This window comes from Catharus ustulatus, chromosome 8 (assembly GCF_009819885.2).
Source record: "Catharus ustulatus isolate bCatUst1 chromosome 8, bCatUst1.pri.v2, whole genome shotgun sequence".
Lineage (NCBI taxonomy): Eukaryota > Metazoa > Chordata > Aves > Passeriformes > Turdidae > Catharus > Catharus ustulatus.
Window position 1 is genome coordinate 16197696 of NC_046228.1, and position 260131 is coordinate 16457826.

The window sequence follows — 260131 nt, forward strand, 5'->3', positions numbered from 1 at the left end:
CGCTCCAGCGGGAATTCCCCGGTGACAGCCGGGCTCCGTTATCCCGGGCAGTGCCCGACCCGGGCTGAGCCGAGCGGGGTCAGTGCCGAGGACACACGGACACACACAGCGCTGCTTTCATTGCTTTCATTTCGGGCGCGCAGATGACGCAACAACGCCCCTAAAATAACTTCGAGCCACCTTTTCCCAGCGTGTAATCTCCTCTGCTGCAGGCAGCCGCGGCCTGCGCAGCCCCCTCCGCTCTCCGGCGGGCTCAGAGCTCCCCCTCCCGAGGCGCCAGGGCCTCGCTGCTCCCCGGTGCCGCTGCCGCTGCCCGGGCCGGGTCCCTCTCCGGGGGACGGCAGGAAGGAAGCGGCGGGGCGCTGCCTCCCGTCCCCCCAGGGGCGCTGGGCCGGGCTCGCAGGCAGGTAGCGCCGCGGGAGGACGGGCCCCCGGCCGGCTCCAGGCGGGGCCTGGCGGGGGGCGGCGGAGCCGGGACCCGGGGCAGCCTCCCCCGCGGGTGCTCGGCGCTGCGGGCGGGCCGAGGGAAGGCGGCGGGCGGCGCCGGGCGGCCGCACCGCATGCGCAGGAGGGCAGGTGTCGCCGGCAGCCGAGGAGCCGCCGGCAGCATCGTGGCAGCCCCGCGTCCCCATGGTGCTGGGTCAGGGTGGAGAGGGCGACGCCGCTCCGGCAGCGAGCGGGCAGGATCCGGAGCTGCCGCCTGGCTGCGAGGACGGGCCGGGCGCGGTGCAGCCGTCCGTGTGCCCGGCGCCCGGCGTCGAGGCGGCGGGCGCCGAGGAGCGCCGCGCTTGTGGCTGCTGCTCGGGCATGTCCTGGCCGTTCTGCTGCGAGGCACCTGGTGAGGAGGGGGAGTCCGGCAGGCGGGGCAGCGGGGCAGCGCCGTCCCGGCTGGGCTGCCCGCTCTCGGGGTGACATTGCCGGGCTGCGGGGGCACGAGAAGCCGCCCGAGGGCACCGGGCCGTCCGCACGTGGCGGCGGGGCGGGAGCGGCTCGGGCGGCTGCAGAGGGCGCCCGGCATCGGTGCCCGCCCCGCCGCCGGCAGGAGCCGCTTCCGAGCCGTCCCCAGCGGCTCGCACCTGGTGCCCGCGGGTCACCTGCGAGCGCGTTCGGCCTCCCCCTCTTCTTCCCCTTTCTCTTGACCTGCCAAGCCGGGCCCGGTGGAGGAGTCAGCGGGCACGCAGGCACGGCGTGCTGCGCGCCCTTGTACCCTGTGCGGGTGTGCCGGGCGCGGCTCGGGCTCGGCCCGGTGCCCGCACGCCCCGCGGCGGGCAGAGCGCCGGCACCGCTCATCCCAGGCCTTGGAGAGAGCCTCGGGAGCGAGTATTCCTCGGGAAAACAGGACTTCCTGTTTTTAAAGTTTAAAGCAAGACTTGACAGGTTGTGGTAAATAGAGGTGCCTTCTGCCTGTGTGAACTTGTGGCACTATAAATGTATTTGAGAGTGCACTTCAGTTAGTCCACGTACTTGGAACTGTGACTTCTTGGGCAATTCTTACATTGCTTTAGTGTGAGTGTAATAATTTTGTCCTAACTCGAGTCCATGCTTCACTTCTTGATAATTTTCAATTGATAAAGCCACAAACGTATTGTGAAATATGGGGTTAAAGTGGAGTTTTCTTAAAACATAACTGCCATCTTAAAATAATTTCTGAAGTTATCTAGAGTACTCGTCTTTAAAACGACTTCACTGAAAACGTATTTGTCATAAAATTGACTGAAATTGGCCTTCTAGCAGCTAATAGATTAGTTGGTGAGCTGTGGAGAGGTCAGAGTCCTTCACCAGTGAAATTCACGTTAGTGGGACTTCTAAAGCAAAGCTTGGGAGGGAAAAAAAGCAATGTTTGAAATCCTGAAAAACTTTCATTAATTAACCAAAAAGAGTATCTTGGTTTTGTGTTGTCTGTCTCACAAAATTCTTGACTGAGTCTATGACTGACTGTGAATCACGCCTAGATCTTGTCTGCATGACCATGATTAGTTCCAATGCAGGCTGTTCTGCTCCTGGCACTTTACAGACGTCAAAGAGAGCTCTTCTGCTTTTTGTAATGTGGTGACTCTTCTGCCTTTCCTGAACGTCTGGGAGAATATCTTCTCACTGACCATCTTTCCCATAGCCAGTACTCTTTTCCCTCTGCTACTATCCTTGGGAGGCTTCTATGTGAGAAGTGTTGTTTTCTTCATTGCGTGCATTTTGCAAGTATAACTACTGTTTGAAACAAAGTACAAAACATTAAAAACACAATTAAAATTCACACCTAAAACAGGGCACACTAGGAGGCACTTACCTGTGACTTAAAACAGGAGTGGAAAATTGTTTGAAAGCATTACATGTGGAGATGGCCAGGGAATAAAATTGGAAAACCTAATCTGTAACCACTCAAAAGAGGATTTGGATACTGCTTGAAACTTTTTGATTTTCAGGCTGCTGCATTCTTTGAAAAAAGATGAGTGCTTGACTGTTTTGATGGTGTTAGGCTAGTATTTCGAGGCTTAATATTTCATGGGGTGGGAATGTTATCTTAACCTAACTTCTCCCTAAAACTTACTTTGAAATAAGTACTCTTCAGAACTGCAGTTCTTGTTTTTGGTAGAAGAACTTGGACCATCTTATTTTAAAAAGGAAATAAAACACTTTCTTGTTGCACTGAGTACATGCTTTGGCAATTCAAGATGTTGACGGTTTAAATTCTAGTATTACAAGATACTGAAGGTTCTGTTTCTGATAGGCTTGGTATATTGGGTAGCTTACAGAAATTAGTTCCTTCTGATTTTTGTTTGTTCCTTATAATCCAAAGCTTAGTTCTGGGTGTAAGAGCCTTTCAGTGTATTTTGCTTTAATTTGATTGGTTTTCCATTTCAACACTTCCTTTATTTAGGTTGGCTTCATTCTGTAAATCAGAGAAGCTATCATGCCTGAAATAAAAGTTAATAGTTCTGTTTGTGCCCTGTTCATCCATAAGCCAGCCTCGGTTTGGATTGCCCATTTCAGTTATAGGCCAGTCTGATTCCTCTTGTTTCAATATTAGAGACTGTTGATTTTGTAGTTCTGTTATGTGACTGTGTGGATTAAGGCATTACATAGTTCATGATCTTTTTTTTAAATCCACTTTGTTTCGTAGTTGGTAGATGTCCTGGTCCAGTGTTGGGTGGTGGTAGTTTTTATAGTCAGTTTTATGTAAGAGGCTGTTGCTAAACAGAAGTATTTCAAGTTGAAGCTGTAACTCACTTTCAGCTGCAATGTGGCAGGATTCCTTGAAAAGCAAACCTTTTGCCTACTTCAGGCTGTGGTTGCTGTTGTAAAGCCTGGTTCCCTAGGACTGTCAGCCTGCAGTCTCTCCTCCTAAGCAATAAGATGCAATTTCTCAGCCTTGAATGCTGATCTCAAGGAGGATCAAAATGGTTTGTGACAAGTTTTGTTAAAAAAAAAAAACAACTCTCAAAACCACACTTAGTTGCTAAGCAACTCCTAGCAGTACCCGGCTGATTATGTTTTAGAGGATCCATAAGGCTCACAGGCTGCCACACTAATGTGAGATGAGGCACCCTTTTATCAAAACACTGCCTCTGGGACGTGGAGTTCTTGCTCCTATCTTTAGAGGGAGTCACAGAAGAAAAGGTAACTCCCAGTGTTTTATACAGGTAGAGAAAGAGAAAGAGATAGTGAGGTGATGTCCCACTCGTATTTTTAGATGGGCTCTGTTTTCCGTGGTGTTCACCTCTAGGTTCAGTGGAAATACTGTTCCTTTAATGCAATAAAGCAATAACAAAAAAGGCTGATTTTCTTGGAGTTCTCTGTCTCACAGTTCTCCCTCTCCTTGCTTTTTTTTTCTTTTGTTTTTTTTTTCAATAGTTCAGAGTGGAGAAAATGAGTGGAACGAGGAAGAGTGTGTTGTTGAAGAGAGCCTGAGGCAATGAGAAAACTTGAATAGAAACATTAGACTTGGGGAAACTTTCAGGAAGGGGAAGTCTGATAAATAAGTATAAACAAAGGTCTTCGTGGAGTTCTGATAGATTTCAGACCTTTGATGTTTTAATACTAGTTACTTAAATTTATTCTGCTTAAAAATTTGTATTTCATGCTTATTTGAAGAAAATATTTGGATTCTTACAGCAAGATAAAAATGTTATCAGTCTAGGTCAAATTTAGGGTGATTTAGCTGCAAAATAAACAAGAAGTGTAACAAAAATTATGTTCTGTACGCAGATTTTACATTGTGTATTTGTGAGAAAGGAAATGAAATTTTTGCTTAGGTGCCTTAGTTAACTAAGCAGCTGATTCCTAAGATAATAGTTTCAGAATCTGACTATGGACTGTATTGTAGTCTGTTATATTTATTGGCTCTTGGGCGGAATGTGACTAGTCCCTATAGTAAATCACCCATACTAGTCTGATACATACAAGAACTGCGATGTTTTGTATCCCTGGTGTTAGAGTTTATTTCTTACACCCTGTTTTAAGAAAAAAAGAGGATTGATCCATGATGGTCAGTGAAAAGTATTTTCAAGGTAGGTCTGGTAAATACATGTAATATTTGCATTTGTTTCTTTGGTTCCCCTGTTCTCCATTACAAAAATCACTACAGATACGTGGAGCACTGCAGTGTGCGGAGCTGCCTGATCAGAGAAGTCTTCTAATAGATCCTTATTAACTGTAGTTTATCTGTTGCAGGGAGAAAGAAGAAGGCTGGGTGTCCAGGACTTGGTCTGTTTTATACCATACTGTCTGCCTTCCTTTTCTCACTGGCCTCTGTACTTCTTAAAAAAATAGAGGATGTACATTCAGTGGAAGTGAGTGCAATTCGATGTATTTTCCAAATGGCATTTGTTCTTCCTGGTTTAATATACTACAAGTAAGTGTATAAAAAGTTTAAATGTAAAGTTATTTTGTAAAACTAGATCTAGAATTTAACTCCTTAAATATGGTTCCAGTGTTATTTTAGTTTGGACTTCAGTTGTATTATTTTAGAGAAGTTGATAGTTTCTTAATATGATTCAAAAAACGGAGAATCTTTTACTCCCTGAATGGTAGAGGCTTCTACTAGGATTATTGTATCAAATACTTTGATTTCCAAGAAGGGGTGATCTTAAAAATACTGAAGGCAATTTGTAAATGCTCTTGGGTTATTTTGCAAGCAAAAAATTAATCACTGAAAAGAGCAGGTTCTGACTCTGAACGTGATTGAGGGTCATAATGGAAATAAATTGATCTGTGATCAGACAGTTAATATTTGGATATTAAACTCTCTTGTCTAGAAAGGTGTGTACCATACTTAAATGTGTGTGGATGTTAGTTGTGACATAAGCAAGACATTAATGTGACATTTCTGTTTTTCAGAACAGGATTTTTGGGACCAAAAGGTAAAAGAATTTTTCTTTTCTTCCGAGGATTCCTTGGCTCTACTGCAATGGTTCTTCTCTACTACGCTTACCAAGTCATGCCATTAGCTGATGCCACTGTTATAACTTTTACCAGTCCTGTTTTTACATCGTTGCTGGCGTGCATCTTTCTCAAAGAGAAATACAGCCCTTGGGATCTCCTGTTTACTCTCTTTGCAGTCACTGGAGTGATTCTTATTGCCAGACCACCATTTCTGTTTGGCTCCCATGCCTCGGGCATTGAAGGAAGTTACTCAAATCACCTTAAGGGAACTATAGCAGCGATTGCAAGCACGTTATCCGCAGCTTCGACTATTGTTATACTGAGGAAGGTGGGAAAATCCGTGCACTACTTCTTGTCAATTTGGTATTACGCCGTCATTGGATTAGTTGGATGTCTTATAGCCTTGTTTGTTTTGAATGAATGGCGTTTGCCGCACTGTGGTAGAGATAGGGTTTTTCTAATATTAATAGGCTTGTTGGGGTTGGGGGGTCAGATATTTCTCACAAAAGCATTGCAGATAGAGAAAGCTGGACCTGTATCGATAATGAGGACAATGGATGTGGTGTTTGCTTTTATTTTACAAGTCCTTTTTCTCAATCACCTACCAACTTGGTGGACTGTGGGTGGTGCCCTCTGTGTAGTAGCCAGTAGTTCTGGAACTGCCATTCGTAAGTGGAGACATAGTGTGAAAAAAGCTAAACAGAGGGAAATATAACAATATAGACACTAATTCATTACAGAAACAAGCAATCTTGAAAGATGTATAATACAATATTTATTTTTATTTATTTTAAGTGTCCCCTTTACCAAATTGTAGCACCAAATTATATCCGGTAAAATAAGTTGACTTTTTACCAAAATTGAAGATGCTTTAGCAACTGATTAGGTATATACTTTCCATTCTTATACTTAGGCATGCTAATATGGGCAGTAGAAAGATACCTAAAAGTTGTTGCTTCATTTCAAAAGTGGACAATATTTATTTTCTTAGGGTTCGACTCTCCACTTAGACTCTTTCTTTATTTTTCAAAGCAGTGGAAATAAGTCTCCCAGGCTTAATACTATTCCATGCTTGATTACCACAGGGATTGCAGTACAAAAGTTAGAAGGGCATGAAGAGTTGATAATCCTTAAACAACCAGCTTTTGTAGAACAGATAAAGCTTTTACTTCTATAAGCTTTCTAATTATTATTTTGCACAAAACAGATGCCAAATGTGGATTTAATTTTAATTTGAATTCTAAAAGAACAAAAGCGATTTCATTATTTCAAGTAATATCAAGAGAAAACTAACTTGTGAAGTTACCTATAAGCTTTGCTTTTTTAAAAAAAGAATTTTAAGTGTTTGCACTTACTTCACAAACATAGTGAAACAATCTAATCACGTTTTTTTTCAAAAGTGATTTTCCCTGTAAACATGTCTTTAGTTGCTGCAGTCTCAGTGATGAGAGACAACAGTTAATTCTATACCACCCATAAATTAGCCCTTCCTTCTGGTATGGAATGCTGCGCTGTAGCTGCACTTTTCTTTATTCTATGCAAAAGATCATATTTTTTAGGTATTTAATATAGGTTATTTAATGCTGCTTATGACCCTTTTTAGATTCTTCTATACTAAAGTTCTTTATGAGACCAAGTTTGAGTCTCCTTTGCCTTCATAAACTTAGGAGGATTTACATTAAAACTTTTGCTTATTTTATAAGAATGTACAAGAGTGCAATGTAATTGCAGTTTCACAGAAGATGCAGGTTGGCCAAGGTCATACAGGGGTTCTGCAGAAGAGGTTTGAGGAAAGCTTGGTGGAAGGGTGATACTATGCATACACATCACATTCAGGCATCCACACAGCATCACACAGTGCTAGTGGGCAGCTTCAGTCCCACTGCTCACACTGGCCCTCTTAAGTCTGTATCACTTCTCTTGCACATCTCACTTTTGTAGGCTTTATCTTGAATGCAACAAATACTTTTATTACTGACCTTGGTGTCCTTCACATTTCAGGACTGAATGTTTAGTATCAGGAAGTGGGATTTTCCCAAGTTGAACAGTACATACTCTGGGTCTTGTTTCAGTGAAGTTTAAAGAAAACTTTAACTTGAAACTTTATTTGGTCCTTTGTATCTTGAGGAGGTTTTCAGTTACTTACTCACTCTAGTCTTTTTCTAGAAGAGAATGATGTGTTCTGTACACTTGATAGATTTTTTTTTCTAAATCACTAAAGGTGGTGGATGTTTTCTTATTTTGATTTATATATGTCTGGTCTTTTGGTCATCTGATGTCTGGTTTCTTTTGCCAATAAGCATTACATCCTGTCAGGGCAGATCTTGGGACTTCAATCCCAAAGGCACGAATGCAAATAGTACTTCAGGGTCAGAGTATCATATGATACATTAAATCAGAAAGGGCCTGTCAGGATCATTAAGTCCAACTTCTGGCCCTCCAGGACACCACAAGAGTCACACCATGTGCCTGAGAACATTGTCCAAGTGTTCCTTGAATCAGACAGGCTTGGTGCTCTGACTACTTCCCTGGGGACCTTGTTCCAGTCCCCAAATATCCTCTTGGTGAACCTTTTCTGATATCCAGCCTAAACCTCCCCTTACTCAGCTTCAGGCCATTGACTTGAGTTCTGTCACTGAGTGCAGGGAGAAGAGATCAGCACCTGCCCCTCCACTTCCTCTTAGGAGGATGTTGAATACCTCAGTGAGATCTCCCCTCAATTTCTTCTTCTCCAGGGTGAACAGGCCAAGTGACCTTAGCAACTCCTCCTAAGTCTTCCCCTGCAGACCCTTCACCATCTTCCTGGCCCTCTATTAAGCTCTCTAACAGCTTAATGTCTTTTTCTTACATTATAGCACCCAAAACTGCCCCCAGCAGTCACTGCAGCACCCAGTTGTGGGACAATCCCCTCCCTTGCCCAGCTGGCAATTCTGTGCCCAGTGCTCCCCAGGGCACCATTGGCCCTCCAGGCTGCCAGGGCACTGCTGACTCGTATTCACCTTGCCATCCACCAGGAGCCTCAGATCCCTTTCTGTGGTGCTTCTCTCCAGCCTCTCATTCCCCAGCCTGTCTGTTGCCCCACCCCAGCTGCAGAATCTGTCACTTGACTTTGTTAAACTTCGTATGTTTGGTGATTGCCCAGCCCTCTAATTTACCAAGGTATCTCCAGGGCCTCCCTACATTTGAGGGAGTCAACAGCTCCTCCCAATTTAGTGTCATTATTGGTATTCCTTGGAGTCCTGCATCCATGTCATTAATGAAGATGTTGAAGAGAACTGGGCTGAGGCTAGAGCACATTAGAGGCTGGGTGCCAGCCTGATGGCACCCCACTCTCTGTAACTCTTTGTGCCTGACCCGTGAGCCAGTTGCTCACCCATTGTGTAATACAGTTATCCAGCTATGTGCTGGCCATTTTGTCCAGAAGGATGCTCTGACAAAAACTCTGCTGAAGTCCAAAAAGATTTTGTGTATTGGCTTTCCTAGATTGACTAAGTGGGCTACCCTGTAATGGAAGGAAATCGGGTTTGACAATGGAGACTTGCCATTCATGAAGCCATGGTGGCTGGGACCAATGACCGAATTGTCCTCCAGGTGTTTTTCATTACCTCACAGAAAAACCTTTTCTATATATCTGGATATGAGGAGCTGTCTTTGTCCAAGTTTCTGTGGGTAAAACCTGCACCCTGAATCTGAATATGTTTATGGATATGAGAAGATTCCACTTGAGTGTTAGAATCGGTTCCTGCTTACAGCTGTCTGTTCTCTGCTTTTCCTGAATGCTGAAGCTCAGCTACTGCTGACAAGGTCAGGAAACTGCTTTACTATCTCTTAAATGCCTCACATAATAAAATTCCAGTTTGGCACCTTTTTTGCTTAATACTTGAAACTGTGAACTGGGATTGTTTTCCTGCTCCTGAACCATCACTGCCACTGAGAGCAGCTTTCAGGAGAAGGAAGGAAAACAGACTGCTTCATTTTTTACTGCATTTTTTACTGCTTCAGTTCATGTGTAATATGCATGTGTTTGAATTACCACTTACAGAGGTGTGGTTCCAAAGCAGTTCAGATTGATGCAAACTTGGATTGTCAGCTAGCCCTGCTGTCTCCTCTTGGCTCAATGCTTATGTGGTTATGTGATGATGAGCTACCCCTGGGAGCTGATCCAGTACATATCTTTTTAGTAAGGTTGTTGGAAAGGGCGAAACTAGTGTAGTCTAAACTTGATGACAGTATAAAAACATTAGGAAGTTGAATTAGGTAATAGTTTAAATTACAGCATATGAATGCTGCTTTGTCAGAACAAAAAAGAGTAAAAATTATGTGGAAGCTTACATTAAAAAAACATCTTTAGTTTGTATAATTTCAATGAATCTTGTTTACACTTGGTAGAGAAGAACAGGTTACTGAAGAAAGGATTGTTTCCTCGCCCTTAACACACAAGTCAATGTAAAAAGAAAACATGCTACATGACCAGAAATCAACATCTAGTTATAGTGGTTTGTAATTTGTCTCAAGTTCTAGCAGAAACTCTTTCAAAATATTGCTTGTGCCAAAACTCCCAGATGATTGGTTTTTTTCTTTGTTCAAACATACAGGGTTTCCTTATGGCTTCATCTGCTTATTTCCTCTTGCTGTTCTTAAACCTTGCTAAATATTTAAGTTGTTAAAATAATAATCTAAACCAGATCCTATGTTGGAGGATGTATGTTTTGGAACACTATTTTGATTTTTATCGATCTTTTAGGGAACTATTTAACTGGAATAACTGGAATGAGAATGAAGGACTTGACTAGGGCTTCTCTATCCATAAAGTATGACAAGCTAGTTTCTGTAATTGGTTTTTCTAGATGATGCTGGGAATGAAACACATTTAAGCTTTAAGTTCTTGAACCACCTCAATTTTAAAATTTTTCTTCCTGTCAGATACAGGCTGAAAACCTAAATATTAGTTGCAAGCCTTAAGGATAATGACACTACAGAAGTGTGGACAGCATGAAATTCTAGGGTTTTTAAATTGAAAATATTTCTTAACATTTCTGTTAGGAGGGTAAAACTTTTCTTCAAAGCTTAACAGTTTGAGAATCTGAAATGAAACTGGCTGAGCCTTGATTCTTTTAGATTCTGATCTTTTTTAGCTTTTTAATACAGCAAGTTTCTCAGGGTCAAAACTTATTTTTCTGAGCTTTGAGTCAGAAATATATTGATGTTCATTGTCTGTAGTGTCCTGTTGTGATCTTTACTTTAAAGTTGGATAAATATATTATTCTAAAAGAAACTCTTTCCTATGTAATATGATGGAATATTGTTGCATTGTAATTGCTTTGTTATGATGTTAAGTTTCTCTTGAATTCCAACGTATTCATTCAATGTTCAGTGGATTCTGAATAGAAAGAGTAATAATTAATTACTGGTTACTTTGCACAGAAACATAGGGATAAAAAGATGTAGTTGTTACTGATGCATCATAAGCTTGGTTCATATGTTCTTTGCTATGCAAGACACTGATTGCTGGTGGTCTTCAGTGAGACTTTGTAGCCTTAAAGCCTTATCTACCCAACTCTTCTGTAGAAAGCTGCTGGCTTTGTACTGTCGCTGTGCAGCAGACAATTTCTTTCAGATTAAGTTGGTTGTTTAAAGGATGCTCTAAAAGCCCTTTAAATAAGGGCTTTTAAATGTCTGCACCAAGAATTTGACAAACTCATTGTGTAGGCAAGGGTGGTCTATATAATTAAAATGGATTTCCAGTGTTTGTCTAACACCAGGCATAAAGTAACCTCAACATAACAACATTGGTGATACTACTAATTAAATGTGTAATTTTTATTCTGAAAACAGATTCCCAAGTCCAAAAAGTAGTCCAAGATGGTTCTTCCTGTAATTAGTAATGGCAAAATGGATCGTACTTCCCTTGATCATAATTTAAAATAAACAACTACTCCCATGGTATTTTCTCTTCTTTGAGCTTTTGTTTGAGAGCTGTCTGTTGGAAGGTTTATTTCTAGGGAGACAGCCTCTTTCAAAGTTATTTCCTTGTAACTAGCAGTAGTTACCCAGGAAGAGTCTGTTTACCATGGCAGGCTCATCTGTGGCATCAGCCCCACAAGGGTAATAAAAACATTGTCTCTGTCCCTGCATGGAGTCAGTGTTGGCAGTGCTGCCAACAGATGCCAACACTGAATTCAGCAGGACATTGCAGCTACCAGCAGAATGGTTTTGGGGTCGTTACTGCCAGTCCATCCAAAGAAAAGTTGTGCTTTAAGTTCCTGCAGATGCAGGTGACTTCAGGGGGGAACACACATAGAGTTCTATGGTGATAACTTCTGTATATCAGAATGAGTAATTTCCTATGTTATGTGAATTATTGTTTGACAAAAAGGGGGTAAAAATACCCCCAGCATTAATTAAAGAATTTTTGCTATGTCCTATGTATTGTTAAATATATGATGAATTATATGTTTTGTAGAAGTTACTGGCTTTGTTATGTAGTAGTATATTTTTATAGACAATTCTTATATTGAAATGTTAAGAATATTTTCTTAAGAGATTTATATTCCTCATTGCTAATAAAATGATCCTGAAGAATTAAGCTCTGGTTTTGCATTGATTAGTGGAATATAACTGAATGTATTGATTATAAAACTTAATGAAAGAACTGTTAATCAAACAGTCCCTGGTAAATATGAACATAGGCCTCAAATTCTGCTAATATTATCATGCTGCATCGCTTTTTATGCCTTGCAACAAGATAGTGACAATGAAGCTTCATCAACTTCCATACATTAATTTTTTAACTGGAAACACTGTAGCATTGACAGGTCAGTAAAGTTAAATTTTCCCATGTCCAAGTGGCAGTCTGTTTTGTGAATTTATTTGTTGTGTTTTATTGTTATACATCATGATTGGAATTCATCTCTTGTCCCACTTGTCACAAGGTGACGCTTAATTCATCCTTGTGCTTCCCAATATCTGGTGTGTTAATTATTAGTTTTTCACCAAAAAGGACTAAAATTCATATTTGCTAAGTGTTACAGAAAGATAGCTGATTTTTATTATCCTTACAGCAGCGCTGCTTCCTACAATGGTGTCAGTTCCTAGCAGATAACAGAAGTGGACTTCTCAAGCTTGCACTTGAGAGCTTTGAGAGGAGGTGACAGATCTGTTTTCTGGGTGTAACTTAGGGAAAAATAGATGAGGGACTGTGAGTTACATTGTGGGGAATTACTGGCAGTGTTGGCCTGTCTATCCAGCATCCTCCTCACTTTGTATGCTCAAAAATTAACTCATTGTAGGATGACTCGTCACTATTTGTTTCACATGCTTTAAAGTAAAGGAAAAGCAAGGTACATCCAAGAGATCCAACTGTGATAGGAATAAGCAAAGGAAGATTATTTGTGGAAGAAACTTTGCCACTTTCTCTTGGCAGTTCTGTGTGTTCTTTGGAACAGCTGATCTAATAGATAGAAATTTAAGCTTCGAGGGAAGGAAGAGGAAAGAGCTTTTTGGATAGTGTTAAAATGTTTATTTAGAAATTATTAGTGACATAGCATAAGAGACAAAGGCTATTACTAGGTAGTAAAACACTTGAAACAAAATTACAGAATTACACTATTCACACAGAGAGGGAAAAAAAAGAACCAAAAAAACCAAGAACAACAACAATAAAACCAAAAAACAAGAACAGCAACCCAAAAAACCCCAAAAAACAAAAAGGAAAAGAGACCAAAGGACTTCAAATTAAAAAGCATTTCCATTATTGGAAAACAAACTTCACTGAAGTTGCAAAACACATATGAGCACTGTGTTTTATTGATTCAATAAAGTGTCCTTACAGTCCTGAGCACAGGAAGTAGCGCATGAGATAAAATATGCAGATTAACTCTTGAAATAGGTTTCAGTTGATTGTTCTTCAATTAGCTTTTATGGAACTGTATTTTCTGACACTACTGAATGTAGTTCATACATTATCCTGTTAAGGAGCAGTGAATTCTAGGAAGAATAACAAACTCATTTGTCAGCTGAGTTTACATGCTGAGCAAAGGGAAAGAGATTTGAGTTCTTGCAATGCTAGAATTATGTGTTTTTGAGACCTGTTGAAGGAGATGGAAAGAATACTACTGTTTTCTGGCCACTAAATTCATTTTCCCTCTGTACTGTGACTGTTCTGTCGGCAGGTGGGGCTGTCTTTCTTAATTTATTCCTTAAGGTGTAAGAATAAATCCTCTTTAAAATCCAAATCCACAGATCTAGACATTAAAAGTTCCAGACAATGATGTACTCTGTGTAAACATTAAATTTGACTGGGATTCCAAATGCGGTTTTATTGACTACACAGAATACTGCTCAGCAGACCCTTGAATAATCTCTTAAACTTTTTTCTCTGATGTGTCCTGCACCCTGCAGAGCAAAAGATTCTAGATGGTACTGGAGGACTTTGTCAAGGCTCTCTCTGAAATTCTAGGGAGCAATAAGAGAGGGTCTGCTCCCTTCATATGAACATGTGAGTTGGCAGGGATCTTGTAATGAGATTGGACATGTTATCAGTAATGATTGTACTGGGTATGATGCAGTCCGGATATGTAGCATATGTTCTACACTTTCTTATTATTAAAAAAAATTAAAAGAGAGGGATAACAAATACATTCTTACTGTTAAATTCTTTCTGGCAAGTTGTGGTGAGTGGAATGAATTTAGGCTACTGGTTCTAATGTTGCACAGAAACAGAGCACATATGCTGTCTGAGCAGCTGACCTTGTTGCTCTCCGTTTTTCTCCTGCTTGGCTGGAAAATTTAAAAAATATTTCAGTTCCAGTTTTAATTTTTATTTTGGGGCTGGGGTGAGACCCCTATGTAGTTCTTGAGCAGGTTCTTGGTGCAGGTGCTGATGCAGAGAGGCCTTATATTTCATCTAGTACCTCATCCCCAAGCCCTACTGCCAAATATTTCCAATGCCAGGGTTTCCCAGTAACTGTTGCTCTGGTCACCACAGCACAGGGCTATGGACAGGAGCAGGTGTGCTGGAAGAGCCTCTTCAGGCAGGGCAGCTGATTAAATAAGGAAGTTGTGCAAGCTTTTGAGCATAGGTGCCCAAAGCCTGGTAGAGTTGGGAAAGGTTATACTAGCTTAAATTAAAGGAGAGAAGTGTTGGAAAGGGAGGAGGTGACATGGTTAGGTACTACAGTGAGTTAGAGAAAGTACTTGTCAACATGTTTTCCATTGGAAGGTTGGCTGGAGTATTTTTTGCTGGTGTTAACTGGCACTGTTAGGTGTTGTTCTACTTCATAGGAAGTACTGAACAGTTTTTGGGAAGCTGAATAATGTTAGAGAAGAGAAAAACCTTATTATTTGGAAAGGCTACGTGGCAAATCCGTTTTATTTTATAAAAATGCAGTGCACTGTGGATCAGATATTAATATTTACTTTCTTGTTTTCCCATTAGTACTTTATTACACAAAACAAATATTTCTTTTTTATTGCTATAAAAATTGTTCAGTCACTCTTGAGTTTTGATCAGGAAGTAAAGGAAAAAGCTGTTTGCTTTTAAAAAATGCACCTGATTCTATTGGTTTTTTTCACTTTACCAGAAGTATTTCATGTCAATCCATGTGTTGTAAAAGATATGTGTTGAATTTCTTCATTAAACATCATCTTTGTGGAGTATGAATAAGACCCTATGTTCTGCTATTTGTAGTAATCTTATGTAGGGAGTCCATATGAAGACACGTAGCTGATGTTCTTTATTCTTGCCATATGACACAACATTTTTTCCATTATTAAAAAGGGAGAGTGATAACAAAATACTACAATCTGAAATCTTGCATGGGAAGACTGCCAGTAGCAAGACAACCTTTTCTTCCCCAGAAGCCTCATTTACCTATGCAATTTATCTCCCTTTTCTGCTTTACCTGCCAGAACCACATAGCTGTATTTCCTTTGCAGTTTGTTACTTCTTTATTTGCACAAAATGTGGCTAATTTCAATTTCTGAAGTTATCAGCACAGTGATGCTGTTTTTTCAAGGAAGGAAGGAAGATGTGAAATATATACATATACATATACATAGCTATAAACTTTACAGATTAACCATATTGTTTGCATCATCAAGACTTGTAAATTTTAATTTCAAAGTCTATCATAAATCATTTTGAGACAGCTTTACAGAACAGACTCTTGAATCTCCTGTTCTCTTAGGAGGCAGAGGGAAGAGGGAGAAAAGGAAAAGTCTGGGGAAAAATCTTTGTTCTCTCACTGGCAAGTTCTCTGTAGCAAAGCTGTCCCACTGAAGCCTGTCTGTGTGATTGGGTACAGATTTAAGGAAGAGAAGGAACAGTTTGTTCTCTGCTGATTATATAAGAATACCCTTGACAGCATGTTGCTTGCTTCAGATTACAGCCTGTATCCCACAATTAGCATGGAAAAAAAATAGGAAAACTGGAGTTATACCCAAATTTCTATTTCTTTACTATGTCTTTTTTTTAATCCTGGAAACCTTGCGCTAAGGTGATGGACACTATTTTAGCCTGTAGTTCTCTAGATGTCAGTTTTGATCAAGAAAAAATACATTTGCTGATTTGATTCTGCTCATTACAATTTTCTAGAGGATTCTGGTCTTTCCAAATTCTCTGATGCACAAAGATATTTTTTAGCATGATTTTCTAATTTGTCTTTTGTCTCCTTGGATCTTAAGAACTTCATTTCAGGATTGAAAGCATTTTTTCAGTCTTTACAGATTTTTTTTGGTGACAAGACAGATTTCCTCTTTCACAGTTGGAAATAGGTTCCAGGTAGGTAATTAATGGAAAAGCATTATTCACATTTCATTTCTCCCATTTAAATATTTTTAAAGTGTTAAGAACTTCTAGACAGAAGCACAAAGTGTTACACTGCACTTTTAAAAACTGCAGCCTAGATCTCTTTCTGTGGAGCTTAATGGATATGTTTAGGCCCCAAATTTTTATACAGATCATTACAATGTTTATATACAATTTGCTGTAAAGAACAGCAACTACTTTCAGGTGTGCTTACATTGTGATCTCTCAGAGGTGGAATCAATGGGAGCTATTATGGTTTGGCTCTCAAAGGGACAGGAATATTGGGTTTGCAGTGAGGGTGCTCAGAAAATGGAATACAGCACCACAGATGAGTCGGGATACTGCTAAACTCTAATCCTGCATATGGTGAAGATTAATGTGGTTTGAGGAAATTTTATGCTCTCTTTCTCCTCAAATGCTGCCACTGATGGACTGTTCACTGGAAAGCCTATCACATTTACAATACACTGGCAACTGAGAAACTTGAAATCAGGAGATAGAAACATTGTACTGTCTTCAGAAATCCTAGAAATTTGTTTTGGATACCTTTTTGATGAAGATGTTTCCATACCAGTCCCATTCACAAACCATTTGGTTCTTTAGCAGCAGTTTTGCTGTCAGAATCTTCTTGGTAATTTTTCTGCATGATTGTAGGTCATTAGTTTAGAATTTCGTGGTGCTTATGTATAGTTTTATTATTTACTTTTTTCCTTTGTTTTTATGACTTTTGTGATCATTTCAGGTGTACTTTTATTGGTATGCTATCACACTTTGAAGAATTTTTGACTAGGTTGTCTTGGATTTTCAGTATTAAATGCCTCATAACCACATGTATTTGTTTTCTTAGCCTTAGCATATGTATGACTCCAAGTTGTAATTAGTGACTCTGTGTTAAACTGTACCGACATGTCTATAAAACACAGCATATGGATATCTTGATGAAAGCAAATTGGAAGATGCTGCTTTTATAAACCTGAAAGCTGCAGAGCAGATGTGGAAGGAATTACCGCAAAGAATCTCAACTGGCATATAAAACAGAAGCTGAAGTTTATTTTGGTTTTATTATAAAAGAAAAAATATTTTACTAAAGCTCTGTTGTATTTAAGGTTACAGAAAATTGTGTTGTTCAGGACAAACTGTGAAACTATGTACACTGATGTTACAATGGAACAAGGCAACTTTTTCCTTGAAATATTTAGTACTAGAACTTTACAAATGGATTGTAAAATACGTATTTTTAGAATTTACAGTAAATTTAATAATGTTCCTTTTTGGGGGAGAAGATTGCAATAGATATTGCAAAGTTAATATCCTTTTTTTTATTTCATGAGCGAAGAGGAAAATAGTGATTACCCTTTTTGCAGTCTGATTGTCTGGCTTCTTCTGTGGAAAGTCCTGGTCATAAATGCTCGTTTCTGAAGAGCTATTAACCACAAGCATACCCATGCTGTCATATTTTCAACACCTAATCAGTCAGACTGACTTCACACTCAGGCACACTCAGGCACGCTCAGGCACGCTCACACACATTTTCTGTTTCAATTATTCTATTAATGTTGCACTGGATTACACTGCACAGTGAAAACACTACAAGATTTTGAGTTACACTTTTTATGTAGAGGGTAACTGGAATCACCCAACATGAAGTATCTTAACACTAAAAAGAGAAAAATACTAACATACTGGGTAATTTCATGTTTTCTTATATGATTGCCCATTGTGTTGACACCTGTATTTTTCAACTACTAAAAGAAAACCAGCTAAAATATCTTATGGCTTTAAATGTTCTGGTTGGTTACCTAAACAAATTCTTCTGTTGGTTATTGAATTTGGTCAAATGCATAGTATGTCAGATTGTCAATAAAGGAACTGAATGGGGTTAATATCAAATTAACCTGTAGACTGGATGTTGTTTTGACAATACAGATTTTAGAATTCTTTTATGAATAACTCATTGTCTTGACTGCTTGTATAAAAGGATGACAGAGTATGGGCAAGTCAGGCAATTTGTTGCTTTGCACATGAAAGGAATCTGTGAGTGCAGTGATAATTTAGTATTCAAACTAAAGACACAATCATGAGGCAATAGAACTACCTTTTGGTGAAACTCCCTTGAAAATATCACTCAGGAAAAATAAGCCTAGAAATAGTGTTCAACATGATTATTTGGGTGAACTTCAACAGTTAATAGCATTAAACATAGAAAAACACATGTAATAGATTAGATAAATCAGGTTTTATTGTTGAGATACTCAGAAAAAGACTGCATTCTGGTTGGACCCTGCAATTTTATAAAAGAAAAATGTATTTTATAATTATAAATGTGATAAGGATTTTACTGTGTATTTGACGAACATCATATAGTCTATGAGGAAAATAATAAAGCAAGCTTCTTAATATGTTTTCATCACAACTGTATAATTTGATGGAAATGAAAGCGTTAGTACTTGCCACTTTAAGATCACTAATATTTATGTATATTATTGACCCCCAAATTATCATAGATTAAACAATTAATAGCTATGTATTTTCCGTCTTCTGGAGGTTTTTTTAAAGGGAGAATTAGCAGAAAATTATGGTATAGTACTAAATTTTTAAAAATTTATTAACTTTATTTAATTACTAGTATTAATACTTTGGCTTCCATTGTGCCTGAAATGTAATATGAAATAACAAGTTATGACTCTGATGTTTTGAGGACCTGTATTCTAATGTAGTGTCTAATGTAAAAAACCATAATAAAATAATGGCATACTAGAAACATAGGTAAGTTATACAATGGGAATACAGTTAAGGCATAAAAGGCTTTGATTGAGCTACACAAGAGCTACTTCATAGAAATATGAAACTTGTGTAGCCAAAAAAAATGATAATGCAATAATTCCATATTTATGATTAATTATCCTTAGTAGAAATGTTCTCTCCTAGAGATATTTGAAAAAAGCGTGTGAGCTTTTTGCAAGTTTACTACAAAACCTTTTGTATCTCTTCCAAAGACTAACTGGGAGATGACTTTATTAATGATTTGAAAGTCAAACAGCTGATGTCAATTCCAAAGCTCATTGTTTCAGCTTTTTTAAAAAACTGTTATTTTTGTAAATCTAGCTACATATTTTTTTCCTTATTGAAATGTCAGAAAGTCTTTGAGCAAGTTCATTAGACTTTCAGAATTGCCTCTATGACTGCTGATGGTTATAATAGTCAGGCAAAACATCACATAAAGTAACACTAAGTTTGGAATGTAGTTACAAAGCTTCTGGAACATTTGTAGAATTGCAGACTTCAAAAGAAACCTCCAGTCCAGAGTTAAAAATCTAAAAACAATTTCCAAAATTCAAGTAGTTTGTCTTATTTAGTTTTTATTTATTTATTTATTATTTTGAATCAGTATAGAAGTTGTACTCGTTTGGATTATTTATGTAGCAGTCACAAACAGCCTCAAAATAGGTCTCTTGGTAAAATAGTTGTCTTAAGTGAAACTGCCTTTTTGTAAGAAGTGTTTTCATGGGGCAGAATCCCTTTGACTGAAGCAGGGTTGTGCTTTACAGAGAGCTGAGATGCCCTGACAGAGCAGTCGCCACCCTGCCTCCCTGGGCTGTACTTCTGTAGAATGATAATTGGTTTCTTGGAAGCAAGGAATTAATTGCAGATAAAGCCTGTGTGTTTCTTCACAAGAAAACTGCCTATCCATTAATAAATCAATGAAAATTTTGCTGTACTGAAACCAGAGTCCAGTTAAAACAACATTTTCAGTCCTTACTTTCATGTGTTTCTAATTTTCTTTTAGAATTTCTGTTTGCATTTGTGCAAGTGTGCGTGCTTTTCTTTAGTCTTAGCTGAACGGGTGAATTTTGGAGCATAGCCTAAGGAAAAAACCTTTTGGCTATTTTTTTAAAATTAAAAGCATATTTTAGGTGTTTTATGTAATTTGTTAAATAAATTGTTTGAAAATATTGCTATATAATACCACAATTAAAAATTAAATATTCCTTTATAGATTATACTGAAGGGTTTAGGCAAGTGATACATAGTTCAGACTGAATGCAGAAAAAATGGCCGAGTAATCCTTGAATACTGATGCTACCACTGTAATTTTTTTACTGATAGGAAAATTACCCAAGTAAACTCACATTGCTTTAGTTTCCCCATCTGTATAATGTGAATAATACTTACCATCTCATGGGAATGTGTGGAATTTAGTATTTATGCATCTCTTTGAAGTTCATCTCTAAATCAATTCTGCAACCCAAATTCCAAAATGCATGGTTGTAGAAAACTGTGAGACACACCAATATTTTCTGGAAGTATTTTTCTATACCTATAAATACTGTATTTGAGCTGGATGTGTTGTCTTTCTGTATCAGGTCAAGCCTGTTGGAGCAGTAGGGTATAATGTGATGACTAACAGAGAGTTCTCATGAGAACAGGGTAGACACTGATGTACAATGAGAGAGAAAACTGAAGCATTCTCAAGGTACTCTCTGCTTGGCTGAGAATGTTAAAAAGAAACCATGACCCATGACTTAAGTCCAGCAAAAAAATACTTTCTTCATCTGTATAACGTTGAGGTTGCCAGGCAGCTCAAAATTCACTTTTGCATAGCTCAGATGTGGGAGTCCCCCAGAGAAAGTAGAATTCCGGCTGCCTGTAGAGTTCTCCCACCTTGGGAACAAATTTAAAGAAAGGGAGGTCACTTCTTTTGAGAGGAGTCACTTCCATTGTGTGTACAACCATGGAGAGATGTCCTGGCTAACAATCCTAACAGCAACTTTCCAACTTGTCACCAAGGAAATGAGCTTCTTCCCAAGTAGGTCTGCTTGCAACAACTTTATTAGATATGTCTAGGCACCATTATTTCTTCATATTCAATTTTTTCTCATCCTACAATGCTTGGTAACAGGGATGCAATTTCTGAACTGCTAATTGCATAAATACATTTCAGGAAAAGAGCACTCCTGCAGGTTTTTGATATTCATAATTTCTTCTACAGTTTCAGAGAAGCAAATGTCATCCTGGAGAAAATGAGCATTCAATTATTTTGTCAGAGCGCCTCTCACTGTTTTATCTGACGTGTAGCTTTCATAATGTTCAAAAATCTTACTGTTATTAAATAATCATCCAGTATCCTGATGAAACAAGAAGTCTTTAATTTACAGGTGAGAAGCTGGATATCAAGAATGAAGTCCTTAATGCAACAAATTGCTTGAGCTTATTACTAATCCCTGGTATACTAAGTTGGCCCATTGATACGTGCCTGAAGACAGATGCCTTTTTGGCAAGTCAAGGATATGGTGATTTCTCCAAATTTTCCATTCAGCAAAATGTAACACTTCCTTTTCAGTATAGGATATCTTTCATTGTTGGAGTTTTGGAAGTCGAGGAAAAAGTGCAAACACATTGTAAAGGAACAGTTATATGTATTTTCCCCTGGAATAATGTGATAGCAACTTTCCTGAACTCTTTAAAACAAATGGAAAAGAAGAGAAACTGGAAAAAGTTTCTGTGGAAAGGTTGGTGTTGTCTGTGTGTTTGGAAGATAATTCATTGTCACTATTGTAAAGCTGAAAATCCATTGCATGACTTGTTATGAAGCAACTGACACAAGCAACTGACACAAGTTGTAGTGTCCACTAGAATATTTTTAATTGAAACTATTTTGAGCCAATATTCAGGCTCTAAATACATGAAAGTACTGAAAAATACATATATTACACAAAACATGAGTTGGAAAAGATTCACTACTCAAGGTTCAGCTTTTGTCTTGCGGCATTTTTTGGATACTATAGGCAGTGAATGAAATCCAGGCCACGCTGGAGGCAAAAGGAATGTTAAATTTTCCACAGGACCTGGATTTTATCCAATATGTACTGTATTTCAGTATAGAATGATCAATATTAAAGGTTAATTACCTAAATTAGTTCAGACTGACCATGTCTCATATCTCCTAAACAATAAATTATTTAGATGGTATTCTGCTAAAAAGATCAAGGTGCCTTACTGTGCTGGATGTATTTTTGTCTCTGTTCAAATAATCAGAACCTGTAAGCCATGGAAAGACTCAGAATAGATAATAAATGTAAAGCCAGGAATTAATAAGTGAATAAATATATAAAACACTATGGCTGACCTAATTTGTTTTAAAAATCCAAGTAACAATATAAAAACTGTTTGAAAATGCATAACTTACCAGTGGGTAACTTCACTGGCTTTTTTGATGTATTTGTCGAATAGAGCATTTGCTACTACAGGACAGCAGTACTCTTGTATTATGCTCACAAGATAATTATTGCAATGAGGTGATGAGTGTTTGCTCAGGTAACAAAGTAGAATACGTAGGGATAGATCTGATTGTAGTATAACGTAAATAGTATAATGTAAAACGGTACGACGAGTTCCTTGCTCTCAAAGAGAATGAAATAAATGAATTATAAGCTTTATAGCCCCACATTGGGACACAATCCCCGCATACCTTTGTTACGAGAATCGGTGCCCTTCTCATAAAAACGTCCTAAACAAACTCGTGTTAGCTATAGCCAACTCTCGCCAGCTTAAAAATTGAGAATGGTTCCTTTAAACTGGAACTTTACGAGACACTTTTGCTTCTTCTACATCTTAGAAAAGATCGGAGGCAGAGGTGCACTGCTGCCTTCACGACCCGCGCTGTCCCCGGAGCAGCGCCGATGGAAGCACGCCGCGTTCCGCTGCGCTCCGCAGGCTCCGCGCTGCCCGGGAGATGCTGCCGCGCTCCCCGAGCCGCTCCGGAGCGCGGCCGCGCTTCCCGCGCTCCGCGGCGCGCCCGGGGCGCTGCGGGCGGGGGGCGCGGGCCCGGGCCCACATTCCCACATTCCGATGCGGTGAGGCAGCCGCGGCCCGGCCCGCCCCCGCCTCGGCCCCGGCCCCGCTCGCAGGGCGCGCACGGCGATGGCGCTGGACCGGGGCCAGCCGCGCGCGACGGCGCCGCTAGTCCGCGGAGCGGGGGCGCGGGGCTGGGGCGCTTGGCCGGCGGCGCCCGCCCGCGGGAGGTAGGAGGACGCTCTCGGGCGGGCGGCTCCGGCTGGCAGCTCCCAGCGGCGGGACGGGACCCGGGGCGCGCCCTCGGGCTCCGGGAGTCCCCTCGGCGGGCGCCGCCTGCTCGTCCAGGAGCAGCCGCGCTCGGGGTCGGGGCCAGCGGTTCCCACCGGGCACTTGCGGGACGTGGAGCGCTCCACACGCCGCCCGCAGCGTGCCTGTGGGAGCGCGGGGTGCCCGGGGCAGGAGGAGGAGCTGCCGCATCCCGTCTGCCTCGTGTGCAGGGGATGATCCTAGCGACCCGTCCGCTGGGAGAAACGCGCTCTCCACCAGCGAAGAGGGGCGGTCCGAGGGCAACCCTCCCGGGCGGCCCCGCGCCCTCTGTCCGCGGCTGAGCGAGCCGGCGGCGCTGCCCGCAGCCCCTCCCCAGCTCTCCGCGTCCCTCCCGGGCCCGGCGGGGCGGTGCGCGCCCGCAGCCCCCGCCCCCGGCCCGCCGGGGAAGGCGCCTCGCTCGCTCCGCCGCCCCGGGCAGCGGCGGCCGTGGAGCCGTGGCGAGGCGGGGGCGGCCCCGTCCCGCAGAGCGCTCCGCCGCCGCGGCCCCGCCGCCGCTGGAGTCACCGCCGAGCCGAGGAGGAGGACGAGATGCCGGGGTACGCTGAAAGGTGCGTCCCCTGCACACCCCGCCCGCTCTCACGGGCTCTTTCCCTGACTCCCGAGCGTGGCTGGCTCTCCTCTGGGGGCTCTCTGGGGCCGGGTCGCGGCCCCCATGGCTCCCGTGGCCCCGGGGGGTTGCCGAGGGCTGCCCGCTCGGCCGTGCCCCGCGGCGGGCGGGGGCTCCGCTTTCGGCCATGTTCGCAGCCCCCGCTGCCCGCGCCCTGACCTTCGGCTTGCGGGTTCTCCCCCTTCCTCTGGGAACCAAGAAAACCCCAAATGCAAAAGAAAATTGGGGTGGGCTGCCCTTATCCCACGTGCTAGAAATTGTTCTAAATTCATCCCTCACTCACTCTCTTCCACTGCGATTGTACAATCAGTTGTAATTTTTACGTTCAAGTCTGGCCAAATCCAGTCCGGGGTTGGCGCAGTGCATCGGAGATGTGGCGTTGGAAGGCGCCTGTGGCTGTGACAGGGGTGCTGCCCCTCTCCCCCTCAGTGGGTCTCTGCTCTTTGGGGGTGCTGCAAGCCCTGACACCCAGGCGTGAAGGGGCAGCGCATTCCTCCCAGCTCCAGACTTCTCTTTGCCCCACTTGGTGAAGTGTTGTTGAGTTAGAAAGACTCAAAGTCTGCAAACACTTGGAGAAGTAGTTTTGCTGAAGTGTTTGTAGGATCAGGACCAAAGTGTCTAGGTGTGATGCTTATCTGTTCTGCTGCACCCTCTTGGGATGCCACCAGCACAGGTGATAAAGGGAAGGCCCTATACAGGTGATTGGGATCTGGGCTTCTTCTGATAAAGGAAATGAAAGAACTGGATTAAGAGTGGTAGAGAAATGCCTGAAGGATCAGCTGTACTTCAAGGAACAGTAAAATGTTTTGTTTCATGGTGAGGTATTTGTTTAAGGAGCAGAATTGGCCTTCTTCTTGTATTTATTATGCTAAAAGTTTGATAAAGTTTTCCAAATACTTCCATCCTCGATGTTTATGTGACAAAAGTTTGCTAAAGATTTCCATCCTTTACATTTGTATATTTGAAAGAAGATCAGAGAATCTGCCAATTATGAAGCAGCTACTTAGTAATTCTTGCAGAGCCGTGACTATTATGTAGCTTAAGAAGTCATGTTTCTCCAGCTACAAATAATCATCTTTGATCTGTGGTGTCACATCCCTTAAAAAGTCTACGGCAAACAACCAATGATTGTGATCATCACAAAAACATTGAAACAAATACGTGAGCAGTGAAATAACAAGGTGAAACCAGAAACAGACACTGTGCTTTGTGTATTAGGAAGTGCTCAAGAGACATTCACAAGACATAGAGGAGTATGTCCAGTCTGCATAAATTTGCAGAGGATTACTAAAAGTTTTGCTTTCTTAGTCATCTAAATAGAATTCATGCTTGCCATATTGAGGTAATAATCTTAGATACTGTAATTAATTCATTTGTGTTTTCATACATGGTAAAAAGTTTATTATTAAGACTTTGTGACTGTAGATGAGGCAGTGCAGTTCCTGTCCTTTCAATTAACATTAACTTCATGGGATACGTCTTATACAATAAAAGTGTGATGTTCAAACCGGAGTTCCAAGACATTAAGAAGGGAAAGAAATGCCACAAGGTAAAATTTTTAGCTCAAGAAACATGAAAGCCCTACTGCAGAATAAATAATTTTCTCAAAACTGTGTTTACTGGAGAGGAAGATAGAGCAAGTTCATAAAAATGATAAGGTGATTTGAGATTTGGGAGATTTGTAATATGAGAAAAAGAAATTTCCTGTATTTAGGATATCCAAAAGAATGTAATTAAATAATTTGAGCACTATTTGTAAGTATTTGTAGAGGTGAGTATTTCTTTGATAAAAGGGCTGTGTTTTATTTAAGAGAAATATGAATGTTAAGATTCACTAGTGACTAGGACCTGCACAGAAATCCAATATGGGAGCAACGTGCGCACTGAAAAGTGACAGTTGTGACTGTTCATGAAAGATTGTACATTTATAACCACTGGAAATATTTTGCTTCAGGTAGCAGGTCTTCTCTTATTTTTGGAGAAGAACAGCTGACATTTAGCAATAGTTCTTGGATTTAAAATGAGAATTAGTTAAAACAAAAATTCAGTTATTAAGGAGGCAAAAAATAATTATTATTTCATTAGAAGCTCATGATTTGCATAGAGATTTTTTTATTAAACATTAAACTAAAGGTTTTTTTAGTGATCATCTTAATTGATGTTCATATTTACAAAAGCATTTCTTTAGGAATGTTTTCTTGTAAGACACTGATGACCGCACTTCAAAACATGGGTTGTCATTTTGTTTCGTGCTTCAACAGCATTTTAGTGCAAAATGGATTTTGGGTCGTGACTGTGACTCTTAAATTTTATAAATGACAATGATATATGTTATTAGCAATAATTCACTTCTTGTTTGTTTGTTTATTTGTTTGTTTTATATACTTCTTGAAAATACCAGTAACTGAAATGTTGGAAAGAAACATGCAGCTCCAGTGTGGACAGACTTACTCTCATGCCTGTTCACAATGCAGCCATTGGTGGTTTTATTGAGCAGTGGCTATCATTCGATTGTGCAGGCAGCAGGTTAACAACTGTCTGTACCTTTAATATGCAGTCTGATTCATTTGTAAATAATGCTTTTCATCATGTCTCTGTTTTAGAAAATGTTAGCATGCTAGCATGAAATCCATGTTTTTCCTTAATTTTGTCCCTTTCTGAGCCTTCTTAACCACTTAGAAGAGAGGTGTTGCTCGTGTACTTGAGGGCTTACATGACTGAGTATGTATTATATGAGAACAGTCCAGCTTACTCTGAATACTGCTTTATTTTTCTTGGCAAACCTGAATATATATGTATATATATGCTTTGGGTGGGGTTTTCCTTAGTCATGGTACTGCCAGATATTTGTCATATTTCACTCCTTGATTTTTTTGTGCAAATCATCTATCTGCTGAAACAAGACTTTTGTTTAACAGCTGAGGATAAAGTGCTGACAGACTTTCTATGAATTTCCTATATTGGGAGGTCTCTAATATTTTCCTTCTGTTTCAAGGTACAGAGTTTTGATTTTACTTGAAATAAAAAAGTTAATTTGTAAGTATGTCAATGTGGGATCCAAGTCTGATCCTCTGGTTTTGCATATTGTGTCATGCTGACATCTCTGTGCAAGACATAATTAATGTCACTGGTTTTAAACTAGGCCATCCACAATACTTTCTTCTTTACTGCCCAATCATTCATAAATAATCCAACATGTTCAAGCAAGAACTTGATGTGGCAGCACTTACTGAAACCTGGTAACAAGGGCAAAGAGGAAGGAGCTCAACTCCCCACCAGAATTATCCTTCTTCCAGAGCCCGCTACATTGCTCCAATTTATCAAGTGTCAGTGACAATGCCACCGGTAATACCAGCTCTTTCAGTAGATGATTTAGAGCAACAGGGACACAAACCTTGTGGAGTATGTGATGTGCCCCATGGGGCTTCCTCCTGCATTCTTTACATCCAAAACTCGTGTATACTTGGCTTAGAATTGGGTATAGAGACAGTGCAGGCTTCAGTGTTGTACAAGGAAGTGTGTTCTGTGGGCCTGTGTATATACTGTGACATTTTCGAGGCATAACGTAACAGTTAAATAGGCTCTCCACTGTGGGATACTTTTTATTCTACATTGTTATCAGTAAGTAATTTAATAACTTGTTACAACATTTTCAGTGGGTACTCCTTATTAAAAGAAAATTTAGTATACTATTGTATTTGTCTGGTGTAACATTTAAAAAGTAATTAAAAAATTAAATACTCAGGCATTTTCAGTGTTATGTTACTTATGTCAATGATTTTTAAATGAGACACAAAAAATAGAAACACTGAGAGCGAAGTTGAAGCTACCATTTGAAAATAGTTATTTTTGGGCTAATGGTTTTATTCTATTAGTATGCACAAGTGCTGCATAACTTGCATCTAATAATAGTGTGTTTTCTTAAACAGATGACTCTCCAGTTGCGTTGACCTTGCCTTGTGTAGTAGGACCTTGCTGTCTGCTGTTTCAGACAATGCTCTGATGTGAGATCTCTCCTCCCACAGTATGTTTCTCTGTCTGTGCTACAGCATACAGCAGGAATGCTTCTACAGTGATCTTTGGTATTTGAGGTTTTTGTTACACTGCATCTTCTTTCAAACATTTTCATAATGCATTCCTTTACTCCAAGTACAAAACTCTGTTGCTTGGATTAGGTTAATTTCTTTCTGTAGCGGTACAAATACCTTTCAGCAGTGTTTTGGGGAAAACCAACTTGGTTTCCCTTTGGAATGTAGCAAGATAAAAAGGGGTCATACCAAACCAGCTACTGCTTTATGTACTACTAACAGTTCACATCAAAGAACAACCTGTAGATTTCTTGAGGAACTTTCTTGATGTGAATACCTCCTTTTTAAATCCTTTAGGGTTTTGGATTTTTAGTTATGTACCAAATTGCAAGGGAAAAAGAAAACCTGATGTTGTAATATCCAGACTGGTTTGCATTTTGAAGATGACATTCTGCTTCTGTTCTAATTTTAGGTAATTTTCATACTCGGACATTTTTCAAGGATGTATTTTCAACCAGTTAGTTATTGTTCAGTTTGGACCAATATGTTAAAATGCATTTATAATCAGATTGTTGCATTGGTGGGCAGAGATTTCTATTAACTGGTTAGTATTTTTCTAACTTTTTCTACAAAAAGTCACACTTCTGGTAACTTTCAAGTGTATCAGGTGTTCTGTGAGTATGTGCATTGTTCTGCTGAAAGCTGTGGGAAAATAACCTCATCGCAGGTATTTCTTGTGAAAGCTTTAAATTTCTGATCACTCAGTGTGCACCCACTTTAATTCAGCACACTTATGGGAAGCAGTAAACATAGAGGAGAGTCTCTGCAAGGCTGGAAACCCCTGGATTTCTGACTGCAGGAAGGGCTGGCAAACAGGCTGAATCCCTACTTGCTTCTGGAGTTCATGTTCACTCCTTAGCTGTGCTACAGGCCACGGTTTTGTAACATATTCAGTGGCAGTGGTGACAAAAAGACCAGGCAGATAACGCTTCTTGTAATCTTTTGCATTATGGCACTTCTACATTTTTGGTGAATAATATTTCTTAATATGGCTCCTTTAGAAGCCTTGAAGATTATCAGTGTAGTATAAATAGTCTGTTGTTTGCAGTTTTATCCACAAATGGCATACAAAAAGGCGAGAATCTTGCATAATTACCTTTGTTTTGTTATGATTGCTCATTTTTTTGTTTTTGTTTTTCTTCATAATCAATTTATGGAATAGACAACAAAAATAGAAACAATAAAATCAAACAGTGGGCAACTATTGGAAATATTTTTGTCTTAAGAGCCACTCAGAATATTACTGTAATTATTGCTTTGAATATATCTGTCTTCTCATTCTGTACTTTTATTCAGAAAGGTATAAGCAAGAACTTCAACTTCAGCGGTGGTGTTCACTCAGTAGACTCAGAAATGAAATAGGGAGAAACAACATAAAAATAGATGTGTGTCATTGTGAAACCTCCATGACAATCCCACTTAGAGGCATTCCTTATATCATTAGCCTGGGTCATTTAAGTATTTAAGTACAATTTTAGGATTTTTAATTTTTTTTTGATTGGATGGATTTAGAAAGTAGCTATCAGTATTCCATAATCTCGTGAAATTATATTAGCTTAGGCCAAGTCCAGGTAGCATTGGGTGCTGTTGTTTTCATTGTGGTGCTTGTTCTGCCTTTGTCCCCCTAGTTAAACAGATTTCAGAGACTGTAGGACAAGATTCCAATACTAACTTAAACTAACTTACAGGATGAAAGAGAATTGTTTATTAATTCTTTAATTTTTTTTAGATGTGTCAGGTTGAAGAAGAAGGTGTTATTATTCACCTAAGCCAAACTAGCCTTCTTGGTACTTCAGCAGAAAACATTTGTAGATAAAGGTCTAAAGTTGAAAACTGTTTGGAAATACAGCTGAACCCCCAAATGCACTGTTCAGTTGTTTCCATTCTTACCTAACTTTTCTAAAAGAAAATAAAAGTTAAGTGTATATGTAGTATCCTGGTATAGGAATGCTGTGATCATTTAAAATCTACCTTTAGCAGCCAGTTTCACTGTGGAGAAGGAGTATAAAATTAATACTGCTCATTCTTTGTATTAAGCAGATGTGGTCAACTACCAATTTATTTGTGCAGATTAAATTTGTTTATATATACTTACAGAGACATTTTAGATTTGCTATAAAGAAAGAATATTCTTGTAAAATGTTAGTTCAGGCCCATGACTAAGAAGGCATTTATGAGTCTCCTAAATTATTCAATGCCCTTTTTTTTGTTGTTGTTTTTAGTGGTCAGCTGAATTTTTTTTCTTGTTCCAGCAAATTCTGCGCTATGGCAAATGTTTTTTTGCTGGATCCCTGTGTCACTCAATTATGAATACTCTTTGGAAGAATGTTTTGCTTGCTGTTGTTATGCTCACGCAGCAAATTCTGGAACTCTGTCTTAAAACTTCTTATTTCTGTATCGTAGGAGATATAAGGACTTGAGGGATCAGGGAAAACAGTCTTTTTGTAAAATTTTGTAGATTCATTTGTATAAAGCAATATGAATACCTTAGGAGTCAGCAACATTTTGGGTTGTAAATGGTCCTTCTGCTTTACTGAGATAAGGAGATACTAAAATTTTAGATTAACTTTGGGGGAATTAGAAAAATAATGGGATAATGTATGATATTAATAAATGGATAATATCTACAGTTGAGATGTATTTTCACTGTTTTGTCTAGTCATTCCAGTCCATTCTGGGGACATGCCAACAAACTGATTTTATTATGAAAAACGTGTTGTCAGCACCGTTTAGAGCATCAAATTTTAAAACCTTATTTTCCTTCCATGGAACCTTCCTTTTTGTCTTAGAATTATTAAACCATTATTGTTCCTATTTTCATTTTGTTTTTATAAATAAAGGTTCTGTTTTTAAGGTTCAGATTATGGATAGTTATATTACCAGTACAACTAGTCATTATATAATAGTACAACTATGGTGTCTGGCTAAACAGTGTCTCTCTGAGTACATGGCTGTAAGAATTGGCAATACTGGGAATCCTCTTCAGAAATTAATTCTTTATACTTTGTGAACTGTGATTCTAGATTTGCAAGCCAGGTTCAGTAGTGCTGTGTAGAAATAAACAGTTCCCTAGACAGCAGGCTATAAAACAGGTCAGTGTGAAAATATGCAGTAACATCTTTCAAATGTCTGTATAGTATTAGACTACTATGCCTGCCTGAATTCTCTTTCAGGATTCAGATCATAACATTTGTTTGGAGTTTTGTTACCTGATAGGTGTAGGAATGGTAGAGATGCACAGTCACTAATGAGTTTTCTGTAAGGCTTCACTTCCACCCTTCCAGAAGAGGCAAGTTTGTGTATTCTCTTACAACGTGTGAATATCATTCTACTATGCCCAAAGCTTAACTTCATGTTTGTGTCATCCCTCGTTTTGTTCCACATACTCTTTATTCTATTATGCAAGTTGATAATGAAAATGTTTATCCTTAACAGTCAGTTGTCTTGTTGGCTAGGTACAGAAAGCTGAAATTTCTAATTTTAGCCTCAAAAGATACTGTACCACAGTTACAACAGTACAGCATAGTATTGTCCTGCATACCAGCTCCAGTGCACCCCTGAACTTCATTTCAACCATGGTACTTTACAGAAAGCTGGATAGAATTGACTTATGAGTTAGTGGGAGAACTGTAAAAATATTTGAGGAAGGTGTGTGCACAGATTTAAAGCAAAGAAAATTGTTTGGTATGACAGCATTGGAGCTCTGAGTTTGCTGTTGAGAAGAACAGAAAGCCCTGGACAAAAGAAAATAACCAACCTTCACTTGCTTGTTCTTGCTTATATTTACCTTTAGCGAAACTCTCCCATACGTTTTCTGTGCATTTGAGTCAAAGAAATCAGTGGATAATTAAAAAAAAAAAGCCTTTGCGTCCTGGTTTTCGTGCCTTACCCATTTTGCTTACAATAAAACTCTATCCTGTGAGCAAGCATATGCATCCCAATAAAGGTTTTAAAGTTTGAGTTGAGACAGAGTTTGTCTCAGCTTTTGGCCAGCAAATGCAAAGAAAATTGGCCATGTTCCCTCTATTTGCCAGAAAAGCATGAAAGCTGGGGCCCCTCCTCTGTCAGAGGAAAAGGGAAGCTCTGATCTTTCTGCATACAGATTTTTGGAAGTATTGAATCCTTGACATATTCTTGGTATGACTGGTCTGTCTCTTGCTTGCTGGATGTGATCCAAAGCCCCCAAGAAAAGAATCCCTTGAATGATGTATAAGTATATAAAATAAGAATATTAAGTTATGAAGGAACTTATCCATAAAATTTAGACTTATTTTTATGTATTCTGGTATGGTTCAAAAATATTTAATTAATTATTGTCAAATATTTGAAATTAAAGTATTAAAAGTCAGAATATGGGGTTTAGAATTAGTACATAATAATATCTCTTGCACGTTCTTATTACTATAACTGTCCCTAAGATTATGTAAATGTTGCTGTGTAATTTTTTTCTGGTGAGTGAATCATGAAAATTAAACAGGTGCTTCCGTTTTAATGGTTATTATAGGCAATAATTATTCACACCTGGATTATGTACAGCTATTATTAAGTTATATAAACAATATACACCCAAACTGCTGGCTTTTTCTCTATAGCTACGACATAGCTGTAGTGGGTATAATTTTTATTTTTCAGAGAGGTCACATGTAAGATTAAAAGTGCTGAAATGCATACATTGTATTTTTAAAAATATGTTGAAATGTAGTATTACTAGCCTTATTACTTCCATAGCTGTTTCTGCTTTTACCCAACTAGCACTAATGAACAAGTAATACACCAGAAAACTATACAGAATTCTTGAATACTTCAGTGTGAGGGGTGGACTGTCTGTTTCTAATATAATTTGTTCTCAGATTACTCTCATGAACTGTTTGAAGCTCATCAAATAGTTTGTGAGGTCTAAGGTAGATTTTAGGTTTGAAGGTAGAGCTTGCCTTTCCTAAACTCAACTTCACTCTACTGATTTTATTTTTCTTAAAAGTAGGTAAAAAGAGAAAGCAGATAGTTTTGGAGATCAGTAAGAAGGTTTCTTGAATACAGTGTGTCTGTGTGTGACACAGTCCCCACTAAATTAACAGGAACAGGTCTACAAGGAGGTACTTACGAGATCGCAAGATAAGCTCGTAATAAAATAAGAGGACTACTGATAAAAAATTAAAGAAAGAAAAAGGTCTAGAACCTGAAGGAACAGACGGAAATGAAAAAGATCTGTAGGAGCAGCTAACTGTTTTGAGGTGCGGCAGTAGCATGCCTAAGAAGATGGATGAACAATATTTAATTTGAAATCTCACAGGACAGGTTAGTCTGCATTCATTTATGTATGCTAGTTTTATATGCTCTTTCTTCAGAGGTCATCTACTGTTATCCATGAACTTTATTCTAGATGTACAGGTACTATATCTTCATACCTCATCACCACATTTCTCACACAACCTGGTGAGAAATTGATGTTTCCTTGTTGGTTTTCTATCAACCAGAAAGTACCAGAGAGGAAAGCAATACCATCCACATTAGAAACTGTTACTATTTAAACAAAGATCTCATACAATATGCAAAATATTGTTTGGGAAAAGGGAGAGCTGTAGTCCGCCTGTTGCACCTTGTGAGTGCTGGTACAGGTGGCACCCTCACTGTGCTACCATTTGTAAACACTTTCTCTTCTTATCATCAATGAACTTGACCAGTTGTGGCAAGTCACTGATAGGCATCACCCTGCAAACTGAAGCAGATTTTTGGTTTTGCACCTTTTTGAAACATTACATAGGTTTTTGTCGCAAGCAGAGCCCTGTTGCCAGCATCAGCCGTTGTTTTGCTCAGAACTGTGTAGACTGCACAGACCATTAGTTTTCCTTGCTGCTTTGCCTCCCTTCAGGGATCTTTCCTCGTGCCAGTTATTACTTCATAGTGCACTCAGCCGCCTGCTGGGGTCATCGCTGGTTTGAACGGTCTGTCCTGCAGGTGAGCCTCCTTCTGCATGGTCTGCAGGGTTTTCCCCTCAGTGGGATGAAGTCACTGTTGTCATCTTGCCCAAGAGAAGTCCGATTACAAGGCCTTGGACTGCTCCTTATCTTTCAGTGTGCTGCTTCAGTACTGGCCTGATAGTGTTTGATTCAGTGTTTCAGAGTAACCTCATCCCTCTGGGTGACACTGAAAAGTCCATATTCATCGTGCTGTTCAATTAATTTCCCTCAACTTCTTTTTATCATTTGTGGTTGTGCCTTATGGTGAGACCAGTGACCTCTCATGCTGGGGAGTTGCAGGAGGGGTCAGTGCGAGGACAAGTCAAGTCTATCTGGGTCAAGAAAGGCACCAGTGGATGAGATGGGTTCTGATTCTGATCTGAGCAATCTGATCAAATGGTTAGGAGCAGCAGAGGGCAGGGCCTGAGCCCTGAGATGTCAACAACATAGCTCAGCCAGAACTGGGGGGCAGTCCTGAAATGGTTTCTGGGCCTGCTGTGGGGATTGCAGGTGGGGCTGGTTATGATGTTTAAAGACCTAGTGTTCTTACAGCCTCGACAGTGCCTCTGATAAATACCCACATTGATCCCATCCCGGGTTTAACATCATGGAGTGCTGTGCTGGTTGCAGCATTCGTTTGTCGTTATCACTCCCAAGTACATTACAGAAAACAGAGTGGTTTGATCTTAAACTGTTGCAGCAGAAATAACCTTGAGCGTTTCAACATGCGTTTGCTGGCTTGTTATCTTTTACAGTCCTTTTGTGGTTGTGTTCTTTGGCTTGTTTAATTGTGTCACCAACTGTTCCTCTGTGGTGCTGTCCCTTCTCTGCTCAAGTTTAGAGCATGGATCAGGCATAGGTGCATGCCTCCTCCCTTCTAGGACCTTTTTGATCTAGATACAAGGAGTCAAGTTGCATTGAGTTAATATGTTAGCAGCAGGGATGCACAATCAAATGGATGCAAACAAATCTTTCTGCTTGACTGAGAAAGTATAAATGTAACACCCATTTTAACGTAATGTGTTATTACAGAGGCATATGAATATAAAAATATGTCCTAGGGTAAAAGAACCGAGATGATTTCCTAGCAGCATTTTCAGATTTTAATGAAACAGTTTTGTTTGGATACTAGCAGACTCTCTGGCACATTATGCCAGTTAAGTCAAAATAGAAAAAAGGTGTTCTGGAGAAGGAAGTGTCATTTTCCAAATTATGTCTGCAGTTTTTAGTCTAGTTTCTTATGGAAATGGCTTTGCAAAGGCACACTGTGTGTCTGTACATATTTTCTTCCAACTTTTAACTTGGCCTGTAGCAATTGGTTTTATTACAAAGTTCAGATCTTGCAAATGCTAGACTCAATAAATTTCATGCAGATGTTACTCAGGTACAGAAGAGAAGTTCTGTAAATAATTTTGGCTGTGAAGATATTGCACATTAGTTGAATGTCCATATAGAAGAAAGTCCTTAGTAATACAAATATTTCAGCTCTAAGAAAAACTTTAGTTGTAAGTGGCATCATGATTATTTCAAATTCATTACTTCTAGGAGTAACTAAGGAACATAATGCTTGATTATTGTGCATTCTCTTGCTTTAGATTGTAACTTTAACTTCTCTACATGAAGTTTAAATATCCTCTGAGATACTTGTCCACTGATTTTACCAACATCAATTTAAACTTGGGTTAAAATTCCATCTATTCAGTTGAAAGTAAAAGAACTTTTAAGAAATGTAAGAAACTTAGAAAAAGTGATTGTTTGTTTTAGATAATACAGAATTAGCTTTTGCCACACATTCTTATCCTAATTAACTATATTGTGCAGGCTGAAGTAGACTAAAATCTGGCATAAAGTTCCATCTCATCAAGAGAGCAGATTTTCACATTTCAAATTCTATATTCTTACTGTTCTTGAAGGAAGGAACTTGACTGTACTACCCACGAGTGACCTGTTTTATGATGACTGAACTTAAATTGAACACTTGTTGAAGGTTGTCTTTTTTTCTAAAATGATGGATGAAGTACAAATGCACATTTATAAGCCACAGATGGTAAGTATAAGTAGTCAGAAATAATTAACGGGCTACTTTATTAGAATGTCTGAAAGATAACCAGGAAAAGCAAATAAATACCTCCTCAGCAAGGATGTAGGTGTTCATTACAATGATATTAAAGGTTCTCAAATGAAAGATCACCTAAATATGTCCCAATCATTACTGAAGACATGCTATGTCAGGTATGTTTCTCCTTCAAACAGATTAAGTAGTTAAAAAAGTGCAACTGAAGCTTAAGGAGCATGGAATTTGTTGTGTATTTTCTGTGTTTGACTCCATTTATCTTGGAAGATGTGACAGTATATTATTAAAGAAACTTTGTCATTTTGATGATGGATATGTTTCTGTCCTATTTTTTTGAGTGGGATTGATAAATAGTATTTATAATTTGAATTACAATGAGGCCTACAGGGGCTTTAAGGTATTAAAACATTTAATTTAAAATGATCACTGAAGGGGTCTTTTCCAACGTAATCAATTTGATCTTAACATAATGAACATCTTGCAACATCCCAAAAAAATAATTTGCAGTTATGGGGTGACTTGGTGCTTGCACATTTAATTTTGTCAAAAGCCAACATCTTAGAGATTGCTTCATGGCTTGAATTAAATACCAGGGTGGGCTTTCTCCCAGACTGTGGCTGACAAAACCATCAGAAAAAAAAATGTAGTCTTGATTTACTGAGCAAATCTTATTTGCTATGTTTGAGTAATGCTGTTTTCAGTGTGACAGTGCTTATTATCTAGAAATGTTCGAACAGTAATAGTAGTACAGAAATTGTTTCATGTATTTTCAGGGCTGCTGAATCAATAGTCTTCTGAAAATTCCACATTTTTAAAGCAGATAATTAATTACAATCTAAGCAAACAGGTTGTTTACTCTTGTCTTGTCTTGCTCTTACCCTATTTTTTACTCTTATATTCTCTCTTAGGCATAATCATATGCACAGGATATAGCAGATGTTCAAAAGATAAAGAATAAAAAGTTAAATATTAAGATATCTTAATGGCATTAATAGATCAGGATTGGTATTCAAAGAAAATGTATTTTGAGAAAAGGGATAATTTAATAATGTCAACTTTCAGCATTTGAAATATTTTTATTCACTTTTCTTTAACTAAAGTGTAAATGTATAAATTGAGAAATGACTGAACTTTTGTCTTCTTACAGATTAGCATTTAATTTTTATTTAAAACATATACCGGGGTTTCAAACTCAATCTTGTTTTAGTTATGACAGCTGAAAAATAACATAAAAGTTATTCTTCAAGTAATGTTTTATATATAGGAGTACTGTGGCTTAGCATACTGTGACTAAAAGTGTTAGCGGTACATGTGCCTTTAACATACCCTCAGACATTTTAGTGCTCAGAAATATTTTTATTACAGGTTTGTTCTGTTCTCACCAGTGTGGCTTGAATTACAGCTAATACAGGACAGCGAGAGAGAGGGAAATGAGAGAAGACTTGGGTCTCACACGAGAAGAATGCTGTAAGGAAGAACAAACAAGACAAGGAAACTGAAGTGTTCTTGTTGCTTATTGTCATGCCTGGATTGGAGTAATTTTAAAACTTCAGCAGGGTGACAGTTTATTACGACGAAGTGCAGTTGGTGTTTATTGAAATATATGTCAGTGTGGCACATTAAGTCCCTTGAAGGCATGGTTTCACATTGGGTGGAAATGCTATTGAGCTCAAATGGGAAGACTACTATCAGTGGTGCTTTGCTGTTAAGCAGAATTAGATAAGAAAGAGGATTGCCAGGGCTAAAGGTTTCTGCTGGACATGGGGTTTTGCTTTGTTACGTGAAGCTCGCTGGTATCACTTTAGGAAAATGGAGAATGAGAGATAATGTCTTTGGATGCTTGGTAAATGGTTCTGTACCTCAAGGCTAAACTGTCACTGTGTTACCAGTGTCCAGGTAAAAAAACCTACTGCTTAGAAATTGATATGCTGGGCTGGTTTCTGTCACTGCTGAAGTGTGGATCCCAGTACAGGGGGTGCAACTTTGCTGGGAGGCATAGGTGGTACTGCAGGCAGGCTGTGCAGTGTGACTGGCAGGCTGTGATACCTGAACCCTGTCCACTACTCCAAAAGGGTCAGCCTGCTGTAGGGGCCAATGTCTGGCTGGCCTCTGAAGGCTTGGAGCAACTGACTCAGACAAATGGTATCCCCTGCTTAAGGCAGCATCTCCAAAAGCATTTTTCATGGGTGTGGTAGGAAGAGAATGTGATCAGAGCATGAAACACCCAATTCTGTCACTTAGTGTGCCATTGTGGATCTGTGATTGGATGTTTTTTACAAGTGAGGGCCAGCACTATTTCCTACTTACTTTCCCTTTGCGTTTAAGAGCTCACCTGGCTTTCATGTGGCTTTCTGTAGTTTTTCATGCTCTTATACTTAGTTTGCATGTACTAATGACTCTTTGAAGAGAAAGTTTGATAAAACCAGGATGGATGTGGTATGCCATGTTTACAAATTACTACTACATTAGTATGTAGTCCCAAGTTACTGTTGACTTTTCAGAGTAATAAACAGTTCATATTTGTGGCAGATTTTGAATGTTATAACCAATTTCTCAGTACAGTAGTGTTTGTCTGTAAGTCTTCCATTTTGTATTAATGTTTTAAGGCCACAGAAGTGATTGGCAAATAAGTACATACTATAATTTCCCTCATGTTTATTAATTTTATTTTGATGAGAACAATTATTTTCATTAATAGTTCAATGGAAACACAATTTGTAATATTTTAAAAATCATTTGAAATCAAGATGTGTTGTGTGCAAAACATTTTTAATTCTTTTTGACTTCCATTTGATGGACTTAAAGCCTTGATCAGTAGAAAAGTCTCTATTTTTCAACATATTTAGTGCTGAGTGGCCTTAGTGAAGGGACTTATTGTGCTTTAGAGGAGAAATGGCATAATTTGACTAAAGTGAAACCATGCAAATGAAGGGGAGTGTGTTGTGTAGAACTTGAGAATTTTTTAAAGGGTAAAATGAAGATATGAATGATGGCATTGAGTTCAGGGGAACCATAAAAGTTTTCAAAGGTGGGCGAAGCCTTGAAGTAGAATGATGACTGAATTATTTTCAAGTCTAGAGCTCTAGGTGTTTCAGAGGATCTGAATGACTGATTGTTGGTACTCAAACACACACTCAATGTGTGGGCAGTGCTGTGAATGTGTTTCTTGCTGTTCACTGCAGATTATGTGAATAATTCCAGGAAAGCAGAGGATAACATCTGAATTGTGAAAAATGCTTGATCATTTCAGCAGGTACCAGTCTTACTGTTTCTTACTACATTTAAGTGATGGAACTTGCCTTATGGTCTTTGGTTTGTTTTGGTTTGTGTTAGATTGTAGTTGTAACTTGTGTTGCTTGAACCTCTCAGATTTTTATATTTACGTGCCTATAATCCTATAGATCAGTTTTTAGAACATATCTGATGACTTATTTAAGCTGTCAATGTGAGATGCTGCATATGCATTTCTACTTGGGCTTTGGATTCTCCCTTAGTTTCCACCCTGCTTTATGCTTATCCTATCTCTGTCAATTTACCTGACTGAATCATGAGCAGCATCAGGTACAGGTCATTCTGCCTGGAGACTCTGCTCCATTCTCAGTTAGTTTTCCTCTGGATTAGGTGATTCTTCTCCCTGCAGGAGCTCCTATTCAAGAGATACCTCATTGAGAGTGATGGGGAACGAGAGATCAGCTGTTTTGGCTAGAGCCTGACAGTAGGCTGGCTTAAACCTCAAACCTCATTTTTAATTGGGTTTAATTTTTTTTGCATGGTTTGTATGATTACTTTTTAAATTCTCCGATCTTAAAATAAGTCCTGATGCACTAGTGCATTTGGTTTTTACATGCTTTAAAAAAAAAAATTATTTCTCACTATATTTCTTATTTTTCTTCCGTATAAGCATTATTTATCCTTGTCTTTTGTATAATATAGATTATTAATTGTCAGTCCTTTTCTTTTTCTTTATATTTTGTCTAATCTTTCTAAGAGATCTACTTACCAGTGACAAGTCTGAATTCTGTGTCTTGAAGATTTTTGTTTTTGATTATGTTGCGCTTTGTTTTCCTGTGAGTGACTCAGTGCTTGAAAATAATTTTTATGCATTTAAGACTGTTTTCACGTTCCTCAAAAAAATTAATAAAAGTTATTCCAGAAGTACTTGTTCAAAGATGGAGAAGAATTATTCTGCCTTTAAGGGCTGGAGTTGTCATGCATCTCAGGTAGAAGGACTTGTTCATCCAAGTGTCAATGATGGAATTACAGCTTCCAGATAAGGTCACTTAGCATGAAATTCAAGTAACCATTAAGCAGAAAGTTTATTCAAACAGCTTATTGCAGGTCAGAGCTAGAAAGAAATACAGAACTGATCCTGACAATAAGGTAAACACAGTTTTGCCTTCTCTCTATGCATCTCTTGGTGCACTAAAGGAATTTCTGTAAAGAACTGAAGAGTGGAGCTGGTATCTGGCAGAAACTTCACATTCTCCCTGATGGAGTGATGAATGATGAGGCAATTGAGAGGGTTCACCATCTGGCAGACATTAGCATAGTTTGAGACATCTAATACACAATCATGTTTAGATAAGTATTCTAGAAATTAGAAAAAAAAGACTCTAACTTGACAGGACATATAAATACTGTAGTTCTTTGAGATTCTTTTGTTGTTGAAACACAGATGCTGGTGGTAAATCTGAGGTTCTGCATGATGCTCTATGCCAAATCAAATGTTGTTGTAACTTGCTTCCAACTGTTCAAATAGGATTTGTGCACATCTTGAGTGATTCTTAAGAGTCTAGCTATTTCCTCCTTACTGTTCGCCCGTGGTTCCCTAGGGAGAAGTGAGGTTTAGAAAATGGTGATGACATGTTGGTGCCCTGTTCTTATACTAGTATCTCCTGCTTGTTTCTGACATTAAACACTGTAATGAAAAACTAATAGTACATGATACAGCATAAATTAAAGAGGACTTAATAAAAATGGTTTCTTATTCTGTTCAAGGAATTGGTCTGGAACAAACTATAGCTTATCTACTAAAAAATAAAGCTCATTGTTTTTTAATTGTAAATGGATGGTTCTAATATACAAAACATTTTTCTCATAAATCAGATTTTTCCTTAAGAGCTTCGACTGGGATTATAGTTGTCAAGCATAGTTGTTAGGGTGATGTGACAAAGATGATCAATAGTTTTATATCCACTTACCATGCCAAATTATTTCTGTTACTTGCTGTTTCCCAAGAATCTCTCACTAACTGATTACTTATGACTTAGAGACTATGTAAACACGTAGTAATTTGAAATAATTAATAAAATTATTTGGTTGTTGGCAGGGGTTTTTTTGTGTGCTGAAATGTCTTTTGCTTAGGATAGCTAGTTACCTTGTATACGTAGCATATAGGGTGAATGTTGAACAAATAGTTATAAATGTCCCAGTGTGGCCAGGATAGAAGGGAGGCTTGTCAGGCTGCTTGCATTTGTCCTTTAACTGTTTTAAATTACTGTCTGTCCCAGTCCAATAGCAGTTAGCCCATGGAAACCACAGTACGTGTTTAGCAATGTCATATATCTGTTTCAGTCCCACTTACTCTCTGCACTCATAATCCTGGCCCTACCAAGCATTCACTGAATTTCCTGTGCAGCTCCCACAGCATCATACTTAGAGAATTGCATTTGGCATTACTGGCAGCACCCATCTTCTCTAAACAATCTTCACATTGACACCCATCCCTTGCTTGCTCCTCATGCAGTTGCTACTTATTCCTGCAGTCCAAACAGCATCCTCAAATATTTCCATGATCATCTTTTCCTTTGACAGCCTAGAACTGAAAGGGTTTCTAACTTACCACATTGTGTGATGGTTCTGGTCCTTCATATGCCTTTCCTAAGACTGAATAATGCTCTGAGTTCTACATACTGTATTTTGTTATCACTGAAGCAGAATTCTGTCTGACTTCAGAAGGAAATTAGCTTGAGCAATGAGTTATAGGTTAAACTGATAGTAAATTAATACAGTTTTGTAGTCTTTGATTATGTTGGATGTTTTACCTAGACTGTTGTAGACTTCAATTCCAGGTATCTGGGGAAGAAGAAATCATTAAATGTTGATATTAATTGTTATTAGTACTAATTAGAACCAGCTTGTACTTGAAGTCTCAAAAACTGTGTGCAGTCAGTGTAAATGAAAAAAAAAGGTAGAAAAATTACTTTTGTGTCACATGTTTTCAGACTTAATACATTCTGTGAATGCGTGTGCTGAATGGTTGCCAGGTTGTTTATTTTAATTACTCATTTGTCTTTGTTGGCTGACCTCTGCATCCACAATGATTCACTAACGCTGGATCTAGTTTCTTGTATTTTTACTTTACTGATAGAAGGAGCACATTACATTTCTGACATGACTTAGGCCTTGTGAAATGAACCAGTATAGTTATTAATGGATTTCATCAGCTAATCTAGTGGCTTTAGAAAATGCCAGCATGTACTGAATACAGTGCAGGCTTTGCTGTCCATTTTATGTGCTTTTATGTTCAGCTTTAACTGTAAGCCTAAATCAGTGTGCATGTACAATGGGAAGAGTATTCTTTTGAATAATTACAGCATTTTTGAATGCAAGTGCATGTATATTTTTGTGTAAGGATTTAATATGAAGATCTAGGCTTTGGCCACCCATATGCAGAGAGGCAAGGAGTGATAATTCTGCAATTCTACAGTAAGATACAAAATACGGTGTTATTGGTTGAGCTTGTGAGTTTTAAACTTGATAGGATTTATAACACTGTGTTAACAGACTTCATAGCCTGTGTAATGAATTCCATCAGTTTCAGGAATTTGCTGGGCACACTGAATTAAAATCTGTTGATCGCAGTGGAAAGAAGAAACTGAGAAGAGTATAACTTGGGACACTTGAAACCCGTGTCATCTGTTCAGCAGAGCCACAGCTTCAGATATTTTTGCAGTTGTCTGTAGATCAGAGGCCCTACCATTGTGGTTTTTACTTGCTATCTCATGAGGTTTTGCATCATATACAAGACATACCAGACTAAGAGAAATTTTAGGGTGCATTTAGACATCCTTGCAAACATGATCTGCAAACCAAAGCTTCTGCTGAGACGTGTGGTCCCCACCAGGCATTCCTAATATTGTCTTTTCATGGAATATAGTGATCATGTGACCACAAAGTGAGTCACTTTGTTTGGATGAAAAGAATAGTTCTGTGACTTACCAGTCAGGTGAATCAGTTTAACTCTGTCCACTCATGATCTCCAGATGAGTGAAGTGGAGGGAATGGGGATAAAAAGAGAAGAATGAGGAGAGGAGTAGGTCTACCAGTTTTGGGGCAGCTACCTGCTAGATCAACATAGCTGAAACATCAAATTATGTTTGCAAATTACAGAAATGTGTAAACTACATTAGGAAACATCATCTTCTTTTCCCTATGCTGCTCATTTTCTCCCTAGTGCTGTTGTAGCACATTAGTACAACCATACCACGAGCTGGATTGGGAAAATGTTTTAGCTGTGAAGTAACTTGAGTAAAAAGATTCTTGAGATGGATCACATTTGCATTGCAGTCTCATTGCAGTGATCACAAGAGGATGGGAGCAGCTGGACATGCAGTGAGAGCTTCTTATGCAGACATTGTTCTTGGTGAATTGGATTTCAAACAGGCACAGATAAGGAAGAGTGATACTGGTAGAGAGAAATGGGCAGGTGTATGGCCTCAGCAGCTGAGGAGAGAGGTGATCAACAGAACCAGTGCTGGGGGAGATAATTACTACAGATAATTTCCAGAGAAAAGAAAAAGGCCTGAGAGACACTGTTGGGGGAGGACGTGTGGAAACACTTTGGGGTAAGAGAGAGATGGGAAAATTATGTAGTAGTCAGAGCTTCTGCTTTTAGCAAATTTCTGCATACAGAAGCAAATCAGTGATGTGATTGTCTTTCTTTTTTAAAGTTTCTTCATAAAAAAACAATATAAGTTAATATACATGGTCAATTTAATGATCTTAATATCATTGTGAGATTTTAAAGTTGCATAATAATGTCTTTTTGCACAGTAGAGTGATATTTTGCAAGAGTTTCATTTAGTAACAGGTGTAATAAGAGGTATAATATTTGCAATGACAATCTGATCCATAAATTTTTATTCTTGACTAAGCAATAATGCAAGGAGTACATTTATGAATATATCATGGTGGCAGGAAAGATAAATCACTGGAATAAGACATTTTGATAGATCACAGAGTTCCTTGAAAAATCAATACTGCATACAGCTAATATATATGCATGTTTTGTACCTTTTAAGAAGAATTATTGTTACTGGATATAGCAAGAAAGAAGCTAAAGAGATCGTGAAAAAACCAGCTGCTTCTGCTTCCTAAATCTTTCTCCTTTAATCAGCATTATCATACGTAGATTTGGACTGAAAGGCCAGTGCTTGCAAGAAAAAATAAGATGGGATCCATCAAGTGTGTACTTTTAAAAAGTTATGTAAGCTGTCATCTGTGGATTTGAAGAGGAAGGACAGGGAAGAGGGATAGGAAATGGTAGAATAAGAAAATTACTGAAGTGCTTTCCTTTTTTTATGTGCGTGTTGGTGGTAGTGTGGGTTTTTTTGTTCTTCTTAAAGTGAAATAGTTGAGTTGAAGAAAGTGGATTAAAATCAATTTCAGGGTACAATTTAAAGTTAGAAGGACTACTAGAGAATGTAGACTTAAAAAACTGCTCGAGTGTTGCCTTTTCATTGTATGTGCTGTAGAGCTGGTCTGTTGCAGTGTGTCATAGGGCGCCCTGTGAGCTGTGTTGGTAACTTGACTCTGTTTTGAGACCCAAGCTCGCCACTCCATTGGACTACTGCTATCTTCTTCTACACAACTTTTATATGAACTGGAGCTGTTATTTTCCTTTCTGGTGCTAAATCTCTTTAGCACAGGATCTGAGTTTACCACCTGGACTCTGCTCTGGCTGATCTGGCACGCACATGCATTTTGTAATGGGTGGGGAATGTAAAACTTGTGGCTCTTTGTTCTCTCTGTCACTTTCCTTTGTGATCCTCCCTGTTGTTAAATCAGTAAAATTGAAATCTTGTACTATGAAACTGCTTTTTTTTTTCCATGCACTTTTGGTAGCTGCTGTGTGCCAAAGATTTGTAGCAAAACGTAACTTGCCTTAATTTTTTTTTTTTTACCCTCCTCCAACTTTGGCAAAATGACCCATTTAGTTACACTTATTTTAATTTAATTGTGTGGGGAAAATAGTGTGTCAAATATCCCATGAACTAATGAGTGTGTTTACCTTTCGATTTGTGCCAGGCTGCTTTTTGGATGAAGGTTAGTAATCGATAAAAATGAAAGCCAACACTCTAAAATGGATTAAAATAGTATTGTTATTCACAGTGACTTGAGTATCAAAATGGATTTTATACTTCAAATTAATTATTGAACTTTCCTGCTTTTTTTCCCCTCCCATAATTTCTAATTCTGTCCACTATGGGTGATTTGTTATGAATAGGTGAAACAGTGATTTCATTATTTGCATTAGTTTTATGCTACTTTTTGCTGTTGAAGCTTTAAAGTCACTTCCCCCCCACCTTTTTTTTCTATTGAATTTAAACTGTTCTAATAAATGTAGACTTAATATAACTGCCTACATTTCCCATGTTTTTAATAATACACTTTATGTTTTTCAGTGGTAAATGTGATAAACTGAAGTATAAGTGCATTTGTTTAATTCACCCTGATTTATCTAGGCATGTCTCTTTTAGTCTTCTGTTCCCTTTGTTGAGCTGTTTGTAACCTCATATTTTCTGATTCCAAGATTTACTTCTACCATGCTGCTTTCAGAAATAAGCTGAGAATTAATGACAATGTTGAAAGGCAGGTTAACTTTTTAGCATAAGGCATACAAGTAAATGAGTCAGAAGATTATTTATATCTCATTCTTACTCTAATCTGTCTTCATGCTTTTTCAGTTGTAAACTTGTGGCAAAACTACTATGTTTTCTTCATGATTTCATGGTAACAGCATACAGTTTAAAGAAAGCAAAAACCATGGAACACCAAAGCAACTGTAGCTGTAGTTCTGAACAGGAAAATAATTGTTTAAAAAGACAGTATAGATTTTAAATCGGCTGTGTTCTTCAAAATGTTTTATCGTGGCTATGAGTCAGAAAAAATATGGAAAATGAATTTTATTTTTTCCTTTTTTATTTAGGTGTTCAAATTCATTGTTACAGCTTCAGAATAATTTTCTGGAGTATGTGGCTTTCCATAGTGAAGTGGAGAAAGCTATTTAAATATGCAAAACATAACTGTAGTGTTCAAAAATTCTTCTGTGAAATTTTAAGACAGATTTAAATGTGTATTTTTGAATTCTCTGGGTCTCAATACAATTAACTTGCCTTGTTGTATTTGTGGTTGTGATGGTGGATTTTGTGCCATACATGTTGTTCAATATATCATAAATGTCTTTTCTTTACAGAAAACCAACTTTTTGGATGCCCTGTGGGGAGATGGAGTGACACGGAGTATGTGTTTGATCATCTACAATCTGATGCAACAGTGTGTGTGCTATGACAGAAGAATTAATTGTGGAGAACTGAATGGCTATGTCATACTAAGGAATTGGTTTAAAAATGTTAGTGTCTTACACCAGTGATCCAAGTTTGGGAAAGCCTAGCAGCCCAACAGTAAAAAAATTTACTTTTTTGTAAAAGCCGAATCTAAAAGAACAGTTGGTATTTTACCATATGTTCCCTGATTCTTTAGCACTGGATCTTTCATTACACTGAAATCATGGTATGAGGACTGGTGGAGAAGGTCCTCCCCCCATCCCCAGCACACATCCAGCAACTAAAGACTGTGTCAAGATGACCTCTGAGGAGATGACAGCATCTGTTCTCCTCTCTGTGGTACAGGGTAAAGTGATAGCTGCCCAGTCAGCTGGAGATGAAAATACTGAAAATGCTTTGGACACCAGTGTTATAAGAAGACATACTGCCAGTTCGGGAAGGCAAACCACACACAATCTGTCTTACTTACATAGACTTGAAGAAGAAAGTCTTCAGGGCTCAGTGCCCAAAATATTCCCTCTGGCCACAGAACAACTGACTAACGACAGGAGTAATGAAAACTTCTGGGAGAGGAACAGCTCCATCTCTGATTCAGTGGAATTTCTTAACATTAACTGTAACATTGTACAGAAAAACTGCAAGAGTAATATCCCGTGCAGCCAGTTGTATCAATCTTGTGCTCCTTTAGCAGGGGAAGAGGCGTGCCTGGAAACTGGAATTCCTGTTGCGTTGGAAAGAGCCATGCTTGCTGAAATTCAGTTGAAAATGAATGGACCTTCATTAAGAAGCCAGACAGCAGTAAATAAGAATGACAGCAGTGATGCTGATAAAGTGGCCTTTTTTCACTTACATTGTGCTAGTGAAAGGAATATATCAAAGGCTTTGTGTGGTTTACACAACAGCTTCATTTTGGATGGCTGCTTGCAGCCCGTGAGTGATGGTGACGGTAACACCACTGGTTCCCCAGCCTGCACTTGCAGCATAATGCAGTTGAGAAATAATTGTGAGAATGAAAATGGGCAGCAGTTTTATGAAGATACTTTGAGGGATAAGTACTTATGTCTGGAAAGAGCACCACGAAAGGTTAAAGTGGCGTGCTCAGGTCACAACTTCTGTGGAAATAACTTTACTGGAAGAATGCCCTCAAAGCCCTTTCTGAGCCATTTTGAGGACTGCAATGATAACTGTGAAGAAGAGTTGGAAGAGGAATTTTTTAGAAACAAAAAGGAACGTTCTACTCTATTAGTAAGACGTTTCTGTAAAAATGATAAAGAGGTTAAGAAATCAGTTTATACTGGAACGAGAGCAATTTTTAGGACTTTACCGTCAGGACACATAGGAACTGTTGCTTGGAATTACATTGAACAAAGGAGAAACAACAGTGGCGTGAAGCTTTCTAGGATTACAACAGAACAGCTAACTATAATTCAGTCCCTAATAAAATGGAAATTGAATTCCTGTCTTGGGAAGCCTTTATGGTATGAGGTAAGCTTTTCATGGTGGTTTTTTGGGGGTTTTTTTGTTTGTTTTGTTTCCTTGTTTGTTTTGATAATGTGATTACCTTTGCATTCAAAACGTACCTTCAACTAGTAAATACTTACAATTTAAAAGAAACGCTGAATGGGACATTTCACTTTCCACATTGAACAACCTTATGCTGAACACTGCTTTTTAGAAAAATGCATTGTCATCTTCTAAAATTCTTTTGGCTTAAAATAGACACATGTTAAATATGTCTATAACTATATGTGTGTAAAATTTCTACATACATATGTATATACATATATATCTGTATAAATGTGTATAGGTAAATATTTATACCTTGATTTATGTATATATTTATTTATTGATAAATATTCTTTGCATATGAAAATACAGCACACCTATATACAGATTAAAAAGATGTATGCATTTTGTAGAAAATGTATATAATATACATTTGTATTTTTCCATATATATGATAGGTGTATAAATATAGCTCTATACATTTGAATATATATGGCATATATGTATGTATAAACATTTGATGGATATTACTGATATAGTGATTCCATAAATATAATAATAACATTACATGTGAAAGTATTAGATTACAGTGGAAAAGTTGCTGCTCAGGCAAAGAAAGCATAGTATTTCCCCATATTACAGGTATTTCTATTTCTTTTACATCTATTTTACAATAATAAAACAAGTAATACTTGAATACATGTTTATGTGCTGATACTGCCCTGATTTGTTTTCTCTTAAGTTACGTTATGCAAGGAATTCTAAGCTTAGGATCAAATCATGAATGCATAAATTATTTTTATTATAGAAATTATATAACACATTATTAATATATTAAGTAGTAAAATATGTCCTGTGCTGGTAGAATTTAAAAAGTTGTTGATGTTGTATAAAAGATTTTGACCACTGATCCTAACAAAAAAAAGGAGCTGTAGTTTTTCTGTTAAAATTTATGGGTAAGCATAAATTTCCCCACCAGGGAGAGGAAAATAATCAAGGTAAAGAACTGTGTTGTCATATAAACTATGCTTATAAATTGGTCCTGAATAAATGGAAATCTCTTCCACTCGAAGAAATTTCTAACGCTTATTGCTCAGAATCATCAACAACTTTCAGTAGGACTGAAATGGAGGAAAACTTACATATATGGAATCATAGAATCGTCTATCATTTACGTTCATGTAAGATTACAGAATCCTACAGTAAAATTGATCAAACAAATACGAAATTTTGTCAGTGATAAGGGAAGAGAGCACTCTGTGATTCCATGACAGTTGTGCCTTCCTGTCATAGCCTCATGTTGTTCTAGAAATTAGTATTTTTCCATTTAAATAGTTAATTGAGTTCTATGAATGTATATGACAGATTTTTTACCAGGTTACAGAGCTTTGTGGTACTGTTGATTATCGTGAAATTCATTCCACTGGTCAGTGGAAGTTCAAACTTGCTGGGACAGCAGATGCAGTGCAGAGTGCATGATCATTCTCCCACGGAGGGGTGAATGTAATTCTGTGGGTTTACTTAACATGGTGAATACGTGGTACATTTAAGTATCATTATAAGCATCATTATTAGTTTTGCGGGGGAGAGATGGGACAATGTTTTGCAGCTGAGATAGCTGAAGTATGTGTTTATGTTTCTTAATTGGACACTTCCAATTTGACATGAGTTCCTTAGCTTTTATCGTGCTTTCCTGTTTAACCACTTCCCACCACCACTGTATCTTACTGAACATACAGCTTTTTGGGGTGGGAGAGCTTCAATTTGAATATGTTTTTTGTAGTCTGTGTATGTGAATTCCAAAGCAAAAGCAATGAGTATTCACTGAATAATTTAAAGATAAAAAGTTCTGCCTACAATTCACAAAAGATAAACAGGAACTGTAAACCACTTTGCATAACTACAATGCACAGAATGTTTTCCTCATGGTCAGAAAAAGCTTAAAACCACATGTTTCTAAGTTTTTCTTCATTCAAATGGACTCTTTCTTATCAACCTCTGTATATAATCTCCTTATGTATAACATGCGTCAAATTCTCTTGGCATTGTTTTCTTGTTATTTTAGTGTCAAATGTTTCTGTAATAATGTTTGTATGTGTTTATGACTTATATTATTAGTATTATAACTGGATTTACACAAACATAGAAATTAGCTTAATGGATGTGACAAATACATGGACGTGTCGAACGTATACACTGGGTTAAAATAATTTAATGAATTATGGGCATTTGTAGGAATCTTTCATGCTAATAATCAAAGGAAGAAGGAAAAAGTAGTAAATGAATGTGGTAATTTGTTCTTCCTTTCCCCTTATCTCACCCTTTGAGCATGCATTCTGTTTGGAACAGCTAAGTGAACAGTAGTTCTGTTCTTCAAGAGGAAAAAAAAGTTGGAGAAATTAAGTTTTCATAGCAGTACTGGTGTAACATGGAACAATAGAGACCTTTATGTTTTAAAGTAGGAAAATGTGGGTCTCATTTGTGCATATCCCTTACATAAAAATTCTAGTGCTGATAAAGGAAAGGCACTGAACTGTCATCTTGAGTGACTTTTTTGTTTCTCTTCCTCTACATCAGGAGGTGCGACTAAGGATTTGCACTATATAGAAAATACATGATGCTACATTTTTCTTCATGTAGCATATTATTACTGTTGATAGGTATTTTACATGCAGATTTAGACTCTTCTGTATTTAATGTATATTTGTATGAAGAGAGAAGATCTTTATCTTGAATATTTTTTCTAATTTTGCACTTAGTTTTTGTAGCTAAATACAGTGCAGCATTAACCCTTATTAGATGATGTGTGTGTATCTCTTCAGGAGACATTTGCTTGTCTGTGTTGGAGCAGTGCAAGCCCCTCACATTAGTATATATTAAGGAAGTAACAAATGCAAAGAATTTGGCATAGAAACAGCTTGTGAGAGTGCAACTCTGGTGCTGGCTTTGCTTGAGCAGGTATCCACTGCTTGGGTTCAGCTTAGCTGCACCATGTTAGCAATCTGACTGGTTCCCAGAGTCAGAGTTACTGGGATCTGTGAGATGTAAGGTTCATAGAGCTGAAATACACTTTGTTTTCTCCTGATATGATGGTGTTTTTGCCGTGGCAGTAAAGTACTGAGATAAAAGTAACCCTGTCCCACCTTGACTAAGCTATGAAATCTTGGCAGCTCACTCTACTTTCACAGAGCGATTCTCTCAAGCCACATAAGTGACCTGAAGATCTGCAGATGGCAGCTGCAACAACATAGTTGTGCTTAACAGCTGAATTCTTCACTTAAGCTTGTTTTGTAGGCGTCAGTACTATCTTTGCTGTGTCATTGCATTCCTGGTGCCAGTAGTTTGAGCTTTAAGAAGCAAGAACTCTGCTGCCTTGCTCAACTCTGCTCAGATAGAAGTTAGCAGTCTAATATACCTGACATTCTTCATAGTTGCTAAGGCACTACTAAAATGCCAAATACTAGTTAGGCAACACTTAAAGAAAATATTAATTGTCCCACGTCTGTTCCCAGGTAGAATAGTGATTCTATAATAGATTCATCTTTCATAATTCATGTAATGATTTGGTATAATAGTTCAGCATTTGTTAGCATCAAAATGACTACAGGTGTTTTTCCCTGTAGTTCCACGGTGCTTTTATGACTCCTGTGTTAAATGAATGTAATGCAAGGATTTGTGATATGCATGGCTAATGTAAGGAGTCCTGTGTTAAGATTTCTTTATTTCCATAAAGTTGAGCTATAGTAAGTTGGTGATGTCTGTTAACAAAAAGTTAAGGAGAGAAAAAAGATTTGGAGGTAAAAATTTTTTGTATCTTAAAATTAAAATTTTATAAAAATGTATATTTTTAAATTAAATCTTGGGTAATATTTTAAAAAATAGAGCTAAGCACAAGTTGTTTTCCATTTAATGGATAGTATTTTAATTTTTTGTTGTTTATAATTGATTTCTAATTCCTAATATATTCTTAATTACAATAAATATTTTGTAAGTAATATAAATATTGATTTTAATTTTAAACCTGCTCAGTTCTCTCCCTCTGTTGCCCTCCTCCCTTCCAGAGCTGTATCAGCAATTCTAGTCAGTGCATGCTTTTGTGGCATTTGAGTATTTCACTATCGGTCACGGAAATAAGAATATTTTTTGATTGTTTTTCTCAGGTGTTAATTATAACTTTTAATTGTCAATATTTGGTTAGAATGAAGTGTAACACTCTTATATCTAGTAGTATTCTAGAAGATACACTTTTCCAATATATTCAAAACATTATTTGTATAATGAAGAGGCCCATGTTGATTCTTAAGAAGTGAAAGAAAAACTTGAAAGTATCTGATTACCCTCTATGCTGGTAGTAATAAGCAGCACAAGAGCCCCTGTTTATTTTTCATTCAGATGACTGGTGTGATTTATTAGGCAGGAAGCTTGTAGAGTGTCCACATGCAATCACCTGGACATAAGAGTCCTGTCAGTAAAGTTATTCTGCCAAACTCTGTGAGATTCATAACCCACAAAGTAGCCTAAAAAAATTAAATTATTACTGACTTTGACTTCTGGGTTGTTTTTAATTTTTACTGTAGGAATTTCAGTTCTGGGCTTGCTGTCATACCATCTTTCTATTAGAGTTATGTGCTTTTCCCACAGTTTTTTACTTCTTGCTACATATTTTAAAAGATGGAATTCTTTAAATGGACTTCACGCTCTTCCCTCACAATTTTCTCTGGATACCTAAAGTCTAACACTGCTCTTCAGGCTAAAGTTTATACTGTACTTGTAGTTCTATTTAACAAAAAAGGGCTACTTTGTGAGTCTGTGGTATGGGCTACAGACAGATTTGAGGTTTTTCAGCTTTCCATTTTGACATACAATTTCTAGTTTAGCATGCTGAAAGGGATTTACAGGAAATAATGACATAAAGCAAATAATTTGCAAGTGGTTGGAGTATTTCTCCACTTTAACAATAATTTTTTAAATCTGACTGTACATAAGTATTTTGCCTGTTAAAATGCCATTGTGCTTTTTAGACAAAAAGGTTTATTTACTTATGGTAAAATAGTTGGTAAGTAAGGACAAGCAGGTTTTTGTTCTACCTGGACCCTGTATTTCTTGTTTCTTTGTTTGAAGAAAAAAGTTAATGAGCAGAATTGACTATTTGGAAAAAAATCAGGGAAGCAGGAGAGAAGCCAAATAGGCATGAAATTATGTTTTCCCTTCAGTAAGTGCTGTAAAAATAAATTGAACTTTTAAAAATGAAGCTCTGTACTTATATTTGCTTTGGGTTGAATTTCTCCAGTTTTAAAGGCTAGCTTTAAAACCAGAAAATTTACCCTCTGTCTGTAGAAGAAGTCATTTTACTACCATAATGTGATAGGGTTTGAGCTAAATAGCTTAATACTTTGTATAATTTTACAGTTGCCTTATACCTTTAACAGCACTGGGCCAAATTATGAACAATAAGTTTTAGCTGTGAGCACACTTAGGTATTTAGAGCCAATAGTGTGGGAGTCTTGGCAAAAGCATTATATTATGCTTTCAGTTTTTCCACATTTTCTGACTTTCCTTCTAGTGACTGTTCATTAACTGTAAAGAAACATGAAGGTCTGGTTTAGAAAATCTCCCTGCAGCACATTAAAGGGTTCATTTCAGAGTGTTAGAGTTGGACACTTTTCCAAATTCTTTCTCAGTTGAAACTAAGTTATCTCCATTACCTGTATGAACTGTTGAAAAGTTGGATTGTTTACTCTGGTGTAAGTTAATGAAAAGTGTGCCATATAAAGATCACTCTGTTGGTGAGTGAATAGCTAATATTTGAATTTATGAGATTTCATATACATTTTAGTTTATCTTACTTTTCTACAATCTTTCAGAATCTTTTAAAAAGAAATTTTTCTAAAATGAAATAAGCTTGGCTTGACAGTAATTGGGTAGGCATATACCTTACTAGTATGATATTTCAAGAACAACTTAGAGGAGAAGTGTCTAATGGAAAATTTGACTTGCCACAGTATCTAAGGCATCCTTCATGAGATATGAGGCTATTTAATTCCTCTGTGTGTGAAAAGTGATTGGATAATATACAGTTATGAGCCCTCTGGGCATGAAATTTTCTTGAAAATATGGACTGGTGACAACATAAAAATCAAAGTAACAATTGAACATAATACAACCATTAAGTGCTGTCCAAGTATGTATGAGCTGGACTATCAAGTGACAGGGGGACTCAGAAGGTGCTCCCACACCAATCAAAGCAAATGACACCAGTGCAGCGTTGGAACCAGTGGGACTCAGGGCAGTGTGACAGCCCACAGCCTTCATCAGGAATGTCCTAAGTGGGGCAGTGCTGGAAACAAACCTTTAGCCCTGGCATTTGTAGTCACTTTATTTTCTTTTTTAAAAAAATTTTGTTCTCCTAATAATTTCACTAGACAGTAATATTGCTACCTTCAAATGCTCTTACTTACCTGCAAAGCACATGTATCAGACAGTGCTTGTATTGTTCTGCAAATTGTATGAAAGCAAAAATTTGTTAATAATTCCAGCTGTAACCAGATACATTAATTTTTGAACTGAGATTGAAAACTTGCTTTTACTATGGAAAATACTGGAAGATGAAGACCTACAGAGAAGGTACCTGTGATAGCACAGTAGCATGTAACAGCAATGAAGAAGTTTATTTTTGTCTTGAAATCAGCACCTGCACTTGTTGCAGGACTGAATAGTCTAATGAACTCTCGTGAAAGTAGGGTTTTTTTTTCTCTTAGCTTTTCCAGTAACTGTAGTGCCTGTTGAGTATTGCTACCATTTGGACTTTGAATCCACAGTAAAATAATGTGAGCTTCTGTTAAGGTGATTAAAAGTGATTGTTATGTATTGGTTATTTTCATGCAAGTCTCTCAACACTGTAAAAATTGTTTTCGAGCAATCAGAACGGATACCGACCTTCATTAGTAAATTGTGGGCAAAACAAAGGATGTATTATTAGCTGCTCTAGTTTCATGTTACATGCAGCCATAGCCTTAGAGTGTTTAGGAATTCCCTTCAAGTATTAGAGAGTGGGTGAAATCCTGGTCATACCATAATCTCCTATTGGGATAATGTTACTTGGGGGGGAAAAAAAAGAAGCATGTGCAGAATGAAGCCATTGGGCTCATGTGAGCCGTAGTTCTATGTCAAATGTTTTAAGAGGCAGACATGCCAAATTTAGATGAAGCACTTTTAAAACTATAGTTTTAAACTAAAAATATTCCCTATATAAATGTATGTAATGCATAACTCAGGTGGGATCATTAAGTTAATAAATAAAACTTCCCTCAGTCCCTATCAGTTGCTTATGCTGTTTTTTACTGTTCATGTTATCACACTGGTTAGAAACCCTGATTCTGGACTTGAATCTGTGTCCTAGCTATTTTACAAGCAAGTGATGATCTCATCTGTTCTCTAGACTTAGAGGCAGTTAGTTGTTAGTGAGCTCACTCAGAGTTTGAAGAAGATAAACCTCTCCCAAACACTCTCCATATGCTGTGGCTAGATTTCCTTTTATCCTCAGCAAACTCAGTAGCTCTGTGCTGCACTGTAGTCTGCAGGAGACATATCCTGTAAGTTTCCAGTGAAGAAGAGTGGATGGAAACCCACTTTCAAATTTACCTTCCAGTTCCAAATATTAATATTAGGGAATTTTAGACTTACGAGCATAAGAGCAAAGAAAAAAAAAGTTTTTAATAAAAATGTATATAACCAGTCTACTATGAACTACTATTCCAGGCTGAATAAAGGTCTGAATGATAATTCTCAATGGTTTGTCTTTCAACAAAAACATAAAAATGTATCCAAGGCCTGGAGAATTGTTCTAAATGTAGTTTTGTGTTGGATCAAGAAAAATACTCCTGAGAGCAAATTGTCCTCAATCTTCTGTTTTAAATTAGGAATATGTCTAGGGTAACTTTGCAGACTTAGAGCATCCTGCAGCATGCTTGAGGCCATTATAGTTCTGACCCTTGCATATGTGAGATTTTTTACATTATATAAGCACATTACTGTTGCCATGGGAGCTGTAACTTTGGACTTCCTGTCTGTTGTTTGCAATCTTGGGATTGCACTGGTGGCTTGTGTATGTCAATGTAAGGGAAGACATGTTATTTCATGAGCATTCAGAATATTTCCCTTTTAGGAAAGTGGCTTGAATTCTGGCTTACTTATATGTCCTTTTGAAACTTACCTTTGTTAAAATACAGTCAGGGAGAACTACAGGAGTGCAAAACCTTTTGCTATGTGAACATTTCATTGAGGTGCAGTGATTTGCTGTCAGCATAAAGGAAGCTTTGGTCTATCCATGCCAAGTCACTCAACAGGGCTGGGGCTGCAGAAAAGATAGAGCCTATCTATAACGGTGAAGTACAATCTGAACCATATTTAACAGCAGTGTATTAATTTTCTTATTTTCTATAAGTCCAGAAATAGAGGGGTTTTGTTTATTTATTTTTTTCATGTTTTCCTTAACCAGCAGATTGTGGATGGGCATTTATTGTAGTTTGAATGCATTTGAACCAACGAAGTTCTTTTATCTTTAGCAGGCATTTGTGAATCATTGCATATGCAATTTAGCTTGCATAGTGGTTCTTTGCAATTGGTTTGTAAAAACTGCAAATCCAGCTTTTGTAAATGGTGATCACTTTTGACTCATATTTTTTCTAGTTTTGAATAAATTTCTCATCACACGTTGGTTTTGACCAGCTGTTTCCTGTTTTTCCTCCCGTGGTTCAGCTGCTGGGGAGATAAATGCATGAATGGTTTGTTTCAGAATTAAATTACCTTTATAAAATGATGGAAGAGTACAACAAATATGTTGGACACCATTACAAGTATGAAGTTACGCTGAAATTCCAGAGATGAAGTACTGTTTGCTATACCTAGATGTTTCATACATTACAGAGCTTTTGCTACACCAGGAACTCACTTGACATAGCAGAATTAATCCAGCATCGGAAACACCAGGGTGAAGCTTTGTGTGGGGAATTTGGGTGTGCGTGCTGAATTTTTCAAGCAGTTCCAAGTTTTTGTGTTTGCATGAGGATATTTTGATTTATCTGATATATGATCTACATAATTGCCTGACCATTACATCATATTTGTCCTATTCTGCCATCCCCCAGGTTTTGGACTGCTGTGGATAGATTATATGTTCAGTTTTGTAATCATACAAATTACTTCGGAATTTTAGAACCAAGTTTAATTTCACAATAAAGCAGGGCTGGTGTATCAGGGAAGACAGGGAATAGTTGGTGTGTTACCTGTCTATTAGGGCTGGATTGTGCAGTGCACTTTGGTTTTGTTTTCTTCATGGTGAGTTGACTCCATATCCACATAGAAAGCAGCTGTGTTTTGTCCTTGCTTCAGACATCTTTCTTCAGAACCTTTAAATGACTTAGTTACAAACCAAAAGGTGTTTATATAGATACTAACGAAAATATTGCCCTCTATCTTCAGATTTGAGGTAATTTCTGTATAGGATTGTGGAAGGATCACCTGTTGCGCTGATTTTTTTGGTTCTAGTGTAACAGGCTGTTCTGTGGCATCAAGCTGCACCTGTGCACTGTTTTAGTCCTTCCTGGAAAGCTGAGTGGTCAGATTTTATTTAATCTGCACACTTTGTCACAATAGAAAAGCACACAGAGACGATTGTATGTCTTCTGCCATGGTTAGTCCCCTGGACTGAGGGCTTTAAATATTCCTTACCTGTTAGGTCAGAGAGCTTCTTATCAGTGAGCAGCAGAGGAAGAGCTGGGTCTGTAGTGAAGGTCCCAGCTCCAGAGCCTCAGAGCCTGCATTTGCTCCCCTTGACAGGGTACCTCAACTATTTTATTTACTCATTTGTAGGCCTTATTCCATACCAATTTAGGGGGTGTGCAATCTTCTACACATGCCAGCCTTAATAGTATTTACCTCAGGATGTGGTCCAGCTTTGCCATTTGAAAAAGATTCACTGCTTCAGCTTACACTCTGTTCATTTCTCTGTGGCTTTTCCAGGCTCCTCCTCAGGCTCCTTTTGGTGGCTGACTCCAAGATCTGCTCTCTCAAGGCTTCCTGACCTTGGAAGTCTCCATGGGAATTCTTATTAAATTCAGTGACAGGAAGGGGGAAGCATTTTCCTCTCTCTTTTGAAAATTATTATAAATAACTCCTCCTAAGTAGCTTTGCTGCTTTTACTTCAAGTCTATCAAGTAGCTGTCTGATCCTGTCTTCCAGTGCCATTCTTGAACTTGCACTCAACATGCTTACTGTTCCCTACACTGGTGGTTTTTACGGAGTCTCCTTTATTCTTAATTTTTTTATAGAGAGAAAGAACTTCCCAATGTATTTTCCTTTACTTCTCTACTATTAGATAGTACTTTTTTATAATATTCACAATCTATAATTCAGCTAAGTCTAGTACTTAAGGCTGAAATTCCTTCTTCATTCAATTGCATCAACTTAATGGGCATTCCTACTTTGTGGAGTTCAAATTCCCATGTGACATCTGTCCCATTTTTAACCATTATATTTCAGTTTAAACTTCATTTTTGTCATCTTTCTTTCCATATTCTTTTTAGGGATTTTTTTTTCCATATGAAAGTTAGTAAACAGCATTCAAACTTTACATTGCATGACTGATACGCAAATGGCTGTACTATTACACTTTTAGACTGCAATTTGCTTTCCAAAAGAACTGATATTTTTGGCCAAAGTTAAATCAAGCTATGATAGAGCATAGTACATTTGTAAGGGTTTTTTTTCCTACTGTACTCTTCAGGAAATAAGAACTATTTGCTAATTAATATTTATATTGGGTATTGATGACCAGATTCCTCGATCCTCACTGAATTTGAATTTCTCCATTCTGCAAAAAGCTACAAGAAAAACAACAGCCAAGATGAAAGCAGATTCACAGGACATACGCATGTGGCTGTGACTCAGTGGATCTAAGAGAACAAAAACTTTAAAGCCCCTGTTTTTCATTAAATAAAAGACATGAAAATTGATTTAACAGTGGTGGGTGAATGTGCTAATGGGATATGAAAGGTAGCTAACTGAAAGAACTAATGAAAAGGAGCCAGTGTATTTTGAAAAACTTGGAAGGAAAATAAAAGAGATAGTTGACAAAGTGTCCTTTGAGTTTTGGGATTTGAAAAATGTAGAGAGCAAAAACCAACAAAATCTTGTTTTCAAACCTAACCAGAACTAAGATTTGCTGGTTTTCTGTGGAACTAAGACCAGTGCTAGTGCTGCCATGATAGTACAGAGTAACAGAGTTATGTTCCTTTCAAGCAGAAATATAAAGAAAATTAATAGAATTTGGAGAGAGATTACCAGTCATAATTTGATTTTTAATTCATTGTGAATTGAGACACTTTGGCAAGACTTGATGTGACAAGGCCAAGCATGTGTGGCAAGGCTCAGTAGTTGGGCAATTTTACTACCTTGTTGGGCAATTTTATTACCTTCTTGGGGTTTAAATTAGATGATATTTTATAGGGTTTTTTTTCTCAACAACATTTCTGTTATGGAAAGTATTTGATAAAACTGGCATGCTTTTTAAAACATGGTTGTTAGTTTAAAAAAAGATCTTCAAGAAGAGTTAAAGTCTCAAGTTTGATAAAAATTGGTTTCAAATTCTTACCTGGTCAACAAATGAAATTAAATAATGAAATAGAGTGACATGTAATTTTGGAAAGCTTAGAATAACAAAGTTTCATAGAATACTAAGATGAGGCATATCAGAAAGTTTCACACTGCTGCTGCTAATTTGAGTCTCTGTGCTTTCCTGAGACTTGTAGACTTCCACCTTCTCCTAGAGATGAGGAACAGAGCTTCCAACTTTCCTTGCTCGTATATTACCATTGTCACAGTAGCAGCAGTACTTGTGCACATACAAGAAGATGTTTTTGGATGCTTAACTGTGTGTGCAGTGCAGCTTGGAAACCCATGACTGGGTCCATGACTTTGTGGGATCAAATTTTATAGGTTTTGACTGAGATGACATTATTTGCTGTATATTCTGCTGATAAATACTGTGTTGGGCTCTATAAAGACAGTCTAGACCATAAGTTGTTTTTGTGTTTGGAGAACAGAGGAAAAGCTGACATTAAAAGAAATTTTTGAAAAGAAATTGCGATTAAAAGCCCTCCCAAGTGTTTTATCATCATTCTGTAGTCTAACTTATGCCTCTACCCCAGCCATGACCATATCTTCTCTGCACTATGATCTTCAACATGGATAGTTTCCAGTTTCAGATTTTAAACTGCTACTACCTTAGCTATGATTTTTTGTTAGGCACAATGGCTTCTTTCAACGCTGTGAGTGACCTGAGGACATTGAAGCCCGGGGTCCAACCCCACTAAACCTGTGGTTTACTGAATCCTTGCTCAGCTGGGGATTTACTGCAGAGCCTTCCTTGCACACTTTCCACATCCACTATTTAATGTTCACATTTAAATGAAGAGAATGCTGTTCCTCTTATTAGCACACCTTATCTCTTAGGCTTGTCCTGAGTAACATCATAGAGCTTCTCTTTGTGCCTGTGTCAGTTCCAGCTGCTTGGGAGGGAAACCCACAGCTGTACCAGGGTCCTGGACCATCTGCTAGGTGAGCAGGGGCTGGATAGCACAGCATGTCTGCAGGATTGTAGAACAAGTTTCGAAGTTTACAGATTTTTTTATAAAAATCTTGCCATCTAGTTAGGCCAAGATATAAAGATATTAAAGTCTTCAAGACCCATTAAGACTGTGGAAGAAACTGCTTAATGATTTGTCAAGATTACCATTGTAGGATAACATAGTATTTGGGGCATGTTTTTCTAGACTAGATTATTCATAATTTTGTAATGTGGAAAACCATATCACATTTTCTTCTAGATATTTGCCTCACTGTGATTTTTCTTCATTAAGAAGCATTCATAAACTTGATTAAGCATTGACAAAATATTAACTAGAAATTTGAAACCACACCGTTTTTGAAAAGTGGCAGTGTTATTGCCACTGAGTATTCTGCAGTTTTAATTTTTTTTATTTTTCTAATTTTTAACTTCTTTATGCAAGCTGTGCTATAGGCAAGTCACTGGTACCAATTTTTTCTCTTAGCAGAGGAGAGAAGTACTTATTAAAATACTTTACCTGATTTTCTCTTCTATATGATCAGTAATTAGAGGATCTTCTTATTAGTACATCTATTAGCATATGGTCCAGCAGTTGATCCTCTACATTTATTAACATATGACTTAGGTAAGAATGAAGGGCATAAAAGAAATTATATTTTGTGTGTCCTGCCTGCATCAAGTTTGATCATGGGATTTGCCTGGATCAGATGGCTCTAGGACCGTTAGACTTTGTACATCCTTGGTTCAAAGTCTATTTGCATTTTGCTAGTTGTTTCAAGTTGCTCCTGCCCAGCCAACTATTGTCATGTTGTCCAAGATTGTACTTTTAACTCAGATTAATCCCATGGACAGATGCACTTGGTCTGACAGACATCAGCCAATGAAAGCATGAAGGTTTAAACTGTCCTTTGTCACAGCTGAGTCCTGAAAACAGGAGGGAGATGATCTCAGAAAGCTTTGTTTATACAGCAGTTCTCATTATACTTCTCTGAAGTTAGAATTCACACTTTGGTACCATTCAGAAAAATTGCAACCAAAATTGTGTGTTTAAATAAGACATACAAATTTCCTCATTAATCTACTGGATAAAACTACCATGATTTCGAAGATGCTGAATGCCCTGTGCTCCTCATAATCACACCTGCAACAGTTAGAAGTCTTAGGGATTTGCAGGTTTGATTTTTAGGAATCCAGTTTGAAAATCTGGGCTTGTGTTCCACGGAAATGTTATTTTAAAGTATTGACAGGGCTGCTGCATCACTGTCATCACTGATTTCCACTTAGAGTGGTTTGGAGGTATATATACATGCACATACATATGTAATCAGAAGTAACTGTGAGTATGTGGTATGATACCCATGTTGATAAACTCTTTGTCTTTCTGCAGTCTTTTTTGCAATAAGACTTCATTAGATAAGAATCCTTATACTCTATTTATGCTGACCCAGATCTCTGCAAGGATAGTTTTACAGGTGTAACTTTCCTAATAGAGCTATGTTAGCATCTCCTTGCTAGGAGAGCGAAGGCTAAGGTTTCAAAACAGCTCATAGCTGGACTGTGTGTATTCTAAGTGTGGAAATTATCTCGTTTTTCAATACCGTGGTTGCAGCAGGTCTATTTTAATTTGTTGCAACTGTATAAATACTAAAATATAACTGAAATTTGTACTTTAGAAGAAAAAGAAATAGGAAAAATCTGATCTTTGCACCTGTCATTGAAATTGTATAATATTTGAAGTAAAATGTGAGGCATATGCCATCTGGTGGATAGAAGAATTCATACAGTTTTATTGCTAATCTTGATATTTTTTCTCTGCTGCATTATCACTGGTGGGTATTTCTTTATTCAGAAGTAAAGGGAAAAAAATCTGAAAACTGAATTTGAGGCAAAATGGAATTCCATACTTAGTGCTGGTATTTGATTAGACAACTGGATGCTTGGAAGAAAAACCCCCAAAGCCCAAATGCAAATGAAACCATTTCCCCCCCACTTCAAATATTAATTCTAAAGGGGTAGAATTGTGTACCAACTCGTCAAAGATCATGCCTGATAAAGCTCTCTCCAGCCTCTGGCTTATTGCAGATTATGAGGCGTTTGCCATGGTCTTTGCAGACAGATTGGCTGTTGCTCTGTGTCTGCACTGACATGGCAAGTGAGCCTGGGGCAGCCTTTCTGAGCCTATGTCCTGCAGCAGCACTCAGGTGCCTTTGCCTGCAGGCCAGAATTCCATTTTTCCACCCATTTGGAGCACAGTTTCATTAAACACCATTTTCTGCAGGAAACCATGCTTCTAAAAATGTTGGCTTGCTAGTTGGTGTGAATGCAAAGGTGACTTGACTATTTTAAAAGCCTAGATTAGGCAGATATAATAAAGAGTGTGGCCACTATTAAATATTTCTCTTTGCATACAATGCTACATGGGGACATGACTTCATGATGCACATCTCAGGAAGTTTTATGGAGTAGACATAGTATGGGATAACAGGGGGATCACTCACTGTCTATTGATAGACAATTTCTATTATAGTTTTTGTTCTTTGCTCCTTCATGGACATGAAATCTAACATGCTGTTATCTACTGGAAGATGGATAGTACAGCTCCCTTGTTTTTCTTCAGACTGACCAAATGTCTAAAATTAATTTTTTTTGAAACTTACTATTAGCATATTAGAAATAATGGAAGAACTACTTTATAATGTCTTTTATACTGTGATTTATTACAGATTTGATCTAATAAAAGCAAGTTTCTGCTTATAGTCTGAAAAGGAACAAATTATTCAAATACATTGTAAATCAATGCATGTGTGAAATGGAATTGTCATGACCATGTTATATCATTGTTCCACTAGCTAATGAAAAGGCAAGGAAAGAACTGAAATACAATACAGTGGAAAAAACAAGTAATGCTATTACTTCCACATGCTCCAGATTTCCCTAATTCACACAAGTTCAGGTGTCTGCACTGTGCTGCACCACATTCCCAGATCTGGAGGTTTATTAGTTCAGTCATGGTGCACAAACAAGAGGAAGATTTAATTGCACATGGAAGGGTTCATGATTTGTTTTATTACTGGAAGTAACTGACTACTTTAGAAATATTTTAGAAGATTCTTCTTGGCAGTAAACTTGCTTAGAGTAGACTCAACAGACTTACTATATGTGACTCCAAACTTCATGGCTGTGTTATTCTTCTTGTAACTAATTTATTTCTCAACATTCAAAGATAAATAATGTTTAAAAAATACAGGAGAGCAAGAGTTCAGCTTATTTGCAAAAATTAGAGTTGAAATGTTATTTGCACTGTGGTATATAAGAGCTTCTTTCTGAACTAAGCTGCTTTGGCACTTTTTTGTGTTGAATATTTAGTGAAGAAAGCATTTACAATCTTACCCGCCTTTTAACTCTTGCACTGCTCAGGAAACACATACTCAGTAGAACACTGCTGAAATGCTTGAAGGTTTATGCTGCACATAGTCTGCACTCCTGCAGAAATATAAGTATGCTATATTGGGAGTAAATTCTTTGATTTGTGCTATGAATCTCACTGTGTCAAAAATGTTTTGTATAATTATTTACCCCTAGAAAAGCCGCAACACTTCAAAAGTTTCAACAAACACTGGTGTCGAAATTTGCTTTGAAGAGATCCTTTCCCATAATTTTAAAAGCATTTTCCACATGCTGCTGTTTTCTTCCCCTGAAATTCTGAATTGCTTCTATCACATTTTTTAAAAAGAAGTATTCTTCCCGTCCTGGCCAGCCAAAGGAGGAGCCCAAAGGAGGTAATTTTAAAAAAGGGCACGTGTATAGGTATATTTTCCTAGTGATTGTTGGGGCGAGTGTTTTTATGATATTTAAAGGATATTCAAGGATTCCTTCAGGCAATTCGGAAATTTTGAAGGGAGGCCTTCCTCCACTCTTCCAACTTAAGAGTACGGTTAGAGAGGCAGGACTTCTTCCATCCTGTGGGACCAAGTAGAAGAGTCAGGTCTTTTCACCAGCTTTGTGATGTCATGTGGGTCAATTGGCCTAGATCCCATGTTTTATTTAGGACAATTAGGTCTGTGATGTGTATGTCAAACCTTAGTTTTCTGAGGTCGAACCCTTTACCAGCTTGGAGTCCTCACAAAATGGTTAAGATTTAGTCTTAGTGTTTTGCTGACTTTCTTCTAAAAACCAGACAAAATAATCTTTTCTTGAGGTGAATTTACCCATCATGGGGCCAACCTTCCTGGGTTTTTGTGCTTATATGGCTTGAACAGAGATGATATTTTCTCTTGCATAGTCTTATACCATGACATTTACATTTATATGGATATAAACAAAAATAAATTTTGAGCAATTTATCTTAATATAAAAGATTTATTCAGTTTGCTTTGAATTGTTGATTAAAATGCCCTTCATGTTCATAAATGTATTTAAAAACATTTAAAAATCTGTGTCTAGTAAAATGTTGCTCTTGGCAAAATGATGAAAAGCAACATGTTTTTCATGTAAAGAACTGTGCAAACACTAAATAGAATAGATCTATAAAAGAACAATTTGAAATGAATGTTTTTTTCAGTCTTCAATGCTATGTATTTCAAAGAAGTTTAGGCTTTAAAGTTAGTCAAGCCTCAATACACTCTATTAATTTAAAAAAAATGGAATGTCACTCTTTCAACTCTTTACTGGCACCTTTTAGAATTAAATCCCTTGTTGAAAAAACCAATTGTCCAATTTACTCTCTATTACTTGAATAACATTGTGGACAAAGCTTTTTTCTTGTTTATGCAATTGTCAAGACTATAGAAAACAATTTTCCTACCAGTAGGTGGAATCAGATGAAAATCTTAATTATTAAACACAGCATGTAGCTATATTTTCTGATCCAGCTAAAAGAAATCATCTGAGTAGCTCCAGTTTTGAAGTTCAAAAACAATAGCAGTTTTAAAAAAAATATTAGCTTGTAAGAATAAAAATTAGATTTGTATTATGAAAATAGAGAGTTACTATTTATATTTAAGAATAGTGTGACTTTGACACTGATTCCTTACATGCACTTTTGGAGAGTATTACTGGACAGGTTAAAAATGTTGCATGAAAGAAATTTCAGTTATTAATTAGTATCTGTAGCTGTTCAGTGGACAGTTAATCTTCTGAGCAACTTTTTAATAAAACTTTAGAATTAAAATCTTCAAATTACAAATACAAATATATGATACAAAAGAATACAGTGTCAAAAACTTATGAACATCTGGGTTTTTGTAGACACTTTTAGAAAATAATTCTGATCATCCTTGTAATTTTTTTGTATTAGATATTTTCTCAGACCTCTTATAAAGAAAGTTGGCAGTATAGTTTCTCTTTTATATCTTACAAGCGTTCAGAAGAAAAGAGGGAATGAAGGTTTTCTGGTTGTATAGTTTGTATAAAGTTTTTGCAGTGTTTAACTCTTAGTTTTACATGTAATTAAGGTACCAGGGTTGTCACCTATATCTCTTCTGAAAAATCTGAGTTTGTGCACAAAACAAGTGTGTGAGTTTTGTGCACTCAGTCCAAGAGTGACTGATTCATGTACCAGTTTATCTTCACCCAGCTGATTGAAAGAGGCGTGGAATCCTTTGGAAAGTTCTAGCAGTAGAAAAAGGTTTGTCCAGCCTTGTAATCGTGGCAGTTGAGGGAGAGTTGTTCAGCAAAGAGCAAGACACTGAAGTTAGATGTTACAGATTTTCCTTCTGATTCTTTCTCTGAGTAGTTTGCACTTTGGAAATGTTCTTTACATTCTTGTTTTTTCCATGGGTTCTTTATTTGTAAACCTATAGTAGTATTATGTACTGATTTTGTGGTATAGTTTGTTTTCCTCCTGGGTGTTTTGGAAAGTAAGTGGAAATATTCTCCCACACAGTACTTGTAAAACTTTTCAATAAACTTCAGAAATTAGGAATTATACAGGAAAGAAAATGTTATGGTCTTTAGTGATGGACAATGCAGATTTTCCAGCTGGTCTTTGGCAGGTATAAAAAGTGTAAGTTAGGCTTCAGTCTGTTCTTTTTTTTAAATTCTGCTAAAATGGTCTCCTGCATTCTTGCTTTTCATCCTTCTTTACTGGTGTAATTTTATGTGCTGGAGAGTTCCCATGTATGTTCTTGGAGGAAATAATTTTTCATGGGAATGTTTTTCTCCTTTCACTGAGGAAAAGCTTTCCAGGGATGGTTTGGATCAAATCATACAGAATATTTGTGATGAAAAGCATAATTCACTGGAGCTCAAAATGCAGCTCACACTTTCTCAGTGGAAGGACTGGGGTGTTTAAAATGTATTGCAAATGCATGTCTTGGTATGGACACAGGTTCCAAAATATTTGATAAACTAAAGCCCTTTGGGACAAACCGCCACAGACAAATTCATGAGAGGTATGTGGGAGAACTTGTAACACCAGAGTTCTGCATCTGGGGTTTTCAGCTTTGAGACAGACTTGGCAAGCAGACCAAAGGGAATATGTTGTCTGTTGTCCTATTTGTCCTATTATTTGTCTTTCCCAGGCTGGATACTGTAGCACAATTCCTTGCAGATATGTGGTCTCTCCAGTTCCATTCAGACAGAGAAGCAGAAAGCTAATGAGTTATGTATTTAAAGATTTGTAGGAAATACAGAGTTTACCTCTGTTCTGTAGCATAAAGTTTCTGCTATTTGGGATGTTGAAGAAGGTCAGTGTGAAATTAATGCTATTTTAGATTTGACAGCTCTTAATTAAGAGGTCATATAGTCAGCCTTCTGCAGAGATGAATTGTTCTCTTTGGAAGGAAAACAAAGCTGAGTGTAGAGCACTTTCACCTTTTTGTCCAGAAAATGCCGTGCCTGGGGACAATGTCACCATCTCTGAAAACGTCACACCATTTATGACTTGTGCTGGCACAATAAACTCTAAACTCTCATCCCTCAGGTATTTTGTAGTGGCCTGTTTGCTTAAAATTCCTTGACATTATTGAGAAAACATTGCTTTTCTTCCTTGGACTGAAAGAACAACCCCCAAAAAACTGTTGATGTGGGTTGGAGGGAACAGTGCTGTTCGTCTGCTGGATGATGAATGGAATCTCTTGTAACTACTATTAGGTCCATATGTTATGACATTGAAAAATAGATGAAAAGTGTATTTGACAGGAGGAACGTTTGGTTTTTTTGCTGACCCTGTGCTAAGAAGAAGAGAGCAAGGATGTTTTACTGTGCCTGAGTCCTGACTGTTTTAGTCATGTCAATACTTACCTCCTGTCCTTCACATGATATTGGAGTTCAAGATGAGAGCTTAGAAACAACTCAGAATTGACAACTTAAACAAACGTAGGCTTGTCAGCTGCCTCCTCTGTCTTTCTACTTTTTGTGTGTACATGTATGCATGTATGTATGTATGTACAGGAACATGCTTCAGAGTGCTGTCTGTTAATTGAGATTGACAAGCCTACTTGTGTTAAAAAGAATATGTTCTGGACCATAGGGACATGATAATCTTAAATTCTACTGATAGAGAGCATTACCAGACTATACATGGAATTTAGATAGCGTTATGTTTTTTCTACACAAACCCTAAGTCCCCAAAGAGGAGACGGAATTTCATTGTTTATCTGCCAGAAGTGCACTTAAATTGCATTTGAATAAATCTGTTAGATTTTTGTTTTGTTGAGACTGCCAAGAATGGATTGGCTGTCTTGAAGTATTTCTTTGCATAGTGGATCATGCTGCACATTAAAGAAGCTTAAGAGAAGAAAGCAGTTTCTGTTCTAGATGGTGTCAGGGTTCACACTTTGGATAATGATGTGGTCATAGGCAGTTAGAATGAAGATTTTATTATAGACACCAGAAGTTAGGAATTTTCAGTTCAAATTACATCTTTTGCTCAGGTGATTTGTTTGGAATTCTCTAAGAACATTTCTGCAGCATTTGTGGAGTAGTAGCTATGAAAGAATGTGAACCTTAGCAGGACACAGTATACACAGGTAAAGCTACAGATTGTAGAGCTAGTTAGCTAAATCCATTGCATGTTTGTAAACTTTTTTTTTCCAGTTGCCTTCTTTCAAAACCATTTTGCTAAGAAATCATTGTCTCCTTTAAAATGTCCATATATTTGAAAATGTCAGTACATTACCAACTAAATGCCCATGGATTCCTTCAAGCAAACTTCACGTTTAACTTGGAATAAATGTTCTTGTAATTCAGAAAAACAATTACAACTATTTGTCTGAAATTTATCATATTCATTCACTATATTAAGTTTTTTTCATTCAGAACAATAATTGTTCTCCTACTTTACTGTGAAAGTAGAAGCTACCACTGGAGTGAATATAGTAAATAGGAGCATCTTTTAATTGATAATCTCCCAGTAAAAGTCGTACCACTGGTTATGCAGAAGGTGGTGTTGTTGAAAGAAGGAGCAGGCTTGTAATCTGAGATGTCCATTATTAAAAATATTAGCAGGTATAACATTCTCTCTATTTCCAGTATAACATTTGGCAGGCCTGCTAAAGGAGAATAGCTGGGTTTTGTGACTTGTAGTTTCACAAAATGTATAATAATGGTAGGGATTTCTTTGAGGACCTAACCTGTGTTGCAAACCTTATCATGATTAGAAGTGTATCCAACATGTTTTCTGTAGGAGAGTTATCTTTAAATATTTATATGATATGTCTTTATCAAAAACTAGATTTTGACAGATGCATTTCAACAAGAGTTAATAATGAGCAAGAAAGCAGAAAACTGGATGTGTACCTCCTATATTGTTGTTCTGTGTAGAAACACACTCACTATTGGGCATAAAATAGGCAAGAAGAGACTACAGCTATCCCTCTCACTCATTACCCATATGGACTCTCCTTGCAGCATTGTTTTACTGTTGTCCATTTGCTCAAAAGTGACTCATCTGATTCCAAAAGATGTAATAAAATTGTATAAATGGAAGAGGTGTTTGCTTTTCATGCTTGGGAATTCCAAGGGATTGTCTTCTAGACAGAGATCTGGATGGGAACAATGAACCAAATTTTAGAAGATCCTAAGGTCATCCTGCCTTGTCAATTAAAAGTACATTTTCCCTGAATATAACCACTAAAATATTTCTTCTGGCCTCCAGCACTTGAGAAAATAAACCACAAATTGGTATTAGGGAATTTGGATACTAAAGCACGTGTCAAAATACCAAGACAATACCAGAAGATCAGTTATCAAACAAATTATTTTTTTCTAAAGAAAAGTCCTTCACATGTAGTTGTTGTATGATACTTCATTATTTTTAGAGAAAGGAAAGATTCTGTAGAAAAGTGTATCATATGTATTCTAGGAAGTCTTAGTTCAATGAAAGCACGCATGTGAAATCGTTCTTGCTTCAGTTTTGGAAGAGTGGAAAAACTGTACTGTAATGCCAGAGTCCACAACACTTAACATGCTTCTAATGTACTGATCTTTGGGGTGTTTAATGAGAAGGTGTTAAGAAGTTTTATAAATTTTTTTGTGTAGACTTAAGCTACTTCCTAATCTTTTTGCATTACTTGCCTAGATGATGTTGTATTTAAAATTGATAGTCCGGATAAATACAATAATATTAAAACTCTTATGATAGGGGTTTTTTTTCAGAAATCATTGTATCTGTTTTCTTTGACCATAATGCTCTCTACCATGTACCTTTTTTATGTACTTGTTGCTAATTATTGTCAGAGAATGCTTAATTAAGCTATCACATTTTGCTAATAGTTGGATATTTTGCATGCTTTTTACTTTCCCAGCATCCTAGCATGCAACTGTAGCATAGCTTTTAGGAATTTTTCTTCTGTGTGTTTCCATAACTGTAAATGAAGGTATCTTAAAGACAGTAAGTGGTGTGGCATGTTATTTAAAAGGAATTCAGAAGATATGCAACTCTCACATTTACTTCAGACCTTCTGCTACTCAGTGGTTCTTCAAAGCTCCTGCTACTCAGTGGCTTTCCTACTTTTACCTTTGTCATCATTACCTTTATCACATACTTCTTTTTTTTTCCCCCCTTCTGTAACTTGTTAATCTCACCTATAATCTTTTTTCAATCAGTGTTTGTCCACAGATCAAGTTACTGAAGAGCAGTATTTGAGGGTTAACTGAATAGTAACAAGGCCCGTTTCTGAGATAAAGTTACCCAGGTTACCAGATACGGAATTATTAATGTTTATTTGAAGTGTGACCCACTTTAAGGACCCTTTCTGAGGAAAACCACAGAATACCCAGTGTGCTGCAGTACTTTCATATTGGCTCCATCATGTATCTTTAATCACCAGAAAATGGATCTGTAACGCTGCTTATTTCAATTCCTGCACTAGCAAAAATTCTCCTTCATCCACTTTGTGTTCCTCTGTGACCCTCTTAAAGTTGCATACAGTTGTCCTTGGAAACTTTAGGCTTGTGGAAATTACTTGTGAACCAGGTCTTTCCTTTCTAAATTGTGCCCCCTTGTGAAGAAATATGGTGGGTCAGTAAGAATGACAGTGCAGCATGAGAGCAGAGCAGTGTGTGGCAGCCTCAGCAGTGTTCTTGGGAACTGGTTCAAGAGGACTGTAATTAGTAATAATCCTCTTCTGTTTATATAATTTGTCTCAAAGTTTTTTTCCTATTAATCTGTTTATTTTCTGTAGTAATATAATTGTATTAGTAGCTTAAAGATGAGGAATCTAATGTGGGAAGAATTATTGTACTTTTACTTACAGTGAGTTTACATCATGGTAGTGACCTTTTTTCTGCATTTATAAATACATTTTAGAAATTGCTTAAGCTGGCATTGTAAGTTAATTTTTTTCTATAAATTCATACAATACCAAGAGCCTAAGGCAGTGCTTTCAGATAAATTTAGCATTGCATCATTTCATTTGCAGTAGTGTAAACACAAGCTCCAGTAGGTCTTCAAAATTAAACATTAAATGTATCAGATTTTATTATCTGTGTGTCTGCAATCACATTGAAATGCTTATGGAGTTTTCACAAGGAGTGGATTTCAACAGGCTGTTGGGAAGTAGACTTGTAGGAGCTGCAGAGGTGAGGCAGCACCATGTGAAATGCAGCGATGGGATTAAGATTTGGCAGCACACTTCTTTTCTCCGCAGGCTCTTAGTCAGTCTCTGTAGACGGGAGCAGACTCATCTCGTGTTGCTGAAAGCCAACCTGCACTTTCTGCTTGTGTTGGCTTGTTTCAATCTCTGTACAGTTTTGTCATTTTTCCTGCCAGTTGATATGATATGGATACGCTGAAACACAAGAGGAAAAGGTATGTTTCATGTAATAGAAAATGTTTGAAAGTTTTTCTTACTGCAGGGATGATAGGAAAGCTTTCCTTCGTCAGAAAGAAGAATGTAGTGCTGGACAAAAATATGTTCTTGCTCTATTAAGAAAGATATTTCTTTCTGGAACAACTTTATTTTCAGTCAATACTTACCATGTAGATGTAAACAATTAGTAATTTTGAAAAGTCTGTGTTGTTTCTTTTTTATTTAAAACAGGCATACTGCATGTGAATGTTTACTAGCTTATTGTGTTTAATTGATTGTAAAACCACTTACGGAATGCTAGCACATTAAGTTATAAAAGTCTACTTTTTTGCTTAGTATTTGGTTCTAACTCTAAAAGTAATGTAATTACTAGTTACAGACTTTTCTTTTTCTTACTTTATTGTTTTGATAAAATACTTAGATGCAGTTAATGAAACTGATATTAAACGTCCCAATGAATTTCTGACTATTACTGGGACTTAATGAAGAAATATTGCATGTACAGCAAGGATTTATAGAAAACAGTTGATATTTTTAGTAAAGTATATTGAAATCATAAATGAAATATGTAAGACTTGGTTTTTTGAATATACGGTAGAATATAAATGAAAAAAACTTCTGTAGCTATCACTTCACTCAGCGCAATCAATACAAAACTGTTCAGTAAAAATGCAGTCAGGATGACTGATTTGATTATTATGTATATTTTTATAAATGCTAAAAATACTGTTTTGTCTTATTTTCCCATCATGTGCATGTGAAGCTAAAATTACACTGCTTACCAGAGATGATAGAGTACTGTTTCCTTTTCTCAAACATATGTTGTACTTTAAAATAGACAAAAAACCTTGGAAATTGTGTTATGTTTAAATGTACTGGACTAATCTTCCAGTAAAGCAATATGTTTCAGGAATTTAAAGTGAACTGTGCTTTTGACTTGCTGCAAGCGATTTATTGTGTCTTTTGGTTAATGAGGGATCCACGTAACTACTTGTTAAAAATAACACAATACTGTTCTTTGTGCATAAGCTCTGATGATCAATAAGAATAAGTTGTGATGGTTACACTTAATGAACAAGAGCTATGTATCTCTGTGACAACTTGTCTTGCTTCCATTTAAATTGCAGGAATTTTACCTTTCTGATGCTTAGGTAATTTGGTTAGCTTTATTATGTTCAAAGCAAATGACCTGGGAACATTATGACAAAGCTTTGAAGTTTCCAGTAAAGGATCCAAATATCAATTTTTTCTTTGCGCTGCTACAAAATCATAACACAAAGGGGAACTAAAGGTTGATACATTACAAATAATGTAAAGTCATATATACTATGATAATGTCTGGCAGCATTAGGTTGTGGGACTTACTCTCCAAGAAGCAGAATAAATGCACAGGAAAATAAAAGTTGCTGTTTTAAAGTGTGTACACAGTGATAAAAAAGGCAAGTTGTGGGTTATACAGATATGACATTTTACTAAATAACCCTATTGCCAAGTAGCATGTGAATATGGGCTGTTCCTGATATATTAGTAAGTCCAGGACATAAATGCCCTGTATATAAATAAAATACAGTCAGCCAGTCAGAAGATTTAAAAAAAGGATGACTAGACAAAATGGTGAATTACAGTCACATATTTGTCAAGCACATATTGAGAATGCAGTTAGCAAACCATTCTTACTTTATCGAATTGTATTTGTTGCCATCTTTATTTGTTTTTACCTCTTTATTAATTCAGAGAGGGGTCATGACTCTCAGCCAGCATCTTTTTTGTATTTTAATAAAACCAATCTAGTGACCAAGCTTTATATCTTACATTTTTATAAGTAGCTAGACTTCCACAATAGCTTTAATTTGCTTTCATGTTTATATCCTCATAAGCAGATTTCAGTGTAGAAGAACGTGTTAGTACAGTTTGTAGAGTAACTTATGGAATATAAAGGTTCACTTTTAAAATAGGTTTTAGAAGTACATGTCTCAGATAAAAATTTCTTTTTTTTCGCCACAGGGTTGCCCGTTTCAGTGCCAGTATTACAATAGGTTTATATATTTAATGTAGATTTGGCATTTGATGAGATTTCTGTTATTAAAAGCATATGTGAACTTTACTCTCAACAGAAAAGATTGTTCTTGATGTGACTCTGAGAAAATAAGGGGCTGGAAATTATCTCTGCTTGTTTATTCTGTACTTCAGTAAAGACCCATTAGATCTATATAATATTTATAAAGTACTGTTTTTCTGGATTTTTTTGTCCCTGATGTTGTCTCAAGTTTTTATCGTAGCACTGTTTGAACAAGTCTTCCTGCTTATTCTCAGAATGATGATGCTGTGACAAAACTGCCCTCTAAAGATCTTAAGAATGTACTTGTCATATTGGAAGTATTTGGGACTTGAGTAAAATGTTAAGCTACCGCTAGAGTTTCATGGAAACTACAATGCTTTCAACGTTTTTTTCATCTTTCTATGCTAATTATTTAAAACAAGAGCAAACAACCATTTTTACTTAATAGTTAACTGAAACATCCATTACAAATTTTTCTGCCTCAGTTACGTGAACAGTTTGTTATGGACATGAAAACTTGTTGCAATTAATTCAAAACAAATCTGTACGCAGCTCTCTGTTGAAGAGCACTATTTCTCCCTCAGGTGAAGCTTTTGAAGTTTAAAGAATCCTAAATTTGTCTCATGTACTTACAGATAAATAAGTGAAAGTGTTTTCAGAACTGGTGTGATAGTATAAAGAGAAACTTGTAATAGAAATCTAGGTTTTATCCTTCATTTTGTGAGGCTAAGAATACACGTAGGTCACTAAAGCATGTAATTCAGTGTAATATAATTGCAATTTATAAAAATGATTACAGTGAGTGGCTATGAATTTTGGTAAGGAAGCTGTTGTATATACAAACTTTAGTTGAAACTAATGCTAAAGCAAAATAAATCTCATGGATGACTAAACTCTAGTCCCTGGGTCTGTAACAATCCCCAGAGAATAAGGAAAGTTGATTTAAAATATTTTTGTTCATCTGGTCTTAGGCCAGATTCCTTAAATTCTGAAAATCAAGCCTCTAGTGACATTCCACTCCAGTGGGAAAAGAAAGGAGAACATATACTCTGGTCCTGCAGAAACTTACTTCATCAACAATTAAAAAGTGTAATTTAAATACTGAACTACTGTGCTTTTATTCCTTCTCCCTTGTTCAGTCACTCTACTTTTTCACTCATATTCATTCTCTTAAAACAAGCATATTTACCTTAAAAAACATGGTTTAAATGTGATGAAGGAATTACTTTTGAAACTTGCAAAACATTAGATTATCTATTTTGTAATTCTCAAGTCAAGATAAACTGAACTGGAAGTATAATTGATGATTCAATGCCCCATGTTCAGATCTTGGAATTGGCTTACAAAACTCCATTGGAGACAGCAATAATTTTAACTTAATCATAATGTTGCCATCCTGTCATCATTTTAACAGATTCGGATGATAATCAAAAATTCTTTGAGTGACAATTTCTTCCACAGATTCAGTTTTATTCCAGTATACAGTTGTCTTAATGTAAGTATGGCTATTAGTGTATATTAGGTATCTATCATCGAAATTGTGGCATGAAATAAAAATATGATGTGAAAATTGAATGTACTGTGTTCTGCAGGACAATTATTTATAGGCAGCAGCTGAACACCCCAGTCAGGAAGTTATTTCTTTAGGTTACTGCATTGTGTATTAGTTGTTCACAATGTCTTCACATGTTTAGATTTTCTACGCTTACAGATGCAGCACAGTCTTTCTTAGCAGCTAATGACCAGGGAAGATGAATAGTGTTGAAGGTGCTATGTTCTTGATCCAAGAAAGCAACATAAGTAAAATTGCTTCATCGTGTCATGATGGATTATTGTGATCACTTAGTTTTAGCCAAAATTTTTATTCTAAAAATTGACACGATAGCCCTTTTTTATTCTTATCTTTCTGTAAGGTGGTTATTACATGTTCATTGTGAACAGTGATGAATGAAGACTCACTTTTTATCAGTAAATTATGATTTAAGAAGTAATTTAAAAGCAAAGGTCGAAGTATCAATATTCTGTTGTGACTTTGGGCAAGGAATTGCTTTTTCTATTTCTGGGTAATTGTTAAAAAAACCCTTAAAGTGGAAAATGCCTCTTTATAGAACAAAGTTATTTTGTTTCATGAAATCATGTTCTGTATCCTGACCTAAAAGTCTATCAAACAATTCAGTCATGAAAACTCTGAGAATTTCCTGGCCCCTAAGTACTATCCAAAATAATCTTATAATTATTCATGTGACCCTATGAACCCAACAGCTGAAGTACAAGCAAACAAATAGGCATGGATTCAGTGTCTATAAAATTAGAAAATGAGAACTAGATTTCCTGTGCTAAGGAAAACTTGCTCTTTTATTAGCTGTATGCCATGGGTAGGATGCATAAATGTTACAGCTGTAGTAATCTACTTACCAGTCTTTTACTGTAATATCAGTTAAATTGGTTATAAATGAAAATATTTCAGGACACAGCAAGATTCTGTTGCACTTTACATTTATTTAATCCTTTGATTTCTGACTACAGATCTCATCTATAAACTGGATTTGAAAAGATACACCTTTCAATATAAGTCCAGAATGTAAAGTACATTAAAATCCCATTATGAGCCTTTTTTTGATGCAAATACAAGTAGTGATTGTATAATTACAAAGACAGTTTTACGACATGTACTTTTTGTCTGAGCTTTGGAACATTTGCTCCGAACTTGAGACCTTCTTAAGCAATTCTGAGCAGCGTCTCTACTCACAGGGATGCAGCATCACACTGTGTAAAAACAGAATTAAACCAATTATATGATCTTTAACCCTTACCAATGGCTATCTTATGAATTTTAATATGACAGACATGGGAATGGAGCAGACTGTGTGCTTTCTGAATCAGTTATGTAAGTATACATATTAACATCATATTTTTAAAGAACATGTAAGACTGGAGTTTGGCATAAGAACTATAGTGAACTTTGACAAATAGATGAGATTGTAAAAAGAGGATGAGAAACCAAACTTGTAAGGGGTGCTGGAATATGGTCTTTAACAGCCATAATTTCTATGTTTTTCTGTTTGGTTCTAAGATTATCATGTTGACAGGAGATCTCTCAAGTGTTTTTTCTGTACTGTATGTTACCCTTAAACCTTATTGTCAGTTTATAGTTCAGGAATATGCAACTAAGCTCATCTTTCAAAGTTGTTTAAATAATCAGTTCACATGAGTGGGAATGCAGCTATTTTTAAATGTGTGAGTTCTGTGGAAACCTTTCCTCAAACGGGAAGAGTACAGTTGATACTAAGGTACAAACCCATACAGATTTCTGCCTATATCTGATGCGTGTCTGGAGTTTTTGCTTGTTTTTCAGAGAAAATCTAGACTTGTTATTGCTCCACATACAGAATAATAGGCAAAAAAAGACGTGGGAAGGGGGCTGTTATGTTCCTCTGCTTTGAGTGCTCATTATTCACCTGTTTTGAATGCAGTTGTCACGTGTCAGTATTTCAGAAATGAAAAATGTAAACGTGATGCCTGTTTGAAACCTTCAGTGAACTAATTGAATTTTTTTTCTACCTTTGAAGAAAGCAAGTTTTCAAGGATGTATTAAATAGAGTTTTCAGTGGCTTCTGTTAGAATTTCTTACCATTTCTTACTTGCATTTGGAAGAGTCAGCGATCCATTGTAATTGTAGCATCCCATTTCAGTTTGATGTACCAAAGACCTTTCTCCTATGATGAAAGGAGGGATTTAAAATGTTCATCTCTCTTGAATTAAAATTATTTAATCATGACACATTTAATATTCTAACATCTAAATGGTTGGAGGGAATTATTTGTCTTTCTGATAGTTTTAAGCTTAATTAGCCTATTTTAGATAATGTACTTGGCTACATTAAAACTTGTGAATCAAATACTGAATCAAAAATTCAACCTGCTAGTCATCACCTTGTTTTAAATACTTTTTATAACACACCTGTGAAGTTTTATATGAATGCTTTTTTTTTATCAGTAAGGTGTATCAAAAGTCATTATTAAAACATACTTTTGAAAAGTGATTATGTATGTGGTGCATATACTTTTATGTTAAAAACATAGTAGGTAATTTTGAAAGCTGATAACCCAAGAAATTCCAGTCCACACGATCAGGTGTTCAAAGACATGACCCATTTCAGACTAGTAAAACTAGCAGCTTTTCAGTAAAAAAAATACAAGGTGTGCATTAGTTAGGTGGAGATTACACAGATGTTTATTTAAAAGAGTAATTTAATTTATTTAGTTACTAAGGCAGCGTATTGTTTGTAATTATATTGTTGGTGAAAGTTTAAAGGAAGTAAATAATCACTCAGGAAATAAAAAGAATACTACTGCATGTGGAATTGACAAGAGTAGAAATTAAACAGTTAAAAGTTATAAGTTGCAAAGTATTAGAAAAGGATGTTTAAAGTATTTAAAACGAAGAAGTTAGCAAGTGAACTTAGTAATAAAATAATTAATAACAATATATTTTTTCACATACACATGTGTACCAACAGAGGTATAAATAACTGACCCAACTGAAAGTGATATTTTTGGCCTTTTCTGACTGAGATTACAGAGGTTTGTCTCACTGGCAAAGGCACGTTGCTGAAAACCTGTGTTGGTTCGGTGTCATCCTTTCATTTTCTCCATAATCAACTTGAAATTTCAAGTGTTTATGAGAAAACTTTCAAATGGAGTTAATTAATGCCTTTTATCAGCCTCTGTTTTATATCTTAAGTTGATTTTTCTTAGTATTTATTTGAACCTGATGTATAATACCTGCCATGAAAAGCAGGATTTTCTCTGGGTGGAGATACTGTTTTAAATCTGTATCCCAGTTAGATTACACTGCTTTTTCTGTCTTCTAAATCTGTGAAGTCCATCTTTGCTTTGGAAAGGGCTATTTAATACTGTGACCTTACAGAGATGGAAAACAAGGAATAGCAACTAAGTTTTATCATAAGTAAAAATGATGACTTGTTGGAAGTTTGGACCTGGTGTTGCAATTTCTGGTCACAAATCCAAATCTCAAATTCCTTTTTTTAAACACTGCATCATCATTTCCTGATGACAACAGATGAAAAAAAATCTCCACTAAAGACACCTGTCAGATACCAGAACTGAATAGGGATGGTTACTATTTCTGAAGAATGTTGAACTGTATTTAAGGATTGTCTGTGCAAGATACTTTGATCCTCATTCAATTCTGTTTCTGTTCTTGAAATTATCTCATCCTTAACAGGATGCAATTCATAAGAAACATTGGCTGGTAAAGTAATGCACATTCTGTAATTGCAGTCAAAGCTGTAGAAAGTTCACAGAACATCACTTAATGAATATTAGTGTTTGGCCACATCTGTGCTTGATCGCTTTTTTGGCAGCCTTCCACCTGCCATTGACACTGATTTCCATGTTCCCAGGGTCAACTCATCTGTTTTCTGTGTGTCCTCTGCTGCTCTGTGCCATGTTGCCCAGTTACAACTTACTGTGTAGGGCTGAAAACTCAACAAAACTTGCTGTTGAGTGAGTGAACATTGTTGCTCTGTGGCACGGTACTGCTGTCTTGTGCTCTGTCCTGACATTCTATCTTCCTTGAAGAGTGCTCAAAAGTTGGAAAGGTTTTTGAGAGCAGACACTGCAGAAAGAATACTGGCAAGACAGGTGCTGGAAGGGTGTCCACAGTGGACAGGTCACCACAGTGCTTCTTCTGAATTGCTAGAACCTGAAGATCATTTGCAGAAAAGGAAAATATCTGCATCTCCCACAGTGACTGTGTCTCTGGACATTAGAAAAGCTATGTGAATATGCTGGAACGAGCATTGACTCCTATGATGAAGAGATGTATGAAGACCTTTCTTTCTTTCTTGTGGTGTGGTGTGTTCTTTCCTTTAGATGTGTAAGAGGACTGGACAGGTTCCAATGCATGCACCTCCTCTGCCAGTTGTATACACCCTACCCCAGGGAGGGCAACTTCTGTTTGAACTGGGAGGTTTATTCCTACACCAGGGAGAAAGTGATGGTATATGCTAGGCTATATCTTGGCATCATGTGCTCTGCTCCCACCCCTCACCAGTTCCTGGGCAGTGAGGGCATAAAGTATGGTGCTTGCTTTTACTCACTGCTGCAATTGCAAATGATGCAGGGTGCTGCTGCAGCAAACAAACCTTGCTGTTTTTGCATTCTCAAAACAGTTCCTGTTTTTCTTCTTTATAGTGTCCCAGACAAAAGATGAACAACCTGTGAGCAACACCACCCTGCACATGCCTTACAGTAAATAGCACATAGTACTGGGTGAAACTGTAGTAGTACTGATTACTGTGCATATATATTTTGAGGAATGCTTTCTCCCTCTGCCTCTGCCCCCAAGGCAACACAGCATTCCCCATGTGTTATGAAATACACTTCAGATTATGCCATGGCATTGTATCCTCTTATTTTCTAGGCAGTTTTTAAAAATACAGAACAGTGTTTCAGCAGTCTAGGGATATTTTAAGGAACTTTTCCATTACAAAAACTATCATCTCCGCAGGTAAGTTATTGCATTTAAGTACCGTGTGAAAATACATAGAGAGCAAGATATGACCAAGTTAAGATATAGACAACACTGTTAATCCCTGCCATTCTTTCAGTTTTTGCTGAATAGCATATATTTCACTGTGAATATATGTTTATTGCTCTGTCTTTCTTGCTGATTTGTTGCCAAAACAGCCCTTTACTGCTATTTCTTGAGCACAAACGCAAACCTGCACCAAATGACTGTTTTTCAGCAAAATCTTCAGGCAGTACTAGTTCTTTTTCTCCTGTTGGTAAAGCTGCAGGCAGACCAGGTGGCAAGTACCATTGCTGTATCTGCTCTCAGTTCTGCTTGGCAAGGCAGTTGTTGGCTTGCAAAGCCACCTGAGGAACGATGCTCAAAAACATCTCCAAGAGCTGTTGAGTATGAACAAAGACATCATGATGTGTAACCCTTTATTTGGACATCATAATATGTAACCCTTTTTTGGATTGTATTTTAATTTAATCTGGGATGACTGTTGGTACTTTGAGAATGTTGCCTGTTAGCCAAAAATGTTGGATCATGAGATGCTGGGAGAGGATCTGTGGGAATTTGTTTGATGCCAGCTTGCAAAACTGCCAGATAGTTGTTTTCATGGGAGAAACTGCAATAGAGTGTCATGACAAACAACAGATCAGAGGAGTTTGGGAGAGGTAGTTGTCCTGGTTTCAGGTAGGGTAGCGCTTTCTTCTTAGTACCTGTTAGAGTGCTATTTTGGATTTGGTATGAGAATGGTGTTTCATCTCCTGCTGGGCTGGACAGTCATCAGTCTATCACAAATTTCAGCAGTGCTACAATTTAGAAAAACTTACAGTTGAGTATTTGTATTCATCCACATCGTCATCTGGAATAATGAGTTGGGAATGGAATTTAATTGACCACCAGTTTTATCATAAACCTTGTGCTACTTGTTCTTGTAAAATACAAGAATTCAGTAAGACGCACAGCCAAAAATTTCACCAGCTGTCCTGGCGTGTGCTTATTTGGCTACAGGCTGCTGAATACCACCAAGAAGACAATATTCTAACAGTCCATATGTCTGGCTTTTGTACCCCAAACACTGAAAAACACTTATTAAAATGTCCAATTTCTTGAAAGGATTTCTAAAGCCCTCACCTATTTGATTGCTGAAGTGAACAAGACTTGTCAGTGAGCAGAGCTAAGAAGTAGCCCTGACAAAACACACCTTTCAACTGTTCACAGCATCCTCTGTCAAACAGAATAAAATCCTTTAGCTTTGAACAACCTGCACAGTTGTTCGAGATACGGGCTCTGGCATATCCTCTTGAGAATGTCACGTATGCAGTAGGAAGAAAGACAAAAATATACACTATTCTAGGGATAGCAAAAAATGCATTCAGTGTTTAATGTATTTCAGTTCTTATAATTGATACATAATCAGAAATTCTTACAAGACATCAATATTTTAGAAAGACCTTGAATTAAGGATTTTTACTTTAGCAATGATCTTGAACTCTTATGAACTAATCAGTGGGAGTATGGTCATAACCTGTATGAGAAAGCTGAGAAAATCCAGCGTACTTCAGAAAATTAACTATCTGCATTACCTATTTTAACATTTTTACTAATATATACTCCAAAGAGTTATGCTGGAGTACCATTTTGGAAGACATAAAACCAAAATATTGACTAATTGTGCATTATTATTATTATGCCTCATTCACCCAAACTCACTTTGCATATTAATTTCTGCCAAAGGTGGGGGTTTTTTTTCATGGCAGACTGTGCTTGTATTCCATGCTATAGGTATCCAAATTAAATGGTAGAATAAATACATATAAAAGCAATTGAAAACTGGTCATGACTTGCAAGAGATCACGGTTAACTTCATTTGATCAATATTAGTAAGGGTTTTCTTCTGTAAAGTCTGCAGGGCCAAAATGAAAAATCACCATCAGAATTTCCTCATTTTAATGTAATTTTTCTTGGAACACAACAAATTTGAAAAGAGCAGCATTTCCTGTGCTGTTAATTGTGTTTAGGCTTGTTCTGTAAAACATTTGTGTTTTCAAAGGAGATGTTTGAATGGTCTTCAACACATACTGTCCTGAGAGTTATTACTTGTCAATATACCATCATGGCTTACAGGCATTTGAAAATGCTTTAAAAGCATGCAACAAATGAAGGCAGGCTGCTGACAGCAGCCCTCCATCATAGAAATGCTCTGTAGGTGAACATCCAGGAAATCAGACTGAAATGTATTGTACCGTCTGAACACATACACATACCTCCTACATTTCAATATATCACTTAGATCATTCAGTATATCTTGATAGATTAGAGAATGTTTGGACAAATGCAGTGAATTATTAAAACCTCATTACACCCTATTTTCTCACATTTTTGTGGTGCAGCAGCAATAAGGGTATTTTTTCGTGACTATTCTTTGCAATGAAATTCTTGGGTACACATATTCTTTGTTATTTTAATAAAGTTAGAGAAATTATACTAGCTGCCTAATGATGAGACATTTTTAGTTTGTTCATAATTCCAGTTTCTGGGTTTCAAAAGCACAACAGCTGCTAGATGTTTGGCAATATGATAACATAGTTATCAAGTTCTAAGCTAAATACCTGAGGCAGAAAAAATATGAAAAGGAAACAAAAAAAGACTACAGTAAGAGATACATGTAAGTTTAAGTAAGAAATCACAATTATTTTTTATGAACTGCTATATCTGATATTTCCAGTACAGCAGCACCCATGAACTCCAGCTTCATTTTGGAGGAATATGTGTCATAAATTGGGCAATAAATGGCTGTGGTGTTGAGGTTTCCACCATTTCTACACAGTAAATCTATAGTAATGTTGTGGGGAAAAGTACATATTGCCATTTGCGATTTCATGATGATTAAACAGAAAAAAAGATTGCAAGAAAAACTAAGGAATATTTTCAAGGCTAGCATAAGTTACTTGTTCTTATAGTTATTTTTAAGGATATTTTTAATATCTTGGCAAAATTTATCTGTTGTCACTGTAAGAAAGTTTTACTGCCTGAAGGTTATCAATAAGTTAACTTGCAAATACCATTTAAAGTTACTAGAAGCAAAACTGAGGGGCTTTTACAAGTAAGGTTTTGATGATTTATTTCATACATTATTAAGAGCTGAATAATCTTTTTTGTTTCCATGCATTTTCCAAATATGGACTTGATTGTAAAGCTACAAGGATGGAATTCTGTCTGAATTTAATCTTTATTTTAATACCAATTTTAATTTTTGCATTGGTGGACAATTTTCTCCTGTAGAAATCAGAAATATTGTACATTACAAGTAATTTTTATTTTCCTTTTACTGACCATTGAAATCTTCTTAAAAAGAGAAGAAAGTAGAAATTTATTGAAGCCATAGTATACTTTTATTGGAATACTGGTTTATTAGTATATGGACTTTCCTGTTTTGTCTCATTTCTTATTTAAAAGTGTTGTGTGTTCATTACAGAATGTTTAATATTGCAACACTTTTGGAGTCAGATACTGTCCTGAGCTTCTTGTGAGTTTGTGAGTTACTGCTTTATATGCAGTGAGACATGGCAACGTCAGACTGCTGATGGGTTGGAAATCTTTAATTTGATATCTAAGGCAAAAGTGAGGCTTTGTTTTTTCATGGGTAGCTTTCAGTTCAGTGCTGCATTTTACTCTTTTTGGTTCACATTAATTTTTAATTACATTAGTCTTTGGTAGTGGTACGGATCAATAGGATCTGCATTCTGCCAGGATGAACTGGAAACCCTGGCTTGGAATACACTCCTTTGTCCTCCAGGCAAGATTAAGTTTCCCCAATTGTCTGATGCAATCTTTCGGAAAGGTGGTTTCCCCTATCAGTTACCTGAGGGATTTGTTGCTATTCTGATTGTTTCAGTTCTTTTCAGGGGCTGATAAGTATACGCATTGTAAGTCTGTATTTTTTTTTGTAACTTCATCTGTGTGCAGCAGAGGTAACATGCTCAGAATTTTAACACATCAAAACAAACAGAATTTGAAAATGTTATGTGATGTGCAAAGTCTTTGGAGACAGCTAGTGCCCCGAAGTCTACTTTACACAGAAGAGATTAACACCATTATTCTATGTATAATCTCTCCAGCAAAACACTGTCGCCTATTTCTGTCAACAAATGGTTTCTTTGCTTTGGCATCTGAAAGAAATTTCAGTTGTGTAGGCAACAGAACATGCCCTTTATAAGTTGCAGAACCCAATTTTAAAAATATTTTGGATGGTAACTGCAGTTTTGAGAAGCTAAATTATATTCATTAACCAAATATTTTTAAAACAAGCTAAAAAGACTAATTATGTCTACTGTGTGTGACACACTTGTAGTCCAAAGGTTTATTATTTCACAGTACACCTTTTGAAAAGGTGCTTGCAGACTGCTAGCTGAATAAAAGGTCTACACACATCCTGTCCAGGTAAGGAGTGCTTTAAGAGCACATTTTCTTTCTGAATTAAGGTGATGGTGTGTCTGTACTGACAGTCTTAAAGTCTATAAAACTGCCAGATAGCAAAGAGAATAAGGTAAAGATGAAGGTGTAATATTTCTAGAAACCTCAGACCAAGCAAATTTTGGAAAATCTGAAGGGAGGGGGGAGAAAAAAAGATAGATGCCACAGCGTTTCATGCTGTAGTGTAGGGCATGAGCAGTGCAGTGCGTCATGGTGTAGTACATCACAGAACTATCTTTTAATGGAATTGAGTTATGTATAGCCATAGCCAACATGTGAAAACTTCATTTTTTGTGTTAATAAATATGTCAGTGATCTTTTTCAGATCATTAAATTGCTAATTACTAATTACATTGAATTACTAATAAATGAATTATTGTATTTTTAATATAAAATTTTACTGTTTTCACGGAAACCTGGTCATTGCAAAAATTAAAACTTAAATAACAAATATCTGCTTAATGTATTGGATTGTATTTGATTTTCTGCAATTTTTTTTGCACGGATGAAAGAACCACATAATTTCTCACCTCTTCTGTTAGGGGAGGGTCAGATCCGTCATGGAGCAGGGAGTTGGATCCCTCCTCCCTTCCATGGCAGGGTACATGCCAGTGTCAGGGCAGAAGTGGAGAGATGTGAGATTGTGTACCGGGAGCCGCTTCCCTCCGGATCCCTGACTGGGCACGTGTGTGTGCTGTGGCCAGGCTGCCGGTGCCTCTGACATGTGGCCTGCACAGGCTGTGCAAACAGTTTCTTGCCGTTTGACTGAGCACACGTGTGCTTGCTTTGTAGGACTGGGTGCAGTTTCTGCCGTGTTAATGGATAGTTGTGTTTTGTTTATATGCGGGAGAGGATGGCAACAAGACACAAGGCGTTAATTAAAAAAACAGTCATGAAGCCATCAGCTTGTTTCTTCTGCTCATCTAAGACTGGCGGGGAGCAATCTCATGAAAACTTTTTCAGCACCTGTCCTGGTGACAGTTATACTGACCTTTCCCTGTGTTAATTTTTAGTTTACACTTTGTAATTAAGAAACGCAGATCATTGAAACAAATTATTACTGTTAATCAGTAAGTCAGCATACAAGAATGCAAAGAATCAAGTCTCCCCTTGTATACTAAATGAGGAGATTTCTTCCAGATTCTTGCTTTGATCATTAGACTCTTTTAAATAAGCAAACATTACTTAGTTGCTAAGCCACAGGCTGAAGTTCATTAGTGTGTTATCACAAATATTGGAAAAAGAGTACTAAACCAATATAAGATAGAGGACCTGTGCGTAGGCTGGAAGTAATGCAATAAACGTGACACCGGAACATTTTGAAAGAGGGTTCAGAGTGATTAAAACCATTTCTGTTTGCAAAACCCCACCCACTCAGCAAGAAAAAGTACCAACTCTGTGTTGATCTGTTTTTTCTGCTACTGGTATCTCTAAGATTTTCTGGAATTTCAACAGATCTAATATTATTATAAACAATTTTATGCATATTCTATATTTTAAATATTGATGAGATATATTGAGGTGGGGTTTTTTTAGTCTAATGGTTATCTTTAGAATGCTTTTAAACATAGATTGAAAGGCAGAATGATTTCTTACTTAAATACCCTGTTTGGGAGCCTAACCCAAAATCCTAACAAACCAGTTTTGAATAAGTAGATATTGCAGGTCATTGAACTTCACAAGAAGTCATGGTCATTTGGAATTGTTTTATATTCAGTGTGTTATCCTAAGCAAATGAAATAACAGTGCATGCTTTTGTATTCTCTGCAGATCTTCAGTACAGTGAGAGAAGAAGAGGAAGGAGCAGAAGATATTTTTGAATATATTCCTCATCTTCTGAGAAAGCTCCCAGCATCTGTTACAGACTGTATATACAAAGGAGACGGTTTTTGTGTAAAACCATGTGTAACAGGTGCTTACTGTCAATATCGTGCCACTTTACAGAGGACTGCACTCTCTAATTATATAACTGGTGCTTTACTAGAAGCAACTACATCATTAGGAGCAAGAAGTGGTCTTCTAAATATCTTCGGAGGATCAACTGGAAGAACTATGCTTAAAGGTAATGTACTTTTTTGTTTTTAATCTCCGTCCACCTAAAGTATAGGATGAGTTGCAAAATTATTAATACTATATAGGATTCTGTAGTTTATGTATTAATGCATGAAGTTAACAGATAAAAAAGGTTTTAAGTTTTCAAATATTTTCCTTTGCAGTCATTATGTGTCATAATGAATAGCTATCTTAGTTTAATAAAGTAAAAATGCAGCTAAACTGAAAAAGAATCCTATTAGAAACAAAACACCTTTTCAGGTTTTTTTCTTGTTGGAGTCTTTTACTGCCTGCATCCAAATTTAATGCCTAACCTGTTGTTTTTAGGGTGTTCCTATGTGTAGTGTTTCTCATTCACCAAGTGCTTCTGCTCATGGACTGACTTAGTTCAGAACTAGAGAAAGGAGTGTATGCTTTGCCTGGTTGTTATTGTTGTCGTTATACAAGTAGCTGTCAGCATAGCACTGTGCTGTGAAGCATGTACACTTCATTACTGATTTATTGGTATTGGTCTTCTCCTGTGTCCATCATCTTTGTAGAATTGGATCGTTTCAAATAACGTGGGTATTGTCTATATGGAAGGTGCCTATTGGAAAGTGGGTGTTGCAGACTAAACTTCCATGCTGATCATCTTTGTGTGCAATAATATCCTTAATGTGATTTAGTTTAGTCAGTTTTGGAAGTTAAAGCCTTCTTCGTACAAATTCTGTGCTTTAAAGTATGGCTTTGTAATGAACAGTGCTCATATTATTGATTAATTTTTAATTTATGCCTAGAATATTTCATAAGTTACTCAAGCATTTGGAGATTTATCATCATCTGATAAACTATAACAAAAGGATGTAGTATCTCAGTCAAACCATGGTAGAAGTGATGCACGTGGATACTATAGCTTACCCAAAATTTTAAAGGAATGGGACAAAATAAGTGCAAAATCACTGTGATTCCTTAATTAATGCAGATACTGATTTCATTTTTAACAGACAAATAATAGTATCATTTATGCTCATATATGGCTATCTTATTTTTATCCTAAAAAGTGGCCCTTTCTTGTTTTAATTCATTTCTCTCTAAGTGAATCAAAAGGCAGAGAAAGGCACTAAAATATTCTAAGAGTAACAGGTACAGGTGGCAAACTTGTAGTATGTGTATGAATTACAGTAGCACCGTGAGCAACATTGCTAAACTTCACATACTGTCATTGTCTGTGAGAGACAGGTACGTATAGTGCCTGATTTTGGTAGGGTTTTCCATTTTATTTTGGTTGGTTTCTATTTGTTCTGGAGAGATGAGTGCTTTAGAAAAATAAACAGGGACATTCCTGCCACAGGTCAGAAAGCAAGGTTAGAAGAACGGAGCCATGTGTTTCAGAACTGAGTTCTGAACCTGAAGCAGCAGCAATAGCTAGCTCAGGCTCACTGAGCTGCTCCATCTTTTTATGGAGCCTGAGCTAGTGAGTGCATATGTGTGCTCTGTGTACTCCATATACCAGCACACTGTGCACTGGCTTGGGGGTGTCTATGGTTACAATACTACATGGTGTATGGTGTTGGATTCTGAGGCAAAGGATGTAAGACATTTTTTAAAAGCCAAGATTTTGAACTCACTTTGCAATTCCACTGATAACCTGTGTAGATAGTAGAGATTGGATTTACTGTAGTGTTCTAGGCATGATTTATTATGCTGGTCTCTGGTGAGGAAGATGTGTGGTGCAGCCTTAGGATATTGAAATTTTCTGGGTATGGAAGTTTCCTGTTCATTTATATTATGACGATGTATTATATCTGAGAAATTATAAGGGTCCCCTCTAAAAACATTTATGTGAAGTGTTACCTGATGATATGACTGAGTCATTTGCATTAGCAAGAAACCCAATTGTATTCTGAATTCAGAGCTCTGGTCATCATTCATGGGTGTGTACCTTTTGAGAAATCGTCCTATCCATACAGATTGAAAAGAAGGTTATTTTCTTCTGTCCAACATCCTCTGTATGGCTGGATTTAACTTTAATAAACTAACCTCATCTAAACCCGAGAAAGTTTAATTCACATCAATAACTCTGTCATCAAATGCAATAGAGGATTTATCACAGGATACAGAATGTCATGAGAACACTTCACTCAGTTGTTTGGAGGCATTGAAAAGGGAATTTATTGATCCTGTTGTGCTTTAATAGCTGCTGTTTAACTCTGGTAGGTAGCACCTTGCTGCCACTCATTCCCCTACAATGAGACGGGAAGAGAAACAGAAGGGTAGCAGTGCAAAAATTAATTGAAAAAAATTCAGTTGAAGAGAGTTTAATAGATTAAGTAAAAGCTGTGTGTGCAAGCAAAGCAAAATAAAGTAATTCAATACCCACAGTCAACAGGCAGGTGTTTAGCCCTTTCCATGAAAGTAGGACTCTGTCACATATAATGAGAAGACAGGCACTGTAACTCCAAATCGGCTCTCAACTAGATAGTAAATATTACTGCACTTCACATGATTTTCAAAGACAGTTCTTAAAAAGCTTCCAAAGCAGAAGTAAATTTGTTTGATAGAACCAGTCTATATCATGAAATCTTGAAAAGATCTCAAGGACTTTGAATTTGTGTTTGGAGAACCTTTTTTGGACTAGACAGCATTCCACTACTTTTCTTTCAAAATGTTTGCAATTTTTGGACGCAAAGTTCAGCACTCTCTTGCACAGTGTGTTAAAGAGGAGCCCATTACTTTAATGGGGAAAAGGAAGACTTCTCAAAAAAATATTACTCTCTTTATTTAGGGCTTTTATGTAATATCTGCCTAGGAAACAGGGATCCTGCAAACAGCAAGTCCCTAAAACTGAGACAGTGGTTTGTTCTCCCTAGCACCAAACATTTTGTAAGTTCTTCGTGTTCAGTCCTTCAGGGGTTACTTAGTGACCTGAGCAATGAACCTTGCAATCCCAAACAGTCCAACTCCGGGAATGCTTTCTAAGGTTTTGCTTGGTAGCTAAGGACTTTAAGTGCTCTGAGTCCCCAGGGCTAGGATGGTTTTGTGGGCAGATCAGCCAGTGTTGTTAGTTCCACAGAAGGCTTCCAAACATACCAGACCTTCTAAGCCAGAATTCCCAGTCATGTGGATCTGAGACTGAGCGTTTTCAAAAACTCATGTAGGGCCTTCTGTGTAGGAGAGTCATGCCCTGTGCCTGGAGCAGGGTGCCTGCAAGCCCTGCTCTCAGATGGCTCACAGGGCTGTCAGGCTCCCGACTGAGGGGCTGCCACTCCGCTCCCGGTAGCGCAGGGACAGTCTGAGAGTGGACTCCCGGGAACCACAGATGCCTGAAGTTCCCACAGCTGTGAGGTCAGTGACATTCACATCCTTGTCAGCATCTTTGTTGCTACAGAGAACATAATTTTCACATATGAACACTGAAGACATTTAGGCTGCACTGTTTTAATACCGGTGTATGTAACTCAGAGTTTTTGGTTAGAAAAAATTGTAAGCGTGTCTTTCAATGGGATTTGGATTGAAGCCTTGTTTTTTGCCTGTAGAAAGGAAATCCTGCTTCTCAGCCTGTTCTGTTTCTTACAAATTGATTGCCACAGAAGTTTGCTCATAACTGTGAATGGGCCAGAACTTTCACTGGAATCATATTTGAAGGACCAGTCATTGTCATAGGTCATACGGTGTTGATTTTTTTATGCAAAAAGTGAAAAAAAGTTGTGTCTTTCTTATAGAAGGAACTAAAGTATGTGAAAATGTTTTTACTTTATATTTGATAGAGTTATCATTTGAAAGAAACTCATACTCTTCCTCTCAGTCCAATTTAATTCTGTTTGAAATCTAAGATAAAGGGAAGGAAAGTTGGAAAGAGGTGTCTGAAGATGGAGCAGACTGCAAACATTTTGTGTCAGTATTCTTTTCACTTCAGCTTCTTCTAAAATGGATGAGTCTGATGCCACTCTCTGATATAAATCAGACTTCATCTTCCAGAGAAAGCTCGACAGGGCTTGTTAGACAATAGCAACTTTTGACCAAGAACATAAAGAAACTAATTTGTCATGAATGCGGAGGCAGACTGCACTGATCTTAAGAAAACCTGCTTCATTCATCCCACGGAATGTAGTGATTACCGTTTTTTTGTAATCAGACTTTGTCATCTGCAAGACTGCACCGCAAACAGGTGCCCAAGTCTCTGTGGCTTTTCCCACTGCTATTTCTTGTACCCTTTGCACAAAGTGTATTGTTGCAATATTGGGAAAGTTGCAGGATCCCTGAAGTTGGGACAGTTGTCTGATAGCTATATGTCAGTCACAGGTGGTAACAAGCTTGATGTACATAGATTTATACCAGTGTAATTTAGCTGGTGGGCTGTGTGTGTGTGTTTGTACCCAAAGGTTAAGATCATCTAGAATGAGAGATAAAGCCAAATGAGCTGAAAACACAAAATGTGTCTTAGGCTGACAGTCTATGGTAAGATGCCAAGGACAATGCACTATAGGTGAGGAAATCAGATACTGGATACAAGTCAGTCTGTATATAGATAATATGGCCTGAGGCAAGGGTGTGAGTCAGGAAACAAGGATTTCATGCCTGCTGTGTTGCCTCCAGGATGTAGGTCAAGAAAAATAGGAACAAGTGCAGGTCATCTGGTTAGGAACAGAGAGAAGAGTGACATGGCAAGAAGCACAGATCAAGGCTGAGACATCAGGAAGGAGGAGAAAGATTCTGGAGGACAGCCGTAAGTCTAGGGACGCGTGGAGCTGGTTACAATGATTGTCCCTGCAAACTGGCAGAAGGGAAAGATCACTGAGGTCAGTCTGCTGGACCTGCCACCCTCTGGCCAGGCCTGTTTGCAACCAGATTGGTCACACCAAGGGTAGTGGGAGAAGGACTTAATGAGGATCCTTGATGACATTAATTTAACAAAAACTTCCCTCAATCCAACATATTTAATACACTTATAGGCACAAAGATTTAAATTTTACCAGCATAGCTTGTCTTGTCCTTACAGTCCTCTTTCCAGGGTCAGTAAGGCATGTTACTGCAAGACACATAATTGAAATAGGCAGAAGATTGAAGTTAACCAGTGTAAGTAATCTTATTAAAATAATTCAAAATACTTTCATCTATAAAATTGTAATAGGTATCATACTTCAGGTGCTTGTCTGTATGGGTCTGGATATCCTAGCCTGTGTACAGGGCTAAGCCATTAAGAAGCAGAACTGAGTTCCAGCTGATTTTATATAGATTTTGGTTCCAGTAATACTGTGTGACAGTTTCGGTACACTGTTGATCCTTTAACCTGTGTATCTGAGTCTCATCTTATAGCAATATTTTTGTTGGAAGTCTATAGCTGTTATTTCCACTACAAGAAAAAAGAAAAAAAAGAGTTCAAATACATATAATGAGTCTGTGTTGTTAGAGGTTTGTTGTGAGGAAGGTAATAAAGGGGATGCTGATGTCTGTGGATGAAGGCTGGGAGAGCAGAAGATTATGCCAAGTGATGCTAGTTTTAAAATCAAATTTATTGATTTTGTATGATGACTACTCTTCAGAAGAAAATGAAATGGGATTCTGAATGGAGATAGTTAATCCCTGAGTGGCTTATTATTGTTTATTATTTCAAAGGTCTGAACATTTGTTTGAATGGACCTTGTAAAAGTAGTGTCCATGGGAACTTTTAAAGTGTAGAATGGAACTTTTTCAGTATGTTTATGTTAGCATGTCAATCATGAATAGAAAACCCCAAGGACTCAAGCAACAAGATGACTCAAAAGTCATCTCTTGAAGTTTTGGTTTTAGGAAACAAAGTAGAGAGAAAATCAAGTTTTGTAGGATGATGTTTTATTTCTTTCCAGACAATACTTTGGATAAATTCTAAGGAATCCTGTACAGTTTACTTACAGTTTACAAAGATTCAGGTTTTTTATTTGGGTTTTCAGATACTTGCTTTTATAACTAGTGAAAAATACTTCAGTATTCACCCTATAATGATGAGAAATGTTTCATTTGATGGTTTGTTTTGTATATTTGTAGGGAGATATCATTAATAAAATTTGTATTTAGAAATAAAATTGATTTTAAAGTTTTCTATTGCATCTCCTTGGGCATCCTTATGTTATCATATTTAACATGAATTTTTTGAAAATGTGTTCTAGTTTCCAGCTGGAAGTTGGAAACAACACTAAATTGTCATTCTTCCAATTAAGAAAGAATATGCCTGTGTTGTCAATGAAAAAATAATGGTGTGTTGGCCAGGTCCCATGGTCGTTCCTTCTGTAGAGATTTTTCAGACAAGACGTATATTCACCGTATAAACAAAGTGTCTCTGAGTGTACTGCTCGCATTCCAGTTCTGCACAGACCTCTCTCAGACTTCCTGGGGAAATGGAGAAAACTTTCTTGTGGCAGCATATTGGTTTTCAGTCTTGTGTACTCTAGCAAATTTCATAACTAACTTTTCAGTGATGTAGTCCTGCTGCTTGTAAAAGTGGTGTAAACTGTGTGTAGACAAGGGTAAGGTTAGAATGAAGAAAAGAAGTGATAAAAGTGCCAGAGCCAGATACTGACTATGGTTTCTGCTTACTTTCGGAATATAGATGCAATCTGAGGGTGATGCTGTCTTTTTAATTCCCCTTATTTGTATTTCTTCATGGTTAATCACATTTCTGGAAGCCTCAGGGAGGTTTTCCTCTACTTTGCCTCTCAAAGAAACTTTTTTGGATGGTTGCCTAAGTCATAGCCCTTTGTCCCATTAAAGCTAATGCTATTGCCTTTTACTAGAGTTGTTAGTGCAGGGAGCATAATAGCTGTAAAGGTAGGGAATTTGCTAATAAAGAAACCCACATTGTGGTTTTTGTAATGCTTCAGATGAAGTTTCCTAAAACAAAAGTAATTCCATTTATTACTTTTGGCCTGTTTAAACAACATTGATATAAATATAACTTGTACAAAAGCCTGAGTGTAGGGTAACTTATTTCTTAATATATTTAAAGACAAAAATCCAGCAGAATTAAAATCACTTTTGTTTATAACGCTGCTGTCAAAATCAAATGCTTTTAGTCTTAGCAGGATGTATACTCATCCTTAGTTTCTAAACTTCCTTCCATTTGAATCCTAGTGTTTCAGCTTTTATCTGGGGAGGTGGGAAACCTGACCTTTCCGTGAGCCAGCCAAATGCATGTCTTCTTCATGGCTTACACAAGGCATGTCAGTTATGCATTTTGCCACAGTTTGTAGCTTTAAACTGAGCAGCTGTTGCCTGACTGTTAGTTTGGACAAGTGCAGCGTGGAGACGTTTTGTGGAAGTACCTGCTCTTCTGGCATTTTAGGAGGAATCTAAGATTCAATGGAAGGCACATTTGCTGGTAAGATTTGCCCTTCTGTGACTCGTAATACCCAGCTCTGATTACGTACAGGGAGGTAAATCAAAGTGATAGTTTTATTTCCAGAGAAGTAAATGGCCTGACGGTTTTCTAATCTCATGTTAGATCTGTAATGGCTGCATTTAATAATAGTGCTATAAGGACACGGAACAGTTTCTCGGTGGAAAATGAAGTAAGGATTTAATATAAGCAATATGAAATAATGTTGTAACTGTGTATTTTGTATTTCAACTTGTTTGAAACGGAATGCAGTATTTCAAGTAATTTAGGCAAATTGCTTTGTATTTATTTGGTTCACATTGCAACTTTTTGATGTTAAATTATGTTGTGAGACATTTCTTTTTTCTTATTCTACAAATAGCAAGTGTCTGTTACAAAATTGCTGGAAAAAATATGCATTTCAGTACTTTAAGAAGTACTAGAACAAGGTAAGTATATTTTTCCTGAAGTATATAAATTACTCAAATGTTACAAGTTAGTAACATGTTTTTGAATATAAATGCACTGCTGCTTTTTTCTCTTGTGAGCTTTTCTTCCTGGGTCTTCAGTATACAAGTTTATAAATTGCAACCAGTTTTTGTTTCATGGTTGCTTAAGGGAGTTTACTTTTTTCTTCCTTTCTGAATGACATGTATGCGTAGCAACATGTAAAAGCAATGTTTTGCTCCTAACTGGCCATAAGGAAACGCCTCTATTTGCATGGTTTTTTTAAAGTGACATCTGTAACTTGAATGAAGGTTCATAATATTTTACTCTGTGAAAGGAATGTCTTTTATGTGCTAACTCTCCCATTTCCCTAATCTGTCTGTTAGCTAAAGGCTATGAGAAACATTCACCATTCAAAGTGATAGTACCCCATTGCAATAGGAAGGTTGTCTTGGCTGTCAACACTGTTATTCTCACCTCAGTGATTTAGACAGCACAGAAAAAAAACCACCCTGATACCAAGTGTATCTGTATTAATTGCAAAACAATGGTGTTTTTGATGTGTCTATTCAGTCAATGATAACAAATCTGAGATACCTAGAAGTATTAAAAGAAAGGGAGTGATTTTTGTTTTAGTTAATTTCAACTCAGACTCTCTCTTTTGGCAGTTTTGTATTGTTTTTAGCTTTGATTTGAGGCAGAATGGTGTAAGTATTTTTCTAAAAATTAAACTGATACGAGGATTTTTCTTAGGCCATAATTAGTTTAACTTTTTTTTTAAGAGGATTCATATTGACATAGTTTTCGAATGATTAAGTATTTGCTTTTGAAATCCTAGTTATGTATATAAAGCATTGCTACATATTTTAGTAATTCTAAAATCAGTAACTTGCCAGGAAGATTTATCAAATGCAAATTGAAAATTTTTCAAAGCAACAGTACAAGAACTAGGGTACAATTTCGTGCTGAAAGTGTCTTTAATTTTTTTCTTGAGCTTAATTTTAAGGGCTTTGCACAACTCTACAGTAATTACAAATTTTTGTCTACATTTCCCATGGTCTTAGTGCGACAGATTCATGCACACTTTCAGCTTTCTTTGTAAGCATTGAGATCTTCTAGCAAAGGGATAGATGTGATGCTGTTGCATTAGGTCTCCTCTCCTTGCCCTCATCTATGGGCACCAGAGTGGTGTCATCTGAGAGCATTTTTCTTTGAGGGAGAAAAAGAATTCTCAATCTGGAAAAGCTATTGCTTCAAATGCCTGTTATTATGTTACTGTTAGCTTTAGAGAAGATTGGATCTGGAGTTGTTCACCTGTATTTGCTTGTTCAAATTTAAATTGCAAACCTCCACAGAGAAACACAGTAAAATGGTTTTGTGGAAGCCCAGGGGATGGACTAGATGATCCTTGTAGTCCTTTCCAGCTCAGCATGTTCTGTGATTCTGTGAAAAATTTCTTTAAATGGATATTTTCTTTCAAAAACATAACTTATTCTAAAAATTATTACAGATTTTTTTCAAATAAATTACTCTTCTTATGAGTTTCTAAAAGTTTCAGGTTGTAATTCAGAAGAATTCAGATTTGAAACATCATTAACCTTTGGGACTTGATTCTGAAAATAACTATACCTTAAAAAGAAATCTTTTGCCATGTTTGCTGTGAAGAGTTAGTTCTGTTCTGTGTTGGTGTAGGCACTTGGCTGGCTGATAAAATGTAATTAACATTTTAGGAACTTACTTGTGATACCATAATTTAAAGCATCATGAAATAGTTTTGTTATTATTTAAGTTGAAGTGTCTTAAATTTGAAGGTAAGAAAAAAAAAAAAGAATCTTAGAAGTAGAATTTCGTTCTAGGCTTTAGGTCTTCATAATATGCAGCTTTGTAATTGCCATGAAGTACAAGAAATCGAATTAAATAATATAGTTCATGTACCTCATAGGTACAGTATTTGTGAATATAAAACCTCCTAACAACTACTAACAAACCTTTAAAATACGTATTGAGCAGACAAAAGAAAAGAGGTACTGCTTCATGTACTGCTTGAAGGTGGTGGTAGGATTTGCATACAAGATCAGCCTTTGGGAGAAGACTTCAGGTATTTTCCATAACCATATATAGAATGAATTTCTCTAAAAAAGACATCAAGGAAAAATGAAAATATATGTAGAATTCTTGTTTGCAAAGATAGAACTAGAATGGTGTCAGTAACTAGGATTTCTATTTGTTTCCAAACCCCTAAAATATTATACTTTCTTTTGTTCAAGAGAATAAAAGAAACAGACAGATCCTTCAAAAACCAAAACTTTTTTTTTGAACATCAACTATTGGAAAATATTTCAGAAAGCTTGAGCAGGAGAAAAAGGTTTAGCGATTGCATGAATGAGGGTACATCAAATTTGAAAACAGGAGGGCAGTAACAGGATGTTGCTTGGAAAAGTAAGAAAACTCATAGAATTACAAAGCCTAACGTCAATGGACCATTTAGCTGGTCTGACATCCTTCTAAGTTGTCTCTATTCCAAGCTCAGTAGTTGAAAGGCAGCTGTGCTACAGCCTTCTGAAGAAGCCTGAGAACTATCATCCATCCATATGCCCAACTTTTCCAGTGGTCATTGACGCTCCAAGATAAAGAAGGGTGGCACTTCCAGGTTGAGTTTGTCTGTCATCAAGGACCAAACATTTGTTCTTGTTATGTATTTTTTCTGCTGGATTTAATTATTTAAAATATCATATATTTCCCCTGTTGGAAGGTGCTTACATATCTACTACAGTGAAGTTTCTTCTCAATTTCACTTTATTGAATTGAGGTTATGCTTCTCTGATCTAAATCTCTTTCTCTGGGTCTCACTGTTGAAACTTGTAATAATTTTATGGCTCTCTTAGCATACTCTGTGGTTTGTCTGTGTCTTTAAAAAAACCAGAAAAAATATAGCTGTGTATTATTGGTATAATCTGCAATCTATTCAGGGGGACCTGGTTTTGCCAGCCCCACCTCCTAGAAACTCCTAGAAAAAAATTTGATTTAGAATCCCATCTTATTTCTTCAGAGATATTAACTTTAGGAAAGCAAAACTCCTTTTCATACACAAGATTTGCACTTCTTATGTCTAGAATACTTCCTATTTCCAATAGATCTATAATGTGTACATTAGCTTGACTACTTGCTTTTCTGTTAAAGTCAGGTAAAATGCTTAACTGCCATGGAACAGGCCTGGAATAATTTGGGTTGGAAGGGACTGTGCTGGTCTTAAAGACAAATGTGCTTTATTTTCCTAGTTGTTTTATTTTCTTGCTACATAAACAATATTGTTGCTGGCCTTAACTCCGTTTAAAACCTTAACTGCGATACAGGTAGGAGTAGCACCACAGGGAAGGAAGAGAAGCGTTAATTTTTGCTATGTGCTTTAACAGAAGGAATTACTTGCATTTGAAGTCTTCAGGTTAAGAGAGATTTGTTGAAATCTGAGGAAGGTACTAGTTTTGAGTTTGTTTTCAGATGGCAAAATCACTAGCTTTGAAAGTTTTCCTGTTAGGAAGGGCCTGCAAACACCCTTTCTAGTATAATCTGCTAAAGCTTAATGACAAAGAAACAATTCATTAAGGAGTCTTGTGACTGTTTAGAACAGCTTTTATGTAGCAAGTGTATTAATCCTGTAAAAGCCACATGTAATGCGTACTTTCATTTTTTTACAGGATAGCTAGTTTCAGCAGTATAATATATATAGCTATACTCTGAACACAATCTTGTATAAATGTATCTTTGCTAATTTTCCTTATGATGCCCAAATGACATAAACTAAACAAAAACAATTATAGAAAATAGTTGCTTATATAGCTGCTTATAACAGAGTTTAGTCTAAGGAGAACTATAGCAATTTACTAGTCAAGTTGTAAAAAAGCCTGCAAGGATAAGTAAGTACTTAGAGCATTTATATTTGAGGTAGGAAGAAGTAAGTAATATTGAGGCAAGTCATAGATGTTGAGATTGTTTAGATCTCTATTACGAAGTTAAAGTTGATTTAATACTTTGTGTAGTCTATTGTTTTACTTCTTTTGGCTCAGACATGTGCCTGCCCTGTTCTGTGCTGTCTGCTGTATTCCACTAATCCTTCTCTGGCTTAAACTCCTGCGTCGTAGAACAGATTTCGGTTCTAAGTCTTAATCACACAGACTCCTCTACTCTGTAATTTATAAACATATGAAAGAAAGAATCAAAATGTTTTCAGCTTTGACTTTTTGGCAATTCTTGCTATTGCAATGAGTTTTTTTCATTAAGCTACATGATATTTTTACTGTCTCAGTACTACAAATTCTTTCTTGGACTTCAGAGTTTTGTTAAGCATATCACCATTTCCACTGGTAGCTCACCTGGCCATGTCTGTACTGCATGGGAGTCATGGCTCTCTCTGAAGTGGTGAGGTGGCCCACAATGCCATTGGTCCTTCAGTCCTTGATATAGCCACTGAGTGTATGTGATTGTATATTTGATGTATTCTGTATGTCTGTGGAAGGATCTTGATTATATTGACCTGAGTTTTGCTGTATATTTCTCTCTTTGGCTTTAAAATGCCTCTCAGCATCCTTTGAGTTGTGCTTCTGGCACAGCCTTTGTGATTCCAGAAACCTTGCTAAGAATAGCTGACTAGTAGCAATACTTCCTTAAAAGAAAAACTGGCATGATATAATACTTATATAACATCATGAATGTGACTTACTATGATGGGAAGTTGTAAATTAATGTTAATCACTTAGAAAAATAGCATATGAATTTTCCTTAGCTCCCCATCAGCTTCCTCATGAGAAAAATCAGCTTGTTAAGGACTCAGACTGTTACAATCCTTTCAAAAATTTTCTGGTAATTGGCGTAGTTAGATGTTTGCATTGAAAGACACCTTTCAAAATGACCTTTTAAAATTTGGAAATTGCATTCTAGAGTAAGGAATAGCTTCTTTTATTTAATTCTGCAAACTCATTACAGAATCCTTTTTTTCACTCAGTAAATTTAGCAACAGTAATTGGACTTTGCCAGGTATTGTACTACACTGGAAACTTGCATTGAAATTGCAAATAAGGAAAAAAACGTGAGACTAAGAGGATTGCTCCTATTCTAGGCAGAGACATTTGTTTTACTCTTCCTGAATTATGAGAGGAAGCAGTTTACAAAAGAAAACAGCTGAATTACTTCCCCTCTGAGGAAAAAAAACCCTACAGTGTGGCAATAATTTTACTTTATTCCTCTATAGTTACAGACTTTCCATTTTTTAGACTGGTTTCCTCAGTTGTATTTTAACCCTACAGAAAAGATGCTAATTTGACATATTGTCCATTTACAATACATGTTGGTGAATGAGCTTGAGAAAAAAACTGTGTCTGGGGAAGAGAAAAAGAACGTAAATGAATCCACACTAAAATAAACAATAAACATGTGTTAGGAAAGCCATCTGTTTTGCCTGCATGGATCCCTTTGCATTTTGTGCATTGTACTTTCTATCCATGGAGCACTTTCCAGGTGAATTTGACTGCCTGCATTGGCAGACTCCTCTGGAGGTTCACACAGCTTTCATCTGCTGTGTGTCTCCAACTGCTTGTTTCTTTGATATTGCAGAATCTATATGGAAGAAGCATCTTATGATGCTATGAATTTTTTTCCTTTCTTTGAACTATCTGGTAAGTAAAATACCTTTTGTCCTGAGAATACTCAACCCAGGGTATAAGTATCCATATATAGATAGAGATAGCATATCCATATACAGCCTATAATACTGTATTTTTCAGAAATGGCTTTTAATTCTAGCATTGAAGATAGTTCACTTTTCATTCCAACCACAAGGGGAAAAATGTAAATAGTACGTAGAATGCAGTAGTCCAAAATAGTTCAGTTGTAAGGGACCTACAGATCATCTACTCCAAATGCAATAGTTAGCCTTAATTCTTTTAAACTCAAACTTAAAAGTCTTGTTTGTTTTTATCTAGAAATACACATAAGGATTACAGCAAAGGCATCAGCTGTGATTTTACCTCTGTGTTTTTGTGCGGTGTAAACAGGACACAGACCAAATGATATTTTGTAGGCAGACACCTAAGGAGGAGTAGCACAGCTCTGGCTGTGTTGGGGTAGAGTGGAGGGAGCGACCACTGTGACAGTGCTCTGCAGGACATGCCAGAAGAGCCATGGATTTACTGCACAGCATTCCCAGTGGCTGCAGGTCATCATCACTTAAATGGCAAATTAATATTCACATCTTAAACATCTTGCTCTCTTTTTGACCAGTTTCAGTGAATAATTTTTCTGTAAGTCTTAAAATACTTTAAAGCCATTTCTTGAATAATGAAGTGTGAGTGCTGAATGGTTGTGAATTATGAATATTAGCTTTGATCTTCACCCTGTTATGTAATCCATCAATTTATTTCCAGTTCATAATTTTTCTCTATTTTTAGCATCTTTTTCAATTAGTGTCCTTGGTTCACTCATTTATTCTTGTGTGAGAGAATCTTTTCATATTTTCCTCTACATTTTGAGTTTTGAACTAGGAGGTAAAATTACTGCAGTATTTCTTTTTAGCAGCATATAACTCCCTGTTCTTGTTAACCATTTGTTAAGTATCTTTATAAATTATAGTACTATCTTTAAAAGCACTTTAAAAGGCCATATTGTTCTTATTAGATCCTTCCTTCTGGACACTGCTGACACAAAAGTATTATCTCAGTAGTTTTGTGGTGTTCCATTACAGGTTTTTGACTGATACCTTAATAAGTCATGCAGTTTTCTCAAATATGTCTTAGGGCATTTTTATGTGGATACTTTTGTTTAAATACAGGTATATTCCCTGGATTTTGTTTTTGTTAGAAATATAAAAATCTTGGATATCAAATTAAATTATAGCTGCTACAATAAATCTCCTATTCACAAAATGTTCTCATCATCAGGGAATATTCAGAGCACATGGTGGAGTCACTAATTGAATTCTCACCAAAACTATGTGGAGAAGGTGTAGATTCTGTAGGTGCTTCAGTTATGTAGAGGCTGTATTTCTATTATTCAAAATGTAATGTAAAATAAGTGAAAAACTTTCCTTAGCAGATCATACAAAGGTATTTTGTACACAGGTGCACAATCAACAGTATCTGCTGTTGGTGATTCTATTCTCTACCCATTTTCTGTGAAATAGTTATGTAGAGGACAGGTCTCAAACAAAATAGTGTTAGGAACAGATTCTGTTTAGGTAACTGCTGAAAGCCAGCCAGAATGATGAAAACTCTGAACTGATTGAACATTTTCCAAGTGTATTCCATTCCTTTAAAATTCTTTCACTGCTAAGCTTCAGGGCTTAAATTGGGAACATCTAATCAAGTGTTGTTTTTACTGGATGTGGCTTGGATTAATTTTGTTCCAATAACCAGTAAGAATAATAACCAAAACACTTATGCAGCAGATTTGCCTGCCCTTTGGTCTATGTGGAAAATCTGGTAGCGTGTCTAGTCTATGTGGAAAATCTGGTAGTGTGTCTCATGCACCTGATAGTCTTTCCTTTGAAGATTCAAAAGGCAAGAAAAAGGAATTTCAAGTGTTGTACACTTATCAGATCTTGCTGATTTCTCATGTTATTCTTTGATATAATTATACTTAAAATTAAGTTCTCAGATTGGCATCTAGTGTTAATTTTGTACCGCTAACAACAATGGCAGTTTTAGTATTCGCATCACTTGGTATGACACTGAAGCCATAGGAAACATTCTTACTATTTTTACCTTGAAGGACTATATTTAATGATTGTTTTCCTAATTGAAACACTTTTCATTTGAATAGTTATTTGAACTTGGGCATTCCTGTGCAGTATTTGGGAAACTGGACCAGATGGGAGCAGACCATACCTCTTTCCCACCTATCCTTGGAGGGTCACTGTCACATAAAATCTGGCCCCGAGCCGAGCCAGTAAACCCCATGATTGCACGATTCTGTTACTAATTCATTACTTTGTTGCATGTGGATCCTCGCTGCAAAAAAAAAAAAAGTGCGCCTTATACGCCAGTGCGCCTTATATATAGACAAAGTTCGGAAATTTGCCGACACCCGGAAGTGCGCCTTACAGTCCGGTGCACCTTATAGTCTTGAAATTATTGTACTCAAATGTTGGGACCTGACTTGAGATTCTTGCACTCTGTCTAATCACTGGATATTTCTCCATTGCAGCATTAACTCAAAGTTGTATGCATTTTAATTTAATTTTGAACAACAGCTCCTGCTTTGATTTTGGACATGGTTTGTATCAGTTTTGGGAGGTGAGGATAAACCTTGAACTCTGCTTTAACTCAAGCTGTAACAAGTTAATTTTGCAGTGAGAATGGTACAGTTCTTTTTCTACAACACTCTTTTCTTCCAAAGTAAACTCATAAATCCTCCCTTTTGACCATTTTTGTTCTTATGGGCTGGAATTTATCTGGTAATTTACATGTACATTTGTTTAGCATTTGAACTTAACATTCCATATGCTATGCTGTATTTATATTCAGATCTTAATAGGTCTTGAATACAGATGCTGTACAGAGGGCCCTCCTGCCAGTGTGTCACTCAAGTCAAAATCCTGTTAGTCTAACACTGTGACAGCCTTTAGGAGAAAGATTTATGAAATGTATGTAAAAGTGGAATATTTCTGAAATCATTCAGGAGTTTTGCAAAGGAGGGGATTCATTAGGTACGGTTTAATAGCAGGAGAACGATGAAAAACCCAAAACCACTTCAACACTTCAACAGCAAGTGTGGTGGTGATAGTTGCCTCTGAAGGAATGAAATCATGTGTTTGGCCTTACACTGTGTGCTGCAGGATGCCACAGCAAGACAGATGGCGTGTTGGTATCAAACAGCTTTTGAGAGCTAAATTTTAGCCAGTCAACCAGACATTCACAGTCTATCTACCAAATTATAATTAAACCTTCTTCTGGCAGGTGTTCTGAAACCAGGATATTGTTTCATGAGTTACAGCAGTAGGTGAAGGTTCCCTGAAATAGCAGGGTGCAGGTGGCCCATTGCCATACATGTAGACTGGAAGCAATAAAGCTTTCTGACTAAACAGGTAGATGGTGTAGAGATGGATCTCTTCAGCCTCCTGGCAGTACTGCTGATTCATCTCTCCATGGTACCTATAACACAGGCTGCCCTTTGTAGCTGAGGTATCCATTTGCTATCCTGTTAGCCCCAGGGTCATTTGTAACTGCACTGCCTTCACAGCCTATTATTTCAGGTGCAGAAAAAATGTTTACTGACTGGAGTTAACACACAAAAAGCACATTGATTCTTACGCAGATATTCTGGAACCATTCCTAGTTGTACTTTTCTGCACGAGGATGCAGTCTCAGCTCTTTGCTAGCTGCCCTGAAAATTGAAAGGAATTGGAAAATCAGCATCAAATTGTATAAATTTTGTCCTGAGATCTTCTGATTTTGCAAAGTCAAAATTAATGGTACCCTACCACTTGTTGTATCTTTTTTTCTTGAGAGTTTACAGCCAGAAGAAAACCCAGTGAATCTATTTACTATGGACAGATCTGTGATTATTTTTATCAGCTGTAGCCAGTACCAGCCAACCTGCATACTGAGAGGAAATGGTTGGTAAAATGTGTTGGCAGTATATGGTAATTCAGAGACAATCAGCCAAGTTCTCTTGTACGCTGCAAAATATTTCCATGAATGACTCAGTCTAGTGGAGTGGTAAAAACCCTTGGATACACTTCCAGAAATCTGAGCAGCAGTGTGGATGCAATTACACAGGGCAGTGCAGATGGACACGAGGGATGATGGGAGGCAGGCATGGCAGTTAAGGTGTGGTGAAATCATGGTGATGATTTGAATTCCTTTCATGTATTATGTCAGTGCTCGGATTTCACAGGATATTCTGAGTTGGAAGGGACCCAGAAGGATCACTGAGTCCAGCTCTAAAGTGAATGGCCCATACAGGGATTGAACACACAACTTTGGTGTTATCAGCACATGCTCCAGCCAACTGAGCTAGTATCAGTATATCTAGCTTAGAACCAGGATCTTCTAATCCAGCCTTAAACAGAATGTAAATAGGTTTTCAAGGTCATACTTATGGATAGGAACTCCCTAAAAATGTAAGGACTGCTATGTAATTGTTAACTCGAAGTTAATGTATTAATAAATACTTCATGCTGATCATCTTTAAATCAACTTTACAATCTGAATTAATGTTTTGTTGTGCATAGGTTTTACCCTGTAAAAATGTTTACCCAACTTCTGTGATTAAATTTAAAAAAAATCCTTTTCTATGCATGTGAATCTCAACTGTCCTAAGTATGTCACTTTTTTGGACAACTTAAATTTGTTTGAAGTCAGAAATTATGTAGGCAGGTTGTATCTCTAACTATACAGTACTTTTGTGGGGTTTTTCCTGTGATTTCACATGATTGATGCTATAATTGCAATATTTTGAAAGTGTGTTCAAAGTCTGGTTTTCAAAACTGAACTCTGCCAGTTCCTAAAGCAAGAAGTGATTTAGGAGTAAGTGACTGTTGTTACAATCACTCCATATCTTTATTTTTTGCTGAATTCCACTATGCAGACAGTTCATGAGTCAGGATTTTCTGGTATATAATGTAATTTAATTCAATTATACTTCAACATGCTAGTTGCCTTTAAAAAAAATCATCTCCAGAGGTTTCGTAAATCTGTTCAGCAATAAAATCTCAGCCTCAGTAGAAATATCTGTGTCTTACATTTTCAGGATGTTCTATTTCCAGCAAAATTCTTTTCTATAAGTGATTTCTACCTTTTTCCTTTTCTCTTTGTCCTGTAGAAACCGTTGCTTTTTTCACCTGGCCCAATGTGCTAACTCACTGCTGCTCCTTGCTGCTGCTTCTCCAATGTCTTGCTATTACTATGATTGAATTAAACTCAAAGCAGGCTTTCTTGAACTAACTGTGAAGTCTGCTGTTTCTATTCCAAACCTTAAAAGAATCCTGTGCCCTCAGAGTGCATCAGTAATCTCACTTGGTCTAATTAAAAAAAAAACCCATTTTTTCTACCGAGCTAACTCATCTTCTTTCCTTCAGGTTATCTATGTTATCTTCTGCTAGCTGATGCTTAGGTCATAATGAACTCCATTTTCATTTAGTCCAAGTGCCCTGTAGATCAGAGCTCCCCTGCTAATAATTCCCAGTGTGTGCTGATAGGCAGTTTTAAGAGGTAGCCCATATTGCTAGGTTTAGGTATATGGAGAGAGAGCCTGTGTGTCTTCTCATTCTTTGGTTACTTGACTCATAACCAAATACAAAGATGAAATGATCTATTGATTTCGGTGGTTTCTACTTCAACATGATCCTGTTCTGTGTCAAGCTTCCCACGAAATGCAATATCAGGCTCTAATACTGGAGTGAGTTGTTTGCAGTCAAAATTGATAACGGTGAATTCATGTTCATTAAGGGAGAGAGAGGGGTATTTTTAATTAGATAGAACAGAAACAGGAAATTAGCAAAAGCTTGTTGGTTTGGTTATTAGAGTACTGAGATATGTTGTATCCAAGGGACAGCAAAACAATGCTGTCGTGGTTATGCTGATCTGTCCTGGAAGCTGGTGTTCAATTAACCTGCTGTATATTGCTTAGGTGTCTTCTGCTTGGGGAAGCTTTTATTGTATATTTCCTCTCTTTTGAACAGAACAATTTTATATTTTATATATTGCCAGCTGTTCATCTGTGCTTATCTCTTGATTTTTTTCCTGTGGTCAGTTTTTATTTTCTCACTGTACACATAATCCATATGTTCTCTTAAAGCATATGAACAGTTTGGAGGATTTCTGTAGCATAGCTTGCTAAAAAGGCTTCTATTATAATCCATTTATTGCACACATTTTAATACCAGCAGAGAAAAATATTCCTTTAAGATTTTTCTCTGCTTTCAGTTACATTAGTATAATGTCATGGAATCAAGGTATATTATCAAAAATCGTCTAAGTTAAAAGACATTATAATAACATAGAATAATTACTTTTACTCTTACCGCTATTGAAATTCATTTTTTGCTGTAGAAATTTGTCATAATCACAAGATCTTTGCCAATAGCCTTCTAGAGAGTGAACATGTTGTTAGTGATTATAATTTTCACTTTACTGCTTTAAAACTGTTTTTTGAATTTAGAGAGAATACTTTTTTTTTTTAAATCAAAGTAAATGTAGAAAGAAAAGGCCTTAAAAATGAAACTAAGACAGAAATCCAGTTATTGAACCTTTCAGTTCATCAAACTTCATTGAAAGTAGATTTTCATATTCTAGGCAGGCTTACACTTTTGAGATTGCATTCATTTAAAAAATGTAGTGACTTTTCCCTGGCACTCTGTATTTTTCTCCCATTCTTAAAAAGATTATTCTTTTGTTAGAGAAGAAGAGACCTCTTTGTTCCCATGGGCATCAGCAATGATTAAGTCAGTCCACGAGTCCTTTGTTAAAGCTAAGCAGAGGTTATCTTGCTTTGATTAATAAAAGCAATACTTACTATGTTAGAAATTATCTGCTCCAACTGTTTATCATTGGGATAAGTAAAGCTATAGATTTCGGCTTTAGGCAACTCACAAGTGAATAGTCTGGGTCCTCATTTTCTTGTAGTATTTTTGGCATTAACTTGATGTGGTAGAACACAAAAACCCAGTTTCATTTACTGCAGCAGCAGCTAATTTTAGTGAGGATTGTATCTTGCCTTAACTGTTAAAAAACCTACTGTGCTTTTGGTCTGAAAGCAGTTCCATTCTGCATGTTACTCTAAGGACCTGGCCATTCTTTGAAGTGCAGAAAGATACTATGGGTTTCCTGAAGAACATAAACTGACAATGCAAAGCTGGAGGATTTGTGTATTAGACTGGATAAGGAGTTTTATAGCAGAAACAGATCTGTTCCTGGAGTGAAAAATGATAGAAGTCTGAAGCATACACACACACAAAACTGAAAAGATAGTCCAGGAAAAATAACTAGCTTAACACAGGCAAAGAGACAGAAAAAGGAATAGACTTTCATGAAGAGTGTAAATCATGGAAGGTGATGAAGTTAAGAATAAGGATCCTGGATTTTCTGTGATAAAACACAGAAGACTGGAATGAGGAAAGATAAAATATCTGAATCTGCAGAGGTAAATTATGCCAACAACCAAGACTTGCAAAGATGTGAATTATGGAAGAATTAAATATTTATAGGTGTAGAAAAAGTCAACAGAAATAAGTTATTCTACTTACTTAGATAAGTTATTTCTACTTCTTCAGTATTTATAGCCATACTTTAACCATGAGCTGTATGCCTTCAGATTTCTCTTTGGCATGTGTTCCTCTTCTTGGATATCAGCTGCATTTTTGCTGCAGCAGTCTGTTCCATGGGTGCTCACATTAGAGAGAGAATTTACATAAGTTTCTTTCAGTTTAATGAAGAATTGAGAAATGCTAGTTTGAAATTCAGTGTTTTGAATCAGGAAGTGTTTTATTTATTTTCAATCTTCTTCCAAATCCAGCAATACTAGTGGCTGCTCTTGAGTCATCTTGGCTTAGCTTCCATGAAAAGATTTTCTTTTTGTCAGCTTCATTTTTCTGTTAGAGTGAAGCTGGGCTGTGAATATTTAATTGTGAAAGATGATAGTTCCATTAAAGGTTGTTCCGTTAAAGGCATTCAAAATTCCGCACTAACTTTCTGCTGGATTTGATCCATGGGCAGTCAGTCTAGTGAAATCCAGTTCTAATTGTGATATTTATTCATGGTGGTTTCCGGCAGTATCGAGATTTGCTTTAGAGCTAGTCTTGGCTGTGATCACTTTGTAGTCTTGAGCTTTGTTCTTAGATGTGAGAGGTTGTACTATGTGGAGCCTGAAGGGCGATTGTACTTAGGCAAGGTAATGTGCAAAAAATCATTATGAGCACTCTAGCTTATTGTAAGTTCAGTGTCAGCTTTTGCCAGATTTTGAAGTCTTTGTGCATAGTGTAGTTGGTACTGTGATGGAGATGGTGAATTACTGAGAATACACCTTTAAACCTCATCAGCAAGCAGTGTGCTGCGGAGCAGCTCATCTTCACTCTTAGGTTATCTCTCTTTCATCAGTCAATAGGCAATTCTTGTAGAGTTCTATCTTCCCTTCTTGCCATATTGACAGCTGTGTCAAGGTGTTTATAACTGTACTTACCAAAAAATGCTGGATTTGCAAAGTACCAGTATTGCTGTGGCATTGCACTGTCTGTAGTAGTTGCTCTGTCTCCTGTGGTACATGATCACCTGTAGCTAAGCCATCATCTGAGTTGTCTGGGCCAACTGTCCTTTCCTGACCTCAGTACTTGTTCCAGACTGGATGTTTCTGACAGCTACAGCTTTTTACCAATTGGGATGTGTTAGTTGCCTTCTGGGAGTCAATCTTCTGGTGAAATTTTGTCTGAAAAGGATCCACTTTTTTCACTTTTTTTTTTACACTAAGACTAAAGTGAAGTAAGTGAGGATGCTTTGGAGATTCACTTCAGAAGTCCATTTGTGATTTAAAACAAAAGTACAATACAGACACAACCAAACACCCTCAGTTTCAGTGGTGAGACACAGGGAAGGCTGGTGCAGGCTGTACTTTCTCTGCCTTGAGTAGGAAAATCTGTCATGCATGTGGAGTCAGTGAGGCACTGTGACTTCTAGGGAGCAAAAAGGTGTTGGTAGGTGTTTGTATCATGGCTTCTATATCATCCTCTTACTGAGATAATGCTGGCTGTGACAGTTCAGTCCATATATGTAAAACTTGTGTAAATACATAATCATTCTAATGAACATTGTATATTGCATTGTTGTTATTTTGGCATAAGCTTGTGCTCTGTTGCTAAGTCAAGAATAGTGCACACGAGCTTTTAGTACTTTTTATTACAAAACCTCTCAGAATAGTTCTGTGCAGACTGAAGCAGGAAACAGAATTGAAGTCTCACATAGAATTGAAGCAAAAACAGCTGATAGGGAACCCAGAAGCTCACTGCCCTCCACCTGTTGCCCAAACCAGCACTGACATGTCAGTGACGTTCTTAACTGGCTTTTCCCTTGATCTTTCCTGCAGGTGTTCGATGACAGGGATTTCTCAATATCTGCAGATAACTGTGCAGCACTTCTTCATTATGACTGAAGTTACATATGTTCCCCACTATATAACCAAAATACTGCTTATTGCAAATTAAGCCCATTACTTTTTTTGCTTGCTAGTCTAGACAGAAACAATATGTTCTTTCAGAAGTCTCTTCTGTATTTGAACATTTCTAAATAGGTTCTGTTAGCCCAAAAACTTTATTTAGAGCTACAGTGATTTATCATTTGACTTTCAGTAGAATTAAGAATATTCAGAAAATCCAATTTTCTGTCTTTTCAATTTCCCTCTGATTAATATTAGTTTGCACAAAATTACTAAGAGTGGAAAACTCATGTAGCATATTTTATGTTTATTATAAGTGACTAAATTTTAATCAGTCATTATGAACTTGGTTTTTTTCTTTTTTAGGGAAAAGAAAGAACATTTGCTTTCTTTGTCAAATGAGAGCTTATATATATATATATATATATATATATATATATATATATATATATATATATAAAATATTTGGTAAGAGATCTAGGATGTGCTTCCATTATGTAGGCAAAAAATTCTCGGAAGATATTTCATTAAACAATGCAAAAAAAATAAACTCCTTTTTCTGAAAATGAGGAAGAGTATGTAATATGTGGCTATGAATGTTTTACATTTTAGTAATTCTTGAAAAATTGTTCAGAGAACCCATTCTAAACTTATCTAGTAAGAAGACTCACTCACTATTTTGGAATCATTGTGTTGATGTTTCATGCTTCCCACACGATCTTAGAAAGCTTGTCTTCTTCCTTCTTAGGAAAAGTTTTATTTTTCAAGAGATATCACTGCTGGGATATTATAAAACTATCATGAATGTTTTGTGTTAACGGATAAAAGATGCATACTCCCAAATAGATGCATTTTCTGAGAGGAATGAAAAATATTTTGCAGCCTTGGACATTTGGTTTCACGATGCAGCAAGCTCAGATACAATTTATCTTATAGCAAACGGATTATGAAGAAAAATGCTGAAGCACATGGGTTTTAAATTATCATTATACATTATTTCTTGTGGTAATAGGGTCTCAGTCCCCCAGTCAAGGTCTCAAATACTTTGCACTGTAGCTGTTATATGGAGGCAAGGCAGAGGAACACTCTGCCAGATGACCCTTTTATTTGAGGCTGTTACAAGGCCACAGGTGCTGGAAGGTGTTTGAATGTTTCTGGAAGCAAGTGTGTTCTGGCAGGTGGCTTTACAATCTCCTAACTCTAGTTGCCCTCTATCTAACCAACACGAGATATAAAGACAAGCAGAAAAACCCTACATCAAAGAACATATTAGGATGTTTAAATAGAAAGAAAGTATCTAGAATATGGTGTATCGCTGAGGAAATGAATGAGCAGTTTAACAAAACCAAAATACCAAGTGGTCTTTCTTTTGCACAGCACGGTCCGAGATTTGCAGGCAAAGCCCAATGAGTTTTGTATTGTTTTGTTTCAGAACGCCAAGCGTGCACAGCTATGGCTGGCTCCAGCGTGCTTGCCTCCAGCGTGGCCGGTATCAGCAAGGAGCTGATCGACCTGCAGCACCTCATCCAGTTCCCAGAGGAGGTTGCCAGCATTCTGACCGAGCAGGAGCAGGAGCTGTACCGCAGAGTCTTACCCATCGACTACCTCTGCTTCCTGACCAGGGATCTGGGGAATGCTGAGTGTCAAAGCAAGCTGCCTTCTATCAAGGCATCCATATCCGCCACTTTTCTTTCTTCTCCCAATGGTGAACATAATGCTGTAGAAGATCTTGTGACAAGGTTTAATGAGGTAAAACAAAACTTTTAAATTTCTTTTCGTAAGAGTTATTACATTATGTGTGGGTTAGTTATTTCCTTTATCTCTAAGAGCTGAATTTAGCTATAACAACAGATTTTAAAAATATAAGATGACCAGGGATTTAGCTAAATAACTTGCACTGAACTTAATAGGAGCTATGTGACCAGTTTTCTCAGTGAGGTTGGGAAACAGTGGCCTAACTTTTCATTGCACATTGTAGAGTAAACATGAAGAAAAAAATTACAGACTTCTAATTATTTGTATTTATACTGACAGTATGGGGTACAGTTTCAGTCAATTTATTATTTTGTTTAGGTGCGGGTGTTCTATTTATTTGTATTGGAGTTTTGTAGACTAAGCGTGATCTTAGGAGTCAGCACAGGAGTATTTCAAACTAGAATTTTCTGTATTTTTTGTAATATAACTACACTAATCTGTATTATTAATTTGTTTAATCACTGTGTGTGTCTTGAAATGTCACTTGACATGACATTTTCACAAGCCAAATGTGTTCTTTAGTGAGATTTTATTTTGTTTTTAGGAAAGTGGTCTTCTGATGAGTTTAATAGGAAATTGATTAAGGACTGAGAAAAGGGTAAAAAAAATCCACCCAAAACCCCAACCCAAATCAAAATCAAACCACTTAAATAAAAACTCATGTTTTAGCTGCAGAAACATGGAACAGTTGTTTCTTCTTTTGGGGGGGTGAACTATTTGCAATGTCAGCAGCTACCAGTTTCTAGAATCGTAGAAGTGGAATAAAGTGAAGATAAAGTTGACCTCATGCTTTTTTAATTTGCTATCCACTGCATTCTTATAGTGGGTGAGATGAAAATCATGCAGGTAACAAAAAAACAGCATTAAATTAAGTAAATACAGAAGAATATGTATTGACCTCCAGTGAACTTCCTGTGTGCTGGGCAAAGAAGAATCAGTGAGTGAATATTTAGCATGTTCCAAAGTGTTCCTTATTCTTTCTTATTACTGAGATTTAGCAACTAAAACAGAGTAAATATATTGTCTTCTCTCACCTCATTCAATTATGGAAACATACATAAAAGCTGCAATTATAGTATTTAGTCTTTAAACAGTCTAAAAAACGGTTTAAATTAGCTACAGTAGCAGTACTCAAGAAGCTGTTGTGGCTGGTGTGTCTGGAGACGTACTGACCCAGCTGGGGCCTCCTTCCTGGGGGGCTTCTCCTACAGTGGTCACTGCTGAGTCCAGGGGAAATGAGGTGCACTGACCAAGCTGGGCTATGACCTGGTGAGGCACAATGCCAGGGCACTTTCTTGAGGATATGTTGTCATCAACTGTACAAATTCGACTGACCATGATTGTGTTCTGACATTGAAAGGTCACAGGATTGAAAAGCAAGTAGGTCCTGAAGAAGTCTTGTCAGAAATGACTGAGTCTGTTCCATGCCAATGACAATTTTAGCATTAAAGTTGCCTTTTGATAAAATAATCAGCATTATTTTTTAGTCATAGAAGTTTGTGACTTTGCAGTTTTTCTTGTCTAGTGTTCCTTGTTTGGTAATGGTACAGAATAGTTTTTTATATAATTTTAATTAATTCCCAAATATTCAGTGCACAGATTCTTTGGTATTTCATGCGATAGATTATTTGAAGTATGATCTGGGATACCGTCTTAAAAACATAGATGTTTTATGTTCAAATTTATTGTACAATATTTACTGCTTGTAATAAATCACTATTTTGCTATATGCTTTATCTTATTGTGGAGTATATCAGTTGCCATAGCCAATCACGAGCATGAATTCTCAAAATGTCTTTGTTTATAAATGGAAAGAAAATTCTTGTACAAAGAGTCATGATTTTGTTGGCAAAACTCAGTGAGCACTTGCTGATTTTTTTGGCATTGCCTATAGAAATACTGAAGTGTATTTATAATGTGGGAGCCAAAATTACTTTTAGGATGACAGGCTTCTGATACGTGATGGGGAAAAACAATTTCATGTCATTGTTCTGTTAAATAACAATTATATTATTTAGAGTATTTTTCATAAAGCAGTATACTTTTTAGTATTTTTTTTCTGATGATGCATATTACGGAGGAACTTTATGTAAAATGACAGTCAATCCTGAAGATTTTGGGTTGCATGCATTCAGTATCACAAGCTGTAAATAAAGCCTGTAGTCTTTAAGGTTTGATTAAAAATGTAATTGCATAATAGTGGAGCCTTGGGCACAACACATACTCATCGGGGAGACACAGCTCATACTTAATTCACTGCTAATAATATCCAATTGATCTTAGAGTCTTGTCAGAGCAAGACTGCACACCAAGTTAAAGACAGATATTATTTCCTATTACTAAATGTAATTAAAAACTGATTCTGAATTAGTGGCTAGTGTGGGAGGATTAGAGTGAAATGCAGTTAACATCTGCCTTTACAAAACTTTTGGCTCTAAGTCTCCGAGACTGTGCACTTAATAGTAGTAGTAATATATTTTTCTGCTCTGATGGAACTCTGACCTTAAGAAGTTTAGTTTTCAAGGATGTAAAACTGTAGGAAGAAACTGTTGAGATTCTGCACAGTTAGCAGAGCCTTGGAAGTTGGGAAGTTAGGAAAATGGTACCTAAGTGTGTTTTAGGACCCTAACAACTTTAACATATTTTTTCCATCTCTTCTTGTTGCCTACTGTACCTTTCTCTTCATTTAGTTCTTTTCTCTGATTCGTTTGACATAAGTACACCCTGCTTCTTTACATGGAGTGGCATGTGCTCCTTCCTCAGTGTCATATGCCACGGTCTTCCTGGGATTCTTTTTCTGCCTCTTTACCCCCCAGGCCCTTGCACCTTTATGACTGACTCCCAGCCACTCTTCTGCTGTCACCAGCAAAGCAACCACAGAGACACAAGCACAATGTACATGTTGTAAACATTTATGTTTATGTACACATTAAAAATAATTTCAATCATTGTATTATATAAACATGACAAGAGTCTCTTGTAACTTGATCTTCTGGCTTAAGCTTCAAGTAAAAGAAAACCAATAAAACCTTAAAAAAACTGAAACATTTAATTTTCCATGCTGAGATATGTGTAGAGAGCAATTGTGAGTTCTTAGATTGAAAGTTGCACCAGATTAGAAGATCATTCAGACAGCTGACTGAAGGTAGTCCCACTGCTGAACTGAAAATGCAAAATAAGAAGTCAAATTCATAAGGTGATGTTTTAGAAGGATACAGTTGCCAAAAATAAGCTAAAAAGGTAAAAAAGTTTGAACAGTGTTAGTATGGACCTGCTACTGGAGTGGGTTCATCACTCACTAAATCATTTTTAAAATCAGTAAAGTTAATTAAAATATGGTTACTTAGGACACTTAGTGATGTTAGTTTTATTTTTAATGGTTAAGTTTTGAAGATTTTTTCATTGTTCATTCAAAATACAAATTTAAACCTCACTAGGAAAACAGAGACATATCATTTTACTGAAATAATGGAATGTAAATAAATATTGTACTCTGTCTCTTAGTTCAGCATTTTTATCCAATGCCTAAATGGGTTTGCATAATGCTTTTAAAAGATTGTGTTTGTACAAATATCAAACTCTTTCCAGTCCTTGTTTGGAATAGTGTTTAATCAGATTTAACATGGTAAATGTTCTTTGTAAGGTTATATAATTTCACACAAGCATGTAAAGTAAACCATCTGTTCATAAGATATGCGATTTAAAATATTCAGATTTTAAAAATGTGTCTGAAAATAATTTTGCATATTATACCAAGAGCCAAAAAATTTAATAATAAAAACTTCAATGAAACCCATGTAAAAAAATTCCAGTTCTGTTCTATACACAGAGGTATGTATAAATATATACACAGATATTCATCAATATGCACTGACAGGTTTGTGCACAGTTAGCAGTGCAAAGGAACTCACTACAGCCAGCTATTAGTGCTAAAGCTTTATACTGATAGTGTTTCTTAATTATTGTTTTTAAAGGGAGAAATTGGACTATCCTACTACACTAAGAATTCTGCTTTTAAACAAAATAATGTTTTTCCCTCTTGCTATAATTACCATATATCTGATATACATCTGATTAAGTTTCTTTTTCATGTTCTTCAGATTTTATTCAAATTTCTTGATTTTTATCAAAACAGATTACTAAAACCAGAATGGCTTGTTTAGATGGGTTATAGATTGCCATGCTTATCCTTTGGATACCTTAAAGTATCTTCTTGTTTTGTATGCAGAGACATTTTATATACATACTTTATTTTGTTAGCATTAAAGTATTTCTTGCTTTCTTGCTCCAACGTATTCAGTATTTAAATGAGCTACAATTTGTTGTAGAAAGATATCCATGGCTAATTTATGGTAGGAATTAAAGAAGGTATGTACTGTAATCTTACCTTGTGGTAAACCAGAAGATTTTGTTTTACTTGGTAGCAATAGTAATTGTTAAACTTCAGGCAGGCAGCTGTGTTTGGTAATTGTACCTCTGAAAGCTGCATCTCTCAAGTACTAATGAAGTTCCTAAAAATGTAATATAAATATAGAAGACATAATTTCTTCCATCTAGCATCACCCACTGAAGTATGTAGCTTGGGAATTGCTGTAAAAGTTTTGCAAACTGAAGCATTGGCAAAATGAGTATAAAACACTACAGATGATAAAACACTGCACATTGCATGTAGAAATTGAAAATTATTTCCCCCCACAATAGTACCACTACATTTATATTCTCATAAAATATAAAAAATAAATTAATTCCCATTTTAAAAAATCACATAATACATTCTCTAGGGCCTATAGTGAGGATAGTAAATAATTTATATATATATGTGTGTGTATATATATAAATTAATATATATATTCATATATATGTATGAATTATCATAATATTGAGTATTAGGTGATTGAAATAAGAGAATGAGTGAAGAAAATCCATGGAAAATTTGGGGATACAATTAATAATTCAACATGCATTAAATGCTGTTGTGTACTACATGGAGCAGGGTTCCCTTAGAGTGAATGATAAACAGTCCTGTAGGTTGCACTTGTGCAGAGATTTAAGGTCATGTACCATAACTTGAGGATCAAGTTCCATCAGGGGTGTCTCTTTCATGTCCTTCATGTTTTATTAATAAAAGCAGCTGAGCCTTAGTAATAAGCTATATCCTACCCCTGACAAATTGGGAGATTTTTGCCTGCATATAAATTTGACTTGAAATCAGTGGTAGTTCAATAATTAGGTAATCAAAAACATAGACTCATTTTACATTTTTAGTGACTGATACATATTTCCCATGTTTAAAATAAAATAAAATTAAAAAACCAAAAAAAACCTACTGAGTAAAAATATGCCTTTCCTAAATGCACTAGCAATAGCTAACCTAAATTTACTTGAAGTCTTTGATATGCCAAAAAACTTTTTTAAAAATTACAGTAAATTCACAAGTACAAGCCGCACTGAGTATAAGCCGCATCTCTGGGCGTTGGCAAATATTTCGGTTTTTGTCCATAAATAAGCCGCACCTGAATATAAGCCGCTCTGTCGTTCGCAGCGAGGACCCGCGTGCAATTAGTAACAGAACCGCGGGAGGGCGGGGTTTACTGGCTGAGCTAAGGCTGTGCAGGCTCGGCCCGCTAGGGGCCGCTGACGGGGCCAGGTGGCCCAGCCCGGTGCTGCCGCTCGGGGCCGGCCGCCGCTGCCCCTGGGCTCGGTCACCCTGGGTCGGCGCTGCCCCGCGGTGGCAGGCAGGGACGGAGCTTCCCCCGCTCCTACGGCAGCGGCGGTGGGCGGGGACGGAGCTTTCCCGCGCCCGTGGCGCCGGCGGCGGGCGCGGACAAAGCACCCCGCCTCCTCCCCGGGCCGCGGCAATGGCGGCGCGCACTTCCCCCCCCCTCCCCGAACCGCGGCAATGGCGGTGCCCCCCAACCTCCTCCCCTGGGCTGCAGCAGAGGAGGGAAGAAGAGAGCTCTCCCGCCTCTCTCCCCGCCCCCCGTGCTGCCTGCAGGGAGCCAGGGCAACACAGTAACACTGTAACAATTGCGAAATGCCGGCTTTTACTGGCAGGTGCTTGGCTCGGCGCCCTGGCTGGCACGTCTGGGGTTGTAAATGTCAGAAAATTATTCACATATTAGCCGCCCCTGACTATTAGCCGCACTTCCGGGTTTCCACCAAAATTTTTGTCAAACTGCTGCGGCTTGTATTCGTGAAATTAATGTAGTTATTTAATGAAACAGATGTTGGTACAGTTAAAATAGTAGAGGTGATATAAAAAGATAATTTCCAAAAACCTGAAACTGCACAGATCTTTTTGTACAAATTGTAGTACATATTGCCCAGTGCAGCTTGCATTGCCAGGACATCTGGTGCAGGTCCTGTGTGCTGAGATTCAGATTTGAAGGCGAATCCTGTTTCCTGTTAAACTTTGCCAATGAGGCTACTTTCTATATATCTGAACTTAATCGGGCTCAATGTCGTTAGTATTTCTATTAGGGCACCAGAAAATATTTCAATCTTAAGCAAACATCTGTTCAATTTTGCTTGTTCAGTACTTAATATTAGTAATTCTGAAAGACACTAATTTCTATCCATCTGAATGAAAAGACTGATGTTATTACCAACTTGTTTAAGTGGATCGTGTGTTAATTTATTACTTTTCTTGTGTCTTGCAATGTGGGTTATCGTAACAAAGCCAGGATACATTTTCTCATGCTTTTCAGACTCATCAGCAGGGCAGCGGAAATCTAATTATAGGTTTGCTGTGATGAATTCTGTTCTGAAGGGAGCTTAAAATGAGTTACATAAGCAGAACTATCTAGTCATGTGTGAAAAAAAAAGTAAACTAAGGAAATAATGATTACTGTGTTGATACGTAGATTGTGATCTGATGTTGAAGTGCTGTCCAACACAAAAACTTAGTCCAAAAAGCTTTACTGCTCATTCTGACAAGTTCTTGCAATGTATTTTGAGCTCCTTGGCAAGGCCACTCCTGTGCACTCTGGCTGGGATGTGCTGTGTGTGCTCAGGCAGTGCCTGAGTCGTGAAGCTCTCGTGCTGCTGTCGTGGCAGCTGAGGTGCTTCATCCTTTGCTCAGGTGTTCCCCGGCTGTGGTGCAGCTGGGGAGGTGGCTCTGCCAGCCAACAAGAGGGAAGTGCTCCAAGAGGAGGTGCTGTTCGGTGTCCACTTGGCTGAAGTCCAGAAGTCACAGCTTGCCAGGGTGGACCTTCCCTTTGCTCTCTTCCCCCACTAGAAAACCCCGGGGTTTAGTGACAGAGAAATCGTGCCACATCAAAATACTGTCTGTGCTACTTGCTTGCCAAAGTGGGAAACACAGTATTCTGAATTCAGCTTCCAGGTGAATTCCATAGCCACCAAGAAATAAGTACCTGTACAGTTCTTCTCTGCTTTTCTTTTGTGTGAGGTGCATCTAGCTCAGCTGTACACAGGCAGCATCTGAGGAAACCCACTTCTGAACTTCCATTTCAATGAAAATTTGATAAGTTTGTTTTTTCTTGAATACCATCTGTTCCTGATGTCCAGGAAAAATTAAAATACCAACATTTCTAAATTTTTTGTTTGTGTTTACAGATTATAAAAGTTCATCATGCTGTTTATAGCAGTCTTAAACTCTCTATTAAATATAATTTCAGCAAGTGGCTGCCCTAGTTTAAAGGTTTCCTCTTAATGGAGAGTCTGAAGTCAGTTGCCTTTTTAGACATTCTTTTTCGATTTTGAAACTGTTTTTTCCTGATCATTAGATCTTTACTATATTAGATTGAAACATATCTGTTTAAAATTATATGATTGTTTAAAATTTCTAAAACCATGTTAATTAAATCATTACCACATTTGGTATTTCACAGCAAACAAATATTAATTTTTTTTGTGAGATTGCATGTTTAGCAGTTGCATTACCTAACAGAGCCATTTCTGGAAAGCGAGAATAATATCCAAAAATAATATGTAATTTTATTCCAGCATACAAAAACAAATCTGTTCCACAGATCTGACTGTTCTGTTTCACAATTTCTGATTTTTAGTGGATTTATTCTGTTGCCTTTTATTCTGGTTTTGCCCTCATTTGACCCCCATGCCATGTAGTGCTATGGTGGTTTGTATTTTCCTTCCTCCATGCTCTTCAGGTACGCACTTCTTTGCTCATTGGGGTTTTATATTTTAGGAATAATTGTCTGAAGATGTCAAATAAAATTTTAACTGAATTCAGATTCTCTTTCTGAGCTGCTGCAGTGGTTAGTGTGCTGATCCTGATGTTCACAACCTGTTAGAGCATCCCCATAACCATTGTCCTCACTCCTGAGTATGTCCCCAGTGAATGAATTTCTTCAATAATTCAGCCCTAAAACAGTGATTTTTTTTTTTTCTTTATATAGGGAGTATGACTATTCTTCTCATCTGGACATTTCTCATTTATTGTTTATTGGCCATCAGACAGGTTAAATAGCAACTTAGATTCTTCATAGTCTTTGATTGTCCTCCCTCAGGAACAGCTGGCTCAGTGCACCGAGTCTGTACAGTCTGGCATAAATACAAGCCCTATATATTTTCTGTGGGGTAATTTCCCTGTTAGTACTATTGCATTTACATTTTATTTCTCATGCTAGATTTTTAAAATAAAAGTCTATAGCCCCTGAGGGGTGAAATGACATTTTCTAATTTTTATAAACCTCTCCTCACACTGGTATTATCTGTAAACACTTGAGTCCTTCAGGACCAAAGAATGGAACACAGTGTCAGTAAACAAATCACGTTTCTTGCCTCCTAAGTGTTTACACAATGACAAAAAACAAGCCTCCAGGGAGTCATATAGTAAAAAGAAACAGTTGGTTTAAATTAGGTTTCCATGTGAAATATAACTACTTTTTATGGATGTTGTGGGAACATAAACTGAAAAGAAAATCTGCGCACTGATAAAATGAAGGGTTGATTTTTATTTGTTTAAATACAAAAAGAATAATTTACTAAGTTGATTTCTGATTCTGGCATTAATTAATTACCAATGAGAAGTATGGGCACACTTCAGAAGATGGGATTTCTTTTTATTTACTTCATTTGTGATCTTGCAAACAGGTAATGCAAGTTATCTGAAATGCTTGATGCACACAGGAATTAGGACAATTGTGCATTTAATGTATCTAGTTTTATGAAATTACCCAAAACCAAAAAATTCCAATTTATCAACTTTCACAGTTCATTTTGTTAACAAGGATTTATTCACTGTGGGACTAAGATCTATAAGCCATGTTAAAGAGAATTTATACTGCAGATCTCTCCAGCAGCTTTAGAAATCAGCACTAGCTGAAGCTGTCCATTTTCTTCTGTGGCATCAGTGCATATTCAGAATACCTCATATTAACATGCAGTAGTTTTTTGTTTAAAAAAAGTTTTTCTAAACTAGTTAATGATTTAACTGTTGTAATGTGAATATGTCACTGCATATGTGATTTGGCTATGAGTGTGTAAGTGGAATTTTGCCTGATACCCTCCTGATGGAAGAAACCAAACAAGCCCACATTATCTGTCAAGTATGCATGAGTGGTCCAGATGGCATTGCTTTGGCTGACTATTCTGTCTGTTTGGTTTTACAAGGTGAGTTCGTGGGTTACCTGGCTGATCCTGACTGCAGGTTCTATGGAGGAGAAACGAGAAGTCTTCTCATACTTAGTTCATGTGGCAAAATGCTGCTGGAATATGGGCAACTACAATGCTGTAATGGAATTCCTGGCAGGGCTAAGGTACTGGCAACTCTTATTTTTTAAACGGCTTTTCAGTGATAGATTACATTGCAGCTTCTGTTAAGCAGATGTCTCTGGACAACAATGAAGCTAAACAAAAATCCATGGCTAAGCCACATCATCTCATGCTGTGACTTTCTAGTAATCCCTTTTGGATAAATGAAGCATGCTAAACCCTTTCTTTTTTCTCAAAATGCTCTGAAGACTCATTAGTTTTCCTGGTGCATGCATGCTGAATATGTTGCATTAGAAAACTTTTTTTTTAACAGAAATTTTTAAAAATGTAAAAAGAAGATGGGAAAGCAGTTGTAGTTTGTCTAATGAGCTACGACTAATGTAACTTGGGATTGGAGTCTCCAGAACATAACCAAAACTAAATCATGGTGATGCTCTAAAAGGATCAGTCTTAACTGTAAGAAAGAAACTACCCCAAAATGACAAAAAAACCCCATCAAGACCAAACAGCCAAATCTGGTTTTTAACCCCTCTGATTTACGTGTGCAGACTGATGTTGGATCTCATGCTGTGATGGTCTTATGTAGAAGGACCTGCAAGGATGAGAGGGTAGGGTCTCAAAGACAGCTCATTGTGTGCTTTCCTCTGGAATGACAGCTTCATGTGGGGCCAGGGGAGCAGGAAAGCTGTGCCTTAGCACTGGCAGTTCAGAGAGCAGCAAATGGAAGGAGGGAAACAGGGAAGAGTTAAGATCAAATTTCCCATCTCTTGGCTTTGACCCTCGTTGTATAACATGTTTGTGTAACAAAGCCCTAAAGGTTTGCATTTCTGTTCTTTGTGGTTTAGTAAGGATCTCATTGAGCTATTTGTTTATGATTTTGGTATCTAAAGCTCATTTGGAACACTCATAGGCAAGGGGAACATATTTCAGTAGAATGCATCCACAGTCTCTAAGCCATGTAAGTTATAAGGGAAAATGCAAAGCAAATTAAGGGCTTAATTTTGTCTCTAATGCATCTGCACAGCACAAGAGACAGAGGAGATGAAGGCTGGTGCTGATGGGCATTTCCAGGACAGGGATGGAAAGTGGGGTTAAGGGCAGTCTACTGTGAGTGTATTTTTGGATCTTTTGGTATGTCTGAGGCCAGGGGTGGGAAGAAAGGCCACATGATTGCATAGATCAGCACAGAAGGTAAGAGAAATCCCAGAGGTACTCACAGTCCTTGGAGCTATTTCTGTTGGAAATCAGAATTTTGTTTCAGCTACAGCTCTGCACTGGTGCCTGAGAGCTTGAACATGGTCCTGACTTCCTTATTTCTATGAAAATAAACAATGTATTTTGTGAGCAAATTGGGGAAGAAATCAATGTAAATTTTTAAAAAGAAATTTAATTAAAATCCCCTAACTTTTGCTAGCTTTATGGATTGTTCATAATACAGCTGGAGGAATTTGTAAGAAAAACTCTGGTTTATCTTTATGCTGTTTCCTTAATATTTTCTAATTTCTTTATGGGCCCTTAGAAATTTTAGGCAATGACACAATAAAAATGTTAGAAAGCCTGCTGGTATGTTTTGTGCAGCTGGGTTTTTATTAAAATGTTAGATACTGCTCCAGTAGATCAGACTGCTAGTTTCTCATTTTTGTTTTTGATATTTCAAAGGAGGGAATATTCATTAAAAAATGGCCTTGATTTAATTAATTCATTCATTTCTGAGCAGTTATAATTCCCTCTATTACATATATGCTGCTGGTGTTGAAGGTAAATTGTTTAAATTTTTAAAATAAATGTTGTGATCTTTTCTTGCGATAGGTCAAGAAAAGTTTTAAAGATGTGGCAATTTATGGACCAGTCTGATATTGAAACCATGCGAAGTCTGAAGGATGCTATGGCGCAGCACGAGTCATCATCTGAGTACAGGAAAGTGGTCAACAGGGCACTCAATATTCCAGGCTGTAAAGTTGTTCCTTTCTGTGGTGTATTTTTAAAAGAGCTCTGTGAAGTTTTGGATGGCGCATCAAGCCTCATCAGACTCTGTCCACGATATAATTCGCAGGATGAAACACTAGAGGTAAATTAGACAAATATTCTAAAATGTTATGTTATTAGCCAGTGTTTTATTTTATATAATCTTCCACAAAGGCATAATCTAGTTAAAGGTTGCTAAACCAGACTGTTACTAGACTGGTCAGGTACATGGACCTCAATTTAACTCCCATGGTTCCCTAGCAATTTAGATTTAGTTGTTTATACCTAGTTCAATAGCAGAATACTGAGAAATCAGCATTCCTAATAAAGGAACTTGTTTATGCTTTGGATTAAATATGTAAAGCCTGAAATGTTTAATTATTTTCTGCTAAATACTTGGACCTTTCACTTAATTCATTGGGAATTGGAAGTTTTCAGTTCCTTAAAAACAGAATTTAGAAGCTCCGCAGATCAAGCTTTTCATCTACAGCAAAAACAATTCTTTTGAGTTTTAAAACAAAAATGCCCCTTTTAGATGAAAAGTTAAAGACTGAGGCTTTTTTAAAGTTTTCAGGAGTTACTTTAACTTGTGTTACTTGTTTTATTAAATGATTTGGTCTGTTTTGGGTTGCAAGTAGGCACAAAATCCCTTGGGAAGCAAGTAGGAAATATGTGCTAAATATTCTTAATAGTAAAAATTTCTGCAGTGAGAAGTAGATGACACAATGTTCTATTTGTAACTATACTAATCTTTCCGATATCTCTGTAGTTTGTTTCAGATTACAGTGGACAAGATAATTTCTTACAACGAGTAGGCCAAGATGGTTTAAATAATCCAGAAAAAGAATCAACAACAAACAGTATCTTTCAAACTATTCGGAGCTGCAATCGCAGTTTGGAGTCTGAAGAGGGTGAAGATAATGTCAGTGAGGGGAGCGATTCAAGGAAAAACTCTTTGAAGGACAAAAACCGGTTCCAGTAGGTCTTATTTTATTTACTACCATTACATGTAAATATCATGGTTTTAGTCTTTGATTTTCTTTACCAAGGCTTACTTTTAGAAATAAGAGAAACTTTAACATCTTCCCTTGTATTTATCATTTCAAATTCAGAACTTTTCTCCCCTAATACTCAACTGCTTGGAAACGCTCTGTATAGCTATATTTTCCCTCATGATGTAATTACTTCCTCTCATGATAAGGGTAAATCCTTTTTGTCTTACACAGAGAGCTTTAAAAATCTACAGTTACAATTACAATTTTGATCTCTAGTGACAGGAATAGCACCAGGACATATTTGTTATCAGAACTCAGAACATTATATTCTGCACGCTCAGGCAGTGTTCTGGCCCCTTCAGAAAAAGATTATTTATTATACTTCAAAAGACTTCTTTGTTTAAGGACATGTTAGTTTCAGGGGTTTCAGTTTTGTCCAGAAAACATTCATATGTGAGTACACATTTTGAGTTTTCAGGCTGCTGTAACACTGCTATTTTGCACATAAGTTTACTTCATTGTGCCCTGTGTAAAAAAAATGTTCAGTAATGTGGCTTCCTTTGAAGACCACACTTGGAGACTGTACCAGTCAGCAGCAGGAAATACAGCAAATGCAAAGTTTAGGACATCACATCATCTTGTAGAATGTTGCTTTGCAGAAAGGTTTCATTGCAAAGCCCATGTAGACATACATGGTCAGGTCAGCTTTCAACTAAGTAACTGTGTTAGACTAACTTCAAATTAAGTAACAGAACTGTACTGCTCTGAGGTGAAGTACTGTAAAATTATGTGAGGGCTTGCATTAAAAAAACAGGCTTAAGTCACTGCTTGAGTTATTTTACTGATAAGGTGTGTCACAAATATCAATGTGTTCAGAACTATCCAAATTATTTCAGCTATTAAACATTAAATCTAATAAGTGACTGCCTGAGAGGCAGCTACTATCTTCCTGTTTAAAATGCATTTATTTCATTAACATGTAATTCTAAATTTCATTTCAAATAAATAACCATTATTTCCTGAAAGAATGGTTGCTAATAGAATTATTCACATCTGGCTTTAGTTGCTTCTGGGAAGTGGTGCACTAGCCTAAGCCAAGAAAGACAGACCCACTTCTCTGCCCACATATGTTATCTCTTGACTTACTTCAGTCCTAATGCTATCTTCCAGGAATTATTTTTTGTTAACTGATATGCTTTAAAATCAATTTGCAAATCACAGTTTAAATGGTGAATAAGCTAGGCATATAAACATTTTACTTGGACGAGCAAAACAGGAATTAAACTGAGTTCCTTTTTTATGTGCTTATGAAATAAATTCACTGTAAATTACTTATGCTTTATTCATAAATATAATCTACTAAGTTGCATTCTAACCTAAAGTATGAATTCAGTTCTTTAAAAAACCCAGTGTGAATCTGAAATGAAAATTTAAAATTTAAGTGAACAGAACTATGGATAGGTAATTAAAGTTATATTTTCTGGTTCAAACTGCTAACTGCTCAGTTATGAGTATCTGTACTTCTGATGCAATAAATACTGATTTTAACAGTAAAATACTTGTTGAAGAATACTTCTGAAAGCACTGATTTAACTCCAGTATCTCACAGGCTTTGGAATTCCTTATTCACTTGCCATGTCTTTCCTGGGTGTGCAGAGAGCTGGGTGAGGCACAGGAGCAAATTGCTAGAGGCTGAAGGGCAATGTTCTGTTGTACTTGTATGGAGGCTGTGTTTGATTTATTTTTATTGCTGTGAACAGCTAAAGGGTTCTAAGGAAGAAATTAAGTTCTCTTCCTTGTGAGACCTGACATATTTGCATACAGTATTATAAAATCCTAATTATATCATAATTATGTGTTATCTGATAATTACAGTATTGTGGTCATAAAGGCAGAAAACCACACTGCATAACATGTTTTTCATTACTTTATAATTGTAAGAAAGATTTTCTATTAGTTTTTCTTTTGATGATTTGGATTAGTATTGTAGAACATGAATGCACCAAAGCTGGTAGGTTAATTTGATTTCCAGAAAATGAAAGGCATCTAATAGAATCAGTGAGCAGTGGGTATAATTACTTTCCTAGTTGCGTTAACAAATAAGCTCTGTCACTCTGTAGTCAGTGACCCATCTAATTGCCCTGGATTTCTGTACATGCCAGATAAATATCAAACATTAATCTTCCTTAGAACTCTATTTTGACAATTAATAATTTTTTAAAAATAAAGGTAGGCAGGGAAATTAAAAATAAATTGAAATACAGTTTTTATGGAGTTGTTAATTGTTGAGCGACTTATGAAGATACTCTGAATTTTGAATCATTGTTTCATTAGCCTGATCTTATCTTCGCTTTTAGGCTTTTCCAATTACAGTAAATAACATAAAACAATAGGGGAAAACCTCAATTCTTTTCCTTTTTGTATACCTTGCAATTTTCTCTTCTAAACTGCAATCTGTGTCACTGTTTCCTTTATCTTTTCATTTCCTTGCCTCTCAGGGCAGCACATGTAAAGAAAGCCCCTGGTCCGGCCCGGGCTGTGTAAGTGCTCTCAGTCGCTGGTGTCCCTTTTGGGAGCTCGTGCCAGAGGCTGCATCTCTGTGTGTGGTTATGTGTGTGTGCTGGGCTTACCTGCTTCTTGAACATTTTAATCTACAGCATGCAGCATTGAAACAAGGCATAAACAAAGCTCCGTTTCTGTCTCTGCTGTAAGACTCCTCCAGCCATGCACAGCTACCCTCCTAATACATTTTATAACACTTTTACAGAGATTGTTCAATTGTTTTGAGGGCATAGGGGAGAAGGAGCTGCTTCAGTTATTTGTTTCGTTTCAAAATGTTAATTTTATATAATACAGGTAAATATTTCAGTTTATATGTCTGGTAAGACTCTAGTAAGGCAATTTATGTCAGCTCTGTTAAAATGCATGACCTGTATTTGGAGGAATATTTCTTAAAGAATCAAAGCTACACTTAAAACTGATTTTGTCAGTCCTTTCACCACAAGCAATAAAACCTCAACCTATTTGCCACTTTTTTATAAGTTTGGTGAAGAGACAGAGATCTCACAAATCAATAAATTTGTAGAGGAATCATTGCTGTATGTAATAAGGGAAAAATTCCAATTAATTTGTCATCGAGGCAGAGGAGAGTTGGAGGAAAAGCTGATAGTCATCTGTTTAACACTGGGGGAGATGGTGTGTGTGACTTGGAAACATGAGTCATCTTTGGCTTAGTTGGTAGGTAAGAAGCAGGAACTGAGAGTACTGTGATGATAGGAAGGGGAAGCAAAGAGGATATTAGGACAAGATATCTTGAAGCATATATAGAGAAAGATGGTTTGGATTTTATTGTCTGGATATCCTTAGGAAAATGTGTTTCATTAGTTCTGTTATACACAGAACAGTTTGTCCTTTTCTATGTTCACTGCAGTACCCAAATATTGAACATTTGTGGATTCACACACATTAGAAGCTTCTGCAGGGAAACTACTTCTATTAGTTCAGTATTGTTGCTCTGTATCTACTATTTCTAATTTTGAAAAAATATTTCAGAAATTTTAGTTGCTGCATTCAAGTTTTATGTTAATATTTTCCTTAAGTAAAATGAAATTTCTTGTGGAAAGTATCTGATAAAATTCTTTGTGCATTCTTTATGAGGAAGGTATGTATTTTACCCAGTATTTTACTACTGTTAATCAGAATATTATATAATGTGAACGGTTTGCACATTAAATTACAGTAGTTTCATGAATACAAGCCGCACGGATTATAAGCCGCACTTCCGGTGCCTCGACAATGTTGCTGTCTTTGTCAATAGATAAGCCGCACCCCGAATATTAGCCGCACTTTCGTTCGTAGCGAGAATCCGTGCGCAGCTTTCACAAATTGGCCAATTAGTAACAGGATCGCGGCATAGCGGGGTTTACTGGCTCAGGGCGGGGCCAGGAAGGCTCGGCCCGCTCATGGTTGCCGACAGGGGTGGATGGCCCGGCTCGGCGCTACGGCTTGGCTGGGCCGGCCGGGCGGTGTTGCTGGCCGCTGCTGCCGCCAGGCTCCCTGCTCCCGTCTGCACTGCCGCTGCCGCGTCTGCTTGCCCTGCGGGCGGTGCTGCTGCCGCCGCCGCTGCCAGACTCCCTGGCTCCCCGCTCCCGTCTGCACCGCCGCTGCCATGTTGGCTCGCCCTGGCCGGCACTGCTGGCCGCCGCACCGCCGGGCTCCCCCACGCTGCTGGCCCCGGTTCTCCTGGGCTCCCGTGCACTGCCAGCCCTGCTTCTACGGGGCTTCTCCCCGCCGCCGGGCAGCCCCGCGCCACCGGGCTTCCTGCTTCTGCTATCCTCCCCTGTGCAGTCGGGCTCCCGTGCACTGCCAGCCCCGCTTCTGCCGGGCTCCCCCGCCCTGCTGGCCCGGGCTCTGCCGCCCCCCCTGCCCCGCCCTGCTGGCTCAGGCTCTGCCACGTGCCCCCCGCACTGCTGGCCCCGCCTCTGCCAGGCTTTCCCACCTCTGCTGGGGCTGGCCGGGCTCCAGCTTGGCTTGGGGCTGCCGCGGGCTCTCACTTCCGTGTTGGCAGCTTTTAGAATATTGTTCATGTATTAGCCGCCCCGGAATATTGGCTGCACTTCCGGGTTTCCACCAAAATTTTTATCAAATTGCTGCGGCTTGTATTCGTGAAATTACTGTAGTAATAGAACAGAGATTAGAAGTCCTGTCTGAAATGCGTTACATCCTGCTAACAGTTTCCACATATGGCGCTTAATATTTCAACTGAAGCAATCTTATGCAGTGGGTTTAGAAATTGGAATCACTTGGCTTTAAGAACCAATCAGACTTTTTATTACTAATGCAAAATTTGGAAAGTTCTAGGAAAATATAATCACACTGTTTCAGGAGTTATAAGTAATTGTAGCAGCATCTCTTAATTGATGCAAAATTGCAATAACACAGATTGTAATACTTCAAAAGCTACACAAGTTCCTGTAAGTTCCCAATTATATAGTGATGATAGTATTCCATTTTTATAAACTACAGCAGAAAAAAAATATTCATGAAGCATAACATAAATCAGCACATGTATCTCTAAATACAAATCTCTCATCTTTGCTCACGTGCAGATTTCTCATCGGAGATCTTTCAGATTCTGAAAGTGACATATTTGAGCAGTTGAAAGAATGGGACACAAGTTCAACAGAAGAGCAGCAAAAGGCTTTCTGTCATGGGATAGAACTCATTCCCTGGTACGTGTTGTCCATCAGGGCTGACGTCCATCAGTTCATGCAACAAGGGGCAACCGTCATTCATTATGACCAGGAGACACATCTCTCAGCTCGCTGCTTTCTGCAGCTCCAGCCTGACAATAGTACTTTGACTTGGACAAAACCCACCACAGTTTGCCCTGCAAATGCTAGGGCAAAGCTGAGTGTGCTGGGCAATACTGCTGAGCTTGGTAAATACCAGTTTCTTGGTAATACTGGGCTGGTGGAAGGCTTTTTGGACTTGTTTTCAGCCAAGGCTGTATATATGGGACACTCGGGCATCGATATGCACACTGTGTGTGTTCAAAATAAACTTTGCAATATGTCCCTTGAAGAAAATGGTATAACTCTACTTTATGGACTTCAGACTACTGATAATAAGTTACTGCACTTTGTTGCTCCAAAATACACTGCCAGAATGCTGTATGATGGATTGCTGGAATTGACTAAAGCTGTAAGAAAAATGAGGAGATTCCCTGATCAAAGACTACAGTGGCTACGGAAACAGTACGTCAGCCTTTACCAGGTAAAAGATGCTTTGATTCTCTGTAAGAAAGTTCAAAGACATCAGCAGCTTAATGTAATGCAATTAGCTTCTATCATAAGTAAGATTAGATTAAAGATTAACACTAACTCCAATTTCGTAATGTGGCTTAAGCAGCAAGACCTCCACACAAGGTTATGTTAAACCTTGCAAGTTTTAAATACACTGAGGTTAATTTTTTTTTCTTACAAAGCTCTTCATATGTTTTGGAATAAGTATTTTATTAAGGAAAAAACAATGACTACTTCAAAAGGGCACTAAAATAATGAATGGTAATAGTTAGGTCCAAAAACATCCCCAAAGCAGCGAAGAAAATAGTCCTGGGGAATTCACTCAGTAATCAAAATTTGCCTCCTCTTGATGTTTCTTTCATTGGTTCCTCAGAGATGTCTGTATTATTGCTTCAGAAATGTGTCCTTATTCTCCTTGTTTTGTTAATGCTGTGAATCTTTGTAGGAGGATGGAAGGTTTGAGGGCCCAACCTTGGCTCAGGCTGTTGAGCTGTTTGGAGGCAGACGATGGAGTGCAAGAAGCACAGGCACAGGATCTCTCACCAAAAGCACTGAGAAGCCCAATGTGCAAAGAAACAACACCCTGGGAATCAGCACAGCTAAGAAAAAGAAGAAAGTACTCATCAGGGTAGAATGTTTTGTTATTTGTGTGTTTTGTTTCCTTCTTGTAGTCACTGTGTAGCTGTGTTCTGAACCAGAGAAATTAGATAATTGTTTTAAAACTGTTTATTGTAGTTTCAGGTTTGAGGATTATTGTTTTTCAATAGTTTCTTCTTTTCTCATGCTTACAGCATTTTAGAACATGTAGGTGCTAGCAGAATGGGGCAGAATCTTCTTGCAACCTTTAGGTACTACCTCAGTATAAAGATAGAATATTGGTGGTGATAGAAATCTTGGCATGCAAAGTGCTGTCTGGAGGTTGGTATCATTGTTTTTAATCCGATTTTCTTTTAATGTTTTGAAAAACACTACCATAGTTATTCTACATCGCAGTGGCAGCCATTTTATCTGATGTGGGTGATGAAAACACGACCTAGTCTGGCAGTCTCCTCTCTTTTCCTGTACAAAACTGCTTTCAACAGTAGGCAGGAGAGAGGAAAATGCAGGACTAGCACTTCTACACTACATTTTTTTGTGGGCAGGTAGAAAGATTCTCAAATGACAAGATCCATCCATCCTCTTTAGGGCTCCAGTGCATCAGTGAAATAGTGTAAAACCAACTGCAACATTCTAGGGAGGCACAATCATTGTCATCTGTGCGATGTCAAACTGAGGTAACACCCAATGGTCCCACTCTTCACCGTGTATCTGTTTGTCTCTTTTCTGCTGGGATTGGCCTCACAGGAGTCTGTTTCATAAGGAACAGCTGATTTATCTCACAGTTTTGTTACAGGTTGTACTGCAATGAAATGGAAATAGTGGGTTTGGGATGTTTATTATGGTGCTCATTATTTCTAGGGTGAAAGTGGAGAGGCCACTGATGATGAAATGGCAACTCGGAAGGCAAAAAGCTGTAAGGAATATCGTAACAGAAGTGGTTCAGATCCTCAAGATATTGATGAACAAGAAGAACCAGGTAAATATATTGCCTCAGTGCTTGAAAGTCCATCAGGCTCAAAGCCTTTTTATGCAGACATTTTTTGTAGTGTTAAAAGTAAAATTATAAAGCTACTTTTGCAGTTGTAATTCCAAATCTGTGAACTCTGAAATTAATTTATTTAATGGTTCATGATTGTTCTTTCACTCAGTTTCAGTAGCATTCCCTTTCTATTCAGATAAAATACATTTGTAAGTGTTATTCAATACGTACTTTTTTGACTGTTTTGGGACAAAGCTAGATGAATTTTCATATAGGTCTCCTACACAAAGGCATTTTTAATTGGGCCAGATGTTGTAACTGTGATGAAAACTTTTGTTTTCTCCTTAGATCAAAATATAATTATTAATGCTTCTCCATCTAACAACTTGCCATCGAGAAGAGCTCACTCTCTGACAGCATCTGGATCTCCCAGCTTAGGAGCTGCATCATCTTCACCAGCAAGACCAGTCTCCTCTCCTGTAATATCATCAAGCAAAAGTCAGTCTAGGTGAGGGCTTTGATTTAAAAAGAAAAGAAACTGCTATTAGTTATTTATTATCAAATGTGGAGTTTGTACCAAACTGGCAAAATCTGACAAAAACAGCGCCAGAAATGTCATTAGCCTTTTTGTAGACATCTAAAGCACATTGTAGAACAGCACAAGACATTTAAGCTGAAATGCCATGAATCTGAGGATGGCTTTGTAGCAAGTCCCTGAGCAGCATGTTTCAGTTTATATCTGTTACAGAAGCAGATTGGAATGCTCTTCCAAAACTACACAAATACAGAGTTTAACTCTTTCTCCAGATCTTCTCCAAAACATAGTTATAGACATTTTCTGTATAGTGAAAATCAACAGAAATATTATAGATGTGTGAACTGAAGTGCTGAGGTTTCTCAGCACAAATAATTTCTACCTGGGGGAGTAATAACTTTTGCTGACATTCCTGGTGATGACTGCAGTACTGTCTTGGGAATTGGAGGAATCAATTTGGAATCTTTCTCTTACAGGCCTCTTTTTCTTGAACATTCATCTTTTTTGTGCCACTTAGGCAGTGTATGTTATACTGCTGCAGTATGTGCAGTAACATAGTGCACTATTATATTAATTCTATAAATACTAATAGTGATGGTAGTAGTAATTACAGTACTAATAATATGTCAGGGACGTGGACAGTACCTTATGACATACAAGAAGACAGTCTCAACAGAGGCTTTCCAGTGCCTTTTTGGAGAAGGAATGCTGAAATACCATTATGAGTATGAATCTTGAAGTTTCCAGGAGAGCGACAGTAAACAATGGAAGAAATTACTGCTGCTGATAGAACGTTATATTTGAAGAGACATGTCTTGTGCAATGGTTCCTGTTGTGTATTTCTTGGGGATTGTATTTATACGTAAAATAGTTGGATTTGACAACAGGTGTGAGTAGCAGAGCACCTGTGAACATGTGTAGTTGGGTTAACACTGCTTTGTCAGCCTCTGTGCTCTTTTTGTCATTCACAAACTTGCATTTGTCTTAGTTAGCAATTTTTTTTGTTTTGTAAGGGTGAGAACAGCTTTCTTTTACATTGAACGGAAGAAATACTTTACTATCTCTGGAAAATGATTCTGTGTTTTGCAAATCTGCTTTTTGCTTTTATGCCAAAATAGTAATTGTCTCTAAATGAGATTAAAAGGCATCAATGGAGAACTCGCATTCCCTGGAAAAGGACAGCTAATATTCCTTCAAGTAATCTCAGGACTAGGTTTCTGCATGGATCTGTGTGTAGCTAACCCCCAATTATCACAGGTTTTCCCTGGCAAAGTTGTCTGGCACCTCCACAGCATCACTTTGCAGAGCAGTCCCAAATTTGCTATGACCCTTCTTGCTGAAAATTGCTCAGGATGTAGTTTATGGCTGTTTCATCTGTCCTGAAGAAGTCTTCCTCAGAAAAGATTTACATGTTTTGCCCATTATCTTGACCCAGTTTTCATGAGCCAGTAAGAAATTTGGAGCAATGGAGAGAGTTTTATTCTGAACACAGGTAGCATGCAGCTGCTTTTGTCATTCCTTCAAAGCAGATGGGCAGCCAAAGAATTTGGAAGTTTCTTGGCAATCTAGTGCCACTTGTAAGGTGGAAGCAGGAGGGTGGTTGATAAGGCCACTGGGACACAGAACACAGGATATGGAGAACTAGAGATGGGGGCTTTTTTGGGAAGGGAGAGTAAACCTCCTCTCATTAACTGTCTACTGGTAACTGGTATAATCCAGTTACTGCTACTAATTGCAGTTTTGGTTATTGGTGATGGTGGGGTTTTCTAGGGGGTTTTGCCTTCTTTTCTTGAAAACCTTTTGTTTGTATTTATTTTCCATTACTCTGGAAGATAATCTTTAGTGATCAGATGGGGTGAAATGCTGAGCATTTTCCTCTGCTCTTGGTCTCCCATTTGGTACTCTGCAGTTCCAGTCTGTTTTCTGGAATCTAGAGACTTTCCTCATCATGGTTTATTTTTCCTGTCTGATAAAAATGCTAGGAATTATTTTAGCTAAAAAAAGTAATATGCAGTATGTCAGTACTTGCCATAGTGATCTCAAACAAATTGAACATTATCAACTAATGTAGATGATATTTTTAATACTTTTAAATCACATTTTATTTTCAATTGCATGCATCCATCCCATGCCAGGAGTAAACTCAGGAATCTGGTCCAGCATATTTGTGTAGAAAGTCACCTGCTTAGAGGCATGTCTTTAGGAATACTGAACAAGCTGGTCCTGTTTTCCTGTTTTTCCATCACAGCTCTCGGAACTGTTTGTACTGAACCCGATGGCAAAATTCATAGAAGAATGGATGTGTGTATTTGAACATTACAGAGCAATAAAATCTAACCTGTGGTCTGATATTCTGAAGGAAATATTGTAACTTGTACAACTAATTATGGTTTAAATGAGATAGTTCTTGAGATTTTTGTTGTTGCTTAGATCCTGCCCTTTTCAGGCTGCAGTTGCTGGCAGATCTCATTCCTGTAATGTGTATTCATTGGTGTTTAGGCCCAGGAAGGAGCTCAAGAGCATTGCAAGTTACTCCATGTAGTTCACTAAGGACTTGTTCATGCTGCTCAAGTCAGGGCCTAATGGTACTTACTAGTGTAAATCCTCTAGAAGCCGAAACATTTTGGGATGTGACTTTTGGAAATGTGCTGGTTCTACTTCAAAAACCTTGTTCGGCTGCATGACTTAGATTAATGATTGCAGTTACAGAACAATCTGTTTTATTATTTCATCTTCAATGAATTACAATACAAGAATTCTGGCATTGTTTTCTTTAAAAGGAAAAGAAGTGCTTTCGTTTGTGCCATGTGCATCAGACCTTTTTCCACATGATAATTTAAAATTGCATAATATACTTTATTCATTCTGATAAAACTTGCTGTTGTCTTGAAGAAAAAAAAAATAGCTGCTATAAAGCAAGAAGGTAAAATGTATCATTATGCATCTTGTAAGATGGTGCTTTATTTCCTTCTTCCAGATATTGGTAATAAATGCATTAAGGAGAGCACAAATAAGCTGTTGATACACATAATATTTAAATTAAGCAGAAGTTTAATATAACCAAACTACAGCAGTCTTTTTTTATTTTAGCACATGGAGCAGCAGTAGCTGGCATGGCCGTGTCAAAGGAGGAATGAAGGGATTTCAGAGCTTCATGGTGTCTGACAGCAACATGACTTTTGTGGAATTTGTAGAGCTCTTCAAATCTTTCAGGTAAAAGATGCTTTTTTCTGTACTAATTTCATTCATTCAAATTTATAAAAGAGCAAAAATTGAACTTTTCTGCTCCTTTTGCAGTGTCCGTAGCCGCAAGGATCTGAAAGACCTTTTTGATGTTTATGCTGTGCCTTGCAATCGATCTGGCTTAGACCCTGCTCCACTTTATACTAATCTGAAGATTGATGAAAATAGCAGTGGATTCCAGCCTGATTTAGGTTTGTTAAAGGGAAAAATGCAACTGTTAGACTGCTGAGCAACTTCAGTTATTTGCTTTAATAAAATGTGTCTCAGTCAGTCCCATTATCAGTTACCAGTTTAAGTAGAGGACTGCTGCCGTGCCTCCACTAATGTGCAGCTAGCAGGACATAAGACAAAAATGAAGGGAAGGAAAAGTATTCCAGCTTCCCATTTGCCAGATATATTTGTAACTGGTAATAGCAGAGGAATAAAGCTTGTTGCTGAATGGCTTAGCCCAGGGATCTGTACAGGTTGTAGGAGCCCTGGAAGGACTAAAACACTGAGCAAATGTAGGGAGGAGAAATGAGGAGGTTGTGCCCTGTGTCCCATTTGGTTGTTTTTTTCTTATCTAGTTTCCTAGTGGATCTGCTTTATGTGGGATAAAGGAGAAGGAAGCCTCTGTCCCCCTCTACATTCCTCAGTTACCATAATCTAAGTCTGGGACTTTGACTACAAGTAAAGAAAACAGTCTTTGTGCCAATCAGCTTGTGGGGAGTGTGCAGAACAATTGGCATATGAAACTAGAAGAAGATAAAGGGTGGTTGAACAGGAGGGGTGTGGGGTTGCACACAGTGAAGGAAATGCTTTGAGGCTGTTTGTGGTGGTGAGAGGCAGCAGGAGAATCCTGGGTGTGTAGTAAGCTGTGGATCCATGTTGAAGGTTCCAGGATTTTGTTCAGAGTAATTGGACACCTGTAGTTCTCTCACATGCATGCTTAATGCTCTCGCTTTTATTAGTGGATGGTTTTGTTCTAATTTACTGTGTCAGTGCTAAAACACCCAGTGAGATACTTGTGTGTATTGTATACTACATTATATTCTATACAGGGTATGTAATACACATAATTGTTTAGCTTATATTTTTATTTCCTCATTTTTCTTTTAAGATTTGTTGACTAGAAATGTTTCAGACCTTGGTTTATTCATTAAGAGCAGGCAGCAGCTATCAGACAACCAGAGGCAAATATCTGATGCTATTGCTGCTGCCAGCATCGTAACCAATGGCACTGGAGTTGAAAGTACATCACTAGGAGTATTTGGAGTAGGAATCCAGCAACTGAATGACTTCCTAGTGAATTGCCAAGGAGAGCACTGCACCTATGATGAAATCCTCAGTATTATCCAGGTCTGTAATACAAATATCTTTCATTTCCTTTACACTGGAACTCCTGTTGCTTCCATTTTCCCCCATTATCATTGTATGCTGTTCAGAATAGCATCTGTGGGGGTATCTCCTTTCACACTGTTATTGTCTCTGCAGTTTACTTGAATTTAAAATTTAATACTATCTTTATTTTGGGCTAGAAAATTGTATGGTTGTCCATAAATGTATCCACTTTAAAAATGCAAATGAATAGTTTTATTAACTATGTGTACTTTAGCAGGGAAGGGATGTCACCACCTAGGAAAAGTGTTCGTCACAAATCTTTTATTTCTCACATTTGATTGAGCATAATCTTGCTTTGGAACTTTAAAAAGCACCATTTCCACGTATTTTTGTTTTATTGTAAAAAAAAATTTCCAGAGCAAACATGGACATTTTATTGCCTTATATATCACGGCTGAAGATTTTAGAAAGTGTGTAGAAAAATTTTTATTCCTCCAAACATCCATAATTAATATACTCCAAAATGGAGCCCCCATTTAGCAGTTAACCAGGGCTAAAAACTGTATATAACTATCAACATATAAGATAGAATTGCAGAGTTTAAAAGACAGAAATTATAAAAAAACTTTAAATTGGAATACCACAACTCTAATTGAGATGGTAGTATGTTGTATTTAATCACACTAGATAGGAGTAGGACACCTGAACATAAATCTTTCTAAATTTCAACTAAATTGCTACCTCAGCTTTGAACAGAAGGTTGGATTAGGCAATCTCCCAACATCCCTTTCAACCTGAATGGTTCTTTGATTTATGATTATGATTTTAGTATGCTTGTGAAGTAATTTGTAAAACACAGTTTGCGGGCACTTGATTACTTCATCCACAAAAAGTCTGTTTACCTACTAACTGTTTAGTGCTATAAGCAGACTACACATAAAAGCATTACAAAGACATATTTCTAAGAATTGTTATTATATATATATCTTTGATTTCTTCCTCCTTTTAGAAATTTGAACCTAGTGTGAACATGTGCCAGCAGGGGCTGCTATCTTTTGAAGGATTTGCAAGGTAATTACTTAAGTGCTTTTTAATACATATATATATATCTGTGTGTGTGTGTGTGTGTAAAAAGATGATACCAGTGTATTGATGCTTCTTGGAGAGTCACAAAATGCTCAGCACAGCATAAAATTTCCTCACATCTTCTCATTTCTAGATTTTTGATGGATAAAGACAACTTTGCCTCTAAAAATGATGAATCACAGGAGAATGCTGAGGACTTGCACTTTCCTCTCTCATATTACTACATAGAATCCTCACACAATACTTACCTTACTGGCCATCAGCTTAAAGGGGAGTCCTCAGTGGAGCTCTACAGCCAGGTATGCAGGATTGGATTGTCGTGTAGCTTTCAACATGAACTTGTTTGTTTTACTGGAAACTTTCAAGAACATGACCTTTTTGCTTTGAAAATCTAAATGTCCTAAACCTCTGCTTGCAAAATGTTGGAAAACATGACGTGTGGGAAAGCTGCCTGTAAGCACAGTTGTGCTCAAATGCCTTTTCTAAGGCAAAAAAATGGGTTTAGTTTGAGATTCATAGCATTTAGACACCAGTCAGTCTGACCCAACCTACTAAAATTAGACTTTCCCACAGGAAAGACTGATCTAATATTTTAGTTCATTCAGATGTCAGAAACACTACTGAAATACTGTACATTGCACTGCAAAGACAAATTTCAAATAGAACTATAACTTCTAAAAACATTACTTCTAGGAATATTCTAGTTTTTAGACTTTATGCCTGATTGGTGGTGATCAGGGAAGGAACAATTTGTCCCTTGGGCTTTCAGTTCTGTGTTTGTTTGTATATATATATTTGTATGTCTATGTATTTACAAAATGCTGGAGAAAGCATGAAGCTTCCTGTCAGTAGTGTTTTCATTATGCTGAGAGTTAGTGACTCACCACTGAGAAAGGACTCATCTGGTGTCCCATGTGCTCCTTCACCTGGGGCTGTAGACAGAGAAGTGAGGCTGTTAGGAAATCCTGAATAACATGAATGCACCAAGTAAAGCAATTGCAGAGGTTCCTGCAGTAGCACTGCACACTGATCTTAATATTGTGTTGGTAATGAATGGGAAGTGAGATGGAGATCAATTGCCTTAAAGTTTGCATGATTAAGAAAAGCTTCTTCCTGTCCCTCAAGTTGTTGATGCCAGCTGAAGGGGCACTTGGTTCTGGTGGAGTGCCAGCTATGGACAAAACTGTCTGAAATTAAATTTTTCAGGTTTGGAGTAGTAGTAATTTTTTCTTTGTTCATGAATGGTTTTGCTGGAAATGGGTTTGATTGTTGAGATCTTTCTGTTCAGTAAAATATTAAATTGTAGTACAGATGACAGGCACGCTAAATACTGATAGCAGTAATAAGCTGGGCTACCAAGAGAGGGGTTAGCTCATCTCTTCCTTCATCCTTCCTCTTTGCTTCCTTCATTGTTTTTTCTAGCAATGGCTTTCTAAGATAAATACATGAATAATTTAAAAATTGATAAATTAATTGATGGCTGTAAACAGCTTAATATAATTGATTAAGATGTCCTGGCACATTTCCATTTTAACTATTCTCATAGAAGTTTCTTAAGACTTCATTTTCAGACTGTCTTTTATTTATGAAACTAACAATAATAAAAAAACCCAGCAAACAAACTACACGTGCTTTTCCTATAAACTGTTATGGAAGCAATCTGAAATAAATTACCATGTTACTTAATAGCTGTTTTTGCAAGTGGAAATATGGGAATGTTTCTCTCAGAAAATTAAGCTATGCATTAAGAACCACCTTCTGCAAACAGACTCCACGTGTCCTGTACAATACCATCAATTTGAAAACTTTATGGTAATTCTCCCAGGAACATAGATATTTCACTTAATTTTCCCATTCTTTATCAATGGGAAATAAGGCATTCAGTTAGGGAATGCAGTTAGCTGGGGACTGTACCTTCTGTGGGCTGTTTACTTCACAGAGACTGCTCTTTCCAGGATTTTACTGACTCACTGGGCTTTCATTCAGCTCTGCAATGTCTGCCTTCTGCTTTGATGGCATGATACTGTGGCTTAGATGTGCTTACACTGTTCAATTGCATTGCAGGTTCTTTTACAAGGCTGCAGAAGTGTAGAATTGGACTGCTGGGATGGTGATGATGGCATGCCTATCATTTATCATGGGCACACTCTTACTACAAAGATCTCTTTTAAGGTATGCTGGTAATTGCATATAGAAACAAAAAAGTGAAAAGTAATTTTTTCTGTAACAAAGGGAAAAAATAATTGCTTCCTAGAAAAATGCAAATTCTAATGGGGCTAAATTCTAATAGAATATAAACTATAGATTATGTCATTATTTCATTATGAAATTCTGAGTGGTAAATATACTTTCAAATTAGTTTTTATAGTGTAATTTCCTGTCTTTTTGTTGCTACATAAGTAATAGAAGTAGGTGTTATCATTTGTGTAGTAACAAGATGCCAGCTTGTTTAGCACAAGGTAGCCTCTTCCTTCTTGCAGAGGAAAGCAGGTACCCCCTCTGAGCCAGCAGTAGGTTACCTGAAAGCTGCAGAACACTCCCATGTCCTTTCAAAGGCTCTGTCTCTCACAGGAGGTGGTTGAGGCCATCGATCGCAACGCGTTCATCACCTCCGACATGCCGGTCATCATCTCCATAGAGAACCACTGCTCACTGCCCCAGCAGCGCAAGATGGCCGAGATCTTCAAGGTAGCCATCAGCTGTGCTGAGTCATTCCAAGCACGTGCCGTGGGGTTTTCCATAACACATCACCTGTTCTTGGTGTTTCAGAATGTATTTGGAGATAAGTTGGTGACGAAGTTTTTATTTGAGAGTGACTTTTCTGATGATCCCATGCTGCCTTCCCCGGACCAACTGAGAAGAAAAATCCTGCTTAAAAACAAGAAGCTGAAAGCCCATCAAACACCAGTGGATATATTGAAACAAAAGGTAAAGTCCTTCCTTAACAGCAAGCAGTGAGACCAACTCTTGCTAGAATAGTTCATTTGTGTTTGAAGTTTTTGCTATTTCCAAATGTACAGCAGAATAATCTAATGCACGTTCCTACTTGGAAAACTCACTGTATAGTGCTTTCAGATAAATAGACAACACATATATTAAATTATAGCTACAGCTTAACTAAATTTCAGTGTATATTAATTTTATAGAACTTCATAATATTATGATTAACACCACATGCCCTGTGTGACAAACATAAATGAATCTTTTTCTCTGAGGCTATAACATTTACAGTAAATTCACGACTATAAGGCGCACCCTTTTGACTAAAATCTCCCCCCAAAACCGGAAGTGCGCCTTATAGTCCGGTGCGCCTTATCTGATCTACAAAGTTGCGACATTTGCCACCCCGGAAGTGAGAGCCCGTCAGCATCGGGGCCTCCCCCGTGCGGGGCGGGTCCGCCGGCATCGGGGCCTCCCCCACGCGGGGCGGGCCCACCGGCATCGGGGCCTCCCCGCCGGCATCGGGGCCACCCACGCGCGGGGCCGGCCCGCCGGCATCGGGGCCGCCCCCGCGCGGGGCGGACCCGCTGGCATCGGGGGCTCCCCGCCGGCATCGGGGCCGCCCCCGCGCGGGACGGACCCGCCGGCTTCGGGGCCGCCCCCGCGCGGGGCGGACTCGCCGGCATCGGGGCCGCCCCCGCGCGGGGCGGACCCGCCAGCTTCGGGGTCGTCCCCGCCGGCATCGGGGCCGTCCCCGCGCGGGGCGGACCCGCCGGTTTCGAGGCCGCCCCCGCGCGGGGCCGGCCCGCCGACATTGGGACGGCTCCCTTGCGGGGGGTGTGAAAGCCGCAGGAATCGGATCGGCTGCTGCGCGGGGGGGGCGAAAGCCCCCGGAATCACGGCGGCCGCCGCGCGGGGGGAGCGAAAGCCCCCGGAAACACGGCGGCCGCCGCGTGGGGGGGGCGAAAGCCCCCGGAAGCACGACGGCCGCCGCGCGGGTGGGGGGCGAAAGCCCCCGGAAACACGGCGGCCGCCGCGCGGGTGGGGCGAAAGCCCCCGGAATCATGGCGGCCGCCGCGCAGTGGGGGCGAAAGCCCCCGGAATCATGGCGGCCGCCGCGCGGTGGGGGCGAAAGCCCCCGGAATCACCGCGGCCGCCGCGCGGGGGGGGCGAAAGCCGCCGGAAGCACCGCGGCCGCCACGCGGGGGAGCGAAAGCCGCCGGAAGCACCGCGGCCGCCGCGCGGGGTGGGGCGAAAACCGCCGGAATCACAGCGGCTGCCATGCGGAGAGGGGGAAAGCCGCGAGAATCGGAGCGGCTGCCACGCGGGGAGGGGGCAAGCAGCTGGAATCGGGGCAGCGGCGGCACGGGGCAAGCCTGCCGGCATTGGGTCACCCGGAGCGCCAGGGAACTCCCAGAACAGCGGGGCCCTGGGGATGCTGCACGGAGCGGCGGTGGGCATAGCCTGGCCCTGCCGGGTACAGGCAGGCCCGGGAGCCAATGGCTGCCGGATTGAGGCGGGGCCTCGGCCAGCAAGCGTGCGGGAGGAGCTGGGGGCGGAGCCTCGCTGCAAAAAAAAACCCGGTGCGCCTTATAGACCGGTGCGCCTTATCTGATCTACAAAGTTGCAAAATGTGCCGGCTCCCGGGGGGTGCGCCTTATAGTCCGGTGCGCCTTATGGTCGTGAAATTACTGTACTATTCATGTTTATTGAGAAGTAGTGATATGCACTGAGTATGTGTTTATTTACAGTAAGTAGTAATTTTTGGTAGAGTTCTGCTTTGTTTCTTTTTTTCAAATTCAAGCCAGGCAAACACTCGATTCATTACTGACTTTTTGTGGGGGACTCTGCTATTCAAGTAGTGTTTATTCCCGTGTGAGAATTTTTTTATTTCTGAAAAATAAGGTTGCATCTCATGTAGCCTCAATCTAATAATGTCCATGGTTAGTCAGCAGTTTGATTGAATTCTTGAAAGCAAATTGCCATTACCCCAAATGTAAACACAATTGCATTAGACTTAAAGTCTTGTTATCAGATGAGTAAATCACATAGATCATACCAGTATATGGATATTCTGCATCTTTTGAAAAATATTTAACTGTTTCTGAAGCAGCATATCTCAGACTGGAAAAAAGTAGTCTTGAATGATGTGCAACTTGGACATTTTCCCATAATTAATTAGGTTTCATATCTTATTGTTTTTCTTGAAATACAAGTTCTCTTTACATTCAAACCCTAAAGTGGTATTTTAGCTTGGCCTTAACAATCTTACTTATTTCTCACTTAATATATTCAGTGCTTTCATATAAGCAATACAAGATTCAAACAGTGATGAAAACTTTTTCTTTTTAACAGTACTTAGCAATAATGCAGTAAGTGTTTCTGTTGTTGTAGGCTCACCAGCTGGCACATTTGCAAGCACAGGCTAGCAATGGTGCTAGCAACCCCCCACCTACCAATGAAGAGGAGGAAGATGAAGAGGATGAATATGACTATGACTATGAATCTCTCTCTGATGGTAACTATATTTGTTTGTTTGTTTGTTACAGCACTTTTGTTAGAACTGTAGCAATAAGATGTGATTATTCTAGTTCAGGAATGAGCTGGGTAAGCAGTGTCCTTGCACGAGTCTGGAAAGGCTGAAATTCTTCAGCTGGTAGAAAAGAGGACTAAGGGGTGAATTGGAAGCAGGTTTACTAAGTCACAAAGTGATGGATTAAGGGAAGCACAGAATGTTACTTGCTAGATCTGACAGGTGCTCAGTAAAACAAGAGGAAGATCAGTCTAAAACAGGTAAAATATTTGTTTGTGCAACTGGTAGTAAACTTCTGGAATGTGTTGCCAGGGGCAACTGCAGAGACAAATGGCATCAGCATATTAAAAAAATAAGGATTGGACAAATTCATGGACAGATTTATAAGCAGATGTTATAGGTAGCAGTATTTGGTCCAACATCCCTATTATTCAGTGAATGTGGTTGTTGGGGTGGCGGTTAGTGGCTGGTTGCTTTGTTGCCACTGTTAGAGAAGACTGAGCTAGATGGACAGCTGGTCTGACACAGCTGGGGATGCTCCCCTGAGTGGGCAGTGAAGTGCTTCGCTCACTGCACCTTTAATTCTGGTGGGGACCCGTTTAAGTTCTAGGTGCCACATTCAGAGAAGGTGTAAGGCTTGAGCACGTCCTGCAGCACAGGACTTCTTTCCAGGTGGTCTCTTGTTTACATTCCTTGCTTCTGTGTTGAGTGATTTAAAAAATAGTCACAAAATTAACGAATGCAGTTCAAGACTTAGCACTGCTTGTGGAATGGCAATGTTATTTATGAGTTTGATGTCAATGCTGCCTTCAGTTGTGTTTTGCTTGAAAGTTGGCCTAGCTGGCTACTTGAGCACACTCATTGTGAGGAATGGGAGGAGATGGTGTAGATGTAAATTGCTGTGAAAACTCAAATCTTTGCTAACAGATTTGCCAAGGAAATTCTGCAAACTGATTGCAGTAAGTGACTTTTGAACACTGTTCTAGTTAAGACAAGATTTGAGAAATCTGAAGCTAGCAAGAAACATTCTCACCTTCACAAGTATATGAAGGAATCCGCAGCATGATTTACTACTTTGTTACAATGATTGTTCTTTGAAGTCTTCAATTATGTTAATATTTTGGTAAAGCTAATCTAAATAACGGTCTGTAAACTTTCTAAAAGAGATTCAGTTTTATTTTTCTTACTGATGCATTTTTTTGTGTAAGGCTAATAGTTTTACAACTGACACTTTTCATTTCTCTGGCTCTAAATCTTAATTCCCTTTACTCTTATTCCCTCTCTGACTCATTTCCCTTTAGCTGATGTCCTTAATGCTTCTCCTGCTCCTAACACCCAGGAAGGTAAAAGCCACTTGGTTGAGCATTTTAACTGCATGAAATCAGCACTGCATCTTCAGTCTGTTCAATGTGACAGTGTGAATATATAGTTTCTACTTCATAGTATAAATGCAAGCATATATTCCTATATGGCATTGTTAACTGGTCAGAAACTGGTAGAAGCCTGCATGTGTGACACTTGTTATGCTTTAAAAGAATATGGTCAAAGCATCAGGAATATCAGGAATAAATTTAAACCATTCCTTTTGTGACAACTGCAGTATTTTGGTCCAGAAAGGCCACATCATTGTTAGGCATACTATTCTCTGAAAAATATGTAGCTTTGAAGAGGTATTTCTATAGATGTAAAAATACCTATGCATGGTGAAAGTAAGGAGAGGAAGGCCAAAACTTGCTGTACAAAATGCGTAGTACATATTTGATGGAGTTAACTTTGTTTGGACTTTGGCATTTGTTTGTCATTCAGGATTTTCAGTGGTTTTCAGATGGCAAACTTAATTCTTTAAAATTAATTCTTGGTTTAAAAGATCTTCTAAACACAAAAGGATGTGCTTTAAAGGAAGGGCAATGTCATAACCAAATCCAAGCATTACATTTTTAAATAGAAGGTTGCTACTAGAGGATGATGCTTTGACCTGTAAATGCATTATTTTAGCATCTGCTTATTCATATGTTTCACAGCACTGTCCACAAATACTGTCCATTCAAATTAAATTTCCAGTTGAAATTGTTTAGCTTTATGTTTATTAAAATCCCATTAATTTTTAGATAATATTCTTGAAGATCGACCTGAAAATAAATTATCAAGTGATAAACTGCAATTTGAATATAATGAAGAGACTGCCAAACGACTAAAGAAGGCTGATTGTGCTACTTACAATAATAAAGGAAAGGTAGTTCTGCTTTTTTCCCCTTTCATCTCATCTGCACTTTGGTATATTGCCAGGTTCAGAAGGATTTGGACAGTTTAGGTAACTGAGAGATCAGATAGCAAGTGCACTTTAATGAAGAGAAACAATAGAAAGAATGGAAAGACACCAGAGAAAATAGCCTAAGTAGAAAAAATGCTCAACATAGTGTTCAAGAAAAGTCCCCAGAGGTTATAGTATATATGGGGTGCTTGGCTGAAAATTAATACTGATGGAACTGAAATCTTCAGCATATTTGTGTTTCAAAATAAGTTTAAAATACTGCACTATGAAATCAGATGATCACAGCACCTCTTATTAAATCATCTGAAAAAGGAACCGATGTATTGCTGTTTAGTGTATTCAGATTCTGCTCAACATGGATGTGTTTTGTCTAAATGTTTGTAGAACTGATTCTGAACAAGGCCTTTGCACTATTGCAGAATCAGTAACAGGTATTGATCAGAAATGTGGGCACAGGAGGGAGGTTTGTTAGGTGAGCACAGAAATCATATAGAAAGAAAGAGATAAAATTTATCAAAGACATAGGTAAGATATGTAAGAGTTCTTCCACATTCAGTAATACTATTAGTAAATGTTCTTGGTGTTGTCACTCAGGTTTACGACATGGAGCTGGGTGAAGAATTCTATCTTCCACAAAATAAGAAGGAAAGTAGACAAATAGCCCCAGAGCTATCAGATCTCGTCATTTATTGTCAAGCTGTAAAGTTCCCGGGTAAGTACACTGCCCTGTTTTATTGCTTTCAGCTTTCTAATTCCTGGAGACATCATGTTTATGTTTCGAATTAGTTTGAAGTAGTCGAGGAGGCTCGTTCTTCGTGATTTGGTAGTCTTCATAATAGCAGCTCCTGGCTGAGAAGTAGTGTTCATAAATTATGTGAATGCATACTGTTTGTCATATTAAAATGTTTACAAAAGTGAAATTTGCCAGTCTTCACAACTTAGACAACTGCTTCACTGCCAAATGCCGGATGACAGAAAGCTTTATCTTAAGGGCTCTGAGTTTCCATGTAAGGACCTACTGAATTAAGAAGGAAAATATTCTTAAGACCTTGCAGGTAGAATGTCCACATTTCTGTAAGTGACCTCTGTTTAGTGTGTTTCACCTTTGCCTGCAGCTGCTTTTTCTGTTCTTTCCCAAGTGGACAGGACAGGAGAGGAGCCATTTACAGGGGTAAAGCGCCTTTTTATGGGGTGGGTGAAGGCAGCTGCTTGCACACTCTCACTCAGTCTTCATGGAAGCAGTTATGGAAATTGGACAATCTTTTTCACTACAAAAGGATGAATAACTTTTGTAGAGAAAACGAGAGGGAGTAACTGAAGAGATCACTGATAGGCACTTGTTCAGTACTGAAATATGAGGTTGGGTATATTTTGGCTTATACTATGCACATAAATACTTGTAAATTGAGAATTTATTGTTTATTGATATGTTTAATACTTTGGATGAAAACTCTGCTCTTTAGTGCAATGGTTCTCTGTGGAAAAGTTGGTAGTTCTGCCAAACCATGATCTTATACAAACAGAACTATAATCAGATTAGAGAAGCTAACCAAACATAAAATAGTGTCAAATAGGCAAGATAAATGTGCTGGAAAATGGAGAGATATTATTGTATAATCTTTTATAACTTTAAAAATTGTAGGTGTCACTTGTAAAAATAATGAATTCTAAAAATTCTTTTTAATGAAATCTGCAATGAGATATCTTTCAAGTAAAATATTTTCTTTCAAAGAAAGTTATTCAAGATTAAACGGGGATAGTTTGGGTGGTTCCAAGCATTTTGACACATAAAAAAAATTCTGATGGAAAACTTTGATATATTTAATTTTTAATGTAATACTGGTTATTAAAGAAATACCTCCTTTTCTTCTCAGATTTCTTCCTCTTGCTTTAAAAGGGTCATGAATAGAACAATTAAGAAAATTATCTCCTTTCACAGATGAACACATAAAGCTGTAGAAATTACCTTTCTGACAGACTTTGTCCCCTTTGAGACAAATACTGCCTGGCAAAGTAGGCATCCATGGCCACCATGCCACTGACTGGATTCCTCTGCTCAGCCAGAGGGCACAGATGTGGTGCACTGCCCTACCCCAGTGTTGTGCATTAATGATGGGAACAAGGCTGGGAGATCCATAACTGTAACTCTAGTGCCTGTGCTCTTAACCAGCTCAGAAAATGCAAATTTGGAAATAGGGAGGGCAGAATTCATGTCAGTGTCTGATCAATGGTGTAAATACTTTATTTCTCCTGTCTTCATTTATTTTTGTTCTGTGTTTACACTTGCCTACGTCCCTGAATGTTAATCACTGATTTGTGACTATAAAAAAGGACAAGGACCATGATGTTCACTTACCCTAACCTACTGGGTAACACAGACTTCCCTAAATGTCCCCTGATCAAAACAGAATTTATCATGTGGAGAAATAACATTTCTTGTTTATAAAACCTCTGGTAACAAGGAACCCACCATGGCTCTTGTTGTTTCTGAGCTCTTTGGCCGTACAGTCCTTGCTTAACTTGAGTTTCAGTGTGTTGGATATCATTACACCATTATGTGAGAGGCTGAAGGTGTGTTCTGTGGGGTCACCCGTGCTGAGTGGAGCACCCCTGAGAACTGCTACTGGCACATGGCTCATCACCTTGGTGCTGAGATCCTTACACAGTGAGTAGAGAAACTGAGTACATAAAAGCAGGATTTGCACAATCAAGTGAAGGGAGAGCTCACCAGCATGAAATTCAGTCACTGTCTCCATCATATCAGATTATCTGCCCCTGTGGTATCACTTTTCAAGAAATTAAAGTGAACATAAAAAGGGGCACCCTTGTTACAGATAAAAATGTTGTAAATTCCCTTTTAAGGTCTGCAAGCCCACAGACTTTCTGTTGGTCTGAAACACATGGTGAGAAGGTGGTGATTACAGTTTAACCTGCTGTGTTAGGATGCTGACAAGGAGAAAGGCAGGGAAGCTTTCAGTCCTCTGGATTAAATCCAGCAGCAGTAAAGCAATGTGCTTGTATCCAACACATGGCATGGGCACTAAATTCTGTAACTCAAAGAACATGGCACAGGGGCTGTAGGGAAACACAAAACATTTCCTATGACACTGTGGTAGTACAATAGGATATATGTACAGTATTGTGGGATCTAAGCTGGTCCTACTTTCACCAGAGAGTTGGACCAGATGACTTCCGTATCCTTATCAACCTCTATTATTTTGCAAATTAATGATTCTATGAATTGGTAAAGCTGTATTTGTAGTTTAAATTGGAGTGAAAAATGGAGTTTTTCTGAGGGAAGAGATGTGTAACATGGGAGAGACTGAAAGGAAACTCCCAGGTGCAGTGTGCCTGTCCTGTGGCCATCACACTGTGGGTTCAGCCAGCCCTAGGGCTCTGCACTGCACTCTCTGGTGATTTATGAGGTTAGTTTGTTTCCTCAGTGACTGTCTCCACAACAGGGTTTTGAAACCTGGATCTTACTTGCTAAATCTATTTGATCCATTGAAAACTGGGTTTAAATAGTGCTGGAAACAAACAATGCATAATTCCTCATTCTTCTAGTCAATTCATATTCCTCGATCCCAGTTTCTACCAAATCTTTCTTATTTATGTGTATGCTTTGACCCAAAGAGACAATACATCTCCAACATGGAAAATATTTATGTGTATTCTGAATTTTACTAACCCAAGCAGTTCCATTGAAACTCTGTGCATAATTTTAGTAAGTACATGTACACATGCCATAAAGATTGAGAGCTGAAAATTTGCAGCTGTGGGCAGACTTCAGTCAGAAAGAGGCCAGTGTATCCCCTTTGTGATTTATGTTTGTATTTGAAATATTAGTTTTAAATCCAGAACTGCCTTCAGGCAGGTGTGAGTTCATGTGAATGAATGTGGAATGTTTTAGGAGTCACAGCTAGGCATGTAAGAGTGTATTTGCTTTGTTACATTCTATATCACAAATACATCTTGGGTCTCTGAGAGCATCCCACATCTCACTGCTGTGGGTGTCAGAACAATTATTGTGCATTTTAATTTTGATCTGCTCTGTGCTCTCTCTAAGCCAACAGAAAAAAATTGACCTTAAGTGGGATTAAGTCTGTTTACTTCACTAGGATTCAGGTCATAATTTTAATGATTATGTTTCTAGAAGGCACAAGTTTGAATAATAGCTATACTAGAGCTACCCAGCTCCACTCCTAGTGGAGCCATTAAATATGTAATGGATTTTGCACACCTAACTGTATTACCCAACACTGAAATACAAATAAGCAGAGGATGAAAACATTTTGAAGTTAAAATGTTTAACTGACAGCATTTGGACATATTATATTATATTATAATCATAATCTTGCATTTATTTAATTATGTAGGTATCAACCTAGATGAATTCCATTATATTCACTACTGTATAGATTTATTGCTTCTGTAGAAAAGACTTTTATTTTTTAAAGTTTTTTCTAGGATAAATACATTGGGAATCTTACTGCAGATTTTTTTAGTATCAGTTTGGACCATTTAGTAATTTGGAAAAAAGCCTTTACCTTCCTCAAGCCAAGAGAAAAGTTTTATCACAGAAAGAGAATTGTATATTGTACTGTTTTATATGAGTTTCTATATATGTTATATAAATGCATATATATATGCATTATATATAAAACCATACATAATATATACATGTACAAAAGTGTGTATATATGTAAAGATGTTAAAATTAAATTGTGGAGAAAAATACACAGCTTGTCCTGTGTGCTCTACAACAGGAGTATTCATGCCTTCAAAAATAATGTAAAATATGGTGGAAAATGACATGCCCTCTTGGTCATGTTTTTTGGCTCATTTATTTTACATTTATGGGAACAGGCTTGTCAACTCTAAACCCATCTGGCTCTAGCAGAGGAAAAGAAAGAAAAAGCAGGAAGTCCATTTTTGGCAACAATCCTGGCAGGCTGAGCCCTGGGGAGTCAGCTGCTCTTGCCAAAGCATCTGGAAAAGGTAACGTTAGCATCTTCTTTCACCAGTCACGTGGAATGACACTGTAATCCAACACATGTACCAGACCAAGTTGTTAAAGATCAAATACTTTCCAATGTGTAAAACATTAAACTTTGGAATGGTTTTTCATTAGCACAGCAGCTATTACAGTACCACTATTACAACTGAAGTGGCGAGTGTGGAATATTAGGATTACTTGATCAGAAATATGATGACCCTAATTCATAAACAATTGAAAACTAATGTGCATTTTAAATATCTTAAAGTTTATATTTTTAAAGATATAAGTGAATATTGTCAAAGTACAACTGAAAGCCAGGAGACTGTTGAGCTGATCCAGAAAAGAATTTTTATTGTCTGAAATAGAACTTAGTGGCCTAAAATTCAGCCAAGTCCAAACGTGTAATTGTGCAAATTAGACTCTGCAGGTCATTCAGTTTGTGAACCTGGAAAATTGTGCGTCTGCTTATGAGCAGATGTAAAGAAATACAGAGAAAGTACAGGAAAGGTTCTGGAGCAGGTATAAGACATAGATCCCCTGCCTTTCAAGTGATTGCCATAAACAGATATTTTGTACTCATTTTCTGGCTCAGGGAGGGTTGTATTTCTTACAGCCCAAAGGCATGACTGCAGCAGACAGGAGAGATTTCCTTCTAGAGGCCAGTGTCCTAAAAGTGAAGAATTGTGGTGCCTAAAGCATATAAGTGTCTTGCTGCCTTTTTCCCCTAATTTTTGCAGTCTTCATAAACTGTCTGTTTGGAAAATCAGCAGATGGCTTTCATTCTTGCCTCTCTTCCTCATGTAAAATGTATAAATGAGAAGAAGGGAATTTTATTCCTTTATTTTATTCAGACAAATGCCAATTAGGTATTTATTTATGAAAGTGGTTGTTAGCACATCTAATCATGGTATTATTTCAATACTTGAATGTTGTGTTTCCTGTCATGGATTGTTCTTACTCTGTGAGAAGGACTGTGACACTTGTCCTGAGTAGTGTCATTTCCCAGGGTCACCTTTTTCTACCATAACCAAAGCACACACAGATGCTCCACTAGAAAACATTGAAGTTCTGGAGTCTCTGCCCCTGCAGCTTTACCTTGGGCCCTGTTTATTTTCCAGGTCCTTTTGATGCGATGCGGCAGACGTGGGAAGATCCTTGCTGTCCCTACAACTCTCCAGCTTCCCTCAGTGCCATCATCAGGACACCCAAGTGCTACCACATCTCGTCCCTGAACGAGAACGCTGCCAAGCGGCTCTGCAGGCGCTATTCCCAGAAGCTGATCCAGCACACCACCTGCCAGCTGCTGAGGACCTACCCTGCCGCCACGCGCATCGACTCCTCCAATCCCCACCCCCTGATCTTCTGGCTCCATGGGGTGCAGCTCGTGGCTCTGAACTACCAAACAGATGGTGAGGCTACACAAACCCAGCTTTAATATGTTTGAAATGTGATAGAAGGTCTTAAGTCGTGAATTTGTATTTTCCCTGTTTACTTTTCCCTGCTCTCCTGAGGGACCTTCCTGTATGTGCACCCCTGCACAGGCAGGTTCATATCACATCAGTCTGGTGCTTGACAGCAGTGACCTCAGAGTCCAGGAGCTTTGTGCCAGTGCACCAGGTCCCCTGATAACCCAGAAGTGCCTGGACAGCAACACTTCCATTTTTATATTTATTTTATTGCTGAAGGTTTTTTTTTCCTCCCTGTTCAAGTAACTCTTATCCTATTCTGATAACTTCAAGCATGAAAGGGTATTGAACTATTTTTCACTTGGAAGTGCTGCCCTGGATGCTGGTTTAATGTTCATCAAAACGTTTTTGGGATATTTGCTATCCTATCTTGTGTTCCTTCACATTTTCGATAGGAGATCCCTACAATGCTCTTTCATTCTGCAGTTCAGGGCACATTCCTAGAAACTTCTCAGAGAACTGGTGCAGGCAAGCCCTACAGTTCAATAAAGACAATGGAAAGGAGAAGAATAAACTGTTTGTAGAGTTTTGTGTAATTATTGAATAGATTGGATACTTAAATTACAGCTAGTTCTGAAAACCAGGAATAGTACACAACTAAAATAATTTTTTCAAAGATACTTCAAACACGACTTTGTCTTCACTGTTACAGTTTTTCCATTGTACCATTGCTCTCTGTCAGTTTTGGTGCCTTAATTTCACAGATCTTCCTCTGCAACTCAATGCAGCAATGTTTGAGGCTAATGGTGGCTGTGGATATGTTTTGAAACCTCCAGTTCTGTGGGATAAAAACTGTTCAATGTACCAGCAGTTCTGTCCATTGGAAAGAGACCTTGATAATAAAGAACCAGCTATATATTCTTTAACAGTAAGTACATGAAAAGGGAATTTCATATACAGGCAAACAGATGTAGACAATATACAACTACAGTCTTTAACCAGCATTAGAGTCATACTTCTAAATGTCTTTATTTTATTGTATTGGCTGATTTGTATCCATAGTTACTTCCCCTATTTCCTTCACGGTGTTTGTTGAAACTGAGTCCTGAAAGAATTTTCCCTGGGACTACACAACTGTGTAAAATTGCCCATGTGCCTTGATGTTTTATACATTTGTGAATACTTAAAAAGCTGCACAAAAAGCCATTATGAAAAGCTGTACTGAATCTTGAAAAAATATTTTTTGTAAGTTATATAACAAGATACATAATTCATGGATTTGTGGCCAAAAAAATGTACTCTCAGAAGCTAGTCCTTTCCAGGAAATGTGTCAGAAAAGTGAGATTCATAGGACTCAGAATTCTCCCAGCTGTGGTAATTGCACCCTTAATTCTTGTGTATGCCAAAGCAAGCCAGAGCTCAGTGCCATCACCCCAGAGTAATGGAGAAGAAAATGTGATCCTTTTTGACTACATTTTTGGTACATTCTTTCTGGATCAATGTTCAGATGCCTTGAACAGTTGTATAGTGTATTTTTTCAGGGGAAAGATACCACAGCAGTGGTGTTTGGGGTGGGAGGGTTGAGGGAGCTCTGCTTTTGCACTTGCTGCCCTGGCAATCACAAAAGTGAGTGTTGTAATTAATTCAGCATGTTAACAAGCTGTGCTTAGGGGTGTGCTGAGCAGTATTTAGCTCAGGACCGTGACAGCATAGGGTTGACAGCTCCTCTGATTGTTCTCTGTGCTCCTCGGCTGCAGATCGTGTCTGGCCAGAACGTCTGCCCCAGCAACAGCACGGGCAGCCCCTGCATCGAGATCGACGTGCTGGGGATGCCCCTGGACAGCTGCCACTTCCGCACCAAGCCCATCCACCGCAACACACTCAACCCCATGTGGAACGAGCAGTTCCTGTTCCGCGTGCACTTCGAGGATTTGGTCTTCCTCCGGTTCGCCGTTGTTGAAAATAACAGCTCAGCTGTAACAGCTCAGAGAATCATCCCCCTAAAAGCGCTCAAGAGAGGTACGGTATAGTTCCTAAGCCAGAATGGTCCAGCAGATTCTGGGCTGAATCCTTCCAGAGGGAAATTTGTAATCAGTTGCATTTTTCTGGAGGAGACAGGGAGCAAATACCAGACAATACACTACGGCCTGGCGGTACAGTGCTGATCTAAACTCCCTGGGAGCTGGCAGCCACCCCAGTGACTTGTAAAAAGTCTGATCCTGTGCTGTTGTGGGAGCATCTCCTGCTCTGATCATCAGGGTGCTCCTGAGGCTGTGGTCACCTGGACTGGCTGCTCCCTTAGGGAGCTTGGTGTGGTTTCACTCCTGCCTTGTCCTTTGCCCAAGAAACTGCTGTTAGAGCTGATCACTGTGCAGAGGGGAATTGCACTTCTCGAAGCCATGGCTGGAGGGGAGTTGAAGAACGGGTGAAAAAAGGGTAAATGAGAGATCAGGAAACATCACTAATTGTGTGACACTGGGGCAGGGAGTTTCCATGTCGCCATGTTTTTACATTTACTTTGTACCACTGTAACATCACACAACTGTCTGGGTTGGCATATGAGGAGATTTGGCCATACACATGCACTTTCCAATCAGAATTTGACCTTGCTTCATTCATGTTCTGATATTTAGATCTTTTATGTAGGACTGTATTGAATATTATGGTAAAACAAAGGCAGGTTGCTCTGCGAGCCCCTCAGCAGTAAGATTTGTGTTACACTGCTGTACAGAGTGTTAATGCAGTATTATTACAGTGCTTCAAATCCCACCTGTGTGGCAAAGTGTAGCTATAAATACAGCAAATTTGAGTTTTCCATTTATGAGACTTGTGTCCTAGGATGTGGCAAAGTATTTACAGAAGGATTTTTCCTCTTTAGGCTACAGACATGTCCAGCTCCATAACCTACACAATGAAACATTAGAAATTTCCAGTTTGTTCATAAACAGTCGGAGAATGGAAGAAAGTCCCTCTGGAAACACTCTGCCTGCATCTGTGGTAATTTAATTTTTGTTTGTGTGCCTGGATTACATGTACTCTTGGTTTAATAACTACTGTGATGAGAAGATATATAGGGCCAGAGTGTTCAAAGATGTTAGCCCTCAAACCTGCACATTCTTCAGACATACCTTGATGCCTGCTTGGTTTTTTTTGCGTTGGTGGAAGTAAGGTTATCCCTAGATAAAACTGTGAGAAGGTAAATCTTTTCAAAGTCTGGCTCCACTGCTGTATTTAGGTGTAAAAGAAGAAATGTGCTCCTTGACTGGGGGAATGTGGATGAACAGTCAGGTTCAGTGCAGCCTCAGGCATTCCTTTGTGCATGAATTGTAAGCAAAGCATTTGAGAGAAAAAAAAAAAAAAAGAAAAAAGAAAAAAGGGAAGATGCAAATTACCAACAACTTTGAAATAATGAGAGTAAAATTGATTTCTATTACAAGAAAATATTAACTCTGTAGTTCCATAAATACATACAGATTTATATATGGCTGTGCACATCCATGGTTATATGTGCAAATATGTATACATACATACAGATATTTGTATATCTAAAAATATGTGTGCATAGATGCAATTTTTGTTTAAAAGTCCTTACTATTAGGTTACCTGGGTTGCTTGTGTTTTGGCAACTTTAAACATATATTTTATCATTTTACTGACTCCTAAAGTGTTAGATAAAACCTTCTGAGCTCCCGTGTCTAGAGCAGATCTGTTGCAGATATTACCTCCTGTGAATACATGGCAAACTTGTATCTTAGTGAATTACTAGGTAGAAAGGAAGAACAAATAGTTCAGAGGTTAAAACAGAGGTTTTAATTCAGTGATCTGTATGCTGAATCCAAATATCTGAGCTCAGCTAGAGTGGGGAATGAGTGATTGAGGTTGGCCCTTTGTCCGGTGGTAGTTTATGTATTTCCACTGGAAAAGTTCCTTTTTCTTCTTTCTCTTCAGCTTCAAGATACAATGCAGGCTTTTGGAGGGTTTGTTGGGGGGTTTTAGATGCCTTGATCCATAGTGTAAGAGCCATGTATGAACTGAACAGCTTTGCTCTGTCAAGGCCCTTACGACTTGTGTGTACAGTTTATTTTAAGCAACCTAGAAATAACATGCTTGTGTAAAAACATCCAGTAACCTGTTGAATGTTGTCTGAACAGTTGTTTAGCATGGGAGAAAGGAAAGCTGCCGTGACTTACAAAGTGACAGTTCATGGAATTCCAGGCCCGGAGCCTTTCACTGTTTTCAGTGTAAGTGCAGGGACCACGGCCGCACAGCTGCTCCATCAGGTGAGCTTCCTGCTGAATTGCAGACTCTTCATTGCCAGAATCCACACTGACATCCTTCTGGACCTCTGTCTCCCTGTGTTTCTCACACACAGGGTCGTTGTAGTTCATTCATCAAAGCAAGGGGTGCTTTTAGAAATGCATTGCTGTGGAATTAATTACGCAGCAAACACACAACATGGAATTTTCCCAATCTTGACTTCAGAGAATGTGTTTATAATCTCAGAACATATTTCCTATTAGTATTTTAATATTTGGGCATATGCAGAGGAGAAAATCTTTTTAGTCGACGGGGGTAATGGGTTCTCCTTACAACAAAGGCAAACATTTCTGCACAATTCTTTGAACAGAGAGTAAAAGTTAGAGGGCTAAGTTCATGAGTAGAAAACCAGTTCACTCAGCAGGGATTGTTATTCTAGCAGTGGGAAAAGACTGTACTGTCCTGGGATTATGAATAAATTTTCTGGCCAGCCAAAAAGGACCGAAATAATCTCAAATAGTACTGCCTTGTCTGGAAGAGTTGAACTGCTTGGCTGGGCTAAAGAGAACAGGACATTACCCTGGAGTAAAATATCTGAATAATAAATAGCACATCAAAAATCCTGCCTGCACTGTCAGAATAGTTACTGATTCTTAAAAGCTTCCTTACCGATTCTTAAAGCTTCCTTATTCATTCTCATTTATAACTACTAATTATGCAGTGTTTATATTTAGCATTCTGATTATTGTATGTTGTCTGTCTTAGCTCTTGGCTACCATAAAAGGCACCGAGTCATGCGCTGCAGACTATTTTCTGATGGAAGAGAAAAGTTTTATATCTAAGGAAAAGAGTGAATGCAGAAAACCACCATTCCAGAGAATGATTGGTCCTGAAGAAGGGCTAGTGCAGCTTTTAAACAGTTGGTTCCCAGAAGAAGGATATGTTGGAAGAATTATCTTTAAAACTCGAGAGGAAGTAAGTCTGTTTTAGATAAATTATTATTTAAAGGTAGCAAAAAATAGCTCTTAGATCACAAAACAAAAGGCTGCAGTATTTGTTTCACTGCTTGGTGCGTAATTCAGTGCTGTGTGCATTATTTAGAAACAAACTTAACTCTTGAGTGAGAAGCACAACTGGACTTTATACTCCTGTGTGACACCGACTGGAGCTCCCTCAGCTCCAGTATCAGCTGTGTGGTGTTTATTCATTATGACTTAGTCAAACAGTGACTCTGTTTGGAGTGACAGTTCTAATTTAATGCAAATCTAGATTATGCCATGACAGGAAATTGATATAAAGAGAATAGTTAATACCAAAGGATCACAGATAACAGAACTCCAGAAAACCACCATCGATTTAGATGGCAGCAACTTTTCATCTGTCTAGAAAAATTAGAAATAATTTTAATATTAAAAAATAAGCCTAAATGCCTCAAAGGATGATTAAATTATCAATTATAGGCTAAAATAATGAAATAGGTGATTTCTTTTAATTTAAAGGAGGAAGATTACTTCAGTTTACACTATGAGCAAAGCATCTACAGCTTAAAATATTGAGGCTTGTGAGACAAGAGACCAAAAAGCAGGAGAAAGACATTTAATTATTCCATTTTCAGGGGCACTTTCTTTGGTCAGTTTGGCAAATAAAAATGCTTGCTTAGTACACAGATTTTACATACACATATATATTACAGAGGTCCTCTGGTATACTTCGAAAAAAAAGTATTTCTGCATATTTTGACAGAACTTTTCATAAAGCTTCAATTTGACAAATTGGTATTATATTACACAAGTCCACATTGTGGTTTCCTTTATTTTGTTTGGAACAAAAATGACAAGGTAGAAATTTGTTTGTGGAAATAGTAGTCTACTGAATTCCACTGACTGCAGCACTGTTTCTGTCAGTGTGTGCTGCCACATGTGTCCTGCCAAGCCCCATTCCTTCAGAAAATGGGTTAAAATCTGCCTTACCACAGGTGAAAATTATGCTGTTGTTCTGTCCTGTGATGTGAGTACCTCAAAGCATTATCCATAATTTTTAGCCTTTCTGCAGACAGCAGCACCTCAGAGCTTGGAGCTAGAAATGAAGCTGCAAAATTGACCAGAGAAACAAGGAGCAGGTCCAGTGACAGGGTGCAATACACAGCCCATATTTACAGCTTATGAATCCAAGCTGTGTTCCAAGAGTTCCAAGGCGTTGGACAGAAATGCATTCTCTGAGAGAAGATTCAAGGAAGAATTCTGTCTAAAATCTGCAGTAGTCATTGAGAAGGGAGAGAGAAACATGCAGCCTTCCTCTTGCTCCACACCACAGGAAAATGTTCACTCAGATTCTGGCTCTAAATTCTTTTGGCTTTAGTGCAGGGACAGGAAAGAAAAGAACCTTTTCCACCATCTCCCATTGTACTGGCACCATTACATGACAAAACATCATTCTGTATACATAAGGGAAGGCTTTAAGGGACCATTTTTGCAAACATCTCTATTCCTCACCTACTATGAAAGGCATTTCAGATACAGGTTTTAGAAAACATGAGTATTTACTAGCATTATTATTATTATTATTTATTATTCGCAATAGTGGCTTGTCAAAACTCTCTTATAGCGCATTTAACAAAATGGAGCTGAGGCAACCGCAGAGTCTCCAATTTCCATGTAATAAAACCCTTGTGTGACCACCAGTTGTTAGTCACCCGTCTGAAGTAAATGTATTTGTCATTTTCTCTGTAGAATTTAAATGAGAGAAATATCTTTCAAGAAGCAAAGGAAGAAACAGCCATCAGCTCTGAGGATGACAGCTTCTTTGTTCAGGTACATGATGTCTCCCCAGAGCAACCACGCACCGTGATCAAAGCTCCACGCCTCAGCACGGCTCAGGATGTCATACAGCAGGTAAGAGCACGTGCCCACCTCAACATGTGGGCTGCAATTTGGTTTCAAACAAGCTAAGCTGGGATTTATTCTCAGCACTAGCTGAAGAATCAGTTTAGTAGCCTGAATCTGAGGAAATGTCTTGTTTTTTGTTTCGTTTTTCTCATTTCAAACAGACTCTCTGCAAAGCCAAATACTCCTACAGCATTTTGAGCAATCCAAACCCAAGTGATTATGTGCTCTTGGAAGAGGTGACAAAAGAGCCAGCAAACAAAAAGTCTTCAACATCTAAACCATCTCAGAGGATTCTCTCTGATCAAGAGTGTGTGTTTCAGGCCCAAAGCAAGTGGAAGGGAGCAGGAAAATTTATCCTTAAGCTCAAAGAACAGGTTCAGGTAAAAGATGCAATACTTTGCAGCAGGTGTTATAGATGGTGTGTCATCAGCTTAATGGGAACCTGCTTTCCATGCAAGAGAGACATGACTGGCATGAGGGCAGGTGGAGAGGATAGAGTACAGCAAAAGGCAGATTTCCTCTTTTCTCTGAACCTCTCTTTTTCCTTTGCAAAACTGCACCAGTTACATCCAGCAACACAATTCCCTCACAGCCTGCAAATCCACAACAACCTTTATCTGCTACAGCTTTCTGTTTCTCAAAACCTTCTGGCTGTGCATGCCCTGTCATAATAAAGGACCATTCAAATGAGCAGAACTTAAAAGCTACTGGAATAAAGTCCCCTTTATTCCTGCTTAGCGAAAAAGTTGTTCTGTTGCTTTATCTCAGGCTTCAAAAAATGGCAGGAATGAAGTACATGCCTCCTGGGAGAAGGAGCTGTGTTCTCCTTCCCAGCAAACACCACCAATCCACAGCCACTGTTGCTTTAAAGTAACTGTACTATAAGCACAGATTACCAAATGTGCAGAACATATCTTTAACAATGCATAATTTTTAATTAATTTATTCTGAACAGTCAGAAGGAAGTGCCTGGATGAAAGCACAGCCATACTGAATTCCTAAAGGGAGGCCTGCTTAGCACAGTGTTAGGTGTTTTCACATTCACTCATTTCCCAGCAAACAAGCAGCTGTTAAAACACCTCTGTGATGTTTTTTAATTTTTACAGGCAGCACGAGATGACAAGAGAAAAGGCCTCTCCTTCACCAGTGAACTGAAGAAGTTGACCAAGTCGAGTAAGCAGTACCGGGGCTTTGTGTCGCCCCCACTGCAGGACAGTCCCCAGGGCAGGGACGAGAGAGCTGCATGCGCCTTGGCCTTCAGTGACATCATGGAATAGTCCCAGACAGTCCCTGCTGCCACGGCAAGGCTGCTCAGGTATGGCACACCGAGCACTGAGAGCCATTCAGTGCAGTGTTCACAGGGCATTCCTGCTTCCAAGCTGTAGCTGATCAAACCAAGTGAGGTACAAGGACTGACAGCATGATCCATAAAAGCCTCATACACTGCACAGGCACGATGACATCAGCAAGGTCTCACAATGGTGGAGTTTCACCCACTTTCTCTGTCCATTTAATCCAAAATGTTACATCCTGGTTGATTTTGCAGTTCTCATTTTTATCAACGATTGTGCTTAAATAGTGATGTTCTGTTTCTCTTTTTGTTCTCTTTCTCTGGGCCATGGCAAATGGAAGTGAGCAGTAGAGCTTTTATTGTTTTTTGTTATGTCCAGATAATAAAATCATCAGGATTGGTGATCTCTTTTTAGCTAGAACAAGTTTATAGTGTTAATTTCTGTCTGTGGAAATTTTGCCAGAAATGTTTAAACATTTACACTACCCTTTCTGTATCTCTTCAATTTCTTCCATCTTGCTTGACTTCAAACAACTGAAATACACAACAAAGACTGTCCCGTTTATATGGAGATAGTAAGTGCCACACTTGCCCAGCACTGTACACTAACCAGACGCTTGCACAGTGCTACTACAGCACTGTGACAGCAGCTGGGAAGTTGCAGCTCATTGCAAATGAAGAAGAAATCTTTTTCAGCCTTGATAATCCCACCTCACAGATGGCCAATTTAAGATTACATTTTATTCTGTATACATCTAATTATTAAAGCATTATTTGACATGCACTGCAATGCTGCTGCTAAGTCACTAAATTAACAGAATTCAAGCACTGTTTTCATTTGCAAGGTATTTCAAATAGGAAGAGATTAATTTGATAGCTTATTTCTAGACTGCTATAGACCCCCTAATGCATTAAAACAATCTGAATTCCAGGAAAGCAAAGTAAATTATGGGAAAATCAGAGTCAATTTCCCTCTTCAGTTGGATTTTGCTGGGGTTTTGTCTTGTTCGGCTTCCTTGTTGTTGTTGTTGTTTTTTGTTGGTTTGTTTTTTTCCTTTTTTTTCTGAAACCCAAACCTGGAATTTACATGACTGAATCCTTCTGCAGTGCCTTTGAAGGATCCTGCTCCGGACTGAACTGGTCAGCCCTGGTGTGCCCTGGGCTACAGATTCTTAATCCAGGCAATGCTGCTGGATTAACATCCAGAATCTGGGATGTGATACTGTAGACGGGAAAGATGCTCTCAGCTCTCGGAAGATTCCTCTCTTCCTGTATCTTCGCATCTGCAGATTCTCCATAGGCGGATGGAGAAGTTTTCTTGGACTGAGTGTTGTAAACAAACATGTATCATCATCCTCCCCTTTTTAAACAAAAGATAATTTTAGCTTGTTGCCTTGAAGGAATCTGAAGGCAGAGAACCAGAGTGTTCTTTTATGTGTATTATATTAAAATAACGCACTTTGACCTGACGATTACTGTTAAACACTGTGTTAAGTGATTGTAAAGAGATTTAAATATGCTGTAACTTCCTTTGCATATCTGTTTAACTTTGGTGAATACACACAAAACACTCAAAATTATTTATGGTTTATCTACATTAACAAAATAATGTACAGTAGTTGAATACACCTTACTGGTAGTGAGACCTTGGCAAGGAACAACATTTTCTTCTTATAAATTTTAGTTTTTTCCAGGCTTGTGTTTAAAGAAAGAATATTTATTATCATGTTTCAAAGTACATGCCATTGTATAGTATATTTATCATATACTACTTTTTAGAAAATGAAGACTTTTTTATCTTTCTCTGGATTTAGAGGAAAAAAATATTAGAACTTTTCTGATTGTTTCTTTTCAGCACAAGGTGTTTTAATACCCAGTATTGACCAAATTCAAAACAATGCATTCATTGATAAGTGTAATTAACATTTCAAAAATATGAATTCAAACCACATTTTTCCATGTAGTCAGGAACTGTCTTTTTACTTGTCTGTTAAATCCAGAGAGTATAAAGAACTTTACACTATAACTCTTGACAATTCTGTTTACATAGAAACACTGTTGTGAAGTTTTACGTGTGCTGAATTAATCTTATGTTAAGTTAGTTGTGGTAGTCTTTTTTTTTTTTCTCTCCATGGGAGTTACTGATGTGTTTAGTTATTTAAAATAATCCATTACAGGGGCACAAATTAAACAACTGCTGCAATCAGCCATCCCTTTGATCTCCCACAAGAAATGGTCTGTGGGGAACAAACTGCACTGCGCATGTTTTTGTTTCACAAGAGCACACCCTAAACACAGGAAAGAAGTTACAGGCAGTAGTCTTGTGACAGCTAATGCCCCCACTATGAATAAGAAAGTGAAATAAAAGAAAACAAAGTCATTATCTGGCATATAAACAAGCAGACAGAACCTGCATTCTGTCACCAGAAACGATGAAGTCTTTCACTATACACTACAGAAAACGGAGTATACAAAGTAGCTATTTACCAAAGCAAAAAAGTGCCCTCTTGAGGTCACTTCCAGCTTTCAGGAAAAATAGCCAGAGATACAACAAAGTCAAATTTCTCCGTAGCATATGCTCACAGAGGCCATGCACTTCCACTGCTCATCTTTCACAAAAGTCGTTTGAACTTACGTACCAAAGCAGTAATTCGCAAATCAGCAACGTGACCCAGCTCCAGCCCCCAGCCAGCTCAGCCTGTCACCCATTACCAATTCCAACAGGAGCAGTCCCTGTGAGGGACATGTGCTCCCGCTCCACCCTGCCCAAGGAAAAGACTGATCCCGAGCGAAATGTTAAGAAGTGACAATTTACACATAGTGTTATATGCACAGTTTGCTTTGGAATACTTTGGAATTACAGGAAATACACAGGAAATACATCAACCTGCTGCACAATTCAATGAATGCAACCATTTTTTTAAATGTTAGCTTCATTCTCTCTGTTATTTTAACATGGTAGCAGTTTGATGCCACTGGGAATTTCTTCATTTTGGTGTTTTTATGGCATTTTAAAAACAATGCGCAATGTCCTGTAGTTTGCCTTTACCTGTTTACCTTTTTCTTTTTTGTTGGTGTGGGTTTTTTGGATTTTGGGGGATTTTTTATCTTTAGCAGCTCTGAAAATTCTTAACATCACCTGTAGTATCACAGCAGGCTGGAAGACACCCTTGCTAATTAATTGGATTCAACAAGAAAGTTCTTATACCCATGTTGTCATCTACCAGTGCTTTTCAGTCACATAGATATAAAAACAACAACAAAAAACAATCGTGGGGAAGCCAAGGGGACATCAGTAGTCATGTCATATTGTGCACCACAGGCCTTACACTAGCCTGAAGTCTTGTGGCCATTTAAAATCAGCAGTTTTGTACTATTTCTGTTAACACAATTTTTCTAGCTGTAGGAATAGCTTATTAATACAAGTATCTTCATCATCAATCACACTCAAAGCCTCCTTTATCACAGTGAAAGGGAACAGCAAAATATTTGGCTTTTTATTTTAAAATCCTAACTTTGTAGGCCGATAGACAGCTGGAGCTATGTAAGGCTAATGAACCTGTTCCAGTAATTTTATTAGTGTACATGCATCACTTAATTTAAAGTTTAGGTATTGGTAAATATCCAAAATATCTTTTCTTGGTGAAACATGATGCGCTTTGGGGTGGATTTAGGAAAGAATTGCAGTGCCCTTTCTCTTGCTGGTTCCAAGTAGTGGAAACACAATACCACTTGAAGCATTAAACTGCAATGGGGAGTTGCTAACTTCTGTGAAAGCCCAGTTAAAGAGCTTTCATGTGCTAAGTTATTATGCTAATAGGAATGTTTATTCTGTTTAGCCACAGATTTAATTTCTGCAGGAATCTGTCCACACATTCCTATGACAAAACTGACAAAATAACTTTGTCCTTTTCCATGCTTTTGGCTGAATATGGACATCAATTAGGAAAATACATTCATTTTTACATTACAAACTATTTACAGGAAGCAGCTTCCAGGATAAAGTTTGAAACAAAGGAATGTAAATAATCAGCATCTTCCAGAAACATGCAGTCTCTGAGCAGGAGCAGGCCTTGCACTGCACACTTTACAGGTGGAAATCTCTTGCTTCTCCTGATTTGTTGCTTATTGGCAAAACCACAAAAGTATTTGATTCTGTACTATTTAAAAACTTCTACGTTTCTAACAACTTCTTACCCTTTCCCGTGCAGCACGTGCTTGTTAGCAGGGTGTGACTGTAAGGGCCAAAGGCTGGGCAGTCCCAGCTCCTGTGTGCGTGCAGAGCTGCTCTGCTTGTAGGAACTGGGGCTCTCCAGGAGCTGCTTCCTCTGCTGCCCAAAGGGCTTCCGGGCTCTGTCTTACTGACCAAGCAAGAGCAGTCAGAACACTGAAAAACGCTATCTCAGTTTTTTAAGCCTAGTGAGATTTTTTTTCTTGCTTACAAATATTACTAGGTGAGGTGTCTGAATAGCTGCTTTTAGAAAGGTATCTGCTTCTAGAACTCACAGGCTTTTGAGAATTAAACACTTCAACATGGAAATACCCAAATATTTCAAGAACACATTCTCTTACATTCATAGTTTATTTTCAAAAAGAGAAGACCTTGCTGGTAGCTTTACAGGCTAAGTGTGCAGCTTCTGAAACTCAACTGTCTGTGCTGCTCTTCAAATGCTTCAATTAACATCTGTTTTTTAATCACTGTCTGTTACTATTCCACTATAAAACTCAGTTTACTTTTAGGGTAGCCCACTAAATGTACCAATGGTGGCAAATTTTTCCTGTCTGTGATAAATATTTTGTAACTTAAATAGTGATAGACATTTGGCAGTTAGCAAATTAAACACAAAAATAAATAGCAGTAAATAGATTTTGCTCCAATAGATCTTTAAGCTCTTTCAAAATGACTTGTACAGTTGTCTTCCTCTGCCTCTTCAAGCATGTCAAATTATTCTGACAATGCAACATCACTATGTGCCAGTCTTTATATGTTTGGAAACTATGTAAAATGAACAATTTTTAAAGTGACTTTTCCACCTGGACAGTTTTCTCTCTGCTGACTTGAATAAACTATATTTGTATATGTTGTAAAAAAATAAATGTTTTAAGATGCTGACTCTTTGTTTTTGCCTTCCTGAACTGACAAAGGTATTGACAAGTGGGTCCCTTGGAATTTTGCAGAATTTAAATCACATCTGTATTTGCAAACACTTAACAACTAAACTAAAAAGAACTACTCAACATCTATGGGAATGACAGCCTAACCACCAGTATTACGTATGCAGATTTGCAGTTTACATAGTAAATATAATAAAATACATCGGTATTTTATATGTGTAATATAACACTTAGGTATTGTCTAATACCTTAATACATAGATGTCTATTCTAAAAATGCTTGTAAATTTATGCTTAATTATTTGGAAGTTGGTGGACTAGTGTGATCAATATTGAAAACATATATTAAAAGAGAAAAAAAAATTAATTAATTGTAAAACTATCTAAGAAGCATAAATCAGGATAAAGAACTAAATACCCTAGAGAAAATAAAACGTATTTTCTAACTTAAAGGAAAGCTTTGCAAAACTTAATTATCACATCATAGATTGAACACTACAGAAGTGCATTAGCTGTCAACCAGGGACAGTCCACTACATTCCCCTGTACAGTGGAATTCACAGAAAGACAATACTCTCCCTTAAATTATTTCGTGTATTTCACCTGCTCTTTGCAAAGTCATCATGCAGCTGAAAAGGGATTCTAAAACAATCAGACAATAAATAGTATTTGAAGAATGTGGAGAGAATTACCTACCAAAAAAACCCAAAACATTCTTACCTTGTATTTGTCAGCTATTCTTGACAGCAATGCATTATTAAAGACACTGCACTAGAGCATTCAGTCATGATGGTAATTCAGAACTGAAATTCAATATTCTTAATTTGCCAATATCAAGATTCATCAGAGGGGAAAAAAACACCAAATGCAAAATCATTTTAAGATGGGGTAAATGGTTAGAAGACATCAGAAGAAAAACAGGAAAAATGCAATACATATTTCAAATGTCTAGGTAAATTAGACATCAAAAAGTCAATATTATTTTAACATTCTCAAAATATTTATTAAGTTATCAACACAACCCAGTGAGTTCGCAGCAATACATATGTCTATATTCTGTTATAAAAATTAGAAAAATACATAAACAAACATATAAGTGTGCATGGTTGCAAACAATTCTTAAATTACCTGGGTTTGTACATTTTTAAAACACTAACATGACAGTTCATTGTGATTTCACAGCCCCCTGAACAGGGGCTTGGTGGTTAGGGGGACAGGCCTGTAACTGTGTGAAAAACTGCTGTTACATTTTCGTGTGTTTCTCTATTCACACAAAAGCCTACTTGCATTCCTTTTATGATGACTGGTGATTTCTTTCAGTCAATCTTTCTCTATCAACTTCATTGATAGGCACAGTTATGCCAAAGATGACTCCTTCAAGTGCTTAGCAAAATCCAAGGGTTTGTGAGCAACAGCGTCATTGATATGTTGTTGAAGCTGTTTGTTTAGTTCTTCATCTACAAATGAATCCATTTGTGAGAAGGTATCCTGAAAATTACAAAATATGACTTGTATTATTAAACAAGGCCATGTTTTCCATGCCTACCTTGGTTTAGCAGTTTTGTTTCTCTCCTGTGGTTCCAGTCACCTAGACCAGACTTGTTCACCCAGCAGCTCACTCCTCCTGGCCTGCAGGAAATTTCCCTTGGCTGTGTCAGGCAGTCATTCTTAAGCTTGTGGGTTTGGTGAGCTTTTCTGGTTTGTGGTAAGCTGGACTTTACAAGATTACCTACTACACACAGCCATGGTTTCCTGTTCACACACACTGCTTCCTGTTCAACACACCTCACAAGTATAAATCAAGCACAGTTTGGTGACAGCACACATTTATAAATCAAGCACCTCTGACCAGAAGGCCAGTGAAAGCAACAATGCTCACAGCAACCTGTGGGTTTTGAGTCAGAAAGGAATCCCCTGACCCCTTCTGCCTCCAGCCACACCTGGAGCCCTGCATTTTCCTGGTGCTCAAATGAAGACTGGTGATCATGCACATGATTTAAACTTCCCTCTGAAAGTCTTAAAATTCCCAGAGTCAAGCACTTTGTGCACTCACAGAGAAACGAGAGCCTCTCTTTAGTGGTGCACAGGGCTCCAATTTGGAGCTTCTGTCAGGAGCAGGGAGATGCTGACAGACTGGCAGCTTTGCACACAGAGGACATGCAGGACACAGAGGGTAAAACTCAGATACTGCCAAAATTTGTTAAATGAGCCAAACAACCATAGAGCAGGCAAGACCCCAAGGTAATTCTCCCAGTCAGGTGCATTACAGCCATCTTTGGACGCTTTGTGATCTTGTTGTTCCATTGTTTCTGCTCCCTAAAGCAGCCTGAGCATTTCCTTGTTCTACCCATATTTTTCTCCCATCTGCTGTTCTCAGCCTTGCTCTGTCAGAGCTGCTTATGTAACTCCCTAGTAGGACACACATATCAAGGAGTCATTATAAATCAACTAAGTTAAGTACAAACACATTTTCAGAAGTTCCTTCTCTAAAATGGAAAAAAAAATTGTGCTCTCAAGGCTTCAACTGACATTACTGAGTTACAAAGTAGAGTGTTGACAAGGTTAATAGGTAATAATGTTTGCATTAGAAAGAAGGAAAACTACCACTTTTTAAAGGACACACCACTCACTGGACATTTAATGGAGGCTGGTATCTGGAACACATCCAGTGCTGAGGATATAAACACCCTTCCTCCATTTCTCCTCTTTTTACATTAACTTTTGTTCCCCTCAAATTTCCACTTTAAAGCTGAAGTGCCACTAACAGGGATCAGTATCCCTCGACACACTAAATCAAACGCTCTGGAAATCCAGCTGTCTTGGCAACTACCCACCCTGGGGAAAGAACTGGCTTTTTATTATTGCTTTTTGAACAAACATTCGTTCATCATTAGAGAAAAGAGCCAAGAAATCTGCACTGAACCACTGCAAAGTGCAAAATAACAGCTACCACATTAATCTTGCTCTGTTAACTGATGCTGTGGGAGGCAGGACTCTATTTGTACAGCATTTTTTTCTTTCCTTATACTCAGTCCTATCTTATGCCAGTTAAAAAATATTGATGCAAAAAGTATAAAAAGCAGAAAGCCACACTGAGTGTGCCAATGCCTGGGTACTGCATAGTGAGCCAGCAGATACAGGTTATATTGGTGTGTCACATGGCTAAAAAAGGACACAGAAAGATGAGAACAGTACCTTTCTTCTGGGTGTTACTGATGCTACAGGAGGATTAAAGGTCATTTCTTTCATACAATATGTCTCAAAAAGTTCTGTAGCAGACCTACAGTAAAGAAACAGTGAAAGAAAAGCGGCATTAGACAAATACAACTTCAGTTGATCTATCACCAATCCAAGAGGAGTGCCTCACACAAACCCCACTCTCCCCCTCCATCACACTTTAGGAGAACTCCTCAGTGTATTGAGCATCAGCTGGAAGAGATGAGGAGCCAACAGCTGGAAAACAATGCAAGTCAAAGTAAGTAAAATGTGTCTAAATACATACAAGAAAACTGCTGTCTTCCCAGAGCTCTGGTCTGTACATATCTCCCCTTTGAAAAAGGGAAGGAAAAAAAAGGTAGGTAAAGATGTGTAGCTGACACAATCTGCCAGAATTTCCAACAGTTCCTTGCCAAAGGATTTTATGAAAAAACATCCATGGGAGAGCAGGGAGGACCATTACAGAGAAAACTGGTTAAAAGACAGGAAACAAAGGACAGGAGTCTATGGTCATTTTTTGCAATGGCAGGAAGAAATTGGATTTCCACAAGGTTTTTTTCCAGGACCTGTGCTTTCCAACATGCTCAAAAAAGAGCTGGAGAATACCAAGTTATTTGTATCGTATTGTATTGTATAGTAGTAAGAATGAGCTATCTGTAGAGAACTGCAGACAGACACTTTGCAGACAGAGAACTGCAGACTGTATGAGATGATCAGTAAAATGAAATGTAATGTTGAAAAAAGCAACTCTACATATAAACAGTAGGCTCTGACCAGACCACTATCACTTAGAGAAAAAATATCTTCTTGTTATGACAGATACTTTTATGGGATTGTGACTTTAGTGCTGTTTGGAGTCAAAATGAAACAGAACACAATAGAAATTAGTCACATCCGTGTACAAAGCCGTAGATCATCCCCATCTCAAATACTGCAACTGAGTCTCCAATTCCATCTTGAATGTTTAAACTGGTAAAAGTTCAGGAACACAAAAAAAGTGTATGGAAAATATGGAACAGCTCCTGTGTGAGGTGGATCCCTCCATCCAGGAGAGACAGTAGATGGAGGTATAATAGGATCGAGGTCTGACAAGTCCTGTGAAGCACAGAAAGAATATGATGGAGCAGGCTGTGCACTTCAGATCCCAGAGCAAGAACCAGGGGCTCTTAAATAAACCAAAATGGCACCAGATTCAAAACAAAAGAAAGCAGATCTTGCCATAAGGAGCTGTGGACTCACAAAACCCTTACCAAACAATGCTGCATTCGCAAAATGTGTGTTATGATTCAAGGGACATTGAACAGTTTTTTAAAAAATCCCATGAACAGAAAATGGTAGCAGATTCAGGAAATCCACGAGGCTGTCCTCATGTTTTACCCTACTATAGAACTTACACTGTAACTTGGGTTCTAGTTTCCACTGCACAGCCCCAGTTCAGTGATCCTGATCCATGTTCAGATCAGGAGATCAGGGCTGCTGCTGAAGATATTTTGCTCTCAAGGGAAGAAAACACACTGCACTTTGAGATGTTTACCCTTGCCACACCCTGGCAACAAGTCTCAAAAGGAAAAAAAAAAAAAAAAAAAAAAAGAAAAAAAAAAAGAAAAAAAAAGAAAAAAAAAAGAAAAAAAGAAAGGAAAATGCAGCCAGCACTCTGTACTGGCAGATGAACAAAGAGAGTTTGAAGATCAGTGTCCTTAATTTTACAGATAATTATTTTTAGGAATTCCTTTAATATAGTATAAGCATCAGCTTCCTTTCAGCATCTATTTAGAAAAAAAAGGAACTCTGATAACTCACCTTTGGCTCAAATCAAGTGGAAGAGCTCCTGAGCCTTCAGTTGGAGCTCCAGCAATAAGGTGAGATGCAAATTTCTGCACTGTTGGATGATAATGTCTCTGAAAGAAAGGAAGCATGAAGGCAGTAGACAGACAGTAAGGGATAATGTATTCATGTAAAGAATCTCATATTTATTTCCATTTCTGTAAGATGGAAGGTCTGCTTTTATTTTAGAAACTGAGTACCCCAAAATGAGTCAGCTTGTGGAATTAAGTGAATGAGAAAACCCAGTCATGCATTTATTCCCTCATATCATGCTGTGAGCATGACTCTCCACAGTTAGGTAAAAACTGTCCCCAGAAAACAGGGACAAATGGTAGAGGAAGGACTCTCCAAACCCTGACTGGAATGACAGATCAAGGTATCAGTTCCTCTTGGAACAAAGGCTGAGCTGCAAGGGAACTTAACAGATCCAAGAAGTCTCCAAAGGAATCTAATAAGACAATCTGCAGTGAGAACCAGAGTGGCATTATAATAGGGCATGTGCAACATCCCCTTTTGAGCTCATCCTTCCATACCACTGAGTTAGTTTTCCTCCTCCACTCAGCTGGAATAGGCTCATGTGGGCCAAGATTTGACAAATAAGCCTAAAGACCTCTGTTCTCCATTTGTGTAAAGCACAAATGTGTAAACATTCAGCAGCTATTTACTGCTGCTACTTCCCAAATCCCTGAGTTACTCACAAACCTGTAGAAGATGCAGCTCCCACAGCGCTGTGTTCTGGGCATTGCAATGCTCTGGTTCATCTAATTCTGGGAGATAAACTCCACTGCCTTGAGATTCGTTGTCTAGTAAGAGGTCCATCCTTGGGAATGTCTACAACACAAAAATCCACAAACTGAGTTGTTTATGTTACCCACCCAATTATAACATGGTTGAGTCAGTTTCAGGATTCATTCCCCTTCATTCCATTTCAGCAGCATTTAAGCATATTCATTCTTGTTAAAGATGCTTTAAAAAATTTTGCACAAAATAATTTTATCAAAAAATTCCATAACCTTTAGCCAGTAAGCTAAAAATCTCAACAAGTCAAACTTACTTGCATGAATATCCTGTTTGTTGCCAAGATCCCAACACTGGAATTTGGAAGTACATGAAGAGCAAGGATGGAAAGTCGCTTTAGGAAAGCAAGAGCTCGCTGCTGGGAGACTTGCTTTCTCCTCTTGGCAAACATGACATCCAGGCACTGCAACACAATCCCTATGTCCTCGTTGGTGCCACCTTAAAAGCAGAATTTCATACAAAGAGTAAAGAACCACTTCATGGACATCCAGCTGCATGCTCTGCTACGGGCTGGACACTGGAACTGAGAACAGCATGAAAGCTGGGAGCCTCAGACACCTCTCATGTGATACAGACACTAAGCATCTACCCTTTTTTGGTCAAAACAGTCCAGTTTTGAACACAAAAAATGCACCATTGTTTCTGTGCTCCTTTCTAAGAAAATACTTGTTCCATCAAAAATATCTAATCATTAAACATAAGCTACTGTTTTAATCCCAAATGCATTCATTGTATTATTCTCTATAAATTATTAAACAGTGAAAAGATCTAGTCTTTTACCCATCCAGAACAGCAGAATGTTTATTCTTAATCATCCATTCCTAGTGAATCCACATTTCTGAAGTTAATTAAAATTACGTTAATTTTAAATTTTATAAATCTCTTTTTGCCATCAATTATTGAACTTCTCAGAATTATTGGAAAATTTAGATTAGAACATTAAAACGTTGTTATAAAAATCAGAAATACATATACTAGAAAATTTTAAAAAGCAGCATTTAAATTTAAATTATTTTTAGAATTATATTGGAAAAAACAGGTGTTTTTTCTTTACTGGAGAGAGAATTAGAGAAAAAATATAGAAATTTTTTAATTGCCACTGAAATAAATAATTATAAGGAAATAAAAAAAGTTAAACTGAGGACAGACTAAATGCGTATCCAAGACCAAATACTTGGCATTTCCAAATGAAATAACATTATTAGAACCTGTTACCATGTACTGAAATAATAATTCAAGTATTTGTATTGCAGCGATGCAATGTGCAACTTGAGGGAAAAAAAACTGGTTAAACCAGACAATAATCCTCTCAGAAATCAGATATCTTTTTAAAAGTGTACTTTATTAATGCTACAAAAAAAGGCTTCAATAGCAAGAAACAGAATAAACATTATCTAGGTGCACAGTGAAAATAAGAATCTGGAATTACCTGCATGTAGGCTGAACAGTGTCTTGTACAGATGGGTGTAAAATTTCATTGGATCAATGTTAAGAACATCACCTATAAGCATAATTCCAAATAAACATATTTACTTCATTTATTTATCAGCCAATATTAAACAAAAGTTTGTTTTAAAAGATCTCCTACCTTGACCAGAGAGTATATGAAAAGCACTGAGAACGCAATGAAGACTCTCACGATAGCTTAAATCCTAAGAATAGAAAACTGATTAACTACCCAAAAGAAAGTAATTTTATGAAAACTGTAATAAAATTCAACTTACCCCAGATGCAATAAGAGAATGAAGGACAATCAACAGGTCATCAAAAAATTCCACATTTATGAGATGAGCAAACCTTGAATCAAAGAGATTTTCATTTTTAAATTATAGACATTATCTGTAAACTCAGTTCAAAGTGTTCTGAATTGCCAAGATCCACACCTTAAAAGCAGGTTAAATCAAACACTGAACATTTACTGTCTTCACAGGAAAGAACAATTCAGTCCCCAATATGCTAATCATGGCATTTCTAGAGCATTAACGACATGCTTGTGTCCTTTAGTAATTAATCAGACAAAATAATGGAATCACATCACACCCTGTGGCATTTGTACCACATCAATTCTATTATGGGAAATTTCAAACCACATTGAAACGGTTTTGGAAATAGTGGAAAACGTCAGCAGAGAAAAATAAAAGAATTGCAACAAGTTTGTCAGGGACTATCTTTTCTCACTGCTTAAATCCCTTTGAGAGACAGGAAGTTCTTTAGTGCTTTATGTCTTTTCCAACACACATAAAAGAAGGTAGTCAGTTCTTACTTTGCAAGACCTTCTAGCACAGCTGGCAAAAGTGGAGACTTCTGAGCTTTCTTCAAGATCCTGAAGTAAGTTACAAATACAATATTCAAGGTCTCTGTGTGCTGAAGGAAAGAAAATGAAATTAAATACTTAATCATGTAAAACAGACATTTCTTTCTATTTCACTTAAACCCGACTAAAATGCTTTTCTCTTCCAAGCCTGCACTCAGGCCTTCCAAACCAGTCCTGGCACTGCCATGTCTGCTCTTCTTATGCTGAAAACTCAAGTCCTCAGTGCTCTCCAGCTCCTGCCTCTCTCCTGGCTACAGCCACACTCCTTTGCTCCTTTGCCCAAAGGCCACTCTGAGGCTGTAACACCACTATACAGTGTCCTATGGAACAGGGCACGTGTCAATGGATTCAATACCATTTTGAGCAGACAGCAGAAGTGTATAGGAATGGCTACGTTGGCTTTCCTGGCTAAACTGACAGTGTAGTTTACTAAAACCTAGATCTCTGTCACAGGCAAAGTGTTTGTTAGCTGATAGCATGATCTAGAGATGTGGAATGCTGAAGGCTAGGATGGAAGACGTAGTTACAAAAGGGTTAGGAGCTGCCACTCTGCTAATATAGGGAAATAATCTCTAAATTACTTACCAACTTCAGTTTCTTTTCTTTACTTTCTGATGCTTCTGCTTCCAGCAGTTCTCGTTCCAGTTTCTCTTCTGCTTTCTTCCACTGAAAATATACAGTTGATTTTAAGACAAGAGATTAAATGTTTTCAACCAGTCTGGATATCCAGGTTGAAAAGATACCCAGAGAACAGATTTTCTACACTTGCTGAGTTGCTTAAGTCACCCTGTGATCCTACAGGATAACCCTTGTCCTATCAGAAATAACCAATCAAAAGCATTATCAACACAGGAAAGAGGAAAAAATAGGAAGATAATTAAATTCCCTGTAGAACCTCATAAATTTTCATGTACAATGCAAAAGCTGATGCTGAGAGTTAACAATGGCAACAGCAGATGTGCAGTCATTGCTGGAACAAATTGCTACATAAAACAACAGAAGTAGAGCATGAGAAAACAGATGTCATACCTTTCTTTGCATTCTGGAAAGATTTTTTCTTTTCTCTTTGTAAGTCATGAATTTTTTCTTTGGTGCAATGTCTTCAGAATCTTTTTGTAATTCTACTTCCTTAATTCTTAAGTGAAGAAAAACTTTTAACACCTATTGGTAAACAAAATAAATACAATGAAAGATCATCTACAACCTGAGAGAAACTAAGGGTAAGAAATCCTGAATTCCATTCCAGCTACTGGGCTTTGCTGGTTCAAAGGTTCTTCTGTTTACTCCCCTCCTGTTCATCCACACCTGTATCTCATGATCCCTGCTGCCCAGTTGCTTCCCCAGCACTGTCCATTTCTATCCATTCCTCCATTTGTCTCTCACTTGAAGTCTCCCTGCCTGACTTAAGCCCTATCTCTGGCAGAATATGATCTCCACCTCCCAGTCTCCTTCCCTTGCCCCCTACCTCTCTAACACTTTGGCTCAGCCTAATCCTGAACTGTCTGTGGTCTGAGAGAGTGAGAAAATTCTACTTGTCTGTAACCAGCAGCTGCAGTAACTTTAACATCTGGGATTTTTTGAAACTTTTAACAGAAGAATACTGTGAGGTACAACAGAAAGATTCTCACCTCAGGTCTCACATCGTAATTTCTACCCCTCACAAGGCCAGAAATTACTTTAACAACACCAAGAGAAGCATAGCCCAACTTGTCCTGTTTGAAGAGCTTCTTAACTGCCTCAACACACAGTTCAGAAATCTGAAAAGCAAAACAGAAATCCAAGTCCACAACAACAGCTAGTAACAAACAATACTCATGTTTTTTATTAATTATAAAGTGCACACAGCCTGTAAAATAGTGAAAAGATACAGTCAAAAGATCTGGATATTGTGCAATGAAGACCAGAAATAATTATTTTTCACACAAAGCAAGAACTCTAATCATAAAATCACTTACCATTTTGGATGGATCATTCATGAGTGGAACAATGAGAACAATAATGTTATTGTGGAAGTTGAAGTGGGGTAGGGCCACAAGCAGCTCACACAGACACTTCACTGCTACCTCTGCTAGACCTTTATATGCCTTTAATGAGATGACATTGCTTTTCTTCAACTTCCTTTGCTTCCAATCTGCATAAAATATCATTTTTAGTGGTTACTCTTCAGAATGATGGTCATCTTATAAATATTTAAGTTTTTAGTGATTGCAGGTGTATTTTATGCAAGTGCTACCTCAAAGACAAAAGGAACCATTCATTCAGAGGAGAGAAACTGCTGCAAACAATTTTGCCTGTACTACAAAAAATGGCAAGTGTTAACTGTACCTTTAATTGTTTGTTCCAGATTTTCCAAGTAAAATTTATACTGGCTTACAAGGCCTTCTTCAAATTCTCTCAGTTTCTGTGTTTCTTTTTTAACCTGTAAACATAATTGAAATAAGATTTTATTTGGGGAGCTAAATACTGAAATTAGCCAATGGTGAAAAAAAAGTTTTAAAACAAATATCAGATATCTAAGTAGTTTTTTCTTCCAGACAGATATTCCTAGAAATGTATTAAAAATAAAATATGCCTGCATTTTTCTACGGATGTGTTCAGAGGGCTTTTTCCACCTAGGCCTATTTCATTTATAGAGCTTGAAGTAACATTATCAACTAGATGTTATTTTAAAACCATGACTCTAAATTGCACTAAACCTATACTCAAGAAACCTTCTAAAAATTGGTTAAAAACAAGCTCTGGAAAACAAATTACAGTAATTTCACGAATACAAGCCGCACCAATTTGACCAAAATTTTGGTGGAAACCCGGAAGTGCGGCTAATATTCCGGTGCGGCTAATCTATTAACAAAATTCTAAAAGCTGCCAACAAGGAAGTGAGAGCCCGCGGCAGCCCCAAGCCAAGCTGGAGCCCGGCCAGCCCCGGCAGAGGTGGGAAAGCCTGGCAGAGGCGGGGCCAGCAGTGCGGGGGGCGGGCGGCAGAGCCTGAGCCAGCATGGCGGGGGAGCCCGGGAGAACTGGGGCTAGCAGTGCAGGGGAACATGGCAGAAGCAGGAAGGCCGGCGGGTGGGGCTGCCTGGCAGCGGGGGAAGCCCAGCAGAATCGGGGCCAGCAGCGTGGGGGAGCCCGGCGGTGCGGGGGCCTGCAGTGCCGGCCAGGGCGAGGAAACGCGGCGGCGGTGCAGACGGGAGGGGGCGGCCGGCGAGCCTGGTGGCGGCGGCGGCAGCCCTGCCGGCGGGGCGAGCGAAAGCGGCGCTCACCAAAGCGCCGGTCGGCGAGCCGAAGCGGCGCTCGCGAAAGAAGCGCCGGTCGGCGAGCCGAAGCGCCGCTCGCGAAAGAAGCGCCGGTCGGCGAGCCGAAGCGGCGCTCGCGAAAGAAGCGCCGGTCGGCGAGCCGAAGCGGCGCTCGCGAAAGAAGCGCCGGTCGGCGAGCCGAAGCGCCGCGCGCGAAAGAAGCGCCGGTCGGCGAGCCGAAGCGCCGCGCGCGAAAGAAGCGCCGGTCGGCGAGCCGAAGCGCCGCGCGCGAAAGAAGCGCCGGTCGGCGAGCCGAAGCGCCGCTCGCCAAAGAAGCGCCGGTCGGCGAGCCGAAGCGCCGCGCGCGAAAGAAGCGCCGGTCGGCGAGCCGAAGCGCCGCGCGCGAAAGAAGCGCCGGTCGGCGAGCCGAAGCGCCGCGCGCGAAAGAAGCGCCGGTCGGCGAGCCGAAGCGGCGCTCGCGAAAGAAGCGCCGGTCGGCGAGCCGAAGCGGCGCTCGCGAAAGAAGCGCCGGTCGGCGAGCCGAAGCGGCGCTCGCGAAAGAAGCGCCGGTCGGCGAGCCGAAGCGGCGCTCGCGAAAGAAGCGCCGGTCGGCGAGCCGAAGCGCCGCGCGCGAAAGAAGCGCCGGTCGGCGAGCCGAAGCGCCGCGCGCGAAAGAAGCGCCGGTCGGCGAGCCGAAGCGCCGCGCGCGAAAGAAGCGCCGGTCGGCGAGCCGAAGCGCCGCGCGCGAAAGAAGCGCCGGTCGGCGAGCCGAAGCGCCGCGCGCGAAAGAAGCGCCGGTCGGCGAGCCGAAGCGGCGCTCGCGAAAGAAGCGCCGGTCGGCGAGCCGAAGCGCCGCTCGCGAAAGAAGCGCCGGTCGGCGAGCCGAAGCGGCGCTCGCGAAAGAAGCGCCGGTCGGCGAGCCGAAGCGCCGCGCGCGAAAGAAGCGCCGGTCGGCGAGCCGAAGCGCCGCGAGCCGAAGCGCCGCGAAAGAAGCGCCGCTCGGCGAGCCGAAGCGGCGCTCGCGAAAGAAGCGCCGGTCGGCGAGCCGAAGCGGCGCTCGCGAAAGAAGCGCCGGTCGGCGAGCCGAAGCGCCGCTCGCGAAAGAAGCGCCGCTCGCGAAAGCGCCGCGGGGCGGGGCGGGCGCGGCGCTCGCGAGGCGCGGCGCAGGGCGAGCGAAAGCGGCAGCGGGGCGAGCGGCGAGCCCGGTGGCGGCAGCCCTGCCAGCCGGGCGAGCGAACGCGGCAGCGGGGCGGTGCTGACGGGAGAGGGGGGCCAGCGAGCCCGGCGGCGGCGGCAGCACCACCCGGCCAGCCCCGCCGAGCCGTGGCGCTGAGCTGGGCCACCCGGCCCCGTCGGCAACCATGAGCGGGCCGAGCCTTCCTGGCCCCGCCCCGAGCCAGTAAAGCCCGCTATGCCGCGATCCTGTTACTAATTGGCCAATTTGTGAAAGCTGCGCACGGATTCTTGCGACGAACGAAAGTGCGGCTAATATTCGGGGTGCGGCTTATCTATTGACAAAGACAGCAACATTGTCGAGGCACCGGGGGTGCGGCTTATAATCCGTGCGGCTTGTATTCGTGAAACTACTGTACTCTGGATTTGTTCAGAAGATTGTTGAATACATCTCATAAAAATGTATGCCAGTTAGGTGACAACATTGCATAATCTGCTTTCTTTCTAACTTTAGTGCAGGACTATAATCCCAGGTTTAAAAGGAAAGTCACCCATGTTTGGTATACTATTTTCAGACACTACTTTTCCCCTCTATCACCATCTGCATGGCACCTACTTATTGAAAGAAGCATGTAAGAATTAAAGGTTCTAAACAAAAACCTCTCTTCCTGAAAGTGTCAGCTTCAGAGCTTCCACAAGTATTTGTGCATTTGTCCCCTCTGCTCAAAACCATAAATTCATATTAAACAAATCAGTCTTAGCATCTGGCATAGCTACTCACATACACTATAAATAGATTTGATATTTCACCTTGGTAGCCTTTTCCGCTTCGGTCAGAGGTCGAATTTTGTACGAAGGTGCAATGTCTTTGAATATTTCCATCAAAGACACCATGACCAGCTTCCTAACAATCACAGCCACGTTAGGGTCCTGTTCCATCAGCATGGCACGCAGCTCCTTCAGCTTCTTAATCTGATTGAAGAAAATAGGCAGACATCAGATGAAGATCAACTGTAAACCAAGGGACAAGCACAACGTACATTTACTCAGCAGTTAACACTGCATGAAGAGCCAGGAAATGATAGATATCCCAAAAAAATTTCAGTCTCAGGAACGTTCAAAATATCCTGCTATTACAAACTTGCACAAAATTATAGAAAATTATTAGTATATCCTGAAGCATTGAGAACTATCAGATATAACCCTGAAATCAGAGCTTACTTAAGGATCATGCTTAGAAACAAGGTAGCTTGTACAGAAAATGGCAGAAGTGTTACAACATTGATCTTTTCCTTGTTCTACCCATATATTCTTGTGCTTTTGCTGCTGTTTGCTCATTCAGATCTTTGTTTCTTGACTTAGCGCACAACACAGACACATATACATGCAGGTTAGGTAAATGTACCTACATTGGTGTCTGGCTCTGAGAGAATGGCAGATGCCAAGGCAGCTATGTGCATCTTCCTCTCCTGCAGCTTTTGTCTCCTTTGAGCAGCCATTTCCTCGGGAGTGAGAACAGGTAGGGGTTCCTCATTAAAGTCTGGCACAGATGTGAGAGCTAGGAAAGAGGGGAAGTCACTTAAGAAATACCATGTTTCAGACACTGAATTTCAAACAGGTACCCTGGTAAAGGCCACCTGAGAGTAACACAAGAAGTTCCACAGTCAAAGAAGCTTTAAGAATGACTTTGCTAGATTTTATATTAACCCACAGATTCATTTTTACTCCACTTCAAAATCTTTTGCTTGCAAAAACAAGTGGACTAAATGTTTTTGCCCATGGTGTTCTCTGAGTACAGTGGGAACGTATAAACTCAATGTATTACCACAACCATGCCAAGAAAGTGCAGTGCTCTGCAATTTGTATCAAATTATTCACTACTCATCTTTTCTTTAAAAAATACAATTGGTTTTATTTGTATTTTCTGAGTATTATTTTGCTACAAGTATCTCCTTCCTTAACTTCAGATTATATTTAGACAGTAAGGACCCAGAAGTCATAATGTTACTTGAAAATGACCATTAACTCCATAGTCAAAATCAAATGAAAATCTCAGTTGCCTAGTACTGATGTTTTAAGCAAAAAATTTTAAAGACAAAAACAGACATTTAAAGCCTGCAAAAGACTATGTCCTGAACTGCATTTCAGAGTTATCAAAAGATAACAACACAGGTATTTTTTATATGTAAGACCAATATTTCCTTCTTACTAAAAAATATGACACAAAGGAGAAAGGAACTCCATGCAATCAGCAGTTATAGGTGAAAAATCAAAATAATTTTTGAGAAATAAAGAGAATCTGAAGCCACCCATTCCTGAGATTCTAACAGGTAAGAGTGCAAATTTTGAATAATGGTTATGCTTTGGTGGCAACATGGTAATGAGCATATTAAAAATCATCCTGAACAAAACACACTTCAATTGCAAACTTCCTTGGGCAATGGCAAAATACTTTTCAGCTATGTCCGTGATTTGGAAAAAAAAAAACCAACAAAAAACAAACAAAATGTTTTGGTACCCTCTGCTTCCTCCGTATCTTCTGTGTCTGCTTCTTCATCATGTGCAACATCGAGAACTGCAAAAACAGAGTGCCTAGTGTCAAGCACATAATAAACACTGTGAAATTTTAAATGAATAAATTATATACTTCTTGGCTACTATACCAGTTCCAGAATCTGTGTCTTACCTGGCTTTTCCACAGCTTGAGGAATTATGCCACTCTTGTCTTTGATGGGGAGCAGATGGATGAGTTCTTTTTCTGGCTCTGTTTGCAAACGTCTTGGCACCTTCTCATATTTTTCAATCACACTTTCATGTTTTCGTTTTTTGACATGAACAGGTTCACTGAAAAACAGGAGGCCACGGTGCTGTTTCACTTGTCCTTCCTCTCCTTCTGTACTCCCTCACAGCAGAGCAGCTGTCCTGGCAGGACTGAGACCTGTTAAACCACCCCAAGCAGTCCTGCCACGGAGGACTCCACCAGCAACCAGCAGGACTTGAATCCTCTCACTGGATCCAGAGCCTCCCTTAACACGTCCCACAGCCTTTCTCTCCCACACTGTGTCTTGACCCTCCAGGTGAGGCTTAACCAGGATGTGGTAATGAGTGGGTCAGTGACCATTTTTATCTGCCTTTCTCCCTGGCTGCTTTTACCACTATTACAAACACTGTTCTACTCTGCCCACTAGCAAAGCCTGTGTCATATCTCTCTCCAGTGAAAAAGCAGTAACACAGGATGGTGTGTCACCCTTTCACAGGTATGCTCCTGAGCTACACAGAAGTGTAGAAGAGGGTAAGTATTTAGTCTGTGCTAATATGAACACACAATTTCTAAGTGGTGTAATATCTGGCAGACTGTAGCCAACCAAAGCATACTGAAAAGACAAGTTCTTCAATTTAAGGGAAAACTATGAAAGGAACTAAAGCCTCTAACAGTAAAACAGGTAAAAGAGCAACCACTTCCACTCTTTTCCTACCATTCTAAAAACATTCTGGCATAATGAAGGTAAGACACAAAGAACTACATTTTGCAAAATATCTCTAAATAAAAACACACAATAAATTTTGAGTTTTGCAAGACTTTAAACTTATGTCAAACCCAGTAAATTTGGGGAAAGGCGAAGGTTTAAAGTAAAATTCTTCTAATTCAAGAACTTGCAGTGTGGCTACAAGAGACCATGCAGCACAACTCCAACTTTGTAAATAAAAGCCATTTACTACTTTCCTTTGAAACTAGACTAAATTATTAATTACTAAGCACAATCAACATTAACAAATTAAAATCACCCTACAACAGCTAGGAACAGAGAGTCTTTTCACATCCATCAAAAAAGGCAAGCTAAGATATTTAAACAATCATATAACCAGACAACTCTGTGGAAGTGCATTTGTAAAGACTATTCTACAACTAGGAGCAATACCTTTCTACATCTATCACTGTGAACTTTATCCAATGCCTTGGTCCATAAAACTGATAACAAATTTTTGGGATTCCATGTGTTCACAGACATGGCTTACAGAACTCTTCCTATTTTTTTCTAGCACTTTGCAGTGCGGTATGTATAGTGGCCCATAGTTCAGGGAACCACCCTGAACACTCTATATAGAAAAAAAGATTATTCACAGATTAAAGCATTTCTTTCAGGTTGAGGGATGCTACTCATTTCACAGCCACGGACCTCCCAGGAAGGAACACTGCAGAAACAGTATCCTGAGGGTCAGGCAGAGCAACTGAATGTGCTGATGCACATCAATACATTAATACTGAAGTACTGACAGGCTGAGGAAACATTTAAGTGGAGCTGCAAAGAAATGCCAGACTGAAAGAGACCTCCTGATAAATGCATTACTTTACATATTAGTTATGTATTAACCACACAAGGCTGAATTAGTATGAAAAGGAGACATTGTAACTCACTCAGAAGAAAGGTCTCTGGTTAAAAAGGATGCTTTTTGGGCCAGATCCTCCATTAATTTCAAGTCATCTTCATCCATCATGTCCAGTGGAAGAGCATCTTCTTCCTCTTTTTCTTCCCATTTTCTAGCTATTTTAGAAGACGTTTACAGATTAAGATCCCATATGTATAGTCACCCTTAAAAACCTAACCCTGCCCATACTTTTGAGACCATTTTATGCCTTACTTCTCACTGACCTTTATGCATGTGGGTAGAAAACTTCCCCTTTACTATGATATCCAATAAGGATCAGTGCAAACACATTTCTACCATCTTTAACTGATAGTTCTAGGTGCCAGATTTTGTATTTTCCACAGGTCTCCCACTCTTTCAACAGGAACAATAACTATTTGTACACAGAAAATGAAATGTTTTCTCAACTTCTACAGCAAGAAGCAGCAGGATATTCAGTAACCCCCATATCAAAGCGAACACTTACCAACTTGTTTCTTCTTGGGTTCCTCCAATGGAAAAGGTTTTCTAGAAATAGCATCTCTGACAGCCTCCCTTAGCTTCTTTTGTTCTTTACGATACTTCTTAGCAGCACTCTTCTGCTTGTACTGTTTATTTTTTAATTTATTGTCAAGTTTTATTTGACTAGTTCTCAGCAACTTGCGAAAACTTGGAACTCGCTTTGTGTTTTTTCTCTAGAAAACAAACAGAAAGCTACAAGTCACTGACTTGTTAACGGTCTTTGCAAAATTTATTCCACTGCTTAAGATCTCCAAGTTCCTATTTCTATCAGGACTGAACAATATGTTTCTTGCTAACAGTATCCTCAGTTAACCTCAAATTTCCACAACTGCATCACATCTTTGAGAAGAGAGCGCTGTGGCAAATGTTTTACAGAAACATACTGTGACAACTTTTTTATTAAACCCTATGTCCATCACTTTTAAACACATGAACACTCAAGGTATGGCACACAGCTTGTTAGGGTGCAGGTCCTTATGTGCTCCCAAGCACTCTGTTCTTTTCTCAGGGTGCTGCTGTTCTCCAGCACATGATAAAACACCGCGGGGAATTTTAATGTCCAAGGCCACAGCCTCGAGCAAATGTTCTCCTGCAGGACACCTCCCCAAGCTGAGCTTTGGCTTTCTCCTGCCTAGAACGCTCCCTCCCCAGCAGCTGCAGGGTCCTGGCAAGGCTGCCTGCTGCAAGGCTCGCACCACCAGCTGTACCACAACAGCGTTACGGGGCCCAGAGCTCGGGGAGGCACCGTGGCCTGAGAAAACGGGCTCGAAGAAAACCCGGAGGCGCGGCCCGTGCCAAACCTGCAAAACACTCCCTAGGGTGCTCGGGCTGCAATGGACACGGCAGGGATCACCTTACGGGGGGCATGGCAAGGCAAGGCAAGGCTCTGCACAGAAACTGGGCATCGAAGCGCTGTTAGGGATAACGTGTCCCTGTACAAAGCGGCTGGATCAGTGAGGGGCTCCTCGAAGCCTCAGCCCAGCTGTTTGGAGCATGGTGCTAACAACAGAAAGATTGTGGGATCACTCCCTGCATGGGCCACTCAAAGAGCTGGGCCCCCTACCAACCGAGAACATGCCGTGACTCTGGGAATTCGGAATAAAGTTGAGGTGACAGATAGCTTCCATTCCTATGCTAGTTTATCGGGAAGGCGCTGAAATGTCTCTTGTCAGGGTGAGAAACGAGCCAGCACCGCGCCGTCGGTGCCCCCCCCCCCCCCCCATAGCCCCGGCCCTGCTCTGCTGCTCCCGAAGCCCCAAGGCCGCGGAGGCACGGCCCCGGCTCCCCGTCCCCGCCACGCTCCGCTCCCCGGCGCTCCCCACGCCGCCCGGCCCGCTCCCCTCACAGCCCTACCGGCTTCATGGCGGCGGCGCGCGTGCTGCCGGGCGGCGGAAGCGCTCCCCGCGGGCGCAGCGCGGCCACAGCGGCCCCTGGCGGCGGAGGCCGGACGCGCCCGCGCCGAGCGAGCGCCGCCCCCGCCCCGCCCACGGGCAGCGAGCAGGCCCGGGCAAGGCCGCGGAACGAAAGGAAGCACAGGCCGCAGCTGCTGTCAGTTTTATTTACACAGGAATTGGTACTAGTGGTCTTAAAGGAAGGCTTGATCCTTCTATTTACAGTTATATACAGATTTATAGTTGAAAAGTAAGAAAACTGTACAAGATAACACAAAAATATAAGACAAATTGGATCCAATTAAAGTAGTGAATACATAAGTTAAGAAAAATCTGACATTTACATTTCAAATTGTAATGTTATGAGTAGCATATATGTAGTTTTTAAACCAGATAGCAACGCAAGTTACACCACACTAAATTTTTACCCCGATTATGTAGACTCTGCTTTTAAAACACCAGACAACTGGAAGCCTCCTGCACTTAAAAATACATAATGGTAATTTTTACTTGATTTCCAGAGGGACCAGTTACAAAAACCCACATGTAAGGAATTTATTTACATTAAATATTAGCAAAAAACGGATCAAGAGAGTGCAAGTGTTGCTCACCTGCAGTGCTATCCATTTTAAATTTCTGTCCCCTACAACCACAGGTTGTTGTACAGCATCTTCAAGAACAGGAAATGTTTGAAAATATTTGCTGTGACACGTACAGTATGACCTTATGTCTCACAGTTAAAAGATGTTAAAGAATTATGTATCACTAAACCAGATGATTTTTGAATTTTAGTATTGCACACTAATAAAAAGACAGTTTCAAAAACAATTCTGTGTCTGCATTATTTCCAAGTGTTAAAAGTGGCTGCTTCTTTGAGAACACAAAAGCCTTTAGACAGCCTTGTCATTTTCTAGTGTTCACCATTACATACAAGTATTTTTTTAGCTGGAAATGGCTCAACAATATAAAACTTCTGGTGGCAAAACCCTTTCACAGAATACCCACTCCACAACTAATACACCAAAATAAATGCTTAAACACCACTTGCTTTGAAAGCTGTACAGTGAAAATAGCAGCCCTGTTCTTACCTCTGTTTAAAATTCAGAATATTTTTGCTCTAGGTTTGGGCACAATACGTCTACAGTTCCTGAGTTAATTACATTTGCCCAGACTGAAGAATGAAGCTGCAACTTAAAAAAAAAAAGCAAACAAGTAAATAAGACAATACCCCTTTCCCAAATCTTAACCACCTTGCACATAAACATACCAAACCACCTTATTTGGTCCTCAATACTTGCAAATTGTTAATTTTGGAGGTAATGTTTGTACCAAAGCATTTGGTTTGGATAGCAGTTTTGGGGCCTTAAGATTTAGCATTTCCCTCATCCCCTCCAAAAAGTGCCTTTGTGGTATTTGTAAAAACAGTTATGCCTCAAAAATTTGTTTAAAGTACCAACAGAAGTTATTACAAATGTTTATTGCATTGAGCTGATTCTTTTAAAGTATTAAGTATGAACTCCCCGCTTCTCAGTTTCATAGGTTTTAGTATTCTGTGTGAAATCAGATCTTCCCATGGCAAAAACTAATACTGGCAAAAGGGTGAAGATTTCATCAGTTCGTTACTCCACTGAGAGTAACGAGAGTGTCTTTTTTCCATCTCATTTTCACATTTTCCATAGTGCTTTTTCCACATAGAAGTGATGTGAAGACTTCTTTGTCATCAAGTGGTTTTCCACGTTTCCAGTAGACCTCAACACTAACTTTTTGGTGCTGGGCTATGGTTCTTGTCCCCTTCTTTGTTGTCCTTCATCAGTGAGGCAAACACCTGGAAAAGTAAATTAGTTAATGAATATGAAGACTGCCAGTGTTATAATATCAATATTAACCACCACAATATTAGTATGGAGATTAATTTCTAGAATGAGACACTAGAAAGGACATGCCCATTGCTCAGGAGTCAGACAAGCAGCCTAGCAGAGACAAGCAGAGATGTGCCCCATTATTCATGTGCTGACATGTCTGATTTGATATGTATCTCCAAGAAACTCACCTGTGCCCATTTTTTGTTACTATTCTGCATCTGAATAGCTGCAATACAACTAAAAAGCTTTTCTGATGTAATGTCTTCTGGAAGTTTTGTTAGAAACTGTGCTATATGAATGAAGTCCATCTGTAGGAGAATATCTTCATATAACCGAAGGATTCCTAATCCCGTCCTAAACAAAAATTCTTCTCCATCTCTGCAGAAAACATCCCAGACACGACAGGCCAGATCAAGTGGTAATGACTTGCTATAGAGTGTAAAAATCCTACAAATGAGTCAAAAACAAACAAAAAGGAAGAGTTATAACTTACTTCAGAAAAACGAGAAGACAACTTCCTTTAAATCTCAGTTATATTAGTTCAGAGTAAGCAGATGACAAGTTATTTTATACACTCATTTTACACACTCTTATTTCCCCCCCCATTTCAATGATGCACAACTCTCCAGTTCTTGAAGTCAGAAGTTGTACTCTGAAACCCATCTCTGATGCCACAGAAAATCCTCCATTTGAATGTCATCTCCTTTGGAAAGCTCTAGTTAAAGAAGTGAGAAATCTCTGCATTCTCAAAGAGTATAATACACACATAAGAACTTAAGCCACAAAGATCACAACTGTGTAACTTAACCTTTCCCATTTAAGCATACAGTTCAAACAGCTCTGTTCATCATTTGTTTCCTAAACTAAATCTAAAACCACAACTCATTTCATAGAGGGCTACATCCCACTAACATACTAATGACAAATCGATAGCTACATTCCTGTGATACATTTTCGAATTTGTTCACATTAAAATCACAAAAATCTAGATGGAGCTCATCCCTAGGCACATAAACAGATATTTTGTATTTGACAGCACTACCACACTTCAAGAGTGTCTGCACTACTACCTTCCACTACAGACACACACAGAGCTTGCTACTCTCTGCTTTTGAATATTCATTACTTCAAATTGTTCGCTGTATTTTCAAATTTTTCCCTTTTCAAATCAGGTCCTAAATTTCATCCTCCTGCTGCTTTGAAGTCTCTATTCCTATAGCCATACTTCCTTCAGTAGCTGACTATGCTCATTTCAAGTCACTCACAATCACAGTACACCATACTACTACGGTGTAGCAGCCTCCTCTCCCATACTTATGTCACACAACTGCAGCAACAGGAAAATGAACACACAGAACTCCTGTTTATCTCATTTTTTAACTGAATACATCCCGTTTAATAAAGCTTGAAGCCTGCCAGAGGAACTGCAGTTACACAAAACAGTTCATCATGATTTCACAAGACCTACTGAATGCCTTTTTTATCCTTTATTTCCAGTGTTGAAAGACCTACAGCTAAATAGAAAGTGTTCCAACAGTTCTAAGGTTAGCTTTTCTCTGTTCTATGAACTCACCAGTCTATCAAATATATGTCTGGAGTAAGACTGTATGATTTGAAATGAAGAAACAGTTTAGGAAGATTTTCTTCAAAAAATACTTCAAAGGCTGCAAAGTATTTCAGCATCTGTAGGGACAGCAGAGCACATCATAAGCAGTCATCAAAAGAATGTTTGGTTGTAAACCAACACAAACCCCACCAAGAACTGAGGATGTCAACACAGCACAATGTGACTCCTTAGGACAAGTAAAATGATTACATGTTTCTAGAGGAAAAATCAAAACATGAGAATGAGTTTTATGGATTAGTACCTGGCATTCTCAGTTTTGTAACCACAGGTTAAATTTCTCCATTATTCAGTGGGACAAAAGGAAGTCATCAATAAAACAACTATGTTTCAAGTCAAAAGAACATTGCGGTCCAAAACCAGAAAACTCTGTGCGTACCATGCTGTGATCCACACGGAAAAAGGCCAGCTGGCATGGCTTGTTTAGAAGGTTAGCAAAGGCAATGAAAGCATCTGCCTCTTCCAGATTGAGAATGAGCACAGCAGCAATGAAGGACATCCCTTGTACCTTCAAAGTGGGAAGAGCATCGGGCAAATATAGGTGAGTAGGTTCAGTACATCTTACATCTTTGGAAATGGAAACATTTACAGTTTGCAATTTATCAAGTACCATTGCATAACATTTCCAGATGAACAGAAACAATGTGGATAAATTATTTTTATGCATGCAATCAATTTGATTTCAGCAGTTCAGGCGCTCTGGGAGGTCTCATGATCACAAGTCCTCAGGACTCAAAATACAAGAAAGTTAAAACCACACAAGGGTGAATGCAGAGCTCATGAGAAACAAAACCTGGCCTCAAGTTCACTGTTAAACTATGGGAAAGGCAGTCATGGAGAAAAACCTCACATATGGGACAGTTTAGACCCAGACAGATACATTGGAACTGAGACAAAATTCTGTTTCAGAACAGTCAATGCGTGTCTTTCCACTTGCCAAACCATATTTTTTCATATATATAAAATGACTTCTAGGTGGTTAGCTGCAATGGAAGTTCACATTTTTCCAGCATTATTCTCCCAAAACCACTTTAGCCTGCAATGAAAGTGAAGAGCATGATTTTTGTAGTTAAGTGATGACCTGAATTCTCATCATGCTAACAATAATTTTCCCAATTCCAATTATCTTTATTCCACTGTCTCTAAACATTCATGCTGCCTGTTCTCATTTAAAAAAAACCCAAACCTAAGCACTCAGTACTTTAACCAACTAGGGAAAAGAGTATTGATATGCATCAGAAACAGTCTATCCATTTCTGGAGGATAAATAGGTGTGGAAATAAGATTACCTTACATTTACTGCCATAGTAACATGAAAAAAAGTGATAAGAAATATCAAGACTAGTTGCATTTCTAGTGGAAAAGAGAAGACTTATCCATGAAAAACTATTTATTTGCTTTTTGAAACTCCACCCTGGGAACAAGCAGTCTCAGAACCTGCAGAGTTTGTAATCTCACTTAAAAAATATGGGAGAGTCTCCAAAAATGAGGTCACAGACAACAGAATTCAGGCCTAAAAACACTGGAACTTGAAAAACTGACTAGTTATTTATGCAGAGTCCCAAGCATATCTGATTTAGAGAGGAAGACACACCCTGTGCAAAATAATGCTTTGTTGCATGGATGAGACTTGGAACTTTTCAAGTGTTTTTGAGCCTTGAAGCATTAGAGCTTCTGAAAGATGTTTTTAGATACCCCCAGGAACAAAGAAGAAAAAAACCCCTTCTCTTCATTATTGTTCATTATTTAAATGCTTCTCTGAGCTAACACCATTCAGAGAGATGTTAGTTTTAGTTGGTTTGTTCAGGGATTTTTGACAGTTTTTTTGATGGGATTTTTTTTTGCTTCTATTTAAACACAGTAATGTTTGCTGAAAACTGTCTTCACTGAACTCAGAGTGAATGATTAGTCTGTGTCAAGACACTAAGCAAGACACTAAGATGGAGTTTCTGATTTTAGGATGTGCAGTAGTGAAGCAGGGAGCATCACTATGGAAATGGCAACAGGGGAAGCAACAGTAAGACAGAACAAGTGAGGTGCTAACTGGAAGTCCGCTAACATCTTACGCTTTTTTCCTGTAAGATACTCTGTCAGAACTATAATGTCTTGTGAACACACCCATTTAAAATCCATGCAATCCAGATACTCAACACTGACATTCTCAGCTATTTAATTGTCTCTAAGAATTACCATCATTGTGAATGCTGTGAAGTAACTGCCAAAGTTTAATTATTTTTTTAAGTGCTAGTAGCATAAAGTTTGGAACACCTATTTATTTAATATGCTTTAATACATGAAATCTTAAGCTTATTTGCCATGTTATAAACATTTTACAGCAAATACTTACATATCCCACATCTGGTCTGTAACATGTATATGCTCCTAAGACACTATGCAGGAGATCATGATAAGGACCACCCTAAAAAGAGGAGAGCGTAGAAGAAAGAAAAAAAATTATTTTCAAAAAAAAAAAAAAAAAACACAGGAAAGGACTAAGCTGATATTTTAAGATGCAAGTGAGCCAGTGAATTGTTGCTTTATTAATATTTAGAATAGTACCATTTCTTACTCCAAGCATTACCACAAATGCTTTTAAGATGTTTAAGATAACAATAATCCTATGAAAAATTTCAGCAGAAATCAGTACATAATAGAAAATAAGGATCTCTGGTACAGATCCAAGGTCGGTCTCTCCTTTTCAGAGACAACGAATATTTTAATTCTTAGTAGCACAAGTTACTGTATTATAATATTGCATGTTATTTTATATACATATAGGTGCACATTATAGTTCTTTAAAAATCATAAAGCCTGAAAAGGTGCACCAGAATGCATCAAGATTTCTGCAGTAGTAAGAATACCCTTATTTCTCCCTGTAGTTTCATAACCATTAATAGGAATCTCATGCAATTTTTCAAGGAGTAAAAAACCTCACAGTCCCCATCACTCAGTGTCTCTATTCTCATTTAAAAACATTTTAAAACATTTTAGAAGTCCAAAATACTTCTAAAAACTATTTCATATTTGGCCAGTTATGTTTCTTGTTTAACTATTCAGAATTTTAAATTTGTTATAACTAAAGTTAAAGGTATCTCACCTTCTGGAAAATATACAGGGATGGAAATGTGCGTGATATATCCAACTTAATTAGCTCCAGACTGGCCTCACGATCAGCAACAGATGCACCTGCATCTGCAAGCAAAACCAACACTTATTAAAGCTGATAAATTCTACAAACTTCAGAACAGAACTCCTGTAGGCACATAAAGACAAGGAAGGCAGCATTCACCAAAGAACCTCCAGAAGAAATTCTGCTAGCCCTTGAATTACCTCTGTCCAATCCTCTCCAGAGGGACAGGATAAAAACCCTAGTGACAGTGTGGGAAATAAAGACAGGTAACACCTGGGGAAAAGGCTCTTTTGGAGCGCTTAAATCAGACAAGATTTCCAACTGGAAAGCAGAAGATGACAATCTGATGAACAGGCTAAACAGAACCTGCTCTGCTGAAGCTTGGAATGCAGCATTTCCTTCCAGTCTTCCAAAAACTATGATAGTTGGTCTTCCAGACTTTGCTACCAAAGATTAGTAATAAGCACTGTCAGTTTGCTTGCTTTTCAGAGATGAAAATTCCATCACTCTTAAGTTTTCCCTTGTTACTACATTTCCCAGGACATTTGGCACAATTAAAACAGTTCCTTCTCCCTTCATTCCCACTGAGAATTATTACCTCTCAAAAAACAGATTACCTAAGCTTTCCCCCAGACAGCTCACATTCCACAACAAAAGAACAAGCAAACCACCACTCCACAGACAAAGGGGCATTGCAAACATGTTTTCCAAGGATAAGCATATTTACAGTCACATACACACAGAATTTTTTATAAATTGTTTGTCTCAAGACAACCTTCAGATGAGTCACAGGGCTATCCCTAAGGAAGACCCAAATAATTTATAGTCAAAGTAAGCAATTAGTCAAGACTGGCAATGGCAAGTGCAGACAACTAAAGTAATGGAAAAGACACTATCACGGGGCAGCATTTTAAAAAATACCAATCAACAACACAAAGAGTTAACCTTTATAACAAGGACACATCCAACATTAAAAACATCACTGATACTATTTTTAACAGAAAGAACATCCACAAGGGACAGCAATATGCCAGTGAAAAAACTGCGTTCTACAAACAAGTCCCCACTTAATAAATTTGGGAGGAAAGGCCATCTGGGCAGGCAAGGAAATACAAGTGGGATCTGAAATGTGTCATGTTTTATATTTTTCACCTCTCAGTTTCAGAACCAAAAAATGGAGTATATTCTTTTATCTTTCCCAAAATCATGGAAGGGATACCAACTAATGAGAACCCATCTAAGAAGAGCTAAGCAAAAGCATGAATTGTAATTTCTTTTTCTATTTCATCTAATATTTTCATGAGAGTCAAGTCTCGATATTTCAGAAGAAACATACATTTGAAAGTTGCACATACAATATTTTAATCTGTCTTTTATTGACACAGTAAGTATTGCCAAGCCCCTTGCTCGCTGATTTACAAGACAGCAAACATTTAAGTAGGGAATGATTTTGAGAACTTTTAAAAAGTATTCTTAATGCTGAAATTGCAGAGGAACTTGTGAGACTTCCTGGGTTTGTAAAAGTGAATAGGAGGTTGTTGAGCACTCAGGATATCTCACCTTCTATGTCATTCTCAGAACTTGTCTCACTGAAGCTTTTCCATCGTTCCTTAGCTCTCGACAAGAAGATTTCATAAAGTTCTGCAAGAAAGTAAAACAAAACCAAAATCAATAACCAAAAAGGTAGTAGTAAGAAAAGCACCCATCCAAGATGAAAGCATGCTAAGCATTCTTGGCTTTGGTTACTTGGTTTCATCACTAGGGGCAAGAGAAGAATCTATGGGATGGTTACCACTATACACAGTTTTATAGTGTGCACTGTACGGTGCTTTCTGCTATGGTGAATATGCAAATCATGGCAGGGAAATCACGCCTTACATAATTCAGATTTGTATTTTTGTGACTAGAATGCTTACAATTCATCAATCATTAGGTATAAAATAAAGCAATTCCCTTTTCACCCCCTTCAGAATGAAAACCTACAAATTCTCAATTTTAAACACAAAACATGTTTTCTGAGGGGGAGGACTACCTTGATTCTTAAAATACTAAATGTTTTTGCAAGTAGGTTTTGGACCTTGTTTCTATAATTTATGAGGTTACAATGTCTAAATGTAAAACACAATTGCTCCTAACCTTCCAAAACACATTTCTTCAGAAAAAAATATATCCTGATTTTTATTTTCTCTTTAACAAAAGTTTACATTTTTCTTTTAAAATAAACAACTTAATTTAGCATTAACATCTGTTAGGAACATACCAGGAGTGATGTTTAATTCATTTCCCACAGCTAGACTCCAAACCTTCCCACGTACACTTGGGGGCAATCCTTGCCACCACAGCTCTCGAACTCTTCGGGTAGCACGCCTAATATACAGAAGCAAGAAGAAGGAAAAAAAAAAAAGGGTATATATTGCACATTTTGTTTTCTAAGATCACTGGGCAATGTGCAAGCAAAATAACATACTGTTTACCAAATCAATATTCAAAGATCTTTGTTGATGCTAAAGCCCCATTAAAACCCCCAAAACATTCAGCTCCCAGAAGGCACATTTCATGTTGCTCTATAATGACCTCACATTATATCATGGCAACAAAAACTGACTTCTTGACAACACAGAAAGGAAAATAAGGTGTGTGGGTCCTCAGTTTCCAGAGGAGAAACAAGCCACGCTTGCCTCATTTACACAGCAGAACTTTACTTACATGCCTTCCCAGTTAGGTAGTATTTCATTGACCCAAATCACCATAGCACTAGCGATATTCTCTTCTTGCTTGAAACGCTCTCTCATTATTTTTTTCCTTTTATGTGCTTCTTTAATTTCTGTTAGGCATAACATGTTAATAACTCTGTATTAGTGTATACAAATTATTAGGTAAATTATTCAGCTACTACCCAAGTATTTAGATGTCTAAAAGATCGAGGGTAAGTTACAGTTGCATGTACTATTTCTGTTGACTGTAGTTGTATTTCTCTGAATGGTTTTTAGTTTAAGCTAAGTTGTTCAAATATAGTGATTTAGACAAGCAAAAATCAGGCTAGAAAACTCAGATAGTTCTCTTCTGCAGTACACAGGATAACTAATATAGCTAATACGCAAGCACATCAGCGCTGTTTTTCCTCTCATGATTTTCATACCATATTCTATATGAACCCTGTTTATTCAGTAGACTAATCAGCAATATTTATGGATAATTTTGTTATTTAAAAGTGCAATTCTACATCCATTTTAAAATTATTCAAATGTTACTGAAACTTCCACCTAAAAGGAGTCTGTATTTTCTTTTCTGGAAACAGGACCTAAAGACCTAAGACAAAGCCACAATGCTGAACAAGAGAACAATGTCCTGCCTTCTGTTAAAAAAAATATCATTTGTAGATTCCTGTTATTAAAAAGGCTAAAAGAAGGACAGAGCAGTGCTCTCCTGATACCACTTAGACCCACTGAGAAATTGCAAGACATTTTCTATTTAAGCATGCACTGGACACATCAAGAGAGTAAACATGCCCTCCCTGGTAAACAGATATGGCTGACCAGCTTCATCAAGTTTTTAGTGAAGCTTTGAGTGTGTAGCAACAGTTAATAAACCAGGGTACACACATGAAAACACCACACATGGCTGAACCTCCAAAGATGCTGTTACTGAAGTACACAGAGCACAGATCACAACTTACAAGATACACACCACAAGAGCAGAGTGAAATGCATGGTCAAATGCCTTGGATTCCTTATTGCACCTTTCAAAACAAGCTGCCATGGATCCAAAGAGGATCAATCAGTTCAGAAGCTTGTATCTCTGACAACAGCCCAAGTAAAACATGCAGCACAGATTCTTAAAATAGCTTATTCCCTGAATACTAGGCACAAGACTACAAAAGTCCTTTCAACAACTATTCATAGATTGACACAGTACCAGATGCTACAGATCTGTTTTTTTTTTAATTAATCGTGTCTAGTGGGAGTAAGAAGGTTCATACAGGTACAGCTGATTGGAAAATAACCCCAAAGTTTTAATCTCTCTTCACACTGAAATTGATCTGAAATTCTTAAGAAATCAGATCTTTAAGAAGTCAGCTTTATTGTACTTTGGCTCTTAGTGGCAACTGCAGCAACGCAGCTTGAAAAAAAGAGTCCAAGTACTCAGAAAGTTTCTAGCTGACCACATTACACAATTATCTTTAAAAAATTAACTTTTTCCTTACAAAGTAAATGAAAGGTTAAGTTGCATTCTGAACCTAGCTACATTCATTGTAGCAGAACAACAGTTTGATAACTGAGTTCTGTTTTAAACTGCATGCCCCTATGCACCAGAGAATAACCCAGATATTAAACAAGAGGTTCTTTACTGTACCCAGTTGCCTACAAGCCAGAATTTATTTTTGCAGCAGAGTTGAGAGGAATGACAGTGATTGTTGGCAGCTGACATACCTCGTTTTTTTGCTTCTGCCACCATCTCGTCGTATTCTTGTCGATGACGTAAAGCCTCCTCCACTGACTTGGCAGGAAGATTTCTGAAAACAAGTTGTTCCTGAATTCAATACACACAAATGACATTCTGGACCATTTCAGAACAGGATTCAATTTGGTTTCTCTCTAAGGTGAGCTTTGGGGTTGCCATACTGCCAGTGCTCCCATAACAGCTGTAAAGAACTACTAGATGTCTGCTGTTTTTTGATTCTCCTAGAGCTTCTCCCAAAGTAAGGTTATTAAATTTGTTGAAGACCTGGAATGATGCTTAAGTGAGTGACAAAAGAGAAGTGCTGATACACCATGTAGTTATCTATTCCAATTAATTTCTGCCCATGTGCATTTTAATCATATGTTCATGATGACAGATTTTCAATAAAAGGTAAATGTTTTTATTCATTGTAGTTAACCTTTTAAAACCCTCACAAAAGAAAAGTTTCCCAAAGGAAGAAAGGACAGATCAGCACTGATGTCAGAGTTAAAGTTAAGGAAGTTTGGCGCAATCTTAAAATTCACCAGATAAAAATGCAATTATTTTTTGGCTGCATAATGGTCCCCTGCTGCATAATGGCCAAACACACTTCCTCTTGACCAAGGAGACTCACTTCAAAGCAAATTTGGTCTCAGCCTCTTACCTAATCTCTAATCTACTTTGGTCCAAAATAAACAGAAAACATCTTTGTCATTTTAATACATAAAAAGCTTTCTGTCTCCTCTTATACAAGCAGACAAAATCACTTATTAATATACTCAATTAAATTGAGAGCAGAATATATTTTCAAAGGTTAAACTGTGGAAACACTACACACTTGGGATGGCACTCCAATTTGAAACAACTGTCATTTGTGAAAGCATATTTATCCTAGCTTGTGAATTGCAATACCACGAAAGTAAAGAAAAACATCAACAATCCAGTTATTGCATATCTTACTCTCCTCCATACAGTAAAAGAAATAATGCTTTCATGAAAACAAATACTCATAGTAATCCATAATTCCAATTAGGATATTTCTGTTTAGCACAGAATGAGCTTATATACTCCTAGAGAGAACATCCAAAGAAACACTGACATGTTCAATTTTCCATTTCCCAATTGGAAGTGATCAGAGCAAATATTCAACAGCACCATCACTTTTTCATGATGCAATTTGAAAATTTGCTTGATTTGTTTTCCTCAAGCTCAGAAATCAAATTGCTGAAGACTGCATAGCTGAAAATACTGACCAATTTACTACCCATTTTTCATTACTATGCTTATTTGTACTAAATGTGGGTTTTGTTACATCTTCATCTGCTATTTCCTTGCTTTCAGCTGCACTTTTAGGTTTTACCTACCTAATATGTTTTGAAGTTTCCAAAACAAGGGACAGGAGGATAAGGGAGAAGGAAGTACACACTGAGAAAACAGTAAAGAAATCAGTCAAGAAAATTCCTGAAGACTTTGAGGATGCCCAGAGCATGGTCACAGGCAGCTGTGAGATACAGTAGATAACAGACTGGTGGCTCCATTACAGTGAGAAAGAATTCCTTATATAGACAGTGATAAACTTAAAGGCTCCTCTGGAAGTATTTGTTAGGCTATTATGTAGGACAGAATAATCCAATGATTCTTTCACATAAGACTTGTGAATTTTAACTCATCAGAAATGTACCTAAAATTCAGTCCTTCAGTTGCACAGCAGAACCATACTTACGCTGGTCGATCCTCCAGAATCAAAGCAGTAGTTGAGAGTGGTTCAAACTCAATATTTTTACGCCTTGCTGAGGGGGGTGGGGGTTTATACATTCTTCCTGTCCGTGCTTCATATTCCTAAACAACATTATTGATACAAATTAAATTTCAACTTCCAGCCTCACTCCAAATTAGTATGCATGATATTACTTAAAGCATAGAAAATTTTGTATTAAAAATTTTAACATTACTTAATAAAACAACAAGCAGCAAACAGCACAAGTTGAAATTGCTGATAGCAACAGTGCAGCTCTCCAGGACTGCTAAGCAAAGATGAATGAGAAAGCAGTGTCTTATATCAACCTTGATCTAGTCTAGTTCAATACTCCAACTAAGCATCCCTGATTGTAAAGAAATCTGCATAATCTACCCAGCCTAGCTAGAGCACAAGTATGTTTAAGCAATATGTGAAGTTGACAATAAAAAAACCCACCACTAAAAAAATAACTACAAAGACCATTAATCAAGAACATGTGTCTCTTTCCATTTCTTCCTCCTGATTCCAGCCTGCTTAAGACCCAGTATACCTCACATTCCTGAGGCCTTCAACAACACCATGACACCCACATTAACCAGAACCACCTACACTATACTCAGTGACAATACACCAGTATTTATCATTACAAGTCTGCTTCACAGAATTTCCTTCTGCTGAGGTTAAATCATGCAATCTACTTAACTGCCTTCAATATACACAGATTCTGAGGAAGAAAGAATTGTAATCCTTTTATCACAACAACTCAACAGGTTGCAGTACAGTTGTAATGCCATCCCTCCTATTCTTGGTAGAAGTTCTGATTTACTTCCATATTCTCCTTTGTAACAAGTCACCAAATCAAGTTCATTTAGTGGTCAGTGCTGAGGAAGCTCAGACATCAGCAGCCTTATCAATATCTCTACATATCTAACTTGTATGGAAGTTTTTTTAAAAAGGAACAAAAAGATTTTAAAAAGCATTGCAAGATGTACATCAGAAAAAAAGCTGTTCTTACCTTTTCAAATACAAGCAATACATGTCAACAACGCTAGTGCTTCCAGCTAGCACTTGTGCTAAGAACTGATACACTATTTCCAAGGCAACAGAGAAAGAAAAAAAAAAAATCAAAAATTCTTCAACAGAGATTTTCACAAAAGGTAGAACCCACCATCCACCTGTGTTTCTGAAAGTAAGTATACATCATGAACAGTTGAGTTTTGTAAAGAGATCACATGGGCAGAGAAGGAAAACTAAGTGTTACTAGAGAGTCAGAACAGAGACCAAAATAGCCTCAGGTTCAAACTGTCATGGCTGCACATTCCCCAAATTGAAATACATTACCAAGTATCAGAACATTCCAAAGGAAGAGGCATTTTCCTCAAGAAGCTTGTGCTCTAGGAAACTTATTTGAAGATTAGATTCCACAGTCATGAGATGTGTAGAGGACTTATGCAAATAAAGTATCCTTTTTTATTTTTCTGGAATTCTTTGTATGACTACATGTAAAGAATCCAATAGCCTTAACTGTGAATTTGAGGCAGAATCTAAAAAGTTTGAGCTGACATAAAATTTCACTTTGAAAGATGTGAGCTAATGCTCTCCCCTAACAAGGTAAAAATACTATTTAAAGTCAAATGCCTTGTCAAATGCTTAACATGCAGGACATGTATCAGAAGATAGAACAGTTGACAGCTAAAATTCAAGACTACGTAAAACCTGTATATGCAATAAAAAATTCTTTGGAAGGGTCATGTGTATGGTTTCACAAGCTTAGAGAAGGTTATTTTAAAAAATCTTTATTGCAACATATCAGGCATTTATTGAAAATTCTGGAACACCTCAGAATTCCAAAGTCAAGAAAAACAAATTTCAGCCTTAATAAAAAGCAAAACTAGTTATCTTCTTACTAAGTCTGGAACTGCATCTCGTTATCCACTGCTAATAATTAACCCAGTAAGAAGCTGAAAGCATGTTTTTCCTGAAAAACACCGTGACAATATACTTAAGAGAGCTTTGATATGTGGAGGGACTTGCATTTCTGGTATTTATTCCTGCAGAGATACAGATAAGCCTGTTAACCTACAGACAGGTAACTGGGCCTGGGAAAACACCTTTTGTTTATAAATTGCATTAATTTAAAGATAAAGATATCTTAAATCGTATCTTCAAACAAAACAACAAAAAACTTCACCCAAAACCCAAAAACTCAAAACCAAGAAACCTCACCCCCTACCACCACAGAAAAGAACACTAAAAAATATGCTCCAGTGTTGTAAATTTAAAAAAATAAAATTTATAAACCCACAGAGGACTTTATTGCTTGCACCTTTTTGTTATCTACATGAAAAACATGCAAGTCTGAAGTTTAATTCACCCTTCTGCTGTAGTACCACAAAGGATAGTCAGACCATTGAGAGTAATTTTCAATACCTCTAAAACAATACTGGACTGCTCTGTGTAACATATAAATAACTGCTCATAGCCTCTTCTTCCAATGCTCAATCCAACAACCTTACAGAAAGGAAAACCAGCTGCATTGCAGCATTCCAAAAGCATTAGCAGACCTGAAGCAGGGTTTGCTTCTGAGAATAAAGTATTCAGCTAAGTGTGAACACAGGGATTCAATGTTAGTTACAAACTTGCTTCCGCAGAGCTCAAACAACTATACAGCTGTAAAGGAATAAATACCAACCATAAAATTGAACATGTATCTGGAATTAAGTCTGATCTATTTATGATCCAACAACAAAAGCTGAACTCCTGGGAATGAGTGATAAAAGCCTTTGGTTACAAGGAGTATAGAAGTTCTCACAGTACCAATTATACAGACAAAACACCACACATCCAATTATGCTGAAGGAGTAAGGCACCTGATGTGCAGAGACTTTATGCAACACTGAATAAACTTCCCCTATCTTAAGGACTGCCTCTATTATAAAATGTCAAGGCATACTAATACTCCAACTAAACATCCTGTGCATGACAGTTTCTTCTAAGACGCTTTCTCCTCTCTAATGCTAAGTCTGATACTAAAACAGATTTTATTCCATCAGCTGTGACTTCTGCTGAGGAAACAGAACGGGGATTGCCATATATTGTGCAAATGGTTTTAAACCTCTCTCCCTTCTACACCCATGTGACTGGAGGAGATGGGTCTATGAAATACCTATATGATTATTTTCATGATATTGCACAGTTAACTAGATATATCATCAAAAAGATTATATGCCTTCATGTAAATCAGGGTTTATCATCCAAGAATAGAAGAATTAATAGAATCACCTAGAAGTGCATCCATGTAAGAAAAATTTCTGCTAATGAATAATCCGACATCAGCATGCATGTTGCCTCTCGGTTAAATGTTTAAATTGCTGAGCTAGCACTGGCTACAAGGTGATTATAAACAAATAAGTGTTTATAGCAAGAATAGATGTCACTGAAAAATTCTGAGAGTAATAAACTAGACATTTTCCCAAAAATAAGAATTCCAGATGCTGTCAGGACAGGCAGAACAGTACATTCTTGCCTAATCTGCAGGTGAAATTGGAAGAAGATATGTATTGATGGAAAAAAAAATACTAATCTTCACACAGTACAAAAGGACAACCAAACAGACACCTAAGAGTTTCTAGGTCAATCTCCCAAAGTTAATGCCATCCACCTTCAATTCTTTGTTTGCTGTATTTTTTCCTCAAATGAATATTTAATAAGGTGCATCAAGTTTCATCTTCTTTTGTTTACGAGAAGCCACCAGCCCTGGGCCCTATAAAGACATGCTGAGAGTGGCCAGGCCATGTAATATGAACCACAGGCAGCAGAATCAACCAGCAGTTACGACTGCTCTGTTTCACAGTTCCACAGAACTAAAAAAGCCAATCTGTGCTATTCATGTTTAACACAGAGTGCAGAATTAAATAAAAAGTTTACGAACTAATGGCCATGCTCCATTTCCGAAGGATCCCAGTCACAGCAAATAGATAATGTAAAACATAATAAAAGTTTCAATAGTTACGCTTTTCTACTTTTCCAATTTCACATTGGAAATAGAGATTAAAAGCATCAGGAGTTCTGAAGTGTCACTATTAATAGCTTGTGTGGCTCAGTGACAAAGATTCTAGTATATCAATTTTTAAATTCAATAAGGTGTTCAGAAATATTACAAATTAAGCCTTTCAACAACTTTTACCATTAAGCAATGAAGCACAGCAAACATAGAAATTAAAATTACTGTCAAGCTCTATGATTACCTATTTCTTGTTTTTCAAGGACATGCAATATAAACAATAAACAATACTCTGTCACTCCAAGCTGTTAGTGAGATTCACATGTGAAACTTGTTTATTTTACTAATGGTTTTTAATGAGTTGATGGTTAGTGCCATAAAATATTCATGCTACTGTGAAAATGTGATGTTTGTACCATTTTAATGAGTGCTACACAGTCCCATGCATGGCATCAAAAACAACTAAAAAAAGTATATATTAAATTTCATACCCCTGTGTTTAATAGACTGAGAGCAGATATTGACGCAAGACTGCCAGAACTGTCATCCTAATAAGAAAAACAGAAGCAGAGCCTTAGTGAATAAACGAAGGAAAAGATCATTACAAAATAGCAACATGCATGTCAGAATTTAAATTCACATGTAGAGTACTTATCTTGTATGTTTAAGAAACATGGATGAGTCTTCCTCTCCTTTTCCAGCCCTCAAAACAGACACATATACAAAGAATTCCCACTTGTGTAAGAGCTACACAGGCATCACCTGGATTGTTTTTCTGGTTTAACTGATGTTTTGTATTTCCAATAATCAGCCCCCTTGCCCAAAAGGAGATTTTTTTCCCACAGTGCTTCTCAGGTACATGACAAAGGCAGTCCCTGATACACCCTGTGTCTCCCTAGTACACACCACTCACAGACATTAGACTGACTCAACTACAGCCTTGGAGGGTATATGCTGTTAGAAAGGAAAACATTGTCCTCTGCCATCTTATCATTGGTATTTCTGCACTGAAAGCTCAAAAGTGGGCTATATCTCAGCCTTGCTGGTAAGAAAAGAGATGTATTTGTAATGCTTTGAGCAACAGTTACTTCCATTTTAAATAAGATTCTAAGCACCACTCAGCAGCCAAGGCAACCAGCTGTAAAAGCAAGCCCAGTGACAGGAGACCCTGTACAACCACAGCTCTGCACACTTCCAAACAAAAGTTAAAGGTGGTTTTATAATGGAAAGACAAGCCAAGTTAAAAGATGGGGTGTAGGGGAGATGACAAAGCTCACTGCTTTTATGCCTTGAGTTGCAGTGCCTGGAAGAAGAAAAACAAGGTTTTTATCATGAATTCAACAGAACATATCTGCAGTGTTCAGAATAATAGAAACCATTTAAAAGGTTTTCTTCTCCCTTGCCATACTATTTTTCCTTTTCAGTTCTGAAGTACCGTGTCAGCCTTGGAAGTATAAGATTTATATTAAAACAAGCCAACAAAAAAAACTCCACAATTTCACACTTTAAATAAATGTCCACGAAAGCCAGCAGATTGACCACCTGAACCTATCCTTTTGGAATTTGATACAGCCTGCCTAGATGATGATTTTGCTTTCTCAGCACCTCAAGCTCAGCAGCACATCTCCTTAACCTGCAAATGCTCAGCTCTTTGAGAGAACAAAAAAATCCTACGTATCATACTTGGCTAAAGAAGTTCAAAGGCCCGACAGAAGAAGGATCCCACAAAGAGAATCCAGAAGACCAAAAAATAAAATATCATGTCCCACCAAATCAAAGTAAAATAAGTTCTATTATTTTTATTACCTCAATTTATATTATTTGTTTCCTCCAAATCCAGCAACTTTCAGGCACAGAAATGAAAATAAATACCCATGTATGCCTAAGCTTTCTTTTTCAAGTCTTAGGAACAATTGCTTCAATACTCTTTGTCATTATCCTTAAAGACTTCGTTTTTTAAAAAAAACAGCAATCAGAAGAATTCACATCAGCAGATTCAATACTTCCATGTTATTCTCAAAACACTGATCCCTTTCCCCCCGAAGATGCATTTGTGCCACCAACATAGCACTGACATCGTAAGAAGTTCTCCTTAACAAATTTTGCCTGTCAAAGAAACTTGGGATGTCCCGAAAGTAGGAGCTGAACTATTTTATGGTCCTTATGCAAAACAAAAGAAAGCATCTGTCATTCTGACGTCCTACCAGTTTCACTATCATTTTACTGACAAGATAATCATTGAAGAAATCTCAAAGACCAGGAAATGTCCATACTTTACCTCTAGAATAGATATTTTACTGACTACACATGTGATAATTGAATGACATGAGACATTTCTTGAGAATCTGAACTGCTACAGCATCTACAAAGAAAACCATCCCAGCCTTCTCATTGCTTCTGGTAGGGCAAACTGTTATTCAGCTGTTACAGGTTCCTTGCAAGACCAATAGCCCCATTTATTATCTGTCCTTGTTTCAAGGCAGTTTGTTACCAACGTATTTCTGCCCTCTATCTGGCAAACAGGCAGAAGTCTTGCCTTTCTTTATTCTCCAGTAGTAGTGCAAGGTGAGCCAACATGACCTCTAAATAACAATCTGCTTAAGAACCATTCCTGTAAAAAAAGCATTCAACAACTGCTCTGAGATAGTCCTTGAGCTTGTTTACAAACACACATACACATTTTATAAGTATTAGGAGCTTGTGCACTTTTAAACTCTAACAACCAAGATTAGAGGGAAGAGTTAATATTGCAAGCCAAAAGGTATGAGTCATATGAAAACTGATTCAAAACACATCTGTTCCTCTGAAGAGGAGTCTCTGAAAACCCTTGTCCCTGGGAGACCACGGGAATTTGGCCGAATCAATGACTGCAATTTCTCTATTAGATCTCAGACTGGAGATAACAACATTGGAAAAATATGCAAGTTAAGATAATTAAGTTTTTTAGCCCTCAAATATTTCTTTTTTGAAAAGATTTCAAAGCCATCTCAATGTATTTTCAGAGGTTAGATGTACAACAGCGACCCAGTCAAAGCTAGTCTTTAATGGACTAAGATGAAAACCTTCCATTTTGTACTCAAGATGACAGCTATTGGAAAAGATGGTTTCACTTCTGAATAAACAGTCATTTCTGAAATCACTGCAAGTTTTTAATGGTGTGGCAGATTTAAGTAAAAAAGAAGCTTTTTTTCCCCACTTCATTTAAGGCTGCCACTGAGAAGCATTATTAAAAGTGCTGATAAAGTAAATTTGGTGTATATTTTGCTTGGGGGTTTTTTTGTTTGTTTTGTGGGGTTTTTTTGCAATGTGTAATTGCATATTTTGAGTTTAATTCAGGCATATTAGGAAAAAACCCACCATACTGCTTTAAACACATTAATAAAAAGAATGCAAGTCTGCTTTAATAAAATAATCTAAACTTAATGACTAGATATTCAGAAAAAAATTTTATTGTAGATTAAAGGCTCTTTTCTTTAACCATAAGCACAAGAACTGAAATTGAGTTTTCATTTTTAAACAGAACTTGGACTTTAGTCAATACATTCCAAAATGTTATATATCAGCCCACAAGTCTGTTTCTGCTTCAAATGCTTCTGCATTAAAGTATTTCAGCAGTCTAATTTAAAGCAGATTTCTGTACAGACTGAAAAGAATTTACTTACTAAACTGATCATTAATGACAACATGCTTCTTATACTAGCTAGTTTTATTAGCTACAGTTCATGAAAAAAGACACACTTCCGTAAACCATCAAATGCATTTGACATTTGCAGTCCTGGGGAGTTGTTTTCCCTTTTCAAAAAACAGTGAAGGAAAGAAGCCCAGAGGAAGGAGATGTCCAGCAAAAGAGTTGGCCTCAATCACATCCTGCTTGGGCAGCTCTAAATCCAAGGAGAGATGAGCGTGCCAGCAGCTGCGAGCAGGGAGATGCAGCTGCCAAGAACTTTCAACCTCTGACCCAGTCTGAGCGAGCGCATCTCGCCCAAGGCGGCGCAGCTGCAGGGACTGCGCAGGCAAACCCCGCAGGCTGCTGTGCCACAAACACATTCATCATCTTCTGCACGGGCTAAGAGGCTTGCAAAGAAATTATTTACAGTAATATTCACTAGGCAGTCTCTGAAGGCACAGCTGGCTGGCATCGTCAGCTAAAAAAGTGTCTGAAACAGTATCCCAAATTAAGTCTCCAGATTTTCTTGGGAGGTTATTCAAGATATTACAAGTGCTACCTGACTTCTCTGGTGAGGCACATATAGCAGTGCCTAGTTGACAGACAGTGACTGGGAGCCACAAGCATTCATTTAAATGTAATGAGAAATTTACTACATCATCCTTACCATAACAAAAAGAACAAAGGAGGCTTCCTTCAGCCAGGATCCAAAAGGGGCACGTACGCCCTACCAATCTTTTGGCTATAAATCTAAAATGATGCGATTTTTCTCAGTTTTACTAACAGGAAAGTACTTCATGCTTCATGATGCTGCCATAAAACTTTGATGTAAGTATTTTCCTTATCCTAAAGACTTCCTCCTCCTATTAATTGCAAAGTTTTTCCTGTTGTGAGTTAATTTTTCTTGCAACAGGGCTTCTTAAGATCTCATCTTTTACATGCAGGATGCTGACTCATTACAGAGTTTCCTTAATCAAAGTTTTATTTGCACCCTCCCAAAGCTGGGCATCAGTAAAGGAAAAGGACCGTGTCCAACCATGAAAAATAATGTTCAGGAATGGCAAGATTTGTGGCTAATAATAAACTACCATAAACTCTCTCACAGGTAGATCTCCTCTCTTCTTGTAGTCTTACACCTAAGATCCATTTTACAGAAGCTGACTGACAAGAAGTAACCATGGTTCTGACCACAAAGAGCTAAAACATTAGGGAAAAGCGTGGGATTTCTGTTTCAATCATATTTGATCCCTCCAATCCAATTTAGAAAGTCAAAGTGCAAGTTTGGAGAGACATTCCATGTAGGTCATGAAGTAACCTCACAGGTTCACAGAATTGCATGTAAACAAAACACATTAAGTTTTAATCATATTTCTGTCAACTTCTTGAAGGCCTTATATTCTTTTCACTCACATTTCCTGCCTAGTGAAGAACTAGTCCAGAGACTACAGCCAGCCATTTGAAGATGCTACTCCTCACTGATCTTCAATAACCAAGTGTGCCTGTATTCATTCTAACCCATCACCAGCCTAGCAAATTCAAACATTTTTCAAGTAAAGAAACCATCAGCTTTTCTTCAAAGGCATATGCACAAGAAGTTATATAGCAAATTTTAAACACACATGCAAGACATTTGACATATTCTAATTATGGAGACATTAGAGTCATTTCTCAATTTAAGATCAAATTTCCTTAGGTATGTAGCTCTAACTGTGCAGAGCATACTGTCAAGCTGGTTCCCTCTATGATAACTGTATCTCTTAGCTCATGAGGCTTTATCTAAAGACCATGGGTGCTTTAGAAATAGAAAGCTAAAACTATTAGCTGTTACTGATACTTTACTCAAGATTATGTAAATCCAACAGTGATTCTAATCTGGAAAACATTATAGCACAAACCACATGACTATGAGAAACTCAATCATGGTTAAAGACAATATATTGTTGTAATACATTTGTTTTTCTGAGACTTTGGAGGAGTTTAAAAATGGGAACAATACAGTTTGAAACAGAATCATTGAGGGACAACAGAATAAGAAAGTAGGATTGTTTCTTCAGATCATCATCTTTAACAGGTTGCCCAGGAAAGCTGCGGATGCCCCATCCCTGAAAGTGTTAAAAGTCAGGTTGGAAAGGGCTTTGAGCAACCTGGTCTATTGGAAGGTGTCTGCCCACAGCAGGGAGAGTAGGACTCCCATCCAACCCAAACCATTCTATTATAGCTGTCTCCAGAACAAATATCTTCATTACTAGAAAACAGTAAGCAGATGACAGGTCACATTGTGCAGGTTCTCCATTTCCCAGGATGGAAGGGACATCTGGATTTTAAAATACTATTTCCACAGCACAAGGCCAACAGCATTCCCCTTGCAAGCAAACCAAGAACACTTGCCTTCTCCCACTCAAAGAGGAAAACCACTTAAGAAAATTGTATTTGAAAATGTAGAAATAACATTCTGTTTACCTCACAGTACAAACCATAAAATAATTTGGGTTGGAAGGGACCTTTAAAGGTCATGTCATTACAACCCACAAGACTGCACTTTCTGTAATCTCATAATTTTCTTGCAACATTTTATTGTGTCACAAGTCCTACTGCATTAAAGTTATTCAAAACGATCCTCTAATTTTTCACTCTGGTTGCTCCCAAAAGGTCCTCTTTGCCACAAAGTTCTTTCTAGGAGAAAACTGAACACTGCTTCATTTACAGCCATTTGCACCTGCCAAACACATCAACTTATGTGGAATTTAAGAAAGGAGACAGAGCAAGCAGACCTCGAGAGATTCAAGTTACTGTTTTAACAAACACAGGGGACACTTATATTTCTTATGAGAACAAATCTTCCAGCTTCAGGTTTACATGCTAACATTACGTTAATGGTATGTTACGCATTGCTCACTTTTGAAGACTGACATTTTAGTATTACAGTAAATTCACGAATACAAGCCGCACTGAGTATAAGCCGCATCTCTGGGTGTTGGCAAACATTTCGGTTTTTGTCCATAGATAAGCCGCACCCGAATATAAGCCGCTTTGTCGTTCGCAGCGAGGACCCGCGTGCAATTAGTAACAGAACCGCGGGAGGGCGGGGTTTACTGGCTGAGCTAAGGCTGTGCAGGCTCGGCCCGCTAGGGGCCGCTGACGGGGCCAGGTGGCCCAGCCCGGTGCTGCCGTTTGGGGCCGGCCGCCGCTGCCACTGGGCTCGGTCACCCCGGGTCGGCGCTGCCCTGCGGTGGCAGGCAGGGACGGAGCTTCCCCTGCTCCTACGGCAGCGGGCGGGGACGGAGCTTTCCCGCGCCTGTGGCGCCGGCGGCGGGCAGGGACGGAGTTTCCCCGCTCCTGCCGCGGCGGCGGCGGGCGGGGACAAAGCACCCCGTCGGCTCCCCGAGCCGCGGCAATGGCTGCGCGGGGCTCCTGTCGGCTCCCCGGGCCACAGCAATGGCAGCGCGGGGCTCCCGCCGGCTCCCCGAGACGCGGCAATGGCGGCGCCCCCCCCCCCCCCCCCCCGCCGTTGGCTCCCCGGGCCGCAGCAATGGCGGCGCGGGCTTCCCCCCCCCTCCCCGAGCCGCGGCAATGGCGGCGCCGGGCCCCCCTCGTCTCTCCCCTGGGCTGTGGCAGAGGAGGAAAGAGAGCTCTCCCGCCTCTCTCCCCGCCCCCCGTGCTGCCTACAGGGAGCCAGGCTCCACCCGCAGTGCAACAGAGTAGCGATTTGTAACAATCGCAAAATGCCGACTTTGCAGCTGCTCGGCTCAGCACTCTGGCAGGCACTTCTGAGGTTGTATTAGCCGATCCTGATTATTAGCCGCATTTCCGGTTTAGGAGCAAAATCTTAGTCAAATTGGTGCGGCTTGTATTTGTGAAATTACTGTATTTTATCAAAGATTCCACAGGAACAATTACATTGAAGTGCAACTTTGTGACAGAGGAAGGAAATCAGAGATATCTTTATGAGGACTTCCAGTGGTTCAAAACGAAGGTTAATTTCCAGTATTATTTTGCAACAAAGTACCTTGAGTGAGATTAAAACTTTATTTAAAGAAAATGACGTTTTCAGAATTCTAAGCAATTTGTCACAAGTTACCTACACAGGAAGTCTTCCAGGCAAGGATGACAATGAAAAAATGAGTCAGATTGAAGCATACCATGTTAAATAAGACAAAATTTTAAGGCAAATTAATGCAAGTTCTGTCTTGACAAAAACAGCTTAAATGCTTTTTGAACATATACCACCATTTGTAAGTATTTTTTATAAGTACTGAGATGTACTGAAAACTCAAATTCCTTAGTAACTACTGTTACTTAAAGCCCCAAAAGAGTGTTCTCAGAGCACTCTGTGGTCATATAACACCATTGTGGATATAACAGCAGAGAAATGTAGTAACTGTGTGTTATTTTTACAATTTTCCTACCTAGAGTTGTGTGATGTTTACTCACCTGCTGAATAATTTTGGAATCTTTTGGAAGATTTTCCCTGGGTGGGACTTTTCCAAACAACTTCCAACCAGGAGCGCTTTGGACAGCAGGTTTGAGTTCCTTTGTCCTTTTAGTGAAAAAGTTTCTGAAAAGAGAGGAAGGGGGTTTTTTTGTTTATTATAAGCATACAAACAAAATATAATGTGCCTACTTACATTTCTTGAATCTCTCTACCAGTTTACCACTTGGGTGAACAGTAGAGATTTACTGCTCAGTAAATGCATAGTGCACTCTACTTTCAAATAATTAATTTGAAGTGGAGCATCTTTCATTGCAGGTGCTTTGATGCTAATATTTGTACTTAACACTCAACTTTACCTCTAAACCACTTTATGCAATATCAGAGCTTTTTTTAGTAATAGCAGGCACTTTCTTAAATATAAACAGCAGCAGACTCAAATCTTTGGGGTTTGCTTTAAGTGTTTCTTCCTGACTTATTTGGAGACTGAAACAAAAACAGCTTTAAAACACTCTATAACTTAAAAGATTTTTTTTTTAAATGGTGAATTATTACTTCTACCTATCTTCACATCACCAAGTTTCATAGCATGGACTAGAAAACCAGGAGACAATCACATAGCTACAGTTTAGCAGATAACCTTTACCAGTGCCTAAAGCAATTACATCAAAGAAGCAGATGACTGAATTGCTCTTACTTCCTAGAAAGCCAACCATCACAAGACCATATTAGTGACCACTTGTCAGATACTCAGCTATACTATCTGACTCCAACCCCAAGCTCCCACAGAGCATGAAATGTACAAGCGCTTTAAAACTGAAAGAAGTGTATTTATTCTGAATACTGGAAAGTTACTTTCCAGAAACTCATAACACAAAGGGATTAAAAGCTCAGTAGCCTGTAAGGTGATTTCTCAGGGAGCTTACCAGCTGACCTCAGAGAACAGAACAGGGGAGAGTGCTTTTGGTACACTGTTTTTGTACAGCGTTAACTAGCTAACTTCACACTCTTCTGTAAAGAGATCCCCAGATTGATTCTTCATTTAAAGTATCTGCTGTATTTCAAAATACAATTCCTTTTCAAATTGGAAGCAGTTACACTCGTGAGCAGCAAACAGTCTCTTAGCTTTGCCCAGATAAAAGGAGCATGCTTCAACAACCACAGTCTGTCAGAAAAGTGCTCAGGGCTCTTAAATTCCAGTACTGCCAGGGTTTCTGGCCAGGTAGCGTGGTTTTACAATTAGGAACTGTTAGTGTTTGTAAGACATTGTATGTTCTTCAAATACAAACTGTCTTTTTAGTTTCCAGAATGTTTTTTTGTTATTTGGGAAACAAGCAAATGCCTGTCAAAAATCCCTCCAGTGCAAGTTTGCATGAATGAACTCTACAGACTGTGAACTTGTGTGTAGTTGAGGATCTAGCCACCAGCAAACAGCAAGCTGGAGAGATGGAAAAGTAGGTGCTGATAGAGTATGGAAGCCTCCCAAAAACTGATAAGCTCAAGACTGGTGGTTCTGTAGAATCCAGGAAAAAAAATCAAGAAACTCAGAACACCAACTCTCTTCACTCCATTTGAGGCCACTGCCACACACTACCATCATCAACAGCTTGTCAAAAAAGTTTTTAAAAGACTGCATTCAAGAAAACAGCAGTTGCTATAGGCAGGCAGGGAGTACAGGATCACACACGATGAAAGAGAACACCATGAGAGATTTTTTGGAATGTCCAGATAGAATCTGTTGGTGCCCCAGTACACTGTGCCACTTCTGTGGAGGTTTCCCAGATGTTGTTCCAAGCCAATTACTGGGAAAGCACATTTGGGAATAACATTGCATGGTTTGAATCATTGTTTGCCATTAATGCAATCGAGTTGTTGCTATTAATAATAGTTTAATTAATACAAATTGTTCTAGTAAGCACTGGTTGTGATTCACACATCCCCCAACTCTGTTCCCATCAGAGAAATTTGTAATATCTTAGTCCATCCCTGTGGAAGCAAAGTAAGAACTCAGAAGCTCCAGGACAGTGGTTTCTGATATATAGTCTAAAAAGGAGGAACAATGAAAAAGACTAGTCATGGTACTCATGTCTTCAAAAAATACCATCCTCAATCCCAAGACTGCAGCACACCATTAGTGAAATGAAGAGATACACTCAGTAAGACCAAAAAAAAAGTGTGCTTACATGGATAACAAGGGCTCATTTCATAAGGACACTTTCCACAGTGCTTTACATTGTCTTCAGGAGGGAAAGAGGAGCATTCAAAGAATCAATAAAATAGAAGTTTTCTAAAGACAACATGTCACTCTGCACTACCCCCCAGCCTTGCCCTTAAATCAATAACAGCTGTATCTGAACTTGATTAAAGAAGACTTTTTCTCCCAAAAGCAGTTTTGCAGGAAGGTACATTCTGGAGTACCTTTCTTGAATTCATGGTAGCAATAAGCATCCAGTCTCTGTACATACTATGGAGCACCACCAGGATTACTTAGCAGTTGAACTCCACTGCTTCTAGCATACATAGAAACTGAAAGATGCATTTAACATTAATGGCAATCTACCACTGTATCAAAGCTGGTTCATTATTAACTAATAAACTGATAGATTTTTAAAAGAAGAAAATGTGTAGCATACAGAAGTTTTTAATATTTCTATACAAAATATTTAGGCATACTCATGGTTTTCACAAGATTTAATTTTTCATTTTTCTAAACAAATAAAGTATTAAAACAAACCTTCCAGAATGTAGTCTGGAAGGAAAGAAGTTTTACTGAGCACATATTCAATGAAGTCCGTTTCTTGCGAAGGCAAAAAGCTGGTAAAACTTTGAATCATGGCAGAATAAACTTCACATAGGAATTAATGAGAGATTGCAAATAAGTTTGTTGAAGATGGAAGGACACTTTTTAATACATTGTTTTGGCAGCTAACAGTATCACATCTGATGTGTTCTTGACAGCAGTACAGCCTTACAAAAGCCTTGTTAAGGAACAGCATCTGTGAATGCTTACAAGTTGCATTCACTGAACTGCAGGAAGTGTACTAGATTTGATGTATTTGTTGCTGCTTAGAATATTCATGAGTCTCACTGGTCCTGGGAAGAGTCAATTATTGAAATGGCTGAAAAGTCAATAGCATTTTGGTACAGAATCTCAAAATCCATTTGAAAACCTCAAAATTCCTTAAAAAGCCTACACTTTAGAACTGAACAATTCTTTTTGTTGCAAGGACCCATGGGATAGAAGTATAAAATTAGTTCATTGATTTAAGCTCTGGTTTACAAAAGCCTGGGGGAAAGCTGCAAGGCTTGTTTTCCCCCTGCTTCTTTTATATAACACATATTAACACTCTCAAATGACACTCCAAAATGCTTCAGTAGGTGCCTTGAACAGCTCGAAAGCCAAATGAAGTGCCACAGAATGAGAAGTTATTGGCACAGACCAAGACATCTATTGCTAACTTGGTTTGGATTATTTTAAACAAAAACCTGTGATCACACAACTATAACAGCTGTAATGACAGCTATGACTGGTGGTTTTCCCCTTATTTTTAAGTGTTGTTTCAACTACTCCTGCCCATGCAAGTTTCACCATACTGGTAGTACAGCAATTCAAAAACGTTAACCATTCCTACAGGTGACATTAACACTACTAATGAATTGTTCCCACACTACCTTTTGCTTTTAAAATCACTTTTTGTTGCTATTTAAGATTAATTAGTGTAGTCTAAGTGCAATTAGAATTAAGTCTCAGAATGAGATAGGTGAAACTTAATATTTCAGTAAGTTTTTAAAATTACTTTGGAATTTTAGATTCCCCTCCCCTCCAAAAAAAATCTCAACACAAAAAACTTCATTCCAATTTCCAAGCTAGTTATAGGTCAGTCCAAAACGATGACAGATTTCCAAGATTTAGAGGACGTTACTGGAAAATATGAGACAATTACTTCAGCCTTGATCTTAAATTTTTTCCAAAACCACATTTGCACAACACCCACCCAAAGAAAGCTGAAGTGCTTTGAACAGCAGCAACCATGAACATCAGCAGGTAGGAAAAGCTCCAGGGCAGACACCTCCAGCACTCTGCCTCTAGGCATAACAGAGTCACTTCTCCACAAGAGTAAGAGTCCGACAAGATTCTTTTGTTTGACCAAAGACGTCAAACTGATCTAGTTTCAAGTTACACATCATTTTGGTACAGTTCTTTCAAAGGTAACATATACGTATCTTCCCTTTGTACAACTCCACTGCATGCCACATACTATCAGTATTCCACTGCTTTGTGCATCCCAGTAACAACCTCAAGCACCTTTCCTTCCCAAACATTCCCTATCACTAGACAGGCTCAAGCTTCACCTCTTCTGATGCTTTTAGCAATCTATAGGCAGATTTCAGGTGTAGATGAGAGATCAGATGTTACACCTGAGCCTTTTAGGATGAATATCAGTATAAAGCATACTAAAAATGAGACTACTTTTCTCTAATTTATTCATCTTGCACTACAGAAAAATGGCAAGATTCAAGTGGTCTCAGAGGAGAGCATAAACCATGTGATCATCATTACTATGCATGAGGCAAGTATGCTTCCTTACAGTTCACTTTAATATGCAAATAAATTTGAAATACTGCATTGTGTTGGACAAAAAAACAACACAAACAAAAACCCAGAAAATATCCAAACAAACAAACAGGGCGGGGAGGGTGGGGGTGGCGGGGAACAAAAACCAAACCACTAAACTGTGGGCATCCTCAGCAAACACACAATGTGGCACCATAGAAACATTTTCTTTCCAAATAAAATATTCAGAATTTAGGATTATTTTACAATTAAATTAATGCTGTGTTTATATCTCAATGCTAAAAGGTAAACTACTATTCTGATTTCTCATCCTTACAAGATAACTTCAACCTTACTCAAAGTGTTTACTCATTAATTTACAAACAAAATAGCTCCAAAAACAGACCTCAAGTTATACTAGCATAGTAAAAGTTACTTTTTTACATAAAAAAACTGTCAAAATATTTTTCTGACTTTTACTTTACATACAACAACTTGGTTTGCTGTCATTTTCCATCATCAATCATTTCTTCTCATTGCATCCATCTTTCAAGAGCTTTGATAACAGGAAGTTGTTATGCTGAGAAAACAAGATTTGAAAGCCACAAGAACTGACAGAGGAAGTGAGGGCTGATTAGATTTTCCTTTTGGTTAAGGATCTAGTACCTGTTAGTAAACACTGCATAAGACAACTGCATCGTTTTAAATCCAGGGAAGCAAAGCACAAACAGGAAGGAATCAGCATCCCATCACAAACATCTTCACTCTATCATATATAGCTTTTCCTCACAGACTCACAAAGGCTTAGAAGGGAAATGCAGCATGGAAGTAATGCTACAAATGAGCACCAAGTTGGACAAAAAACCCAATACGTTTTCTCTGTGTCTCTAAAAGAGTTATAAAAATGCAGTTAAGAGCCCTGAAGTTAAATTTCTCTGCAATAACATTAAAAATCTACTGCTTCCAATAAAACCTCAGAACATGTAAAAGGAATGCAGTAACAATTCATTAAAAACACCATTTGTATTACAAAACAACTGACTTTGCATCTCCACAAAGAATAGAGTTCTGTTTGCACATGCAATCTGCTTTTGCTCCACCTCATGCTAATTTTTAATAAGTTTCATAGGCATACAAAATAGGTGTATGTTTGAAACTTGTTGAAATTTGAATGAGCTGAAAGACAAGCTGATAAGGAAATTACTTATTTACTCAACAATCTTTATCCAGAAAGTTGTATCAGTAGGGAGAGGCATGTTCCAGGAATTGCTAGAGATACGTTTTTACAGACAGAAAACACTAAAATGAGTAGTTTTTACTTAAAACCATACTTTTAGAACAAATTCTGAAGACATCTACAAGTCTGCAATCCCATATTCTGTTATGACTATAGCCAAATACATAACAAAACCTATTATATTCATATTGGCATCCCTTTACCAGGCATAAAACACAAAAGCTGCTTAAGAACACAGCAGAATTCTCCAGACTCAAGTCTTGGCCATTCTGTTAAGGTCTCATCTGCAATAATTTGAAAATAACAACAGACAAAAAACCATTGCTTTATTACACACAATTAGCCCCTCTGCTTTAAACAAGACTTCTCAATAATTTATATGCAGAAACAAAGGTAACTCAACTCTAAGCATAAATAATGAATCATTGAAAGGAAATAAAACCTTTTTGGTTAGCCACCTACAAAGCCTGCAGAGCAACAGGCATTCTACATTTTTAATTTCAATGGCTTCAAGTGTCAGCCCATTTTGATCCAACACATTTATGATTGTTCTCAGCACAAGCTTCAATGTTCTGCCCTATATTGGATGAGATGTGACCCAAGCAATTTTACAGTTTACATTTTCCACTATTTTGCTACAAGAAGTAGATAGATATAAGCTTCTCTTTTATTACCCCAACCACAGATTTGTAACAGGAGGTTTTCAGTTTCAGCACCTTCTAGATATAAAGATCTCCTCTTTCTCTCTGCACCAAGACAACCCAAAGAATATCCCAAACTACCCTCTCCAAAGGAGCTTCAATGTTTGTAATACTCTAAACCTGCAGTCTTAAGTGCCATACAAACAAGCTTTTGGCCTCTCTCCCCTCCCAACTCCTCTGCAAAAAAGAAAAAAAAATTAAATAAGAAAACAAAAATCCTACCCAGAAAAACAACCATCTTCAGCAATACCAAGTTTGTAGTTTTTTTTATTAAATACGACATCTCCATTTATATTAGTGGTCAACTAAAGCCTTGGCTACAATTAGGTACATCTGAAATTTAATCAACTGTCACAGACTAGCTGCTAAGGATTGAGAGGTTGAGGAAGAGGCTTCTGGTGCCTTGGAGAAGAAGACAGAAAGATTGACAGAACTATCATGGAACTGCACTGATGAGACGAAATTAGATCAACTCTCTTATCAAGCTCCTAGTGGATACCAGTCCCAAAGTGGCTTTACAAACTCTGTGGCAGAACAGTTTTACCACAGGTACACAAACACTTGAGAAGTTTTAAAAGTTGGAAGTGTTCAGCAGTATTACAGAACACTTAGTACAGAACACTCACGTATTTACACTGCATTACAGTCCTAACAGAGTCGTTGCCCAGGTTAGCTTTACAAGCAGTTCAAGCATTCAAAAACATACATAAACAAGCAGATACATAAGCAAGGTAACTGACAGGGTTACATTTCAGAATGGTTTAATACAAATAAAGGAAGAGAATCAGCCTTTACTTTTCAGAGTGAAGTAGCAAAACAGAGCTTTATGCCAGAACTGCTATATCATCTTCATATTTGGTAAGGCAGTTATAAAGCTATTTTGACACTACACCAAACACTATGGTCAATCTTCTCTAATAATGATCAAGTGTCACTTATCCACAGTATTTAAAACAAAGTCTTAGATCACAGCTGTGAGAGGTGGAGAATTTTTACCAGCTGACCACAGATATTCTGTGTATCTGTATTTTCTGGCATTTTTTGTATGGCCAGTGATATCTACTTCAGCCAAGTCACAGCTAGTTAATGAGCAACATACTCCAAGCAAAACAGAGCTAGAGGAACAAGACCCCTTCCTCCCACAAACCTACATAATGGGGAAACCCCTTTCTCCTCCTTGCACATGTCCTACAATCCCTCCTGCTGCATCAATTCCAAGACTCTCTATACCTTCCAAGTCAATCCAACTCACTAGTCCCACAGAAAACCATCAACATTTTTTCACTCTCCAGCTTAATGAGCTACAGCAGCTCACAGAGGATCATAGAAATACCAGAAGCCAGGATGAAACAGCTCCTTTGTTTCCTGACAATAGCAAATTCTTCAATCAGCTCACCAAGATATCTCACAAAGCACAACTTAATTAAACAAACCACCTGAAATTGTTCTAGAAGTGACTCACTTTTAGTTAAGGCAAAAAACTCACCAGCTTTATCAGGCCTGTCACTACATCTACAGTTCAAGTGTTTCTATACATTGTATGCTTTCAAGACAAAGGTGATAAAGATTTCCAGCCTTTGACATGGCCTACAAGTCTGTGAACTCTAAGTTCAAACACAGGGCAGAGTTTTATTTTGACGACTCTCCCAGGGGTGATTGCAACTCTGACCAGGCTAGTTAAGCCTCCGTTAATATTTTTCCTTTCTGGTGCCTGACATTGTGCCTGTCAACTACTTGACTGCACAATGTGGCACGACAAGCAAGATATTACTGTAGGACTTTTGCAGTCACTCAGCACATTGGGTTTCAGGTGCAACTAGCAATTCACAATACATTTTGTGTCATTGCTTCAGTGATCAATTGCAGAAATACAAAACAAAATAATTAATTTTTGACCTATTAACTGATATGAGAAGGCAGGGAACTGATTTAATTCGGTTTTGCCTGATAACTTTTTTTAAAGATGAGGAAGAAATTTTCTAGTCTACCACTCCGCTACTTTGAGAATCTGAGGAACAGCAAGCAATTTGCAAAACACAGTTCACAAGAAGAAAAGCTAGAATAAGAGAATAATTTAGGTTGGAAAAGACCTCTAAGATAATTGAATCCAACCATTAACCCAGCACTGCTAGGATCATCACTAAATCACATCCCCAAGTGTCACATCTACATGACTTTTAAACATCTCTAGGGATGGTGGTTCAACTACTTCCTGGGCAGCCTGTTCCAATGCCTGACCAGCCTTTCAGTGATGATGCTTTTCCTAATATCCAGCCTAAACCTCTATTGTCACAACTTGAGGCTGTTTCCTCTCATCCTACCACTTGATATCTAGAAAAATAAACTGACATCTGCATCACAACAGGAGGCTCTCAGGTATTTGTAGAGAGTGACAAGATCTCCCTTCAGTCTCCTGTTGTCCTGACTAAGCCACCCCAGTTCCCTAAGGTAGGCAGATATCAACCATACAAATACCTTTGATAGCAAGTGGATTGTTTGAGTTTTAAAGCATTCAGGCATCCAGCATACAAACTGCTTCATTAGTGCCCAGCAGCAGGACAGACAAGATCCCACATTAATGAATGCATTAGGCAGCGGAAGCAATACAGACAGGACAGAGCTCTGCAAGGTCTGAGGCCTGACCACAGCCAAGCTTAGATTGCCTATTCCTACAGCTGGCCTTCAGCAAGTTTAGACCAACGAATGTCACAGGCAAGGGGAGCCAACAAGGAAGGTTTTATTATGCTACATGATCAAAAGACACTCTTTCACTTACCCAACAGCACATTAAATAAAACTTCCCAAGATAACAATGGAAACTGAGCATAGCTGCTTCTTAATAAAGGAGTACCTTGAAGAAGAGAGAAAAAATTGTAGGCAAGTACTCCTCTAGGCTACCGCTATTCTTTTCAATCAGGCCATAAGAAAGCAGGAAAGGAATTTAGAAGAACACCACTCTGAGTGTTTGGCTCTCAGTAGTTTTGAAAGAATAAACTCATCTACGACCATGAAAACTAGTTTTCTACTAATTGAAGTCATAAGTTCACACACACAACATCCACACTCTTCTTCAGACTGTAACCCCAACATCGAGCCAGAAGCAAAATGCTCTGCAGGTGGCTTGCACAGCTGACTGGTTTCTGAAAATACAGGGCCAAATTATCAGTCTCTTTTGCAGGCTCTCCTTGTATTCAGACTTCATTCAAAAATCTGTAGGATTTTTTTGCTGGAGCTCTTTCCAACTCTGGGAGGTTTGACTGAACCTGGGTAACAGGCTGTAGAACTAGAGAGATGAAGCAGAAATCACGTTTCACTTCCTTAGAAAGTAAAAATAAAAAGACAGATGCACACACAGAGGTGTTTAAAGCAATGCCAGTACAACAAACAGTCCAAAATCCTGTTCAAAAAAACCTAGTCCCCTCCCAGTTGAACAACAAACAAGACCAATTATGATAAAAGAAGGACAGACTTTATATCATAAACATCTCAGTAGTTCCAAGAAACTGAAGAGAGGAATGACAATTTTTGTATCCATGTGAATGAAATGTGACCAAAAACCCTTACACTCCTTTTTTATTCTTAAGCAATCAGGACAAAATAACCTAATGAATAACTGAACAGCCAAGAGAGCAAAAGCATAAAACCATCATTTTCTTAGAGGCCAGCTGTGATTTAAGTGATCTCCCTTGGGTGTTATTTCCCATGTAAAACATTCTTCTTTTAGTCATAGCCTATTCAGAAGAGAGGTCCCATTCACTTTGTCACACTACTCTCAATATACTCTGTAAGAAACCCTGTGACCCCAAATCAGCAGAAGAGACCAAGGAATGAAAAGACCTTCTGCAAAATGAAGGGGCAGGGGAGAGAGAAGATGCTTTCAGATTAAGTTTAAATGCCTCCTTAGCAAAACAGGCTATGATTCCAACAGCTTGCTGCACACAAAACAGCAATTTCAGCTGTTTGGCTTGAAAAAACCTGCACAGCCCCCCCACAAAAAAACCTACAGCATTTGTTTAATGAGAACTTACTTCATGAAAACTCACACTAGATTACAAAACTCCTAGTGCATATATATGCACCAATGTAGACTATAACACTGTCCATTACGCTATCCACAAGGACAGTAGAAAAACTGTTAATAATTAGGCATTATAGATTGATGAAGACTATACATATGGCTCTAAGGTTTTAGAATTGACATGTATTCAGTCAGCTTTTTTTCCTTGAGGGAATAGCTGGGGAAAGACTTGCTGTAGACAGAAGTTACAGCAACACGGCCTTCTGAAACCTATCCAGAATTAAATCAACATAACATTCTTCTGCTTGAACTCCTGAAATTTAACTTTGATTTGCTAGTCAACAGACATCCCAATCAAATTGATTCTATGGGTGCATAGCATCTTCTCTACGGTAAAACACCCATTGAAAGTCAGAAACTGCCCAACACATCAACATAACTTCACAAAATAAACCATTCTTAGCAAACATGAAGGAAGAATCTACAGAGGATTCTGAGCATGATAATATGAAGGCCATTTCCCATTTTTATCAAGTTACTTATGTCTCTAACTCAGAAAAAACAGAGAACTGTTTGAAGTTAACTACAGATTTGGGTCCAGGCACTCTTGCTTACTTTCTCCAGTCAGCTTAAATTCAATTATATGTATCCATTTGTTCACTTAGGTTACAAGATTACTAACAAAAGCAAAAACAACTGCACCCAAAAACAGAAAGGTGAAAGGTGCCCTCATGGTTTCTGAGCAAGCTTTTATGTATTCCTTAACTCTTCTTTCTAATTATATCTAATTCATCTAATTTCCAATATATTGACAGTACATCTGTACTTATTTTTCATTTGGTTTGTTTTAATCTGGGCAATATAAAAATAACACCAAAATCAAAACACACAAGTTTTTTCATTAGGATCTGATCAAGATATAGGCAATACCAGAATAGAAACTAGGCACTGTGAAGTGATCCCATCAATCTGTCCTCTTATCTTTACCTGAACATAAGGTTTAAAAGACCTGCCCCAACTAGGACAGCTCATTCCCACTTGATTCATTTTTAATCAAAAGTCTACTAAGCACACTTCTCCACAGGTGCACAGCACATCCCCTGAAGTTTCATGATGCTTTATGCACGCAGAGTTTTTCTCTAAGAGAAACACTGATTCTGGTACTAAACCTCCACAAGCCCCACCTAGGTAGATACCAAGGTAGTGCAGAAAGCTGCAAGTGCTACTTAGTAATAAATTGAAATATAAACTACAGAGTTAGAGACACTACAGTGTACTAAGTAACAATACTCAGGGAACCTCCCTGCAACCCTCCACAGTCTATGCCAAGGACATTTGTAAAGGCAAGAAGATTAGCAGCTTTTGAAGGACTATCTGCTCCTGGAACCACAGGGCTGTGTTTACATTGAGGGAGACAAAGATGTGAGATTCACTGATTTCTTTGTGCTTTGTACCCACAAATACTGACTTCTTTCCACTTTCCAACATCTCCTCAAGTGAATATTTTTCAAAACTTCTGGAAAATAAATACAATCACTCTGGGCAATGAAGGAAGGATGAGACTAAAGGCAATTTTCATAAGAATATGTGTGCCAATTAGCCACACATGCTTATAACCCCTTACACCTATTTCCCACAGCACACCCCAAAGATCCACAAGAAGTGGCAGTTATGAATTAATCTCATTGTGAATCTTAGCTGAATACTGGAACACAAGTAATTGGGAAAACAAAAAAAAGCAAATATCATTGTTGTCAACAGTAAGCTTCGAATCCAGAAATAAGAAACTTTGCCAACTACCAGATACCTAAATTTGTCTAGCAAATAGAAATACAAATTGAGAAAGGTACACTATCTACACAAGCTGAAAAGATGCCTGGTACCTACCTACAGAACTATGAAGTAGAACTCATCTTTGGAAGAGGTTCAGAATCACCGACTATTTATCTCAGCCCTGGATTACTTGCTGCTGCTTGACCTTTTTGGTTTACTGTTCTGCTCTGTCCCCCAAAGCAGTACACTTCGAGCATACTGCAGTCAAGGTAATCATCATGGCTTTAATTCAACTGTCCATGCAACGTTCCTGCTCACTGAACCATTCCACACCCAACAGCGACTCACTGGTGCTACCCAAAAGTGATCCAATAACCCCAGAACAGAGCACTGCCTTTGTGAGCTGCTGGGTAAGACCACAAACCATAAGAACAATGCCTGTATATGACTGCACCATGAATCATACACAGGACTATAAAGCAATGACAGGTGACTTCCAAGAAGTCATCTACTGCTCTGACCAAAACAGTAGCACAGTGGACACAAGTCACCACAGCCATGCAATTTTCCTTGCCATGACACTCTGCTCAGCGTACTGATCTACTCGTGGCATCCTATTTACATGTGGAGAGAAATAATAAGTAGAGCAAAACCAATTATTTTTCAGTTTAAGTTGCTAGTATTGATTTGACAGGCTTAATGATTTAGCACAAATACAACTTAAGATCCCAGGGCCATATATCATACCTAATACTTACCTAAAAGAAAGGTTCTAGTCACCAATGCAAACTTTTCCAGGATGTTAAAGTAATTATTAATGACAATCTCAAGGGCACAGCCATTCTCCCTGTCAGAGTTTGGATAAGATGCATCTGATGACAGCTGCTTGCTTTTTCCCCCACCTCACCTCATCAGTTTTATCTCCGGTTCAGTGAATGAAGACAGCCAATTAACATGGATTATTTCAAAGAACTATGAAGCAGGTCAGTCTGATAACTGAAGAGCTGGGAACAAGCTGGAACAGCTGGAAACAGCAGCCTCCTAACCCAGATCTGTCTGATCAAACTGTTCAGTCACAGCAACTACAACAATAAAGCTGAAGGCAGTAGGACTTCCCCCTTGCCTTCTCTATTTAATTAAGTATCTGCAATAAATGTCCAGCTCTTAGAAGAATTTCCATATAATTATGGCTATTAGAAAAATACAATGAGAAGTACCAAATTTTAGACAGTTTGCAAACTCAGACCACTGCAAGCAAAACATCCTACATAAGATACTCCAGGTTGCTGGGCTATCTGTGTAGCACATCCAGTACCTTTTTTTTGTTTTGTTTTACATTGTAGGAGCAGCTACACACTGACAAAACACAAATAAGTTGCTCTCTCTTGGGTACACAGCCACTTGGTACAACTCAGACTCTGGGGAGCAACATCATTTATGAATCTGTGCACATTCAAAAACACAAGCAACCATTCTACTCGGAACTCCACAAGGAAGAGTTACTACAAACATTCAAACACAGGACAATTTTTTCATACCATTTTAGTTCCCATTAGTGATATCCTCTTTTTAAGAACTACAGAACAACCCACTTACATCAGCAACTGTCAGCTTGGAATAAATCTGGACAGTTTAAAATAAAAGTGAGAAGTCTAAGCTTTTGAAATATCAGTTCAGAAGACAAGAACTTATTACTGAAAAAGTTATAAAAGTTTTATTACCCTTTTCATAACAATGGATATTACCCACTCTAGTATTTATGTATCTAGAGATGAATCTATCAAGCAAGACAAGATTGAATTTATTTTTTAAATAAAATCATTGGAAGTTTGAACGAGTCAATCTCATTTTGGCTGATGAGATTAAATCAGCTGTAACTAAGGCTCTTCTATGGATGTATATGCAGAACTGAAGGTAGCCAGTATTGCTCACCAGGCCAAATGCACCAATGCAGTCAGCTGGCCAGTGAGGCACTGTGAAATAGGATTTGCTGAGAACCACTCTTTCACTGAGTGTCTGTACCATAGCTTTTGTCAAGACAAAAGCAATTAAACTTTTTCATCTATTATCCAAGCCTTCACTAAATCAACAAATATCAGTGTTTATTGACTTCTATTGGACACCAAGTTCAGACTTTTCTATTGTCCTGGTTTTATCTGGGATAGAGTTAATTTCTTCTTAGTAGCTGGTACAGAGCTCTGTTTTGGATTCAGTACCAGAACAACGTTGATAACACATTGATGTTTTGTTTGTTGCTAAGTCATGCTTATCCTAAGTCAAGGACTTCGTGTCTCATGCTCTGCCAGAGAGGAAGTACACAAAAAGCTGGGAGGGAGCAGAGCTGGGACAGGTGATCTGAAATTGCCAAAAGGATTCCACACTAAAACCTAATGCCCAGAACATAAACTGGGGGAGTTACCCAGAAGGGGCTGATCACTGTGTGGGGACAGGGTGTGGCATTAATCAATGGCTGGTGAGCACTTGTGTTGTACATCACTTTGGTTTTTCTTTATATTGTCGTTACTATTTTTGCTATTATATTTTACTTTGTTTAAATTACCACATTTTTCTTACCTCAACCTACAAGTTTTTGATTCTCCTCCTTGTTTCACTGGGGCAGGGGTGAAGGGGCTGGAGGGAGTGGTAAGAAAGAAGCTGCATGCTGCTCAGTTGCCACCTGGAGTTAAACACAGCATTTACAAGGAAAATGCTCCAGAATTTCAATAAATTACTGATTTGGGGCAAAAAGCAACTATACAAATGTCACTGATCAGCGTGTTCAACTAGTGAGGCAAAAGGAAGGTAATATCACAGAATATTCTGACTTGGAAAGGACCCACAAGGATCATCGCGTCCAGCTCTAAGTGAAAGCCCAGACAGGGATCGAATTCACAGCCTCGGCCTTGTTAGCACCATGCTCCAACTGAGCTACTCTCATACAATATACTGCAGTCCACATAACATGGGGAAAAAGAAAAAAGCATAGGAGGAAAGAACACTCATATGGAGTAGTAGAAATAGCAGGACATCTCTCAATCCATCCCAGAAACAAAGTGGGCGCACCAAACTTGCTGCTATGCTTATCCTTAAGAATCCATCTCCCCCTTTCCTGAGGGATGGCAGAGGGAGCCCACTTCTCAATCTGGGATCCCACTTTGAGACCAAACCTCTCCCATCTCAATTCTTCAGTTAACAGATTAACCTTATTCTGTCATCTTAAAACACTTAGAGACCTACTGTCCTACCAGAGTGACCTGAACAACAACTATAACCCCTCAGTTTTGGACACTGCAGGAAATTAAACTCCTCACTTCAAACATAATAAAGGTAATATAGAGTGTGCTATAAATAATTACAGTCCTGCTGCACCTCCTGTATAATATGCTAAAGAGAGAGAGAGTCATGCAGCAGAGATCCCAGGCAACAAAGCTGGATGTCCAGCTTTTGGTTTTGTGCTGGAAACTTGACAGAAGTCAATTTAAGCACAAAGCATAGTCCCTGAAGTTTTCAACAAAACACTTTGAACTAAATAAGTAAACTCTATCTACAGCATCAACAAGTAGCAAATGCTTTGTAATACTCTGCAATTCCCACGACGATTTGAAAGGAGTTTCCAACACCAACAACTTTCACTTTATTCTCCAAGAGGTTTAATGAGTACCACTGTGATCATTCAGTGATATGCCCTGGTAAAGGAAGCAAATTTCAGTTTGAAGTCCATGTAGTTCGTGGCAATAAAAAGGCCTTTATCACCTTACTGTCACGTCCAAATCATCTTTCCTGCCCTAAAGTATCTGCTTGCTAGCGAAAGAGCCCGTCAGGGTGAGGATCGCTCTCCGTGTGATCCGCAGTCCGAGCCTGCGGAGCCGAGACCCGCTCCCGCAGAGCGGCCACGGCGGCCCGGGACCGCTCCGGCACACCTGCACCCCTCTGCACGGCCTCACCGGCCCCGCCGCCGCCTCCTTTACCTGGTGAAGAACTCGGCGAAGCTGCTGCCGGCGCCGGCGATGCCCGCCCGGTGCCGGGCCCTTTCCGCGGGCTCCTGCGGCGGTGGTGCCGGCTCGGCGGGCGCGGTCCCTCCGTGGGGCAGGTGCTCCGGGGCGCTGCGGCGGCGGCTCACCTCGTACGTGTTGCGGGAGTGCAGGTTCACGTCCGTGAAGCCGAGGGGCGCCGGGGGCAGGGCGGCGGGCTCGGCCCGGTCCCGGCAGGTCCGCGCGCGGGGGGCGGCCAGCGCCCGGCTGCCGGCATCGCCCCCCGGGCTGCGGGGCGGCGAGGGGCTCCCGGCCGGCCCCCCGCGCCGCTCCGCCTCGCTCCGCAGCCGGCAGCTCCTCAGCGGCTCTTCCAGGGCGGTTCCCGAGGGGACACCTCCCGCCGGGCACGGGAGGAAGCCCCCGTTCTGCAGTTTCGCTTCCTCCTCCTCCGGCCTCGGCTCATCCCGTCTTGCCCGAGGGGGCGGCGGCGGCTCCTGCGGCGGCGGCAGCAGGAAGCCGACGTCCCCGTTGGTCATCCTCCCGCAGGGGCCCACGGCGCAGGCGGCTCCGTTCGCGGGCTTCTCCGGGCAGCGCTTCCCACCCGCCGCCGCGGCGGGGCCGAGCGCCGCCAGGTACCGCTGCAGCAGCCGCTCCTGCCCCGGCCCGCCGCTCCGCCGGCTCGAGCCCCGGCTCCCATCCCGCTCCCCGTCCTCCTCCTCCTCTGCCGCCTCCTCCTCCGCCGCCTCCTGCCGGCCCGCGGGAAGCACGGCTGCGCCGCCCGGAGCTCCGGCATCGTCCGGCCCCACCATTTGCCGCCGCGGAGCCCCGGGGGCGCGGCGGGGGCCGGGGCGCGCGCCTTCCTCCGCACCGGCGGCGCCGCGAGCGTTGGCAGCCGGCGCCGCTCTGCGCGTCGGGCAGCGGCCTCGGCGGGGGCGGGCGGGCCCGGCACACGCAGGCGCGCGGCGCCGGCCCTTCCCCCCGGAAAGTCACCATAGAGAGGCCGGGCAGGAAGCACCCGCCCGCTCGGCCTCGCGGCAGGGCCGCACCCGGAACCATAGAGACGCCACCCCGACGGGCCGTACTCCGCCGCCGGCGCTCTGGGGCCCGCCCCGGTACCGTACTCCACCTAAAGGCTCGCGGCGCGCAGCCCGTACCGCATTCCGCCGATGTGCCGCGGAAAGCCCGGCCCAGCGGCCTCATCCCTCCATCCGTGCCCAGAGCCGCTCCGGCCGGCATTGAGCGAACCGTCCCGGCTCGCCGGGAGCCGGGCACACGCACCGCACACCCCGCGGGCTCCGTGAGGGCGGCGGAGGCCCGGGGAGCCTGGCACCCGTGTGCCCGCGGGGCGGAGCTGTGGGCGCGGGGGACGGGCAGCGCGGCGTCGATTTTTGGAGGAGACAGGACCAGCCTGAGCTTGGGAGCAAACGGGGCAGGGAGGAAAGGGAAATGAGATCGGCACTTCGAAATCCTGGGGGGAATCCTCTCCTGAACAAGGAGATGTCATAACTCCTCATGCTGACGCTGGGGAGGGGAATGCAGGACATTTACAGGTGCATCAGCTCTGTTTCCCATCACGTTTCTCAAAGAAAAACCAAATTATTACAGTCCCTTCGGCCCAGCCCGAGACCAAGGCAGCAAGGCCACAAGTCACACGCAAAACAAGATCAAAAGGGCTTCAAGTCCCTGGAAAAGCACTAACAGCACAGGTCCCATGCTTGCTCTTGTAAGGTACCCCTCATCCTGGACAGACAAAAAACAACACCCAACCCAACAAATCACTTATGTATACTCCAACAGTAAATACTCACAGCTCGTAGCAAGGGAAGGGGCAGTCTCCTGTAAATCCTTGGCCGAAGAAGTTCTCCATGTCATCACCCCATCTACTAAGGTGTTCCTCAGGTGCTAGAGGGCCTTGCTTTTAAAGGCAGCCCAGTGGAGCATGCCCAGAGAGAGGTGTGACCCACCACGGGAAGGAACAGCCTCTCTTTAGATTTCTTTTTTTTTCGTAAAAATTGTGGGCATTTTGGAAAGAAAGGTTTAAACTGGGATTCTTCACCTAAATGAAAAGTTGATGCATTTCATTGTGTTGTGACTTCTTGTTAGCACTTTGCAATATAAAGTCTAGGCTTTGCTCAAGTTAAAAAAAAACAGTGACTGTGTTTTTTCTTGTCATCTTTTAACCGTGCTTTTTCAGGTGTGGAACACTGGTGTTATACATGCAACAAGGAAGTCTGATCTCACCCCTTTTGGTTTGAGTAACTGGTAAAGGGTTGGGATCTTAAATCTGATTTGACTATCTTGATAGCAGGCATGCAGCCTCATCCAGCTACAGCTGTGCCAAATAAGGCACCATTGACCTCAGCTGCTAGCAAAAATGCCCAATAAATATTTCCAGGATTGCCTATCCTTTGGACATGGCAGCTGAACTGTTTATGGGAACACTTTGTATGCTACTTTAGTCAAAAGAAACCATTAACAAAGATGAACTAATTAAACTTTTTTTGTTAGCTAAAGCTTTCCTATTAAGGTTTTTGCCGTAACTAAGATGGTAGGCTTTTTGTTCTCCACTGCGATTCAGGTCGTCTCAGACATTTGGAGACTGATCACACTGCCTGCTGAGTGAACATACATCCTGGGTGTTATGGAGGCTCTCTTGCCTTACCAGTGAGGATTTCAGGTTTAAGGAAACACTCAGATCCAGAGCGTCTGTGTTCATTCTCAATAAAGTGTTTGTTTACCTGGGATGAACTGTGGCAGTGTCACCCTTGAATAGACTTCAGTGGTTTCATTAATGCAGCTGCAAAGCAGTGCCAGATATTAAATAAGCTAAGCAAAATGACTGGCACTGAAGGTGTAACACAGGGCTGGCTTATGGTGAGCTGATTTCAGCCAGTGCAGCAGGGATAGTTGGTAATTATGCCAGGGGTTCCAAAGCACATTTTGTTGCACAAAATAAGGCCATTAAGTTCATTGGATTTGCATTGATTTCCACCTCCAGAAATGCTGTGGTTTAATCCCAGACAGCAACTAAGGCCCACACAGCCACTCACTCAATCTCCCTGTGGGATGAGGGTGTGTAAAAATGAGGAAATCCATAGGTTGAGATAAAGACAGTTTAACAGGTAAAGCAAAAGGTGTGCACACAAACAAAACAAAGCAAGGAATTCATTCAGCACTTCCCATTGCCAGGCAAGTGTTCGGCCAGTTCAGCTCAGTCTGATTTGAATGAGCAAGGATGAGCAGGTACTCTGCAGAATGTTGTGAGCAATCCACAGGGGAGAAGTGGGACTAAATAGCAGACTATGAATGAGGAAACTGTAATTTATTAGTTCCCAAAGGCTGAGAAACAACACTAGTCTGTAAAAAAACCCCAACAACAAGCTGTACAACTAATTAGCCAGTGTCCATCACTAACTTCTCATTATCAAAAGGACAACATAACAAGGACTCAAATATTAGTCCAACTTTTGTGCCAGTCAATGCTGCTAATTGAAATACCCACTTGACAGGTACGCCCATAACCAATATGAAGCTGATGGTTTCTCAGAGCAGTTTCATTACTTCTGTAATTAAAATATGGAATGGCTTCCTCAAATCAATGTATGGGAAGAGCTGTACCCTTGGGCTCCCAAAACCATAGATGTTGTTCTATATGCAATACAGTTGGGATCTCTGGTGGTTCACTCCTAAGGCTTTCTCTTCTTTGGAAATGCTGCTTTGGAAAGAACTTCTTTCCATGCTATTAGCACTCCACTAATAGCAGTTTACACTTTTAATACAAAGCCCTCTGGACAAGATCTCGTTGCAGAGTGTAACTAACAATTAATTAAGTTGTTTGGCAGACTCCTCCACACTGAAAGCTTCTCCTTGGCTCCCTCCCAGTCCTGCTGCAGTCCTAGAATTAAATTACACTGCTTGTGGATCAAACACGCTGTATACCTATTAAGGCAGTTCAGTCTGATTTACTTTGCTTGTGTATGTTTATGCTTGTGGTGGTTCAAACAGTGCCAAAACCACCCCGAGCACTGCTGTGGGCTAAGCTGTGCTTGTCATTGCTCTGTTAGGCACCAGGAGCCTTTCCAGGTTATTGACAGTCCCTGGAAGACTCTCCTTCCATGTTTCCCACTGCCATACAGGGCTAATTAGATGACATACCTATATCTGGACTTCTGTTTCCTTCTGGCTATCACCATCAAAATACAGAAAAGCCAAAGACTCCACTGTGTCCAAGTGCTCCTGGTTTAAATGCCATTATAGCCATATGGGCAGAGAGTTACCTAGAAATCACCCTATGTGAAACCAGGTTAAAATAGAAACAAAGTATTTATTACCACATCCAAAACATATTTGTAATCACACAGGTTCTCAACAGTCTAGAAGAAATTAGTGAAAGAAATTTAAAATCCACTTCTGTTATAATCCAAAAGTCTTTTGCTTTCCTCTTTCTATCCAGTTAACCAATTAGACACTTACCTGATCCACAGTCTCTGTCCATGTCTGCCAGAAACCTCACGATGTGTTCACAGGGACTTCAAGTTTTCTCTTTCTTTTTGTACAAATTCATCCTTTGAGATGCACCAAAATGGGCAGAGAACAGACACAGATGAAGCAGAAGAAAAGGAACAAGTGTCAACAGGCAATACAGGACCTCATGTTTCTCAGCCTGAGATTGTAATTTTCTCAGGCAGGAACTCTGTGTTATCACAGGAGGCTTTTTTTTTTTTTTTTTAATGAAGTGAAAGGGGGGGTCACTATGATGGGGAGGGGATCTGAGCCATTTTCTCCTTTCCCTGAGAACATTTCAGCCAGTTGTTCTCCACCTCCCTCTTTGGTTTTGTATAGGGGGTTTAGAGGACCAAGAACGATTATTCTCTTACATATTCCATCCACTAATCTTGAATCACATATATTCAGTCTCAACTGGTTTTGAAGATTTTAAAAACTTTCTGATTTTTAGGCAGGATAGCAGCATGGTTCTTAGCCTAGAGCAGTAAATATTTTTTGTGAGAACTTATTCAGCTGCAGGGATTTTACTACCAACATATGTGGTTATGTGCAATGAGAATGTTTACTTTTCTAAAGTTAATATGTCTTGGTAAAGATTTGTTAGTCCTCTCCTATGGTGATTGCAACAAATTCCTGCCTCTGTCTAGTGCTGTTTGCTTACTTTGTCATTAATACTAATAAAATCACTTCTATGGCTGATAAAGCAAAAGCAGAAAAAGGTGATTCTTAGAAATTTTTCTTTCAATTTTTTTGCCAAGTCATATTTGATTTATAATCTGTAATAAAATTTTATAATAATATTGTAGTACACATTGGAGGCTATGAGAGAACAGGAATCTGTCTTTTCATTCTCCAAACACATCCTATTCATAAGGTAAGTTCACATTAAATATTTATGAATACTCTCATTGATCTGATTTTAATCTTTTCTGAACCTACAGATGCTATGTATGAATGCACAGCATGACTCTAAAATGTTGCCAAGACTGAATATCAGGTCCTGGGCGCTCTTCGATTCTGTTTGATAAATTTAGAGGCAAGGGAAGTCCACTGAGAAAAAAGTCCACTGTAATAAAACTTGAAGGAGTCTTTCCTCCTGAACTCAGTGAAAACAGAAAGAGGCTTAGGACTATTTGCAGATGAAAACTTTTAATTGGATTTTATTATAAATTATTTTCTTAAGATACGACCAGCATAGAAGCTTTCAAACCTCTCGTAGTAAGTTGAAGAAATTGTCACAGAACGTACAAAAGCAAAAAGTACAAGAGTTTTCAGTGACAATATTGATATGAATTGATCTTGCTCATAGATGAAAAATAACCTAATTTTTCTTTCTTCCCTTTTTTTTTTTTTTTTTTTTCTTTTGACATTACTGTCCTAGCAATTTCACAGCACATGAAGCTGGAAGATACAGATACAGGAATAAATATCTGGAAGCAAGAGCTGCCTACCTCCATTTACAAAGCATTCCTTGTGAATGTTGAACCAGGCCCTAAATAATAGTAAAAAGGAGTTTATCCTTTAAAAAGAACAAGTCTCCCTTATCTTGGGCAAACAGAATAAGAGGGAGTGGTTGGAAAGTTGGAAAGGGTAAGGTTCAATCTACTGCTGTGTGTTTAAGCTGCACTAAACTGGCAGACAATCCCTCAGGAAATGCTGCAGCCAGCATAGGCAGTAAGAGTAGGACTAATCACAGGCAGTGCAAGAGGGGAGAAACTTTTAAAGTGTATTATTTATTAAGCACTTTTGTTAATTTGCTGAGAAATGTTTGTCTATTTGTACAAACAACATGCAACATTTGGTACCATGGATGGACAGGAATGAGAGAAATGAGAAGAAAAAAAAGAGAAGAGGCGTATATTTACTACATAGAAATATCACCTTCTAATTATGCAATATTGCATCCTACACATATCCTGAGCTATTTTCCAGGCAGCACTGAGAGTTTGTGTTGCTGAATTATTCTATAAAGTTTCTCATGTTATGCTCATTCAGTTCCATGGGCATCATTTATTTTATCCTGACTCAGTCTTAAGAACCAATTATACATCCTGCCTCCACTTCTCTGTGTAATTGTTTCCACAGATGGAGCATCACGGAAGAACTGAAAAAAGACCTGTCCACAGTCTGAAGGGGAGTGTCTCAAGGAAAGTACCTATCATGCAATCAAGTTATAGCCAGTGCAACTGATAGTTGGCATGTTCTACCACACGAAAAGAAGCATATACTACAGACAAGGGCTTTTGTTTATCTGGTTTTTATTCAAACACGGATTTGTTCAGCCCTTGCTAGAGAAGGAACATGGAGCACTAGGTGACAAGGTGTGTGAGCTGTTGGAACTTGTGGGACAAAGATTGTAGTCAAGATATGCCTGCAGGATGGATTTGTTTGACCAGGGATAATTTCCAAGTAGTTTTTACTACCATGATCTTTACTGTGAGCATTTTCTGTGGCCTTTGCCTGGGGAAGCCCAGATTAATTTGCATATTAAGAACAGGAACTTGAATCTGAATCAATTTCCAAAGCAGTAATTGTAAGCTTATCTGTGCCACCAGGTCTGTAAGCATCCTTGAGCATCAATGCCCAATTACTTTACATACTGTGGTCCAGCCATGAGCTTGCAGTAAATGGGTAAATTAGGCTTGCCATTATGGGCTCACACCCTAACTAAGGTAGTAGAAAATTTGTGCTGTCAAATGAGTGAGAGAAATCCAAAGATCGCTCTAAAATTTGTGTTGGATAGATTATAGCAATGTGGAATCTTCAGAGAAAGAAGAGTGAATACAGGGCTGTGAAGCCTTCAAAAGGCTTTTATCTGCCTCCTGGCATCATTTCTGCCTTGCTTATGTCCTCTGTACTGAATCACTAATCCTCCAACACAGGTTTTCCAAGCACCAAGCCTTACTAGTGGCAGTAGCAGAATCTTCCCTTCAGGAAGCAACTGTGCATCATGCCCCTGCAGTGTGACTGTGCAGTCCAACCAGTTCTCATAACTTCTAACAAGATGAGAGGTTGAAATGTTCCTTATGAAACACTGAAATTCTACCAAGTATCACATCTCCCAGGTGCTAGAAAGCTTGCCAGCTTGCTCATAGGCTCTGTTTCACTAAATCTCTGAAACAAATGAACACAAAACAAAACAAAAAGCAATGCTGTGGCTGTCTGAAATTCTTTGAAGTCAAGTAATGTTGAATCGAGATTAAATTTGACTTCTTAATTCTGAGTGCTGGGCACTGCCCTATATAGACAGAAAATCCATTTGCTGTATGTCCTTTGAAAATTATGCACATCATCTCTCAAAAATTATTTACATACTTTAGGGACACTGGCAAAAAAGTAACAAAAATGCACATTTATTTTTAATTAATTAAAATTCATATTCTGAAGCAAAGACATCATTTATCTGCTATGTTGGAAATATTTTGTCATAAGTAGAGACAAATCAATAATTTCTACAGGGATCTGAGTATGATTTCGAAACATCATGATTTGCCACATCAGTTGGTAAGAGTGAATTTCAAAAATCATTCATTCTTCAAGATCTTTGTGTGCTCTCTATTAGAAACATGGGGTGGACCAGATCTTTTAATCTTAATTTTAAGGGTAGTTTTATAAATGCAATAACACTCAATGAGGCATTTGTATCTTAAAATATACAGAGATAGCATTTTGAAATGGTGACTATTATAGACTTGTTTTCACATTATCTTGGTTAGTTTAACCTCGATTAAACAGTAGTTAAAATAATATAGGTACAGACTACTATAGCAATGGCATGTGTTTTGCATTCCTGTTTAGAAAACAAAACCCAAAGCGCTTTTCTCTTTTTAGATGTGTCGCTCTGGAAAATGGCAGGAACTGTCATAAAATACCTGAGCAGCTGAGCACATTGCTTTGTTAAATAAAGTGCAACTCAAAAATACAGCTCATGTGCAATAAAGCAGAGACAGCATTAAAAGCATCTTTCTGCCTCCTGAAGCACTGGGCTGTGTCAGGAGCCAGCTCCACCCCAGCATTCCTGCAGCCAGATGTGTGCTGCTTTGCCTTGCAGAGGTGCTCCATGGCTGCCAGAATGATGCTCAAGATCAGGAGAGTTAAGAGCACTGTCACAGGGCTGTCTGACAGCTAAAGCTTCTGGGTTTACCTTCTGGATTTGGGACTGCACCTAAATGTCACAATGGGCATTTCATTCCTGCCTGAGCTGGCAAGGGTGTCTGTTCCGACGGTGAAAAATGCTGTTCAGGCACTGGCACTCTCCCAGGAAGGCACAATCTGGGGGGCCGGAGGGGATAAAGTGCCAGCCCTGATCTCTCATCTGAGGGAGGCGGCTAACTGGAACTGAGCCAAGGGTGCTGGGCCACTAACAACACCAGAAGGGGAAAACCAAGAGGTTCACTTATGCTGGGAAATAAAGAAATAAAACCATGATAAAAGAAAGCAATGGAATGACCTTATCACTGAAAACCAATTTGCCAAAACCCCCAAGATGGCTAAATGATTGGTGTTGACTCAAAGCTAAACCAAAGTGCAGTCCTCTTGAATTCTGGGATCCAGCTCCAAAACTAAATGCTGAGAGCAGCCCCAGGAATAGTAAAATGCAGCAGAGAGAGAATAAGAAAGCCATTAGAGGAGTTGGTAAGGCTCTAAATGGCTCTGTGCATTTCCTGTGTCACTAGAGGATGAAGGGGATAATCAAAGAGGATTTAGGCAGTCCTGGGAAGGGGAATATTTTCTGCTCTATGTCAGTTGTAAACTGGAAGACAGCTATTCTTGCTCTAATCTTTTCAGTAATGAAAAAGCTTTCTCTCAAACTGAAGAGTATCTATGAGATAAATCAGAGCAATCCTATAATTCTAAAAGTGTAACAATCATCTTGTCTAGCTGGCATACCCAAGAAATCTGAAAGCATGTATGCATTAAGTGATTAGGCACTAGAAAAAATACGCAGTTTTCATGTGAGACCTGAAGGGTCAAAATAGTGCAACTTCCCTTTGTCTCTCTAGGAAGTCAGTTCAGCTGCTTGGTGGTCCAGCCAGCAAGAGTGGCATCTTCACAGCTGAGTACCCCTTGTGCTGTGATACCAGTAAGTGTTGTGGAAAAGCCATTTACCTATAGTTTTGTTCTCTTAATGCCCTTACAAGGGAATCCTAACTGCAAAGAAAGTGTCTCCAAATTAGGTCATAGAAAGCATCACAGCACCCCTACAGGCTGGAATTCATATGCTCTCACACAGTAATGCTCGGCTTCCCAAAAAGTGAATTTGATATCTAATATTTCTATTCAGAAGCGAAGCCAAGCCCTTTTCCCAGAAAAGTAATTTGGTTGGATATTACATATATTTTATTCATCCTTACTTAACTTCAGAGGTATTTCCAAACTCAGTAACTGATTTTCTAAAAATTCATGATGAAATCACTGAGAGAACCATATTGACTTCAAAATATGTGAAGAACTACAGAGTAGACTCTGTATTGGATGACACAAATTCAAATTATTTATCTTAAGTCTGAGTGGACTAAATATGCTATTGATACTTAGCTGTCAATTTAGTTATTCTTTCTCTAACTTCTCTAGAAAGTTTCTGAAACAATGAATTATTCATCAACTTCCAGTTCACTCATACAGCTAATCCATATCTCTGTGATAAACTACCATTTTCAGCAGTAAATGCTGGAGCCCCTATACAAATAGATTAGCAGTCTCAGTATATGATCAAGTTCCCAAAACTCGTGTGGCATTGAAAGCAGGGATATTATATATAAAGCCAAGATTATAGGTGTACAGACACACATCTATGCACAAAAAGATTCTTTAGCTATGCAGAGATGAATAGATGGGTAGACAGATAGTCATACTGGTTTCACATGTAACATTATTGCCTTCCATGACATTTCTTCCAAGATGTTTAAAATCAGTTCCCAACAGGACTGTAAAGTCACCAGAGCTAATCACAAACCTCAGTTTAGTCTGATTCACATACTATCAATGGCTTTTCAGACTGCAAGGAAGACAACTCAGCCACAGCATCATTTTATCAGTACCTCAATACATTTTACACAGTGAGACCACATACTAAAAAACTGACACCACTTCCTGAAGTTTGTTATAATAATCCTCCCCCATTTGGACAAGATCTCAAAATTGAATTAACTATTTAATTAACCACTGTTGGTATTACACTCATTTGACAAAGCAGAAATGCTGACACTGGAGCAACGTGGCTGCAACCTCCAGTTGCTGTCTGTGTAAGTGCACACCATCAGTGGCACTTGGCACTAATCCTGCTCACAGCTCTAGCACAGAGCAGACCCTGCCATTCACCTGCTGCAGGCTCATTGTTCCAGCCAGCTGTGGCACCATGGCACAGGACATGACAATGGCAGTGCCCTTTCAGGGAGCACCTTGAGCCTTGGGCTGGATTATCATGTCCTGTTTGAGGCACTGAGTTTTAACCTGCCTCAATTGTCCAGCCTGCACATCAGTGAGCTGGACTGAGGCATGAGCTACAAATGCAGTCATAGTAAACTGTTAAAGGCTCAGTTTTAATTTATGAATCAGGTCTCCTCTTAATCATATGTGCTATAAAACATGTGAGCACTTAGTCTAGGATGATATAATTTTACAAGGGAGAAGTAAGACAAGGAGAAAGAAAGGGGAAGGAGACTGATTTTTGTTTCTTATATAAATTTCTTTTTTGAGGGAGAGATATTTTTAAATGTGGTGATTGCATTTAAAAAATCATACAATATCAAGCCATTATATGCATATTGCAATATTTCTTACATATATTCTCTAGATAAGTTTATATTTTTCACAGATGGAACAAGCTTGCAAATTTTCTGGAGTCACAAGAGGCTGATTCATCCATTCCATCAGTATTTTTTTCCATTATATTGCTCAGAACTTTCCTATTCTATCCCAAGTAAGATAAATTCAAGAAATAGTTAAGATCAAAGCTTACAGCATTTGCAACTCACTTCACACACTAATTTTCACACGGTGTTGTGTTTTCCCCTGTGTTTTTCTTTCCTCCCTCTCCCATAAGCTTACACTTCATTCTTTCCTGCCCAATATAGGAATAAAAGCAGGGCAATGCTTCTATTTCTGTCTTTGCCACTGACTCACTGTATAGTTTCTTAAGCATTTACATATTCCACTTGGATCTTCTGGTATCTAAGAAGAGGATTTGTTTTGTTCTGTTCATGGTAAGGGCACTCACAATGTCTCTCCCTGTGCAGATTCTATTGTGTTTAGTAAGAGTTGAGTCCACACTACAACCTTCCTGTAAGTGAGGATATTAGTAGGGGTTCTGATTTTAGCCTAGATCCTTGCTTTAATTAGAGCCCTCAGAAGTTTTTTTTTGAGATTGGTCAGTCAGGTTTTATTTAAACCAACAGCCACAAAATTTTGAGGTAGGGCACTCACAGATATGCACATAGAACAGCATCATCATATACACTCTCCTTTATAATGCTAAAAAGAAGCTAGAGATATTCACAGAGCATAATGTGATCCTGGGAACAGGAGACACACAGAGTTATTTTAATATGCTGGCTACCTTGTGCTACAGAGCCCTGCAGCACTACTGTCTGCTGAATATGCAAAAGCATTGCTCTTTCCTTTTCAGTGCTGTATCGCCTTAGGTCCAGCTACTGCCCCACTTACAATCCTCCACAAATATATTCTGTCTTTTGTGGTCATTTTATTGATTGCTAAATAAAAGTAAATGTATCAAGCTGAATTAGCAAGTGTGTAGATAATTCTTACAAAATAAGATTTAGTCCTCACTATTGGAATGAGCATCAGAGACCTATTGCAGTTTGGAAATGTTGGCAAAATCCATGTGTGTGGAACTACAGATGGTTCCAAATAAGACAAAAGTGGAGTTGGTTCTTACATGCCAGCCTATGTTATTTTTACAGCTCCTACTGCTTTAACAAAGTATATATTTAATTAGAGAAGATTCTCCAGCAGCTGTTTGAATTATGAGTTGGTCTTACAGATAAACACATTAACAAGAAATGTATTCCAATTTTCACTATCATAGCAGGAATAACACAGTGGGCTGCTTAATGAAGACACTCATGTCCAAGGCACAAAGAAAATAGGATCTTAAAAAACAGGACCAAATGTTAACAATCTGTTATGAAATGGTACAATCCAGCTAGTTTAGTTTAAATATCCTGATTTTTTTTTTATAGGGTAAGCTACCAGCTATGCTATTCAAGATTTATTTTAAAAATTTCCACTCTCTCTACTGATTACCAGAAATATCAGAAGAGTACACTGGAAATCAGATACTTATTGCTTTAAGATTATTTGTATTGGAATTAATGACTGGAATAGTTTTAATTAAGAGGCAAATAAATAAAAAAATACATAATGCAAAAATAAATACCTGTTTTCCATATTAATTAATTACATTAATTGATATTTTCCTTTCATGTCGTAATCTCTTTTTTCTCATGACAAGATTACCATAAAATTTTTTTGAAAATGAAAGATTATACCCTATTGGCATTAAGGTACTTTGTTGAATGTAGGCTGTAAATATATGCTGTAATTATACACACTTACAGAACAATATGCATATTATTCTAATAACAAATAAAAGACTGTTAAAATACATCAGAAGACACCTTTGGCTGAAAAATGAAGAGGCAGGGTTTGGGTGCTGCGAACAACTTATTGCCAAAAAGCAGCAGATCCAAACTTAGGTTTGGATTTCGGAGATCTTAGGTTTCCCTGGTTTTGGTTTCACTACATAAAAATTCAAAACAAAAAATGAACAGCTCTGACAGCCAGATTTGAGCGCATTCCCAGCGTACGTAAACCCACACGAAGTGACATCGTGCTCGCTAACCTAGCCGAGATGGGATCGCGGTCTCCAACAGGAGACGCCTGGAAAGCGCCAGGTCCTGCCTCGCTCCTGCCGCTCGGACAAGCGCGGGTGGAGGGCTGGGAAAGCGGTGTGCGGAAAGCCCAGGGCGGTGCTGTGGTGCAGCCGCCCCGCAGGCTGGAAGAGCTCGCTCCGCTCCCGCTCGGTTCGGGCTGCGCGGGCCGGGCCGCGGGCGCTGGCACCGCCCGGAGCCGCTGCCCCGGGTGCGGGCGGAACGCGCGGCGGTGCCGGAGCCCCAGCCCGGCCCCGGCGGGACGGCCGCTCCCTCCGGCCGCGGAGAGGCGAGAGGCGAGGCTGGGACAGCCGGCGGGTGAGCAGCGGGACAGCCCGAGCCCCGCGGGGCGCACGGAGGGCGGCGGGCGGAGATGCCCCCGCGGGCGGCGCTGGCCGGGGAAGGTCCCGCCGGCAGGAGCGGCCCGGGGCAGCGCCCCCGATGGGGAGCGCGGAGCTGGGGGGCGGCCCGCGGGTGCTGCGGGCACTCACCGGGTGCCTGCTGGGCGCCCTGGTGCTGAGCACGCTGCTGGGCAATGCGCTCGTGTGCCTCGCCATCCTGCGCTTCCGCCACCTCCGCAACAAGGTCACCAACTGGTTCGTGCTGTCACTGGCCATCTCGGACCTGTGCGTGGCCGTCTTGGTGATGCCCTGGAAGGCGGTCACTGAGGTGGCTGGAGGCTCCTGGCTCTTCGGTAGCCACTTTTGTGACACCTGGGTGGCCTTCGACATCATGTGCTCCACCGCCTCCATCCTCCACCTCTGCATCATCAGCCTGGACCGGTACTGGGCCATCGCCAGCCCCTTCCGCTACGAGCGCAGGATGACACAGCGCCTGGCTTGTGCCATGATAGCCATGGCCTGGGCACTCTCCATCCTCATCTCCTTCATCCCGGTGCAGCTACACTGGCATAAAGCCAAGGACAGCAGAGATCCAGGCTCCTGGCTACCTGGGACACCCCGCTGCGATGTCCGATTGAACCGCACTTATGCCATCACCTCCTCCCTTATCAGCTTCTACATCCCCGTAGCCATAATGATCATCACCTATACCAGGATCTACAGAATTGCCCAGGCCCAGATCCGCCGCATCTCCACCCTTGAGAGAGCTGGGGGCCAGTGGCCAGCTCCTGGCAAGGAGCCCACCTCCTCTCTGCAGAGTTCCTTGCACAAGGAGACCAGGGTGCTGCAGACCCTTTCTATCATAATGGGAGTCTTTGTTTGCTGCTGGCTGCCCTTCTTCCTGCTGAACTGCCTGCTGCCTTTCTGCCAGCCCGGCCTCGAGGGACACCCTGAGGGACAGTCACTCTGTGTTGGCCAAACCACCTTCAACGTCTTTGTGTGGTTTGGCTGGGCCAACTCTTCAGTGAATCCAGTGATCTATGCTTTCAACGCAGACTTCAGGAGGGCTTTCAAAAACCTCTTGGGCTGCCAGTGCTGCTGCTGCGGCACACCCAAATCCCCTGTGGAGAGGCTCAAATTCAGCAATGAGCTGGTTTCCTATCACCATGACACCACCTGCCAGAAGGAAGGAGCTGTCCCATGGTCAGTACCTCCTGCTGCCATCACTGCCTGGGTGCAGCCCGTGCCCCATGCCATAAATGTCCAGGGAGAGGAAAGCAGTGAGGAGATGGCTACGGAGAAGAAGGTTGTGACTTCTCAGACGCAGACTGCCCCTGGCAGCAGCCCCAATAGTTGTCAAGTGCCAGCTATTCTGCAATTGGATTGCAAGGCAAAGCCATCCCTGCAAACTGTTGCCCCCTGTACAGACAGGAGCTGGTCAGTGTGAGGGTCCCCATCGCCTTGTTTCAGAGGGATGAGTGATTAAACACTTCTCACACACAGCCACCACACAGGGAGAGTTCTCCCTGTCTCCATCAAAGTTCCCCAGCAACAAAAGTCCCATGCCAGAGGGATGGGAAAACACTGCTCTTCCCACAGAGGGGTGATAGCCATGTGGAGTCCATTCCAAAGGCACATAGCAGCCACACATTAACCTCTTCCCATAGCCACCTTCACCCCTTACTCTCACAGTCATCAGACATCTCCCATGAATTTGTTCACCCCCATTCTGCAGTCAAATTTGAGTTATGTATTAAGAATAGTGAGATAATTAGATCAAAGTAAAAACTTATAGTTCAGGCAGTCAATCCCTCCAGAAAGTAGAAATATAAAGCATAAAACAAATAGTGACCAGGTTATCTCTGGCAATCCATTTCACTACTTGTAAATATGAAGAGCAACAAAAGGCAGAGCAAATAGGTATTGGATGGCTTGCAGAAGAGAGAATACTGGGAAAACTTGATGATAATTTCTATGTGTGTCGAAGAATTCAGCAGACATTAAGGCAATACAGTGGCACCTCACTGTCCTCTGTTTCTCTGTCCACTACTTAAAGTTTCTGCTGCTGACCATTTAATACTGTGCTCCACTAGCCACCATCCTTGCCCCATTTTTTCTGTCCCTCACCTATGATGGATTGGCTTTGATTTATCTCAGGAAGTTGATGAAGATGCAACTGTCCAGAAAGAGACATTAAGAATGCTTACACTCAAGAGTTTTCCTGGGCATTGTCTCATGGATGGCACACGATAATTTTCAGAACAGTGATCCATGCTGAAAGGACAGCAACAGAGAAGAGACTCTCCTCCCAGTGATCCTGCTCCCTGTGATTTTAAACCGTGTGGAATTCTTAAGTCCCTCTATGCATTTTCCCCATCATTAATTCTAATGGGAAAATAAGCTCTTGTTGTCCTGCTCTTTTCAGGAATGTATCCTTGGGGAATACTTGAGTGTGACTGCAATCTGTTCTTCACGAGCTACACTGGCAGGACAAGAGGTAATGGGCTGTAAGGAAGACCAAGGCAAGAATTTGGAAAAACTTTCTAAGAATAAGGATAATTAAGCACTGGAGTACATTGCCTAGGTAAATTGTGAGGTCTCTCTAGTGCAATGACTGTAAGCTTCTGTCAGATATGACAGTGACAATGCTGATCCTGTCTTGGGGCAGAGGCCTGAGTAATGGTCTCTTGAGATAATCTCCAGCTCTGCTCCACTATGACAACATGTCTCCTTAAGAAGCACTGAGCTTAAGATGTTTGGCTTTGGGGTTTTTTGCCTACAACTATCCTTAGATATTTTCTCGAAGGCAAAAAAGATACAGATAAGAACATTGAGATGCCATTGGCATGCTTCCTTTCTTTTAGTGATTATTCATACTTCTGAGCATTTAACAACAATCATTCAACATGTCTAGTGCCTTCCCTGGACAGCAACCCTGAAATAAACCTGGTGTTGTCTTAAAAAAGATACAAGCTGGTTTTTTGTTTTGATTCCCATTGATTAGTTTCTAGGTGATAAATATGAACTGTGTATGGATTCAGATGTTAAAGATTCAATTTGTGAGAGTATTTCCTCAATACATTTCTTTCATCTTAAACAAACCAGAAACACGTAAGAGTGCAGAATCTAACTCCTTAAAAATAAAAAAACCCTTAAAAAATTACATCTTCAGGTTCTAAGAGACATCTCATTCCACCCTCTCCACACTAAAACCCATTCTGGGGAGATACAGATAAATCTGACTGCCCTGAAGTGTGACCCCCCCCACTGCCTGCTGCCTTTCTGTTTCTGCTGCATGAGCTTCAGCTGGCTCCATCCCTCAGAGAGTGAACTGTCCCTGCCCACACATCTGCCAGCTCATGGGCCAGCATCTTCTGGCAGTCAAGACCACACATGAAATTATTTTGAGCATGAGATGATTTTTTCTTTTTTAAATATGTGTACAGTCTCATTATTAATGATAAAATATGTTAATTAATGGAAGAGAAATATTCACCTTCTCACAAGGTTTGCCCTGCTATGGAGGCTGTCTCGTCCAGGAATTAGGCTGGACTTATTATTTAGAGTAATGATGAAAATGGTGAGGGGTAGAGTGGGTAACAGAAATTAAGAACCATCAAAAATGCATGGTAGTTTAATCTATGAACCTATATATGTGTGGAGAATGGAAAAAGCTATTTGTGTCAGTGCTTGTGGCTGTAGTTTAAATATGCTTCATTAATAGGTACCTGAAAATAAATGTACATTTTCCTGAAGAAAAACTGATCTTTACTGCAGCTTTTTGAAGTGACAGCTTGAAATTGTTTTTCGTAAGTGATGCTGGAAATAGTTTTGTAGATAGTTGCTAATGGTTATTACTGATGTGCAGGTGATACACATTACAGTAGTTTACAGTTTTAAGGTCTGCTGCAGTAAGTGCAGTGTGACGATCAAGACTACAATAAATTTCAGAAATTGCATATTATCAACTCTTTATTTTCAGTAGCATATTACTGAAGGTACTTCATATGAAACTACACCACATGGCTATTCAGACTACGTCTGCTGTTGCTGATTTAATAACATATAAATATTGATTCTCTATGTAGTTTTATTTTCCTAGACTGGGAAGCATTCCACACATCACCCACTTCTGTGAATAGTCAGTGAGCAAGACTTATTTTTCCTGATAATTTTTTGCAATGATTAACTATGATTTCTGACTGACATTTTTGCCAGGATAGGGCAAGCTGCTGTGTTAGACTACACAAGATTCAGTTAATATCGTTAGGTTCAAGTCTGATAAGAGACATTAAAATTATTACAATAAGCCAAGGTTTACTTCAGAAGAAATTAAGAGGAAAATTATTTCCTATTTACACTATTGCAGCCACTCAAGAGAAGTATCTTCCAAAGAAAAATCTGGCAGGGCTTTGTTATTTATTGTTGTCTATTTCTGTCACAGCTTGGCAGGGCAAAATAAATCACAAACAATAAAGCTTTTTTTTAGGGAGATCTATGGCTAGTCCTTAAATGCACTTTTTATAACTCAGATCACCAAATCCAGATATCTCCTTATAGATTCACCACAGAATATGTGAGGTATTTCACTGACTAAAAGCAGTTTATTTCCATGCCTAATAGAACCTTATTTACAATACCATTAACATCACAGTGACTTAAAATAGCTTTTAAATAGCCCTGGTGTCAAAAAAGTGCAACCTCACAGATCCCTTATTGAATCACTCTTATTAGCCAGTGCCTAAATGTCTGAATCAAAACCCATTTCAGTGCAGCAAAGTCCAGATGGTGGGGTTTGCAATGTACACCAAATGCCTCTTCTGTTCAAGTAATTCCCACTCTCCTTCCTTCTGTCAGTCTACCAAGTTCTCAACCAGCTGCAGATCTTCTTTATTATATAATTGAGATAAATACAAAATTCTTGTGGTCACACAAAAGCTCAAGAAGCTGAGGTTATGGTTATGTACAACTTCAGCAAATGAAGAATCCAGTGGAAATGTCAATGTAAGAAAACAAGATCATACCTCAGTTGTAGGTGTCACACCTCCATTTTTTCCTATCCCTCTGGTTAGTATCAGATGCCTTAACATTTCAGTTAAACTTTCTGTGAGAGACAGCTGAACTAGGCTGCAGAAAGAGAAACCTGTTACACAACTTGCTTGTCAGAAGCATCTGTTGCTGCCTTGCTTTTGCCAGAATCATGCCTCTTCTTTCGAATGAGGCACCTACACACACCACATTAAGCATATTCCAATCACTTGAATATCAGTAAAAATCCTTTTGTGAAAAAGTCTTTATTCTCCATAAACCTTTGTTCCCCTTAACCTGCTAGGTTGAAGTGCCTTTCTGGACATTACCCACTACCAGTCCAGAGCCCCAGGACTCTGATTACCTCAGTGGTTTCATCACTGTGGTTACAGACTCCCACCCCATAACTTTATCCCATTGAAATAATTTGACTCACTCTCCTGAAACCTCTTGCCCTTCCCACTGTGGAGAGACACACAGTAAGATGATCCCCTGGCACAGGCTATTCCTCAGATTTTCATTTACACCAAAAGAAAGGTACAAAGATGTTAAAGGCCTTGTTTGTTTTTTTTCCCTAGCATATTCAGCTTGAAAAAAACTTCACTGTAGTCCTGATCTGGCCTTGTTATTCCTCCCAGTCCCTACTTGTGCCTAATCATTGAAGAAACCCCCGGGCTTATAAATGAATTTCACATTTTTCTTAAGTTAAGTAGCTATATGATAAGAAAACTGCCAATCAGTGGAACTACTGACAGCAGTGAACTAAGTTTGGACCTGTACCCAAGATTTTTCACACGTGCATAGTACAAAATGAATGAAGATGCTAGGGAAAATGTAAGTTTATCTTCATCAACACGAAGAGAATTTAATCCTGAAACAGTTTCAGTTTAGGTAGTGAGAAGACATTTGTAAAATTTGCAGAAACTGTTGCTAGGTTCCCTTTTTTCTTTAAAGAATATTTTCATAGAGCTTTCTGCAGTTCAACATTTTAATAGATTTTTAACTAATTAAATTCATCTTTGCTCCTACCCTCATCACATCATTTTACTCTTTTCATATTTAAATCTAAGCCGGCTAAATGGAGTCTACACACACTATTTCATGGGCTCACATCTTGTGATGACTTTTGCATCAAACATGTGAGCAAGTTGTCTGAGCTTCCATTAGTCAGGGGAAATCTAGGCCAAAGAGTCAAATGTGTCTGGAGCAATTTACTGAACCAAGTGAAGATTCCTCCTTGATGGTGAGAGGAAAAACTGGCTGGACTGACTAGCTGGCAGGGAAAAAAGCCAGTGATGCAGGATAGCAAGAGAAAGGGAATCACAAGATCCAGTGTGCAAACAAACTAGTTGCAATTTTTTTGCTGTTGGTAAAAAAGCTGAACCAGTTAGAGATTTCAAATGAATGAATGAATAAAATACACATATTGCTTAAGTCAATAACTTAATAATCAGAGATAAAATCAAGACAAATATTCTTGGTGCACATTTGCTAACAGAAGGAGAGAAATACATAAAAGAGCTGAGTTTCAAGAGATGAAATTGATAATTAGACATTGCCTCATGTTTTGGATTATAGCAGAATATTGGTACTGCCAAACCACCTTGTGACAATCAATTAACAGATAGTGGTGATTAATAACCCTAATTTCCACTCTAAGAATGTTTATCCTGTAGTACCAAGCTATGAATTACCAGTTTCACAGACTGATAGCTGCTAGGTGTGCTACCAGTCTGCAGTTTTTAAGCTCTTCAAGGGTTTAAAGCCCCAAACACCTGTTACCATCACAGGTAACATACAGAGCAGCTATTACTGGGAACAACAGGGTTTGGGGACTCAGCACTTCACTGCAGGCTTCTTTCAAAAAAGGGGTTGGATTTTCACTGTACTGCTGACAGCTTATGCTACTGAAGTACAAAGATGTTTGTAGTGGAAGCCATTTCCTTGAAGTGTGTTTAAAAGTTACTCTGATGATCCTTAGAGGCACCAGCTCAGCACAGACGGAGTAAGTCCAGGGACAGGGGAATAGAGATAAAACATAATGTCTTTTGTGCTGAGCTGATATCTGACAACTCAAACTGATTTTATTTACAGCACAGGTCACTGCACTCACTACTACATCACTTTTGGTTCCAGATATTGCACAACAGTTGCTTACCTGAAGATGCACTGCATTTAAATTTTTTTATAGGAGCAGCATTTTATTTAGCTTCTGAATAACCCCCTTTGAGACTTTAAGTCTAACTTTTAGTGACAGGCAAGCTAGACAGGCACAAAATTTGAATTGTAAATGCTTTGTTGAGCTTTGACTGTTGTTCAGTATGCCCGACTTTATAAAGCTGAAACATGTAATTTTGGGGTGGCACATGCTGAGCTCAAACAATGCCTCAAGTCATATGCTTCCAAATATATATTTTCTCTTTAAGTGTTGCTACAACATTCCTGCTCCCCTGCAGTCCAATCCTGGGAAATATACTGACAGAAGATGAAGGAAATCTATATCCAGTATTAAAACAAAACAAAACACAAAAATCAAACAAACAAACAACAAAAAAACAAAACCCAAAACCTAGGGTGTTGAAGAGCACATAAGGGAAAATTTTCACATAATTTAATGCCACTGATTATTGACACTTGTGCTTCTTCATTACTTAGAATAATCATAATTACCTTTCAATAAATGCTCATTACCATCTCTGAGCCCCAACTATAAGAGTGTTTTCAATGAAACAGGCAGCTTTTAGCATTATGTGCTGACTTACACTATAGGATTTTAGAGGGAGAAGACCCGTCACTCTTAGCCAGGGTATCACATGTGGTAAGAAAGGAGAACCCTGCGTGGCATATTGCTCCAGGAACAAAGACTATGACATCAGTCTAGTGATACAGGTTACTGTGGAAGATACAAAGCCTTTCAGCACACCCAAGGGGTTGCCTGGGGAGAACTGCATGTGTTGAGCAGAAGGCATCATTGTGATTTTGATAGCCCTTGGGCTGAGCATCCAACATCATGCAATCTTGCACCACAAAACAGATTCTCCCTAAGTTTCAGTGTGCCTGCATGCAATCCCCCTGCTCTATAGCGCCTGCCGCCATGCATCTCCCAAGCACTACAAGCAGCTCCTTCCCTGCAGGACACCATGGTATTTGCTATAATTCTGTTACTGCCTGATCCAGTAGTTCTAAAGGTCTCATCATTATGCTCTTCTAATTAGGTGTCGAAAAACTATTTTCCATTTCTAATTGACCCTTTTAGGCTCAGAGAAACCAGAATGCAGAAAAGAGAAAGCAACTTTAACTGCCTAACAGAAGAAAAAGACACCAACCTGACTGTGTTGGATGTGGAAACTCAGTGGCCTGGGTAGTGGCAAGGCAAAGCCCTGAAGAACATGATAGTCAACCACCTTAAGTAATATTACATTCTTAGTTCTTCTATTTTCAGGTGTCTTTACTATAGTGTATGGGTTTTTTTATTTGATATTTATGCAGAGCATAGCTCTAATTAAGAAACACAATATCAAACTCATTTGAGTTTTGTAATGCAAGAGCCACCAAACATATACTGGCAGTATATAAGGGTTTGTACAGTCTGTATTTCTGCCCCATAAAAATCACTATAATTTATAGGACAGGGCCAACTTCATTGTTTGCTAGTATCTAATACACCAGCATCCTCCCCACTACCTGGGAACTTTAGATAAAACCACAATGTAAAAACAAACATAATCTATTAAAAAAATGAGATTCCCTTAGAAAAACATCCACATTTTAGGTACATGACATCTTTCACAATTATCTCTTTTGACATTTACTTTTTTGCTGTAATAGTCTACATATCAGCTTACACCCTGGAAAACCGCCCCTCCAGAGGCACCCTCCGGCCCCGTGCAGGCGGCACGGCCCCTACACAGGCACGCCCTGGCCCCGTGGAGACGGCACGGAGGTCCATAAATACTGTGCTGCAGTCATGGACAGGGAGCAGGGCAAACACCCAAAAAAAGGGAATAATCATGTGTGGAAAAAACACGCGTTGAATAATCTCACGTGGAAAAAACACGCGTGGAAAAATCTCACGTGGAAAAAACACGCGTGGAAAAAACACGCGTGGAAAAAACACGCGTGGAAAAAACACGCGTGGAAAAAACACGCGTGGAATAAACACGCGTGGAATAAACACGCGTGGAATAAACACGCGTGGAATAAACACGCGTGGAAAAATCTCGTGTGGAAAAAACAGGCGTGGAAAAATCTCACGTGGAATAAACACGCGTGGAAAAAACAGGCGTGGAAAAATCTCGTGTGGAAAAAAACAGGCGTGGAAAAATCTCACGTGGAATAAACACGCGTGGAAAAAACAGGCGTGGAAAAATCTCGTGTGGAAAAAAACAGGCGTGGAAAAATCTCACGTGGAATAAACACGCGTGGAAAAAACAGGCGTGGAAAAATCTCGCGTGGAATAAACACGCGTGGAAAAAACACGCGTGGAAAAAACACGCGTGGAAAAAACACGCGTGGAAAAAACACGCGTAGAAAAATCTAGCGTGGAAAAAACACGCGTGGAAAAAACACGCGTGGAAAAAACACGCGTGGAAAAAACACGCGTGGAAAAATCTCGTGTGGAAAAAACACGCGTGGAAAAAACACGCGTGAAAAAAACTCGCGTGGAAAAAACACGTGTGGAAAAATCTCGTGTGGAAAAAACACGCGTGGAAAAATCTTGCGTGGAAAAATCTTGCGTGGAAAAAACACGCGTGGAAAAATCTCGCGTGGAAAAAAACACGCGTGGAAAAATCTCGCGTGGAAAAAAACACGCGTGGAAAAAACACGCGTGGAAAAAACTCGCGTGGAAAAAACTCGCGTGGAAAAAACTCGCGTGGAAAAAAACACGCGTGGAAAAAAAACACGCGTGGAAAAAACACGCGTGAAAAAAACACGCGTGGAAAAAACACGCGTGGAAAAAACACGCGTGGAAAAACACGCGTGGAAAAATCTCGCGTGGAAAAAACACGCGTGGAAAAATCTCGCGTGGAAAAATCTCGCGTGGAAAAAATCTCGCGTGGAAAAAATCTCGCGTGGAAAAAATCTCGCGTGGAGTGCTTTCGCGTGGAAACCCGCGTGGGCTGGTCACTAGTGGGTGGTCACACGTGGCGGGTGGTTCGCGTGGGGGGGGTGGGGGCTCGTGGGGGGGGGGGGCTCGCGTGGCGGTCGCGTGGCGGTCGCGTGGCAGCCTGCGGGACAGCGCGGTGACCCACCGTGTGTAGGGCCGGCGCGCGGCTTCCTCGAACAACGCGTGGGTGTGTCGGGCCATTTGCTGCGAGCCGCTGCCGCGGGGGCATGGCGCTCCCGGCGTGTCCCCCCGCGGGCGGGGAGGGGCGTCGGGGGGGGCAGTCCCCGAGCATTGATAACCCCGTGCCGGGCCCGCCGCGGGGACAGCCCCCGAGCACTGATTACCCCGTGCCGGGCCCGCCGCGGGGACAGTCCCCGAGCTCTGATTACCCCGTGCCGGGCCCGCTGCGGACAGCCGAGGAGCGCGGAGCCGCCGCGCACGCCTGTCCCGCACCGCACCGCACCGCGCACCGTGAGTGCCTCAGGACAGGGCGGAAAACACTGGGGGCGTGGGGAGAACCGGGCGCGGGGTAAAGGACGGGGCTGCCCCTAGCCGGGTCTGATGCCGCTCGCAGCTGTGATGCCGCAGCCGGCGAATGCGGGCTCCGGCTGCTGCTGTCCAGTTACGGCTTCCTGGCCGGGGCGGCTCCGGGACAGAGCTGAAGGATGGACGGACGCGAACTAAAAGCCGCCGGGGGTTACGAGCCTGGAGGGACAAGCCCGCTCCGCGCCCGGCTGGGGCTGGCGCGACCCCGGGGGCTGCGCTCCGCCGGGGCACCGCCCGCCACGGTCCGTGTGTCCGCAGGGCGCGGAGGATGCGGCGGGAGGGCGCGCCCCGTCGCTGAGGCACGCCGAGGATGAGGCTGCCCCTGGCGCTGCTGGCCCTGGCCGCCCTGGGGGCCGCGGGCCGGGAGGAGGCGCGGGCCGGGCGGTTCTCCACGCCCGAGCAGCAGCGGTGCCGCTGGGAGCTGCGCTCGGCGGCGGGGGCCAGCGAGCTGCGGCTGAGCTGCCGGGCGGCGGGCGGCGGCGCGGAGCGCAGCTGTGCCTACCGCGGGGAGCCGCGGCGCTGCCCGGCCTTCGGCGCCCGCAGCCGGCAGTTCTGGCGGCAGATCCTGTCCCGGCTGCGGCGGCGCCGCCAGCCCTGCGCCCCGGGAGCGCCGCTCAGCGCCCGCCTGTGCGGCCCGGGCCGTGCCCCGCCCGAGGCGCAGCTGCGCCTGCTGCCCGAGCCCGGCCCGGCCCCGCCGCCCAGCGCCGCCCCGGCCCACACCTACTGCGCCGAGCGCTGGCACTCGCTGTGCAGCTTCTTCGTCGGCTTCTGGGAGGGCTGAGCCGCTCCGGCCCCGCACCCGAGCACTGCCGGCCTCGCCTGCCCTCAGCCAATGCCCCCGACTCTGTCCGCTCTCCTCTTTCACTCCCCAATAAAGCGGTAACTATTTTGTGACAAGAAGCTCGTGTAATTCTTTGTCTCGTCAAAGCCCTGCAGCACTGTCAGTGTGTAACCGAGCCGGGTGAGAGCACCTAGGCACGGCTCGTGCATTCAAGTACATGAACTTTTTCAAGGGACATAAATACAGACAGCCGTTCCCTCCCTCAAACCAAGTTTCTATGAGCCTAAAGTTACATTGTAATCACCCAAGTAGAAAACCATACACTTATATCAGAATAAGAAACTGCTGAGACCTCACTGAACAGCACATCCTAGAAAAACCTTTCTTGCTGACAGAGATTTCACAAGCTACATGAACCAGTCCCGTTTCCCACAGAACAGTTGGTCAACTATCTCCAAAGAAAAAATTCAACAGGGCTGGGTGAGAAACCAGCTGTGAAAAGACAGATTGAGAAACGCAGGAGTACCTAGGTACATGAATTGGATTTAGAAGATGAATGATATTTCGCCCAGCTAATGGCATAGTGTTGAAGTAGGTAAGTTGTTTTACCAGGGCAATGAGGTGTTTGAGAGATACTTTATCCACACAAAATAGAGTACATTTTGGTAAGGGAAGCTAAAGGTTTCCTCACTGCCTGGGGTTTTACACAGCCCTAGACACGTGCCTATGACCAGGAACAGTTGCAGGCTCTTTCTGTACAGTTTTAAGGATGGCTGTGAGAAGGCCACTAAGAAGTAATCAGGATCTGCCCAGTGGCAGGATCTCGACTCTTACATTCAGCTCTTAGTGCCAAGATTATTTTCTTTACAGCAAATAGCTGAATAAAGCTCAGCAGCACTATGCAAAAGCTTCATCATCACTGAATGTGACTTGGATGATTTTTTTTTTTTTAATGACTTAAAATCACTTTTCCTTCATGTGCCTGTCACCCAAGCAGCCACAGAGCGGACTGATGGCCAGAGCATTGCACAGTACCTCACAATAATGATCAGCTTTGTTTTACTTTCACGGCCCTGGCACAGCAGCTTTGTGCTGCTAGAGCTTGCATTTCTCACCATCAGATGCAAAGGTGGAACACCATAGCAACCAAGCTGATTACCCACATCACTCTGCATTTAAAAACCTAACTAGGAACTCTGAACAAATTTATTGTTTACCCAAGAGAGAGAAGAAAGAAGAGGATCCCATTCTCTGTGTTTAATCACAGTATTGCCCTGATTCTCCAAAATAGCTTAAAGCCTTCCTTTTAGCACCACTAACTAATAAAATACAAAGACCCAAGAGACTGCATTAGTAGCACTTACTGTGGTTAATAACACAGTATTTATATAGTGCTGAATAGAAAACAAATACTACTGAAAAACTGATCTGCAGAACCCGAAGGCTGGGAAACCATAGTGAGATCCTCAGATTGCTTTTAAAGGGAAAGACCATGGCTTTTTGCTTCCTATCTCAACATTTTCATCCTCTCCCATGACTGGATAACAGCTACCACCACCAGCTAAGGCAACCAAACCAGAAACACTTTGCAGCCAAGATCTTCGCTTCCAACAGAAGCTATTCCTTTTAGTCCTGTGGCAGCTCCACAAGATGTGCTTGTTACACTGCCCAGCCCTGGATTTAGTTCAGCCCCCCAGATCTGCCCATGCACCCACCCTGCAGCCACCCTTTACCTCTGCTGCCCCATTGCAGCTGTGGGAGCCCTTCACCACCGCTCTTGTCCTTGGCTTGGCTGGCTTCTGTCATCCCATCCTTCTCTACTCAGCACCTCCTGACTGTCCTCAGCAAGTGTGGTGCCAGGCCCAAACCCTGACTGTCTATCCCCTAGGTCTGATAAATGCTTCCCTCCCAGAGGAAGGTGGTCTGGGCATAATTAACCTTACCCACATGCAGCTGCTGCTTGGGTTGTCATCACAAGGGTGCTGCCAGCTGACATATTAGGACACTAAGTGCCTTTTTCAAGAAAAAGCATAAGCAACCTTAAAACAAAACCAAATGATTGACATTTTAGCTTCTGGAAATTGAATTCTGGGGGCTCTAACTCAGGAAGTTTCCAGAGGTAAAAAAAAAAAAATCTTTGTGCCATATTGCACACAGCATTGTTTTCTTTCCTCTGGCTGCTGAGCTCATCTCTGTATCTGGAAGTTCCAACAGAATCTCGAAAGCTGGCACTATCATTTCTTGATTTTTCCTTTGGAGAAAGGGCATGCAGTTAGTGCATCTAGCTTTAATTGCTCTCTTTATATGCAGAAAGCCCTTGATCCTATTAAATAGCACTAATCTCTCACCACCTTCTGATTTTGAAGGAACAATTAGAAGATGTTACTCTAATTTGCAAGGTTAAAGAAGGCAGTAAGCTGTCTTGCTGTGTGTAGCAATCCTTTCCTGTATAGTGACATCAAAAATTAATAAATGGAATGGAATAACTCTTTCACCACTGTCTGAGCAGAGTGTCTGCCACAATGGGTCTGGAGTTGCAGATCCCAGACTTTGTCCAGGTTCAGTCTCTTCAGTCCACAACAGTAATTACTCTTTCCTGAGTTCTGCACTAGGACTTCCTTCTGGAAAATGTTGATTTTTCTCTCTCAGCCTTCATTCATTCCTCTGAATTCACAGGTTCAGCAAGTGCAATCTGCTCAGGCAGCCATAGTTCAGCCCTCAGCTCTACCAGCTGTACCTGCCTGTATGTGCATATTAATGTTTCCACATGTAATTTTGACACTGGTATTTCCTACTTGAGTTTATGACCAGCCTGTGCTGGGTGAGCCTGCAGAGGGATGCAATGTTTTTGGAGGTTTGTGGTGCAATTTAAAAGCTGTCAGACTATTAACAAATAAGGCGGAGGCACAGAAAGAACAAAAAGAAAAAAATGAAAAATTTAAAAAGCAACTATTGAAGCTGGACCTCGTTGGATAACGGAACCTGAAATCTTTGGGAATCTCTCTTTATTTGTCCCTTAAATATTTCAGGCCTCCCTTGTGCTGTGAACCCTATCTAAAACTTACTGTAAAGCCAAGCAGCACATGAGGCGAGTGAATGGCAGGCTTTGTCAATTTGCCAAACAACAAATCCCCTCCTCTGCAATAATCTGGATTTTTGAGAATTCCAAGCTCGGTTCATGAACACAGCTACATGAAAAGGGCTTTTAACCATACAGTATTAGAGAGTTCAGATTAACTCTCCCAGCCCTCACACTCCTTCTTTACATGGAAGGGATCTGTTAAGTACAAGTATGAATAAAATATCTACAGCTTTAGAAATAATTTTAGGGCTTAGCCTCATCCGGTCAGTGCTGCACCTTGTGAAGTGTGGACAGGCTGCACTGCCTTTCAAAAGGCAAATACTTTGCTCAATTTATTTCAAGCCCTCAGCAGGTAAATGATGCACATTTCTTGGAGGGGAGGGCGTGGAAGGGGCACCAGCCCGAGCTCAGCCCACATTCCTGATGACATTATTTTCTACTTAGCCCGGCATAAAGTGAGAAAATTTTTGATGGAAGCATCATGGCAAAACACAGAACTAATTTCTTATTATACATTCTCAAAGTACTAAAATATTGATTTAACAAAGGAAATACATAGGACAAAATCTGGTCCAATTATAGAGATACAAATCCTAAAATACATGTAATATATTATCTTCATGTATGTAATATCCACTTCAGCACACATTCTTAATTTAATAAAAAATGTCTTAAAGCATTTTATTCTCCAGATTATTTACAGAGCCCGTATATAATCTGACTACTGGACCCAGCAGATATTCTCTCATGAGTGAATTAAAGTCTTAGGTCCCAAAATGTCTATAGGGCTTGAATTCTTGATTGAAAAACAACAAAATAATCCTACAGTATTTTTTTTTTTCAGAATGCAGTTATAACTAGAAAATACATGAGATGTATCATGCTCAGAGTTAGTTTAGTGAAAAGCAGAAGAAGGTATAGTGGCTAACCTTTTAAAGCTGTGTTTTTTTAAAAAAGTACTGTGCACTTCCCAAAGTCACTATCCTTAGCAGCAGCATGAGTTGCACTAACAGGAATAAACATAGCCTCAACTCCATGAGTTTGCTGCTTCTTTTTTATTTTTAAGAGCAAAACCTTCCAAAATTATGAATAAATTTATCACCAGTACTCTTTTGATGGGAAAAGAGTAACAAGACAGCCACACAAGACAGTATTATTTTGTGTTAGCCGAGACAAGATGTTGAGGATTTAGAGCTGATCTTTTGTTTGTGCTCAAAGACAAATGGTATAAAATTTGTATGCATGCTTCTGTCCTGACAGCAAAGGGCCTCAGCGGACTCTCGCTGAGAGCTAATGGCTCTTGGGGATGCTGCTCTCTGAAGTCCCTTGCCATGAAATGGTCTCTTGCAATTCATCTCCCGTTAATAGCAGCTCCAAGACTACAGTCTCTTTTTTTAAAAGTTCTTTTATCCCTGGCTGAAGCTGTCTGTGCTCTCATTGGAGCCCAGAGGGTGTAGTGTGATGGTTTTCTCCCCTCAGCTCTATTCTCTGCAGCGCTCAGCAGACGCCGGGACAGGCTGGAGGCCCTATGGAAAGCGGCCCCGATGTCATCCCACCCAGCCCGGGGCCAATGAACGCCGCAGCCCCCGCCGCAGCCCCAGCATCCCAGTGCCCCGGGGCTCCCGCAGCCCCAGCATCCCAGTGCCCGGGGGCTCCCGCAGCCCCAGCATCCCAGTGCCCGGGGGCTCCCGCAGCCCCAGCATCCCAGTGCCCCGGGGCTCCCGCAGCCCCAGCATCCCAGTGCCCCGGGGCTCCCGCAGCCCCAGCATCCCAGTGCCCGGGGGCTCCCGCAGCCCCAGCATCCCAGTGCCCGGGGGCTCCCCTAGCCACAGCATCCCAGTGCCCGGGGCTCCCGCAGCCCCAGCATCCCAGTGCCCGGGGGCTCCCGCAGCCCCAGCATCCCAGTGCCCCGGGGCTCCCGCAGCCACAGCATCCCAGTGCCCCGGGGCCCCCGCAGCCACAGTATCCCAGTGCCCGGGGGCTCCCGCAGCCACAGCGGGAACGGCACACGGCTCCTTCCAGAGCGCACCTCCGAGCCGGGAACATCGCGCAGGAACACAGCAGCAGCAAACAAAAAACAGTTTGGTTTGAGAAGGAAGTTATTATAGACCCAAGGGAGATAAAGCTTCTGTTTTCATTTCTGGGAGAGGAGGTAGCCCCAGGATGGGGGGCCAGCCATATGCAGGGGGCACCTATGGGGAAAACACATGACTGGGACACCCGGAGGAGCCATCTGTCCCTTTCTGCCAGCACCAGGATGGTGGGGAGAGCCCACAGCACCTGGCATTGCTCGCTTTCTTCCTTTTAATGTGCTCCTGTGGTAAACATGGCTTAGTAATGAAATAACATCACAAAATTAGGTGTACACTCAGAGCTTGGTCTGCCTTTTACACAGGTTCTCCTCACCAGCAATGGTTGTGCAGATGTTTCTTTGCCTTCTCACGCTCTTTGCTGCCTCAGGAGATCAGACTCTGATGCTCACCTCTGTAGCTCCTCTGCCCACAACCTGATGGAGTGGTGGGACTCTCAACACTGCTAGTTCCTTTCAAATTGTTCAAACTAACATGCCAGTGTGGAGTAGACTTCTTGTGGGAAATTTAGAGCTAACCCCTGAATGAGGGTAATGAAAATATTTCCATCACACATCAGTTGCAGTAGAAGTCATTTACTCTTGAGAGGAAGTACCAGCTAATTTTAAATTAGTGAAAGTGAGAGTAAAAAATTGGCATAGGTAACTCAGAATATAAGGCTGGAAAAGTCATAATTTCCTGAAAAATGATAGTTCTTTTTTTATTATTACTATTACAGTCTAGGTAAAGAGTGAGTACATATAAATACTCTTTGTAAATTAAAACAGTGGTTTGTTGGATACCCTCTGTTTTCCAGGCACTTTAGGAATCCTGTTCAGCACAGGCTTGTGCTGTTAAACCAGTTATTCCACACAGGCACCCCAAAAACTGGGGAACATGGTGAGTGGTGTGTGGCCATTATCACTCAACACACACAGCAAACTGAAGCCATCTCCAGTCTAGTGACAAACACAAACTGTATTCTACCAACACTGGATGATCCCCATTTTTAAATAAATAGAAAATAAAATAAAAATAAATATGAAAAAAAAGTGGTCTAAATCTTTATGGGGAGAGTGAGAAGGGACAGAGATGTAATGCTAACAGAGTTTTCAGCTATGTTTCTATTGGTAAATTAACCTTTCCAATAATTGCTGGAGGCTGTAGAAAGGTAGCTTCTGTCAGATCGTCTCTCTTTAACATCTAGGGACAACTTTTGAGGACTCTCATAGAAATGCATCATCATACAATGTCATGTGTGTGTCTGTGTGAGCGCACCCCAGTGAAGAGCATCCTTCCCTGAGCCAAACTGCTTTTACAACTGCTGCTGCTCTTGAGTTGCATTAAGGTTGTAGCTGGAAGAAGTCAGAACGAACGGTATGATTTCTGTTAGGTCTGGTAAACCAACACAGCCATGCCACTGCCAAGACTGACTGGAAAAGCATAGGATGTAAAGGGAGAAAGCCCCCAGTGCCTCCAAATCTATTAAAATGAGCCACAAACACAATACTGATGTGGTAAGTCAGGGCAATATGCAAATGGCTGCATGTCCCAGAAACCCTAATCCTATCAAGAATGCAGAAGATGTTAATTTGACCATCTTTCACAGCTCATAAATCTATCTGTAGCAAAGCCAGGCTGCCAGATGTCATCCACTAGCACTTCTTTGAGGCTGGCAGTCTCCGTATAGATGCCAGATCATGCCTCAGTAAAGACCAATAAAGAGCATTGTTTGTGTGGCCTGAGGGCAGCTTCTCACATTTTGCTACAATAGAGGAAAACAGTGGGAAATGTGAATGACTGATTGGCAGAACTGGTGGTCTTGGTTGTCCTGTTTTCCACATACGGAGCTACAGATTTCACATGCATTTTTCATCAGCAGCAAGCAGATTAGTCTACCTTGCTCTCAACAGTTAGTGGTATATGTTCTCCAACTTTAGTTTTTGAATCCTAAACTATAAATACAAGCTAGCCATAGTTCTTTTCTCTCAGGCAGATACTCCTTATTGACTTTAAACTACTTAAAAGAGCAAACAGCTTTATTATGATGTAATCTTCCTCCTAAGATTTAACATTTAGAATAAAAATATTCTATTTCAAATAAAATAAAATACCTATACAACGATATACTCATTTCATCTTTCTCAAATATAAGCTTTAAAATTACCTGTTGCAATATAGCTTCTTTAATACCAGCCAGAATTAATCTGATTTTTACAATGAAGGTGGTAAAACAGTGGCACGGGTTGCTCAGAGAGGTGGTAGATCACCCATCCCTGGAAACGTTCAGGTTGGACAGGGCTCCAAGCAGCCTGATGTGGTTGAAGATGTCCCTGCTCATTGCAGGGGGTTGGACTAGATGAGCTATTAGGGTCCCTTCCTACCGAAACCATTCCAGGATTCTATGATAATTTGCTTTTAAAAGGTGTATCTTGAAAGCACCAGAGCAGATATTTTGTGTGACGTTACCTGGGAGCAAGGGGGATGAACCTCACTTCTATGAACTGAGATGTCTTTCAGCTTCTCAGTGGCTATCGTGACTATCACAGAACTCCAGTCAAATCACTCTATTACAGCGTTGGGCTGAAAAAAGAAACGAGACAAAATTATAAAGAATGCTGTAGAGAAACAGGAATTTCCAGCAATAAAAATGACACGTGACTGTCTGCTATTACAGGTACAGACATCCCCATGGAAACTGCTGTTCATTTAGGATGTGTGCATTCCTGTCACAGGCCACCCACATCACGTCATTTTAATCACGAAGCTGCAGCCCCACAGAACAGATTTCTCATGCTTTTTCAGGTCAGACAGAGGGTCTAGAGAGGGGCAGGCTCTGAAATGAGAGGCTGAGGTGCTTAATGCTGGCAGACCCCTGCTCTCTTCAACAAGGGAGAAGGTGCAAAAGGCAACCACAGTTAAACAGTTCTGATGGGTCTGAAGAGTCAAAATGATGCAAAAAAAGAAAAACCTGAATAAAGCCAGTCCTAAAACTAAAGGACATAATGAATTTGCTTGGGAAATCCTGGTTGCATTTTACCTTTAGAATTTGATATGACAGAGGATAATGCATTGTGTCAGACTATGAGATAATTATTCTGTCCAATAACCTCAAAATACTGTATTGCTAAATTATGGTGTAAATAAAGCTCTGATTAATTTTCCTGAGATTAACAGAATTATGAAGCAAATGTGTGTTTACAGATATGAGATAAAATGTATGCTAAAACTAGTAGGTCTGTGGGTCCAAATCCACTATTTTAATAGTATTTTAAGTAGGTTAAAGATGCTGAACCACACACTCCACAAAATGTGTACTGTAAATTCAGTCCAGTGAAGGAGACATATTAAGCACTATTTTGTAGTTGTTTTTTTTAAAGGAAAACATGTTATTTATTGATATTGCAATAAGACATATGTAATATATAACAATGCATCCTATTACACAATAATATTTAAGCTATTAATCGTACAAAGTCACACCATTATTCTTTCTTCTTTACAAAAAACTAAACACAGCTGAAACTTGATATATGAAATATTTAACTCATACATTTTGTTCAAGTGCTTTATTGAAAAGCTAGTATTTCTGAGAAAGGGGAGCAAAGTCTCAGAAGACATAGAGGAGGCATACCTAAACCCAAGAATTTATGGACTATTTTGCATGAGCCCTTGGCTTTTAAAATTTGCCACAAGTACAATGTTCTTGTATCTCTTGCAAAGTTTTGTTGTGATTTCAGTATTCCTGCTGGACTATGTCCCTAAGCAGACATATGGTATTTACATGAATAAAACTATGCAAAACTTTAAAGCACATCCCTGAATAAATCTATTTACAGTAAGTGTGAAATTTTCCTTTTAACTGAAATATTCAATTTAAATGCTCCAGGTCTGAAGTGACTATTATTTCTTTCTTTATTTTATAAATATCTGTTCTTTTTATTAGTGTTTCCAAATTTATAGTTGACTAAGAACACTTTTAATAGCTGGTGGTATTTCAGAAGTGCTTTGGAATATGGTCCAATACACAATTACATAAAAAAACAGGTTTCCCT

General features: G+C 39.2%; 5 protein-coding genes across 11 annotated transcripts; 3 read left to right on the plus strand and 2 right to left on the minus strand.

The window, feature by feature from the left end:
- The first annotated feature begins 589 nt into the window (after positions 1–589).
- Positions 590–11961, plus strand: SLC35G1 (solute carrier family 35 member G1). Its single transcript, XM_033066453.1, has 3 exons — positions 590–838; positions 4669–4849; positions 5335–11961. The coding sequence occupies exons 1-3, from the start codon at positions 631–633 to the stop codon at positions 6092–6094; spliced, it is 1149 nt and encodes a 382-aa protein (XP_032922344.1). The 5' UTR covers positions 590–630; the 3' UTR covers positions 6095–11961.
- An 11826-nt stretch (positions 11962–23787) lies between these two features.
- PLCE1 (phospholipase C epsilon 1) lies at positions 23788–166172 on the plus strand. 4 transcript variants are annotated; one of them, XM_033065666.1, is made up of 35 exons: positions 23788–23856; positions 46512–48087; positions 86834–87125; positions 111457–111773; positions 121374–121519; positions 123285–123543; positions 124210–124418; positions 126934–126975; positions 129544–130210; positions 130685–130867; positions 131698–131815; positions 132167–132326; positions 135444–135566; positions 135651–135787; positions 136696–136934; positions 137926–137987; positions 138136–138301; positions 140067–140174; positions 140574–140690; positions 140772–140930; positions 143337–143460; positions 144777–144818; positions 145584–145708; positions 146342–146459; positions 150614–150745; positions 151865–152155; positions 152917–153080; positions 153910–154171; positions 155031–155149; positions 156304–156432; positions 157175–157384; positions 159139–159300; positions 159456–159674; positions 160401–160609; positions 161693–166172. In XM_033065666.1, the coding sequence occupies exons 2-34, from the start codon at positions 46831–46833 to the stop codon at positions 160569–160571; spliced, it is 7029 nt and encodes a 2342-aa protein (XP_032921557.1). In that variant the 5' UTR covers positions 23788–23856; positions 46512–46830; the 3' UTR covers positions 160572–160609; positions 161693–166172. The 4 variants fall into 4 exon arrangements, with proteins under 4 accessions (XP_032921557.1, XP_032921558.1, XP_032921560.1 ...); XM_033065667.1 differs by lacking the exon at positions 144777–144818; XM_033065669.1 differs by lacking the exons at positions 126934–126975; positions 144777–144818.
- A 505-nt stretch (positions 166173–166677) lies between these two features.
- NOC3L (NOC3 like DNA replication regulator) lies at positions 166678–184596 on the minus strand. Its single transcript, XM_033065670.2, has 21 exons — positions 184540–184596; positions 183152–183359; positions 182675–182801; positions 180944–181101; positions 180776–180832; positions 179667–179797; positions 179068–179229; positions 176177–176270; positions 175807–175982; positions 175480–175608; positions 174881–175012; positions 174437–174517; positions 173801–173901; positions 173262–173334; positions 173126–173189; positions 172967–173038; positions 171794–171975; positions 171442–171570; positions 170716–170813; positions 168895–168979; positions 166678–167187 (listed from the first exon to the last, which is right to left on the minus strand). Exons 1-21 carry the CDS (start codon positions 184546–184548, stop codon positions 167056–167058), a joined length of 2400 nt encoding a protein of 799 aa, XP_032921561.1. The 5' UTR covers positions 184549–184596; the 3' UTR covers positions 166678–167055.
- Positions 184597–184724: 128 nt separating this feature from the next.
- TBC1D12 (TBC1 domain family member 12) lies at positions 184725–227607 on the minus strand. Of its 4 annotated transcripts, none has more exons than XM_033065829.2 (14): positions 227534–227607; positions 209473–209596; positions 201866–201922; positions 197357–197472; positions 195624–195706; positions 193900–194017; positions 193454–193560; positions 192754–192834; positions 191161–191255; positions 190411–190482; positions 188443–188571; positions 188013–188122; positions 186628–186886; positions 184725–186402 (listed from the first exon to the last, which is right to left on the minus strand). In XM_033065829.2, the coding sequence occupies exons 1-14, from the start codon at positions 227590–227592 to the stop codon at positions 186334–186336; spliced, it is 1479 nt and encodes a 492-aa protein (XP_032921720.1). In that variant the 5' UTR covers positions 227593–227607; the 3' UTR covers positions 184725–186333. The 4 variants fall into 4 exon arrangements, with proteins under 4 accessions (XP_032921720.1, XP_032921721.1, XP_032921718.1 ...); XM_033065830.2 differs by lacking the exon at positions 227534–227607 and adding an exon at positions 226880–226899; XM_033065827.2 differs by lacking the exon at positions 227534–227607 and adding an exon at positions 225723–226603.
- An 11956-nt stretch (positions 227608–239563) lies between these two features.
- Positions 239564–242575, plus strand: LOC116999528 (D(1) dopamine receptor-like). The gene has a single exon (XM_033066329.1). The coding sequence runs from the start codon at positions 239564–239566 to the stop codon at positions 240908–240910; it is 1347 nt and encodes a 448-aa protein (XP_032922220.1). The 3' UTR covers positions 240911–242575.
- The last annotated feature ends 17556 nt before the right edge of the window (positions 242576–260131 follow it).

Excerpts from the sequence above, each read along its gene's own strand:
- PLCE1 (XM_033065666.1), top strand. The coding sequence starts at position 46,831 with ATGAGGACTGGTGGAGAAGGTCCTCCCCCCATCCCCAGCACACATCCA. Across the intron at positions 132,327-135,443 it reads TCAAGCAAAAGTCAGTCTAG|CACATGGAGCAGCAGTAGCT; the intron begins GTGAGGGCTTTG and ends TTTTTATTTTAG. Across the intron at positions 140,691-140,771 it reads AGATGGCCGAGATCTTCAAG|AATGTATTTGGAGATAAGTT; the intron begins GTAGCCATCAGC and ends TTGGTGTTTCAG.
- TBC1D12 (XM_033065827.2), bottom strand. The coding sequence starts at position 226,534 with ATGGTGGGGCCGGACGATGCCGGAGCTCCGGGCGGCGCAGCCGTGCTT. Across the intron at positions 192,835-193,453 it reads TGAATTAAACATCACTCCTG|AACTTTATGAAATCTTCTTG; the intron begins GTATGTTCCTAA and ends ACTTTCTTGCAG. Across the intron at positions 190,483-191,160 it reads CCCTGTATATTTTCCAGAAG|GGTGGTCCTTATCATGATCT; the intron begins GTGAGATACCTT and ends TCCTCTTTTTAG.
- LOC116999528 (XM_033066329.1), top strand. The coding sequence starts at position 239,564 with ATGGGGAGCGCGGAGCTGGGGGGCGGCCCGCGGGTGCTGCGGGCACTC.
- SLC35G1 (XM_033066453.1), top strand. The coding sequence starts at position 631 with ATGGTGCTGGGTCAGGGTGGAGAGGGCGACGCCGCTCCGGCAGCGAGC. Across the intron at positions 839-4,668 it reads GTTCTGCTGCGAGGCACCTG|GGAGAAAGAAGAAGGCTGGG; the intron begins GTGAGGAGGGGG and ends TATCTGTTGCAG. Across the intron at positions 4,850-5,334 it reads CCTGGTTTAATATACTACAA|AACAGGATTTTTGGGACCAA; the intron begins GTAAGTGTATAA and ends TCTGTTTTTCAG.
- NOC3L (XM_033065670.2), bottom strand. Across the intron at positions 175,013-175,479 it reads ATTACGATGTGAGACCTGAG|GTGTTAAAAGTTTTTCTTCA; the intron begins GTGAGAATCTTT and ends GTTTACCAATAG. Across the intron at positions 171,976-172,966 it reads ACTGTTCAGCCTACATGCAG|GTGGCACCAACGAGGACATA; the intron begins GTAATTCCAGAT and ends TCTGCTTTTAAG.